At 39.9% G+C, this 288,358-nt stretch overlaps 3 protein-coding genes across 5 annotated transcripts; 2 read left to right on the plus strand and 1 right to left on the minus strand.

Annotated features, from left to right (window-relative positions):
• Nucleotides 1–20,116: 20,116 nt before the first annotated feature.
• On the plus strand, nt 20,117–32,107 carry NTPCR (nucleoside-triphosphatase, cancer-related). 2 transcript variants are annotated; one of them, XM_030946437.1, is made up of 5 exons: nt 20,117–20,192; nt 22,617–22,779; nt 23,856–23,958; nt 26,641–26,850; nt 31,199–32,107. In XM_030946437.1, exons 1-5 carry the CDS (start codon nt 20,159–20,161, stop codon nt 31,265–31,267), a joined length of 579 nt encoding a protein of 192 aa, XP_030802297.1. In that variant the 5' UTR covers nt 20,117–20,158; the 3' UTR covers nt 31,268–32,107. The 2 variants fall into 2 exon arrangements, with proteins under 2 accessions (XP_030802297.1, XP_030802298.1); XM_030946438.1 differs by lacking the exon at nt 26,641–26,850.
• A 2,276-nt stretch (nt 32,108–34,383) lies between these two features.
• PCNX2 (pecanex 2) lies at nt 34,384–190,229 on the minus strand. 2 transcript variants are annotated; one of them, XM_030946434.1, is made up of 34 exons: nt 190,047–190,229; nt 183,829–184,034; nt 181,381–181,495; nt 179,030–179,066; nt 176,882–178,171; nt 167,919–168,066; nt 167,605–167,750; nt 166,350–166,443; nt 154,877–155,012; nt 151,675–151,814; nt 150,373–150,526; nt 150,241–150,273; nt 143,346–143,517; nt 138,286–138,396; nt 137,618–137,709; nt 126,948–127,057; nt 124,699–124,795; nt 118,229–118,321; nt 117,566–117,716; nt 113,313–113,454; nt 109,691–109,868; nt 97,333–97,441; nt 92,716–92,845; nt 78,172–78,230; nt 75,615–75,830; nt 64,492–64,745; nt 59,994–60,227; nt 57,848–57,951; nt 50,470–50,614; nt 49,244–49,474; nt 48,654–48,928; nt 47,480–47,667; nt 41,490–41,938; nt 34,384–39,012 (listed from the first exon to the last, which is right to left on the minus strand). In XM_030946434.1, exons 1-34 carry the CDS (start codon nt 190,197–190,199, stop codon nt 38,839–38,841), a joined length of 6,366 nt encoding a protein of 2,121 aa, XP_030802294.1. In that variant the 5' UTR covers nt 190,200–190,229; the 3' UTR covers nt 34,384–38,838. The 2 variants fall into 2 exon arrangements, with proteins under 2 accessions (XP_030802294.1, XP_030802293.1); XM_030946433.1 differs by having other exon boundaries at nt 151,675–151,817.
• Nucleotides 190,230–194,983: 4,754 nt separating this feature from the next.
• MAP3K21 (mitogen-activated protein kinase kinase kinase 21) lies at nt 194,984–236,171 on the plus strand. The gene is made up of 10 exons (XM_030945605.1): nt 194,984–195,797; nt 213,009–213,189; nt 218,051–218,199; nt 218,996–219,171; nt 223,208–223,448; nt 225,257–225,379; nt 228,466–228,616; nt 229,637–229,731; nt 231,157–231,942; nt 232,570–236,171. The coding sequence occupies exons 1-10, from the start codon at nt 195,062–195,064 to the stop codon at nt 232,992–232,994; spliced, it is 3,063 nt and encodes a 1,020-aa protein (XP_030801465.1). The 5' UTR covers nt 194,984–195,061; the 3' UTR covers nt 232,995–236,171.
• Nucleotides 236,172–288,358: the final 52,187 nt, after the last annotated feature.

Raw genomic sequence — 288,358 nt, forward strand, 5'->3', positions numbered from 1 at the left:
GACATGATCCCAAAAACCTGCTTGACTAAAGAAAAAAATGCTGTAAGAAGACAAGACAGCTGTGTAGAGGTAAAAGATACTCTAGTACCCCTTCACACTGCACTGAGAGAAATGTAAAAAAAAATCCAGTGCCAGAAACACTTTCAAAATCCAGTCTGAGAAAACAGCATGACATAGCACTTGTGTCCCCACATAAAGAACCCCCTGAAGATTTTTCTACAGCCACACCCTCCACAGGATTTGTGGCTGCTGTGATATCTGGCAAGGAGCCAGGACCAGCAAGCCCCCTCACAGAGTCACCCCCAACCTAAACCAAATAGACTTTTACAGCAGGACTGAATTGTTATTTCTCAATTAGGAGCAGGACTTGCAATTTCTATAATTTGTCTGCCTTTTCCTTGCTATCTACAGGCATTCATCTTTGCTTTTACTTAAATAGTATCTTCCCTGAATGAAGGGGCAGGAAATATTTTTTAACAATCTACATCCCCCTGTTCTTCAAAAGCTTGCAATAAAAACTGAGCCCTAAATGGTCAGTATTAAATGAATTCACAGGAGGTCTCTAAAGCCCAGTACAGTAAATCAGTATGTACTGTGTGACAGAGACCCCCCCAGTTGTGGAAAACTCAGAAAGTATTGTTGAAACTTTCTGACAGCTGTGTGCATATGCAAGGACTTTTTGTCTACAGAGACAGAAAAGCAAGATAAAATTCCACTTTCTTCACAGACTTAAGACAGTGAGAACTAGTTAATGTAAATCCTCTGTACCAGAATAGAGAACATAAGTTGTTGGGTTTTTTCCACATCCTGACCCCACAAGAAAAAGCATGGATTATTTTAACTTTATTTGTAGGCCTCTGTGGATAACACATACTGGTTTGAGAACAGTCATTCTCTGTAAATGGGAGTGAACCCACAGCCAAGCAGAGCTGGCTGTGTGTAGTGCTCTGTGGTGTTGGTCTTTGAGGAACACTGATGAAAGGCTGGGGACAAACCATTTAGCTATGGATGCTTAAAAGAACAGGGGAGGGAGAGTTCTGAAGAGCTAATGTTTTGGTTTACAAGCCCTAACAGGTCATAAGCAATACTGTTGCTTTACCTTGTGGTTTCTGTAACAAAATCAGACTGCTCAAGGTAGTCAGGCCATTTGTCCACAACACACATTGGGAGCCAAGGACAGGCCTCACATGCTCTGTATCCACATGCAGTGCAAGTAAGGTCAGCAGTGCAAAATACCTTCCTGTAACTTGGAGCCTTGTTGCAATGCATAGACTGTGCTTTTTCTCCCTTCCGGGATTGCAATTTGTACATTAAACACAAACCTAGAGCAGATAATACCAAGTCAGGTCATTTACAGCTTTGGCATCGCTATTGCAACTGTAGAGATGCATTCCCTGAGAACTGCTCAATTCTCAGGCAGGATCAGCCCAGGATTGAACAGTGGGGAGAGAAGAGCAGGACTATCAAGCACAGGAGACACCATCCCTTGACTACAGCTAGGACCATGGGAAACCAGAGACACAAGTAACTTAGAAACTACAACATAAATCTCTACATCCATGAAGCTGAATGGATGATTTCTCCTCTTCTGCGTCACAGAATATTCTGAGTTGGAAGGGACCCTCAAGGAACATCAAGCCCAGCTTTTAAGTGAATGGCCCACAGGGGGCTTGAACCTGCAAACCTGGCATTATTAGCACCATGCTCTAATCAACTGAGCTGATCTCAGGGTCTGCATGATCACCTTAGTCTTGAAACATGACTACCATGTTAACTGAACACAACACTGAACAGGACTGTATTAAAAAGAAGGACAAGAATCTCTTTGAGACTTTCTCTGAGCCCAGTCATTCGAAATGTTCAAAGGGAAAATTACTTTTACTGCACCACTCTCTTGTGTGATGCTGGGCAGCCTGGGGAAGCTACTCACACAGCTTTGAGAATTAATACATTTTCCCACGGTGAGGACTTTACTATAGAAACCATTTCATCCAAACCAAACTGATTGAAAAAATACTGGTTTTACAACCCAAACAAACAAAAACCTTGCTGTGATGAGCCACCAGCAAGTTAGTCCAGAAAAAATATTAAAAGATTTATGCTACAATAGTGACTCATAAAAGTAGGAGAGATTACTCTGACAGGGAGTAAAGTGTTTAGCTAAAATTACAGATAATAAAATAATTCCCTTCAGAGGTATTTTTTCTATGAGATGGAACAGATGCAACTAAAGCTGCTACAATAATGGATGATTTGGTATCTTTAGATTATTGTTTCAGCTAGGTCAGGTTCAAGTTGCTTCTGGATCCTACCAGAACTTTTTCTGTGCCCAGTGCATTGATGGGAGGTTTTCTTGTGGATGGCATCTCTTCAGCACAGCAGGCAGAAATGAAGCAGAGTGTACAAGTCAAAACAAAGCAGTGGGGAGAGAAGGGAGAGCAGACAAGAAAGGAGAAATGGGGAAGAAAGCAGTAGCCCCTATGAGACACATTCCATCTTGCAAAATTAAACATGATTTTTATTCTCCTGGAGCTCCCTCTTACATTGTTGAGAACACAGTACGACAGAATATTCTTAGTTAGAAGGGACCCACAAGAAGCATCGAGTCCAACTCCTGGTCCTGCACAGGACAGCCCCAAGGGCAACACCATGTGACCATAAGTACTGTCCAAACACTTCCTGAACTTTGTCAGGCTTGGGGCTGTGACCACTTCCTTGACCACTTCCACTTCCTGTGACCACCCTCTCAGTAAAGAATCTTTTCCTAATATCCAAAACAGCTTCAGGCCATTCCTTCATGTCCTGTCACTGAGAAGTGATAAAGTGATCTCTGTCATCACAGAGAGATCAGCGCCTGCCCTTCCACTTACCCTCACAAGGAAGTTGTAGAGTGCAATGAGGTCTCCCCTCCAGGCTGAACAGACCAAGTGACCTCAGCTGCTCCTCAAATGCCTTCCCCTCAAGGCCCTTCACCATCTTCATTGCCCTCCTTTGGGCACTCCCTAAGAGGTTAGCATCTTTCTCATATTGTAGCATCCAGAACTGCCCCCAGCACTCGAGGTGAGGCTGTCCCAGTGCAGAGCAGAGCAGGACAATCCCCTCCCTTGGCTGGCTGGTGATGCTGTGCCTGATGTCCCCCAGGACAGGGTTGGCCCTCCTGGCTGCCAGAGCACTGCTGGCTCATGTTCACCTTGCCACTGACCAGGGTCCCCAGGTCCCTTTCCCTGGCTCTGTTTTCCAGCATCTCATTCCCCAGTCAGCCCATATATCCAGGGTTGCCCCACCCCAGGTGCAGAGTCCAGCACTTTCCCTGGTTGAACTTCATACGGTTGGTGATTGCCTGGCCCTCTGCAGGGCCTCCCAGCCTTCAAGGGAGTCAACAGCTCCTCCCAGCTTCACATTGTTTGCGAACTTGCTCAGTATCCCTTCCAGTCCTGCATCCAAGTCATTTATGAAGATGCTGAAGAGCACAGGGCTCTCATGGAGTCCTGTGGAATACCACCAGTGACAGGTCCCCAGTCTGATGTCACCCCATCCACTGTAACCCTTTGTGCCCAACCCTTTGCATCAGCTGCTCACCCATCTCATTATGTGTTTATCCAGCTGTGTGCTGAACATTTTGTTCAGAAGGATCCTGTGAGAGAAAGTATCAAAATCTTTACTGAAATCAAAAAAAGATTACATCTGTTGGCTTCCCTTGATCAATTTGGTGGGTTACCCCTTGATCACTGTAAGGTGATCAAGCCATCTTGAAGGCTTGACAACTTCCTGCTTGTCAAGCCTTCAAGATGGAAGGCTTGACAAGGAGGACTTCCCTCTCTCATGAAACCATACTAACTGTGAGACATGTCACTCTTATCAAAGAGAAGCCTATTTGTGGGAAGAACACCATAGAATATATTGTCCCCTCACACTGGTAGAATCCCATGTAAGTAACAAAGTTATCATAGAGCAGAACATGTCCCACAGACATCCATCTCTTTGGGGACGAGAGGGGTTACTTCCCCTTACCACTGCAAGTCGCGTTGCTGAAGCAACTGCAGCATTTGCTTTCGGTTTGTTATAGCCAGCTTTGAAAGTAATATACTTTTACACTGAACAAAACCAGCTTGAAAACCACAGCTGCAGAAGATCTGAAGAATGAGAAGAATCATAACAACCTCTGAGTAGTCCAGAAATGCTGAACAACCTTTCCCAAATTAGCAGCATCAAATTCTTTCACAGCTGTACACACAGTTTAAGAGGTTTGGATTTCATCTCCAATCTGTTACATTACAAGTAGCATGTCAGTATTCACTGGAATTTGCAGGACTCTCCACAAGGGCTAAGAAACAGCCCAGGGAATCACTCTCAAGTGTTGCTGAAAAACAGTAGCAAGAACTTGGTGATCTGCCAGGTCTGAGTGGAGATCCAGTGAGGACATAGGTGATCAGGATGAGCAGAGACCAATCATAAAAAAAATTAATGCTGCTTTGAGAGATGAACCACAGTGAGGGAAAGTGTTCTATTCCTTACAACACAGTGGAAGTATTCCAGGGATCTGCACTTTTAAAGGTAGTTTTTACTTTCGGTAAAATTGAACCTTGGAATTTTCTGTAGACTAGGAATGAACATCAACTACAAGTTTAAAACAGAAAACACTCTTCTAGTCAGAGCAGACACTCTCGCACAACAATTCCCAAGTCACTTTAATAAGCTGCAGTCAAAACTAATTGTATGGAGAAGCGCACAATCAGATTTAAGGTCTTGGAAGTGATGGAAAATCCATCATGACTGCTACGACCCAGGAGCTAATTACCATCCCATTAGAAAATCTAGCACTCTAATTCTAGTATGAGTTGGTCCAATTCCCCTATTACAGCTCATTAAAACTGCCATACTACAAATCTTCCTGTGTGTATTAAGATTGATATGTCACCTCAAGTCACCTCAATGGGTAAATTTGAGAACTTACCTTTTATTCTGGGGGACTTAATGAGTTTTCTATACCACTTTTCTCTTGACTCTTCCTTCCTAAGTGTATTAACACCAGCACAGACAAGGAACCCAGTAACAGGCTGTATAATGGCAGAATGTGCTTTTGTATCCCTGCTCTGGATTCCTTCTGCTACACTGCCTACAAGGACTGTGATAGCTACTCAGTCTCTAGGAGTATGTGTTCAACCAACTGCCCCTCAACCCCCAGCCCTTTCCTGCTATTTCTGAAGCTTTCTTTCTCAAGATGCAGCCCCCACTGTGCAAGTGGGATCAACATCTTTGTGCTTCTGAAACACACAGGCTTTCATTTTTCATGTGCAAATGCTCTTAGTTTATAATGCAATACCATCTTCATTTGTTTTATCCTACCAATTTTATTGTCTCCAAACTTCCATTTTTTATATTTTCTTATATTTTCTTCATGCTACAGAGTGGAACTAATTCTGTGCATGAGAGAATTACTTAATCTTCCTTAATCTTAAACTGTAAGCAAGACTGGTAGATTTTCTGTACAAAAGATGGCCAGCAGCATAAAGAACACCAGCGCTGCTATTGACGACCACGCCACAGTTCCACCAAGATATCAGACACAGGCAAAAGGCTATTCCCCCATTCACTCCTCATAGCTCATTTTGATTTATTTTGTTTTAAAAAAACAACTCAAGCATCACAGTTCTTTAACCGAGGACACTCCCAAAAGTGATATTTGGTGGCTACAATGTGCAATAAGCATATAAAATTAATATCTAGTTCTAAAGAGCTTAATTTTGGAGCTATGTATGCTCTGGTATTTACTCGGACCATAAGATATCTAGGAAAGAAGTAAGAGGAGAAAAATTACTATCACCTTTATTATGAACTATGCCCCCAAACAGCTTTTTTATAAATACAGACTCCTCAAAATCACATGAGCTTTTACAAAATGAGGAATGTTACTATTTCTGATGAGCTTTTGTTGTGGTTGGGTTTTGCTTGTTTCCTTTAATGCCATTTAGCAAATCCTTTTGACAGAAAGTTCCTCAGGAAAGTCAGAATTGGTCTTCTACCACATCTGTATTTTTATGATAGGAAAATACAAAGAAATGTATAAAATTTATTGTGTCTGCCACTATTTTAAGTGTATCTTGCCACCAGTTCTCTCTTTCAAATTATATTCTGCAACACATGAAGAATACTGGAGGAGTAGAATGAAACTAATTACCCTGAACAAAAAGTTTCACTGATTTGCATTCCCCTCAATTTGAATGTTTCACGCAGATTATTATTCTAAAGTCTGCTTTTCTCCAGAAAATTAATTTCCTCACATGCCTCTTAAATAATTCTTTTCCATTCTCAAGGACAACACTCTTTTCTAGACATTTTGCTAGCAACTCAAACAGTCTGTCATCAGGATCCTCCAAAACTGGACCAATACTGTAGTTCCTGGTGACTCACTGCTTTCCAGTTTTCCTGGGCACTCCAGTGTATGTTCATGTTCAACACACTCCTACACTGTTGCAGCTTTAGTGCAGAGCAAGAGGGAGCACAACAGCTGGGATGATCCCTACTGTATGACCCTAAGTGCCCAATGTGTCAGACTGGCAAAGAGAGACAGAAGTTGGGATAAAATTTTTGGGGTCCTCTGTCAGCCTGAATCTGCCCCTCCATCACACAGGATAAAATATGTAGGATTGTAAGAACCTCTCTTCTGTATGAGTAAAAGGCAGGGAATAGAAGATTATTTTCTGCCATCCTGTCAGAACACAGCCAAACTTCCTGCTCAGAGGCCACATTCTGACTCTTATTTTTGGTTTTAGTGATACTGTAAAATGCATAGTCTATTACCAGGCAAAGGAGAAGGAAGCAATTTTTAAACTGATTCTGTGTGAAAAGAAGAACAAAGAGAAAGCAAAGAAACCAACTTTTCACACAGTATAATTATTCCAGAATTCCACATACATCTAGTGCACCATAAACTGTAATTTTGGGATAAACTATAATTCATGGCTTTTTAAATTTCTAAGCACAGGAAATTCTCTCTCCTTGTATGCTGTTCTCTCCTTGCCTTGCTTCTACTCTTGGCTGGGAGAAGCAATTCAACATAAGAAGCATCAAAGGAATAAGAAGTCAGAGTTCAGTGGTTTCAACAAGATAATCAGTGCCTCACACTTGCTAGGAACTAAGATGAGAGGATTAAAAAAAACCCCAAATCCATAGTTTTGAAGCAGTAAGTAGTTCATAAAAAGTTGCTTTGTGGAGACAGAAAATAATTTGGAAAAACTTCTTCCCATGGGTTTTGTTGCATCTTACTGAGGAGCCTCTATGATGAGCAAGTCAATGCCTACAACAAAGAGGAAGATACATAAAAAACTTCAGGTGCAAAACTAGACTGCGCTTTTCAGTAAGAATAATATAGCAATCCAGCAAGTTTTAACAGTGCAAGTGGTGAAAGACTGCTTACATTAAATGGCATTGCGCTTGTGCACTACTTATAAACTCTGTAACTGTTTAAGTATGTGCAATACTTAGGGATTATTCTGGCAAAACAGCAGAAGCCTCAGTAACACCTACAGACTCCTTTTTAATTCCTCTTGATGTCCATAAAAGTAAATTGAATAATGAGCAGTGTTTGCCGCACTATGATCTCTGCTGGATTCAGTCCTATTTATATGCCATTTTGAATTGCTGACACACTGTAGCAGTATTTTTCTGTGTGTGATAAAGATAAAACACAACATGTAATTTGTTGACTCATCCTCCAAAATCAATTAATCTTCTTAAATGCTGTTTGCTTTGGAGAAAAAGTAACAAGAAAAAAGAATAACGTCATGATGAAGTTATTCAAGTATTAATGTCACCATTATGGGAAAAAAATGATCCAAATATATTGCATAATGCCCACAACTCCATGAAAGTGTATTTAGAGCTATGAAACTTGACAGGCTAGAGACACTGCTACAAGGTTAAAAAATTCTATACATTCAAGGAAATAATTTAGAATCTGCATCATGGCTCCGTCCTGACCGGCAAACCTCTGACTCCATACACTGAAAATCTCAGCTGAAAAAATAAGACTCCTCATTAGAAAATGAACTTTCCTAATACTGACCTGACTAACCAAGAAAGGTTTAAAATAACTTGTCATCCCAGGAAAAAGAAGGAACTGAATTTAATATGACTTGAGTGAGGAGAGACAAATGGAAGAGTGGCCTAGGGATGTTGTGTGCAGTTTGTTCATTGTTTTGAGAGTTGGTGTTACATTGCTTACATTGGGAAGCAGGGTAGATCCAAGATGACCCAAGATATACATGATGAGAACTGCTAAGAATATGACATATGGAGTGAAGAGCACTGAAGTTGTTTCCATTTTATTTCACTTGATTATATGATACAGCTATCAGTATTTCCCTTAAATGTTCCTTTTCCACTCCAAGGAAAACCCTCCAGAATTTTGAACTGTAATACTCCATTGCAGATAAATATATTCAGCATATTATGAAAAGTCTTCTTCTACTGACAAGATAATCCTCATCAAATCAAACTGTTTTTATTAATTCCACAAGCCAAATCTGATGTCACCCTGAAGTCAGACTTCTTAAAGGGAACAAAAACCTTTCAATCTACCATTATTTTCATCATGCCTCACCATAGAAAAGCAACTTGAGCCACATGCTGCAAATAAGAGTTAAATTAATTTGGGGATTTATTTAGACTGGTAAAGAATATTTTTTAACTGCCAACAGACATCTGTTTTGATACTGACAACCATTCATTAGCCTTGGTGTTTGCCAGCATAGTGCAGCAGATGTTATTTTCTTGTTATATATTTTCATCAAATGCAGTCATTGTTTAAGCTACATTCTAACAAGTACTCAGAATTAAATTGAACTAGGTAAATTAAATTTGAATGTTATTCTCCAATGTGAATTCATTACAATGACACATTGAAGTGAGAAGAAATAATTAATGTTCTGCAAATAGTTGCAAAATGGTTGCAATGCTAACCTTTGGCTGATGGTTATGCACAAGTGGAAATAAGAATATACTGAAAACGCTTGTTATTACATCTCTGAGCATTCTCTGATAACATAGATGGGTGGATAAATAACGTATATTTGACAGAAGCAGACACATCTCTACACATATAAACACAGTCAGGTATTTAAATTTTGGGGTTTTATCCAAGCCAACATATTTAGTGGGAAAGAACAAAATAATTCAAATAAACAGGAAATCTCTGGCTTTTCTCTGTCTCTCTAAACTGACACGCAGTCCAGATTCAGACAGCTTCCAATTTCTGTTCTGATACAACAAATGGTGAGATGTAATTAAGAAATTTATCCTTATGTTATTTCATTGTAACAGCACAGAATGGTAAACCTATGCAAGAGCTCTCTAGATTTGACTGGTTCATCTGATAACAATCTGAAGTGCTAGATGCTCATTTAGACTGAATTTTAAATCCCTAAAGGTTCATCTATCACCAGCTTATAGACTGCAGGGAGAAGAAGATTATTTACTTTATATTTTGTTTTTCTTATATTTCTTTTTCCCCCTTGAATTTGCTACTTGTGAAAGGTCCAAAATCACTGTAACTGGAGACTGGACCGGATAAAAAACTTAGCTTACTATTGATCATGATAACTTGAGACATCAGTGACTAGTATTCTTAGAGAACATTTAGTATCACTGCTCACTAGGCATGAGGCTTAAATGTCATTCCATTCCTCGAAGAATTACATGCCAAACTTAAGATGTAAATTACTTTAAATAGTGATATATTCTTTGTATGCTGCTTTGATTGATACGGGTATTATAACAGCTAAAAGCACTTCCTGTAAAAGGTGCTGGGACCAGTTTGTGCTGAAGAATGGTTAGTTGTGGGAGCCAGGATTCTCAGTTTATTCACTTTAAATAAAACTCCAGAACATTAGGATTAAAGAGCAGGAAAAGCACTGAATAACCAGCACTACCAGCAAGGAAAGAGTGTCAGAAGTCTTTTTAAGACTCTCCAAGCAGCATTCAGGTTTTTATAGCAGTTGTGATAATGATCTTACACTTACGGAGAATCTTTCATCCAGAAGGATTCATTTATGGGCTTTGTGCCTACCATGGGAATAAGTGTCCTCTCTTCTGCCAACTTACACTGGGAAAAGCTGTTTACACTTCTGGAGGAAAATGTTGTGCTATGAGAATTGCTACATCCCAAACAAAATGGATTAGGACAGGCAATGCCAAGTGCTACCACAGTTAAGTATGAAACGTAGAGGGGAACTTGAAGAAACAGAATATAAATAATCAAAACCATGTTCTAGTCAGGATGCTGAGACTAACAGAGTATCTTCCAACACGTATCATGGTATCAGTCATCCAATTTGTTTTTAAATCCCCATTGGACCTTTTGGCTCTCCGTTCGTTTCTCTCAATGTATTCTCATACAGGCTGCTCTCTAAAACATAAGCAACCATTAAGATGAACTTGACAGTGCTGTTTCCAGGTAAGTTACATAAAAAAAGTTGGTAACTGCTAGATTTTTAATGCTACCCAATGTAAAACAAGAAGGATTTTAAATCAAATAACATGAGCAAAAAGCATTTATAGAATAACATTTGTATTTTAAATGCATTTGGATAATTTTCACTAGGTTCAACTACCCTCTTTAATTCAGTTTGTGTCTTGGTCCCATCATCTTTACTTATATAAGCTGTTTTTTCCCATAAAGATGGAAAAGAACAGGACTGTCCATAGAGTTAACAGGAGCAAAGTCAGGACTTCTGCTGAGTCCTGAAAAGAAGGATGGAAGAAAAAAAGAAAGGTAATATGAAAATTACGCACCACAAGACCAACCAACCAACCAACCAACCTACCTACAAAGGTGCTGCCCTACAGCTCAGGTTGGAAACTCAGGAAAAGAGCGCAGAAAGAATGGTTCTTGCTATTCATTCAGCACACTAGCCTGATGTTTTAATTTCTTGGCAAAGAGACTTATGACTGAGGGAAAAAAAGAGTATCTTAATGAGCCTTAACTGTTTCCCTCACTTCCATGTTTTCTTCCTCTTATGGTCTCCCTAATTAAGAAAAGTACTTTTGTGACATATTCTCCCATTAACTCAACAAGTCAGAGCAGCCAGCTCTCCTTTCAACACCAGAATGCTGAGGCAATCTTTAGATGCTACTTTCCAAAATTTAATTTCCAACAATTAGACGTAATTCAAGGTTAACATTGATTTCCCCCACAATGGAATAGGAAAAATAATAAATGGCGAGAAGTTTCCTAGCACAAAAGTAGGTATTTTCAAATTAAATTAAAAGGAAGGAGGCTTCCACCACCCCTAGGAACAGGCCATGACATCACTGGCTCATGAACATGTAACAGTGCCAAGGCTGAATACAAACCTAAGTGCCTGCAGAATGACGCCAACCTCTGATACAAGGTAGTGAGGCAGAGATCCACCCTTTATTACATTTTAAATGTTAAATGTATTGCCTTGCTAAATCTACCCACTTGGTGTTGATCCACTTGTTTCACTCATGGAAGATTTTTACTTGAAAAATGCCTAAGCTATAAATGGACTCCAAATATCAGTCAGGCAGACAAAGTACATATTATGAACAAGTAAATAACAAGCTTTTCTTCTGGGAAGAAAACAAATAATCAGTTCCTGGCAAGGAGGAAAACCACTGTTTCCAGCAACCAAGACTTCAGAACAACAATCTAAACTGATGAATCAGAATTCATAATGACATAAACAGAATTATACACAGCCCTCTACAAGGGTTTATAGGAGAAATTAAACTTAACTTCATTACCAGCAACATGACAAATGCAGCTCTGCTAAAAAACACATGATAAAAAATGGTAACTAAAAAAAATGCTAACCATGAAGACGGTTTTATCATTTAAAAAATTAATTTCATCCATCTGATTGCTCAAATTACATTTTTCCCCAGTAATATTGAGCTGAACTGGCTATTCAGCAATGTCAATACCTCTAACTGCTCATGCTGAAATAGGGTTTTGTTTTTTACATCCAAGCAATAGATGATTGGCAGCCATGCCAGAGATTGTATAGATTTTTGCACAGGAGAGACTGTTTTTTTACTCTCTGTGACTTTCCTCTGTGGCAGGGCAAAAACATAGGTGGCACTAGGAGGAATTTATTCAGCAGGCAAATTTCTTTCCCTTGTTCTTTTCTTGGTAGAAAGAGAAGAAATAGAAAAATAACTACCAGAGACCTAATTTTCTTGGGAAAATGTTATAATAAGCGCAGAGGTACGGGATGTCCCTTTAACATCACGGGTGAGGAAGAGGATGCAACAAAAGAAATGTACAAGCATTTTTTTTATAGTGACACAAATGTAAGTACACATAGTACCAGATTAGTAGAGCAGTGTCCAGTTTCTACAACAGACAAATACATTCACTGGCTGAAATTCAAAGCTAGAAAAATCTGACCAGAAAGAGAAATGCAAATTTTAAATGAAGGTAATAAACTACTGTGCTATTTTATTGAAATGTGTTGATAGATTCCTCAGTATCCCCCCGGACCCTCAAATGACCACAATGCATTAGACTTCACACAGAATAAATGGGCACTATTCCTGGCATCTGATATAACACAGATATGAGTACATATCCATAATGATCTCTGCTGACCCTGAATGATCAAAAGCTTTAATCCAAACTGAATATACAAAAGAACAAGAGAACTATTTATGTCGGTTTTTTAATGTAGCTTTCTAACAGCTTCATTTATGCTGATTAGTATTTTACTGGATAATAAAATGTAACTTGAAGTAATTTCAAGGTATCACTAGTGTGAATAAGGCTGGAAAAATTGGAACCTTCCTGTTTTAGGGAAATTAGATTTTGTAACTATGCTGTCTCTCCGTTCCTTCAGACTTAATAACTTTTGAAAGTAATAACTAATTTAAAAAACAAATGGGATACTAAGTGTCTGAGAAATTACATTCTCAAAGCTGATGGACCCAGGCATATAACTTACTTTTCCTCATTGTGTGCAAGAATTAATCTATTGACATATCCATGTCTGGAGACTCACTGCAAGAATGTGGTGTCTGATCCTGGCAAGAAACCAGTCATGTTCCACAGATCTCCTAGATTTTATAAGAGCACATGGAAATAGATAATCTGAATGAAAAAGTTCATTTGGATTTCCACCAGGCCTTTGAAAGGCCGCTCACTTAAGGCCCTTGAAGAGCCAAACCGCCATGGAATAATCTTACTATGGCTAAATAACTACTTAAAATACAATAAAGAAAATGTAGGGGCAAATGGACATTTTTCATAATGATGAAGTTCATCACCAGATGTCCATCTGCATCCACACTAAGGGCTATTTTATTCAACTTCATCACAAATTACATAGAGAAGAGTAGACAGCAAAGTGACAAAGATTGCAACTGATGCTAAATTATTCAGAATAGAAGAAAAGCTGAATAGCAAATTTCAGATTCATAGAATTGTTAAGGCTGGAACAGACCCTTAAGATCAAGTCCAACCACCAACCAAGCACTCAGAACTTTAATGTTCACCATTAAAACATGTCCTCAAATACCATAACCACAGTTTTTGAATGTGATGAATCCACCACTTCCCTGGGTAGTCTGTTCCAATGCTTGACAACTCTTTCTGTGAAGAAATTTTTCCTAATATGCAACCTAAACTTCCCTTAGTGCAACTTGAGGCAATTTCCTCCTGTTCTATCACTTGTTGCCTGGGAGAAGAGACCAACCCCCACCTGGCCATCCAGCCAATCTTCTACCCAGCAAAGACTACACTCATCCACGCACACAGTGGGAAGCCAGTTTCTCCATGAGAATGCCGTAGAAGACAGTATCAAAGGCCTTACTAAAGTCAAGGCAGACAACATCCACAGCCTTTTCCTCATCCAATAAGTGGATCACCTGGTCACACAAGTATATCAGGCTGGTGAAATAGGACCTGCCTTTCATAACCCACACTGGCTGAGCCTGATCCTCTGGCTGTCCTGTTCATGTTGCATGGAACAGATTTAAATGAATCCACATTGTGTGTATATATATGTGTATGTATAAATATATATATATTGCTGGGTTTGGGCAGTACAGGGTTAATTTTTGCAGTAGCCAGGAGGGATGTGGCTGAGGAGGCATGGCCCTGATGTTATTCTATACCACTTCACCTCATTACCAGCCACAAAAAAGGAACTCTCTTGCTCTTCTGGGGAGAGGCAGTTCCTTCCTGTTGAAAAATTGTGGCAGGGAAGCTCTCCCATATTGTTCATTGTCCTGGGATCTGTGGTGAACATTTCTGCATGTAAATCTTTCTCTCTTTCTGTATACTTTTGTTACTGTTAGTTTTCTTATCTCATTACTGCTTCCAATAAAGTGCTCTTATCTCAGTCCATGGCCTTCCTCTTTTGTGCCTCCTATTCTCACCTCCATCCTGCTGCAGCAAGAAGGTGGGGAGAACATGGGAAGTGAGAGAGAGCAGCAGTGTGGTTCAGAGAGCACTGAACTGGGGAGAACCATTCCTAAGCCATGACAATACACATACAGGTATGCACATTTTCTATTAAAGGGCTTTCACGCTGATCAGCCAGGGAGGGAACAGGGTGAATGCATTGCTGTTGTTTATGCTGTATTTTCTGTTCAGCTGATCTACACAGCCAATCACTTGTGTAGTAACAGGTACACTGGGAACATGTGCTCAGTCTCACTACTGGCTGAATGAGGAAGCATGGAACTAGAGCAGACTTCCTTCTCACAAGCTACGAGACTCAGCAACCACTAACAGCCTACACGATCACTCCATATTTACCCTCTTCCATGTAGGTGCCAAAGACATGAAGGCCTTCCTGAAACATCCTTACACTTGTCTGTCAATGTACTGCATGGCTCACCACTGCATCTTTTAGGTATAAAAGCTGTTACGCAAAAAAGGAACAGCTCTGAGGAGAGGAAATCTGAAAATTATATTCTTCTAAATACATTTATATCGTCAAACTGGCTTAGCTTTCCCTTGTATTCTCTCAGCCCCAATGGGAGATTATTTGCTTCACTTTCTTGTGATTTTTGAATTCACTTCATCCGATGGTTTCTCTGAACTGTCTTGAAGGAACTACTGCCTAATGCGCTTTTTAGTAAAGCGGTTTGTACTCTGCCAACTGTCACTCAAAGTAGTACAGAAATTCATTTATGTTCCTGCCTATTTAAATCAACAACCACAAGAATGACATTTGCTTGACAAAATTGTTACACCTTAAAAAACAGCAATGAAAAATTTAACAATACAATTAAATTTATTCTCTTTTGCAGTGTTCTTCTTCAACTGCAGAGTATTCCATTGACATCTGACAGAATTCAGCTGAAATCTGAAATTTTCAGGTCACTATCCCTGTCAAAATAACAGATTATCACAGTAAATCTGGTTTTATCATCCCATAACAAAATAAGCTGCACTTTTTTTTCAAGTGAATGCATCTTGCTATTTCTAGTAAAACTGTAAGAATACCGTATAAAATATCATGCAGTTTCAGGGAGACTCTTTATCTTTTTCAAGAAGATGGAGGTGGCAGTCTAGAAGAGCAAGCCAGCAAGGTATTTCCATTGAAAATGGAAACAATGAAACCAGCTTCCTATGGATCTGTGCTATGGATTCAGCTCTGTTGTCATTATATTGCAAAGATTCCATATTACTAGAGTTTTATACCTCCTTGATGTTTCTCATAGGCAGCTCCTCTAGGCACTGACTCTTCTTTGTCCTCACAGCAGCCAACTGACTCCAGTCCCCCATAGCCAACCAATCCACTCTTTTATAACACTCTTATTGGCTACAGCCGCAGCCTGTTAAAGTCAGGCCTGCTCCTAATCCTTAATAATTAACCAGCTGCAACTCTTTTCGGGGATAAGATTACTTTCTATGCTACCTTTATATACTTATGTTCTATCCCCCTACAGAGCTCTATGTGACTTCTCTCCTGCCTAATAAGGATTCTGTTTATGCTGCATAACTGATTAAAAGGGTCTTCCTCTTATATTCAGACATGTACATTTAAAAAAGTACAGCAGCTTATTGGATTTTTTTTACTTTTTCCCCTCTGTCTGCAATTGCCCAGAAGGTTCAACATGCTGTACTGGAGAGACAGAGGACTACGTTCTTTGAATGTTGGTTGGTCTCAGTTGCTTACAATAGTAAATTCAATTTCACAAATACTTACCAACTACAATATATTTATTTATACCATTTGATATATTTATTTCTATTATTTATTTCTATTTTCAGAAAATACTTTCAGGAGTTTTTTCTGTTTTGGGGGACACAACCATTGACAGAACAAACATAAAGGATTTCTACTGCATGAGCCACACAAAAAAGCTCTATAGGTAAATCTCTGATAGAAGGAGAACCATAGTTTTCATCCAGAGGAAGCTCTGCATGTAGCTAATGGCTTATCTCTCTGGGAAGTTTAACATTAAAGATGGTCAGGCTGTAGATGCTCAGTGCTTTCTCTCAGACACCTGCTGATGCCATGATTGCTCCACAGGCCAAAAGGAAGTCAACTCTGAAATACAATCACTAATATGATTAGATAGCCAGTGGTATACAGCCAGACCCACTATCTGCGAGCAGGAGAATTCTCTGCAGGGGAGAACAAGGACAAAATACGGAACTCTCTAATACAAAGTGTTATTTTTTTGAAAAGCATACCTCCCTATCCTGATGCAAGCAAAATGCTGTACCAATTTGGGGTACTGTGAATCAAGAAGACAAGTTCTATTGGAGAGAAAGGAAAGGGTTCCAACTTGACCACTCTGTCTTCCATCAGGGGAAAAACTCCAAAACCTAACACCAGATAAACCAAGGGCTGAAACTGTAACGAGGTGGTGTGCCTACCCCAAGGCAGAGTGCTGAAATGTAAACTCCTGCCTACTGAGGCAGGTCAGAGATGGTAGATTACACTCTCATTCCTTCCAGCTTCTACTCCAGGGAATACCATAAATATAATAAATGGCCTCTTTTCTTAGTCGCTGGTCTGGAAATTTGCAGTTAATTAATTTTACCCCTTTCAACATAAAGGTCTAGGACTCTATCCAATTTTTTTTAGTCAACATCCAGCAATAAATGCAAGCTTCCCCAGGCTTAGCTAACAGTTCATAAAAATGATTGACAGCTCCTTCCAAGGTCTCCACAGATCACCCAGAATCACAGGCTGCCCCTGGAACTGCCAAGGGGGTCTTTTTGTAAATACTTCTTTCATGCCCTTGCCCAATCACACAATTCAATTCAGCATGAACTGAATTTTACTCACCCTCACCTAGCAAAAAAGAGTCTAGGCACTTGGTCAGGAAAATATAATGAACTGGAAACTTTTTGGGAATAAATTACTACTAATTAAGTTACCCATACTGGAAGAGGAAAAGCTGTGTTCTTCTCTCCTCATCCTGGAAGGAATAAAACTCATTTACCTATTTTCTTTTAGAGTTATTTACACTGAGAGGGTATGTGCTCTTTCTACTTATTCATCTTCATCCAAGAAAGCAAATATCCTAGGATCAGAAAGCACACAGGCTGACTCCAAACACTACTGGTTTCAGCATACAGCTACAGAGAAGACAACTTTGCCCTGCAACTCGTACTTCTTGAAAAATCTGCATCCTCTATGCAGTCCCTGATTATAGAATAAATATATCAAAGGGGACAAACTTAAATAGTAAATATTTGACAAAATATGCATAAAAAACCAGTTAATATAGCAAACATAAGGTCCTCTTAACAGCAAAACTCTACAAAAGCACAACTGGCATAACTACTTCTTGACTTTCTTGTTTTTAAATTACTTCAGCCTAGACAGAGTATTCATAAAGAGAAACATTTTATAGTAGAAATTACAATGGAAACAAAAGTGAAATGCTAACTAATGTAAGCCCTGGTGCTGCAACTACTTTGCTTACACATCTGTTTGCAAGAGAAAGGTCTTAAGCACACAGCGAAATAACTCGGAGTCCTGTTTTGGAAAATGGGATGAAAGAGTTCTTAGAATACCAGAAAACAAGGGTTCTGTCAAACAGTAGTGATATCCTTAAAATTCTCCACATGCAGTTCTGAAAAAGAAAGGGTTGATTTGTAAAACCTAGTAAAACTCAACATTGAACAAAACAACATTGTCTGGGTCTCTTTATGTGGCCTGCCTGGGAGACCAGCCAACAGACTGATTTAGTTTAATATTATACAGAAAACCTACCTGTAAAATCAATCAGGGTAAGCCCTGCACAGGAAATTCAGGGCAAGGGTGAAGTAGCCAGTTGTCAAGTGTTGTTCTTGTGTTAGTAAGTCCATTCAAATATGCAGTTCTTCTCTGCAGCTCTCTCTTTAGATTGAAGATGCCTGACAAACAGGAAGCTGTAAGTTAACATCATAATTTCATTGATCCTAAAAAGCCACCAGAACAAAGCACTGGAATGTAAACTATGAAAATTCAGTTTTCATTTCAGATGACAGGGAAGCTCTCTTTGTTATTTCTTGATCCTCCAACCCCCCAAGAGTCATGCCAGAGTTGTCAAGTTTTTCTAATTAAGTATTTAAGCATGAAACATGTTCCACATGCAGTCATTCCTTCTAAGAATATAAAAAATACAAGGAAGAGTGGTCAAAAATATTTTGTTCAATTTATGGAAATACCCATCTACTGTGAGGTGCACTCTACCTGCTTATGTGCACATTTCATGTGGCTGACAAGGATACTCATTATCTTTGTGAAAATGATGAATAACCTTTAACTCCTTGAGAAATTACTGAAAATGAAAGCCTGACAATGATGGGCTGAATGTGAAGTGATCCATTCTAGTGAGGCAAACAGAAATTGGAATGTATCCCTTCCATAGCTCAGTATTTTTGGGTAACCACTTTGGTGCTTATGGCCAGGCAGGAATCAGTATTTTTTGGTGTCCAGGCATCCCTTCACCCAGCCAGAAGCCTGTGCACCACAGTCCTCTACAAAAAAATCCTTTTCCCTGCTTCCTTTAGGCTTCCCATCAGGAAAACCTAAACAAATATGGAGGCCACATACATATGGCATTTTGGGATGCAGATGACTATCAGCATCTCTGTTAAACCTGCCAGACCTTCTCAATTTGCTTAGCTTTGTAACAATCCCCTGGTTGTATATCAATCCCCCCAGTTACATTTGCTGCCTGCATCAAGGTATCAGACAAAACTGTTTATCTTTTAATTTGCTAGTTTGCTACACCCTGGAGCACATTGCTTACTTGAAACAGGTAAAAATCTCTAAGGAGAGTTTTATTATTATAATATCTCTGCATTTGGGAGACCCTATCTGGAAGAGTCTCCATTGGTACAGTTCTGGTGTCCCTACCATAAGAAGAACATACAAGTAGTGGAGCAAATTCAGAAGAGGCCACAAAGTTGGCAAAACGACTGGAGCACCTTCCCTACCAAGGCAGGCTGAAAAAGTTGTGTCTGTTCAGCTCGGAGAAAGTTGTGTGGAGACCTACAGCAACCTTCCAGATCTGAAGGGGCAAACAGTGATGCCAAAGATGTACTCATTGGCAGGAAAGTAGTGATAGGACAAGGAGTAATGGGTAAAAAATGAAAGAGGGAAAATTTAGGTTAGATATTAAAAAGATTTTTTTCACTGTGAGGGTGCTGAGGCACTGGAACAGGTTGCCCAGGGCGGCTGTGGATGCCCCAACCCTGGCACTGTTCAAGGCCGGGCTGGATGAGGCCTTGAGCAACCTGGTCTAGTGGGAGGTGTCCCTGCCTATGGCAGGGAGAATTGGGACTGATCTTTAAGGTCTATTCCCACACCTTAACATTCTATTATTGTAGTAAAATACTCAGATATGTGACAGGTTAAGCTAACCGAATAAAGAAGACGCTGACCCGCAAATAGGGAACTAATTGCCTTTATCCTCCTCTTCCCTAACCTTAAGACGCGACCATGCCGTGCCAAACACCAGAGCACCAGCCCCTGCCTAACCCCGCCTCTGAGGCGGCCTCAGGCCGGGCAGGGCCTGTAGTGCCCGACGCCTTGAGAGGCACCGCCCGCCGGCGGCCGACCGAGCGGGGCGGAGCGGGGGCCGAGCGGGGCGGAGCGGGGCGGAGCGGGGCCGAGCGGAACGGGGCCGGGCCGGGCCGGGCCGGGTCGGGCTGGGCTGGGGGCGGAGTGGGGACCGAGTTATGGCCAAGCACGTGTTTCTCACGGGACCCCCAGGTAATGGGGGCGGGAGGAGCCTGGGGAGCCGGGTAGGGGCGGTGGCGCGGCCGAGGGGATGGCCTGGGATACGGCCTGGCCTGGCTCGGCTCGGCTCGGCCCGGCCCGGCCCGGCCCGGCCCGGCCCTCCGCGGCACCGGCGGGGCTGTGAGGCGCTTAGAGCCGGGGGAAGGCAGCTGCTGCCGGGCCCCGGGCTCCGAGGATGCCCCGGAAGCGCCTCCAGCTGCAGCCGGGCCCGGCACCGCCCGAGGTTCCGCGGCTGCGGGCCCAGAGCTCCAGCCCCCTCCTCCGCCTGGTCGAAGTCAGAGCTGTTGCACTAATTAGTTTGTTCCTAATAAACTAATTTACCTCTCCATCCGGTCCTCCAAGGCATGCACTTTTCCAGGCGCTGGTGCTTTGTCCCTGGCTTCTGCCCTGGAGTTAAGTGTTGGGGGGAAAAACACCACCTCCTGGACAAGTAATCCTGCTTCAGTATAAACTGCAGCGATTAATAATTTCGGAGAGCTCATCTTTCCGGCAACTTAATTGTAGTGATTTAGCACTTCCAGCCTCAGTGAAGTGCAGGTGTAGGTAATAACTGGTCGCGGATGGGCAGGCTTTGGTTGAAGCAGTGAAGTAGTGTGCCATGGTAAGGGAATCTGATTATTGTGGAGGCTGAGTGGGACATTGTATGAGGGTCAAACTCTACGATTGATAAAGAAATTAACCAGTTATTATTATTGCAGAGTTTTCCTTTGTGCTGTGGGAGTAAAGCATTCTCCTTTTTGTGAACATCTTGCAGATGCCTGTCTTGACTGGAATTAATTTAAAATGCTGCTGTTGGGCTGAGATAGGAATACATTCCACCCATTTCACATTGGCTTTCCAACCATCTGAATAAGGGTAGCCTTTCAGGAGATGCAGAGGTTAGGGCTGCTTAGGTCTTGTCTTTTCATTTACCTGAAATTGGATGTAGTGTTTTGATTAGCCAAATGCCTAACTTCAAGCTTCCTTAAACTTAGTTTGAATCACTAGCTTGTTTGGCAGTTTACTGAATGAATGTAAAAAAATTAGAGATAGCAAATCCACTTAGCAAAATTAGTATAAATTCACTTACAAGAGACAAGGCCTTGAAAAGATGTTAGGATGCCACATTTGTAATTTTTTTTTGTTGTTCAACTGCCAGGAAGCCCTCTTCTTCAAATTTGAAAAGTTTGCTTAGGCATTTGACTACATGCCTTTGAAGCCACAGAATATTTTGTCATTGGTGTTGACTGTTAGGAAAGCAGTTCCTAAATTAGAAATTTGGTGTGTGCATGTTTAAATTATTTCTGTTGTCATTTTTAGACATCTCATGTTTGGTCTGTGTTCCTTATCTCCAGGAATTTGAAGGTTTATTCTGCAGGATTATTTTCTATCATCTGAACTATTTAAAGCTGTGTTCAAAAATAAAGTGATAGCCCTAAATTTTGTGAGAGGCAATAAAGATGAGTTTAAAAGGAGATCACTGGGGGATGTACTTGTACTATGGCAGAGGAGAAAAACTAAAAGGATGTCTGGAACATGGCCAGTGTTCACATTGTAAAAGGTGCATCAGACTGTGCAAGGAGATACCAGGTGGCAAGAGTTTAAGGACCTGTCTTAGAGTAAGAAAATGAAATTATAGGGTCAGAAGATAATGTCAAAAGGGACTTGAGGAAGTTTAAAGGAGTGTCAGCTATCAGGCCTGACCAGGTTGCTTTAGGTTTTATCCAGTCATGTCTTGAAAACATTAAAGTATGTATTTGTGAAGACTGCACAGTCTTTCTGGGCAACCTCATTCATGGCTTCATTGGCCTCACTATAAACAAACTTTTCTCTGTATCTAGTCAAAATGTCTCTTGATTCTGTTACCAGAAGGAAAAATTTTCTGTTGTTGGGATTTTGTAAGGATTTGGTATCTCAGGGACATTGAGTGCTTCTGATTTCTAGGACATCAGTGGAAGAAGTGTGTCCTTTGTGCCAGTTAGGCATCTGGTAATGGCAGTCAGCTTTGACCTTTTGATCTAAAAAGGGGGTGAACTTAGCTCTGATCTTAAAAGTGGTGAATATCAGTGGTAGAAAGGGAGACTCATCGGTCAGTCTTCCAGCAAGCTTGGATATCAGTTTTGTGCCACCTGCCTTGTGGTAAGTTTTGTGGCCTGCTCATGCATCATCTAAGCTAACAAATTCGTTGGTAGCCTGGGATATTTGTACCAATCTGTTGTGAAACTTTACAGCGTCAGTACAGCGTGAATGTTAAAAGATACTTCTGTTCTTTCCTACCATGTAGAAAAAGTAATTTGCAACCTTCAAAAGTAATCAATGTTCCTGCTGAACTGAATCATTACTGTGGCATTTAAAAAATGGGCTTTTAGTGCAGAAGAAGATTAATGCTGTGTGCTTTTTCCCATTCTTTATTTTTAGGGGTTGGAAAGACTACTTTGATCCAGAAAGTCACTCAAGCTCTAAAATCCTCAGGCGTTCCCATTGATGGATTTTACACACAGGAAGTTAGAGAAGGTGGCAGGAGAACAGGATTTGATGTTGTCACTCTGTCTGGAAACCGAGGACCTTTATCTAGAGTCAGGTATTGAAGTTTTAATAACTGTAAGCAGCTTATTGTTTTATGTGTCTGCTCCAGTCCTTTGGACTGGAGCATGTTAAATGCTCCTCCAGAAGGTATTTCCAGCACACATGGCTTTCAGGGTCAAGTTCTTTGCTTGGTTTTTGTGTCTTGGCTGATACCTTTATTGTATATATAGGCAGTGTCTGTTGCACAGTGAAATATTGAAAATGTGCTGGGCAGGGGTGTTCTCCCTTACTGGCTATTTTACACCAGATAGAGGAAACAGTGCTGAGGCCACATCCCTTTGGGATGCAGTTAAGTAGCTTATTGTGGGCAGGGAGAAAGATTCTTGTGTTTCCACGAGCTGATTTATGGAGACAGAAGTGGAAAATGAAAAGGGAAATTGCATATAGCATTGTTTTAAAAAACATTTGACCGGTCCACAAAAGTCATCTGAATTTTAAGAAAAAAAGGATTTCAGAGCTCCAGAGAGGGGCCTCTGAAGTGCAGAATGCCTCACACTCTCTCCTGATTCACTAGGCTTAGATTTTCATACTTAGTGCAAAACTTGGCCTATGTCCAGTGTGACCTTAGCATCTCATTCACACAGAGTTGATGTGAAAATAATTTGCACTCTGCTAATAACGGAAGTGCACCTAGCACAGTGTGGTACAGCGCATGCAAAGTGAGCATTTTTCCAAGATTAAGGGTTGTGCAGCCCATACTGAGATGCTGCAGCTGCTATGATGCTGTCTGTAGTGTCACATAACAAAATTCAAAGACCTGAACTGCAGACATGAGTTTTGATTTCAGTGTAAATGTACCTGCTGACTTTTAAATGCCATTGTCCTTCTATACACTGTTGAAATTTGAGCTTGCATAGTTGTGAAGGATGCATAATGGTATATTTGTTTTCTGATAGCAAGCTATCTGCAGTATGACTTACTGCATGGTTTAGAATTTCTTTCCCTTACTCCTTAGGAAGAATTAAGGGGATTTGATTTATTTGGATAACTTCCTATAAATTCACTTGAAATGAGTTTTGTGAATTCTCACTAAACTCAGTACTTTGAAGGAATTGTGTATCTCTTTTTCAGTCCCAGTTCTGACTCTTCTGCTTCAAGACGTGAATACCGGGTTGGACAATATGTTGTAGACCTTGTTTCATTTGAGCAGTTGGTTCTACCTATGCTGAGAAATGTGAGTATTTTATACAAGCTGCTGATTAATGTATGCTTTATGATAGTCAGTGTTATTGAAAGGCCCTTTTACACAGCTAGTTTTTGATACTAATTAATGGCCTGTTACTTGGGTAGATCTAGTTCTGATGTAAGTCAGTCAGGAAGCTGGAGGGGCAAATCTGGCTTGTTCTCTTGTCATTTTTGTGGTGTTGGAGAGATTGCAGTCCTGTGAGCAGGACCTCCTTGACCTGAAGAGGCAGCAGATAGGAAATTTCTTCCTATGTCACTGTTTCGTACTGGAAAGCAAACAAAATGCACAAGTGGCTTACCACAGAGAACTGGATGGAATCGGTGGGTCTAAGAAAAAGGCTTTTGCTGCTGCTCTTCTTTACAGACTTTTTCCCCTCTCTTCCTCTGATTTCCATCTTCCAAGAGTAGAAGCATTTGTTTCTTGAATCCAGTGAGTATTTTTGATTACCATTGTATAAATACCTGCAGACTGATAATGCCAGCCTGATTATTTGGGATGTAGCCTGCTGCACAAGGAGTGCTCTGGCTGTGACAAGACTTCCCACACAATCTTTTTGCTATCCTTTTGCTAATATTATGTCACTGCTTTTTTTCTTCTCCTACCTCTCTCTCACTCCAACCTTTCCCCTCTCCAAAATTAAACAAGAACAGATTTGACTTCGGCAATAGCATACCACAGACAGTGTGCAGTAGCTGCTGAACTGTACTACTAAAAAAATCCTGTTGTGATTTTTCTGTACTGCCAAAGCTCAAGGGAACAAGGAAGAAGGGATTTTTTGGTGAACTTAAAACAAAAAGCCCAAAGAGGTGCAAGGAGCAAAAATGAGATTGAGGATCTGATTCTTGTTTTTGTCAAATAACATTGAAGTCTGAAAGTGGGAAAGCAAGGATGTTGGGGTAAGGGAGAAGGGAGGTAATAAAAAATGGGACAACTTTTATATGTTAAATTTCACTGTAACCATATTTATGATGCTAGTAAATAGGAAGATAGTTTATTTAAAAATACTTCATTAAGCCAGTGCTGTACTGTTACCACTGAAATCCAGGAGAGATCTTCCTAGAAAAGTGTTAGCAGTGTTGAATTTTTTCCATTACTTATAAAGCTTTCTGCAAGTACAAGAAAGTGAAGAGAAGAACTGGGGCCAGCAGAGTCACACAGTGCATGTGCCCATGCTCATAGAAAGTGCTGCTTATCAGTTTTGTGGGAATGTGGTCACGCATAAAGATAACCCAAAATGGAAGAGGAGACTGAGGAAGATGAGAGAACTGAAACAAGGAGAGACAAATGAAGAATGAGGGTAGCAGCGTCATAGGTATGTTCTGGTTTGATGAGAGAGTAGCACAGAATGGACGCATGCCCATTGAGGCTTGAGGACAAATTCAGCTCTTAAGGCTTTCTTCACTCCAGTGAGAAAAGGCTAGATCCTACAATGGAAGATCTCTCTGGTTCTGTAAATTTTATCAGGCAGGACAGATAGTTTTTTCAGGTTTTTTTTCAAAGCAAAATACTCTCTTCCTCAATATGTGACCTAGTGACTTGTATTGGCTTTTTGGCTCACTGATCTATGAAAGGATTTTTAGATAAAACAACTACTCAGTAGGGACTTAGCTTGAAAGGATTTTAGAATGCATGTTATACAGTTCTTTCACTTTCCCAGAAGCAAATACTTTGCCTTCACAAGGGGATATGTTTCGATCTTTTTTTTTTTTTTTAGTTTCTGTACTGTATGGCTTGTATTGGTACGTATTCATGGATCTCTAATGGTTTTGAATTGAGTTTATTTTCTCCTCACTTCTACAAGTAATGGAGTAGAGTTCTCAGTCACTTTTACCAAAATAGGGTAGGCAGTGCAGTTGAAGAGTTCCTCTGCTTTGTGAGCTGCCTTCTCCTCAATAGCAATCACCCTTGTTTTCTCCTGGACTTCCCTGCTGCTCCAACTGCCTCCAGCATGGCAGTGCTTGGCACAGCCTTCACTTAATGGAAAAAACAAAGAAGCCTCTAATGTGGTTAACTGTGTCTCTCCTGCTATCCAGTGGCTAGGACTACAGAATAAGGTATATCTCAATGTATGTCTGCTCTAATGTGAGAGAGGCTTGCAAATGACTTGGTTATTATCCAGACAGCTTTGCAGACAGCCAGTAGCTCTGAGTGAAGTGCTCCATCATCCCAACTACGGGAGGAGAAACTTCCAAATCTGGATTTAATGGAAGTCTTCTTTTTAGATACCTGTTCTGTGTGACTACTGATCACATAATTAGATGTAATCACTACATGCATAGTTTAGTGTGAAGAGTAAAGTTTTTAACAATTGCTGACCCTCAGAATGATTGAGAGCTGCTGTAGGCAAAGTGCAGTTCTTAATTGTCAAGCAGCTCATATGGGACCATTATGAGTTTCTGCTTTAAAGGAAATCTGATGTTAAGGATATTTCCTATTGTAGTTGGTATTTATACTGTATAGTTGCTTCCATCCTTCTGAAAATCTGTCCTAAAAAAGAAATTACAGATTTATAAGTCTATAATTTTCCAGCAGTATCTTTGACTTCCTGCTCTCTCCTGTGTTACAGTTGAATTTGTTTCTTTTGGAGGCATTTCTTTTGTCAGCATAGAGATTGTCTGTTGCTTGTTCTAAGTTTTGCTGTTTACAGTGTCTTGGTGCACTTTTCTACAGGTAAACCATGGTGGTGACTCAGAGAAAAGAATTTGTGTCATAGATGAGATTGGTAAAATGGAACTCTTCAGCCAGGCTTTTATTCAAGCTGTTCGTCAAATGCTGGCTGGCTCGGGGACTGTGGTGCTTGGAACTATTCCAATACCTAAGGGAAAGCCACTGGATCTTGTTGAAGAAATAAGAAGTAGGAAAGATGTTAAAGTGTTCAATGTGAGTAATATTTAATATCCTTAAAGAGCCTTCTGTTCTAGGTTACTGGTTTATATTTGGCTCTGCTTAAAAACTGTTACTGCCAATTGATAGCTGTGGGTAGCTTGCATGAAATAAGTTTTTTCATTTCCATTTTATTCTTAATGGGCAGGTGTTCACCTTATTAAAAAAAAAATCCCATTTGGCACTAACTGTAGCCGTCTCACACAGCTGGCTTTGCTTGTGTGGGGCTGCAGAAGTAATGCTATAGTTGTTTTAAAAGGTTTCTTTGCTGTAGTATTATTACTGTATAGGTATTCATTATTCCTAAGAGTTAAATCTAGTTCTAAAGTACAATCAGATTTTTAAGCTTATTTTGTTTTTTTCCAGACTGGCTTGCAGAAATATTACCAGTAGTCATATTCAAGGAAAAAAGAAAAGTTAAAAAGCAGCAGTGGAGTTTGCAGGAATGATTTATAGAAGACAGTTGTAAATGGAGTGTATTTTCTCTGGAGTCAGTGAACCAATTTTGGAATTCATTATGTTACTTTTACAGGCATAATTTTCAGAATATTATGGCCTCAGAGTACATTTCTGATCAGGGCAGTTCTCAAAAAACTTACCGCTGCAAAACTTACCCTGTTCCTAGGAGTGCGTGTGTGAGGTTTCCTTAACATCAGTATGTGTCCTCGATGCTTCACAAAAACAAAGGCACCTCTCACTCCTTTGATTTATGTTGTTTCCTGTTCAAAGCTGGCTTAAAAACCTGCAGTGCTCAAAGCTCCTCAGCTTTACTTTAATTGAGGGTCCCATCGTCATCTTCAGTTTCTGGTTTTATATTAAATGCTGATTTAATTAAATGCTAAAGCAACAGTAGGAGGAAGGATGAGAGATTATTCCTTTCCTTGCATAAGCATTCAACTCTCTTCATTCCTTTCAGAGATAAACCCCTAGGTTTTTCCACTACTGAGCTGATACGTGTTTGTAGTCAGGCTGTTGAACAGATATGCACATAAATGTGAATTTTGTATGAGTAGCTTTACAGGGGGAGGATTGGGGAAGAGGGGATGGAGAAGCCTTGCTCAAAGTACCAGTCATTCAGTGCTTGGGTTGCAGTCATGGCAGGACATGGTGCATGCATTTGGTCCTCTTGTGAGAGGAAACGGGGCTGGAAAACAGCATTTGGCTTTTCAAGGAAGTTTTTGAGGCTGCTACTGTCTTGTTTTATCAGGTGATATTCAGAGGGCAGGGGCTACTCAGCCCTTGGTTTTCAGCTTTATCAGTCTGCCGATAAATCTTCCTCTCAAGTACTGACTCCAGCCAGCAAAAGTCTTTCTGTAAATTTCAATGGAGCAGTGTTTTCTCTAGCTAAAAGATCTTCACTAAAACAATGACCCATCCTGTCCACACTGCTGAGATTAGGACGTGCATGTTTCTTTAATGAAATAGACATCTCTGGTGTATCCATTAACCAAAAGCATAGATGTGAAATGTGTGACAGACTGCAGTCATTCCCAGGTGTCGCAGACCTGCTGAGCTGAAGTCTCGTGCAGGAGAGCATCTGTCTCTCCTGCTCCAGTGACACACTGCATGCTCTTTCCCAGCTGGTTCAAATGTGTGCAGGAGCAGGAGCAGAACCTGCCCGTGGAGAGTCAGAGGTGTCAGTAGCTGAAGTGGATACTGGGTCACCAGCTCTTTTCTTCACAGGCTGTGGCATGGGGAAACCTGGAGTGCCGAAGTAGCTCACAGTCAGTAATTTCTTACTAACTTGGATGGTGCCTGCAAGTGTACAGAAATAGGTGGCTATCTTCCAAAAACATTCTGCCTGCTTTGTCACTTAATATGGAGTTAGGCTGCATTCAAATAGCTCATCTCAGTTTTTTCATCCTGCTCCTAGTGTCACCAGGACAGTTCTGAGGAGAGAACAGCTGTTTGGTGTTTTACAGTCCCTTCTGTCTTGAAAGCATATTTTGTTGGTGTAAGTGGGCCCAGATGCCCTAAAAGCAATTCAGCATTTGGTCCTAAATGTTTAATTTATTATGTTTAGGGCACTTAACGATAGGAGCCCTGATATTTAACACATTTGTTTCTGTTGTTACCCAGTTTCATTTTGCTGAGAACTAAACTTTCCAGTGAAACTACAGAGGCTCTTTTTGCACTGCCTGTGTCTGTGTAGTTTTGCAGACATGGTGGCATGAATAGGATCAGGTTATCCTTAGCAGCTGGCAGATACTAATTTTCTCCCATTTTCCCATCTATTAATTTTGCTTGCTTGAAACCCATTAGTGAAGTATGGTTGCATATGCCTATTAAGAAACAAAATAGTTAAATGGATAGGGAGAAGAAAAGGTTCCATTTTAACAGATTGTACATGAGTGGTTTCCTTGACGGTATTTTTAACAGTTAGAGGAAGAAGGCTTTTGTCCTCTATAGTTGCCTGCTTGGAGTCTAGGTGGCAATTTCCTCCAGATTACATAAATGCTTAATATAAGCAGCATCTACAGTTATTTTCAACTCCTTTCTAAAAACATACCCATCTGTTTGTACATTCAGTACAGATACTGGGAGGTTTGTTCTCTCTGGGAAAGCTGCCTGCACAGAATGTCTCCACATCTTAAGAGGAGACTTATATCTATCAAACAGCCTTTGTAAAACAGTTGTGAAAATTTCCTAGCACTTGGCGTTTTCTCTCTGCTGCTCTCACTGGACTTCTGGCATATAGGTATGGAAAAAGGATAGATAAAATGTAGTATTGTTTCTGTTGGCTGTGAAGGAGTGGGAAGAGCTATTAAATTGTACAGAAGGTCCTTTGAAAGTCAGGATATCAGTACACTTGCTGTGAGATTTAGTTTGGCTCATCAGTGTTGTGTATTGTTTACCTCGGGGTCCCAATAGCCTTACTGAAGAGCATTCTTTGTTGTCTTGCTCTCTTTGTTTTTGTGGGGTTTTCTGTTTATCTTATAAAGCTTGGACTGATTCTCAGTAAAAACAGTGACATTTTCAGACAGATCTTCCTTTTCGTTACTCTTCTCCCCTGCCCTTTTTTTTTTCAGTGTCGCTCTTTCATTAGTCCCATGTTGATCTGCTGTCTTGAATTCAGTGGCGGGTGAGACCACTGTCTGTAGGTCTTACAGTGTTGGTTTACAGCACTTGGATACGATGTGGGTGACTGTAAATAGTGGTAGCTTCTCAGGCCAAATTCCTCAGATAGAACTGTCACCTATTTAACAACAACAGTAATAATAATGGTAATACTTTGTCCTGGTCATTATTGACTGTAGTACTGGAAGAGATACAAGCTCTTGTGCTCACATCCTAAATGCACATACAGGGAGTGCAGTGGAACCTTGCTGGTAGAGTTTTATGCTGTGCATGGTGTTGTGTCTCTTTCCTCATCAAACAGCTTTCCTACAACTTTGTATGAGTGGCCTTACTTATTTTTTCTGCTCATGTGTCTTTGTCTGATTTCTTCCTGCCCTCTCTGCAGGGATCTGAACAATGGGGAAAAATTCTTAGACTTTTTAAAATGAAGCTTTTGCTGATGCTTTACAGTTGCTTGTTACTCCTTTACAATCCCAGTCACCTCCCCAGGTTTTGTTTGAGTGAGTAATGCATGGCACTGTGGGTCACAGGGCTCTGGATCAGGACCCAGTCTGTCAGGAAGGGATAATTTACACACACAGCCCCCAGCTCTGTGTCCCTGGGAGCTGAGCTGACTAGCAAGCACCAGCACTTGCTTGGCAGTTTACAGTCATTTGTATTCACATATGCTGGACTTAAAGCCCAGTATTCCCATGGAGTGGTCAGCCAAAGGCATATCTCACTGTGTTACAGAGCACCCCAGCTTGCTCAAATAGTTTTATTTCTTTTCCAAGGTGTTTCTTTCCTGTAGCAACAAGGTTTCTCAGAGTACAGAGTTATGCTGCTAAGACTGTTTTAATTTTTTTTCTTTGCAGATGTTTTTGACTAGGTCTGTCATCTTAATAAATACAACCCTTTCAAGTAATGAAGGCATAAGAACTCCACTTTATATTAGGAAGGTTAAATTTGGTAGTTCAAAAGGATTTCTAGTAATGACAGAAGTACATGCTGGTTCTTTGAGTGATTCTTGTTAGTTACTCAAGTCCTGAATAATACTGCAAAATACCACGGGCAATTAAATCAAAAGATCACTAAATATTCAATTGCGGCTTTTGTGGGTTTAGCATACTGTGTTCCCAGTAGCAGAAGAAAGCAGGTGTTTGACACTCAACATTCCTGCACTGAAAAAGAAATGCATTGGAATTTCTGCTTTGATTTGTTTTTGAAGTAAACATTTGTATAGAAGCTATTCATGAAATGACATCAGTTTTAATTTCTCTTTCTCTAGGTTAGTAAGGAAAACAGAAACAGCATTTTGCAAGACATCTTGGCAGCTGTGGAATCCTGCAGAAAATGAAGACCTTTTCTGTCCTGTAAACACTAAAGCTTTCATTTCAACAAAACATTACAACATTTTGTGGATGGTTTAGAGTCTGTCCTTCCTGCTTTTGTCCCCTCAAGGCTTTACTGGAGCCTTCAGGGTAAGCAGAGTAAAGCTGGTAATACTCTAAAATGGGATGGCAGGATTGTAATTTATTCAGTTCACTGAATTGAAAAAAAATTGAACAGATGTGTAGCTAACATCCAGTTCTAATCTGGGAGTTTGGAAGTTTAGTGGTCAACTCTGATCCGAGTTAACACATGTGAAAACAACTAACTGTAAAAATCTGTTTGAGATCTTAGTCTTTCTGAGTGTGTTCAGATCAATTCAATATCTGCCTACAGATAATTCAGTATCTGCAACATAGCCCTGGTGCAACAGAACAGAGCCCTGTGCAAAATGTAGATGAGTCCTGCCTGGTTTATGTAGGAGTGTAGCTGTTGGTGACCCAGCTTAGGTGTATTCAGGTGTGCTTTAGCATGGGTGCTGACAAATCAGCAGGTAGAGGGAATAAGCAGATGTGTCTCTCCTCCTACCCCTAGGCACCCCTCTCTGCAGTTGCAGTATAAGGAGGGTTATCCAGAGTTTCAAGGAAACTTCCTGTAGTCATGAGTGACATTTACAGAATTCCATTTTGGTAGGAAAAATAGCCAAATCTACTCTCTCTTACATGGCCCAGATACTAATTGATAAGAGGTCTGCATTTTGAATTAATTTTCAATTTCCTGGTGGCAATCCTGTTCCCACGCCCCCTTACAAATAATATATATAAAAATCGTCGAGTCCATGAAGTTAATGAAATCTTGTGTTTTTCATGCTGAGTTTGTTAAGTCATTATTCATTTAATACTGCATTTGTCTATATTAATTTTACAATCTGTTATGTTTATTGATACTTATGTTTGTTTGGGTTTTTTTTGCCTCATTCAATTCTGTACATGCTTCATAGTGAAATAAGAAGTGTTTGAGAATATTAGACAATGTGTTTCCCTATGAGGAGTGCAAATGTAATCAGCAAAACTGCTGCCAGTTAATCAGTTTTGCATGTTTGAAAACAGAATTCCCTCCCAGGTGCATACTGTTCATTGTAAAATTTATGGTCATCTCTAGCTGAAGAAAGTTGTTAAAAATTCAGTTGTTTCTTAACTCTTTTTTCTGTTCAGTTCAATGACTGTTAATTTGAGCAAACTAATTTAAAGGCACCTTCAAGTATAATTTTATTGATTTATTTCTGTAAAACTGACACCCAGAGTTGTATAGGGCTGGATGGGGACAGGTATTTTTACAGACACCCTGCAGACACCTAGGAGCATAGAGGGAATGTCCTTTTTCTTTCCTGTATGCAAAACAAGGGTCTGGTACAAGCATTGCACCTCCACAGGTGGTGGGAAGTGCATACCATGTTAAATGATGCCATGGGCTCATTCCCTCACTGCCTTGTTAGGACTACCTGTCTGCCCAAATCCATTTAGATGGTAGTACTGTCTTCATCATGTTTGGGGGAAAAGAAAACTCCTCTTAGGGTCTCCACTTGGCAATATACAGCTTGTGGCTGCTATTTGCAAAATAAGGTTGTGCTCTAAAGACACACTAATCCCTTAATTACTTCAGGCATTCTACTCAGACAAAACACCTTCTTAGATGTGGAGGACTTGGGACCAAAGTAAACTTTGTCAGGGCTGTGTGCCATAGGTTTTTGAGCAGGAACCTCTCTGCACCTAAGTGTTAGATGCCCTCCTGTTTCAATGTTAAGTCTTTTAAGCTGGAAAATATGCTGCAAAAGAATAGTTCTTTCAATGATTAAAGAGTTATCCAAAATCTAGCACAGTTTTAGTGGGACTGCTGTTGAGTCTTAAATGAGGAGTGACCTTTAAAACTAAATAAAAAATTGAGAGATTTGACATTTCTCTGGTAGAGGCTGAAGAGAGGAGTTCTGTTAGGAGTCAGTCTTCTGAATTCTGGTTCAGCCAGTATTGCTGAGAGATCACTTAAAGTGGTGTTTATTCCCCATAAAAGTAGATATATTGCCCTGCATGTAGTGCCATGATGCCTACTGTAGTCCCATCATTTAGTACAGTGGGAAGAAAAAAAACCCAAACAATTACAACATGAAGTTTGGGGAACTTTTGATCACTGCCTATAGTACTTTTAATCCATTGTCTCATGGTTTTGTACTGAGGCTAGATAGTCACTAGAAAATGCAGGTGGATTTTTCCTTCTCTGGAACTCTGAGTAAAATATCAGCCCTTTTAAACTAATGCATATTTTTGCTACTGACATCAGTGTATCTTGTTTTCTGCTACCTATCTCAAGATTGGTGGGTGTCATTAATTTGTTGTCCTTTTTTAAGCCCATTTTTCCTCTGAGCTAGAGTGCTTTTCAAGAGAAATAAAGAGAGATTCTGTGATCTGTGTTCAGCAGGAGCATGTAGATGACTTAATAGTCATGTCTGGCCTTTAAATCTCTGATGGTCCTGAAGATACAATTTGCCTGTTTCAAATAAACATAGAGGGAGTGAAAAAGTTGTATTTCCAACTGCATGTAAGTTTTTATGACAACCTCTGCGTACTTTAGAGGTAAAATTTTATTGTCTGGTCTTGGCACTAGTAAAATACTTTGAAGGACTTGAGAGCACTGTAACAGCAAGTGGAGCATTCAGAATTCCCCTGATGGGCTGATGTTATTAATAGCACACATTTGGTGAAAAGCACCTCTGATGTACCAGCTAGATTCCAGATGACAACATTAGTGCACCTGCAGGTTTTAATTGGTGCAAAAAAGGGGTGAATGTGAGGTACCAATTACTGTCTCAAAGCCTGAGAATCAAGGACATTTTTGGCACAAGTCTTGTAATTCCAGCATAAAATTGCACACAGCATGGAATAAACAGGGCCTGCATTATTTATCATGCATTGGGCAATTTTTGACTTGTAAAACTGAGTGAGAGAGGTGAATATTTGATACTGGACCTACTGCAAAGTTAATTATAAGTAATATGTCTGTGTTGCAGATTTAAGGATGTACAAGCACTAGTGAAATATGGTAATTAAGTAGCAGCTCCTAATCCCCAGGGAGTAATCTAAATATGGCAATAATTGGGTATTTTAAAAAAATGCATTGAAAAGAAGATGATTATCACATGCTGGAGAATCTCGCTGGTATTTCTAATCTTCTATAATGAGCTGCACAAAATTCAGGTAATCTTTAACTTAAATTTTCCAGTAAGAGAAGAGCCATCAGTTGGTGGGCTGGAGGCAAATGCAGATGACATTTCTTGCCTTATTCTAATAAGCAGTTTTTATAAAAATATGTGAACGACATCACAGAGTGTCCTAAGAACTTAATAGTGCCAGAGTGTCATTCATAGATATTATCTAGTCATCATGTCAAGGGAAAAAGATTCACACTGGTAAGTCCTTTTCACTGAGATTTGTTTTCAGTGAAGTGAGTACGAAGATTTGGGAACGGGGTGAGACTTTGCAACAAGAACTTCAGTTCCTCACAGAGAAGTTGCATGACACTGCAAAATGGAGGGAACAGCCAGCACCTCTGGTTTTTATTTTTGGATGAACAGCAGTGTACTTTGCAGACTATGTCCATCACAGGTTCCTACTTGCTTGCCGTGGTGGGAAAAAGCTGGGCTGAAGGTCAGGCTGGGGCTTGCCAGTGTTCCTGGTGGATGTGAGCAGTTCAGCACCCTGTGCTTGGCTTTAGTAAAAAGTTACTGGAAGTCTTTTTGCCAGATCTTCAGGCCATCTTTCACCATTACGAGTGTAGCAACTGGCTCTTCCTATATGATGTAAACAAGAGTCTGTTTGGGAAAGGAAATTTTAGGAAAACAAAATATGAGGAAGGTGAGTATCCCGTGCTTAGTGTGAAGGCTGAAGTACTGTGCTTATGTTTGTTTTACCATATACTCATTATCCTCCCTCCTGTAACCTGTTGTATTGTTTGTGTTCCTCTCTGGTTGCTGAGGCAGAGTGAATAAAATCACTCTTAGTGTTCCTTTCAGCAGTGATGTTATCTGAGGTTAAGCTGGGGGGAGGCAGAAAAGGCCTCCATCTCTTCATCCCTTCTGACTTGTCTATGAAAGAACTGCATGTACAAATAGTCTTGTGGATTGAGCACTAGATTTCCTTGAAGGATGCATTCAGCTTGCTTACAAGATGGGAACATCACTATTTTCATGTTGTAGAAACAAAAACATTCTGGACTGGCTGAGTGAGGTGAGTGGCCTCTGCAACCCTGGAAAAACCAAGCATAGTACCTGATGCAAAAAACCCTGATGGAACTCTGGTAAAAAGTCCTTACATGGTGGTAGCAGCATCCTTCCTGCATCACAGCTGTAGCAAGAGATGAGATATGTAGGCAAACTGTTAAGCCTGAGCAACTTTAGGGCCAAGTTTTAACAGTATTCAGCATTGTGAAACCCATCAGCAGGGTCACAGATGACATAAAAGCAATGAAAATTGCATTTGCTTTTCATTTAAAGGCTGAAACCTGCTCCAAAAATGGTGTATTCCATCTTGCAAGTCTGAGGCACCTTGTGTGTGAGGTTAAGTATCAAGCTGTTTCTCAGGAGCAAAGGTGTCACTCAAAGCATTCATGTGCATGTAGACACTGGTGCTGAGGACTTTGGTGCCTTTTGGTGTTATGCAGGGCTGTTTGGAGCAGCTTATTGTTCAAATTAGGCTTTGTGTAAAGGTTAGGTTCCTATTTATTAGCTTGGTGTGCATCAGAGCCCCTAAATGCACTTTCTGTCCCAAGCAGAGTTCACTGGGTGCATCTCTACCTCATGCAAAAATGGGGGAGTTTAGGATGTGTTTAATCAATACAACCTCATGCCTAGTTGCAGATTTCATTTTTAGCCATTATGTCAGTTTATTCTGTGGGACTGTCTCATATTTAAAACTGATGCATATAGCAGTAGTCTTATTACTATAACAGCAGACTATCTCCAAAAATATGGAGAAACATAATATGGGAGAGTTTGTGCTCATTTTTATTCTTTTTTCCTAAGTTATGCTTGCTTGTTAGTGGTCAGTCTTAGGTTTTTTCAACCCACTATGCTACAATAGCAACTTTAAGGCAAAATAAAAACTATATAAGACATGGCTACAAAAAAGGAACTGATTTTTGAATCTTACCTTGACATTTTGCCATGCTTGCTCACTGTGACTCCACGAAGGCATTAGAACCTGCCCTTTCTGACAGCCACCCTGTGCAGCAGGAGTCTGGACTTCATGGCCTAACTGCTGTGCCCAAGGAGTTATGCTCCAAGGGATAGTGGGAAGTCAGGAACTGTGAGGCAGCTGCATTATTTTAGGATGCAGTACCAGAGGCTGTGGAGATGGTGGAGTCTTGCAGAAGATGTGATGCTGGGGGAAGGTGCTGTCACTGGGCCTCAATCCATGCTAAGCAAATACAGTGGTTGCTGCTGAAAGAATTTGTGCAGTCATTCTCCAATCTGGTTTAGTACACTTGAGTTGGATACACAGAATAATTTAGGTTGATTGGGACCACTAGAATTACTTATTTTTGATGGAAATTGATTCAAACTTAAAGATGTGAAAATTGGAGGCTTAAGTGATGCTAGGTGAATATGGAAAAGTTCTTGGTGCTTTCCAGAGCCACCTGTTTGCCCTGCTTCCATGCAGGAAGACAAAGCTGTGATGTTTTATCCTGTGGACTGCCATGCAAAAGCCCCCAGAGCAGAACTGGGGCTGGTGGCTGTTAGTAGGACCCTACCTCTATAACCTCCATCCATCATTTGTAATGAAGCACCTCATGAACAGTGTGGTGGGACAAGAGCCATCATCAGCCAGAATTGGTTAGAAGGGAGCAGCTGAATTCAATTTCCTCTTCCACATCTCACCTGGATGCTAGTGGAGACATTAGTAGGGCCTGAACTGCACTGACGACCATGTGTCTAGAGGGCTGTATATGAATACTCTGCTTTTTTCTTTGTGAACATGAGCAGAATTTTTTCTAGATTGTGCTAAGCTTTATTAATCAACTCATCAAGATCTGAAGTGAAGTAAAAAAGAATGGGTTTCTTAATTTTGTAAGGCAGAAAGCAAGCGAGAACAATTGCAAACAGAAGACCCAGAAACAGCTGCCACACAAAACATACTTGGATCATTTTATTTTCACTCAGTCTTACTTAGTTCTACTGCTCAGATCTGAAGTGTGGCACAGTAGGAAGCTCAGAATGCAACTGAGTATTGCCTAACAGTAATGAGACTTAGCTACAGCATCTCTTGTTAAATCTTGTTAATTGGGACAAGACAGCCTGGCTGCACATCATTGTGTTGAGATTTAGAAACACTCTATGGTAGTTATAGTAAAGAGGAACAGCAAGACACTGATAGCTGCAATTTTTTTTAATTGAAAAAAAACCACGCGCATGTTTGTTTAGACTGTAGTAGAGGAAGGATTTGTTGTAGCCTTTTAGGTTTCAAAGTAGTCATGCATTCTTGGAAATTGGTGTTTCTCAAACCTTGTGAAGGCATGGCCTCCCTTTTTGTATCATCTGTCTTTATTGGCAGCAGCTCAGTTTTCTCTGGGGGAGGGAAATCAGAAGGCTTTGTAATTACTGGCTACAAGTGTTTATGGACAGTGAGCTGTGTCCAGCAATTAAAGGTATTTAGCTGTTCCCTTCCTAGCACAAACACTTCCAGACAGTAATTACAGCCTGCTTTGCACTTTTCTGTCCTTGAGGAGGATTCCCCATGGCCCTTTTGGGACTCCTAAGGGTACTGTTGCTTAGAATTTGAGAAACACTGCTGTAAACCAAACAGGAGCACGAGATAATACCTAATTTATGCAAAGCTGCTTTGCAAATAAGGTGCACCATATGCTCTGAAGACTTTCCATGCACTGGATACTTTCTCTTCTTACACTTTTTTTAATTGGTGTAGCGTGGCTCGTTCACACAGTATTTCAGTATGGCTGCATGCAGTATATCAGTCTGAGATGCTGTGTTGCTATTCAGCATTAGCACCTGCATAACACGTCAAAGAAAAATGAGATTTGCTGTTGGAAAAAAAAATCCGATTTAGCTCTAATGTTACAGGACACTGTACTGTCCTTTTATGTGTTCATTGCTTCTGTTCTTAGTTGCCTCTTGCTATATGTTATATACCAAATTTCAGTTAGTTTGCATGCAATCAGCTGTTTAGTTATGGCAAGAAAGAGATGTCTTTTGTGTGCTTTTCACTGAGTTGTATTATTTCCTACTGTATTCGTTTGTGATTCTAACCATTCCAGGGGAAGGAACGTTAAACAGGTTGTATTCATTGTTCTAGGATTTACAAGAACCTGAGATGAAGTGGCACTGTGTGTTTTTTAGGATATTTTCCAACCCTACCCATGCCAAGGCCATTAGCTGAAGACCATCTGCCCTGTAATATTCTTGTGTGGAAGTTAGAAAAATAAACATTTGAAGGTTGCTTATTACATTGGAAAGAACCTAAACCCATGTGCAGCTTCCTGACCTAACTGTATTTAATGCTAAGAAGCACGTGGCCCTTGTGCCACGAATGCTCCTCACTGCTCCTCCGACAGGCTCTGCTGGGAAGCAGTGTCTTCCAGGGCCATATCTTCTTGGCTGGCCCTCCTGCACTCCACATTCCGACTCAGGAACAGCGCATGGGCTGGACCCGCCTCCCGCTGGGCTCTTGGCTCTGTAGTATCTGTTGCTTCACAGGTCTCAGTGACTTGCTGGAAAGTAAGAAAGAAAAAGTCAACTAGTTTAGGAAATTTCTAAGTAACACTTCAGCTATTTTTTGAAGTGACGGGTGAAAAAAGTTTAAAAATTGACGTAGGGATGTCATTCTATGAAACTCCATGGGATTCTTAACATGCATTATTCACAAGGGAGTTCTGAAGAGGTACTTGTCACACTTTGTGTAACGCATAAATTTGGAAGGAAAAGCAGACCAGGAGCTGGAGGTTTAGTACCACAGATGTACATGTAGAGAGAACTGTAAAAGAATTTGGATTGAAAAGGACTTCTGGAGGTCATCCAGTCCAAACTGCTGCTTCAACAGGGCTGACTTCTAAGTTGTTAAATCGGGTTGCTCTGGAGCTTGCTTTATACACCAAATTTTAAATCCAACTTACAAAGGAATCTTTTCATCAAAACTGGAATGCAATTATCAGTCTGCAAACGTTAAGCACAGTGCCGCCCCACTGTAAGGAGTCCATTAGGATAAAAGCATTCCAGAACTTTGCTGTGTGAACATTGAAATGAAACGCTTCCTCTTTACTGCTTTCAATCAAACGGGCACCTGGACTCCGAGCACTTTGGCCAGGATTCACCTCATCTAAATGTCACCATGTGGTCTTGCTGTGTCATTTAGGCTACCAATGGTTGGCAGAGAGATACAAGTCCCCCAGGGGAGAATTTCCGCCTAATAGCTCCAAGGATGAAGGGGATCGAGGCTTCTTCTCTGAAAACAGAAGCCTCAACAACAACCTACTGAGATCATGCCCAAATTTTAGATAGTTTAAAGTTTGACAAGGTGAATCCTACCATTAGTACTCAGTATCACAGACTGGCTGAGTTCTTCCAAATTAGGCCATAAACTCCTGAGAGTTGGAATTGTGCCTTCTCATTGAATATATTCAGCTGTATGTGTAGAAATAGTAACAAAGCAGGATTGGACCCAGGTGAGTAACATTCAGCTGACTCCTGTTGAAGTTCATGGTGAAACTCTAGGGAACTGTACCACACATGGTATTTTTGGGTTGACAGCAAAATACACATAGGCCAAGGAGGTTTTCACACTTGAGGTTTGGAGAACTCTTTGGAAACTAGGGAAGTTATACACAGTTCAGGAGCACAGTAACAGAAAAGTGCTTGGGACTTATACCTGCAGTCTTCCCCTGTCACGAGTTTGGTTTCCATTTTGATAGGCCAAATGCAGAAATCTGCCTAATTATGTTGTCTAATTGCAGTCACCCTTTATTTCTACTCCATCTTCTCGTGTTTCTGCTTTCTGGTGCTGAGGTCAATTTTCAAAATTCAGGGCAGCAATGGATAGCAACCAAAGTTAAATAAATACACTTAAATAAACAATAAAACAGTAACTCTACAACATGAATTGAATTTTTTATGGACGATAGGAATAAACTGTGAATATTTTGGGAAGAAGGCTGTAAGTTTTTTGTGTGTAGTGTTTTGCTCTTAGAAAATTCTTAATCACAGGGCATACCGGTTTCCTTTGGTAAATATTTCATACAGGATTCCTTTGACTAACAAGGTTTCAGGTCTTAGATTGAATTTCTGGTCAGAGAGAGGGATGGAACAAGTGCACTATTCAGGGGAAACCATTCCTTTTCTGACAGATAAAATAATTTTAAGTCCTGCTGATGCCTTAAGTTTTAGCTTTCCTATTTCTGAGATTCTGTGCTGCCTAGGTGTGTAGCTCTGAGCTTCATATTAAGTGCTAGTAAGTTCTCTTCACAGATAGACAAAACAATCCTCTTCCAGCTTGAGACCAAGGACAACTGTTACAAGCTTCAAGCCCAAAAAGTGGGGAACTGAAGAGAGCAGATAGGGAGGATGGGGCTTCATAACCCAAAGCTGTAATTGGACAATTAACCCCAATACGCAAATGGATCAAAAACTTATAAAAGTGTGAAGCCTTGTGACCAGTCATCCATTTTGAATCCATTTTGGATTCATCTTCAGTGTAGCCCTGGCCAGGCTCTTGTATTGGCCAAAGTGTATCCTTTAAGGCCTTTTAATAAATACCTACTTTATTCTTTTAACTCTTATCTAGTCTCTGTTCTAGGTCAGCCTCTCAAGGCATCACTGTATAACACTTAAAGCAGGCAAGGAAGGAGCTATTTAGACTGCTGCGACAGTACTCATCACCTGGGCTGCAGAAACTGCAGACATAAGTCCCTGTTTTGAGTGAAAGGAAAAGCAACTCTGCCCCAGTTTGCAATTTCAGGTGTATGCACAACAGTCCCCCCCCCATCAGTTACTCACAAACAATCTCACAGACACACTAATAATAAAGAGTCTCATTGTGATGCAGCAAAATCCCCCCAAAATACCAAAATCCCAACACTGATTTGGAAAAACCTGTTCTCTGACCACTGAGAAAGAAGAAAGAGGACAGTTAAGAACCAGACAGGGAGCAGAGCGGGACTCCCACTCAGCAGTGCTGTTTCAGCCTCAGCCTTACCCGAGCTGCCTGGCTTGCTGCTCTGGCAGACGGCCCCATGGCAATGTTCATGCTGCTGGAGGACTGTGTGTCGCTCGTGTTGCCTCCGTCTGCAGCCGAGAGCCCAGAAATCACCAAAGCACTTGAAAAACTTCTCTTGCCAAACAGCAGGCTGAGAGTTGAGCTGGTGGAGGAGGCCAGGCTGGACCTGAGCATTGCTGCAGCCCGGTCCTGCACAGTCAGCTGGCCAGCAACAGGAACAGCAGGGGACTGAGAAAACACAGATGTTGCAGAGTTGTGGAATGATAGCTGACTACTAGAAAGCCTTTGGGCAATTTCGTGGGCAGATGTAGACGTTTGGATGAAAGGCTGCCGGCTTTCTACAATTGGTCCAGAGTGACTTGAAGCAGGGGGCCTTTGGTTTAAAGCGGTGTGTGCCTGGACAGACTGACTCCTGGGTTTTCTCCTGCCTTCAAAAGAAAGATTAATATATTTAAGTAAGTGGCATTCTGATGAACTCCATGCTATTGACAGTGTCCCATGTGTACATATTACTGTTGGCATATTACCACTGGTTTTTATTAGCGTAAGGACTCCAAGAACAGCAAAAGTAACAAACGCCTAAACCTATGAATCTTTCTGTGTTTTCCACTACAGGTGTTCTAAGTTTTGGTCAAAATAGTTCTAGAGGTTGTGCACTGAGTCAGAAGACAGGGAAATGAGAAGAGACCCCAAGCAAAGCACTCTAATCACAGGCTCACAGCTGTTCTGCTACGTGCAGTTTAATCAGCTCAGTGAATGACTGAGCATAGCGTTGCTCTAACTCTGCTCCCCTTTGACAACCACACTAATGGAATGTTGAATATCCACCTTATATTGGCTTGGTATAATTAAATGCAACAATAAAACAAAAAATCTCTATGTTAAAACAGTGGCACATTTAAAAGAATTATTCCTGCATATGAGGAGAGAGAATTTGAAAATTCAGCCAAGTGGAAGAATACAGCATTCAAGCCACAAGACAGTTTTTAAGACTAACAGTAAACTCTGAGTTCCAAGAGAGACGTTTGCAATATACCACAGACGTGTAAAAATGTGAGTGCTTTTAGGTAGGATACACTATTAGAGGTCTGAATGAGACCCACGTAAGACTCTTGTCCCTTTCTGGGAAGCATCTCAATGCAGCCACCACTAGATACAGGACGTAGATTAGATAAGCTATTCTTATGCCTAGACAAATCCATCCTGTACAAATACATCCCCATATTTAACATTTATACCAACACCTTCTGTCATTCAAGCAAACAATTTCTGTATTTCTTATGCTTGTGTATTTGAATAGCCATAGAATGAAAAATCAATCATAAAATCTGGTGGCCAGTGAACCCACCAGAGGCCAGCTTGTGCATGGGTTGGTGTGTGCCACAGGCCCCAGCAGAGTTCACTGTTTCTGTAGACAGGCCCTAACCCGGGCACACACAGCAAATACCCAGTCACAAAAGTGCCTGCTTGGTTTTTTTTGCTCTCCAGGAAACTCCAAACATTAACACAAGCTGGCATTTTGGTTTCCTAGCTGTAGCTGTAGGGTGGGGAGTGGATGCCAGGAAATCTGTTGAGAGCCATCAACACAGAAACAAGTTTTTCTGGCAGGCATTTCCAGGCTGTTGGTAATTTTTTTTTCTTTTTGCTTTGGTTTTCCCCAATACCTGAATTCTTCCAAATACTGAAATTTTGTTGGCATAAAGGAATATAAATCTCACACTATCTTCTAAAACCATGACTGCTGAATTCATGCAGGTTCCAGCAATTCAGAATTTCATATCCAAGCCATTTACATCATATAGCTGAAACATGATGTTTTACATCCACAGATCAGCTTTTCAGAGGCTGGCATCATTATCCCCATTTTTCAAATGCTGAAGCAAAGAGAATTTAGGTAACTTGGCACAGAGTCAGATGAGCAGAGCTGGGCTACAACCTAACTGGAGCTCACTAAAACCTAGTTGGTTTGGCAAGTGTTGGACACTTTCACACCTCATTTACAATGTATCTTTAGCTCTACTTATATATTTCAAATAATAAAAAAAATTTTCCTAAGTAATAAGAGCCCCAATATCTCTGCTGGAGAATGATGGGACAGACACACATGGCTCTTGGAAGCTCCTGGACAACTCTCTCAGGCACAGGATGTGATTCTTGAGGTGGTCCTTGCAGAGCCAGGAGTTAGACCTTAATGGTCCTTGTAGGTCCCCTCCAACTCAGGATATTGTGTGATTCCATGGCCCCTGCACTGCTCTGCCCGTGTCCTCTGTCCTTCATGTGCGGTGAGGGGCGCCAGGCTGCACGTGCATTTGGCCTCCACAGGGATTCAGGCTCTTCAAACCCTGGGGTTCGGCTCAAGTGCTTTGGTTTCTACATCTGATGGTTATTTCAAAAGGTTGCCTTTCTTAAATAAAAGGAAAGGACTGGATTTAAGAACAGAGGGGCTGTGGTGTGTTACTGTGCACCGTGGCTAACGTGGCCAAACATCTGTGATTTAAATTGGGAAGCTGACCCCTGTCCAAAAGTATTCTATATTCATCCCAAATGCAGTGGTTGGAGCATTGGGCAGGAGACCACCCGCACCTACACCTAAAAAACTCCATCCCTGAAAACACTCAGAAAAACAAAGGCTGTTCTATAAACTGCATCATGAAAGAAGGAAACTTTGGGGGAGAACCCCACATGTTTCCAGTGCTCCTGATTTTGGTTGCACTTTTATATAGGGCTTTCATTGCATTTTGCAGTTTTGCAGACTCAGTGGTACCAGGCTGCAAAACACAGTATGAAATAGGAAGAAGTTAAATGCACTTGATGCACAGATTATGAATCTAGAAGGCATTGCTACGATTATCTAGTCTGCTGTCCTATATAGCATGGGCCATAGGATTTCCCAGAATTAATTCCTGTGTAGTTTTATTAATTGTTACTGTCATTTTTAAAAATGCATCCAGCATCTCCAGTCACAGAGAATCCACATTAACCCTTAGTCTTGTTTCACTATTTATTTACTCTCTTAATATTAAAATGTGTTATTGATTTCAAATCTGAATTTGTTTAGTTTTGTTACATCCAAGTCTGCTGAGACCAGTGGTCTTTGGTCACCTTCCGTTGCCCAGGTAAACACTTACAGACTATGATCAAGGCATCTCCTACAATACCAATTGCTGGAAAGCACTTTATCTTTCAATACAGGATGTATTCCCCAGAATTTTGATCATTTTTTGGCTCTTTGAAGTGCTTCCAAACTAAAAATGTCCTTAAATTAGGGCACTAGGGCACCACTGTATGTGGCAGGACAACAATATTATGATTTTTAACAGGCATAGATAAGTTCTTTTCCAATGCTGTGGTATGGCCTCGATGTCCTGAAGATCGAACAGAGCTTGTTTTTTAACCAGCTCCCTTAAAACCCTTCTTGAATGAGTCATTTGGCTTTGCTCAATTAAGCATATAGCTTTGATAGCCACTCTTTCATGTTCTTTGTAGCTGTTAGGATAGAAGGAACTGTTTCATGATCGGATCATAGAAATACATTATCTATGTTTCTTCCCAAAATAAACCAGACATTTATTTTCTCATTTCTACATACTGCATATTGGCAACTCTGCCTTTCTATATAGTGACAGATCAAGACCAGTGGTAGGATTTCTGTTGCTTCTACTCTTTAAAAATAAACAGCCATAAGCTCACTTCCATCTTTTTGTCTCTAATGGCCCTAGCCAAAAAATTCTTCTTGTTTCATTCTCTACAGTATCTGAGAAGTGAATATGGATTTCCATTTGCTACCATTTCCTTGGATTTGTTGTGCATGTCTTAACAAAAGCCAGATTGCTTTTCTTATCTAACAGTGACTTTGTCTCTTGATTATGTTTTTCTGGGCATCCAATCAATATGTTCTTTTAAACAACTCACAGTTAACTTACTTTATTGTATGGTATGCTCAGGATCATTATATCACAGTTAAGCTCGCTACTGTGATTACTGTTGTGTCAAGTTATGAGTATGCACATGGGGATTCCTCTAACACTAGACACAATTAAAAGCTGCAGTTATTTTATTCTTGCAATGTCATTTATATTCAGGGCAAGATTTCTTCGAGTCCTGCCCATTGTCTTTAATGATAGGTCAAAATGATCTAACAGGAAACAAGCAAGTGTCAAACTCCTCAAGTTCTCTGCTTTAATTTATACAATAATGCTACAAACTTGTTGAAATGTAGAGTTGATTTGGTTTACATTACAAGTCCTGATCCCACAGTGGTAGATCATACAGTCACCCACTGGCAAACTCAGAATCTTAGAATGGTTTGGGTTGGAAGGGACCTTGGAGCTTGTCTTGTTCCAACCTCTCTGTTGTGGGCAGGGACACCTATTACGCGATTAGGTTGCTCAAAGCCCTAACCCAGCCTTGCATAACTGCAGGAATGGGGCATCTACAATTTCTCTGGGCAACATGACCCAGTGCCTCACTGCCCTCACAGTACAGATTTTTTTCCCAATATCCAATTAAACCCCTAAACCCTCTTTCAGCTTGAAGCCATTCCCCCTTGTTCACTCCATGTTCCTGTAAAAAGTCAGTTTCCATCTTGTGAACTCTCTTCAGGTACTGGAAAGTCACAATTAGGTCACCCCAAAGCCTTCTCTTCTCTAGGTTGTACAAACCCAATTCTCTTTGCCTTTCCTCACATGTGATCATCTTAGTATCCCTTCCCTGGACCTGCTCCAACGAGTTTATGTCCTTCCTGTGCTGGCACCCCAGAGCTGATGCAGCCCTGCAGGTGGGCTCTCACCAGAGCAGAGCACAGCAGAGCAGAGCAGAGGGACAGAATTCCGTCCTTGGCCCTGCTGCCCACGCTGCTTTGGATGCAGCCCAGGACATGTTTGGCTCTCTGGGCTGGGGGGTACCCATGGCTGGGTCAGGTCCAGCCTCTCAGCCACCAGCACCCCCAGGTCCTTCTCACAGGGCTGCTCTCCATCTGTTCATCCCCAGCCTGTGTTGATACCAGAGATTCCCCTGACCCAAGTGCAGCACCCTGCACTGTTAAACTGCATGAGATTCCCCTGGGCCCACTTCTTGAGGTTGTGCAGGTCCCTCTGGATGGCATCCCATCCTTCAGCTGTGTCAACTGCACCTCTCAGCTCAATGTCATCTGCATGTTTGATGAGGGTGCACTTGATCCCTTTGTCTATGTTATCAATGAAGATATTAAATAACAGCGGTCCCAGTATGGACCCCTGAGGGAGATCACTTGTCACTGATTCCATCAGGACTCTAGACCATTGACCACTACCTTCTGTGACTGTCCAAACAATTGCTTATCCTTATCCTTATTACAAACATACACTTCCAATGTAAAGGCCACTAGTTCCACCTTGCGAATATGACTGAAGCACTTTTGAATCCGTAATTTGAGAAGGGCTCAGCTGTTAGTTGACAGAATGATTGGCAACATTTAATTTTCTCTTGGTAACTGCTATATAGACATAAGAAGCTATTTTCCGTTTGTTTGTTCTCCACATGCACTGATGAGCAGCCAAACCAATTCCTCAAATAAATTGCCACAGTCCTTTCAAGCTAATTAAGATTTTTGCATGCTTTCTTTCTGCTGTTCCAGCCAACAATAAGCAGAGGTTCACCGTGGTACAGGCTCCCTGCATGGCATATGTACACTCCCTCCCATCTGCATTTCTCATTCTGGCATTCTTAGTGGCACCTGCTAGGCCAAAAATTACCCATAATGGACTTTGACAGTGGAACCTTTGGTGAATCACTTTTGTGTTACACCCTCCCAGTAAATACCTGGAACAATATCGGGAAGCCATCTCCTACATGTTCTTGGTCATTAGGAGAGACAAACTGCACTCTCTAAAATTACTTTTCCACTGGATTTGAGGACTCCCCAAAGGCATCTGCCCATGTGACCCCCAAGAAGAAGACTCCAGAGAAAGGCAAATAAATTGTGCAAATACCTGCCCGCTGGTGGACCTCTTGAGATGAAGTTTGCAGCTGAGGGGTTCCATCCCTGGTGGGCTGTGAGCTACTGCTCTGGCTGGAATTCCCTGTGGAATTGTTGCTAGATGAAGACCGCCCTGCACTATCCACCTCTTCAACATTGCCTCTCTCATGGTGAGCTGCTGCATGGCAGTCCTTCCGCATTCTGTTTGCAGGAACACAGACAGGGTCAGCCTCTTGTTGCACATGAAAATTTGTGTCACCACTGTTAGGTGTCCTCAAAGAGTGTTCTCTCTCACACCACTGCAGGTCTTCTGACATTTTATGCGATGGCAAAGATAAGCTTTCTTGGAACAAAATTGTATATGACACAAGCCAATTGTCTCTGTTTATTGGCTTTGGAATCCTGAAATACCTTAGGGATCTTTATCTAATGTTACAGTGGTCTCCCAAGATTAACTTCTACATGAGGTAACCAAGTAGCCAAGAGGAATGGACTGGAGAGAGCTCAGAGGGATGGGCTGCACGGTGGGAAACTAGCATGTTAAGCCATTAGATATATAATATTGACATTTTAACACAGATCTTGGTACGCGAGCTGGCTCCCATCGTGTCTCCATGGTGCCCTGCCTTTCCTCAGCTACAGTGGCAGGGAATGAGGCAAGGGAGCTATTGCTGTGTGAAAAGTGCAAGTAGGAATGGGAGATGCAGTGTCAGGTACTGATCATGCACAGCTAAGGGAAGTCAGGCAGTTTTGGTGAATAGCAAGTACATTTTTAGGTGTGCTTTGGTCAAGAACAATAACTTGGGGGTGGATATCTAACTGCCCATGCTTCGGAGCATAACTCACCAAAATCCACCAGCAGATTTACTCATGGTCAGAGTTACAGAAAAGATACCCTTATTTAGATGGCATAAACAGTAAAATTCCGTGGAATGAGGGAAGGAAGTGTCTGTAGTGCAGTGTGATTTGAATGACTCTTGTTGAACATGCAGAAAGCTTTGTCACGAATGAGTTAATGGATTTTCTTTCTGTTCTATTTGCAGCACTATTTTGTTATATTCTGAGTTACTTGCAATTAATTTTTTTACTCATAGATAACAATACAGAATTACTCTCTTTTAACAGAAAATACAATGAAACTGAGACTGCAAGGTCTCTTATCAGCATAGCCAAAATTTAACACCTACCTTAACCACTTGGATTTGAACCACTTTTTAATGTTGTCCAAACTGACAGGTCCCCCCCAAATGTTCCTCAGTTGGCTGTGTGTCCCAAGGTACGAGGTGGTTAAGGGGGAAACATACATTGGATATCCCAGTGGCTGATCACATGAAGAATTAATTAAGTTCCGCAACACCTGTTTATTGTTCTGGATGCTTCCTCTCTCCGGGTTACGATTGCGTAAGAAAATCAGTTCCTGCTGCTGGCCAGCCCAAAGCCCTCTGACACATTCCTTGTTGACCTGCAGATGGGTTAAAACATGCAGATCATGCAAAAACATTTGCTACTCAAGGTGCAGAACTACAGGATCTAAGTAGAACAGCAGTGGCTGAGTGTGCACACACGTCATGATGTCTTTGCACCAACAGCTTTTTATGAACTTTTGCAGACACAAACGTGGGTGGCAAAATGGAAGTCAACTGAAGAGAGCTCTTTTGGCCTCCAGTCCCTACTTTAAAAACCACTATTAACTTCTCCTTTCGACCACGTTACTCAGAAATAGTGCTAGTTACCATAGCCCTAAATTACTGCAGTATTAGAAAGATGACATATGTACCTTGATCACCTTGAAGCTCAGGTAGCTTTTGTGGAGCATGATAACTTTATATTCATCTGCTCCTTCATCTACCACGTGTCTGAGGGTCAGCAGCTCCTCCCGGTTGGACAGGACTGCGCTGCGCCAGGCTGGGTCCCCTTCATGACAAATGACAACCTTCTCTTCAAAGGATTGGATGGCTTCGTACAAAACTGCTGGGTCCTCATACTCATCTGGGCACGTGAACTGGTCCTGCTCGTACAGGAAAAAGTATTGAACAGGTCAGGTACATTCATGAAAACACAAAAACTATTGACAGTAAACAAAATACTGGCTCCCAAACAGTTGCCAGCTGGCCCCCTCCAAGTGACTTGACACTTGCTAAAGAGTGTCTTTTGGGAGGTTCATGTAACAGTGATATAGAAAGGTACAATTTCAGTTTTATTGTAACCTGTTCTGATCCCATGACTACATTGCACAAAGACACTTGGAGAATACCAGTTTATCCTTTTTCTTTTTAAATGGAGTGTGAAACTATGGGAGGCAGAGCTTTTGGGTAAGTTGGAGAGAGATATCACCTAGGACAGTCCACAGTTCTTGTGGAAATTCTTATTTTTATTCACAAAACAACACCAACAATAGCACAGACTGGGAATCCATCAGCAAATACCACAATACTGAAATTTCACCCAGCAGCACCACGGCCAGCAATAACATCATAAAATTATTGTGTCAAAGAAGCAGATATAAATTCACAGCAGTTCAGTAACATCCAGAACAATTATAAATATCACTAATGATAAAAGCATATGATACTAAATCATAATGTGCCAGAGCAGGAACAAAATCAACACCAAGGTATACAGAGCCTGACCTGAAATTGGCAGTGAAATCAGCATGATCAATGTATTTCTCTTCAGTCTAGAAACCACCATTATAGTATCCACACAAGTAAAATATGACAAGATTTTCTGCTTTCTTTTGATGAAAAATGCAGGGTCAAGCTCTGCAAAGTGGTTTCAAATGGCAGCTAGGGGGGTTCAGAAAAGAATATCAAGTGAATGCAAAATAAATAAATGCCAAACTCTTCCATCTTGGTGAAGGATGTTTCTTAGAATAAGGTGGCAAGTACTCAATTTCCCTTTTTTTTCTCCTTTGGACAGTTGCTAAGGTATTTTCCTGCATTTTCCTAAGAAAACAGACACAATAGTAAATGTTAAAAATAAATACATAAATAAATTCTCTACCTGGTGCAGCTTCAGAGACATTCGGATTGCTGGGGCAACAACCTTGTGCAGCAGATCCATGTCAGCAAAGACCCACTCATCTTTGGCTGCTATCCGGAAGTCTCCTTTAAACAGAGCATGGAGCCCATAAAGAAAAGAGTCCAGGCTGTAAGAGAAAGGCAGCAGTCACTCCCAGAAGCCATTCCCATCTCTCCAAGGCAGATCTGTCAGTCACCAGCCTCCTGCTGACCTGTGCAGTGGCTGGTGACCCTCCGGCCCAGCGTGAGTGCCTGTGGTGGATATAAAGCAGGGGTCACATCACGTTTCTCTGACAAAAAACCATTCCTTGGGAGAGGCAGTTTTCCTTCTGTAAATGACTGGCCATGAGATGAATGGCATGAAGGATGCCCTCAGGATGGGTGACTGAGTCACAAGGTGCCTCAGGGCACTGCTTCTCTCCAATTGTGCCAAAGGGACCAGGTCAGAGTGCCAGCTGCACTCCCTGTGCAGCCAGCAGAAGCTGCTTCCTTATTTGAAAGTTTAGTGACCAGTCCTGTTAGCACTTCTCCTTGTAAGTGAAAAACAGTAATAGAAAAAAATGCTTTCAGGAAGACCTTTCTCACTACATTCAAACCTAAATGTGAACATTAAAGCAGATGTACTGAGAATACTAAATTTCAGAACTGTTCAGCAAACCAGGTGAGAGCAGGAATCAACCAACAGGTGCTTCCTACTCAAACAATGAGCCCTAAAGCAAATACACACTGGGTTTCTTTTTTGTAATGTAGGAAACTAGATGTAGGCAGTTCTGCCTGGCCTTGCATGATGGCTTACCTGGAACTGAGATACAAGCACAAGGTAAAAGCTACAAAATCAGGTAGCTGTTAGAAGATGGCTGTGCAAGGGCTTTGTGAAGGGAAACCATCAGCCTTCAGCTCTGATCTGCACCCTGAATTACACGACTCCCATGCCACTGTCACTTGTATAATGCTTGCAGGTTAAGGTTACTGCTGTGCCAATGTTGCTCTGAAGAAGTGACCTCAAAACTGAGGAAAACAGAACCATCTATTAAAAACAGGCATATCTTACAAACCCACAGGATATGGTTTCATCTACCTGCTGAGATTTCACTCACTCTTACAACAGTTGATTGTAAAGACTCTGGGGAGAAGCTGTATTAAGATGTTAGTAGTTTTCATTACTGCTCAGCCTTTCTCTAGAGGACACATAATCTTTCCACATAATTGAGCTTTCTTAATTATTTTATAAAAAAGAAAAATATTTTTAATATATTCTCTTCTCAGAGAGAGGAAGAAGAGACTGGAAGAATGCCTGGCCAGCTTCAGCTGAAAGGCATTCTAATTTTGCTCTTGGTGGCTAGCATGTCTTAGAAATTAAAGTGGAAATACATATGTTGTTACCAGAGAAACAACTGGATACTGATTTTTTCCATGAAAGCATCATGTAATACAAATCAATTAAGCAGTGGGACCAAAACTAGCCTGAAAGGCAGGGCTGCTGTCACTGGTGGGAACATAAGGAGTATAGAGAAACTTTTATGAATTCTTAACTGATTTGCATTTATTAGTACTAAGTTGTGTATTAAAACATGCCTGTGTGAGACAGGCACACTCTGATCTTCAAAACATTCAAGCACTGATTTCAGTGGGAGTTATTATGTGTCCTTAAGGACTGAGTCCTGGTCCCCACTGACCTTCAATCCCTCATCCCCACAGTTCAGAGAATGATAATATACTCAAACCCTGCTTAACAGTTAGGAAAGCCCTAGGATGAGCCAGCTGTGAGGGTGGGGGAGAATGGTGAGTGCAGCCAGCATGGTGAAATGTGACTATTGCCCCCTTTGAAAAAGCTACATGTCAGGAAGGCTCCTTTCACTTGCCCACCCACCAGAAAACATCAGCATACACAGCTGAATCCTTGCCTGGAAAAAAAACCTTCTGTAGTTAAATATTCTTCCCAGGATGAAATTTTAAAAGTTACCTAGAACTCTGCATCTAATGATGATCTGTAGTATAGTTTCTCCCCACATAACACCCCCTGTATTTGCTCTGAAGAGTTGGCTGGGACGAAGGGAGGAGTAGGCAGGAGAGAGAACTGGTTTTTACATCTTGGGAGGCTCTCAGAATCAAATCTGAACACCAGAGCAGACACAGAGCTTGCATCCACATCGAAGTGCCTTACAGGCATCAGCACCAGCCAAACAGGCTGCTGTGAAGAGGAGGATGTGCTGAAGGCATGGCCAGGACTAGGACAGCCATGCAAACTGCAGCCCAGCATCAGCAGTGGGAGCGGGGGGAAGCACATACAGCTCTCTCTGGGCTGAGGGGAGGCTCATCCATTTGTCATCCCTCTGCATAATAAGTTCTCTAACTCAGGGGATTTTTAAGAACAAACATGACTGCTACAAGGAGCAAATCAGTGGTGGCAGTAGTTGTGAGAGGCTGAGAGTCAATTAGTTTATGAATTGTATTTTCCACCAGAGCGGTCCGGAGGAGATTGCCGTATTCACAAAACCATGGGCATCTTTTATTCTCCTGACAATTGTAATGAGGCTTTTGGGTACATTCTGCCTATAATGTGACACTATCTCAAGCCATTACTTCTGTAACATGCAGCCTCCTTAATCCATATAAGATACAGCTCTCGTTATTCTTCCCATTGTTATGCTCTCTCCTGAAGACACTAATGAGATTATTAGGAAGCTGTAAAAGTCAACCACTTTGATCTCAGGCCTGACTCTCAACCACTTTGATCTCAGGCCTCACTCAAGGTTGTTGCTGTTTTCTTGGCCCACTTTTAACATACCTCAATTAGTAATCTGCTGTAGTTACAGGCTGGTTCAAAATATTTTAAAAACAAGTTAAGGTAAAATTACATGTCAAAGAAACAACGTTAATCTGTAAGAGACATAACTACGGTATCTGGCAACATTTCCAACCCTCTGAGCTAACAACCTGAAAAGCTGCTGTCACAACTGCAAGCTATCTTAGACCAAGGCTGGTAGGTGCGTGGGAACCGTCAGCCCCTTGAAGGTGCAGAAAAGAGGGGATTAAGTAGCACCACCAACACCAGAGGGAGGGCAACAGTGCCAAAGCAAATACTCCCTCCTACTGCACTCCTCATGCTGCTCTGACAGCTGAAACTAAAAGCATTTAGTGCCAGCCTGAAAGCGGTATGGATGCAGACTAATGAGCTGTGTGGATTTTGCATCTGCAGACCTTCTCCAGTGTTAACTGTAAATTTATTTAAGGAATAAAGGGACAGGCATGTCTGTGAGCTAGTAATGACCTAGAATGTCATAGTTCACCTGAAATATTTTCAGTGGTAGCCCTTCTAATTGGATATTTTAGATGACAGTGATTGTAAGCTAAGAGTCACTTTTCTGCCCTGCTCAGCTCTGGCAGACATCAAGCTGCACTGTCTGCTTGAACTCCCACCAGCAGTGCAGCACCAGAGCAGCCCTGTGGTGCCATGGCTCTGTGTCTTCCCCTTCCCCCAGATCCTGGCAGTGCAGTGGGGTGACCAGGTGGGAAGGGGCAAGTGGGGCCAGCTTCTTCCCTGGGTTTCCAAGTGAGCAGCAGCTCCTCCAGGCAGAGGCATTCCTTGGAATGACCCTTTCTCCAAACTGAGCTTGGGGGACCTGAGCAGCCAATCTTGGTAGTGTTGGAAGTTTCTGATAAGAGATGCTTTATCAAGACATTTTTGTATTTTTCCAAATTTGAATTTTTTACTAAATATTTCTTTACTAGTAGCTTTAGTGGCTGAATAGAATTATTATGTAATTTTTTAACAAATACACAACTAAACATATCACCCACATTTGAATAAATTAATGGTAATGTCATGTCATTCTTCAAATTGCATTTTGTGCAGGATGCCTCCTAATGACAGTTTAAAAGAGCAAGCGATTTGCATTGCAATGTTCTGCCTCCTTAATGAATGCACTTATTATGTAATCTAGTGTTAATGTTAGGTTTCTACTGACATTTACATGAACAGGTACAGTGAATAATTATTTACATACATTATATCAGAGCATTTAAAATCTTGGTTTACACAGTGACATTTGCTGATTAATAGATTAGACAAAATCATGTGTAAATGAGTGCAAATTGATAGCTTGCATACACAATGTAAACTTGACTCTCAACTCCGTAGTCCACAGTAACATCACCTTTGCTCCACTGCACAGCAGTTGGATGACTGTCACTCCTCCAAGACACAGCAAGGACTAGATTTAGTCCAGAGAAAGTTTCCTACTACCTGCATAGTCACCTTTGAGAACAAAACATGAACTGCAGAGCACCCCAGATTCTTGGCTGGTTTGCTTCCTCTGAACATCTGAAATGCTTCATGCAGTGAGAAGAGTGCAATGCCTACCTGGCTCTTACATCTCAAACTCATCCCTAAAGCTCTAGGAATGCTGTACACAAGATGCTCCACAGAGAGAATTAATAGAAAGTCCTGAGATGATGTTCAAGGTAAACTCTCAGGGCTTACCAGAGTGATCTAAATCTGTATTTTTGTAATCCAGCATTTGAGTGTGACAAAACGTGTTAGGAGCTCTGACAAAATGAGCCACATCCCAACAGCCAGAGTTATGGAATAGCCTGGGTCAGAAGGGACCTTAAAGATCATCTAGTTCCAACCTCATACAGGTGGTACATCTCCCTCTCATGCACACTTTTGCCTGCTCTGACCTGAGAAAACTAAAAACCCTTTTCAGCACCACTAGGTCCCCAAAATATCATGGCACCTTTTCAAAGAAAAGAATTGTGAAGCATCATTCAAGGAAATGTTCCTCTGGCTCCTGAGGACCTTAAGTACCTCTGCCCCATGTGACTGAATGCAGACCTGCAGCACTCAGAGCTGGGGGCAAGGACCAGCAGAACACTGGAGATTGCCCTTGGTGAGAGCTGCTGAGCTCTGCCAAACACAGAGGGAGGAGTGCCTGAAGAGAATTCTCATGAGCATGTCCTTCTGGCCTCAGCAGCATTGCACACAGTCTCCTTCCCCTGGCATGCTTGCTGTATAAAGGTATTCCTATTGGAGTCTCACTGACTGACTGACTGCTAATTTGTGTTTAAACAAGTTGTGCAGATCTGTCTGAAGCAATGAACACCATAAGCAGGGTGCCCTTCATGCTCAAGTGAATGTATTTGGGATAATTCTGTTGATAAAGGTCTTGATGTCGGGGGGGTAGGGTATCCACCTCCCTACTCAGTTAATAATTTCTGCTAAATTGGTTTAGTCAGTTAAGATAGGTATGTTCTGAAAGACAAGAAGAAATATATTTTACCAAGCTAAAGTCAAATTTTGTAGCTGCAGCAATTTATAACTTCAACTGTGCTACTCAGATTCCTTTTCTGTTTCTCCAGATCCTTCTGACAGTGGAAATGCATTAAAGGTAATTTAGCCAGGTGGGGAAGTGACACAGTTTTTCCACAGTGAAACTTTTCCAGGGAAAGCTTTTGTGAAGTAGCATTGGAAAAGATACCAACAGAAGCTTCCACTTAGTGCCTTTCATGTCACAAAATACATTTTAAAAATACAATGACTTGATACTGCCCTGGAGCACTTGCTTAATAAAAAGAAAACCAGGGCTTAATTGAAGATCATATAGAACAGATTAAAAAAAAGGGACAGAGCTATGCACCTCAGATGACTACCCCAGTTTTTGCCTTTCTGCAGACCTTCCCTCCCAAAGAAAAGTATTTTTAAATATGGAGAGTCCACTTATCAAAAGAGAGGAAGTAATCCAGTTCATTGGTATTTGTCAGAATTTGAAAAGACATGGTATAGCTGACTCCTGAAATTATTATTAAAATCTTTACAGAACACTATACAAATAATTATCCTCAATATTCATACTTTCCATGTTACGCTTTGGAAAGTCTCTGATAATATTATCCCTTTGTATTAGCTACTAACCATGTAAGCCAGTACAAATAGGGGACATTGTTATTGTATCTGTACGAGAGCCAAAGCATTGTAATGAAGATTTTAAGATCCAGTGGAAAGTATGTGCAATGTGATGACAGTTTTAGAAACCTTTTGTGTTATTTTCAGATGAATTTCTAATATCGCTGTGACCTATCTATTGCAGGCACAGATCAAAAATCACTTTAATCTTTTATCAAACAAATATCATAAATGCACATAAACTTTCCCATCATGTCCTCAAACTCTAAAAAAAAAAAACAGGACAATTTAAAAAATACCAATGACTTACCTAACATCACACTAACTTGAGTGAATAGAAATGAAAGGAGAAGAAATGCAGCCCAGAAGAAAACTACTACAGCAGCACAACAAGAAATAAGCCACGTGAGCCACAAACATTTTGCATGGAAGACATAAAGCAAAATGTTATAAATGTCTCAACAGATAACAAAGCTAGAATGAATATTTAAATAGACTGCTTTAACAAAATGCATTCAAAATCACACATGCTGTCTCTGTTTGCTTGTTAGTAAGAAAAATCCTCTCTAAGGAGCATGTTGATAGAGGTCTAGGTAGCTTTGCTCACCAGTCTGTGCCAACACAGCAAGGTCACTTAGAAGCTGTATTTATTCAGCTTCTCCATTGTTACTAAATTCCTGTGCACAGAGAGGGTTCAAATAAACCTAATAAACCCCTAAAATTATGTGGGAAGTTAAACTCCATTAAAATAATCATTATTCCATTAATGAAATGCCTCATCTATAGCACAGCGTAAATTATACTGTGTAAAACCCAAACAACTCAGAACTCCCAGTGAAAATGGAAGAATCCCTAATGAAAATATAAGATGAAGAGCATATTTAGAAACAATCTCAATTGAAGCATATTTTAATTAACCAGATTTCCTAGGAAGAAGTATTTAGAATGAATGAACAAATGAGATAGGTAGACTGAGAAGAGACAAAGCTGCAGCCTCAGGAGATGAGAGGTTCTCCCTTCCTTAGTTGCCAGAATGAAATGGCACAATGAACAGGAATACACCCCTGAGGAATACAGAGGAGAACCCTTATACATTTATTATTATTTAGCTAACTACAACTCAGATGACAGCAGTTTCTTTCTCTTCTGTAGATTTCTTCCTTCTACTGGAAGGCCACAGGAAGGACAGCATTCCAGTAGCCAGGCATGAGTGAACACAAGCAATAACCATTGGTACCCATTCTTTCAATCAAAAATTCTGCTTTGCCCTCCAAAATAAAGACTGGATTAGTTATTTAGCCAACCACAAAGAAAAAGATGACCAGGAATGACAGAAAACATTTTATGAAGGAATGAGATTTTTCCTTGATCTAATCTTCTCTTGAGATCCCACATCATGAAAAAAGACAAACGGGTCTTTGTTTTAACATGAGGAAAAAGGGATTCCTAAGATTACCTGATGGCCATATTGTGAGATGCAGTTCCCAAAGCTCTCCGACCCAGTATACACAAGGCAAAGGAAAGTGTCACGAGAGGAGAATCCTCATCGCTGTCCAGGTGCTACAAAGTTTGGAGATTAGCATGTTACTCTAAAGTGCAAACATCACATTTAAAAGCACCACAAATAGTGACATTTGTAACATTTGCATGTACAAAACATTCTTTGCAATTAAATAGATCAAGAAGGAAGACCATCACCATCAGAGGATTTCTGCAAAATGCAAGCTTGTTTTGCCCACTGGCTGGAAACAGAACCTTTCATTCTCAGATAGTGAGATCCCAAGAGCTTTGGTGGTGGTGATGTTTTATTGTGGGGTTTTTGTTTGTTTCCACTCCTCCCAGATCTGACGTTCTAAACTGGAGGAGGTTCCTTGTTGTTGGGAGACACTGCAATTGGAGACAGCCAAAACCCTTTTCATGGACCACAGTTCCTATGAAACCTTACCATAGATTTCAGAAGTACAATATCTTTGGAAAAGTTGAGAGGCACACACTTTCAGTGAATAACAGTATCTGTCTAAATGGTTGATGACACTGACTGTCCATTTTAACAAGCACTCAGAATACTGCTTTTATGTTTACTAGCTCAGGAGAAGTCTTTTAATGAAATTTTCACAAAGAAAACTTTGCTACCAAGCAGGAGGAAAAAACTGGAACAACCCCTCATGCATGTTAATCTTCAGGAAGATACATATTATTATTTCAGTCCATGTAATGAGTGATTTCTTAGAGCTTTCTTTGATTCTAAAACTGAAGCCAATTATAATGGAGAATGTAGCTCCTTCTATAAAATATATTGATTTTCTGAGTTATGTGTACAGTGAACTTGGTTTTTTTTATCCCACCTCCTACATGAACTTTTGAAGTCTAACTTACTTGTTTCGAGTCTATTGACATCCCTAAATCTATAACTGAATTGGAAAATCTAAGGTAGAGCACAAGTGGAAAGGCATCAATTAGCAGCAGCTTCCCCCACACAGTGTAATTCTTTGTGCACCAGAACTTGGGAGCTGAGACATGGAGATGAGAAAAAAAAGAAGCGAAGTATTCCTAGTAGGAGGAGATGGTGTTTTGGAAATGTCTCAGAAGACAATTCAATGAAAACATTATCAATGTAATGATATGCAGGGGAACTGGTGGAATGGTACTCAGCATCAGAGACATGAGAAGGAACCAAAGTGGAGCAGAAATATTTGGTGATGTTTCAAGAAAGATTCAGTGATGTCACACCAGCTAAGGTCAGCAATGGGATGTGCATTCTGTGACCCTGAGTTGAAAAATGCACAAATACAGCACATTGTGGCCAGGAAAGACACTTCTCCACTTTTGCCACTATCAGCAATAATCAGAAAATTAGATGGAGACAATATGCTTGTTTGAAACTGTACTCTCCCTCTGGGCTATTCTGAGTATTCCATGGAAGTACAGTAGCGCATTTCTGACAAACAACTGCTGACCATCAGTAATCTCAGTGGCTCAGAGCATGCAAATGCACAGCTGCACATCTGCCCTTGACCTTCTAGAGCTGCAGTGGCTGCACACGTTTCTGTGGTGTGGTTCATGTTAGAGTCACGAGCTGTCAGAGGTGACCTGTGCCAGCAGGGAGTGTGCCATGCACTCCCCTCCCTGCCATCCTGCAACTGTACACAAATAAAAGCAAATTTCTGAAAGGGATACACAGACATCACAGACATTTGGCAAATGTACCAATCACTGCCAACACTGAAGGAACTGCAATGCTCCGATGACATGGTCTGAATGGAGCCTGCTCTAGCAGTACTTCTGTGAGCACTTGATACATCTGTGCTTTCTAGAGATGACAAAATTAACATTGTTGGAAATTTGCATAGTAAAGAACTGGTTCTGTATTCAAAGACTGAATACAGTCTTTGACCTTTAGATCAAGATTTTGTGCACGGGTACTTCACAAAATATTTTTCCATTCCACAAAACCTGTTTTCCTTTTACATTAAAGCTAAAAGCTTATACGAAATAAATTTTATTCTACTAATCCTGAGCAAGTAGAAGAGTAGCCATGCACCATTTCACTCATATCCCAAGAACTAATACCACTAAAAAAAAGAAAAAAAATTGACACATACCTCCACCCTTTTCCTGGCACAGAACTGAATCCAGTCCAGATAAACACTGCAGAAGCTAGCTCTTGTTATTCCCTGGAGACACGGAACATAATCTTCGTCTATGTTAACATTAAACATTGCAAGGTCTCGCTCAATATAATGCCACTTTGCATAAGGCTGCAGTATCTTTTGGATGGATTCATCTTTTATCCACTCCTGGATTTTGGGAGAACTTGCTGTAAAGTATATTATACTCTGTTGACAAAATGTGCAAATGTTAGTCATTCTGAACTCTGATTAAAGCAGACATATTTTACACAGAAGAGAATAAGCCAACTAGGACCCTATTAAGAATTGTAATAGTATATCTATTTCGTACATTTTACTGCTTAGCATCATTATTGCTTCACAAAGTGTTCAAGTTAAAAACAGGACAATAATTGATATTGACAGCAGACAACAGAAAAAAACCTAGTATTTTTAATATCCTTCTGCCTTCCATAAAAATCCATACAATGACAGGAATAAAGAGTTCCAGCAGTCAAACATGTCAGTATTAGTGGGGTTCTCGAGTCTATGACTGAGAAGGTGATATCAATAATAGCTTAGGCATGTTTTGAAAAAACAGTAGTAGAGACAGTCCCATCCTCAAAATAGGGAACATGTTTTCCCTCAGCAGACTTACTGTTTTCTGGGGATGGTGCTTTCCTAATTCTTTATTAGCCACAAGGTGAGACATGACTGATGTGTACAACATAACGTCTTTTATTTGTCAATGCAGCAGGTAAAGAATAATAATTTTTTTTTTTACATGTTGGGTTGAAAAGCTGATAACTGATATAACTGAGTTTGCTTTTAAAGCATCGAAGGGGGAGAAGTATTCAGCAGGGGCTCTTTAACCAAATACATAAATGTTAGAAAGCAGCAACACCCGTATCTCATTTTTGTGCCCGAGTTTCTAAGCTTTTCTAACCACTCTGTCTGGACACATTAAAATAATAATAAATAAAAAAGCAATAAAAAAATTCAATACAAACACAACTTAGAGCATATTTTCAAAAGAATATGAAACTTAAGAAGTTCCAGTGTGTTCTATCAGCAGGAAAGTCCCATTATAATGTTCTATAATATTAATTTAGATTTGGATACCAAAACAAACGAGGAGCAAGTAAACACGGCTGAAGATGATGTAGTTCTACTTTACCCAGTCAATGGAAATAGTACTAAGCAAATAAATGTATAAAATTAATATATGGTGGATTACAGAGGACAGAAGCACTACCAGCCCTTTGAAAAACCCGATACTCTCCATAGTTTGTTTTTCAAATTGTACAAAAGTAAGAGGAGAAGCAAGCTTCAGAGGAAAAAGACAAGTCAGACAGATACAGACAGGATGGACCCTTAACTTCTTGGCATGTGGAGAACAATACACTCCTTAAAAAAGATTAATGCAGAAACAATAGGAGCTGAAAACACAGCATTCAGCGAATACACAGACTTCTTGAATACTAAAAGATGTTTAAATAAGAATATATTGAGAAGAGATGGAAGAGGCACAAGGGAAAAATATCACAGTAGTTGGGCAGGAAATTATTTCAAAATATATGCAGAAGGGCTACAGAAGCTGACCCACTTTGTTTGTGGGGAATAAAAATCCTTCCATAATAAGAAATGTATGCATATCAAGGCTGTCAATGAAACTGCAAATGAAATAAATATGATTTAGGAATAAGATTCTCAGTGCAAGTCATTGTTTAAAAGACCAATACAGTAATTATTCTTGAAGGATAGAAGAACTAAAACAAAGCATACATTCTCTTTGTTGATTTTTGAGATAGAGTTTGCTTTTTTTATTATCCTCATCTGTGTTTACAAAGAAGCTGATTCAGCTGGGAAAAAAATCAGACTTGCAATCAGACACAGAAACAACAAAATCTTCTGTCACCTAATTAAATTCTGCTCTTGGTAACTCTTACAAGGTATGTTTTATGCACAAGTACATCCTCAGCTATATGGCATTTCTGAAACAATATGGTAAATATTTACAACATTGTGAGCTACAGAGAATAAACCAGAAACACTCCAAATGCTCAATGCAATGGAAGTGCAGTTCCTGCAGAAACTCCAGCCTAAGTGATTTTTGAGTTTGTGTTTTATGTGACCTGAATACTGCCTTATCTATAGTTCTTCTTAAGATTACTTTCACATTGTTAAAAAGAAAGTGTGAAGGACTTTTAGAATGTTCACACTGAAACTGCACAGGGTCTTGATCTGCATTCCCCCAGAAGAAAGAGCTGGAGAAGGAATGAATTCTCACCTCTGTGTCTGATACTGATTATTTGGAGGCAAGCATTAAATAAACAGGAAAAAAGCTGATCTAATACATATTATAATCTTCTCACTTTCCAAGGCTGTATTAAAGATTTTACCAAATCTTTTTAAAGCCCCCGTTTATGGAAAAAAAACTAATTACTTTAAAAATACAAGGAGAAAATATCCAGGTAACTTTCTTTTGAGAAGTGACATTCTAGAGAAGGGATTTCCTCAGTGCACCCTCCCTTCACTAAAGGGAGTCCCAGCCCAGGCTAATACTGAAGGAGCCAACAGGTCATTATTATCTTCTGTCCTTCCCTAAAAGGAGAAGTAGATTAAAAATATGGACAGCCTGAGAATGAAGACTGACCTCTCTGAGAATGGAGCTCTGTCAGTGCAATATAACAATACTGGCTCAACTAAACCCAACAAGAAGAGATTTGATTTTCATGCTTTCAGAGCCATCAGTAGTGCACATGAACTCTGCACAGAGCAGAGATGGAGCCACGGCACACCTGAGTGATGTGGAGAGCATTTAACCCACTCCCTTCTACTCCAAACAGGATCAACTAACCACACCTCTATCACATGGGATAGAAGTTTGTCTAAGCCATCTTACCTATGTTAGCTGCTTCTCAGGTGTGTCCAGAACCAGAAACTCTAAACTACCTTTCAGTTAAGTTTTTACATCCCATGAGGTGAACTTCACACTTCCCACAAATCCTCCACATATTGGAGGATTTTAAGGCACAAAACCAATTCCAGTATAAAAAGCAAAATTATTCAATGCTTTGAACTAAGAAGATGCTGATTTGATTGCAGCTTAGACTAGGATTTTTTCAATCTCATTCCCCATCAAAAGCTGAGTAATTTGCCAGCTTGCCCCGGTTTATGTTCCAGTTATTCAGGTTACTTTTAAAGTAAAGCAATTGTAACAAGATACTCATTAAAGAAGAGCTCTTCTTTTGGTTTGTTTTTTTTTTTTTTAGCTTAGTTACATTGGTTTAAAACAATTTATAGCCACAAACACCACTTCTAAAATGAAAAATATCATGCTCACATGCAGTTTTATTTCTAACTAGTTTATTAAACAAAGCAGGTTGGTTACCGGGCCATACTGCCTACGAAATTATTTATGAAATCCCAGAAGTAATCAACTGCATGATCAAAGCAGCTTTGTAAAGCAATGAGCTTGTTTTAACTACATTGGTTCATTTGCAAAAAATGGTGATTAACTTATTTACAACAGGTCTCTCTCTGAAGCTGACAGATTTTTACAATTGTGGAGATGTAAGTAAAAAGGAGTTGTCAAGGGTGGTTTGGAGCTTTAGCAATTGGCTTCATGGCAGTACCAGTGGCACAGCAAGGAGCACTTGGCTGCTGCTGTCTCAGTAGAAGACTGTAAAGCCCAACAAATTCTTCATTTTCTGGATTGGGAATTGTTTTGGCGGACGATGAAGATGTCTTGCTAGACTATAGGGTTCAATTATTTTGACAAATTAGTATCTGTGTGGTTATTGTGATCTTAATAACACTGCAATAATAGAAGTGGTGTAAATGAACTGATGTGTAATCAATGATGATGTAGTTTGTAATGTAATAAACCAACGTCAAATGTGTTGCGATATATGTGTAAAACAGAAGGTAAGTAGGGAGTTTGTACTACTAAAAAAGTACATTTGAGAAACAGCTCTTCAGAAGTTTCCCAAGAACTTTATGCTTGTTAACACCTTTCTTTTCTTTTCCAGGAAAAAAAAAAAAGGAAACAGTGGAAAGGCCAAGGCAAGAAGAAATAACAAACTGTTACTGAAGTGTTGTAAAACTTAAGAACATAAGTAGGAACACTTTGTCTGATTTTATCCCTACAAAATGGAAACTCACCTTCTTGATCTCCACTGAAGCACGCCTGCCATTTTCTGTACTAACTGTAAGTATAAGTGATCAGAATTAAATTTAGCAAAGGGAGACATGAATTAATTATCCCTATTCTAGTGGAAGGTGTCCCTGCCATAGGAGGAGGGTTGGAACCGGATGATCCTAAGATCAAACCAAATGATTCTATGGTTCTATGATCTAACAACAAGACTGCAGAGCAGATGGATAAACATAAAGCAAAAAACTTCAAACGCTCTGTCTTCCATAGACAAACAGCATTCTGTTTGACCAACGTGCCCAGGAACAAAGTGCACTTGAGCAGGGAGTTTACCTTGATGTAGTATCTGATAAGGATCCTGCGCAGGTCGAACACCTGCAGCATGGTGGCGGCGTTGTTGTCGATGATGCTGTATCCCTCCAGGATGTACTGGCTCCGCGTGATCTCCCACGTCAGCCAGCGCAGGTTGAAGGCTGCGTTGCACGACAGCAGGTGGGGCAAGTGCCCGGGCTTGCAACAGCAGCAGCCCTCGTTGTCTTCATCTCCTTCTGTTATAGCTTCCACCTCTCTCTGCTGGCAGTATGTCCCTTGGCAGAGAGAAAGAGAGAGGGTGCTGCCAGTTATTGGGGGAGGAGGAAACAAAGGAGGCCTTGCAAGCTCACATCCAAAGTATGTTTGAAGGATACGCACTTACAAAGATCTGAGAGAACGAGCTACAGCAACAAACTTGATGTGAGCCCACGTGCAGCAGCAAATAAAGGGCTGTGCATTACTCATTCACTACCATCACCTATATGGCCAAAAGGGCCTGATCTAATGTTCTAGTTCTAATGGGTTCTGAGCTGAGCTAAATTACAGACCACAGTTTCTGCCTCCACAAAAACTCACCAAGAAGCAATTCTAAAGAGTCTTGCTCCATAAGGCACATTAAGCAAGTTGATCCAAGTCTCAGTCTGTAGCAGGCTCCAGGCCTGCTAGGGCCCCGTGGAGGGAAGAGGCTTAAAGATAGGAAATGCCATGTCACGGTGAAAGAGCAAGAAGCCCCTCTCTTCCGCCTTTTGGACCCCAGCTTATCTCTCTGTAACCCCATAGGTCACTTCCCCTTAACGCCTGCCATTGGACAATTTTGGATCCCGCTATATAATGGGATGTTTTAGCCCATTCTGGTCAGAAGAGCTGTTGCTGGAACCCTTCACAGACCCCCAATAAAGCCATCACTGTGGAACTCCAGAGCAGCCTTCTCCTCTCTCTGCATCTGCCAGCTGGCCTGCGGCGCCTTAGCAAGCAAAAGAGCTGAACTCAAAGAGCTGATAATCACTAAAGACCTGATATCCCTTCAGCTTGCCAAGGTTGCCAGCAGCTGAGAGCTGCCTGGGTTTCAGGCAGTCTGTCCCTGCAAGAGGACTGAGCTATCTGGACTGTGCAGCCTGCTTGGGGGCAAACCTGCTCTCGGCAGGAGGCCGGGACATCAGTCTGCTTCTTCAACTAACATACTGGACCCAAAGAAAGATTTTAGTGTGTCAGAGCACTTGTAAAATCTGGGTTTTAGCAAACTATCTTGGAAAGCAGGTTCTAAAAATAACATCTACTGGGTTGTTCTCTCTCCCACTGGAGTAAAAGCTACTCTGGATCAAACATCTCTAATGAACAGCACTAGTGGCAGTACATCACAAGAACAGAACAGCTTTCTAATTAGTCTATTACACAGGCTTTAGATCAAAGTAGAGCAAATTTTTCTAAAAAGGATATATTACCTCAAAAAGAAGTCATGAGGCAGATGCAGAAGCAATAATGCAGACTCTGCATTTTCAGCCTGTGCTGTGCTCACTAGATGGTCAGGGGGAGCCCTTGTGGATCTGAACTCTATGAATGCAGTTTCTATGCTATGTAGGGCACTACTAATAAAAACTGAGGCAGATGCCCATGTGCTCCCCCCTGTACTCTCAAAATACATAAGCTTTATGTTCTTGATCTATGCTTCTTTTTAAAATTTACTCTCCATAGGCTGCTGCAGAACTTAGTCCCCACTGAGTTTGTACATAAGCCATCTTTCAAGGGCATCTCCTGTGATGCAAGTTACACATCTTGCACAGGCCTTCTGCCAGAGGTTCAGTATCACCCCGCGGACTGCTGACTCCATCAACTTCTAAACAGACTCGACAGGAGAGGAAGATGTGAGACTGCAGTGCAGTTCAACAGCTCCCTCCCCACCAGGACCAACAGACCTGGTGTGTCGCTGTAAATAGGAGAAGAATTTGGCTGTGTTCACACCTGAACATTCAGCCAGGAAAGAACACAGTGCCAGCTTCAATTTCCTGCAGTCTTCAATTCCCAAAAGACAGCCTGGAGCAGGACAGCATCCCAAAGGCCCTTCTGTGGAGCATGATGACAACTGCCCTCAACTGTCTGCTCCAGTCCCATCACAACTCTCTGGTCAACAACCTGTGACCTTCAGTTTGTATCAACAGAAGTAGAATCTAGAATATTCCTTTCTCCTCACTAAGAAAAACCTTTCAAAAGACAACAAAAAAAGCTGAAGCATGGGTTATCACTTTTTTTGCCTGTGCATCTGCTAAAATGTGTGCAGCAAGCAAAACATACAAGTAAAAAAGAACAGAAAAACCCAAAGGAAATGTGTGAGAAAAAACAGGATCATAGTCCTAAGAGATGGAGGGAAAAGATTCAGTATATGCCAGTGTTTTCTGTTCAGTTTGCCATGAATGAAAATTTGCACTGTGAACCCAGTGTTGCTCACACACTGATATGCATTCCTCCTCAGACTTCAGGGATACACAATATGAAAAATTATTAAAAGTCTTCAGGTCACCCAAATATAAACACCTTGCTTTTCAATACTGCCAAGTACAAAACATGACCTATTAGGCTGACATTTCCAGTTGGACTGGACATGAGCTGGACTGCTTCTGCTTCATATTTCACAGATTTCTACATGAATTAACACTTACTGCTCAACAGCAAAAAACCAAGAACAGCTCTGGGTCAGCAGATGATTCTGTGAAATCAAGTCAGAAGACATAGTACTCAAACTGAAGTAGGGAAAACATTCCTTTGTACATTGCTTGAAAAGAGTAAAACAAATGCTCCATGCTGTTATGTTTATTTTTGAAAGTTTAAAGGTCTTTCAGTATTACACTGATTTTAAGAGAAGATACATCTTCATCCCAGGTGCAAAATTAAGTATTGCCGAATGCTTGCAAGTGATGGAGAATGAAAAATACAATAAACAATTGTCCCTGATCCCTCTACAACAACAGGATTTAAAGATGCCTTTTCCCTGTCTATGTAACTATTTGTATATATTTTTTTTTCTTTTGGAATGGAAATATCAAATTTTATTTATATAGAAGGCTTTACTCTCTCTACTACCTCTTTCACCAAATGCTGAATATTATTATTGTTGTCCCTATGAATTCTGTAATTACTAGTTTTCTTAGGGGACATATTTTGTAAAATACAGAGCCAAGGAGGCTGGTAAGGCAAAGAAAAGGTGAATTCAAGAGACCCTCAGTGTTTAAAGGAAACTGTCATCACATGCATAGCAAACAGAAGATGATGCCAGAACATTATTTGCATTCTTAGCTAATTCTACAGGTTAAAATGCCTCCAAGTTGTCTTTGCTAGGTAATTTTAATCAGCCAGAGTTAAAATTATACTACAGGGGGTGCAATCAATGTTGAACTTGAGGAGCAAGAGTCATTCAAAGAGAAGCTGTGTTATTACAAAAGCTATGGGAAACAACCAAAGGAGCTCATGTGCTCGTTTTATGGATTTATTCCAAAGAATGAAATCAGAGGTGTGCTCTTCAACATCTGGCAAACAAGCCCTGGATTAACAAAATATGTTTGATGGACTTAGGCACTGCCACCTTGGGGATTTGGTGTCCTCACTGCTTGTGGAGCATCTGGGATGTCCCTCTTCAGTTTAAAGGTGTAACCTGAGCCATGGCCAGTGCTCTGACAAAACACCAAATCCTCATTCCTGCTGATTAGTATTTCCAAACAACCTCTAGTAAAAGGACTCAAGCCCACAAAGACAATATTCAGGCTTGATGCTCAAACACATGTTGGTTCCCTCCTAATTCCTGCAGTCAGTTCTGGAACAGTTGCCAGTAATTTCCTCTCATCTTTAATGAAGCCTTGCTTTAGTCCTCAATGCAGTGGCTGGACTTCAATGCCAGATTGGCATTTTACTGTAAAATTTCATTTACCAGTGCATACATGAATCCTTTTTGGTTCATTACTCCAGACACTGGTACCACAGAGACTCAGAGCATGTGCTCAGCTTTACAGCAGTTGAGCCAGAAGGGACAGGACACAGTAAATGAAGTCAAGCATTTGTGTCTTTTACAGAAGGCTGGCCCTGGACTTTTTTGTATGTGCTATAAGCTGATGATTTAAATCACAATTTTTATATTGCTTCTCAAAAAATTAGCAAGTTCAAGCAACTCTGAGAGAATTATTCATAAAACCAAAGAGCAGGGAACAGAACATGCACTTCATTTCTGCAATATAATTAAGTGTAGTACCATTAAATATTAAAATACAGAAAAATGTTTTCACTAGTAATTAGTCATTTCAAAATCTGAGGGAAAACATTTTTTTGCACTTCTTTCTGCAGTAGAAGGAAAAGAATCTCATGCACTTCACTCAAGTTTAGTCATTCACTCTGTCCCTTGCTAGTATAGATGTGACCAATTCATTTGTAAGATATCTAACACTGGAGGGTTGCCACAAGTCCATCAAGGTAAAAAAAATGTGCCAGCTGAACAAAGCAAGGTCAGCCTGTGTGAGCTCAGGAGAAAGCTAGGGTGAGAACTTGGAGCTCTTTGTATTTTCCTGACTCATCAGGATTTGAGGACAGACTTGTGCTCTGCCAGAACAATTTGACCTAAATGGAAATGAGAAAACCGAAACTGAAGACTAATCTTGCTTCAAAAGGATAAAATACACCTAACTGAATGATCACCCAGCCTTCTAGAATTAAAGGCTGAAACCACAGTGTGCTTTTGAATTCAATTTTGAAAGCTCAGGGAGTGAAAAGCATTTTCCAAGATCTGAGAGGCCAGAAAGAAAAATCCATTACACAGCCACATACTAGAAGTATTCTAGGATCAGTTTTAATTTCTGTAAAACACTTCAGTTTTACAACATATCCAGGACAGGAACTAATTATTGTGGCTGAAGGTAGCAACAGCTTGAGCACTGAGGATTGCTGACAAATAAGCAACCAGGGTGCAAATCTACACAGAAAGGGCTCATGCCCAGGGTAACTCCTTTCCTAAGCCATGCAGAGGTCTCCTCACAGATGACTCCACAAAAACACCTGGTTGCCCACCATTTGTTTGGCAAAACCGAGCACAAGAATGTCTTACCAATAAATGCATTACACTAGAATTATCTGGCTCTGCTTCAACAAGCTTATGCTGCAAATCCAAGTATTCCCAAATTCTGATGGATAAGGCTCCTTCTCAACCAGCATTTTTTTTCTGCTCAGGATAGCAGTTTAACAAGCAGTAAGTTATCACAGAAAAAAAGCACAGTGAGAATAATTACGGCCATTGGAAGGCCATCCTCTACTGAAACACACATCGGACATGGTTCTAGAAACACAAAAAACCAAATACATCAAAGAGGAGTGAACTGAGCTCACAAATGGAAAATCATGAACCTCTGATTTAGGCACATTCTGGAAATCTGCAACTTTTGGCTCCTTCCTGCTCTTTTGTTTGTGGAACTGGGATAAAGAACAGTAATTTATAGGTTCTGATAGTCTCAGCTTGTTTAAAAGAAAAAATTGAGGACTTAAAAAACAGTATCAATTCCTCAAACATCAAAGCTGTTAGGTATAAAACTATGGTTTGGTTTTCAGCTGCATCAGGTGCTTGTATGTCTGAAAAACAATCTGGTTTCCAAACCAGATCAGTTGCTACAATAACAGGCGTCCCCTCTCAGAAACCTTTCCTTTTCTTGGCCCATGAGGCCCACTAAGACAGGCCACATGGAGGTAGCATTCTCCAAAGATGTTTGTTGTTAAACTTGCAGCTATGAAATACCACAAAAACCTCTCGTGTCACATCTGCAGTGCAATGCAAGAGGCAATATTTTGGTTTTGGCAAAGATATTTTCTCAGTAAAAAGGCTGCACTGCATTTAGCATTTTCCTTCTTTCCAGAAGTCTTCTCCAGCACACCCATAAATACACATAAAATTATGAAAAGAAGAAAAAGGAAAAAAAAACATCAAATATTTATTCTAGTACGTGCTACAGAAACTGTTCTAAGCCTATTTGAAATTTACAGACAGCTTCCATTGTTGGAGCATCATTGTGCACCTAGAAAGGCTTATACATCACAGATTTTGTGCATTTAACATAAAGTATCCTCTTCCCTGTTTCATGCTATGCTTCCCAATTAAATCACTAAGATTAAAGAAACCCCTTTGCATCCTTTCTGCCCATGCTTCTAGTATTTCCAAGGATTGTGTCTCTCAGTTTTTGTTCTTTCCCCACAAACACTGCACTTTTGGTTTTTAACCTTTTCTCCCAAGGGATGTGTCAAAAATGCTGTTTTTCTCTGAACTCTTTGTAATTTATCAATACCTTTTAATGTTCTGGTACATACATTGAACACACCTCAAGTGTGGTCTCAGGAAAAACATGAACATGGGCACTTTTATTTCCCAACAGCAAGAAGCGATTTGTAAAAAAATAAAAGTTGCAACCACTCTTTAAATAAAGAATGATTCTTCCTAGTGCTACAGAGCCTTCAGAAACAAAAATCAAACATAAATAAATATTCCTTACACTGGTAATGCACTTGCTACTGTAATAAAACTATGCACACATGCTGCAGAAATGAGGAACTGTCCTTATTAGACATCAGTACCATGCCTAGAGCACACAGCCTGCACTGGCTGCTCTCCTACACCATTCTGTGTGGGAAATAAGCACAGAGAACCCCATGGGCAATCCCATCCTGCTGCCACAGCTGCCTGCCACTGTGTACAACTACATCTGTGTCTGCTCTGTGCTTCTTGCCTTGATCCATCTAATGAAGCTCCAACTGAAGCATGAATATTGCACGTGCAACATGCAGTAACAAAAAATATCACGGCAGAGATTTAGAAGTTCATTAAATGACTGAAGAATACTGTGCAGGAGTTAGAAAACAGCTCCTGAAGACTTCAGCAACACCATCAGCAAGTCGTTTCTACACATGAGATGCTAAATGAATATTTCCCAAAAGATACTCTGTAGACACACAGACTAAACAGGAAAATATTTTAAACCTCCCTTGTTCTACAGGGAACTCATGAGAGGGAGATATTCTGACATTGTTTCTGCTTGTTCCCTGACTGTGGGTTTTCCCATCTCTTCATTTCAAATTAAATTATATGTTATGTATTTCTTCTGGCAGGCTGCTTTTAGCATTCTGCTGTGGTCTAACACACCCAGCAGAGTTAAGTTACTGAAGGGCTCAATTCCCCCACAGCATTGTGCAGCTCCTTGGAAGTGTTCCCCTAGTTTCAGCTCATTTCTACCTTCCCCTTGCTGTCCACAAGGGAGGAGCTGGGCATTTCCTGTCAATGCCTGGAGGTCTCCAGCCTCCCCTCTGCTTTATTCTCAGGATGAATGACACAAAGGAGGCACACCCCCTCTCTGTCCACAGAATGGGAGAGTGAAAAACTAATTCATCCAAGGTGTTTAATACAAACAGGACTAAAGACAGATGAAAGGAATCCCAGATTTGCTGACTTCTTTCAGCCTGCTCAGTCTGTACCTTCTTAGGCTGCCTGCAGGCGTTTGGTTGGGTTTGTTTTCTCATTTAAAAGCTGAGACAAATGCTTCTATTACAAACAGTTAGAAAGGCATCTGGATCAGTCACTTACAATGCCAAGCCTCAATTAGGATGGACTGCAAACTAGATGGGGGGCAGCAAGTACCTCCTCCTACATTTATATTCAGAAGGCTCTGTGACCCCTTCTTAGGGCACTACCAGTACTGCCAGCACAGCCTTTCAGCTGCCTCAACAAGAAACACACATAGGAAAATCCAGAGCTCCACAATGCAAATATTGCTTTTGGTTTAGTCATAAACATAAAACAGTCACAGAGAACACTGTTGTGATTCACTCATTTCCAAAGCAAACACAGATTTCCTATTTAAGGAACAGCAGATTTTTGGGGCCCTCAATTAAAATTACTTGTTTGAAATTGAAATGAAGCAGCCAAAGCTCAGAAATTACAGATTACAAGTTCCTCCTCTAGCCCTTTTCTCCCCTTTGTGGGAAAACATTCTGTACAATGAAAGGAATTAGGGTCCCCTGTAAAAAACAGTGCATGACCAGACAACTAAGAATAGGAATGCAGGATGCCCAAAGCAGAGTCTGATACTTAATAGTTGCCACTTGACTTTGAAACCATCAGCTTCTTCCAGGGCAGTTCCACAAACTCACTTCTGCAGAAAAAATTCCTACTGTATTCAGTATTCAGGCTGTACTCACCAGCCCTTTGCAAGATTTGAAATGGGGAAGAACATGCCCAGTACACACAGGAGATGTCTCTTGGTGCTGCTTGATGGAAACCTGCTCTACCTTCCTGGCAGCAATCTGTTCAAGGGAAGGAGAAAAGAATGCCTTCCAAGGCAGAATTTCAGTCTCAGCTTTCACACAACTTCCTTTGAATAGCCTTGGTTCATCCCCTTAAGAAATTCTGCATTCAGGTCAGCCCCTCTGGCTCCTTTTACTCAGATTAGTGCCTGAGTACCACTGTGGCCTGCAGCCCCACCAGAGCAGCCCAGCTCCTTGCTGGCAGAAGGACCAAACCACAGACAGGAAGGGCACAGTTCGGCAGCACAGTTTATCTAAAGCACACCAACCCTCATGGGTTATGTGGAGACACAAACAACCCTCTGGTGGCAGCACATCACCCCAGGAAGTCTCCACTGGGCATGCAGCAGATTACCTGCTCACACTTTGGTGTCCATGAGGCTTTTGTTACATTTCTATCAGATCCAAGCATCCTCATCTGGCTTGTGCTTGGTTCCCCTCTGGGCTCCTTTGCTTCTCCCACTCCATCCTTAAGCAGGCTTGTAACTTGTGTGATTTCTCTGGCACTCATTCCACACAGTCCAGTGAGGTTCAGCTCTCACAGGGCAGAGCCCATGCTACATGTTTGAGCAGTTTTTATCTCAGGTAAGTTCCTTTATTCAACCCTACACAGCTTCTCTGTTCCAGGCCAGACAACAGAATAGCAACACACACACTCTTAGTTTCTGTTCCCATACCAACTCCTCTACCACACACTCTGAAGACCAGAGAAAACTTCCTTTCATACCATGTCTGTGTGGACACAAAATAACCACAAATTTTGTCTTATTCTTGAAATAGGATTATCAAGGGGGTTCAGAGGAGAGACTCCATTTTTCTCCTATTTCCTATTAGTTTCTCCTCTAGTATTGAGCAGTCTCTTCCCTTAGTGATACTCTGAGGGTGAGGAGGCATACAGAACTAGATTTGTACTGAGGATGAGATAACCTAGGTGAAACCACCATTTCCCCACCCCTCTCCACCTCCAGTAACTGGCATTACTTTCCAGTTCAGTTTGCTGCTGCTGTCTTGGTCCAGGCCAGGTAAGAAAGAGGTGCTGCTTTGCAGGATGCCAGCCTCCCCCTCAGGAGTGCAAGAAAGACTGGGGAAAAGGATATTCCTCTTGAGAACTCAGCTGGCTCTGAACAGCAGTCTATGAAAGACGTGTGAGACTGTGGGGCTCAGCCCCATCTGAATTTAAAGACCTGCTGCAGCTGGCAGACATGCTGGATCTATTCACAAATAAAACAGTATTAACTACAGTTAATTAACACTGAACAGCATTAGGCAATCTGCATGGAAAGGTCAATTTTCAGACACATTAAATTACTTAAACTGTGATTTTAGGGAATACAGAGATACCTCGACAGGTGGCACACTGCAATTTCTGAGTTCTGCTCTCAGATCCAAGTGCCAAATGGCATTTGCTGGCTGTGAATGATCCTGGCTCAGCGTCAAAGAAAGTCTTCCCGAACCACGTTGCAGCTATCCAGTTGTTCCCCACTCAACTTCCAGTTCATTATGCCTGTTGGCTAGGCCCTGATCTTTATTCCAGCTAACATGTAGCTTGAGCATCCTCTCATATGCTTTCATCTGTTTCCAACGTTTACTTTACTTCTACTGCCTGGCCATGGTGATGATAGAGAGGCACCTCCAGTAAGGCGCAACTGCACAGGGAAAAAGAAAAACCACCTCACAAAACTCCTGAAATTTAACTGGGAAGGAGATTTCTTTCTTCTGTTTGTTTCAAGTCCCACACTGAACTATTTTAACGCAAAAGGATGATCAGCAAAGATAAATTCTGGAAGTTAGACTGCAAGTACCTATCCCTGACACAGCAGCACCACTGCTCACCTGGGGGACACCAAAGGAGAAGATGAATACAAGAATACTTGCACAGATCTCTTGGAAGTTGAAGGAAGCCTAACAACCACATGTGCATGACCATGTATTCCTCAATAATCATCATAAACAACAATAAATTATAAGGCTGATAAACAAATGATCTTTCATCCTTTCTAGTTGTTTTTCCTCACAATTTGCACTTGTTCTGAATAGGCATCTCATGAGGTACTACAATACCAAGCTGTTTCAGGCATTTACTGTTTTCTTTCCACATAACTTTGCTGAGGACACAAGAGTGTTATCTTCATCCCCACTACACAGGAAGGAAAGTGAACATAAAGCATTCACCACAACCTGTTCAACATCCTACATGCAGTCTGTCACAGAGTCAAGACTTGAGCCCACACATGTTATTTCCTAGTCCAATCCTCCCATACTTAAGTGCATTCAAAGAGCCAGTCTGTCGCTTATTTTCTCACACTCAACCTTGTTGAAAAGTCACCTTGATTGTACCCTGCTGTTCTAGTGTGACAGAGACCATCCCAGCACTGGCTTCTTGCATAGTTTGAGACAGGATATTTTCCATGGAAGGAGTCCTATTTTGGTTTTGGTTCTTTTTTTGTTTGTTTCCCAAAGACAAGGTTTTTCAGCTTGAAAAATTTTAAGAAAAACTCCAAGTTTTATAGTTATGGAGGAAAATAAATAATCTGAAAACATAACTAAGCATTACTCAAAAGATTTGTGAACCAAGCAAACCACTCAACAAGCCTTCTTTCTGGAAGTCTTATGATACTGCAGAACATGGCTCCAAATTTCTTAATATCTAGATTTGAAAACAACATTCATATAATGACACAAAGAAGTACCGAGCTTTCAGACAGACAAGCATCTGTAGAAAGAGAAAGGTCCACAAACTCTAGGTCCTACTGTAGAGTTGTGATAGATTAAAAAGACAGACAGGATTTATTGCTGGTTTTGTTGCTATTTAAATCATCATGGATCCTTACCTCGAAATTCAAGCCCTCTGAGCTGAAAGGTGACAAGGCCATTTCCAATTTCAATCAAGTGCACAAAGGCATTTAAATAATCCGATGCCAGAATAAAACAGTCTCCTGTGTTGTAGTTTCCCCAGCGGCCCAGGATCAAATCTCCACAAAGAGACTCCTGCAGAGATCTTGTCAGATGCTCGTAAAAAATGGAGTTGAGATTATTGTCATCATTTCCTACAACCAGAGCAGCGCACATTTGTAAAAAAATAATATAAAAAAGCCATTCTCCATTACATTTTATGTTCTTTTTCATTCCTACTTAAGTCTGCTTATTCTAGCTAGATAATATCTTCCTGATACTTTATACAGTCTGCATTTCTTAGGCAGCCCTTCTAAGAATCAGGTTAATATGAGTAATATTGTAGATAGAAGGTCACATTAGTGATAACACATATTTCAGACTCGATCAAATTTACAACAGTAAGAATTTCTTCACTCCACTAAAAATCTCTGCAATGTTAAGTTAATGTCTATATACTATTCTTAATGTAAAGAAACAAAAAAAAAATCATTATTACTTCAGTACATGTGGTTAAATTTGAATTTCTTTCAGAGATTTTCAAATACTTTGATCACACACTTTGATACCAATAATTTTGTTGGTATTTTTTTCTTCTAGTCCTCCAGGAATTTTTCAAGGCTTTGTCCATGATGAATATGTTGGTACTTAAGATGAGGATACTCTTTTTAAAAGAGTTTACTGAGTATACTGAGTAAGCATCAAACATGCATCATCAGAATTCTACCAATTTAAAAATAGTAGCTGTTCAATTACACATGGCTTGGACCAAATGCCCAGGTGAGCAACATCCCATCACAATCTAGAAGTGTAATCTCTTAAAGGTCTATGGCCTTTAACTGGATTTATGATGGTGATTTGTGAAAGGTACTGAACCCTTCACAAATGCTATCATGGTGCCACACAATCCAACATGGTATTGCCCTGTTGTACTCTTTAACACAATATATGCTTGGCACGAGAACTGGTTTTCTCTTCTCTGGTGCATCAGTGTCCCACCTTCAATACTCTTAAAATGCTGGTGCACAAATACATGTACAAACCAACACCTTGTGGGTTATTTGTATGCATGGGTGTGTATGTGGATACTGATGTACAGGCAGTCATGCATTTTTTTGTTTGCACAAATTTAGGAGGAGATCTGAGAAAAAAACCCATAAGATGAGGCTTGCAGAGGCTATGGCTTCCCCTACAAATTGCTCCTTGACACCAGAGGAGGGGAGGGCCTGCAACTACACTGCTTTTTGTGCCCATAGCCATTACACACCCAGCCCTGGTATGGCTGTCTGTGTGTGCCCATATCCATGCAGACACACTCACCTGTGCACCTTCTGCAGTGTATTTGGTCAAAATTTAAGCAAGTCATAAAATGAGTCTTTTAAGCACATACACGAAAGAAGTGCTTTTCTTGTGCTACAGGGTTTAAAACATAATTCACTTATTAGCATATATAATAATGCTAAAGGTCACTGCTATCAGATGACAAAATGGCCCTGGGAAAAATCTTAGCTCCCTGCCATAAATGAGAAATAATTATAAACCACCATTCGTGTTTCAAACTATTAATACCCCTCTTGCCTTCTTGGACATCCTGGATTACATAAATTTCTGCTTGAAGACATATTTATTCATGTTGCTGATGTAATGGATAAAGACAAAAAGGATGGGGGGGGTAAACCAGCAATAATTAAAATGTAAATGTCCAACTTCACAATACAACCCCTGCCATGTCAGTGGCAAGATAAAAATGGCCACAGAACACATATACAGAACCTTGGAAGAACACATATATGAAACCTTGGTCTCTCCCACTGGGATGGGATTTTGGCAAGAGACACTGGTACTAGTTCCCCCCAAAAAGGGCTCTGTCCCACCAGGCACTGAAGAGTGCCAGTTGATGAACCACACGTTCTCTGTGTCCACTCATGTGCCAAAAACTGCTCTCACTTCCCAGTCTCACTGGCCTGGGAAGTTGCTTTGCATGGCCATGGATTGGTGCTCCTTTACTGCACTGATACCCAGCAGAGCAGCCCATCATCTTTCCTATTTCTTCCTCTTGCAAGTTTTCCAACTTCTCTTCTCCCTCCTCTCAAAAAGGTTTCTCTCCAGGGAAGAGGAGATACCTGTCAGCCCAAACTGCTCAGTGGTAGGGGCACCTGCTTTTTTCCCCAAACCTTGCTGCTTTTTTCCCCAAACCTTTCCCTGCCCACAGCTGACCTCTGAGTCTAGCTAGGGTGCCTGCTGCATATTCCAGACAAACACCAATGTTATGATTAACCAAGCAATCAGCAGCCCACCAGCTCTCTGTCTGGTCAGCTACACGTAACTGAGCAGTAAATTTACTCATCAGGTCACACAACTCAAACTGGTGCTCTGCTACATTTAAAGTGCTCTGGTTTGTACACACAGCATTTAAACCCTTTGCATCTCTTCAGCTTTCCCAGCGTAAATACATCGCATTTTGCAAATCAAGACACCCAAACTCCCAAGCCATACCTGCATCCTTTTCGATCTGAATTGCCAGCCTGGTGTTGGAATGGTCTGATCTTTTGGTGCTGAAATAAAGACATGTTTACAGCCAGTTCTCTTTTTTTAAACAAAAAATTCTCACAATAAACACTTTTTTTGTTTAACAGAAACAGAACCCTTAATTTTGTGTTTATATAATTAGGCAGTTCACACTAATCCATTCATCAGGCATATATAGTTATTTCAGGTCAATATTGGTATTGATATTGTAGCTTATCAGCACACTCTTTCTACCCATTTTCCTTCTTGTGGGGCACAGTCCAGTCAGAATATGGCATTTGACACACTATGTACTTCAATAATTGAACTGGCTCCAGAAATAGATCAGCCAGGTGCCACCAAAACAGTGAATAGAAAGAATATTTAATCAGACTTTCTTTCCTTCTAAGCCTTAAGGGTAAACAGCTGGACTCAAGGACTTTTCTTTGAGTGAAAACATTTGCGTGGGTGTTTACCATCTACAGAAAAACAACAATACAAAAATACTTTACTTAGTTTCATATTTAGCTAGGCAGCAACAGGGGAGTCCCTGGTCATTCTTATTGCTTGAAAAAGGGTAAATTAGAGGGCCTTAGCTCATACAGGCACTAATCTTGTCACCCTTATGAATGGCACATTTTCTATTCAGTATTTCACTGCAGCAGTGGAATATAAACAACACAGGAAAAATGATTACAAAAGAGAAAGCAACTAAAAAGGTAGATTGGGTTGAGCTTTTACTACTAACTGTAACAAAAGACACTATTAAAGTCAGAAAATAAGGAACGAGTAAATCAGTGTGGGCCAGCATGTGCTAAACAGAAGAGAATGATTGTTGTGGTGAGTAGGGATATTTAACACCAAGTCCAAAGCATCTCCCAAGCACCCAGGTGTACTTGGGATAAAAGTGGAACTCTGGCTAATAAAAATGTTACAGTAAACATCAATTTCCCTGAAATACTGCTCTGGCATGGGTATATAAGGATTTCAGGACACTTCATTGAAAATATTGCCTCAAAAGTTTTGCCCTCAATCACTAGCCTTAACAGAAGACCAATCTATCAAATATGTAAACATGATCTCTCATTCTTTGGAAAATAAGATTAAAGCAAAACTAGGAAAAGGCCCAAACAGCAGTCAGCATTTGGTCACGCGTGACAGTGGCAAGGGCCTCATGTGTACAAAGACCTGGCAAGCACAGGGGAGAAGAGCCACAGCACCATTTTCCCTGGCATAGGATCCAAGGGAGACACCCAGGTGTGTCTATCCTTGGTGGAGCTGCAGTGAGATTGGCATGGCTGGGTGGCACTGGCTGGGGTCTGGCTCATGGTGTGGGGAGCACAGGGCCCAGAGGAGATTTTGAACAGGCTGGAGATTGGCCAGCCAACCTGCACAGCCTGAATTTAACTACTCACTGAGGAAACTGCAAATGTGCCCCAAGGAAGATGGCACCAAAGAAGGATCGCTTCTAAGGGAGGTTTTCAAACAGCTTAAATAACACTGGAAAAGGATGGTGTAGAGGTAATGGTGTCTTTGAAACACAGCAGAGACTCAGTAGCAGTTTCCAGGATTTTGTGTGTAAGTTCATGCTGCATCCGACTGGGAGAAGGATGCCACTGACATGTTACAAAGTCTTTTCATCCACTCCCCACAGCCTCCCCAAAAAAGTTGTGGAAAACTGACCAACAGAAAAATTACACACAGGTTTCCATGTAGGAGACAGAAGAGGGACAGATTTGCTTTATTCCTACTTCTTACCAAAAGAAACTGATTTTTTTCCCTTAAAAAGGCACGTTCTCTATTTTGCAAAAAGTATGATTGAGAAAATAAGAGTCTTAATTAAAAATATTTGTAATTAATATTAGTATATTATCTACATATATTAACATTTTATTTGAGGTATTATCTTCCTGTTTCTGGTTGGCCCAGCTCATTGCAACTGCAATTATCATTTCCTATTCAACAGAAAATGACACTGGGGGGAAGTGCCTTCTAAGCAGTTCAGAGTATAAAGAATCATTTTACTTTAAAAAGGTTGTCAAAATTCTTTCACCCTGATATATATCCACCTGCATATGCAAGAGTAAGCATAAACATTAGGTTGTGGAATTCAATCAATTTTCTATTCTCAGCAGAGAAGCACTGCTGATTTCCAAATGCATATGTTTTAAGATTATGAGATGCTTTATTAACTTTCAGCGCCTCTGAAATCAGTGTGGTAGTGTAAGGTAGAAGTTAAAACAATTCTTTACCCCAGTTTCTTACCATTTCTGTTGTGGAGGCTTTTTGAGACCCATAAAATCAACCAATACTTCAGAAAATTATAATCTATATAATAAACAGAAATCCTTTTGCCCAGCATGCAGCTCTGGGTCTACTTCTTTTTCCTCCCCCCCTTATTTTTTCTTTTGACAGAAAGATGCATGAAACAATCAGGGAAAATCACAAGTGCTTTGGGACACAACAATTCAAATGATGCAGCCTGACTGGGAAAAAGGGAAGGAAGTAGAACAGCTCTCACAAACAAAAAACCCAAACAAAATAAAACAGAACCAGGCTCCATTAAGGCTTTGTTTGAGCAGCTAAAACATGAGCCCTGGGACATGAGACAAGAATTTACCTTTTGAGACACAACTAGAACTCAAATCTTTATACAGCTATTATAAGGTATAATTTTATTTCATTTTTTTAAGACCAAGGGTAATACAGACAGTTTATAAAGCAAACTTCAGTGCTGAAATTCAGCTTAGTTGAATAAATGGTGTCCAGTAATCAATTCTGGGTTTTAAAAGTCTTCTACAATTATTAGTAACCAAAGCTGTGTTGGTATCTTCTTGAAAGCAATGGGAATTTGCACTGGATTAAACTATAATCCACTACACCTAACAATCAAATCAGCAACACCTTTACTTCTCAACCAGGACCTCTCACTGTGAACTTTTGGGATTAGTAGTTGATTTGGGCTTTCCTCCAGCGGCCTCTTACTTTATATTTGGTTGTTACCACTCATCCAATGTGATAATTATCTCAGTAATTGAATTTCTTCCTGAATTGCATTATTCTATGCAAACCAAGCAGAGTTCCTCCAGCAATTACCCTAAAGAAAAAGTGATTGTGTTGGACTGTCTTCAGCTGAGTCTTCAGCAATTTCAAAGTCAACATCCTGCTTAATTCCTGAAATACCTATCTCGTGCTCATTTAATTCCCCATTTACATGGACACTGAGATAACCCACTGGTTTGTGTAGCACTGCTTGTGTCATTAAAACTATTGCTTCCTTTTGCAAAAAAATTAGGTCACTTCTATATTCCCAAACACATTGCCCAGAAAGAATTTCTTCTCCCACTTAGTTTCCCTATTTCCTTAGAAAGATAGAAAAAAAGGCTGAGGGGGATCAAGGCAGTCTGGGGAATATACAGAGCATATTGAGAATCAGGTAAATTGAGGAAAATAAATAAATCATTGCTGATTTGATGATGCTAAATAAATCATTATTTCTAGAAGATCAAAATGAAATTCCAGCTGTTCTATCTGCCCTGCTGCTGCTGAGTTTTCTCCCAAAACACAAATTCAAGATTTCCAAGATTCCTGCTGTGTAGAAGATCTCTACTTTGAAAGAGAACAAAACAAAGAAAAGCAGTTTCCCTCTGGGAGATGCAGAGATGCCTTTCTAGGGTTGATCCAAAATTTTTCTTTGTTTGTGTCCAATGAATTTTAATCCACATTTCGATGACATCTAACAGGCAAATTTTAAAAAAGAGAAACTACGGTGCTGCAGCCCTATGATTATTCATGGGAATCTGGGAAAAAAAAAAACTTCAGTATTTTCATGTGCATGCCTAATGCTGCTGGCTCTATAAACAAAGACAGCATTAAAAACACAGTAGCAGTTGCCTACAATGTGAGGCAGGAGGAGAATGGCATGACAGAATAAGCAGGCACCCATCAGTATTTGAAGGACACCAGAGGTAAAAACAATGGTACTAATTGGAAGGAAAAGGATACTGAAGTAGTTGTAAAACAATTTCATCTAAAAGACAGAATGATTTCAGTGTGCTCTTAACAGCAAGGCCTGACAGCCCCTTCATGTGTGACCCTGCCCAAATTTTCTGGGCAGCTGCATGGAACATACAACTTGGGTTTAACTCACATTAAGAAAGAGGGACCTCTTAAAAATGAAAGCAATTTCTCCTTCGTGATCACTCACTCTGATTTTTATTTTTATGCTTTCTTCCTTCTCTCCTTCCCTGACTGGGCCATTGTTTCATCTAACAACAATAAAAAGTGGCTTTGATTGCACGCTAGGAAACCAGGGGAGGGCTAAGGTATGAACAGTCCCAGTTGTTAAAGACAGCTCTGTTGAAGCATCCTTCTAAAACATAGAAAGGTCTTATTATCAATAACACTTGCTGTTCTTAGAGTTTCTTTACTTTCTTAAAAAGGTTTTTATAACTGATTTTGAGGCTTTTTGGGTTTGTTTGGGTTTTTTGTTTGTTTTAATGTTTTCTGATGTTTTGGTTTTTTTTTTTTTTTTGCTGTTGTTTAAGTGGGTGTTAAAACCAGAATCATCTGTTGAAAGGATTCAGCATGCTTATTTGGCACATTCCAACACCTGTCTGGAAATTTCTGTACTTTTGCTCTTGTAAGCAAGGGGGATGAAAATGCAAGGTGTGAACTCGAAATCAAAAGCTGAGTGCCCAAACATAGGTTAAAGAGCCCACCTTAGTGCTCTGACATTCAAAGGTTTGGCTGGGGAATTCACCTCTTATTTGTAAGCCAGGTGATTTAAGCATCTGTGTACTTTAAAACACTCACTAATGCTTTACTAAAATGTCATCAATATTCCTGCTTTTGTCTTATTTAATTTCTTTCCCCTTGTCTAAGTGTGCTTTTTATTTTCAAAGACATTCAATTACTGTCTTCAGATTATTTTTTACTATGCAACAGAAGAGGCTTTATAAGTGACAAGACAAAGCAACTGTGCAGGTTTTTTGTGTGCACTCTTGAGGATGTAAAAAAGGCCAGGACCCTGACGTTCCTCTAAGGATGGGGTTTAGCCCAGGACTCTGCTTCACAGCTGGACCTGGCTGTCTGCAGCTGAAAGAAGTGCTTTTCATTTAAAAGCAAGGACATTGCTTGTGTTAATGACATTACACAAACTCAGGTATCTGAAATAGTACATATGAGTGTCATTCTTCTGTTGCTCCCATCATGAGCCAACACAAACATTATAGGAAAGGTACTACACTGAGCCCAGCCCTGGTCAAAGAGCTCCAAGGACTCATCCACTTGGGCTCTGCACTGATGGGCCCATGAGTGATAACAAAGTGTTTTCACGCTTTTTCAGTGTACAATATTAAAATAGCATATATTTCAGATATTCTTCTCACTTTCAGACTCAACGTGACTGATTAACAATAAAATTAGAAAGAAGAGATGGCAAGAAAGTATGAGGAAATACAAGACTGTAGACAAAGACTGGTCTTCCGAAGAAAGCCTGTATCAGAAATACTAGTTTAGTTCACTACAGGGTTTTCCATATCCATATTTCTCACCACAAGATGAAAGGAGGCAAAACAGAAACTAACCAAGATGTTCCAGTGCTGCAAATGTGAAATTGCAGCATTAGTGATACTACACTGAAGAACAAAAATCTTAGTGCTACTGTGAAGTTGTACAAAATCCAATCTTAAAGTTATCCAAGTTATCCAAAATTATCCAAAAGAGGGATAACTTTCAATACCTCTGGTTTTTTTACTGCAAGAACTGTTGAGAATGTTAATAATTTGCAGCATTCATCTTGGTATCCTCTACAGTACTCTTCAGACTGAAAACATCTCTGATATTTTGAGAGCAAACACTGCTAGTCAAAGGACTTAAAAAGAAAAAAAAAAAAAAACTCCACTAGCTTTCATCCAGTATTTACCTAGCAACTAGCACAACGTTTCAGAGGCATTTCTCAGTGGTAATGGTGACACAATTCTGCATTTTGCACTTACAAGCCCCAAGGCAATGTAAGTCCAGTGCATACCTATGTGTATCAGGAGACAACCAAGACCCAAGCATGCTGCAGCATGAACTGCTCCCTGCCACTGCCTGTACACAACGTTTCACCTTGGTTAGAATGGTTACACTTGCTGAACATCTCCTCCTGCATCTCAGCTTTATCAGCTTTCACTGAGGCAAAGTGGAAATTTTCCAAGGTAGAAATCCATTTTGATTTAGGTGAAATGTACATTTTTGAGTTGAGTCTGTGGTTAGAAACCATAGCTATTTAGCCTGACACCAGAACCTAGGCTCAGTGAAGTTGCTTCAGAAGGACAGAGATAAGGGGGGGGGAGACAGAAGGTGACAGAGAGAGACAGAGACTGCTGTGAGAGCAAGTCAACCTGACCTAGGAATTCTTTCTGATAAAGAAGAACTAGTGGCAAATGTCACGCGAAATTCATAAAAATGAATATGTACGAACCTATTGTGAAATTGTATGCATATGTATCTGAGAGGGGGATAAAAAAGGACCTGAAGTTCCCAGAGGTATGCATGTCATTTTAGGAGAACGATTCCCACATGCATCCAGTGCTGTAATAAACATACTGGCTTTTCAACTTTCACAAAAGTTGCGGAGTTTTTGGCTATATCTTCGCAAAACACACACTTTGACAAAATTGACTTGAATAAGCATGTCCTTGAATGTAAGGCTTAGGTTTAGTACTCTGAACCTCAGCTTGCCCCTAAATGTTTGATTCAGTTAAATCCAACACAGGACGTGATCTACATTATCCAAGTGAATGGATGAACACTTGCTGAGAACACTTATTCTTATGGAAATTCAGACAACCCATTTCAAGAGGTTTCCAATATTTGACATGACAGAAATTTCATGAGTGAACTTGATCTCATTAGATTTACATAATTTGGAAGCTAATGATTAGATGAACAGCATTATAAATCTTTAGTGTCACTGTATATCCATCCACACATGCCCCTAAAACATTACATGGGCTCTATTTCTGATGGGAATCCATTATTGTCTATGTCCTGTTGTTGCCTTCCTTTCTAAATATATATTTAAAAGCCCTCCTCTATCATGCTCATGATTTCTTCTCCTTTGTAGTCTGAGTTCCTGCTTACCCATGTCTGTTGGGTTACCCCCTCAGATTTTTCATTGCATGCCTTTTCCTTTCTGCCCACCCACCCTTTTCCCTTTTCATTTATACCACTTACAGTTTTGATCTCTACTTGTGTTCCTCCTGATCTCAGCATGCATTCCCTTTCTAATGTCTCCCTTCTGTCTCCACTCTGTCCTCTTAGAAAGATTCAGTGAACTGGAGTTGTGACTGCATCTTTAACTCGGCAGGGAACTACAGAGCACTGAATCAGAATACATTCCCAATTAATTATCACACATATGGCTCCTATTCAATTAGCCTCAATTTGTCTTATTGACTGCCAGGGGCAAAAATTTGAGAAAAAGAGATGTTACCAGTTAAAGAGAGACTGCCAAACAGTTAAACTACATCTTTGAATTTTGTATAGCCTCCCTTGAGTGTGAAACTCCAGGCAACTCAGAAAACATTTATTTTAATATCAAACCTACTTGATTAAAGGTGCCTGGTTTCTCTTGCCCATCCTTTCTCACATTTTCCCAGCTCTGTGTGACTCCACAGGTGGAGTCAAGGGATGAGGGGAGGGCTGGGTTGGAGAGGAGGTGTGCAGAGCTCTGTGCCACAGCAGGTAGCCAAAGGGCACTCATGGCCACTTGCTCTAGGCGAGATCACAGCTCAAGACACTGAAGGGAAGGAAGTTTCTAGCAGGGCTTCTTTTAGCTTGGGGCTGCACCTGAAGCAACAACCCCCACACCTGAACGCTGTGGGCTTAGTCACTCTGCAAAGCTCTACACTGAAAGGAATGAAAGACTCCCAAACCTGCCAAGTGTTGCAGGAACAGGCCCAAGGGCAGTGCTGGTGGCGTGCAAGACAGAGAGTGGTTACACACTACAGCAGGGAGCAGACAGGGAAGGGTCTTGAGAAGACAGTCAGATGAATAAGCCTAATGAGTAACATGCAATTTCAGAGAGCTCATGAAGAACTAAGGCTGAAGTACACACAAAGATGTTCTTTGTTCTTCAAATGTTTTGGTTTTCTCTATTCTCTCCCCCAGTGCCAGAACCACGGCCACAAATGCCCCTGGAGAACAGGGCATAACTTCCTAAAGACCAGTTTATACTCATTGTTTAAAGAGAGGAGCATGTTTTTCCAAAAAGAAAATCACCTCTATTGGGAAATCTGCCAACCTTAAGAGAAGAGAAACGAAGGAAAAATGGCCACAGCTTGCTAATATTTCAGCTTTTGCACCACTACCAGCCAGGGACTGACATTTACAACTGCATCGGTGCTATACTCAAGGATACCAAGGCAGGCCTGAGAAAACCTCAGTATAGGCTGTAGTATACCAGTACAGGCTGGGCTCTCACAATACCTAAGCACCTTTGAAATTTCCAGAAAGACTGGAAAGTCTACAAATTCACCAAATTCTACATGCTTTGTAAATAGGATTGATAAGCCCTTCTGATTTGAAGGCAACACCCAAAAATTAAGGCCAAACACCATTCATTTATTGGTCCTATTTGTTTGGACTTGTAAGTCCCATGCCCAAATAAGCACCCATTTCAGGTTTATCTGCATGCTGATACTTATTTATACTATTTTGAAGAGTTCTAAATTAATTCAACTCTCAATAAAAGCCTGAAGGAGCCCTGAGGCCAACTCAGTTAAGACCTCTCTTAGAAGAACCACAGTCACCAAAGGGACCAGCATTCATCAGTGAGTAATAGCTGTGAACAAAGGCACCAGAACCTCAGTTCATTTTAGAACAAACAGAAATACAGTGCTTCTTTCTGGTCAGTTCATAAAAACAGGATAGAAATAGAGGCAGCCATAGAGAAACACAAAAATTTGTAGAGAAATCAGTTTGGAAGAAACTAAAATAATTGCAATGAACAGTAAAACTCAAGGCTACAATGTGGCTTTCAGACCAGGCAGCTGGAAATATTCAAGAAAGTTTGAACCCTAAGTAGGGCAGTGACAGTAGTTAGAACATAACATATGAGATGATATTTATGAAACAAGGCAAATATTATCTCCTGTCAATTAGGGGAAAAAAAGCTGAAGTTATCCTATTCACTATAAATTAAAATCCAAACCATTACTGAGCTACAAACATCTGCTGCAGTTGTTCCTCTGTCAACACTATCACTACTATGGAGGTCTAAAAACATGTGAAAATCAAACAAGACAGCAAGAAAAGGACCAAGAAAAAAAGAAATCCAGTCTTAAAAAGAACAGCTTGAAAGGTCTGAGCATGCAGATCCCAAACAAGGCCCATGGACAGTTACGGGTGAATGACATTTTGTGTTTGGAACAGGGGCTTTAACAGCTGTAACAGATGAGCAGGCTCACAGGGAAACCAGAGGCACCAGCATGTGTTAAAAATAAGCATTTGGAAGTGGAAGGCCTGTTATTTTATGGGGAAAAAGGGGGGGAGCAGACAGGTACTTTTCACAGCTCCTTTTCCCACACATGTGCATAATGTGGGGTCAACCAGAATTATGTGTACACTGGGAAAACTCTCCCCATTCCACCTGCAGGATGTCTGTGACGGGCAGGTTAAGTGAGCTGGCAGGAAAAAAAGAAGAAAAAGCCATCTGCACTACATCTGAAGCAGGGCAAGTTTTCCTTGCCCTCCATTCCCAGCTGTGTTAACTCTACAGGTGGTTATTTTCCAGACCACAATGACTGCAACAATAACACAGTGATACACTTTTAAAAAAGATGGAGGAAAGTGCGCCGGCAGTTTATATACAAGCACGAACGGGACGGGACTACTGTGGATGTGTCGGAACCGTTTATTTTCCAGAATCTTTATAATACATAGTTTTGCCTATGCAAAGATCCTGACAGTTCGCATCCAGGCAGCAAGCCAAAGAAACTCGTTACAAGTCACCAAATACTCATCCTAGCCAATTACACAGAGAGAAAGCATATTGACAGTGATTCTATCCAATCAACATAAACACATGTAGCTGGGGTTAAAACAATACTTGCTTGTTCATTTATAAAAAGACAAAGCATAAAACCCTATTCATAATTTCAACCTTGCTATAGAAACTTTTTGCAACTTAGAAAGTTATTCCGAATCGCTAATACATAGCTCTATTGTTCTATTCCTCACGTCTTCGCTACAGCTTAACAAGATGCATCAGCAATATCCATAGCTCTGCTGCACTGAGGCCTGTCTGTTTTCCCACAAACCTGAAACCCTCTAACTTTAAGGATTCCTACAGAAAGAAAGGCTTGCTCACATAGTCCCAAACACAGAGAGGCATCCTGTAATGCCAGTCTGAGATAACTGGCAATTTAATCACAGCCTCTTTAGAGACACCTAATTAATTCAGTTAGACCGCACTGTAATTCATTCAAGGCGCTTCAAAGCAAATGCAAGCTGTGTCTTACCCAAAAATAGGCACTGAACCAGAAGAATAGAAACAGGAAGGTACGGGAGAGACAAGCAGCTTGTAAACAGCAAAATCTCCAGATTCCTGGTGGCAGTTTGCTGTTTGTGGGGACAAGTCACAGCTGTAGCAGAGAACAAACAGGCTGTTCCATGTGATCCAGCTGTTAGACCCACTGGGGAATAAAAGTAAACTTCCTCCTCTGTTCTGTCATTGTCATAGCCAAGATACAAAGGAAGATAAGAGGAAGGGAGGAGAAGGACAGAGTCAGGCTACAGCGTGACAAAGTATTCGAGAAAAAAAGCAAAAGCAGAGGAATTGAACAATAGTGTTTGGACAAACGCTTCATGCTTTAAAGTGTCTATACATTAAACAAGATTTACTGCTATTTCCTTTTCTCTCTCTGACATCTACAGCCTAATCAATCCAACAGCTGTGAAAATAGGGACTAAAAGAGCAGTCTTCAAACTCGGAAGCGGGACCAAGGCCAATGGCTGGACAAAACCAGTGTCACAGCAAACCTTCCTTTGTGAAAACACAAAACCAAAAATAACAGAGAGAGAGAGAGAGAGAGAGAGAGAAAGAAAAATTCTTATAGTTGAACTCCCACAAGGTAACCAGCTCATGAGCAGCAGCCCAGCTTCTCATTTTACACCCCTCTCTTTTCAACAACAAAGGCAGCAAAAGCTGCAAAACTGTGATTGCAAGAGTTCTTCTTTCTCATTAACGTTCCTTATTGCCTTATTTTTTCTTCTTCTTTGTCATCCTTCCTTTCCCCTCTGAAGGATCCCTGACCTCAGTGATGCACTGGTGTAGTAGACTCTGCCTGCAGTGAGTACCAAAGGGCACACTCCAAACAAACAGCATCTGCTGCCTGCAGGGAAGAACACCCATGCTCTGTGCACACACCACAAGAGCCCAAACAGGCACAGCATGAGCCCTGAATTTTGAAGAGCTTGTTAGGAATTTCACAGTTTGCTTACTATCCAAATGAATCTGTTTTTCTTTTTTTACCCACTTGAGTCCTTCAGCTCCTTGAAAAAACAAACAACGCCATTTTAATTCTCCAAGACTTTCAACTCCAGGTTGAATCATCCCGAATAGAAGAAGCTCAGTCAGAGAAACTTTAGCAGAAAAAGTGGAACTAAAAGACACCTAGAAACACAAGATACATGTATGTGCACTCAGAAAACACCAGATAGGGACAACCAAACCAGCATTTTAAGGAACAGATGGATCAGTTGCTCAGCATTCACACTGCTGGCCTAGTAGCCCTGTTCTATTAATAAACATGGTACTCTGTACTTGCTGAAGTTCAAAGTTTCAACTTTGGGTTCACTCTACCAAAAATGAACTGGATCTTTTTTCCCTCATCTAATTTCAGGCTGCTGGCCCAAAAGAGATGCAAAAAAATTTCTTCCTTAAGAGAAACAGCAATGAAGTTTGGTTGACAAGAGAGAAGTGTGCAAATACTGATTACAATCAGTACAGAAACGACAACCTAAGAAAGCAATCTAATTTATGACTTGAAAGAAAAACAATTTTGATACTTAGACTGCTTGTCAAAGTTGCTTTCAGTAATTCTAATTATTATGCCATTTTAAAATTATATATTAAAAAAATAACCTTGGAACTGACAATACCTAACTGCATGTAAGTGTAAATGAATTATTTGTAGCTAATATGTGATAATTCAACATAGTCATCAATACAGCAAAGAAGTGTTTGAAAATGAGTATGTGAAGCAGGCAGTAAAAAAAGCTACATAAAGTACATTGAAGGTAGCTTTCCCCTGGACAAAGCTCCTGTCAACAAGCAGTGCGTATAGAAACAGCCAAAAAATCTCCAAGAGCTCCTTGTCTGCTTTGTAAGCACTCAGACAACACTGCAGTGAACCTGTGACTTTCCACTAATACCCTGAGTTGAACTTGGGGAAACCATCAATGCACTCCAAAAAAGAAATCTGTACAGCAACTTCCCCATCTGTTTGTTCTGTTTTGTCTTATACAACCTTAAGATTCAGTGCATATCTGGCTGTAAGAATAGAACTGCAGCTGAAAGACAGGCAGATGTGCAGGAGCCAGAGCAACTTTCCATTCTAGCTCAAGCTCCTGATCCTATCTAACATCACAGCTCAAAAAAAAAGCAATTATGCTACCCCTTGAAATTTTTACATATTGAAAGGGCAAAATTCAGAGCAATAAGGCAAGGCTCATTCAGTTCATTCAATTATTTTAAGTATTTTATAGAAAATTTCTGTATTCTTAATACTAAATTACTCCCCTTCATTGCCTTTTTCTGTCTTTTCACAGTGTCCTTTTGATAAACCAGGAATTTTTCGGTCCAACTCTCACTCATTCTGGTTAGTTCCTCACGTGAAATGGAAGTAAGGCAAAGGAGAAGCAGAAGTACTAGAGACAAAATGAATACAAATCTAGGAGGAGTCATTCCATGTACATATTCTGAGATGCCACAGGTTCAGGCAAAGACTTATTTCCCTTTGATGACAAACCTGAACCTTCTACAAGGCTGTTTTCTACTTCTGAAAGGTTTGCGAGAGGCAAGGTTGTGGTATTTGTTTTAAGTGAGTTCATAGAAGACACAGCAGAACTTCTAACAAGCACCAAAGCACAATTTTGTACAAAGAATAATGTAAGCCTTCTGGTTGAAGATGAAGTTGTAGCTGCTGCTTATTTTGAAAGGACAAGCGGTGGTGGATTAAAGTATTAAAAGGGTTTGGTTTTCTGCACTTGAGGTTTTACAGTTTATAGATAAAATAATTACCTTGCTTTGCAAAACTATTAGCATCAAGTTCTTTTCTTCCCTTAGTGGGAATCAGAGATGGTCACTATTGGTGAAAACAAGTCACACACACCCCCCCTTGTAAAGTATTAAGTATCAACCATTTTTAGATACTTCCTGTGAATATCTCCTGTTCATTTTGAATCAAAATATTAGACAAACCAAAAGGAAATATAAATTACTCCCTCTATTTCCCTTGACAATAACCTAAAGGCTTGAGACTAACCTAACTATATGGCAGTGATGTGCCTTCAGCAGAGGTTTGTTCTCTAACTGGTGCCTAGAAAGGGAACTGCATGCCTCCAAAATGCTCCGGTTGAAGCAAAATATAGCAGATGTTAAAATCCTCACTTCCTAGTTAATATTGTTCAAAGAAATGTATAGCTGTCTGTGGGATTAGTGGTAGCTTCCTGCCTTTCCATAACTGCCCTCCACTCCCTTGAAAGAATTAAACTGCTGACCCAGTAAAAAAGATGTGAGAAAGAATTCTGTTAAGATCTAGTCCCAGTGTACAAAACTCAGTTCCCCTCAAAAGGTTTCCACAAATCTCATCACATTCAGAAATGAATACAAAGCCTCCTTATATAACTTGGCTTTGTCTGACTAATTTCTTTATAGATGAGTACATATTCACGCACTGACACAAGTCAAAATGCAACAAAAGAAAACCCTTCAAACTAAGATACACCAAGACAAGAGGTGTGGTTAGTGTGTGGCCCTTCTCACGGGCGAGGCCAAGCCCAGACTCAGCCAATGCAATTCTCCCTTTCTATCACAGTTGTGCAGCTGCAGAGTTACCTGCTGCATCCCAGAGGGTAGTATTTAATCAGCCCAGTTAGTATAAAATCTATTTATGCAGTCTGACTGCTAGTGCCAAAGGCTTCACAGATTTATTTGCTAGCACTAGCTAGCAAGACAAAAAAGGCTGACAGCTGGGAGTTTTACTGCTTTTTTCTTTTTCACAGCTTCGTTACTGTGTGTCTGTACAACAAATGCAACATGACGCCTCAACTGTAAGATACTGATAATTGCTTAAATACATTTCAGAAATAGCCAAATAACCATGGGAAAGTAAAACACCAGAAACAAGATTCAAAGATTAACCTCTCATGTCCTAATTTAAGGATTATCTTTGGAAACAAAAAATACCACCAGAAATGAAACTAATGAGAGCTAAACATTTACAAATAACAAAGGTAGGAATTTGTGAATAGTCTTACTTGTAGTTTTTCTCCCAGAACTTGACTGGTCGTGCGTACGATGCGATGAAGATGACACTGCCCAGAAATGGACTGAGTGGTGTAGAAAAGACTGAAGCGGCCAGAGTTTGAAAAAAAAGCATAGCAGAGTCTGAAAACTGCAAGTTAAGGTAACACGGAAAAGGAGGAAGGCAGGCAGTGCCAAATCAGCCACTACCAGCACGTAGTCAGCGGCTCTTCAATGCTACAGTTTTATTATTGGGGTGACCCTGCCTAAGGACAGATGCTAGGCAGAGGCAGTGCAGCAAACACCCTGTTCCAGCTACCTCAGCTACCTTCTGTAACACAAAAGTGCCTTTCCAGAGTCTGACACAGAGTTTAAAACACACACACATGAGGAAAAAAACAATCTCTTGGAAATTATTTGTTCTCCACACTGGAGTCTTGCTTTCACCGTGTCCAGTGTTCCATTCTGTGGGCTTCTGCTTGTTTCGGAATGACCCTGTATGTGGAGAAACTATGCCTCTATGATCCAACCTGCTGGTTCAAAGTCATGATTTCACATTGATTCTTAGTGAGAATTTACTATTCCATGCTGGCCGAAAGCTAAACAAATTCATTCAGCATTTCATACTTTTTGAAATATATAAGAAATGAGAAAGTGAGGACAGGGGAGTAGTAAGCATTACACATAAACATCACAATGAATGCCTGAATCCATAGTTTACTTCAAATGTAAAGTCGTATTTCAGGCTGCTGGAAAACAAGTTAGGAGATGGATAAGGACACTGAAAAAGATGCAAGTTAAAAGAAACATAAATAAATGCAAGCAAATAAAGTGCTAGGCTTAAATTCTTCATTAATTCATACCACATCCATGAAATTTAAGGAAAAAGACTTTCAAACTGGCATAAGAGACCCACTGTCATTCCTTACACCTCTCTTGGGAGGGAGGTGCAAAGTAAAGAAGCCATGAACTAAAGGAACCACTATCAATGGACAGTGATCAAGCACATCTCAATCTAAATTTCAGGTAAAATCACCCAATAACCAGAGTGTTTTAGCTTACCCTCTCATAGCAATATACTGTACATGTGTCCCACAGTCCCTGAGACTTCACAAAAAGCCCACTTTAACAAAAGTAGCATCATTCTTGGTACAGCATTTCCATAAAACTGCTAGCTAGCCATGCTTTAAAAGCCATTTGCAAAATCTAGAAACAAATATTTGCCAAAAGATACCTTTCAAATCTCTCAATCTTATTAAAGACAGTGGTCTGGAACAGTGTCTTTGTGCATTAGAGAGATTGAAAAATGAGCTGCCCTGAGAGTCTAAAGTTTTAAAACGTGACACAGAGCACAAAGCAAGTGCATCAGAAAAGCTGAACTGTCACATTACAGTGCAGTCATAACCAAGCACTGGCTGTGAAATATGAACAAGTATTTACAAGTGTCAGATAAGGGAAGGAGGCATGGGAGCTGAAGAGAGGAAGAGAGAACAAAGAGGACAGATAAGGGCAGCCAACCAAGTTTTTTAAAGTTGGTACTAATGTAATGATTGATTTAAAAATTGCCACTATCATGAGCTAAGACATTTCGCACACCATTGTGAACTGTTTGTGTCTTAGACATAATCAGAAGCAATGGGGGGTTTTCCTCAGAAGACATAATACTCTACTAAATGGACAGTAGAAGACACTACCCATTTGATTTGTGAAAAGTGATTTTAACTGTTTCACATCTATAAGCATGTCATGAGAGCAAGTGACAGCTTCTGACTCTCTTACATATATCTAACATGTGCAGTGGGCAATTATCTGTCACAGGAGTATTTTTATTTGAGGACATCCAATTTGTCTGTATTAGGTCACTATTTATGTACTTTAAACAGCAATGCTTTAATTATGTCTAAGTACAAAGGAAAAAAACTTACAAGCATACTTTCTTACATGATGACCTAAGCCAGGTTTCCTGTGTACCATCTTTGTTAGGCTACATTGTCTAGAAGCAGAACTTGTTTCTTTGTGAATAATGGATTTTCTTTCTAACATGGCCAAAATCAAATTTTGAGATCAAAAACCCCAAAGCTAAAAACTCTTCAGCATTAAATAAAACATTGCCTTTGAGGATTAATTCTTGCAATTTAAAAATCTGTTTAAATTCAAACCAGCTTCAAAACAAGTAAGTGAAAGACTAACATTTTGAAAATCTTCCATCCCTTTCTTTTAACACAAAACTACGTAGTAAGGCCAGCTCAAATCCTCTGTTTCTCAAAACCTACATTTTTACTTGCAATTACAACAAGTCCCTTCCAGGCACACAACCACTTACAGAATGGGAAAACTGACTGTCACAGGGCTCTGCTTTCTGATGTTAGAGCTGTAACCCTGAAATAACCAAAGCAGAAACCCTCCTAAACAGAATAATCTCAACTACAAACTCTTTTTTTCCCCTTCAAATTTCACTGTTCCCTTTTTAGGTTAAATCTGCCTTTGAACCACAAACTACACTGACTTTCTCAGCATGCTGATATTTATAGACGCATAACCTTCTCTTACCCACTTAAATGCTAGGAAGGGAAATTGCAGATCTATCCTCAAGTCTGAAGCCCATTCCTGTTCCTGGTATTTTAAGAGGGACATTGAAGGGTCACCTATTTCATCTAGCAGCCACAAGCAGGATCAGCTAAACCTATATGACTCCTGATAGACATTCACTTAAAATCCTGAAGATTTCTAATGGTGGAGACTCTACAACCTCCACCAGGCAAAGCTCCACATGTGTTGCCCTTCATGCTGCACTCCAAGGCATTAAAGTATGCTGAACTACTCATATCACTGAGCTCTGCAACAAAAGTTCACCCAGGCACTTCAAAATTTAAAAATTTACATCCTGTTTGCAGAACTGATTGAAGCAATTAAGAGCCACAAATAATTAACTCTGTAAAGAAATGGCAGGTTTAGTACCTCTGTAAACTGCAACATGCATTCATCATTACTGTTTGCAGGGTTATGATAACAACAAATAAAATTACCATGCAAAGAGGCAGAGTTATTGCTGCTGTGGGAATATTAACTTCAGCATTTAACCAGTATCTTAATTGCAGAACTGCCTTAGAAGACAGATTTGCATTTACAAAGCATACTATAAATATAAATAATAAAAAGTTAGGCTAGATCATTTTAACAATAACTCTGTAAACAAACAAAACTCTGGTTTAACCACTTTCCATTTTGCAAAATTTAATTGGTAATTTTATCAAGAGCAAAGTAACCACTGCAGAAAATATTTGTGACCAAAGGGAAACTTGTTGAAATACAATCTTAGTTCTTAAATATTTTGCTAAATAAATTCATATACACTTCCCCAACAGAAATGAAAATATTTTTTTATTGTGAAATTCTGGAAGAATTTGCTATGAATAAGCTAAACTTCTTAGGACAGATCACTGCTTTTATAATGCTTTCCATCTATAAGGAGACAATCTAAAACTTTCCCTCTGGGAGTTATTCTCTGTGCACTTCCCTCTCTCTGAGGCTTCCCATTTATTCCTCCCATCTAGAAACATAAGCATTGTTACTCAACATTGCTTATGCTTCACAGCAAAGAGCAGACAGAAGAAATCACTCAAGGAAAAAAACCCAGCCCTGGGGGATGAAAGGGACAAAGACTTAAATGCATATATCTAACAAACAGTACAAAGTGAACTTGTCAGTAGGTCTGAACTAGAACCACTTTGTCAACTCTTCTTCCACAACTTTGGTTAGCAGAGAAGGTAGAAATTAAAAGTTAGTATCTGGTAATGCCTTAGACATCAACATAATCACATTTGTTCAGTTAAACTTTTTTTCGTTTTTTTTTTTCTTTCTGTATTCAATCAAGTTTCTAACTGAATTTGAATATAAATTGAGTAATTTTTGTTCTAAAACTCAATATACAGTTTTTAACCCTACAGACAGGTCATTTAGAGGTCATTGTGTTTTACTCCCCATATCCACAAACCTGGGGATAGCCCTGGAAGAGGCACCAAAACAGACTGCTTCTGAAGGACTGCTTTGGTGCTGACAAACATATATTGTTATTCATAAAACAGAGTGGAAAGGTTAAAAAGAAGAATATTCCTCAGCACCCCAATGAAAAAATTTACATTAAAATGTAAAAATCTAGCTGCTTCTGAAATTGAAAAAAAAAATCAGGACAGTTGCAGCAGAAACTGGCTCACTGAAATTAATTTATTTCTGACATACCAACTAGAAACAAGTGAGAAAGAAACTAATATTTGAGAGCTCAGTCAGCCATAAGCCCAGCAATATGTCTGCCACAACATTTCTTTCTGGATGCATCAAAACTCAGTGCTGAGGACAGGGGAAGTAAGTAATCTCCAGAATGTGGCTGGGTGGGAATAAACACACCAGGTTGAGTCAGAGTTCAGTTTCCCAGTTTCAGATCCTTTGCAGTCAAAAAAAGGAAAAAAAAGAAAAAAAAAAAAACCAAAAACTGTTTCTCAGAAGATGTTCCAAGATTTTCAAATTTTCAAGTAAATTACCTAAGAATTTCAAATCTCATTCAAACACTGTAAATAAATTGCACCTATGAAGAGGAACTTAAGAATAAAGAAAAACAAATTTATAAAGGATATGAGGTATTGCAAAGAGCTGAGCGAAAACATGGAACGATGACCCCCAGGCAATCTGCCAGGGAGCAATGTATGTCATGATGAACTGCAACTTCTGCAGTAGGTCCCACAGCTGAAAAAAAAAGGAAAAAAAGAAAAACATTGTCACTTTTTAGGCACTGAGATAATTTCAAAACTAGTATCTGAAAGAGACACTTAAAAACTATGCCCTGGAATAAACATGAGATAAGTTATATTGTATTATTAGCTTTCTTAGGTAGTAAGGTCTTACTTCAGTAAGGCATTAAAGTACATTCTTCTTTCAAAATTCAAACTTGCAATGAGGTAAATTCTTGACCACCATACTGAGGTAGTTCCCAGATTACCTTACAAAAGTATGTCTGCTCTAATTAGAAAGTGGGAGAGCAGGTTCTGATATTCACTGACTATATATGACCACAAGTCAGACGGATACAGGAGAGGAGACTCTGGGAGAAACTGGATACAGTGAACAGAGAAAGTTCAATGTGTGACACGTGGCTGTGCACATGGAAATCAGACTTATTTCTCAAGTACACAACATTCCCAGTTTTTCACTCAACAGGAGAAAATATCACGATGTAAGCATATGCACGGCATTAATCATGAATTGTAGCTGCATTTTTAAGACCACTGTATCATAAAAACGTTGCATAAATATGAGCTTTTATTGTTGTGCAGTGCAAACTGCAAACCACAACGAATTTACTTTTGCTTCCTGTAAATTATGCTTGGTGCTTCAACAGTTTCTGATTCAAGAATGATGTGTACTTTTTCCCTGGAATACATTTCTCCCCCTCTGTCATTTCTCTTGGCATTAGGCCAAAGCAGATCTTGTGTCTCATCTATTGCAGAGTGGGTTCCTGACAAACTGTCAGGAAAGATTTGGCCATCAATAGACAGTAGTGCTCAACACACAGGGAAGTTGACAGTGAAACAGGAGTATATGCAATATTTCATGCTCATATAGCAAATATATGTTGAATTTCTCAGAGTAATTTTTTTTTGAGTTAGTGAAAAACAAGACTTTGCCAACATCCTGAAAGACACTGAGACTGTATCAACACTTGTACATTAAAACGCTTCCAGGGAATGTTCTCAAGCACTGATATTGTGCATATTTTTAAATTGCTAGAAAGGCATCTGGGAGGGTTCTGGTCTGGCCCGGCTAACACTCTTCCAAACAATCTCCAGGAATTCTTTTGAGTGAAAACCCTCCATGGTTCATTTCTAGGTGGCAATTCCATACCTGCACCTTGCATAGAGACTGGGAGAGTTCATCAGCACAGACACAAACTCCCCCATGACAGCTGGCCTCGGGGTCAGAGCACAGTTCTGGGCACACCTCATGTATGAGCATGCTGGCAGTCAGAGCTGACCTTCTCTGGCCAGCTCCTTTCACTCCTCCTTAAGTCACCATCCCCAAAGTCCCACCTGGCCACCTCTATATGCAGTGGCAATGCACTTACAGGATGTTTCACTGAGCTTCTCCACAGACTGCAGTACATAATTGCCTATCAAGTGTGAGGGAAGCAAGAATCCCTTGTAGTATTGACCTGTTTTGGTCTTTGTGCTACAAAACCATCAGAGAGCAGCTGCTAACTCGGTATAAGCAGTGTCACCCTAGCTCCAGCTACAACTAATAAACCTTCCAGGTGAGATGCAAGCAGTGATTCACCCACTTTCTTTGCTTTGGCATGACTCAAATGAGGAGCAATACACAAAGTATAGATTACACTTACTTTGCACAAATATACTATTTAAAACCACCAAGGCCCTGATAAAAACAAGCTGTTACAATCCCTTCAATGCACAGCCTGGTTACCCCTACTTAGTTTGGGAAACTCATGTCTTGCTAACTTTGTTTTCTGTCAAAAATACTACATGTGACTTGCAGACTGCAGCATTAAAGTAGGCAAGTAAAACTGAACTGAAACTCAAATGGACATTTATTTATTTGAATCTTATTTAGCAGGTTGTGGGGTTGCTTTGTTTCACTTCAGTTTTATTTATCTGAAACATCACAATGAACAGCTGGAAGAAAAATTTTATCTGCAAAAAGATTTAAGTGAAGGGCTGGAAAAAGCTGATGACTTGCATTTGAAACTTCAAAAATTTAAAATTGCAGCACAGCCCAGCAAAGTTCTGCCAGTTACAGATTGACATCACAGAGTCATAAATCACCCCAGCTGTGCTCAAAGCACAGAATTCATCAAAAGGTTTTCAAATCTCAAATAAAACTCAGGTTTTGCATTTGCTAGGAAACCAAATCCAGGAGGGCACCCTTCTGGCTCTTTGTTCCAATATATAATTTTCAGTTGTTCTTTAATATTTACACCTCGCAAAACTTGGCCCATGGAGCCCAGGCTCCCTGTTGCATCTACCAAGTCCTACTGCTTCTCCATTCCCCACTGCTTGAACTTGCTGTTGTTTCTTCCAACACTTTCCTCTCAGCTAACACTTCCACATGACAGGCAAAGGAGCTCATTTCCATTCGAGAACGTGAAGCAAGAATGCTTTAGTGAACCTCTCTTGGTTTTTGAAAGCCTTACAACACTGCACTTAAAAGCCTGGAAATGTGTGATTTTCAAGCTATTCCTTTCATTAAACTTGTCAAGTGCCTCTATTACCTCTTAAATCCCTGCTTCCAGGGCATGTTCTGCAAAATGCCTTCAGGGTAATATGCCATTAGCATTTTACATCTCTAACTATAATTGCTAAAGGTGATGTCATCTACCAACTACAACCCTGAGATTTAAAAAGGAGGACTTGGCTTTACATTTTCTCTTTTTCATTTTGCTAGAATGATCTGAGAAACTGTTTCTCCTTATCAGTTTCATCCAATTTGCAATATGCTTCCTCCTATATCTGATAGGGGAACTCACAGAGCTTTTCTCACAGAAAGAAACTGAAGCTTCTAAAAATTGCCTTTATAAATAGGGGAGGCTGAGCTATTCTCTTATTTCAACTACAACTAGCTGCATTTCAACCTTCAGTAATCTGAAGACATGAGCTAAAGAGGAAAACCTTCATCTCTTTTAAATTGTCAGAAACAATACAGAACAAATTAGAAAGAGGGAGAAAAGGCAAAGCCCATCTGGGGCTGAATCTGTTGAGGAAAGTAAAAGGACACAGAAAGGACTTCTACAGGTGTATTGACAGCAACACACAAACTGGAAAAAACACATGGACCTGCTGATGGATGGGGCAGGGGACCTGGTCACAAAGGGCATGAGGAAGGGAGAAGTACTCAATGCTTTCCTTGGCTTGGCTTTACTAGTGACCTTTCAAGCCAGAGGCCCCTGAGAGCTGTGAGGAAGCATGGAGAAACTGAGACACTCTACATAGCAAAGGATTAGTTAAAGGCACATCAAACCAAACTAGAAAAAACCCACTTCCATAGGATCTGATGGGACACCTCAGCCCTTCTGTGGTTCTGTGAAACACACAAATTATCCCCAGTAGAGATCTGTTTGAATGAGGATGAGGTGTAACAATGTTAGATACAAAGAGGGAACCTTCTAAAGTCAAGGTGAAAAAAAAAATAGTCTCTGGTGAATTTTAACCCTCTTTTTATAACCACTTCCTTAAGCATATATAAAAGATTAATTTTTATTTAAGACTTCTGCATCCCAGTTTAGAATTATTTATAAAATAATATTTTTATTAAGCCTTATTAGATCTTCAGTGTTTTCTACAGTTCAATAAACAGAAACTATTATATGTTTATAAATTATTTATCATATATAATTATATATTATGTAGGAGGCATAAAAGTTCTAATATTCCTAGATATATTTATGCATGTAACAGTTTTACACAGTAAACAGTTTTTCAAAGTCTTTGATGAAGACCTCAAATTATCAGCACGTTTGGTGAATTTAAACCAGCACTACCGACAAGTAAAAGTGCAGAACATGCACCCATCTTTCATGTTTATTTTATGTGGACACACATTTTACCTTAATCATCCTTAAGTCTTCTATGAGTTCTGAAGCCTCTACAGGTTTCTGGTGCACCAGTGAGTAATAAACAAAGCAAAGGCAAAGACTCATCTTCCCAGGATTTTCTTTAAATCTGGTTATTCTTACTTAAACAAACTTTATGGAAATTAGTTAACATACATGAAAAATTAAAGATTTGTGAAGTCTGAAACATCACTAAAATAGTGTATTCTTTTCTCAGTTTGGTAGATTTTAATAAACTAGGCAGAGGTTAACACCTGAATTTAAATGACTCAGTGTGAGATGGAGACTATGCAATGTTCTCAGCTTCTGGGGGCCCTTCTCTGTGTTTGGCATCTGCTGGGATTTTGTGTGGGCAGACTTCTTGGCAACTCTGGGACTAAATAATGCATAAACACTAACATTTTCCTGCTAAGTTTAAATTTTTCTATGTTTTAAAAAACTGTGTATAGAAATACACATAGGTTTTAAACAAAAATAATGGTCATATATATATAACCATTATTTTTGTTTAAAATATATATATAAAACAAAAATTAAAAAAAAATATAGCTATATGCTTTACATGCAACACAAATTGAGATTAAAAAAGTTAAGTGCAGGAAGAAATTATCTAGTTTGAACAGGTATTTTTTTATATTCCTCTTTAGATCCTGTGACCTTGAGACGATGTGAACTGAGACTCTGAGAGGAGTATTTACTTCTTCATGTTAAGCTAATTCTGATCAAGTGGAAACTCCACCTTTCAGAATTAAATTCTAATACCTACTGGTATATTTTTATTTTCTTTTTGGTATGTCAATAAAAATGAATATACATCAAGAGTGAAAAGCTGTAAGTATGCATGTGTTTAAGGACAAACTTGGTGAAATAATTTTACTCCTGTCTGTGGCTTTGCTTTGCAAATCATTGACTTTTGGGTTTTTATTTAACACCATTTGAAACAAACTTCACCTATGAAATCTGCAAAACAAGATTTACTAGAATTACTAAAGGTTTTTAATGCTTATGCCTTAAGTCATGGTGACATTCTATGGTGTATTTGGACAGCTGTGTTTGAGCCTACAACAAATACTTTCCAGGATGTCTTTATCTGCACACGCTTACAGACACTTGAAGCCTTTATATTGTGGGCTTCAAAATCATTGTCTACTGCAATACATACAAGAGGATCAAAATATAATCAGTCCAAGTCTCTGATATCAAACCTTGGAGGAAAGAATATATTCCTCAAGCACAACATTCAGCACTTAACAGTGACACTGTACAAAACAGGCGTGTGTTAAGCAGTTTGAGCAGCAAGCCTTGAAAGCCTTACAATTGAAGTTAAATGTTAGCCAGATGTAATTATGGTAAGGCTTATGACAATAAGATGATGATAAAACCTAACAGAGCCCTGGATCTGCTCATGCTCACTGCTTCTTCAGTGTCAGCTGATAGCAAGAGCCCAGGGAAGGAACCTGTGACACTGTAAAAAAATGGACTCACATATATCTCAAGGTGGGCAAAAGGTGATCAGAGCTCATCAGCTTAATATGAAGAGGGCCAGACAAGCGAAATAAATCAGTGCAGCTGGGAGTGCACTCATCAGCGACACTGATTCAAGCATTTTCAGCAAAGCCTTCACAGGCATGGATTCTGCCAACACTGTATCTTCCCAGAAATTTCCTTTTTGAAAGGACTGGGCATGGGCAAACCTCATGTAGTTGAACAAAGCCAAGTGAAAGGTCCTGCATCTGGGCTGGGCAAACCCAGGCACAAACACAGGCTGCTCAGAATGGATAAAATGGCAGCCCTGTGAGAAGGACTTGGGGATGGGGGTGGGTGAGAGGCTGGACATGACCCAGCCACGAAACCAAATGTGTCCTGGGCTGCATCCAAAGCAGTGTGGGCAGCAGGGCCAGGGAGGGGATTCTGCCCCTCTGCTCTGGTGAGACCCCACCTGGAACCTTGCATCTGGCCCTGGGGTGCCCAGCCCAAGAAAGACATGAACCCATTAGAGTGGGTCCAGAGGATGGTCAGAGGAATGGAGTGCCTCTCCTATGAAGAAAAGGCTGAGAGAGCTGGGGCTGTTCAGCCTGGTGAAGAGAAGGCTCCAGGGAGACTTTAAAGCAGCCTTCCAGTACCTAAAGGAGACCTACAAGAGAGCTGGAAAGAGGGGCTTTTTATAGGGGCCTGAAGTGATAGGAGTAGGGAGAATGGTTTTTAACTAAAAGAGATTTAGATAAAGTATTAGGAAGAAATTCTTCACTAAGAGGGTGGTGAGGCCCTGGAACAGTGCCCAGAGAAGCTGTGGATGGAAGCTGATCCATGGTAGTGTTCAAGGCCAGGCTGGATGGGGCTTTGAGCAACCTGATCCAGTAGAAGGTGTCCCTGCCCATAGCAGGGAAGTTGGAACTCGATATTTGAAGTCCCTTCCAACCCAAGCCATTCTAGCATTCTGTGGTAAAAGTGGACATAAGAAAAAATACAAGTTTGCACTGAAGTACCCCAGATTTCTCTTTCAGTGCCTGCATAAGCACAGACAGGACAGGGCTCTATCAGCATGAATGCACATGAACATAGACCTCAGTGCACACTGAGCCATACTGACCCAGGGAGTGGGTGTACATCTCCCTGAAACCCCAAATGCACTTGCCCCATTCTAGAGGGGGAAAAAAAAAAAAAAAACAAAAAAAAAAAAAAAACAAACCACAAAAAGAGAGAGAAGATGTAAATTGTAATGTGTAATGAATGAAGTCTGACAGAGAGGTCAGTGACAGAAGGCTGAATAAAAAATCAATTAAACCATTCCTCCAATATTAAGAGGAAACATGAACTGTACAGTGCCCAAGAGAGTTAAGGAGTCTGTGGAAAATACCACTGGGATTATCCTGTCAAATATCAGATGTAGCCTTCGGTATTTTACTCAGCAGAAAGTGTCTTAAAATGGTTTATATGCCAGATATCAAAAATTGAGGGAACAGCTGTGAGCCAAGAGGGTACAGATGATTAAGACATTGGATTTCAGTATGCACAAAGGCAAGGAATGGATTAAAATATGCATTAACGACTTAGACCTAGAAGCTTTGAAGAGAAACATCAGATTTAGAGAAGGATGAAAAATCAGAAGAGGAAAGGAAAAAGAGTGAGGCTTTTGAATTATAAGTCGCACCTAAATCAATGAGACATGCCAACTAACCAAGAGTTTTATTGCCAAAAAGGCAATAAAAAGATCCAATAGGTTAATTACTTGACTTCAACAAAGCACCAGAAAGGTCAATGCACTTGGCAGCACTTTCTCATAAAATGAAGGAAAACAAGATGACACACAATTTCTTTCCTGTCCAAGGGATTGTGTTGCAGATGTTGGAAGTTAAGCCTGATCAGCAAAGGTCTGCCAGGTTGCTACAAACTGGCTGCATTAGCTGGATCTACTTTGACAAAGATCATCTTTCATAAGCACGTGGTGTTGGATACTACATGAGAAAGAAGTATACAGAAAGAGAAAAAGTTCTTATAAAAATGCAGATTCCTTTTTAGCTGGAAAATGTATTCTGGGACAGAAGAAAAAATATTAGACAGGGGAACTGTATATTTAAGTGAGCTCAGCAGGAATAAGAGTACTTAGGCAAATAAATTCAGTGTTAATGAAGGCAAATTTAACAAGCTCTGCTTCTTTGATTATTTTGCCTTATGCATGAAGACAAATTCAGAACCCTCAGAAGACTTGATGATAAGAAAATATAAGGTGATTTCATATTTTTGTATTGCTAATTAGTTCATACACACACACAAATTAGGAGGCCATTAAACTACCTGACAGTAACATATAAGTCAGTGAAAGAGCTAAGAAGTTGTAGCCCTATACATTTAAAGGTTAATGGCACTTGGGCTTATCATTCCCATTCAGATCTGTGTGGTAGATGAGTGTGTAAGCTAGGAGTGGTTCACACTTTAAGGCTTAAAAAGGAAGCTGCACAGATTTGTCAAAAATCCATATTCCAAAGTACAAGTATAATTTCTCTGTTGTGCTGTAGAGATGAAAAGGTTGCTGGTAAGATTCAGTTTAGCAGTGTGCTCCCAGGAGTGAAGGGACTGGCAAGAACCTCCCGCTAGGCTTTTGTAGTAGCCGAGAGCACACTACAGCCAGGAGCATCCACAGCACAGTACAGAGGTTTTTGCTGTCTTTGCTCCTTCAGCTCAACATCAGCTCTGCTTGAGGTTCCAAAAGCAGTTCAGGGAGATACTATGACTCCTTTCCACCAGCAAAATTTAGAGGATGCCTGTGGCACTGGATGAAACTGAAAACTGCATTTTTAACAGAGCACAGCAAAAGAGTTGGGGACAAGTCCTGCCCTGAGCATCCTTGTTAACATTCAGCCAATTCCAAACTGATATCCCTGCTGTTTGAATGATTTGCATTCACTTCTACTTCACACTTAAATACCAGTTCATCCTTGAACTGGTAGTCCAGACACCCTTCAAAAGCATCTCACACATCTGCCACGGAAGGCAGGGCTGGGTACATTACTGTTTTACTTTTTGTTCGCTTGTTTTTATCACACTGAAGAAAAATTGACTGGATGAGCTATAATATCACTTAACCATCCATATGGTCTTCCTCTGATAGCTTTTGCATATGTTAGAGCTTTTCCTCAGTTAAGTATTATGTCAGTAGACAGCAAAAGAATGGAAGAAAGGTCTATCTTTTCATCAGTTCCACATAAACTATTCAAACCATCTAATATTTCCACTTTTTTTTTTACTCTATTATAAGAAAGAGTCTCAGAATTTTCCCTAGTGTTAAAAGTCTAGGAAGAAATCTCCTAAGTCCCATTATATATTCCATCTTTGCTATGCCTATGAAGAATATATTCTCCGTTTTTTGTGGGTTTCCATTTTCACTTAATATGAACATTCTTATCAACCTTTGCACTGACATTATCTTAGTCCTAAAACATCCAGGGAGAACAACTGGCTCATTTGAAAAGTTTACATGGAGTCATGTAGACCAAGACTGTCTCGATTATCTGGTTTGACTTCCTGCAGAATATACATCAGAGCATTACACCCACACATGTTGAATGAGCAACCACAAACTTTGAAAAGGCCATTCAGCTCTGATTTGAAGATTATAGACAACAGGAGTTTTGGACAGAAGATTCCCAGGTTGTAGTCAAGGACACATGGAAAGTCTTAGTTTAAGAAAGATGAAGAAGTCCTGTTTCACTTGAATTAAAAGCTGCAATCATTCTCAAAAACAAGTAAGAAAATATTTCCTAAATGTTTATCTTGCTGCCTTCCCAAGGCAATTTGAAATACAAAATAGCACACTCTGCATATGCCTAAATCAACATTTAGTGTTTTCACATTCTCTGAATTGTCAAAATGTAAACAGCTAATCATTTTTTGAAAGAATTGAATTAACTGTGTCACATTAGTAAGTCTTATGATGTTAAAAAGATAAAACATAAAATAAAATTCTCAGGAATAGAACTGAGCAGGCTCTCTTGTTCTCTGTTACCTCAGTGTGGGTGTTTTGGCTAGGAGAGATGAAAATCTGTGAGCAGCAATTCGGACTTCCGTGTCCCAGCTTGCTCAGGGAGCAGTATGCTCATTTGGAGTTTCTGATTTGACTAAATTACATTAAATTAACAGCACAATGGGGAAAACAAGGGAAGCACAATCAGTGATCTATTTAGAAATACTCTACCAAACCTCATTAGTAAAGTTTTATTCCATATAATCTGCATCAAGAGTGACTAGTGCAGTTGTGAATGTCTGTTGAATTTAGATTCTTTCTTCCCCAGTGCCTAGTAGAAGAAAAAAATATTATCACCATGTTTTGAAAGCATGCAAAGCTTTTTGTGGGGTAAGCTGGCTTAAAAACTGCCATCACTATGACTAAGACAGTGCTTCTAGTATTCCCTAATTAAGAGAGTGGCAAACTGACATTTTCAACGTGCAAAGAGAAATGAAATCAGCGATGGCTGTGTAATAAACGCTGCATAGCTAAAGGTGACAGTAATAGACAGTATTTCAGATTTTGTAGGTATTTTAAAAAATAAATGCAAACATAAAAATGACTGAAATACAGACAGAATCTGTGAAGACCCATAAAGCTTTTAGGAACAAAGGTGGATGCAGCTTGCTTAGAGGCTATAGTATGAAATAAACATCATCTTTATCCTCAAGTGATCATATCCTTTACTGAAATTCCACAATGCTGAGCTAATTAAAGCTCAAATCTTAATTAGGGTAAAGAAAAGTTATGCCCTTTATGATTTGAAATTAAAAGGAATTTAATTGCTATCAACTGCAATGCTATTTTTCATATTGGATCTAATGATCATTGTGAAACTGTGCATGTGCTTTTGTAATATAAATAATTCAACCATTTGACTTAGAACTTCTAAATGGAACAAGGACAATTCCACTTGCTGAACTAATGACCTGCAAAATTTCAGATATTGTTAGATATGAAGATGGAAGATCAATGCTAAAACCACATTTTCAAAACATGTCTGCAGTACAGCCTTCAGTCTAGTAGAGCAGTAGTTACTCTAGCAAACATCTCTGCTTTATTTAATAAGCATCCTTCATTATCTCATTCTCATTGCTAACACTAGTCTTTCTATGGTAAACAGTAGCTTCAATCTACCCAAGTAACTCTGCAAAAATCCTACTGAAAAGACTTTATATCTCTTTCTTACAAAAGCATGCAATAATTCACAGCATTATTTTCTGATATGCTCATAAGGCCAACATTTCCAAAAGAATTAACAAATAGTGGAACTTTCAATTCTGGCATGCTAATTTTTTGATCCTGTAAAGAGATTTTTAGAGAATGAGCTTTAGGACTAAGAAAGTCATCATTCAGACATGGGACTTAGCAGTGATAAACTTCTCTGGAGACAAAAATCTACCCCTTTCTCTAGGGAACATGGTAATGAAACAAATACTGAAAAGTGGCATAATAAGAGCAAACTCTGCATTGCTTTTGCTGGTTATCTTTCACTCTAAGCTAAGAAGCTTAAAAAATTACTCTAGTCCTGTTTTAAGATCAGAGTATGGTGGAGGGGGATCTTGTTAAAGCAGAGTTTTGTCTCATCTCTTCTACTCCTCCTCTTTTGCCCTTCCTCCCCAGCCCTTACTTTCTCACCCCAGCAGAGAGAAAGCAGAAGAGTTCTGAAGGTGAAGGCTTGAAGCAGGTGAAGCTTCTGCTGGAGTGTGGTCTAAGAGCTCAGCAAAAAGTGTGAGCTCAAGTTACCTCACCAAGTTGTGACACCTCCTTTCTCATCTTCCCTTACAGCAGCACAGAATAAACCAGGAAAAGCATTTAATTTCTCCTGCACTCTTTCCCTAAATGACTGGGAACTCCCAACATAACATCAATTACCTGGACCTTTCCATAAGAAGCCTGAAACTTCCAGGTGGGCATAGACAGCAGTATGAGCTGGTGCTACTTGTGTAGAAGGGCTAAATATCTCCACAGCACATGCAGCAACCAATATGGAACCACGTCTCTCTTCTCTCACCAACTAAGGGATACTAGCTGGGTCATACTCACACATATAGCAGAAATATTTTAGAAAAAGAAACCAAGCAAAGAAGCCTGAGCAAAAAACCCCAAATAAAACAAAGAACAACAAAACCAAACACTTCACTAGAATTACCCCCGGACGAATACTTTCAAATCTTCAGTACTTTGCCATGTTTTCTCAAGGTATCAGTTAAGCCTAATTCTTTCAGTGAAACAGCTTAGATTCAAATAAAGACAGGGTCTGACCTGACTGATGCAGAAAGGGTTTGGTAGTTTTTAAATGAACTCAACTGGAGCACACTTCAAGAGTTAACAATGTAATAGAGAGGAAGGAGCACTGAGGTTAAGGTTAAGGGCAGCATCACAAGGATAACAGACTGAAAATAGGAAAAGAAAAATGTTAAGGCTGACTTTAGGAAAACATTTATTATCGTGAGGGTGATTAGATAACAGAATAATTTCCCAAAGGAAGTTGTTGAGTCAACCACTAGAGGCATTCAAAGGAAACCAAGATAAAAACACCAGGCGATTGATCTGGAGGGCAGTCCTGCACTAATGACCCAAGAGGCTCTTTCAAACTCATTGAGGATTCTCCTCTTGAAAACAACAATTCTGAACTTTATACAGCAGCACGTGAACAAAAAGTAGATGAAAAACATTGCACAAAGCCAGAAAAAACACTTAATCAAAGCCTTTTTTCCAATTTAACAGATCTTTTTCCCTATAATACCAATAATTTGAGTCTATGTATGCATTCATTACTTCTAAAAAGTCCTAACACATATTGATCAGCCAGGTGAAAATGAAAATATATTTTTTTTCCAAAGAAATTATAGGAGCTCTTGAAACTTGCCTTATGAAACACAATGGACATCATGAAGAAATCCAGCAAGAAATTTTCCGAAATGTCTCTGTAGTCAAATCGGAAGAAGATCACAGTAAAGCTCAAAGTAACAAACTGATTAATAGGATTACAGAATGAGGAGCGGAGGAGTTTCATCCCAGCAACTGTTATCAGGATAATGTCACAGCTGTAAGAAAAGCAGAGAGAAAAACCTAATCAAGTCATAAGGCATTAAGAAGCTCTTAAATAGAAATATCTGTACCAGATGTATTTTAGATTGCTATGCATATCGAAATCTACATATCCTTTTTATTAAAAGAATATAGAAGTAATATCAGGAATCATCCCATTTATTTTACTTATGTGAAATTTTGTATTTTTCCCTTATCATTATGACACATTTGTAAGTTGTAAAAAAGAACAAACTCTGTACTAAAAAAAGTAGTAATGACTACTAAAACCCAAAAATCTAGACCAGACATTTTTATATCCCTCTTAAAGTAAAATTTCAGTCCAGGAAATACCTTGGCACTTTCATTAATACATTACTGTAATTTGGAAAAAAAAAACCCTTGAACTCTCTTTTTTTTTATTATTACAAGAAATTTCATGTGATGACAGAATTTATAATTTTACTTGTAATTTCATTATGTGCTGCCAAAATTCTGGATAGAATTACACATAGATGTGAAGTGTTTGAAATTCTTACCACAGTTCTTGATCAGAAAGTTGACTATTCTACATAGTAGTTCATCAGATCAAAAGAACTTGTGTCGCACCTATGTCTTCCAAAATGTGGGGATTTCAATGTATAATGAGTGAGAAAGTAGGCCAGGTATTTGCAAGATGCATGGAAGGTTCTCATTCTTCCTGCTGCTAACCAGAATACCTGCTGCCATGACTGACATTTGGCAGGCTATAAAGCTCTCAACAGGTTTTCACCATCCTAGCAAGATTCCTATTTTCCAGGTTGATTTTATTTCATGTGGCATTTATTCATTTTTGTGTATCTCCCGTAATGCAGATGCAACTTTATTTTGAGTGCTGGTCCTTCTAAAGGATCAGCAGGGCATTACTGCTGGAATGAAACACCAAGCTGACCTTATTTTCCACCTTGTCAAGGCTGTTCTTTTCAATTTGCCTCACATTTCTGAATTATAGAAAACCTAATGACTAAGCTAAATAGATTCTGAAGCCAACAGAAGCCATCCCAGCGTAACCTATATGAACTAGTTGTGCATTTCATTTATCAAAAAGAAGAAAATTCTTGCATCATGGAGAAATTTTCACATGGAAACTTATAGATTAGAGAGCAAAAGGAAGACTTTTTAGTCAATGTGCCTGTTACCATGATGAAACTTTCACCAAAAAATGATACTTTACAAAATAATGCATTCAGAGGTAACAGGAAATAGTTTGCTCAGTATTCCTTCTTCTTTAAAAATACTTCCACACCAGGTGCTTTTCCTGGGGTCTTAACTCCTGGGAAAAGATGTAAGGGAACATGAGCGGAGGGGTGATTTCCAGTGCCTCTTTGGCAGGTAACAGGGGCAGACACTGTCAGCATGGGTCCTATTAATAACCAGCACACCAGGGTCTGCAAAGCTCAAGCAAACTCCTGACTATAAAGGAGCTGTTCTGCCTCCTCAAGAAACAAACTGCTGCAGTCCTTTAAATCACAAAGCAAGGTGAAGCTTCTTTAAAAGACAAATTTAATTTGAGGAAAATTCCGACATCAAATCCCACAAAATGTACCACCTCAGACACTTTCAGACACAGAGTGGGAGGGTGTCTTCCCTTCCCTACAGCATCATGCGGTCTGATCCTTGGGTGGTCAATAAGTAAGGAATGTTCCAGCAACAGAAAAGAGGTATTTATGCATTAAAACCCTCATTAACACCGTATCTGGAAGTAGCAAGGAGAATCCAGGATGCCTCATGGGTTTACAGAGTTCAGAAAGAGGTGGGATCTGAAGCTGAATGCTTTGTGTGTGGCATTTGGATGGCAGCTGTAGGGAGAATGTACTAAAGAGCCAGAGAAAAAGGCATACTGGGAGTTTCATGGATAGAGCAGAGTTACAAGGAAAAGGAGAGAGCAAGTTTCACACAGGTGATCACACAGACACAAGGGGGATGGGGAAGGAAGGACTGCTGCGGTATTCCCCCACAGGCCAAACAATCAGAGGCAGACAAATGTAATTACTTTCTTTAATCTCAAGACTTCTGGGGGTCTGACTCATTTCTTCTGAACTCTTGAGGGAGGTGATACTTTAAAGTGCAATCTAGCTTGGAGGAATGACTATGTAAAAATAGCACCTTCCTAACCCTACATATTTGCTCCGTGCATGTATTCAGTCACGTCTGCTAGCTAGTAACAAATGGCATTCTGACTGCTTTTCATTCTCCCAGCCTTGCAGAACTAAATAGAGGGATAAGTGTGGATTCAGTGTCACCCTGGACAATACACCAGAATTCCTGAAGCACCTTGGCTGTAGCACCTTCCAAGTGCCTGGGGGAAAAGAGGTCAGTGGGGGACTACAGGGGTTATCAATGAGTGACTGGTGAGAGTCTCTCTGCAAAAGTAGTTGCCTGGGAGAAATATGCAGAAATTTTGACTAATGCCCTAGTCCACATTTCAAACTAAAAGGGCTGCCTAAAAGCAGGGGCTACCTTTTCCTTATAGTTGTGTAGTTCCTAATGCTGTGTTGCTCCTCAAGAGAGAGAAATAATTAAATCAGCATGCAATTTTTGTATCAAAGTTCTTTTATCTAATATTTGAAATTAAGAATCTGCTTTATTATGGATATTGAGGAACTCTCCCCCACCTCCCAGCAGTTTTTCTTGCTACTGGAACATTCCAAGGCTGTGTCTTTGTTTTATCATCTGCATCACTGTCATTCTGATAAAAAGACTGCAGAAACTCTGCTCACTGGGGATACTGCAGTCACCAAGCCTGCTGAATATCTGCAGTAGGCAAGTCACTGACTAAAATACTTACCATAAAAGGCTGTCTGCAAGGATCATACTGTGAGACCATGGATCAGCACCACCGGTTCTGCTTAATATCTAAGACATCAGACTTTGTCAAAACCTGTACCCCCACCTTTTTCAAACCACTTTTAATGCAGGACTACCCACCTTTCTACACTGTTTAATATTTCATTCAGCCTTAAAAGACTTGTGTGGTGAAGCTTCTGATAACTCCTTTGGGAGACTACAGCATAGTGTTAAAAATCCTCAGTTAGGAAATGTTTCCTGATATCCAGCCTAGATTTCTCATTTTCATCTGATTAATTCTAGTTACCCCACTGAGCTTATGCCCATCAAACACCTGCAGCCTGATATGGTGTGTCTTGCTTTTAATTGACATTTAGACCTTCCATATATATCTATATATAGCTCTTTAATCTTTTAATTTCACTCTCTCTCACTGGAGACACATTTTAGTGTGCTAAGGTAGTTTTGCATTTTTCTTGCAGCAAAGCCAATGATTATTTTATTTTGAACTAAAATGCATGAAAGCAAACTGTGACAAGATTACAGGCTTATTTAAAAACAAATTCCATTTCTCAGTCTTCAGTCTAAAACCAAATACTCTACTAATCACATGCCTTGAGTTATAATCTACTTACTGTGTACCAAGCTTCTTGTATTTACTAATTGAGAAAGCATCAATGGTGAGTGCATTCAGTATTATGGCTGGATATAAAATGTATTTCTCAAAGCACTGTAGCCACACATAAAGCCTTTCAAACCACATCAAATGAGCAGCATCTGAAATGGAAATTCAGATAACAGATTGTGTCATCAAATCATCAGCATTTTTTGCACTAGAGTACCATAGAAGACACGAGTTAGCTCACATTAATAAATATAGTCAATCAAGTTATTTATGAAACAATGGAATTCATAATTCTTTGTCAATAGAGAAATAATTTTGTTCTCTGAGTTTAGAAAGTATCTGTTTTGCTGCTTATAATTGCACTCCTGAGACACGTTCAGAAACAATAAAAGATAGTACCTGCTAGATGGTAGTTTTTACATCATCCAATTATTTAGTCAGTATATTACATAGTACTCTCAGCGGATGTAATGACCCCAGAGAGGGCCTCTCCAGCTCTGGCACTGACCTGCTGAATCACCTAGGAAACGTCATTTGAACTCTGTGCCTCTACTTCCCCATCTTACAGTAGCAAAACACTGTTCCTTAGAATGTAAATTATCATTGACCTCACTGATAAATGAAACACCCCTTGAGATCTAAAGACTGAAGTTAGAAACTGTCATAGACGTTTCCCAAAACACTTAGACACTATAAGAAGTATTTGCCAGGATCACATCTCACATCATTCCTCTCTAAGGAACAGCTTTTTTTTTTCAGTAGACTTTTCTAACAATATCAGAGTGCTTAATATGGATATTAAACAGGAACTGAATGCTCCATGCAAATCAGCTGCTATGAGAGCTTAGGTGAACTGAGTGCAGAAACCCTTGTGCACAGACAAAAAACAATGCCTTTTTCCTCAAAGCTCAGCTAGACAAGGTTATTGGAAAAACAGTGAACACAAAAAGGCAGAATTTGGCATTAACTCAGAAATAGAAATGCCAGCTACTGAATCTCCAATAATCATCCCTGCAAAATGAAAACAATTCTATGTAGAGACCCCCTCTTCCATACACGCATTTTCAATGACAGCCAAAGAAGACATGTTGAATCAATGGATTTCTACGTTCTACAGGCACAGTTGTATATTGCATAGACTAAGAGAAAGATCTAAACCCAATCCTTCTAAATTAGGTTGAAGTCATGCTTTGCTGGTACCTTAAGCTAAGACAATGCTCTTGCAAAAATCCCCCTTCAGAAAATACAAACAACTTCTGTTTCTTGCTATAACATAAAAATATTTCCTCTTCACTACCTGAAGGCCACCTCCTAAAAGTTCATATACACAGCAAAATGTCCATTTTGGAACCTAGCTGTTCTTCCCCATTCCTGTCTCCTCCTCCCAAGCTCCAGAACTTCAGCCACGTCCAAAGCTGAGCTCTGTGTAAGAACTCAGGCTTCACTAAAGAGATAAGCATATCACACAAACCAAACAGAAGGTAGGTGCAGGAGCAGAGAGAGGACTGTTCAGACAATGGAGACAGAAAAAAGAGCTCACACTCAGAAGGGGCCCCAGGGAAAGACATGGATTTGAAAATGGCACAAACCTGTGGGGTATAAAAGCAGTAGTGGGGAGGAAGAAGAAGAAAAAATAGCCTAGTATATCAGGGTTTCTTTCTCATTTATTCCTGCATATCACTAATTTCTACACATCTATACACCATAAGCTCATACATCTTGACCTAAAGCCTTTCATCCTGCAGTCAGCCAAGACAATGACAAGTAATAACTGAGGTATCTCACAGGGGCCGCACAAGAATTGGTCTGGTAGTTGCTATTCTGTGGAACACCTTAAAGGCTGAGAAGCTCATCCAAAGTCTGTGCAACAAAGCCAGGAATAAACTTGTGGAATTGTCACTGCCAGTTGTTTGTCTAATTGCAAGCAGTCATTTGTCTTTCAATAGCACTCCTCTTATAAACAAAAAAAATTAGAATTAAAATCTATGTAGTAAAAACTCACAGACATTTTGTGTACTCGTCCTTTCATCGTCTGCATGTGACAACTATGGGGTACTACTGTCCTTTTTACAAGTCTCTCTTTCTATACAAAGAGCGAACATTTTAAAGTTTAGTTCCTACATTTTTATTACAGGACAAAAGAAATAAGACAGCCCGTCAGACATATCTATCAAAGGGATTACCTTTTCCACAGTCTGTCTCATCTCAGACATGATAAAAAACCTCTGCAGTAGCCTAAGGGACTGAAATATATATATATATATATAAATTCTCTTTTTTTACTCTTGTTTTCTAACACAGAACACCAGCAACATTGCAATAATACTGAGAGCCCAAAGTACAGGAATGTGCCATATATAAATGAGGACTGCAAAAGAAGCAAAAAAAGCCTGTCCCCACAGCAGGCAGCATGAGAAATGCAGCTGGATCTCAAAACAGAAGGAAACCTGTCTGTGGAAATCAGTGTAGCAGGTCTCTACCTTCAACCTTTTCAAATGCTGAGTCACTGCACTTAGGAAAACAATGGTTTTTGACAAATGAAGACAGACTTAATCAGAAATCCTACAGTGGTCTTTTATGATTAAGTGCTGAAACAATCAGTGCAAGTTGGGTATTTATCAGAATTACTGGTTGTCAGGGACAGGAAGTCCTGGATATTCTTTTCAGCTCGGCATGGTGGTTAATATTATTTATATTTCTATTATACCTTCCTTGGCATATTGCAGTAAAAGTTAAAAGGTAAGCTTCAGTCAAATCTCTTGGGTACTTTTTTCATACCCAATCCTTGTTTGGAAAGTCATTGTTTTGAAAAACATAATTTTTTTAAAATAAAAAAGATTTAAATCCTTAATGTATGGTTTGCCAGAGAGTGATCTAAACTCTTCTGTGGTCTAGTTGAAGACAGACTGAAGTCCCTCAACAGACTGTTCTGCAAATGCTGCCTTCAAACACTTCAGAAACATATACTGAGAATTATTAAGGCGTGGGATCCATCAAGAAATGACAAGCAAGCTTTTGGCTGGTAGCAAAGGCAAAAAGAGAGCTGGGATGGAGGGGGGAAGCTTTACTTCTCAAAGCACACTGCCTGCTTCAGAAATAACTCTATCAGAGCAGGAAATCAGATCTCCACATACTAAAATATTGACTTATATTCACATGCATCAAGGCACTACCCACTGAAGCCAGCAGACATCAGCAAGAACAAATCTTAAAGAAAATTTAAGTTCTTTTCAATCGTAATGTTTCTCTAGAAGTGCTACAATTGAAATTAGAACACTTAAATTGCACTACATTTGCTGATATGTCAGAAAGTAGAAAAAAATCTACCTCAATTTCATCAATCTTCTAAGGTTTTAAATTATGTAGAATGCCAATGTATTAGGCATGAACTATACCAGGTCAAGCAACACAGCAAGTAACAGTGCTGGAATGTAAAACAAAAGGCAAATCAGACAGTGGCTCATGAAAGATCACATAGAGGCTGTGAAATGATTAAGGGACAGGAACATTCAACATATGAGGAGAAACAGAGAGCTGGGATTGCTTAACTTTGAGAAGAAAAAGCCTTGGGGGGCATCTTATGAATGCCTGATTGGCAGCATTTTTGGGGTAATAATACCTGATGGGGGAAAGTAAAGTTGATGGAGCCATTCTGTTCTCAGTAGTGCCAGAGACAGGACAAAAGAAATGGGCACAAACTGAAAATCCATTTCTAGAAAAAAGTAGTACCAAACAAATAAACCACCAAAAACCACAAAACAAAACAAAAACAAAACAAAACAAAACAAAACAAAACAAAAAAAAAGCGGGAAAAAAAGCAAAAAAAACCCAACCCACTAAAATCCACCCAAACACCACAGTCTGAAGCAACCTTTCTTACTGTAAGGATGACTGAATGCTATGTCCAGAATGTTTTAAGAGTCTCTACACTTGAAAATATTAAAAACTTGACACAGCCCTGAGCAACCTGCTCTAGTTGACCCTGGTCTGAGCAGGGCCATCAGACTAGACAATCTCCAGACATGTCTGCCTGGTCTCAGCCCATCTGGGCAGTGGCCTGAGAAGACAATTCCTACAGGTTCACAGATCTGCTGGCGGCGCAGTGATAAAATTAAAATGATCAGATATCTGTGCTACTCAAAAGTAAAAGGATAATTTATTCTCCCAGCTCTGTTACTTCTGGATTTTTTTATTTTTTTGTTCTTCAAAGCAAGGCAAGCTGGAAGTCATTGCATCCACTGTTTAGAAAAGACTCTTACAAACCTCTCACTTCCCGCTGCTGGTGCTCTTTGCTTTTGAGTATGGGGTGGGAGATCCACAGCCAGGGGTGATGCTTGCGCAGCTGAGGAAGGATGTAATGTGTCACAAATCCCACTGTCCATGCTAAAGCAAACAGCACAATGCTGAGAAATGGCTGGGCCAAAGCACAAAAAAGGAAAACTAGTTATAATTTACATACAACATTGTTTTATACATATACATATATATATATTTATATATTTTAAACATTTTTTAACAGTTTCTGTTATTGTATTTTTCTGCAATTGATTTTTATTCCTATTTTCAAATTCTTGACGCTAGGTGAATATGGATTTTGACATATGTGTTTTGCACACACAATTAGCCAATTTTTTCCTCCAGGATTGGGGGAAAAAAGACAAAATGTCAGGCTTATTCATTCTGTCCTCTGGGTTCCATATCATAAGAGCTGTTTATGGAAAGAGATGTCAAATAGGTAATACTGAAATTAATACAAATATCCAGAAACTAACTGCTTTGCAGATATAACAGTGTTATCATGACCAGTAAATGCATTTTCACTAACTTCTCTTTCCACAGCAACTATTCTTTCCAGTTAAAGCACCTTGTGGTTTTGCATAAGAGACATAATACCTTAGGGGGAGGAAAAAAAAGATAGATACACACCCTTAGTGACAGAAACACTGTACTGGCACTGACAGCAAATGACAGAACAGCAGCTGCTGTGCAGACAATGAGATCCGATTTCAAGATTTCTTTCTGTGAAAATAATTATTTTATACACAATTAGTAAGGCAGCACTATTTTAACCAAAGTAATTACTCTGTTCTCAATTACTTACACTCTGCATTGCAATAATGATAATCGGCATTCCCTAATACAAAAGTATTTTCTACACTCTGCTTTGGGAAATTATTTCTCCACACTCCAGGTCTGTTGAAGTAATCACATTTAAATTTTTCACGCCTAATTTTGAATTATATTTTTAAATAACAAAGTTATAATATTGGAGAAATGAAAGCAATACATTTTAATACTGAATCTGATTCTGCTTGAGGAATATAACTCTTTTCCATTATGACCTTCTTATTTTTGGGAATCAAAATTCTGGTTCCATTTTCTAATTTCAAGAACTAATATTTCTTATTTCCTTTCTCTTGCATTACTGAAAAAAGTCATGCTTTTCCATAATGTCTTCTAAGACACAACATTAATACAGTTATGTTCTAAAGTGACATGTTCCATTCCCTGATTTTCTTTATTGGAAGTCAAATTGCAGCAAGATTTTGTGGATTTTAGACAAGGCTTTTTTCCAGTGTCATTGAATGATAATGAAAGGACACATCTGCCTTTACGTAAAGATCTGTAACTGTGGTAGGAGTAACTTTGTTTCTAAATATTGGAAATATCACTGTCTTCACAGCACATTTTTCTTGCGATTAAAATGTCATTCTCAGTAAACAAATAAACAAGATAGCTTGTGATCTGTGAGGTCTTCTGAATTGTACTTCAGAGGTCACCCAAATGCTTTTGTGAGTAAATGAAAATCTTGTCTTAGATTTATGAGAAGGGCATTTAGGTTCAGCACTCAATTCTGCTGCTAAGTTACCAAATGAGAAACTATTTGTAGCTCTTGGTTTAGAAGCTGACTTATGCTTTAATTCAAAGATACCTAGAAACAACACATGAAAAGCAGCACTTTTGATAGAACCAGAGGTTCATCTGACTTTCGGGTAGTGCTATCTAGGTAATCTTAATGAATCTCATCAGAGAAAAAGAAAGAAAACTAAAATGATGATGGTAGGGCAAAGCTACGAATAAAGGAGATAAAAAAGAAAGCAAGCAGAACAAGCGAAGAACAGAAGGGTTGCGAATTACCAGGGAAGCTAGTAGCAACTTCTATATTTAGGCTGCCTACCACTCCCTGTTATGAAAGATGCTTCTCAGTAAAAGGTCACCTGCATCAGCACTTCCACTTACTGCAGCAGCCCTTTGAAATGCAGCAGGACTAAAAAGCCTTCAGGCTCTGAAAGTACTTTTGCTTTGTCCCAGGAAACTCCAAGACGGCTTAGCTGAAATCTCAAGCAGCCACCACGGTCTCTGCCCTTCCCAGGCTGCTCAGGAGTATGTACACGTCTCCAGAAGAGTTGTGCTCCCTCCACTCTGAGAGCCATCCTTCTCTGGCCAGTCCTGTACTCTGCATGGGCTACATGTGTTGGGAGCAGAGTCAGGTCTTTGGAACTCCTCCTGACCACCTTTTCAAAGGTGGCCTTGCTCCTTGGCTGTCACATTCAACAGAAGAACCACAACATGAGGGAGCTCACAGGAACAGCCTTCTCTTCCCTGACTAAACCTTGGCTCCCTGCCTGCCCCCACAGGTCTTCTCTGTTCAGTTCTTTCACAGCTTCCTCTCACTAGCAAGCAGCAGTACTGAAAAAACACGGTCTAATAAAAATGAATAACTGAATTATTACCAATCTATGCAATGGAAATGATTTTTTAAGCTTTCCAGATATTTTTAAAGATGTTGCATACAAAGCCTATATAAAACAGCAGTATCTGAGAAAATTAAGCAGTGTCAAATTTATATAGCACTATTTCAGCCCCTTTGTGAATACACAGCATGAAAAGTCTTGATCAAGTATCATTTTCTGCACAGCTGAATTCAACTACTCAGTAATCTAAAACAAGCTTCTAAGAACAACAAACACACTCCAATCACATTCACAAGCTCTTCTGTACAACCCAAAAGGCTTACTATTAAAATGGCTGATTTCTCTCACAGTCAGATGGCTGAAAGAGCTGACACTTTAAAAACCATGTAAAATATTAAAAATTTAGCTGTAAAATCAGCAGAAGTGATAAGAATGCACATTTCTGGGGAGAAGTGGCATCCTAATTTTCCATTCCAGGCCACATCACCAAAGAGAATCTTTTCAAACATTACGTTCAGAAGAGAACATGTTACACAAATTATACTGCACAGGACTTCTATTTTCCATCTTTCCTTTTGCAATTGTCCTTTTAACAGTGCTCTAATAACTTCTGACAGTCCTATACAAAAAAGGCCTATTTTTAAAGGAAATTATTATTATTCAGATATTTACTCCAAATTTGACAATTGCTTTCCATTTCTGGCAATACTGAGCGTGTTTAAAGTAACATATATGCCCAGGTTTGTCCTTCTGTCCTTGCACTGAACTGTTTCAAAATGTAAATATACTGCACAGAGTGTGGCACAATGGTCCACACAGCAGCTCCCTCTTGATGTGGCCAACGCTTTCAAGCTTCTCACAAAATTCAGACTTTTTTTCCTCTAAAACAAAGCTGAGCAGTGCTTGCTTCTGTTCCATGTCACTGCACAGGGGACGGGGTCCCCCAGGAAATGGCAGTGATCTCTCTGGCTGAGAGGGACTCACAGCTAGTCTCCAGGAGAAAACCTTGGGCATCTATCTGCTGGGGGTGGATCTGTGGCTCCTGGCCTTCCTGTGGAAGGCAGCTAGCTCCTGAAAACCATGTGCCTACTTTAGACCCAACTAAAGCAGGATTTTGGATATCATTCCCAAGGCCAGGAACTTATGAGCTGAGTACTGAATAGCTCTATAGCATAATGTTTGAGCCCTTCACTGCAATTGGTCCAAAAATGTAGAAATTAAGCTCTATTCACAGTTCAAATCTCTCCAGTGAGAGACAATCACAGTTATAGTTTGGGCTGAAAGCCATTCTACACTCTCAATTTTATGCTCAAGGGGAAAAAAAAGTAACTCCAAACCAACATTGATGCCTTGGGGATTTCACAAGCAGAGTATATTAGAGTGGCACTTTTTTTTTGGTTTTAATTATTATCACGGAATCATAGAATTGTTTATGTGGACAAGATCTTTAAAATCATCAAGTCCAACCATTATTTTCAATTAGATTTTTGGAGCTTTGTACAAATCCTTTTATTAGCTATCTAAATGTTTGTACTAAAGACCAGGAAGGAACCTTGAATTTGAATGTAACACATTATCACCCTCAGGCCACTGCCTAATCTAGTAATCAGCCATGTGGATGCCTACAGAAATTAATTATAATGGTAGGAAGCTCCATTCTCAAAGTTGAATGGTCAATTATCAATCACAGCTGCTTCATAATTCAGGCTTCCAAAGCTGGCAATTCTTACACAGCTATTCAAGGAAAGGAAAAGGGTAAAAGTCATGTAATCAAACATTAGAGATGCTGTATTTATTACTCCTAACATCAATGCAAAGCCATCCAGAAAACAACACATTAATTTTCAACATTAACCTTGTTTGCTTTCAGCTGCTTGAGAAGGTGATTTTATTCTGTATGCCTCTGGCTTTCTGATTAAAATGGGTCTTATTTAAATGCTGTTTTGTAGACCACATGTCACCAAGGCAAGGCTGGCTTGTGTTGCATCCTGCCATCTCCTGCCACTGACAGGGGTTAGGAATACTCTCCTCGCAGAGAAGCACTTCAAGAATAAATGAGCTGCCCTCATGAAATCTCTTCTGAATACTGATACATTGTTTCACCCAGCTGCTGAACAGTTTGAAGATCCCCTTACAAAACTTCTGGAAATTATTTTAAATTGGCTTTGAAGAGTCAGCCGAGTCCTACATCCTGAACATGACTGCTATTGCTGGAGCAAGTCAGCAGGGACTATGGCTTGATTGTGCTCCTTGGATTCAATGCACGTGCATTTCCTCCTGCCTCAGTTCTTCCCTACTTGCCCTATTAGCACTACATTGGTGAGATAGCAGTGGGAGTCTCCTTGGTGTTTAACTGAGACAGAGGTACCAGGTAACACAGGGGTTAGACAAAGAGCCCACATTCATCAGGAATTGCTCTCTCTCTCTTCAGCTAATTTCTTCCAAATTAGCACTGCTAATCGTAAGCAAACACTTTGGCTTACAATTTTTATACAGACTGAAGGAAGCCCAGATAGAGGGGAAAAAAATGAAGGCAAAGAACTAGCAAGCTCCAGCAACACTGAAGGAAAGCAGCCTCCGCCTCATGGAAGCAGCAGCATGGAGTATCAAATATACAGAGCAGAAAAGTGCCAATTCCCGAATGGAGAGGAAAGGTGCCAGGAAGCCCACTTAATTAATCCTAAAAGTGTGACAAAATGAAAAAGTGTGACAGGAATGAAACATTGTGAAGAGAAGAACTGAAGTCCTTTGTCTGGCAAATCCCAGTGCAGTTATCCCTATATTTCTGCACCTTCCAGCCCATTGGCTCAAGGGCCCAAGTGCAGCTGTGCAGTGTTAGTGTAAGACAGCAGATCCCTGTCCATGTCACTGATATAAAAATTGTTAAGAGTCTGCAGAATTACTTCACTTTGAAAATACAGGCAGGATCTTAGATGCAGATTTTTTCCACTATTTTTGGGTTTTATTTTCAATATTTTAAAGCCTTGCTCAAGGTTTCCCTCTGCACTGTGAAATAAAACCAGTTAAGTGGACAGCTGCAGTAACTGCTTCAGTCCCCAGGCTGGGCTCCATCTGCAGAACAGATGACATCAGACTCTGTATTCCTCCAAGAAAGGCACTATCAGCAAAAGAGAGCTACAGGAGCATGAGAAGCTTTCCATTACATCTGCCATACAGTCCCTGTGTACAAGAACAGAATGTCAATGAACCACAGCAATAACCTACAGACCACAAATACTACAGAATACAGCAAAATTCTACCAAAAATACTTCATTTTTTTTTACTCTGTTTCTAGATGCACACCCATATTCCAGTATCAACTGTTGCAAACAGTTTAGTTTGCAAGAAACTGTAGCTCAATACAAGCAACAAGAAATAGCCATATCACTTAATCTTACATAGGCCCTATTAGATGAAGCAGTTTAAAATAACCTTATATATGGTAAAAAATGACAATCTAAGCAGCAGCTTAGAAAAGTAGAAAACATTGGTAGTGTGGGATCAATGCATATGCTGGATGTGGGCTGTGCAACACCTTATAAAATGCCTAAGAAATTATTCAAGATGCACATGAGAGATGCATCCCATTGAAGGGACATCTGGAGGCCAGTAGGAACTACGGACTCCCAGGTCATGTCTAAGGGTCAAAAAATGCAGTCTATCTTCCAGAGACTCTCTGAATGCTCCTGGATTTCAGAGAGTACTCAGAAGTTTAGGAATAGCTGCCTAGGTTGCAAATGCTCAGATGTGCAGGCAGTGGGGATGTGGTCAGGAAGAAGAGCTGTCTGACAGCCAGGAAGCAGGACAGCTCACAAGACTAATAAATGTCAAACACCCCTTAGCATTTCCGGAAACTTGATGATCTTCCCACATGAATGCCTTAGAAGATCAACCTCCCCTGAGTAACAGCAAACATTTTTTTAATATAAAAAGACACTAAAAGGAAGATGGGTCACTTCACGATGTTTATGCTGAAGTGAGAAATAAGCTGACACAAACTTACAGCTTCCTGCCAGACAGTAGTAAATAAACAGCCTGCCAAGCAAAGAAGAGATGATGAGATGGCAATGCTTGGCACCAGGCATGTACCTCCCTCTCCCATACTATCCCAGTTTCATGTGCTTCTTCCACCTCTAGGTGCCAAGTCTGACTGTGTGTTCCACTTGGCTCGGCTGGGGTGGATGGCACACAGGCAAGAGTATATCCTGGCACAGAAAAGGCATTCCTGAAAAACAGGTAGCCCTACCCACAGAAAAATAAAGAGTAAGAGCTGTTTTAAACACATGTAACTCTGCGGACCAACTCCTGCTCCTCTGCAGCACACACAGAGAGTCTGGCAGGCCTGCTCACCTTTTTGAGCGTTCATTGAACAATCCAGCCTACCTTGGACACACCAGATTCCCAGGCTGCAACTCTGTGCACAGAATCTGCATTAGTTCTCTGTGTACTAGGATGAGAGATGCACCACTCCCCAGGCTCTAAGAGAGCACTGCCCATGGACTATATTAAAGAATCAATGTGGCAGAGACCTTCAAAGGAGCCCTTCAGAAAGGAAAATGGCATGCATCCCCTTCATACTGCTGGCCTCACCGTAAAGATCATCTATCTGTGCTTTTAGTTATTTAAATTACCAAGGTTCCTCTGTGGGCAAAATGGATGAGAGAGCTTTGAACAGAAACTAATGAAAGAAAAAGCCTTACCACTGATTCTCTCATTTTTTCTGGGAGTGGATCTTCTGATGAATCTTCAAATCGCTGGCGTAGATAGTGAGGGACGTATTTACACTGAATAAGGGACCTGTTTTAAAAAAAATTCCTTGTTAGTATACTTTGGAACATGTGAAGCAGATATAAATATTCCTGAAGGACAGAAGAGGAACAACAGCCTCAGATTTCCTTTTTCATATATACACTGGCATTCTTATCTCTGTTTAACTGGACATTGACACAAACCAGCTCTACCTATGATCAGGGCAGAAATTCCTCATCAGAATCCTAAGGAGTCTCAGCAGCCCAATCAATGTGATTCAGTCATTTAGAGGAATGAGCAGAGAGGGTACTGTTGAATTTATGACTCTTAGTTCTCTTTCAGCTAAGCTGAAACCAACATGAGAGCTCTTTAGACCCATGTTAAAATGGCTAAGGAAGCCAATTTTGTACAAACTGTATATTATTTCTCTCTTCTAGATTTATGTGCTACCTCCTCATCCATCTTGAATTTTATGCCATAGGGCATACCTTAAATACTTTTTCCAATCTCCTTAACTTATTTAAAAGAAGTTCAGAGTTGTTTAGAGAAAAAATCTTAGATCTCTTTGTTTAAGGATGGTGCATTTTTACAATTGCGCAATAAACATTTGATGTTGTTGTATATGTATTCTTAATTTTTAGAAACCATTTCAGTTGCTGAAGATTTCATTGCAAATGTTATGAAATTGCTACCTAGATTTACAAGTTAAAATGCATTTAATAGTTTAAGATAACTTCCTTAAAACAAAAGTTTCAAGGAAGAAAAGTTTCTGTTTTATTAAAGAGGTTCATGAACTGGTGTGTCCTTTCTGGGAAGTGGGAGAAAAGGATACATTGAAATTACTTCAAAATTGAAAGAACTCTCAATTTCATGCTGACTTGCAATTTACCTGTGTATATTTTACTCCAAGGCTAAGAACTCTCCCTAATACATAGCTTTACTTCCTTCAATACATAGTTTCCATACTGTAATGGCCAAAAAACTACACATCATCCACACAAAGCTTGATCCAGGCCTGCCTGACACCCGTGTCTCACTCAGTAGGCTGTGGGTAAAGTTCATGGCAAGACATGCAAGCAGTTCTTGCTGCTTTGCCACATCAGCACCTAGCAATGTATAAATGTCAGATTCCCTGAATTTTTCAGACGGTAAAGAATTTCTCGACTCTTCAGTAAGATTTACTGGGATGACAATTTCTTACTAGTGCTCTATATCTTTTCTTCCTCATCAGTGCTGTTCTGCTTTTTCCAAGTTTCTCTACTAAAACAGAATCCTGAATGGTTTAAAAAGCTCTCCACTTCCCTCTTCTCTCTTCTGCATTGCAGAATTGTGCATAATGAGCCTTGAGCCTCACCTCATGTATCAAAGGAGAGAACTCTCTATGAGAGAACTTCCCACCAGGCCCTCTGCACACTCCTAGGACAAAACTGAGCTGTGAAGCAGACTTCCAAATGGCATGGTGATACTGGTGGCACAAAACCCACTTGCTTGCTTAGCCCCACATCCATAGATGTAACTGCCTAGGTGCTTGCTGACCCCCACAGCCCCTATAACAGCCATTTATCACCGTTTCCTCACTGGGAAATTCACATTTGCTGCCCCTGAGCTATGGATCTACTGGGTCTCTCTCTCACACATAACCTCAACATGCAGATCACAATGTTGGGACTTCTCCCCTTAATCTCCCTTGTGTGCAGTGTCAGCTCTTAGCATACACTTCCTCTCCTCTAGCAGACTGTGTCAGAAAACAAAAGGAAGGATGGAACCTCAAACTGAGAGGCATAGCCTACTGAAGTAATCCTCAGCAAGAGCTGGAATTCAGCCACCTTCCCAGCATATTAAATGTTCCTTCTACTGGTCCCAGTGCTAACCAATGCACATTCTGCAGCTCCAGTTGCCTGAACCCCCCCTCACCTAAATCACTGTCCTCCAACCTGGCAAGCACACAACCTCCTAGAGGGGAAAAATCTGCTTCAGAGATTTTGGATAGTGTTGCTTAAAGAACACCAGCCCTGCTGGTGATCTGACTGCAGCACTTCATTCATATACAGGACTGATACCAACCATGCAGACATGGTGAGGAATTTCACCTCACCACAGTATTTTCAGGAAGCAACCCCTGTGGTTCTGAAACCCAGGCATCACTCTGGCTGTGTGCTGTAAAGAGTAATCAGCAAAAAAACATTTACAGGCAACTTACATCAGCACAGATGGGTCGCTGCTTTGTCTGCTGAGGTGATAAGAAAGTGCAACTAGCAGACCACAGAAAGCAGAGAACAGTGCTGGAATGTGCTGTGCATCCCAGGGTTCCTGAAAGGATGACAGAAAGCAAAGTTAGGAATGCAGAACTTAAAAAGCCAAAATAAGTAGGTTAAGCCATACATCATAAATGCAATGTTACATGCACAACATCTACATTTGTACACCATCTACCACAGACTGAAAATCCTTTTTCATATCAAAGATTATTACTGTGAAAAAACCTTGCAATTAAAGACATGTTTTGTGGTCATATTGTGCAACTCTCCTATAATCAGCAATTAGCTAGGAAACCACATGAAAGGCAGGCTTTCTTTCCTCTTCAATGAAACGTTAGAGGAAAATTCTCATTAAAATGAGATCCGAGTGAAATCAACTGCAGTGCATTTCTCTACACACTAAATTGATACACTGATACTTGACCGGTAGCCAGACTGCACCTAACAAATGACAATATCATGTAGATCAGGCAGTGGGGTTTCTTTCAGACGTCTTTCTGCTGCCTTGTGCATTCCACCCAGGCCCTGCTTGGATGCTAACACAGCAGAGAGGGAGAGCACTGGCCCCTGTGTGTGACATCCCCGAGGAGGGAAACAAGAGACTATTGGCACACCCGCCAGCACACTCTGGATATAACTGAGATGAGAAACTCTCTCCAGGTGACTCTAACAGCTAAAACTGGCTAGAATGAGTAAGAGAAAGAATATAAAGCTTAAGGAACACTTATAAAGATTATTTGTGACATCCTCAGGTACAAATTAGGGATCCTAAGACATACTTGTGAGTCCTATTTGTGAAGAAAACAGATTTCGTCTGTGAAGGACAAAGAAACTTGGAACAAATCCATTTCACTTACTAATCACATTCCTTGCCTGCACATAAATTCTGCCTGATCAACCAAATGTGAACTCACCAGATCCTGCACCAGAGCACTCTCTGAAAAGGTTTTGAGAAGCAATGCTTGCAGGATCTGTGAAACTTCAGGCTACTGTGAACAAGACTTCTGCACGGTTATCTCTTGCTTTGGAAACTTTAAAGTTAGTACAGCACAAACATTTTCAGAGGATTAAGTAGGTTTATTAGTCTTATTTTGCTCAGTTTTATGCATGCTTTCTCAGCATGTTAGGAAACACTATTTCTTTCAGGTGCAATGAATACCTAAGAAAAACTAATTTTAAATGTCAAACACCTAACCCATTGCAGCATGGAATTCTGCAATTTAACTCAGAAATTCCTTGTTATCCTAAAAGTAGTACCAAAAAAAGTGAAATTTTAATTCCAAGAATCATCTTCCCCTCATCATACTACTGAAAATTACAAAGATAAAAGACAGAAGAACCTGATTCTATCAAACAATCCTACCAAAATAGTAATTACAAACAAAAGAGAGATTCACATGCTATTACTGAAAGAATCCAGCACCATTTATTTGACAATTTAAACTTTACCATACAATCCTACTCTTCATTTCATTGTTTCCAGTTTTGGGGCCAAATATATTTTTGGTTAGCTTTTCCCATGCTTAGTCTCCTGTCACGATTGATTCATATTCTTCAAAACACTGAAGAAAATGGCTGAATCACAGCCTATCCAAACATCCTCTGCCTTTTTAGGACAACACAACTGTGTACAGATCCCCCAGCAGCTTCTAGTGCATGACTGCCCCTTTGCTCTGCAACTTCTTTTGAAAGCAAAATACTATCAAGAGTTGAGCAATATTTCTGATACTGAAATTTATCAGAAGCCAGTTTGAAAAATCATTCCACCCTTTTTCTACTATAAAGCTGTACACAGCTGAATCCCCACATTAATGTCTCAGGAATTCTATTTCCATATTTTCTGCATATTACACATAGCTTCTGCATTTGTCTGGTCTGTGCCCCATTTCCAAACTGTCATTGTCCCCTCAAAACTCAGAGATCAGGGAGCCAGGAAAGCAGGTAGGGCAGGCATCAATATTCCCTATGTGCCTAGAGAACAGGATTTTCTAGAAAAATGCTGCACAATGTTGTAGAAAAGATGAGAATGAACAAAGGTGTCATTTCTGCAGTATCAGTGTGATGAACCCTCTTCCATTTTGTCATTTTTCTCCCCCATAAATGATGCCTGGTAGCTTTAAATTTAAAAAAATGAAAAACAAATAATATAGCTGATAATTGAACAATGATTCTTCCCAGTGGGAAAACAGGGCTGACAGGTTTTACTCTTGGAAGCTGGTATTATCTGTCATATGAGACAGGGACTTCCACTTCCTAGGTTACCTCATTGGGTTGAGGTGACACGTAGTGCTTTCATATAGGGTTTTGGCTTCAATGCAGACACTCAGTCATTTTTAAAACAAGTGAAACAGGCTTACAGGGTTAAGTATGAAAGCCATGAGTTACAACAGACCAGTGGTGGGAGTGGGGTGTTCCATTCCAACCACAGAATTGCCTAATCCCAAAACAATCCCCTAGAAGGGGAGATAAAGGTGTCTTTGAACTTATGAGCCTTTTGGCACTGCTAGAGGTGGGAAGGCAAATGTATTTTTAAAAAGTAGTGCTAGTAGTTTTCTGTCTTACATTATTTATCCTTTTTACTTCTTTCTTATAAAAAACCCGCATGTAGCACACTTATCTTTCAAAGATATGCTCAAATAAATCATCTGTTCTACTCCAGAGACAAAAAGTGCTCTGAGCAGAGAACCAAGTATGTTAAGTAGAAATTAGTGTTACTTTTTCTGTTGTTTTTTTTTTATTTCAGAGTATTACTTTCAACTCAACAGTGACTTTTCAGATTGCTGCAGTGACAGCATCACTGAAGGTTAAGGCATTGGCATAGTGGCTGGGTTTTTAAACATGGACACAAACTCCAGTTGGTCTTCACACACCTGATTTTCCATTCTAATGATTTCATCACTATTTACAGAGTTAGAGAATGGCTTGGGGTGGAATGGACAGTCAAAAGTCACGTAGTCCCCTGTGCAAGTCAATCAAACTTTCTTGGCTCTTTCTCCTTACCCCTACACTGCTGCTTCATCATGGATCTGCAGCACTGCTCACATATCAAGCAATAAGTGGGAAGGGCTGACAGCCAACCATTCCAGATGTGTGATGGTAAAGATGGAAATAAATACTATTATCCTATTTCTGAAGATCTAAAACATTGACTTTCTGAAAGAGATCGTAAAAGGAAATCCTCTTCACCCCCCAAAATACGGGAAAATAGTTAGAATTTGTTCTCTACAAGGCTAACTATAAGCTTAACACCATATTACCATGGATACTCCTTTTCAGTAAACACTAAGAACCAAAATATGTGAATCACTGTGCCTCATGTTACACAGAACTAAGACAAGTTCTAGGAAGAGATGCCCACCAGCCTTATCTTCCATGAAAAACAAAGTACTACTTTCCCAGATGATCTCCAAAAACATGACGCATGATAAGTTACCACAATACAGGTATCACTACCCACTTCAAGTAACATTGGCCCTCTTTCTCTGCAATTGCTGCTATCTTGGACTGTATTTTCATTGCTGAAATTTAAAATCCATAAAGACTGGACTGATGCAGGTGTGTCCATGTGTGTCCACACACAGCACCTTACACAACAGATCCCAGTCTGTGACTGGAATGCCTTGGCTAAAATGCAAGATGAGCAGCAGCTTCAGGCCCAAAGCGTGGATACTCATGTTTCACATAATGGTGAGTTTATCCTAAAGAAACAGCAGATTTCTACATCCCTGTACAGTGACAGACAGTGAGAGCAAGCCTGGGCCATGTTGGATTGTACAGGCATAATTCCTTTCCTCTATCTGGAAAATAAGTTATTATACACAGAAAACTAAGACCATAACTACTGAAGCTATGTCTACAGTGCAAGACTTGACTATGGCTGCAAACTTCACTTACTGAAAGGCATGCTATCTAGGAATATTCTCCAAAATTAACATCCCTAACAGCTCTTGCTTGAACCTCGGGAGTTTCTCAATTAGAAAAAAAAAAAAAGCCTCCAAAACCTCCAAAAGGACTGGGAGTATTCTATGCAGCAGAAATAAAGCTGTCCAACAATATTATACTTCTATTTTTGGTCAGTTACATACACAGGAATTCTGTCTATACACATGAGCCCATTCACTGCTATCTAGGAATTTATTTGGGCAATCTTAGCAGATTGAAGGAGATGTATTCTTGCAACTCTTTCTCACCATAAACCCCTAAGACAAATATTTCAAAATTATTAGTACACAGATGAAGACTACATCGCTGAAGACGGGAAGCAAGGAGCACTGTTATTCTGATTAATGAGTTTCAAACTCATTTAACAAGCCAAACTACATCAAAGTGAGCTGAGAACAGTTTAAAATCCACACATGATTTTTAGTAACTGTCCATTGAAGCAATAAATAAGCCACCAGAGAGTACTTTCTTCAGGTATGAGGTAACGGAAACTATCTAACTTTTATTTCAAAAATATACATTTACACAGAGCTGGAAAAAGCTGGTGTGCCACATATGAATACATTCACATCAGTTCCATTTTTCTGACCCAAGTCCAAAAATCTGATTTTTTTTCCAGACTGATTAAGACAAACTGCAAGTTCCACACGAAAGAAAAAAAAAAAAGAAAAAAAAAAGAAATTATCCGGATGACAAGTACTTAACTGGTTCTGGATACATTTCAAATCCAAACTAACTGACATGAACAGAAGGCAGAAGACAAGGACTGACTGATTCCAGAAACATTCAGGGATTTGCTCTTCTGCCCCATGGCAAAACCCTAGAACACTGGAATGCTAAAGACTGATATCAGGATGGCTAAATTCCAGAACAAATATTTGTAAAAAAAGTAACAGGGCATACCTGACTTTTTTTAAAAACATCTCTTAAATATTTGGGCACAGACCACAAAGCAGATGGAGCAGGAGATAAAAATCAGTACATCATGAAATTCTAGTCAAGTGAAAAAATGGCACAGAAATTCCCATGTCTCCAATCTGATGGATGGAATATCTGAAAAATAAAAACACCTCCTCCTGGAAAAAAGAGAAAACCCTTTCGTATATCAATGCTAAGGTAGCTATTAGAGCTGCCAATTTCTGTTCAAGATTACAGGATTGAAGATGAGATCAAAAATAAAAGCCTGGCTGAAGTGAACTCAGGTAATGTTAAACTAAGCTGAGTTACCCAAGAGCTTGAAAAAAAATAGTGAGCTGAAAAATTGCTACTACTGGATGCAAGAATCCAAGGGATGAACAAAAGAGCTGATAAAACCATGCTTAGGATTTAGAGCTTTGTATTACACAAAAGTAAATGAAAGTTCATAGAGGACCTGGAAAGAACTGGATAAGGATGATGATATCATTAAACAGAGGTCTGGGAGATAAAGAAATTTTTAAGCAAGCAGGAGAAACTCAGGTTTTTGCACTTCAGAATCTAAGGCATTTCCTACACTCCTTGCCAGAAACCAGGTTTACAGTATTGTTATATGCAAGGACAGCAGCTGCTGTCCTATCACTCATGATACAAATGTGTCGTGGGTAAGGTTTATGAAGAGATGCTCTACAGCACCTCAAAGCTGTAACCAAATCACCTTTGCAGCACAGGGATAGCACTACAGAAATCTATCCATGTGATTTCACATCATCACCCCCAGGAACAACTTCTGCACCAGCCAGGGCAGACAGACTTGTAAACCTGCTCCACTCACAACACGCTGCTTTCACTGACAGCAGTGACAAATTGTGTCCTGCCCATCAGTCCTCAAGGCCTCAAATACACAGACAGAGACCTGCTATTTTGTGCTTATGGTTTTTATGGAGAAATTATCTGTTCTAATTTAAGATGCATTACTCTGTACTTCCTACTGTGAACAATTTTGGGTTTCTTTTTTATGTGACAGCTTTACAGAAAATGAAAACTGATCATCCCAGCAGTAGCACCATGAGAGGAGGTCCTGACAAGCTGCAGACCCACAGCTCCTCCACACCAATATCAAGCAAGGGCAAAGCTGCTCAGGAGCACTGTAGGGATGGGAGCCATTGCCTGGCCACAGCAGCTGGGACCCATTTGCTTCTCAGTCACCTCCGAAGAACACGTTCCTTTTTCTTCTCCAAGTGTCCAAGTCATGCAGCACACACAGGTATCATCATCTTGCAAAGAGTTTGTGCCTGCCCTGGTGACAGTCTGTCCTTTACTATAGTTGTGTGAAACTGCACATTCGGCCACATAAAAAACCCCCAGGTCTGCCAGGTGAGCGGTGTGCACCGCTCCCCAGAACACATCATGTGCTTCTGATCAAGGTCTGTGACGGGACATGACAGCAGCCTGGCACCTGACCCAACCTGCACCCTCACCGTTCACACAGGACTACAGATCTGCCCATCCTCTTTTAGGTGCTATGTGCATTTTAGCCAGGAGAGAGAAATATTTCTGGTCACGTGACAGCACTGCAAGGTCACTCCAAAAGAGTGATAGGGCCTGATGAACCTGTTGGACATGCCAAACATTGTCTGCAGGTCACAGGATGAACTCTCAACTGAGAATACTGTATAATAATTTTCCTCAGGCAACTTACTTGAATGAAAATCCACGAGAATTATTGTTAAACTGGAAAGTTAAACTTATGTTAACTAATACGTTTATACCACAGCTCCTTTTCCATACAGGGTCTCAGTTGGTCTTGTACAACATAATTCAACAGCAAAATCAGTCTGGACAAGGCACAGGACTTCAGCACAGGCCCATTAGTCTCAGTTTTCAGAGTTTATATTCACATGCTAAAAGGTACCTTGAGCACTTATACTGGTCTGTAGACATACCCCAAAACAATTCCTACTTCCTAACTTTCTAAAACTGAAGTTCTAGAGCAAACAATCACTGTGAATTTGCTATTCAAAATGAATTTCAAAATCTGAGCACAACTAAATCAAACTATTGTATGTATATATAGCTTACGCTCTAAAAAAAGAACAAGAAAAACTCACTTAAGAACACAGGTTAATTATAAAATAAAAATTGGTTTTATTTTAATAACAAAGGAAACTAATAGGGTAATTTAATTATTCTTCCAATTAACTGCTTCAGGAGTAATATTATTTCCTTTCAGAATAATTAATGTACAGAGAGAAAGCAGGTTAGACTATTTCATCCTGCAAGAATATAACTAGAACAAAAGAACAACTTAAGGAAGGACAGAATCAAGCCTGATACCACTGGAATGTTCTTCAGGCTGGGCATTTGATGTGAGCAATTGTTCACCAGTAAATAGCACAAAATCACTTAGAGATCCATTCTCCTCTGCAATTTATTCAGGAAATAGAACTCTGGTAGTTACACCTGCTGAGCTATAAGATGTTCTGCCAATAAATAGAGTTGACATTTGAGGATGCTACATTTCAGCCAAAACAACATGCTTTGCAACCCAGAAGTCCTCTGCCAAATAGAATCTATCATGTTTTCCTGCCCTGAAAAATTTTGATTATGGTGACTTTTTTTTTTGACCTCCATAAATATTGAAAATTTTTTTCTGTTGGTTTTGGCAAACTGATCAAAATGCACAGAGTAAAATAAGAATAAAAAAAAAACAGCTATGAAGTGCAAGTATGGAAGAAACATTCCTTCTAGCTTGAAGAAAACCATGTTACCACTGTTGTGCAAACACCTCAGTGAAACATACTACAGCAGTTGCTCAGTTTTGAGTTAAACTCTACAATTTCTAGCACACCAAAAGTTAAAATTGTCATTGATTTGAAAAATTGTCATTTGATTAAGAAACAAAATTGCTGCTCACTACTTATCAAAACAGCTTGAGTTACTTACAGGGGTATTAGACCACCTTTCACAGTGGGCCCTATTCAGGATCAGATTAAGCCCATTCCTACTCTTCTTCCATCAACCAAATAATCATTCTCTTGCAACATGACAGAAATCAGCTCAAAATAGAAATCTCTGGACCTGACTGAAGAACAAGGGGGTTTAACACAAGTGCTTGTTTCGTAACTTCTAGAAGAAAAAATGTATGAAATTTCAAGCACCCCAGTAGACTCAGATTATGAGCTGAAGCAAGAGGAATCATCTTTACATGCTTTAAATTAACCTTCTCAGAAGTGCCTTTACTGGAACAGTGCCATTAAAATTCAAATTAACTCTAACTTCTGTGTGAACAGAAAGTCTGAACTTAATATTAGTAATTTACAACAGATATCTTGTAAATCTTTCACAGCACTCAACTTCAGGGTAGCATTAAAAGCATATTTCTAAGCAGTTTGAAGCCTAATCCACAAGGAGATTGCTTATCTACAAAGCCACCTGCATGCTGTAATTTAAAGTATTATGCTGAGAAAAGAGTATGTAGACTATTTTAAGTGGCTTTTTTCCCCTACTGTTCACAAAAAACATTTTTGAAGTATCCATAACACAACTTTCCTACCCTCAACTAGTGAATCACCATCTGCTAATCTTAGGAACAAAAAAAAACCCAACCAACCAACCAACCAAAAAAAAAAACAAAAAAAACCAAACCAACAAAAAACACCCCAAAACCAAAAAAAAAAAAAAAGGAAAAAAAAAATCATTCCCCAGGTATTAGCCTGTATAACAGTAATTTAACTCCTGCCTTCCATGTAGCACCTTTCATTTCTATCATTGTTTCTCATCCCAGTTACCCATTTTCTTCTTCTGTTCAGTCTTAAGAAGAGCCTCCTTCTCCATCCCAGCTGCTAGTTTCTAAATTGTTAATACAGCCAGAAAACAGCAGTACGGGGACTGGCTACTTTTGCAGCAAACTGCAGAAGCAGCAGTTAAACTTTGTAGCATCAATCACACAGCTGGGTCAGCTCTGACCAACACAACTGCAAAGTGGGTGAGCCAGGTGACAGGAGATTCCCTGGGAGAACACCACAGGTTCAAAGACATTTAATTTCAAGTGTCTTAACACAGCAGCTGAGTTGCTGTAATTTATTTTGTAAGGACTCAAGCTGCCAAATGAGTTTAACACATTTTACCTTACTGCTGGGAGTGGTTAAGAACACACAGACAGCTCTGATCAGGTAACCATTAAGGCATTATAATTGTCCTTCTTTGATTTAAGGCTTCTACTGAAAAATTCAAGTAAAAAATTATTGAAAGCCACTATAGAAATGGTGATGTTCCTAAAAGAATTCCCTTAAAGGAACACCTCTCATCTGTGTAAATCACCAGCCTGGGTGCTGGCATGATACAGCCTTGGCAGCTGCAGAACCTCATATTGGGTTCTCTGTGTGTGCTGTGCATGTGCCACCACAAAGCTTCCTCTGACATGCGCCCACAAGATGTCAAGGACAGCCTGTCAACCACAGCACATCCTGCTGCACCCCTGCATGGACACTGACAGCATCCAGGTCTCAATGAAACACTGCCAAAAGGCTGGCCCTGTATAGGATAAATTTTCTCACAAGTCTAACATGAAATACTGGTCTTGCTGTGTTCACTCGGAATTTTACAGCTGACTTGAAGGCAGACAAAATTTCATTGCCATTTTTAAAGCGTCCCATGCAGAGGACATAGGCACTACACATTAAAATAAAAAATAATAATAATTTTAAAAATGCTTTAGATTGAACATTGCCCAAAACTGGGCACCACTGGCAAGGGAACCAGTCTTATATGCCAGCATAGAAAGCTGTGGCACACCTGCATCCTGAGCACCATACACAACTGCCTCTCCACATCTGAAGTCAACAGCAGAGCAAGGTGAGTAACTTAGCTACCTCTAAGAAAGCAGCTGCTTTACAGGGAGACACAAGAAAGGCTGGGACTCTTCAGTTTAAAAGAGATGGCTGAGGGAGATATATCTGATGCCTGCAAAACTGTAAAGGCAGCAGATGAAAAGAATGCAGACCAGGTTATCCACAAATCCTACAATACTAGGCATCAGGAAGACCTGGTGAAATTAGCTTAAAACCAATGAAGGACAGCACTGCTTTGCACAGAGTCTAGAATTTCACAGTGAACATATAGAATTTGCTGGCACAAATCTGTGGACTCAGAGAGGACCAGCATATTCAGGAAGGGACTTGACAAATTCGCAGACACCAAATTATAAGCACACTCTCCAACATCCCTAGTGTAACAATTGTGGGATATAAGGGAAAAAAGTGGCAAAACCAGTCATCTGGCTAGAATTAAATTCCTAAACTGCATTTCACTGTGGATGCAGACACATTACTTACTTAGATGGTCCGCTGGTTGCTCAACATTTAAGTTCTTAGGCATATTGTTATGAAGCAACAGCAAAAACCTTACTGGGAATTATGAGCAAATTTGGCCTGGCTATGCAGGTCAACAGAAACTGCAGCTTTTTAAGTCAAGGCTGCTGTTTATGTTTGCAGAGAAAATTCAGTGGATCATTTCACACTGATACATATAAGAGGCGAATAATCACAGGTATTAGAGACACATTTACTTAAGAATTTCTGCTACAGTTTCGGTCTATTTCAGTGTAACTAACATGCAGAAACTGAAGCATGGCTTGCAAAGCTTATTTTGGTAAGCAACAACAATGTAGGACCAAACAATACTAGTCTCCCTAGATTACATCAATTTCCAGCTTGAAATTTTGAATTGTTCCAGTGCTGTTTTTCTGGCTTACCTTCACTGCACTGAAGCAGAAGGCATAGAGGACAATCAGAACAACAAAGCTTCGGGAAATGCTGTACAATGCAGACACGAACCCAGCAGCAGCTGAAATAGAGACATCTGGTAAGTGGGAAGAAAGAAGAACTTTATTTCTGACCCAAACTAAGATGACAGTGTAGATGCACCTCAGTCTTCCCAGCTACTTAAGCTATAATGAAAAAAAAAAAAAAAACCACTACCAACAAAAAATCTCGATGCTTCATCTCTCAAGGGTCTTCTTTAATCTCTGACTGAAATAACACAAAAAATTTATCACACATCAAGATTCTTGTCAATATGCCTTTCTGTGGAAAAATGCAAACTTTTTTTTCTAGATACTAACAAAAAAAGAAAGTTAAAGGTTTTCTTTTTTAATAAATATAGTAAAGATTCACATCACATATGGCAGGAAAGAGCTCTTTGATATCAACCATAATTTGCAACCCATAGTTTTAAAAACTTGTACACAACTTTTCAAAAGCAAAAAGAAATCTAATCGAGTGGGCCTGATAAGTATTCACCCCACAGTTAGATAAATAGTATTAGCTGTTTGAGCTTTAAAATGCACTGTGCTATGTAACATGCAATAATATATTCTAATTTGAAGTTGTAAGCCCAGAAAGATGGCAGATGGCTACTTACCAGAACCACCAAAAAGCAACATATCTATTTGTTCCAAAAGATATATGCAGAAGGTATTGATTTGGGGGAAAAGTCCAAGAAGAGAAATTGCAGGAAAGCAATATAAAAACACTAAGGAAAAAAAAAAAGAACTATTTTAGAACACAGCCACACATCCAGCACATGGAAAATAAAGATATATACATGACAGCAGAATAAGAAATTGTTGCAATAAATTCTGAAGATTATTCAAGTGAGCATACCTTAACCTTACCAGCAATGATTACACTTTCCTCCTCATGTATTCAAATAAATAATGCCATTTTACACATAAGAAACTAAAACTCAGAGTTAACCTTGACTTGGATAAAAACAGCGGCAGAAAAATTAGCATTGCACAGCCTCCTTACTGTTTCTCAAACACTTTCAAGCTTATATTTCTTCCTTTAGAAGTAGAGAAATTCTAATCTGCAGACTTTGGAACTTCTTCCTTGAATCTGAGACAGTTCAAGAACAGCAACAACAATTCAATATAAACAAAAAAAATTAATTAATGGCTAAGATCTGAAAAATCTTGGCTATTACAATATCCTTCCTCTCCCAGCAATCAAGAGCAGACACTTAGAGCAGCCCCTAAAAATAGGAGAAACTTATAGTGAAACTTCCCCACAATATTCCACCTGCTTCCAGCAGAATGGACTTTAACTTCACAGTAGTGAAAGAACATTAAAAACAGGAAAGAAACTCAGGGTAAAACCCAGTCTTAGAGCTTTACATACTCTCTTTCGGAATAGAAATGCTAATTTTAATGCTACTTTTAATGGCAAGGAAAAGCAGGAGTCATAATTCAGGTAATCATGCTGCTAGTCTTAAGTCCTGTTTACTTCCAGCTGTCCTCCTCCCCATTAATTGACTCTCAGCTCCACCATAGAAAATGCTAAGCAAGGGTGTCTAGCAAAGCATCTAAACACACACTTGACCCAAGTGTAAACGTTCAAGGAGACACACACATAATCACATTAATCAACATTTATCATATTGTTAATCATATTCTTACTGCTTCATTGTACTAGTACCACAATGCTCTGCATGGCAGAGAGTGTCAGCCACTCTTCCTTGTAAACAAGTCTGTCTTTTTTACTTCAGATCCTAGGAAGATTGCAGTTTCCTCCTATTCATTCTCATAAAAAGCAAATTAAACAAATCACTAGTACAACTTATTCCCCACTCCCCCAGTCAGATTTCTGAGAATGAAACAAAAGGATTTGTGTTCTTTGCTGAATGCTAATTTCACATCTGCCGGCTCATCTTACTAAGGCATCTTGGACTAAAAGGAAACAACACACCGAGTTTGATCTGACAGCTTTTCTCTTCACTGTACTATGCACCACTGCTACCTAATACTGTAAATCTTGCTGAGAAAGCCCAATACAGGAGAGAAAAAGACATGCTCAAGAGTTAAACACAGACAGCACTCACTTAAGTATACTTGGATTCACAATGCACCTTCAGCACTACTTCCCACTACTGGCACAAATCATCCATATGAAAGAAAATGAGGAAATGCTCTCTTCTCGGTGTTTTACATAAAAATGCCAATATTAAATTCTTCTTCCTCTATTACTCTGTGCATTTTCAGACATTAGTCATGCCAAGCCAAGCAAGGACCACGCTTGAACACAGGCAATGGCACAACAGAAAACTGCTCAGAAGGCCACGTGGACCCAAAACCACACTGCTGAAACTGTTTTAACTATCCCAAAAACACACTGCTGAAACTCTCAGGAGATATTGTTCCTTGGGCAAAGGACCTGCAGAACTGCCAGAACTCATCTTAGGCTACAGACTTACAGCCCAAATGATTGCCTCTGCTGTAGCAACCTCAGAAAAAGTGGAATAAGAGCAAAGGAAGGAAGGATGAGATTAAAGAGTTGACAGTACACCAAAACATATAGAGAAAAATGTAAACAAGGAAGGGAAAGTCAGTTGACTACAGAACTGTCCTCACCTCACCCACTCTCTATTAATACCTTGAACAACCCTAGCAACTTCTTTAGCTAAGGCAGCTTAGTTTATCTAACTTGCACCAAGGAGCACACCAGACAGGAAAATAAACAGTTGTCACCTACAAAAGGACTGCACTTAGAAGCAGCAGTTCCCCTTGTGGGAAGCAGACAATAAAACTAACTGATTAATCCTTCAGAATTGCATTATGAATTCCAGAAAGAATTTCTTTAAGCATCACACATTTTCATAGAGACTCACACCACCTTTAAAAGCTGGATCACTAAGAGATCATTGTGCAAGCTGCTGCATTTAACACTGCAGTTTTCCTCTAAACAAGCACATATCACATAAAGAGAATGAGGGAAATAATGAGTGAGAGGGAAACACAAATTATGACTTTGGAAAATTTGTGTCTTTGGAGCAATGTAAAACAGCAACATCACATTGCAAACATTTCAGACATTTAGAAAAAAGATTATTAAAAAAATTATATATCTGAGTAGTAAAACATGGGTTTTTTCAGAAGGAAAAATAAAAGGCATTATTTCAGGGAGAAATAGTCTTTATTTTCTCCCACTCTTGAACATGGGAGAGCATAACATTCCACAGGCTTTCTTCCCTTGACAGAAGCTCAGTCACTGTTAAAAGGAGCAGGCAGAGGACTCGCTATCAAAAAATTATGCCACCTCCTGATTCTTAAGTCTTCTGAGACGCCTGTGGAATAGTTTCATTTACCTGTTGAATGTTTAAATGGTTTCATCATAAGAACTATCATATATAAAATGCACAACTACTTTTGTCACTAACCACACCTGTAGGTCCCAGTGACTGAGGTTGATTGTCTGTGACCTTACTTGCACTTCATATGTTAATCTAGCAAAAATGTTAACTGAAATAAAGAATTCAAGATGAAAACCACAGTCAGAATTAAAGTCATGAACTTCCAACTAATAGAAATTTAAATCAATAGCATAATCATCACCAATTTAAAATAAAACAGAATCAGATCATAAGCAGATTGAAAATAAATGAACGTGTTAAAAACCATGTTTCATAAGTAATTAGGTTACACATCTAACAAATCTGCAATTATTTCTTTTATGACCTTGCTTCAAGACTTTTATCAGAGTATGATATGCAGCATCACACTAGCTCTTTAGTACATTCTACGATTTACATGGCTTTTGCTTTCTACCATAATAAGTACCTGAAATAAAAGACTTTTCCTTTCCTTGGTACTTACAACACAGAGTCAAAGGTCTTTGATTTCCAAACATATCAACTCCAAATACCAAAATAAATTCTGATTAAAATATAAACTAAAGAGTCGCCTTATGATGACAGACCAATAAAAAGATATAAAAAATACCTAGCAAATAGACAGAACTACAAGACAGAAGTAAGACTTTATTGGTATTTGGAGTCACCAAATGAATCCCTCATTACTTTATAGCCCAAACAAAATACCTCTATACCTTCATTACCTAAGGGAATCTACACTAAAAGTGCAGCAAGACGCCACAGGATGCCAGACTGCCATGGCTTACAGAGGTCACTGCACTGTGAACAACTGCAAGGATTCACAGCAGCCAGAAGTTAGGGCTCCCATAGAGACAAAGCAAGGAATAGCTAAAGCACAGCACCAAACATCTCTTGAGTCAAGACACCATGGCAAAACAAGAACAGGGACAAGCAAAGGGAAAGGGTTTCTTCTCTCTTTCTCATTTAACACATGCCAGCTGGGGAGATGAGCCTGTATTTCCTCTCTCCCCCACCCCCTCCTGCTTCAAGAACATGCTCTGCCATCTCTTTTGAGACCAGCCAAAATTAACACATTTATAACCACACTTTGTTTTCTTATGCTGGTTGCTATAGTTTTGCATTTATCTCTATCCCAAGTGTCATCTAGAATTCTTGTTGAATTATTTATCAGCATTTTTACTGCTCACCTTTGACAGACAGAGAAAATAAGATGTAAGGAGAAACTTAAATGACACCAAAGAAAAGTAATGAAAGAAGCTAATTAAAATAAGTGAGATGCATGCAGCTCTTCACACTCCCCTGTTTCTGCTGAGAAGAACTGGGAGCCATAGTACCCTTGTTAAGGACCAGGAGGCTTTCCTAAAATAGTATGTCTTTCAGGCAGTAAGTCTGACCTCAGTATGGCAAAAAGCAAGTACAGCTATCACAGGTGAACAAAGAAGCTCATACACTATATCACAAAAATGGTTTTCTTCTGCTACAGTACGGTCTCCTGGTTCTAAATTCACAAACCATGAGGCCATCTTTGGTACACTACAACATAGTTTCCTGGGAAATCTTCACAACTTTTACAGTAAACCTCACATTTCCTACTTTGTACCTTAACAGTGTTGCACTATTCATGGGAGTGCAGCCCAGCACTTGTGGCTCAGCTGGTGTAACATCACAGTTATAGACTGTAAGTGTGGTGTGCAACAGGAAGAGGTGTCCTGACAGAATAGGGTAATGTCAGCTGTGGCCACTCCAAATCAGTGCCAAGGGATCACCACGCCTTTTTGGGGCAATATCTGAATGTCCTCAGCAACCTCAGAACATGACTCTAGAAGGAAACAGGTTGAAAGAGCTACTGCAGAGTGGCTGCTCCACACTAACTGGTCATATGGACAGTATGATTAAACTAAACCAAGATAAAGCACTTTCTTTGTGATCAGAAGATTGATGTCCATCTGAGGAACTGGCATGGATTAGCTTCCAGGCATTAAATTTGAAACTCAAGCTATTCTGCAGTAACTGCTCCACACAGACAAGCCATTACACAGATGAACAGGATTTCACAGATGATGATTTTTGCTAATAACATCAGCAACTTTTAGTTTTCTATGGAGACATTTCTATGAGCCTCATTTCATTAAGAACTCCTTTTACATGAGGGAAGGCTGCCAGCTGTCCTTGCCCCATCTTAAGTGATTCCAAATGTTTCTATCAATTTGATTTCAGGTTGTGCCTCATAACTTGCATTTGATTGTCAGCATGGGAAAACAAAGACTCACACTTTATAGCTTTTTGCAGTCCTAGGAAAAACATTGACTCACCTATTACATGGTCTCTGGCTGACTGGAGAGACCTGGGTGAGAAGAGCTTCAGGCCATACATTGTATAAACAGGAGGATTTGTGTCTTTAGATCCAGCATCTAGCAGCAAAATAAGGCCACACAATATACAAAAATATACAGGTCTGCTGTAGATTATGATTTTATTGTGTCCCTGCAAGAAAAGCCAAAAAGTTAGACTTTTATATTCATTCTTCTACTGCATGCACTGCATTAACTTGGAGAGAGGGTCAGGGGTCAGACAAAATATTTTAATGACTTATACATAACGATTAGTAATAAAATTTGACAAGGTATTTCATCTTCACCAGAGCAGACTTTCAAAAGACACAATGAGCACTTAAGACTGACTCCAGTAACCATTTATGCTTTTGAAAACCTACCCTTCTGGACCTTTCAAAACTTACTAATTCCAGGAGTAGCCATTTTCTGTGGAGAAAGAAACCTCAATCTGTCTGCATCTTTCTTCTCAGTAGAAAAAGAATTTTTCTCTGTATTTCTTTTATTTCAATGAACATCTGCTTCAGGTGGCTTGACTTTTTTTTTTACTTTATGAAATTTAAAATTAATTTAATTTTTAATTGACTCCTGAGAATAAAAACTTTAATAGAATATATCCCTGGTACAGTATAAGGCATGGGAATAGATTTTTCTTCATGAATTTAATTTTTTTGTTTCTTTGAACCACTTGACAGCAAATCAGCATGCCTTCTGAAAGAGGTGACACTCATCAGCATTTCTGGTCTGCTTCTCATGAAGCACTTTGAAATCATGATCCAAAGGAAGTAGGATGTAGAAGGAACCTCGTCTGATATCTTTCATACAAATCTCTCACACAATTGATTCCCACCAATCTTACAAAATACTTTTGTGGGGCTGCAGGCCAGAGAACCTAATAGACACTTAAGAAGAACCTTAATAGCTCTCCTGGTAGCAAGCTTAAGGGTAACTAAGACATTTTAAACACTGATGAGTCAAAAGTTTCCTAGAGTGTGAAAAGCCAGAATCAAAGTGAAAAGAATCCGAGTTTGCCTCGCTTAAAGCTGCCATGCAACTGCTCTTATTTGAAAAACGTAATTTAAGTGAGTATAATAAAAGATCATCATGTCTTTTTTGAGTCCGCTTACTGACTTGAAACTGTGGCTGAGTTTGTTTGGCTGCCAGCCAAGCTCGCATGTTAGATTGCTATTAACTGATCAGTACTCTCTTTTGGGATCAATCAGTTAACAAGGTGGCAGATTACAGGGAACTGGTGGGCTTACATCGTGCCTCACATCCATGGAATATGAATCAAGTCAGGGACACAAACCCCTGCTCTTTAATCAATTTCAATTTTACTACTGCTTTTTTTTTTTTTTTAATAGGACATATGTCCACAAAACAATCCGTTGAGAATTATAAAGATACAACTTTAAAAAAGAAAAATAATTTAAGCTATTACTTTCTGGCCTTTTTTAAACTTCAGTTCATTTATGTAAAATATGAGCTGTGCCTTAGGAAAAGAGACCAATAAATATGCACCTAAACAATTCCTAATGTTTTATATCCTGACATTCACTCTAGGCTGTTTTATGGTGATTACATTCTGTTACATTCTTGTCTTACCTTTTCACCTATGGAAGCCAGTTTTATCTTTGCAGGGTGATTATTTGAAGGCAGCTGGGTAAGACAGAATTGATGACTACAAGCCCAGAGGTTTAACTCCACACACCTTGCAGTTCCATGCAGAACACTGACATACTCAATTAGGATTACAGAGCTTATTTAATTCTTCTAAAGAAGTCTCTAGTGTGCTGGGTGAAGAGGTGGCTGAAGGGTGGGCAGAGCTCAAAGAGCTGCACTGAAAGGGGCCACATCTGGCAGGACCCATCAGCAGTGAAGTTCTTCAGGGCTGAGTTCTTGCACCATTTAGCAAGTTTGCCAAAGATACCAACACCAGAGGTGCTGCTGACTCTGTTGAGGGCCAGGCAGCTTTGCAGAGGGAACTAGATAGACTGGAATGCTGGGCAGTGATGAACAAGATGCAAAGCTCCTAGGACAAGTCCTGCTCCTAGGATGAAGTAATGCTGGGCACAAGTGTAAATGGTGAGATGAGTGGCTGGAAAGCAGCCCTGCAGAAAGGGGCCTGGGGGTGCTGCTCACCAGCAGGTTCAATGTGAGTCCACTGTGAGTGCCACCAGCCAAGAGGGAAAACTGCATCTGGAGTGCATCAAACACAGCCACATGAGCTAGTCAAGAGGTGATTATCCTGCTGTACTCAGCACTGGTGCAGCCCCACCTTGAGTGCTGTGTGTTTTGGGCCTCACAATTTAAAAAGGATGTGAAGGTCCCTGAAGGCATCCAGAGGATGGCAACAAAACTGGTGAAATGGATGGAAGGAATGTCCTACAAGGAGCAGTTAAGGACTTCAGGCTTGCGTAGTTTGGAGAGCACAAGGCTGAGGGGCAACCTCATTACAAGTTCCTGAGGAGGGGAAGTGGAGAAGGTGCTGCTGGCTCCTGTGCCATCCAGTGACAGGATATGTGGGAATGGCTCTAAGCTGCATCAGGCAGGAGTATTCCTTTTGAAAAGGTGTCAAACACAGGAATAGGCTTCCTAGAGAGGTGGTTGATGCACCAAGCCTGTCAGTGTTTAGAGGAAGCATTTGGACAATGCTTTTAACAACTTGTTCTGACCTTTGGTCAGCCCTGAAGTGGTCAGGCAGTGCCACTGGATGATCACTGTAGGTCACTTTATCTTAAAATAGAACAGACTAATTCAATCACTCTTACCATGCTAACTACAGTAATGCCACTTATTATTAAGGAAGCAGATTCCAGAGGTTTTCTGAAAGCTGCAAAATATGAACAAATACTACCTTCCCTGTTTTTCAGGTGGTGGTGGTGGGTAATGAGACAGAATCTTGAAATCTTTCTAGAATCTTATCAACAGAAGCAAAGCAATGCAGCAGCAGTGCACTCAGAAGGGCAGAGCCTGCACAGCTCCTGCACTACTTGGCTGTGCTCAAGCTGAATGAGCTCCCTAGAGCGCAGCAAATACTCCAGTCCCCACATATGGAACATGCAACACAACACAAGAAAGAGGAACTGCTGCAAGTATTAATGTGGTATTTCACTGTCATTTACATGCTTCATGTGAGGGGCATTATTTGGGACAGGACTGGTTTGAGGGCAACAGTGGACACCTTCAGGGAAAGAGAGGATCACTTCCCAAAAGTCACAGCCAGGGAATAGACATGAAACTTAATTTTTTAAGGTTTTAGAAAGAAACAAACAGAAAAAGAGGAGCAAAGCCCTCCTGTACCTGCCACTGACAGACAAAGCTAGGCAGCCCTTCACCAAAATGGGCATGTGGCCCATTTATCAATATCTTAATCAATAGTTCAATGAGCTATTTTAGATATTAAGGGTTCATTTTGTCTTACTAGGCAAGCTCACCAGATTTTGACACGCAAAACTGATTTAATCTTGGTGAAATGACTCCACTCTGCATCCTTGTTTAGAAAAATTTAAATAATGAAGCAGAATTGCTTTTATATTGTACATTTCATTTGTTAAACAATCATTTTTTTTTCCTTCACTGATAAAAATGTCAGTAAAAGCTTTTCCCTCCCCATAGTCTGCTAAAAAAGTCACTTTTTTTCATGTCCATGTTTCTCATATTAATGAGAAATTAATGTTTCAGACACACATTCACATCTTACCAACACAGCAGTGATGCATCTCATATTTCTCAAACAACATTAAGACTTTCAAAAAAGATTAATTTCACAAACACTTCCATTTACTACAACAATAGTTTTGACTGCAAAGCATTTTGATAGGAAAATTTTAGAAATATCTAATGGATTTTTTTTGTTTGTGGGTGCACACATGTAAAAGGAGAAAGACAGAAGGCTTTTTTATATAAAGAAATGTGCATGTGCTCAGTTCTACAGAAAAGCTTACAGGGACAAATTACAAATACTTTATAAGTGCCTTATGGGATTTAGGAAACTGCCTGTGGTAGCTACACAACTGAGTTAGCTATCAACTTTGGGACATAACAGGACTGAGACAATGAATTTATGTAAGAGATTCCCTAAATCTTGTTAAGAGCATGATTGCAATCTTTCAAGCTCAAATACCTTTGTAAGCCCGAGCTAGATGCTGAGCTATACCGGTGTCTTATGAAGTGCTTAGAGACAAGCTCTCCTGATCCTTCTATAGAGCCATTTACTAAATGTAAAACCTTGCCTAAGGTTTTTCTAATATCTTTGAGTGCACATGACAAGGATCTCTTGGATCTCTGAATTTTAATACCCTGCAGTCACCAGCAAGTTGCTTGTATCAGGTCACTACAGCAAAATATAACACACTTTGGAATGGACTTGATTTTCTTCTCTCCACCACTCCAGTGAGGAGGCGGCTCCCAAATTTCATCACCCCAGAACCATGTACCCTTTTGTAAACAGCAGCTAAAGGCCACCAGCTCCCAGTGGACCAGAACTGGAAAGGCTAAAACTCCAGCTGACAGGAAAATTAGACTCCCATCTTGTAGCAGGCACCAGTACTAAACCTGCAGCAACAATAAATGCCAGCTCTTCCTCAACAGCAGCAAGTGAATACATTGACACTCATGAGGAGTTTGGAACAAAAGCTTATGGCATCTCTAGCCACTAGTGCTTTCTGAATTCACTGGATGCTATTTTAAAGCAGTCTTTCAAAATGCTACAGGCTAGAGATGACAAAGTCACATTAAACAGTAACAAACTCTGCACATGATATAGGGAAGAAGTTTGGGACCTCCTTGGCGGCCATGGATAACATAAGGCATAGTGGTTACTCATGGATCCATGAACAGAACTTAATTCACTGTGCACATCTGAGGCTCATAATGGTTTGTTTCAAACTCAAAAAAATCTCTTCTGCATTTTCATTCATGGGTATGATACTGATCATTCTTCAATCGTTCTGCTGTTCTGCATCCTTACGTTAACATCAAGAGACATTATTGTCTTCAAATTTAATGCAGTCACATGAATTATGAAACAGTACATGGTATTTTTCTTGCCTACTAATTCTCCTGTTTCTGAGGTGCTTAGCAGCTCAAGCAAGCCTTTACAAATACCTGTTGTGTTAAAAAGTTATAATGTAGAAATTGCTAATCTTCTATTTTAGCATGACAACACCTCCATCTTTAAAACCCTTAGTGGAAAAGCTTCCTAAATTTTATTTCTATTGGAGTTTGTATAGTGCACCAAAAAGTCTGCAAGAGAGTATCCCTAATAAAATTTTAGGAAAGAAAAGGAAGATGGGAATACACCTATTTTTACTTTGTTCCATTGTACTGCATGACTTACACAATACAATACAGCAAATAATACTTGTAATAGTATTTTGAGAACCTGAAATTCAGACCTGGATTCTGCATCAAAAAAAAAGTTCTGTTTAAACACTACCTTATGTTTAACACTATAAAAACATATGGGCTGGATAGGTTCATAATGAAGTTTTGATTAAACTGTTTACTACCCACTTTAAACAAATGTACATATTACTAATGTCTGATTAAGTGCAAACTACTTGATTACAGTTTACATTATTATATCTAGACAGATGCCAGTTGAACTGACAAATTATATTATTTTACTCACAAGATCCCCCATCTTTTCACTGAGATTGAACTATTTCTTTAATGTATTGAAAATATTACCCTACAACGGGTAAGTTGCTGTTTATTACCTTTCTTTACTTTTTATGTAGACAGGTATTTCCTATGAATGCATTATAACCAAAACTACCATAACTTCACCCCTAAATAATTGGCATGGAAAAGAAACTGAGAATCTTCCGAAATCCAGCTAGTGAAGTGTGCAGTATACATATATAAATAACATCAATTTCAAGTTCAGCCTGTCCTTCTAGACTCTAAACTGACAAAAATAATTGCTCCCTGCCAAAGGGAACTGATCCAGCAGACCTGAAGTTTTCAACCTGCCATTTTTGAAACTTGAGGGAAGAGAGGGCAACCTCAAAAATATTCAAAGAGCTAAATAAGAAACATAAGCAACTAGCAACCAGTGTAAAAGAAAGGAAAAGACATTATGGCCACTGAAATGTCTTCCAAGATCCACAAATCAATAATGCTGAGACACCATGATAGGTGGAATGGTAAGGTTGAAGTTGTAGGATGATGCCTCTAGAACAGTTCCTATAATAAGGGCAGACTTGTGTAAAGAACTGGTTCTCTGCAAAGTGGTTGGCAACATCAGAGTTCAATTTCTTAGACATATCCAATAAAAAACCCCATAGCAATCAGCAAGGATCCTTACATCCTGCATTCACCCAAAGATTTGGTGATTTCTTCAGGACACAGGCACAGAAACTGTGACTATATTGTAACAAAGGGAAGACACCTGTGCCATTCGATGAGTTAATAATACTTTTAATAAATAATTTTTCAGTAGCAGATTTAAAAAATTAAAAGATCAATCCCCACTCTCAAAGAAAAAAAAAAAACGAAAAAATCCCAACTGAGTAACGACTGAGCTGCTAGTCTGGAACTTCTGCTCTTTTCTGCCTGTTTCTAAAGGAAAGCAAAGAAAAGGTTTGTGTGATGTCACAGGATCAAACATCAGCAAGATAGTCCAGACGAATATTTACTGCACATATTAACTTAAAGAAAAAGCACTTTTCTAATAGCAGCGATGAATTCAAACAGCTTAAAAATAATTAAACCTAGTACAAAGTCTTGAAATCACAGATGTATTTTTCTTTTTCATAAATCAGCTAGAACAGCAAACAGCTAATACCTGTGTTTCACTGAACAGCCAGCTGTTTCACAGTACACAAGAGATAATAGAGGAGAAAGACTTGTTTTACTAACTGAGACTTACATGTATGGGCGAAGCAGGATCAGGCTGAACACTCTAAAAACAAAACAGAAAAAAAAGATGTTTTCTTACAGGATTTTTTCTTTGTAGAAGTTAGAAGAGAATTCAGCAATTGGCTATGAACTTGGGTCCTACCTTGAGGAGAGAATACTGGCAGCTGGCCATTACGAGACAGAACAACAGAACCCAAATGTCTTTACAGAAGCCTTGGTTCAGAGTCAGGAACCCAAGAAGTGAAACAAGAACTACTAGAAGGACAGCAAACACATTTTCCTTTATATCTTCTGTCCTGTGTGAATAAAAGTGTTGGAGAAGTACAAATATTTATAGATTCATTAGAGCAAGACAGGTGCATTTGTAGCTGGTATGAGCTGCGAGTGCTGCAGCCATCAGAGTTCACTGGATCCCATAACTACATTTCTGCATTCAACAGTATTTCATCCCCATGCCAAAAACCTTACCCTAAATGATAGACGAAACATTACAGGAAAAAAAAGCCATATGCACTGAAGTCTAACATCCCTTCCCATCTCACTTTCCAATTAGAATTCCACAATGGAGATGATTTGAGTGTAGAAAAGTGTACGCTTATAAAAGCAAAAACAAACAAAACAAAAAAAACCCAACACATGAACAACTACAGATAAAATCAAATACCCAAACACTTTTCAATGAGGAAATAAGGCATTCCATTAATGAAAAATATACATCTGACAGCAAAGAACTGGATGAAAGACCAAATTTGTCATCTGATGTTTTATTTGTTTTATCTATTCTGTTAGAACATGGAAACTGAGATAAAAAACAGTGTCAATATTCAGGCTGTAACAAAAGAGCTTATCAGCAAAAAAGATTTCCATGCAATTGAAAAATAGAGATAAGACACCACAGATAAGTAAATATCTGCTCTATACTTAAAGCCTCCTGACATGTAGCCTGATTTCTGCATCAGGTAAAACTGCCCTCTGAAACTTCTGCTGTGGAGCCCGTGTTAACCCATAGGGCACAGCACCACCAAGAGAAGCAGAGACAAATAAACTTGAACTGGAACAGATGCAGCTGCTCAAAAAAGTCTTCACCTGAATACCATTCTATAAATCATTTTCTTTTTTCAACCATTGGAGTACTTGATTTACAATACCCTGGGACCCTTCTACTACTGATTTTCTCATCAGAAATCATTGGATCTGTAACATCTGTGAGTCAAATTACAGACTAGCCTACAAGCCTGGCACTCACACAAATCAAAGTCTCTACTTGAAGACAAAGAGTAGCAAGAACCATTGAAACCAACCCTGAACTTCAACTTAAAGCAGAAACACATCTATCTACTCAACCTGAATTTTCCTTCTCTAGTGATCAGCACTGCTTTCCGGACATGAGGAGCCACCCACCTTAACATTATCTAAAGCAGCGTTTTTAAAAAAACAAGCTTACCTGTCCAACAATGCCAACAAAGTGAGACGGTCATACCAGACTTTAATCCACTTGCCAGGGAATATAACAAATCTGTAAAACTGCCTGTTCAGCTTCCTTTGTGCTGAAGAACATGAAGAATCCTCAGGGTCCTGGCTGGGCTGCTATAAAAACAAACAAGAAATACACAAAACTCTCTCACACAGCTGCCAGCAAAACAGGAGTCCAAAAGGCCAAATTTACATGAAGTATCAGATTTTTTTTTTTAACTTAAAGGGGTAGTGGGAGCATATTAGCATATTTATTTTCTTAATTTTAAATTAGAAACAAAAACATGACACCAGCTTAATTGTTGCAGATGAACAGAAGCTATTTAATTGTGGAGCTCAACAGCGACAATGTACATTAAAAAGTAATACTAAATATTCATTTAAAAAGTAATTATTTTTCAGTCCAGATCCAGTACATGTCTAAAGTTTCTTTTAGAAGATTTTCCCATGTATCAGGCTAATTACAGCACAACACAAAAACATGACAGGACAAATCCTTCTTTTTAAATAAAAAAAATAAATAAGTAGGCCCTAAAGTCTAGAGGTGTGACTTATCAACTTTTATTCCAGACCACAGCTTCGTTTATCTTTCCAGAGATGCTTTGAATACCACATCAGGTGTGCCTCCTCAAGAACAGCAAGAGGAGGAAAAAAAATTGCAAACAAGCACAAGTAGCATAAACAGCACTAATTTAAGTGTCTCTAATCATACCATCATAATCATAAATCCACCCTTTTGAATATTGCTTTTGCCAGATTCTAAGGCTTTTCCCTACTCTTCTCTACCACTGTCCTCCAACTATCTGCAGACCAGCAGCCAAGCCTACAAAGCTAGACAACAGATGAAAAAAGTCTCTGCAAAGCAGTGATTTTTTTTTTCCAAAGTATATCATTACTGATATTATGGAGGGGGAATAATCAATCACTTGTCTTCCAAGAACAAGAATTTGAGATTTCAAATTACTGTGAAGCCCAGTGGTTTTCAATCTCCTCCTAGGCAGCCTTTTACCCGCCTCTCCCTAAAGATAATTAATCAACAAATATACTTATTATGGAACTCTAGGCAATGTCTACATTAGAGTTATCTGTGTTAGATTAACATTCCTAGTCAGGGCAGGGGATTTCTGTGTGCAGCAATTGATTTTAGAATCGTAACTGTTAGGAAAGCACAGTTTTTTAAACAACCTGTCCACCTGCACAAAGGAATTGTTACATTTTTTTTCTCAGAATATTGGAATAATTTCTAATCTTCCCTTTCCAGGAAAAGGAATTTTACACAGAGTTTACACATGACAATGTATTACTGTGCATCAGCTGGGAGACAACTTGTTCATAGCCTCAGTCTGCTGGCAAACATGAGGTGAAACAGGCTAGCATAAGCTCTGGAGAAAGAAATTCAAGTTTAGGCATTTTATCTCATGCCTCCAATTGACTAAAAGTGTACAGCCATGCAGAGCCAGGGAGCTCAGTTGCTAGTAGTGCAGGACAATCCCTCATACTTCTGAGCATTGAGATGTGCAAGGGGTTGCTGGGCTATTTGGCATTCTTCCCTTTATTAACAATTCTGAGTGACTAAAAAGCCATGAGACCAATTGCAATCTTTTCACTACGCTGACTTTAAAATCTGAAAGTAGTTTATGTAGTCCAAGTTTTAATATTTTTATTACTACTTTAAAAAGTAACTTAAACATGGGGTCAGGGAATTTTTAAAGAAAAAAACACATTTTAAAATATTAGTGTTGCTAATACTGGCACAGTTTTGTTTCTCTTGGGTCCTATTACCCAACAGAAAGTAAAGCAAAACTCAGACTGCTGCAGTCATTAACTTCACACATCTAATGTAGATTGCTCACCATAACTAGATAAAAAAAATCAAAACAGTGACAGAGAGTTCACTAAAAACACCCGAGGATCGGATCACTGAGTCCCCGGCACAGCCTAACGTGCCTTTAGCTGAGTGCATAAATGAACATTTTGGCTCCTGAGAAACTGTAACCTTTGGATGAAATCCTCTGTGTGAGCCTTATAGTGCTTAGGTGGGAGTCAGATTTTTGAGCTGGATTTGGGAAACTCTCTGACTAGCCCTGAGCAAGTCACTCAAGTCCAACTGTTTCTCCTATCAAAAAAGGGCTTATAAAAATTCACTTCATAAATTAATATGGTGTCAGCGACAGCCTGAAGCCCTAGCTTCATTGAAATCAATGACAATGCTTTTCCTGACTTATGTAGGCTCAGAATTTCATGTTTAAGAAAAAAAATTCACAAACCAGGACATTCTGAAATTACTGCCTGGCCTGGCTACAAATTTGCTAATGTGACCTTGAGGAGCAGTCTTCCTCAAAGAGAAAGAAGAAATTAAAATTGTTCTCTAATTTACAGGCAGTTTACAAGACTATAAATATCTGGAAAACATCAGAGCCTTTAGATGGACGACACTGTCCAAATATGAAAGGCACTATTTGGGACAACTTGCTGATTTTTAGCTTAAAATAGTTCCTTTATACAAGTTGCTACTAGCTTAACGTTCCACTGTGAACTCTGAGATGAAAGGCAATTAACTGTCATTTTACTGTTATTCATAAATACCAAACTAAAATTTGCCATGGCAGAGAGAAAGTCAAAGGTATTATAAAAGGAATTGTAAGAACAGATTATAAAAGTCACAGACCCCAAACACTGTAAAGTTCATGTCCACATAAGACCATGCAAACTGAAGTCCGAGGACCTTTCTCTTTTACTAGCTGCATTGAGGAGGTGGCTTCAACATTCCACAGCAAACAGTCAGAGGTCTGGTTGCCCAATTCAGAAAAGTGAAACCAGACATGAGGTTTTATGACAGCAATGAATCTGGAATAAACACTTCATACTATTAAAATCTGGTGGTGTGTCTAAAATCCTAACAGCTGTGTCCTCTTCCAAATGAAATATGGTTGAAGATAGAAGATGAACTTTTTCAGTGACTGAGTCTTTAAATAGTCCCCTAGGACACTACTCAGTGTCAGTAGAAAACAGCTGAGTTGCATCCATCAACATAAAACACATCTTCTCCCATGTGGGCAATACCAGGAAAAGCAGTATAGCAAAAACCACAAAATTGTCTCAAGAACAAGCCTGCAGTATTTGTTTATTGAGCAGTTCATCAAGATGCTAGAAACTCAGATATAACAGTGTACCCGTGGGTTTTCTGAAAGGGTCCTTCTGGCCACCATCAGCAGGAGCTGCTGCTGAAGCGCGCTGGCTGCTTGGTCCCCAGAAGATGGCTCTTGGCTCTCTGAAGTGGTAGTACTGGAGGAGCTGAACTGTATTTCACTGTGCACAGAGGACAGGAAAGAAAGAGATTGTTTTAAGCAGCAATATTTTCTTAACAATTCTGAAATATTACAGGAGAAGCCTGTAATTATACTACTGGTTGGCTCACAGGACTTGGGAACCTTCCATTTTCATATCTGAAATCTAGCACAGATCCACAAAACAGTCAACACCCAAATTCAGAGACACTTGATTTACTACATCCACCACAGAGAAACAGATACTTCTGTATCACAGCTTTTCTCATTTTGAGATGAACACCCTCAAGGAATCACACTTCAGAAGTGCCTTTTTCTGTCCATTGACAATTTAAGTTTAGAGATGCACATCTACAGAGCAAATCTGCAAAGTAAACACTGCAGAGATCCCACAATAGCTTCCAATGAGCTCACTTAGGTACCAAGCTAGCCTGGTTTCACCTGCACTGCTTGGTGAGTATTGATTTACCCTGCTGAAATTTCAAGAACTTCCTTCTGCCGTACCAGGATAATAATACATGAGCTAATTCACATAAGGCTAATTCAGATATCCCCTATGTACTGAGTGTAAACTCACCCTGGGAGGGCCCTGAGCAAGATACTATTTATTGTTTTTCCTCACTTTTACTGTTTTGTGTTGTAGTACAGCACCTAAACACTTGTGAAAATCAACACTTAGAGCAGCAGTGCCTGTTGGGTTGCAGAAATTGTGTTACCATGACATGACTGACTGGGTTTCAGAGACAACTTTATTGAAATGAAATAATTGTTACTTAGGGAAGAGATCTATTTTGAATGCTTCTTTCTAATTTTCTTCCAAATGGGATTTATATATCAAGTGCTCTGCTCCAAGCTCATTGCCCCACTGCCTCTGGGTACCTGCCTTGGGCTCTTACTACTTTTGTATCTACATGAGGTGAAAACACCTAAGTGCTCATGCAAGGTAGTCAATATCAGTTGTTCTTATTTTGTATAAAGACAAGCAGGAAGAAACTACAGCAATCAGCCTACAGTCAGCCAGGAAGCCTATGGCAGTGCAAAGATTAAAACCCTCCTCCTGCATACCCTACATTTGCCCCAAAGGCACCTTATTAATTTTAGTTAACTCAACTTTCCTTGCCTTTGGTTGCCAGTTCCCAAAGGCTCCTATGTAACCCTTGTTAAAGCATTAAATGGTGGTTGTCCTGCACATGACTGGCTGTTAACTTCAGCTGCAGTGGTTAGCCTTGTTCTGGAATACAGCTCAGTGTCTGGATTACTTAAAAGAAGGGCTGAAGTGTCACACCAACAGGTTGAAATGCACACATTCTTTCCTCCCCTCCAGGATTTGATAGTGCTGCCTGGACCAACAGGAACACTATCAGCCTTGGGATGTCAGCAGAGGAGCCATCCTGCCTCTGGTTTCTCAGCCAGGTAGTTTATGTTTTCAAAGCCTTGACTGCCATCAGGCTTGCATTCCAGACCTGATATTCACCATCTGCCACTCCAGCAGAACTCTCTGCTGAGCAGAAATGAGAGCCCCCCCATGCTATTGACCCTCATGGCTCCCTCTGCACACCACACTCCTCCTGCTATAGACAGCAGCATAATCCACTCCACAGAGTCAGGAAAGCTGTCATGTTCCCTTTGGACAGCACTAGCAAATAAGAACATGTCCACCACAACCCACTTGATGTTCCAGCTACAAGACAGCCCTTCTTTGTCAGCAGTTATTAACAAAACAGTACAGAAGGGATGGCACTCACCCAAGATCCTGGATCACAACCAGAAGATTGAAGTAGGAGGAAAATGGAGGAAGCCTTGAGGAATGTCTCCCAGGAGTAAGATTCCCACAGATATGGACTACAGAGCAACCTTGCCCAGTCAGAAGGAAGGCAAGGGATTGTTTGTTTCCTCAGGATGAGCTCTCGAATTCCTTATCATTATGGGTGCAACCCTTAGTCTCCCTGTTCACAGCAGGAAGAATGCAAATTTAGCCCAGGCTATGCAGGAACACTAGCCTGGGAATTCCTGCCCAAAAGGTGACTCAACAAAAGAGCAGGGGAATAAAACAGTGGTTGCTCATGCCTTCCTAAATGAAGAGTCAATCTTCACTAAATTGTTGCATCTTTAGCTGTCTTTCTACAAAAGCCAAAAGTATGTTGAGATTGGACCACATCTTTAATCTCACATTCACCAAAAATGGAAATGGCAGAAGGACAGAAGGATGGAACAGAATACCACAGGAGTCTATCAGTTCTCAGAAATCAAAAATCTTTTATTAATAAGGATTCTTCCAAGAATAAACCTAGAAGATCAAATCATCTCCCACCAGACTCAAGTTAACCAAAAAGCCAAGAGTGCCCATAGTCTGTTTTTTGTTTGCATTAAAAACCCATAGCTCCACCTCTCAGCAAGTGGCAGAGGAGACCACAAGCAGCCAGGACACTGACTGTGGGGAAGAGTCAGAAACTTTATAAGCCTGAAAAAGCAATTAGGACAGAGAAGTTGGGAAGGGAGAGCTAGTAAAGCAACAATCCCAAAATCAGAATCTGTCATCTGGCAGTCATCAGCCTGGTTTCTCTGTGTCTTCTTATTCTCTCCTCATCTTCCATTTCCTTCAGTTCCTGTCTGCTGCTTTTGTCTTCCTTATCCCTATTTTCCACACAACCTCCCTCTGACATTCACTTGCTACCCCCAAAGATGAATTGCTTGCACAGCTACTTAGAAACTGTACATCTCATCTGATGACATTGCTATCACACTGACAGCAAACACCAGTAAGAAATGCAATGATGGTGTTTGTGTTTTTGTAAGCCTATAAACTAGATTCTATAAATTTATTACCATATATAAATAGGAGCAAACACTCTCTAATCATAAAATCATTATAACGGAGCTGATCGCAGTATAACACAGAATCTTGCTAAATAGAAAATCTGTTCATTTGCAGAATCAAATTAATATTATCAAGATTTATCACAGTAAACTGCACTGCTAATGTAAGCAAAGGTATAATTGAACTAAATTTCGAGTAATAAATTATTAACTAAAAATATATTTGATAAACATATAACCTACACAGATCAAATTAAAAAGCAACATAGCACCCTCTACTGATAATTGGGTATAAAACCAGGAATTTTTTTCTCTGGCTTATAATCCTGTTTTGTAAGAACACTCAGCAAGAATAAGGTAGTGGAGCAATCATATAACACAGCACATAGAATGTTTCAGTGTAACCACACAGTGCTGGAAAAATCTTCCTTCTCCCTCTCTGTTTAGCCTGCTGCCTTATACCACCAACAACTTATACCACCATCAAACATAATCCAGCCTAAGTCATCCCCTTTGTTAGGATTAGCTTGCCTTGGGTCTGAACCCCCTCATGAGTTCATTATACAGGCACACCACAAAGAATTCCCTGTTAATAAAGCTGTTTTGCAGGTCTTGGTTAAATTTCATTTTAACCTGCATATTGGAGAAAAGACAGGTCCTCACATGCTAAAAACCAGAGATCACACTGGACTGCTTAAGACAGCCGTCTGGGTCACTACAGAGTTACAGTGTGTAGTAAATATTGTAGTGATAATAAATAATACAGCTGAAAGCTGTGTGTAATACTCCCTAAAATACTGCCCTTAGGTGATAGTAAACAACTATGGCTGAGAAGAGCCAAAAGGCAGCTCAGAGTTGGAAATGTCTCCTCCTGCACACCCAACAAGCAATTGCTTCTGGACTACTGGTCTGAGGTACACCCAAAAGCACTGAACTGAGACCTGAGTGATGTGGTTGTACAAAACCCAGCCAGTGCTGACAACACAGCAGGAACTCAGCACACCCATAACCTTATGCTCTTTCAAAACAGTCAGTTTGTGGCTCAAATGCAGCTGTCTGAACTGATGTTGCTCATTAGGTCTCCACTAGAGAGCTGCCAGCACCAATCTGACCAGAGCACTGCACAGTTCAAGACTGACACTAAAAGCCACTAAAGTTGTGGACAGTGCTTCTTTTAAGAAAATCATGGCTTACAGTTCCCAAATAACAAGACTCACACGAAAAAGCAACTCAGAGCATGTAAGAAGATTGAAATATGCCAGTGATAGTTGCATTAGCAGTGGATAATTATGTGACAAATCCAGCCGCAGGAAAAAGAAAAAACTCAGAGGAAGCACTCTTCACTTTTTATTGTAAGACTTAGCAGCTTCATAAAGTGTAAAATTAATTCAGAATGTGCATATCAACTTTCTTCAGTGTTTACATCTAATGACAGCTCAAGCTAAAGGTTAAATTTCTCTTAAATGTTGTTCATATTTTGCTAGTTGTACCAATGTGTATTTACACACATTTTGCTATAGGATTTGGGGATAATTTTTAGCATTTGTTTTAACTAGCAAAAATAATACCCCTAATGACAATAAGGCAGACTATCTGAGTTTATAGAATGTGAAAGCTAGATGTAGTGATATACTGACATAATAGGCAGAAAAGGTATCAGATCACTGTTGCAGTGTTGCAATAGACTACAAAACAAGCAGTGGTACATATCAGTCAGCTACTGCAGATGGACAGAAAAGCCTTGTAAAGCACATTCCCAAAGGCACTGTGGTCAATATGAAGGCAGGAAGTGATGAATGCCTTCTTACTGAAATGTTAAGAATGGGGTCCATTCAATACACTCTTACTTTCCAGTATTCAGATATTTTACATGCTTATTAGCAACATAAAAGTGATAATTTGCAAGCCTATTACATTTCAAAGCAAAGATAAATATACTAAAAACTTTAAAAACAAACAGTATATGTTAGCTAATAAACTAGAGGATGCATTTTGAGAAGATGCAGCCTTATTGGCATTAGTGCATTAATAGCTTCCACATTTGTGTTATCTCCAATACTTAAAAACATTCCTTTTTGCTCTTGTTATAGGAGGGCAGGGTATGGGAGAGAAACCAGTCCCAACACATAAAGCACTCTGTAGCCTCCTAGTCCTGAGCAGGATTTTGCTGCCATCATGCGGCAGCATGGTCCTCTCTCACCCCTGAATCATTCTGTTGAAAACACTCGTGTCCCTGCCCAGTGTTTAGTGAAAGCAGGTCTAAAAACCCCTACACAAATAAAGGAAAGGATTTTTAACTGGCCAAGCTTAACACAAGGGTTTCCTCCTGCCCCTTGCAAGCCATCAGGAAAATGCTACTGAGTTTGTAGAGAGTATTTTCAGAAAAATCCATGGCTTCCTTACAACACAAACATAACCATTTTCAGCACACACCCCCTGCTCATTTCTGTGTTCAAGCAGCTCTGTATCCAGGGGAGCAGCTCACTGAATCCCAAAGAGGACTCTGTAATATTTGTCACATCCATTTCAAAACATGCTCAGCTGCAGAACTGCACAACCTGACAAGCAGCATTAAGAAATCTTTAAGATTCGGCAGCTTATTACAAGAGCAGTGGGGAATTGTTTTATTTGGGTCACCTTGCTGAGAAATACAAAGATGCTTTAGTGACACACTTTTTGGTCACATTCTAAAACATTTTGAAACACCAAAAAAAAATCTAATCTACTCTCTCCTATGAGAAATAACCTCAAAGGTTCAGGGAATTTTCCAGCAGTGAACATACTAAATATTAGTGGATTTATGAAGGAGACATGTAGTACTACTAAGGCATTCAGATCGATTTTCGTATAGTATAACACACTCAAACAACTTATTCTGGGGTGAGAAACATAAATCAAATAAGTTAGCTCACTGATCTGACATTCTCTCTTTTGCCCAGGGCCAGAAACACCAGCACTCTGCAGCTGTACTGACAGGTACCTTAAATAATTTTTTTAATACTTGTTAGCCACCGGTTTGCTGCAAATACTTTTTTTAAACTTTTGGCCCCAATGATATCAAAAATAAAATTATTCTCAAACCAAGCAAAAAAAATCTAAGCAATTGTTTTAAATGGAGGTGTCTATCTGTATTGCAAAACCTTTTAGCTATAATATAGCTTTTTAGAAGCCTAGTTTCAGTGCTAGAGCCTAATCTGAAAAATGTGAGGAGTTCAGAGGATCAACTGCTCAGACAGAACATGTCTGAAAAGTGCAATATTGAATGCATGATTGTACGGGTATGGTTGAGCCACATGTAGTAATGAAACACACATAAATATAATTTTATCCTACAAAAAGTGGTATTTTAATAATTTTACAGGTAAATTAAAAGATACATGACCAAGAAAGAAGGATAAGGCTCAAACTGGAATAGTTTTTTTAAAGGTATAGAGCAAGTTGGATTTTATACATAATTTATTCCAAATGAAAGCTCAAGTGTCACACAGCAAGGAGAATCTCCACCTCAGATAAAGGTGCTTTTTGCTAAGAGCTGGGTAATCCTTCTTTTACTTTTCCATAGTAGCTGGTATGGAGCTATGTTTTGGATTTGTGTTGGAAATGGTGTTGATAACACAGGTGTGTTTTAGCTATTTCTGAGCAGCCCTTGCACAGAGCCCCAAAGGCTTTTTCTGCTCCTCACAGCACCTGATCAGTGGGGAGGCTGGGGGTGCAGAAGCAGCTGAGAGAAGACAAAGCCAGGACAGCTGACCCTGACTGACCAAAGGGACATTGCCTACAAGATGGCACTCAGCATATAAATCTAGGTGAAGGAGAAGGAAAGGAGGATGTTTGGAGTGATGGCTTTGTCTCCCTGTTGTCATTACATTGCAAAGGTTCCATATCGCTAGAGTTTTGTACCTCCTTGATGTTTCTTGTAGGCAGCTCCTCTAGGCACTGACTCTTCCTTGTTCTCACAGCAGCCAGCTGACTCCAGTTCCCTCAGCCAACCAATCCACACTTTTGTAACACTCTTCCTATTATTGGCTACAGCTGTGGCCTGTTAACATCAGGCCTGCTCCTAATCTTTACTAATTAACCCAGCTGCAACTCTTTAGGTGATAAGATTATTTTCTATACTACCTATACTTACTTATATTCTATCCCCCTACATCTCCCCATGTCACCAAGACTCAGGGCAAGCAGGTGTCCTGTTCAGCCACCTCCAGGAAAGCCAGGCTCCACCACATGTCTTGGTGACTCACTTCAGAATTGATTCAAATGGTCTTTTTGTACTAATTTCTAACAATCTATGGAGCTGGGAATAGAGTTTATACTTCTGTTAAAGCCTGTCACAAAGCAATTTATGGCTAGAGGTGAACTTGGCAGAGTAATGGGAGCATCAAATTTAGATGCAATTAGCTCAGCAGGGAACTCAATCTACTGGGACTGCTGGCAAGAGGTGCTGCTGGCAAGCCAACAAACAGAAGTGGGGTCAGGGTAATTACACTGACAATAACTGGGGACTTGATTGAACCTGCCAATGTTTAAATAATTTACCAAACTCAGTGACAAGAATCACCCACCAAAGGGGGGATTATGATGGAAAAGGAATTACCTATTTTTGGTGATAATTACAACCTAAAAACCTCCTTAAGATTTAACTTGGCTAGGTCTTCAAATATTTTAAAAGCTGCACTGCTAGACAAGTGAGACAATTTGGCAAGAACCAAGCACAAAAACAATCTGAAAAAATTCTAATTTTCAGTAACCTTTAACAGAATTAAGGGATAATTTTGGGAATTATTAATAAGAAAGTATTTATACTACATTTAAGTGTGGAGAGATAGAATGTAAGAAAATAAAGATAGTGCAGAAGGTAGTCTCACACCTGAGGAGTTGCAGCTGTACTAATCACTCAAGATTAGGAACAGTCTGCCCTTAACAGGCCACAGCTGTGTCCAATAAGAAGAGGAGTGCTACAAAAGAGTGGGTTGGCTGGTTGAGGAGAGAGCTGGAGTTTGGTGGTTGTGCTGTGAAGAAGGAGTCAGTGCTGTGAGGAGCTGCACATGAGAAATCACTGAGAAGGTATGGGACCTTTGCAATAAGATGACAACATTTAAGAAGCTCTGTAAATTTCCCAGGACAAGGACTACAGGTACAGGTAATATTAGGAACAACTACTATAGTTGAAAAAGCCAACAATTAAGCTAAAAAACCAAAAACATACAAAGACAAAAAGAAGAAACTGATGGAATATATATTAATATTGATAAATTGAAGAATACTCCAAAGATCATCTCACAACACTGCAGAACCAGAAAGACATGACAAGACAAAGTCTATTCCCTTTAAGATAAGAGTATTGCTTGAAATGTCAAGGAGTGTCTGAAGGAAGAAATCACAGACTCCTTCAGATTCAGACATCTGCCTTCTCTGGCACATTGCAATCCACTGTTGTCCATCCAGCCCTTCCTAAGCAAATGAAAAGCAGGAAGCACACAAAAACAAAGAAGAAAAATAAAACCATAACACATCCTCACTTCTGTGACAGTAACATTATTAAAATTTTGAATTATTTGTGAGAAATTAATTTCAGATGCTATGACAAGAAGATTAAAGTAGTATCCTACAGCCCATAAACATTTTATTTCAGTTCCTAATAATCTGATGTGAAATGCTTAAGCCTATAAATGGAGAAGACAATAGCAGGACTCAATAGACAGAAATAGAAAGTTAGAATTTGAATTGAAGATCATAAAACATTAATTAGCTTGCCTCAAAGCTTTCTCTAAGAACTTTTTTTGAGAAATATTTAAAGATCACCTTCAGTTTTGCATAAAACTGTTAAAAGACAGTTACCTATGGCCAATTCATAAGGCAATTACTTTACTCTTGACAAACCAGCCACAGTTCATACCCTCCCCAGTCAAAATTCCTTCCCCTTTCACAACTGCAGCATCACAGAAGCATCACAGCTCCTAGACACCAGCAACAGGTCTGCTGCCTCTCCCAACAACACCCACAAAGCAAGAGGCTTCTTGTCATCCTCTGTCCTGAGTCAATTCTCCTCATAAAGCAGTACAGCACAGTCCATTCAAATCCATGTGGTTATTCCCCTTGCTTAACTCAGTTTGACATTTCCCCCTTAGGAGCTGCTTAATCTTAACAGTATAAAGCAAGAATGATTGATGATAAGTGTTTTAAGAGCTCATACACATCTACTGCAAACCTTTGTATTGCTCTCTGTACTTATTCTAAATTCTGAAATCTGGGGTCCATGAGACCAAAAGCCCACCCCCTTCTATGAAAGGAGGATGACACCTCTTTTGGCTAGGCATTAATTTTCTCCTACGTCTCTTGACTCATGAAATCTAATTTGGATGTCTCATTACTGAGTTGAGACAACAGGTCTAAAGCTATTGGTTGTTTCTGCACCATTTCAATTGCTCATGAAGTTGTACTGTCAATATTGTTGTCTTCTCCTTAGTTAACTTTCTCAAGGGCTGGTAGATAAGTCATGTTCATCTCAGAGGTGCTTTCCATGTCTCTTTTCTGATATTCCTCCATAACAGCAGCATCTCCTGTTGGTATGGACTACTCTTATGATGAAATCTCCACCAGAGAAGGCCCACCCTCAAGGGAATAGTTTTTGTCAAGGACCCTCTCCAGACAGACACACAGAAGAGATTAAGTGAAACACGCATTGATTACACCTCATGCTTCATTTTATCCTATTTGCCTTTTTCTTCACTAATAACCTTTCCTTCACTGATTATTTGGTTTATCTTTAGCAAAAAAGAAAGCAACCTGACACAACTGATGAGCAAGCCTGTAGGTGGGGAGAGGGGAAGATGCATCATTCCTGTATTGTCCCTTAAAGCAGGTTTGCTCTTCCATTTTCTATATGCTGTAAGTGCTCCATGTTGTCTAAATACAAAACTACTTGATGGTGAATACCTGAAGAAAAAACAAAAACTTCCTGTGCTATGTTTCAAGATACTCACAGATGGTAGAAACTGCCCACTGAACAAACAGCTCTCACTTACCTCTCTGGCCTAGACATTACAAACTGCCCCTGCAAAAACCAGCTTCAGCATACTTCAAGCTTCCTTGTCCCCTTTCCTCATTTTTCATACTAACTTCTGCTTTGAACTCTCCTTCATGCTTCTCTCTTCTTGGAAAAGGTTGTGTTCTGGCTTCCTATTGATTCCCACAAAGAAAGTCCTGGGAACCCCCTCCTCTTTGCTGATCTGTTCCATTCCCTGAATTATCACTTTACTCTGAGACTTCCAGCAAAGGTGCTCATCTTAAGAAATTACATGCATGTAAATGTAAAGAATACCTGTAAAGAATATCTGAACTCACTTTTGTTAACATGGTTGAGTGGACCCTTTAAAAATAAACCTCATCCCTTAAGGCCTGCAAACCAAGACAGAGGTGTCACATAAGCATCTAGCAAAGGCAGATGCAGCATGACTTCTTACATGAGAAGGAAGATGGTCCTTCCTTTGATTAAAAAAGTCAAGGGACAGAAAATTATTTCTGAATTTAGGACAGATTCAAATTCATAGTTAGAGGAAGGGAGAGCAGAAGAGTGCTCTCTGCAAGGTGAAACAAAGAAAGTTGCAAGAAATAAATAGAACCCAAGTAAAATGTTTGAATTTTTAGGTCAAAACTGAACTCCACCAGGATGGGGGCAGGGGGTTATTTTGCTAAAGACAGAACATTTCTACTATTCAATTTTTTCTTATTTTTTACTCTTTGCCCACTGACAAATAAAAGCATTATTTTCATGTCTCTCATGCTAGCATTCTAGCTAAAATGCTAACACTGTTTTTAACATGGTCCCAAGTTTTTCAAAAGCCTCCAATATTTGTTATTAAAAAAAAGACCATTCTGACTCCCTCACTCAACTTCTCCAAATGCTGTAAAACAGTATGAAAACCAAGATTATTTCATTAAAATACTTATGAATAGCTACAGTTCTTCTTACAGATATGCAAACAACAGATCCCATGAAAGAGAGTGTGGAAACCACAGTAAAAAATACAGGATTTACATGGATCACTCCAAAAAGAACTTTCAAAAAAAAAAAAAGAAAATTGTTTGGAAGAGCAAATTATCATTAGAGATTTAATGCAAGGAGAAAGGCTCTGCTGCTAGAATCCACAGGTCAATGACTGATACAGACACAGCACTAAAAATCTGTTAAGAATGCAACAGGTATGTGAAGCAAACAAGACAAGGTTGATAGAACAGTCCCACTTACTTTGTTTACAATTTCATTTATAATAGCTACATTTGACTTTGGCTATTCCCAGAAAATAAATAAAGCCAAGTGCATAGTTCCAACTTTCACTTTCACTTTTTCTTTCCTATATTCTTATAAAGCTGTCAGTGTTTTAGCAGAAAGCAAAAAAATTTTCCTGCTTTGACTTCTCTAGAAAAGGTTAGCACATTTATTCACCACTACTCCCCTTCATATGCATCTTTCACAGCTAGTTTCATAGTTTCCAGCAATGAAAACTTTCAATGTTTCTAAAAATAAGGGCTTACTTACTGAGCATTTGACATACAATCACAATTTGATAGCTGATGTCTAAAATTTCCTTCCTTCTGACAGCCAGCTTTCAAATAGCAGGATCTGATTTCCCCTTTAGAAAATACAGAGGGAAAAAATGTCAGTTCAGTGATGCAGTTATTTGCATACACAAAAAATTTATAAAATACACATTCTATGTCAGGGACATTTATAAATATATATTTTTCAGTCTATGCATTAGGCTCATTTTAGATTTCAGAAAGCAAATTAACATTTGAACAACTGAAAACTTGCAAAAAATCAAAACACAGAAGTAACAGTGAGAATTTAAAAAGCATGTAAATTAAACGCAAAGCACATCGATTAATCTAAGTTCACCATAAAATGTGAAATCAGATTTCCCTCTTTCCATTCACAAAAGTGAGGTCAGGAGGTAGAAAGCAGCAGAAAGTTCTGCTAGAAGTGCAGCCACAGCTCCTCCCTGTTTGCAGAGGAGCACAAAGCCAAGGGTGGGTGCAGGCTGACCCAGAGGCTGTGTCACCTGCCCCACTGGCAGCTGCTGCCCTTCTGGCCACAGCAGAGCCAGGAGGAAAAGGAGAAAACCAAAGTATCTCCAGGGTCACAGACCCAGTACCATGAGCACTCACTCCATGCTGGTTTTGAAGGTAACTTTAAAGGAAATAGGGCTTTTGGGACAGCTGTCTTTCAGAAGTATGAGCCAGTACCTCACACGGCACTACACAGGGCTCAAACCCATCCTACAGCTTCAGACTCCAAGAAAAGCTTCAGAGCAGTGGCATCCCACCTATATCCATGGGGCAATTCTTTAAAGGAGTAGCAGATCACAATTCCAAATACAACAAGCACCACCACACCAAGAGGTCAATCTGAGCCAGCTGAAGAACAAAACTGTAAAGAGGCATGTAAATATATTTTGCCCAGCCAGGTTAGTGCAAAACTTCTAGTCAGGCAGAAAACGCCAACGGTTCTTCTGACAGGACAGAAGTTGTCTTCTGGCCTAGCCAGCATCTTTTCAGGATGATGTTTGGAAGATAAACTTCAGGCACTGTGTAAGGCTCAGGTCTGTGATGGTCACTGGTGGATTTGGAAACTCTATTTATTGCTCATCTGACTTTAAATTACCAAGCCCTTTTTTTTCCACACACACAGAAAAACATGCAACTGGTAACAGATGAGAAATATCCTTCCAGGACATCTGAAGTGTTCAGAAATTTCCTCATGCATTGCAATTATCCCAACTAGAAAAACTCACCATTTTCATCTATGAACACGTGCATGGCATCCACGGAGAGCTCGTCTTGCACAGACGCTTCAGGTCCACTTATTACTTGCAAGACAGAACTGTCTTGCTGAGAAGTTACCCGGTAGATTATCTGCCTTTGCCTGCTGCCCTGGTAACTTGACACAAAAATGTTTCAAAACTACTATGAGGAACTTTTTTCTTGTTCTCAATAAAACAAAAAGAAAGAGAGGTTAATTAAAAGTTTATGTCATTTCTACTCAGTGAAACAAAACAGCTTACATCATATCTTTGAAGTACAAAATTGTAAAGTAAACTGGCCTTACAGTGCTGCAAATTTGGCAGACTCTGGTAGCACCGGACTAGTACTAGCACGATCTTGGCTTTGTACATCTGATCTTTCCTGTTTAGGAAGTTGCTCACAGTGCTTTTCTGTTCCCACCATTTCTTCTTTTCTCTCCGTCATCTGGCTATCTGGAAAACAGGGCAGTGAAGTGGAGCCACTCTCCACAGATGACTTTCAAGAGTTTTGTTCATTAACTACTAAACAAGAGCATCTAAAAATGAAAATCTAAAACACTGCAGTATTTGCTAGTTTTATGGAAAGCACTGCCATTACTTAAAACAATACAACCACAAGTCTGGATGAGGAGGTACTCTGACCCTTATGAATGGGCTGTTTCAAGAACACACTGTGTGAAGTAGAGGACAAACAAGAGAGAATTTCTGCTTTGCTTCTCCTATTGTTTCAGAGGGAAACAATCTGTTCCCAATCTAGAATGGTAAGAGGCTGCTTCCCTGGGGGCTGTAATTGTTTCCCAAACTGTGTATGCTGGCAGTGGAAAAGCAGAAGCACTGGCCCATTCCCCTTTTACAGAAGGGAAAGCAGCACCTTCAAAGGAAATAGAGCTCTTGGACAGGAAAGCAGATAGCTGCCTAATCTCTCTTCCCCACTGGCCACACACCTGGTGCAGGACAAAGGGCAAACTGGCAAAACAATTTCACAGCAGATTATCCTATGCTTGGAAAATACAGAACTATAGGTTTAAAAATACACATGAAGTATTTTTCCAATTTCTACTTCTTTGAGTACCTATTATATTTATATTGCTTCTCTACACATGCATGTAATCTTTTCATATATGTATATGTGTACAGCATATTCATGGTGAATAGTGAAACATTCTTCAACTGTGCTTTGTTTATAAACCAAAACAATTACCTGTTAGGGTTCTGAAGTGCAACTAAGACAGTGATTTCATCAGCACCCTGTGCAGTTGTGTAATTAAATGCTTTAAATGGAAAAAAGGGGTGCTTGTTGGAGATGCCTCAGTAAATCCTGTAGCCTCCTGCACCAAGCAAAGTGTACTGAAATTTACTTACCCAGACTTATTGCAATACCTGCTGTTTAAACACCTCTGATCAAGGAAAAAACCACAGAAATTTCACCCCACTGAAAATTCCATATCTTAAGCCATATTTCTCATATGTATAATTAGCCATAATTTCTCATACGTATAATAAACCATATTTCTCTCAGTATAATTACCATCCCAACCTGTAAGAATCACCAGTCAAGAAACACTGGTGTCATATCTAAGTTGGTCTAAGGATTAAAAAGAACGAAGGCTTACAAAAAGATGATTTACCTTTTATAAGGTCAGCTGATAAAACTGAAAAAAGTAAACAAGCTTTTGCACATGCAGACCTTTCAGATCATCTGTCTTGTTTTCCTCACACTGTATCAGCTGATCTACCAATACATTATTTCTATAAACAAACCTACTTTCATGAGCTAAAATATCTCTGCAGCAGTTTCAATTCACAGGACAAAGCCCCCTCACACCCTAAAGCCTGTGCTATAAATACTACAAATACAATGAAACAAGCACAAGTTTGGTATAGAAAATACTTTGTTGTGCATGGAGGCAAAATTCAATAAGTCTTCCAGGTCTATTTTATTCTATCTTGGGAAAAAAAGAAGCAGTTAGGGGAAGAGATAACAATTTTTTCCTCTCCTAGTTAAAGATTTAAACTCCAGTTTAAGCAGAAACTGTGTCATTACTGAAGCACCCCCTTAATGATGTAACCATACCTGTGGGCGGTGATGGAGCCACAGATACCTAATCAAAATGACCTTCCTAAAGGCTTGGGCTGTTCAAACTGTAAGAATAATTGATAGAGATCAGAAACTGTGGTTTAAATAACCTAATTGGTCCCATAGTGCCCCAAACCAGCTTTAGGGCTGGAACAATTAAAAAGATTTTTAAAAATCTGATTATCTAGTGGTTTCAGAATATGCTTCTCTCTTTTCCATTCCAAACCACAAGCCTTGCAGACTTCTTTTTCCTGCTGTGGTAAAGAGTCATAAATAACAAAAACCTAAACATACTGCTTCTTACAGGCTTTATATGCCAATCAGACAATACCATGGTGATGAGGACTTCCAGCACTGCAAAAGTGGCCCATGATGGCTCTGTGACTGTTTTCAAGATTACTACTCCTCTTCTTCCAGGTGACTTACACCTTCAGTATTTAAATGAAGACAGAGGTGTCTAGACTAGGAGTGCCCTGCCAGAGTACGCAATCAGCTCTACGTCACCAAACGCTCCCTGCACAGAAATTGTGCTGGCAAAGCTCAAACACCAGGAATAACCTTTCCCAAGTGCAAGAGCAGACTAAAGAGGACAACATGGCAGTGTACTTGCACTTTTCCCTGTGCCATTTACCCTTATCCACTGCTCCACACGTCTCCAGCTCATGCCCAGCTAGGCTCAGTAGTATCAAGATCAGACCTAGGCTCTGCAATAACCACATCATTTATCTAGAAATTATATGCCACATGACTCAGACATGTGAGGTGTAGCTATCAGAACTCATGGCTAAATCAGTCTTGGGGCAGGGTGATTCACAAGAGTCCTGCATAAACAGCCAAGTTTTGGTCTGTACACACTTTCATATTTTGACAGAACACAAGACACAAGCTTAAGTTACCATGGTAAAATACTTATGAAAAGGAACAATTCTTATAGGTCCCATACATAAGATACTTTCAGCAAACTTTTTTTCTGCCCTAACAACTTTTATCAGCCTATCAACATTACTTACAAGTATGCCATCCCAGTGCTGACAAATGAACTCCTAATCTAAAAGCGGTTACAGCACCATACTTTCTTTTGCCATGTAAGTTTTTCACTGGTGGAACAGATTTTAAGTATCCCAGATCATCTTTATAGACAAGCCCTTGTTCTACTCTAGGAGGAGGCTGTGAACAATTTTACAGCTGACATGAAACAGCCTTTGTACATATGTTAATACAATGAGTCCAGAGGAGGGCCATTGAGATGGTCAGAGGGATGGAACCTCTCTCCTGCAAGGAAAGGGTGGGAGAGTTGGCTGAGATTTCAGCCTAGAGAAAGCTCCAGGCAGACCTAATTGCAGTCTTTCAGTACCTGAAGAGAGACCACAAGAAATCAGAAGAGGGCCTTTTTACAAGAGTGGGTAATGATAGAACGAGGAGGAATGTCTTTGAACTGGAAGAGGGCTGGTTTAGATTGGATATTTGAAAGGAATTCTTCACTGTGAGGGTGGTGAGGAACTGGTACAGCTTGCCCTGAGAAGTTACAGATGCCTCATTCCTGGAAGTGTTCAAGGCCAGGTTGGATGGGGCTCTGAGCAACTTGGTCTAGTGAAAGGCATCCCTGCCCAATGAGAGGGATGGGGGGTGTTGGAACTAGATGATATTTATTAAGGTCCCTTCCAACCTAAACCATTCTTTAATTCTGTGATACAGTAATCAAAACAACCAACTATCAGTGTATCTCAACCTTAAAGTTGCCTTAGTATTAGGTAATTAGAATTAAATTTTATTACTCTGTAACTTTCCTCCAAAACATTTTTACTATTTGTGGCCCCTTACTGGAGTCTTCCAAACTTTCTTCCTCATCTTTTACTTACATACCCCTATCCCAACCTTCATAGCTCACTCCTGTAAAACAAAATGCCGCTGCTGTCATAATTTCAAACACCGTCTGGTTTGAAACCTGGGCAAGCAGAATTAAGCTAATTAAACCTGTCTCTCTTCTGTTCATTAATTGCTTTGCTACAGAATCCACTTCCTTCAACAACATTATGCTCTGAAAGAGAAATTCTCACTTTCAAATATATTTGCTGTCTGTTCAGCCACAAGTAAATGATTTCAAATTGCTTTATGCTTTTGTTAGTACCAGCATGAAACCAAAGTTCTACAACCTGTGAACTGTGCCATTCATGTATGTGGATTATAAATCCTAAGAACATCCCTAATCCTTTCTTCATCACCTACTTTAGCAGAAACATCTAGCTTATGCACTTTCTTCTCAACCCAAATTTGTCTATTATGCCATAAATACATTAAAAGAAAAAACTGCCATTTAAGCTGGTCATCCACCAAACAACGGGAGTGCCCAGGGAATACCGCACCGTCCAATAATTGCTACAACAGTTCAGCATGGACACTGAAGCAGCACATGGCATTATCCATTAATGAGGATTGCCACATTAATCCTGAAGCAACAGGAAAAACTAGCAATAGGCATTGTACCTGCTACAGGAAGTGACTTGCTTGAAACAATCTCCTGTGTCAGCAGCAGAGCTAGGAATTAGTAGCCTAATCACAATACCTACCAATTACATCAGAACACAGACCTCTGAAATAACCTTTTTTTTTTTTTTGCAGATGTCAGACTGGCATCATACATACTACTACTTCTTCAATTTAAAGACTGAAATTTTAAAATTTTAGCCTGTCAATCCTTACACATTGAGCATCAAATTCAGAGTTCTGCACACCAGTTCCCCCACATCCAAAGATGTGCATCACATGCCATGTGGCCACTCTCTGGCACAAGAGTCAGGGGTGATACACAGCTGCTCCAAGAGATGAGCTAGCACCAGGCAGGGCTTTATTTCCTAGGTGCCACCCACCTGCCAGCAAAATCACCTGCTGTCACTTCCCACCTCGACTGTCAGCTGCACCAGTGACTCAGTGCACAAGATCCCTCTTCCTCCTAACTACATGGCATGTGACAGTCCTCTTTCCCACATGCAAGGGAAAAAAAAAAAAAAAAAAAGAAGAGTCTAAAAATACCCAGGAGTATGGTTTAGTTTTTTATAGGAGAAGGGTAATTGCTTGGGATCCAGAACAACTCACTCAAGGTTGTGGTTTGTGCACTGCCCAGAATGATGAGTACCTTTTCTAAAAAGAGCAGGCAAAACATCTAAATTCGGGCCATGCAGCCCTGGTTTAGTTTCTCCTGTGCCAGTCCCCACCACTCCCATGGCAGGCTTTGCTCCTTGGGTGATAATACTGCCTGTCCTAGATTACAAGCCAGCTGTGCCAAAGGGGACCTACAGGAGGTTTTGCCCTGCATAAGTCTGATGCACAACTGCTCTTACTTGGTTCAAGACACATCAGAGGGACCTAAAACAACCAATAAACCCAGGTTTTCTTACACCTCTCAAAGACTTAAAAAAAAGTTTTGCAGTTGCCCTACAACACACTTTCATCATGTGGGTGGTATAAGTGTGATTCAAAACTGAAAGGACTCTGGTCTGAAAGTCAGTTTTAGCAACAGTGTCAGTGGTATTTTCTCACAATCTAGAAGAGGTGGAGTGGCTATAGATCAGCCCTTACAGCTTTTATATCCTGTATTTTAACAGGTTAAATCTGGCACCCTTAGAAGTGTAAAGAAAGGCCTTCATTTTCTCGTACTGCATTTTACCAAGCTGTCTACTGGCAAAGGCTTATGTGGTCAGGATGGTAACTCTTCAATTTCCACAGAACACCCAAGTTCTGTGAGGGACCACCCATAACAAAGACCCATCCATGACATTCACTCATGTGCCAGACAGTTCTGATGGGCACATTTCCCCACCTTCCACAAATTATGCAAAACATCAGCTTTCTTTCACACAGCTCTGAATATCAGCTTTCCAGGAATTTGCCAAGTTTTTCACATTGCTTAATAAAAATCTTTCTGTGGTGCATTTCATGCTCATTTGGACCCAGCATCTATTGCTAGCTTTTGCCAATTAGACAGTGTGCAAGGCTAAAAGAACAAAAACCAAACAGAACCAACCTCCTCCCTCAAAACAACTGGTGCATAGCTTGACTCTGTATTCCCACACACACACACTTTTCTTAACAACCACTCTAATGTGGGAATAATGTTTATTCAGATCTGTTCCAAGATACTATATTATTAAAGCATATTTGCAATTGCAAGGCTGTAAACAAATTAAAGGCTTTCTCATTCCTAAAATTCAGTCTTGCAAAGGGGAAGTTCCCAGTAATGACAGTAATTTATTTTAACAAACAGCACGTTCTGACTGGGCTGGAAAACAAAGCCTACTTGCTCTTAAAAATAACTGCCTTTGAACTACCTCTCCCAGCTTCATGGAGTTCAGATTGAATCTCCTTTTTCCCACAGCACCAGTTCAAGGTGCAGAATCCACAGCTGCCATCCCTGCTCATGCAAGGCATCTCCTTTCCAGTCCCTCTTCTGTTTCTGGATGACACTTGCTGAGCCCACACTGCAAACAGAGACACTTAATTACACATGTATGCTGCTCAACTTCACTATCTCACAGAAGTACAGACTTCAGAAAATAGAAATAGGAAGATTTAGAATAGATATTACGAAGAAATCTTTTTACTGTGAGGGTGGTGAGGCACCAAAACAGGTTGCCCAGACCAGCTGTGTATGTCCCTAGAAATGTTCAAGGCCAGACTGGATGGGGCTTAGAGCATCCTGGCCTAGTGGAAGGAGTCCCTGTCCATGGCAAAGGTTTGGCACTAGATGATGTTTAAGGTTTCTTCCAAACAAAACCATTCTGTGATTCTTTGAGATTCAGTTCAAGTCACTAAATGAGAGCTTGGTATGAGGAAAGGGCAGAATTCTTCTGTTCCCTCATTGTCTTGTGTAAGAATCTTGTTCACCAAATCTAAAGCACAATAACTACACACACATTAATAAGTTTTGGGGTTGGGGTTTTGTTTTCACTTGGAATCTGAGTCTGACTTATTCTGATCATCCATTACTTTCTTTCATGCAGCAACCTTGCCTGTTTATATTTTCTGAGGGTACTTGTCTGAAAGGTCTTTCTAGATTAGCTGCACTTTCTCTTTTTTAATTTTCATTTACCTCTAAAATTCTCTTTTCAAGCTAAGTCACATGACTCAGAAGAACAATTATTGGGTAAACACTCCTTTTCATGGCTGAGGAACAGAAGAAAAAAAAAAATCGCAATCTGCTTGCTGCACCCCTCATGTTGCTGTGTGCTGTTGTGCAGGTAGGTGACTCTGCACCCCAGGAATCCAGCAGGGCTCAGCAGGCTCAGGTGACAAGCAGGGCTTGCTCAGCACCTGTCTTGGGCAACCAGAGCACAATCTGGAGCCAGCAGGGCAGGCTGATAAACTTCATAGAGAAGGACAGAAACTGCAGTGAAGAGTAAACAGCCTGAGAAGTCAGGAGAGATGGGTAAGATACACCAGAAGAGAGGTGGCAGGTCTAGGAAAAGCAAAATTCATTTCTCCTGCACTTACCCTTCTCTCAATTCCTCAGAATTCATCAGAAGGACTTGAGAGGAGGGTAAGTGCAGGAGAAGTAAATGCAAGCTGTGGGGAGGCAACAGCTTTAGGTGGGCTCAACAGAGTGGAAAAGCCTAAACCAGCAACAGTGTGATTGCTAGGAAGAACAGAAGGAAAGAAGAGAGCATACCAATATAAGACAAATAAGGAGGTGGCACAGGAGGGGACTGCCTAAACTGAGAAGGGATGACTGAGGAAGGAAAGGCACAGAACTAGAAAAATTTGGAAAACAAATGGACCCAGGTGAAAGATGGAATGAGATGGGGGTGTAATACATTGGATAGGACAGACTTAGAGAAAGACAGGGTGAAAGGTAAATGGTATCTAAAAGAAAATTACACATTGAGAAGATAAATCTACTTTTTTTTTTTGACAAGATACAAGCACACATTTCACAATAGTTTTTAAAAACCTTTTAAGTCCGTTGGGCATTTTACATGTAATGGAAGGTGCTTCCAGGAGCAAGCTAGTAGAACAGGAGGGAGCAGACAAATAGCAGGGCCAAGCTGTTCTTCTAGGGTATCATGAAGTTTCTTACCTTCCATGCAAACTAAGTATTGAGACTGCATCCTCTTAGGCTTTCTTAAAACAGCTAATTATAGGATCTAAGGTGAACCAAACATTTTGGAAAAGGGAAAGATACAGGTTGCCTTATTTCATTTTGACTCAGATCTTCTAAACTGATTGTGCTGATCACTTGGGGAAGTACCCTGAGATTGCATCTGCCTGCACTGCACTGTATCTCATAACCTCATTACATGGCCCTACTAATTTTGCTGGAGGGCTGCTAGAGACACTACAAACAACAGTCCTTCCCAACAGAAAAGGGTCACAGAGTCCAGTGACAGCAATGACAATGCTGATTAAAACCAGAAATTTCTATAAAAAAGCTATAAATTGTACTGCATATAGGTTTTTAAATTAGCTGATTGATTTTGTTTTAAACAAATGTGCTCTTGATTAAATGGAAACTTGCATGGGAATATACTATTTTTAATTAAAACACTGGGGGCTTTCACTGAAAACAGCCACCAAGCTTTCATCCTTAAAATGCAAATATTTTAACTTTAAGTGACTGAAAATCAGAACTCTTCCTGTTGAGAACTCTTAATTTTTCTTTTTTTTTTTTTAATTATAAACCAAGCCACAACCATTCCGGAAATTTAGAAATATATGTATGCGTGCACACATGTGTTAGCTAAAAGTTGAACCATCTCCAGTGACAATTCCAGCTTTCTTACTTAGAAGCACACAGACAACTCCTCAACGTGCACCTGGTAAGATGTGCAAGGGCAGCTGTAATGCTACAGCTATACACATTTTTGCATACTTCTGGTATTCCAACAATCCAGGCACACTGTTTTAGTACAGAATACTAAATACATAATGGATACCTACTTAGCTTATCACTAGTTTCCTAGAGGAAGAAAAACAGTTTTCTTCAAGAAGATAAAAATATTTTAAAACCGCAGCTGACACTATCACACACTTTCACTGAACCACTTTGTCCCACCAAGTCCAGCCCTACCCTGGCCCTATTAGCAAAACCAGTCTTCTCTGGGAATTTGCCTTACTGCAGATATCCAGCTAAGCTGCTCTAAGTAATCAAACTCTTCACAACATCTGTATTCCAAAAGAATTGTAACCCATGCATAATACCTCCAACAAGCCCATTTTCCTTCGTTGTCTCCATTTTGACAGTGGATTGATTAGATGTCTTCATCTTTGAGGTATTAATGGATTCCAAGAGGGAGACAAATTCTAGAAAGTTAGATTCGTTGGGCATCTGACCTTCTTTAGCTTCTAGATCTGATTTAGAGGTTGGTAAGGTCTTTTCTTTGTCAGATACCTCCACAAAATTCTTACTTAAGAGCACATCTGTCCCACTGTCTACACTCAACACCCGCATGTGCCTCTTTTCATGAGCAGTTCTGCAGGACTGCGGGTCTAGGTTATGCAAATCTTCCTTAGAACTTAAATCCACAGTCTGGACATTTTCCAAAGCATTCTCCTGATTTGGATCTGAACAAGTGTTAGTTTCTAGAGGTGTGTTTGCTGGGTTGCTGAGCTCCTTTACTGCATCGCCCGACTCATAGCCAGAGCATTGGTTGGATGACAGCTCTGCCCTCAACATTTCTGGAGTTCTGTCACTTTCACTAACTTCTGAGCAAGGCTTAGCTTTACTGTCATCAGACAGGTCAAATGTGATAACAGGGATTCTGAGCTGTTCATTAGTTTGCTGACTTGACCAGCCTGCTCTAACTACACCAGAGTCAAGGGCTGAGCTTGTTCTCTCACTTTCCAGGGCCTGTAAGTGGACAGAGCCTGGTAGGTCACTAAGGGTGGTGTTTGGTGTAGTACTCATTGTGATGACAATTTTAATGGGCTCGCACAGCTGGTCTCCGGGAAGAGAATTGTCCACAACTGCAACAGCAGTCTCACTGTCTGAGCAATCAAGGTCCTCAGGGCTATTACCAGCATTGCAAGAGCTTTCCATCTGCTCATGCTCTTTGGTTGCAATAGCATTGCACTGTGGGCAGCTATTGGTAAAGCCTGTCTGTGGCGATCCATCTGGCAATTTCTCTCTTTTGTAGCTTTTAGGATTACTTAAATGGTCGGAAATAACTGAATTTTCACTGTCCCATGGCTCTGAAGAAACTCCAGTCCTTAAAATATCACCTTGTGATGAAGAAATATTGGAGAAGTTTTTAGCTATGTCTCTGTCCACAAGAATATCTTGGGATCCATGGTGGCCACAAGGCTGTCCATTCAATCCTTTTTCATTTATTCCATCACCAGGAAATGTTTCCATAGCAGCTGGTTTTGTTGCTATTGCTGATGTGGTGGCACCTGAACCAGAGGTTGTAGAAATAGGTAATATATCTGCTTTGATACAGGGTGAGGTAGCTGAAACTGGTGGTGTAGCCTGATCTTCTAGTACCATAACACCTAAGAAAAAACATTTGGGCATTAGGTCTCACATGAACACGAAGCGCTATTAAAGTATGATCTTTAACCAATAAAATCTGATCCAGAGCAGAGCAAAGGAAGCACAAATGATGCAGCTTATTAAAACAGTTCTAAAGCAAGGAGGGCCTTTTTTTGGTGGCTATATATGAAATACTACAAAAGCAAGATAGAACCCTTCCAAGTCAGGACAAGCATAACAGCATTTCTATTTAAGTAGTCAAAATAGCTGAAGAAACAGCTAGTTTCAAAATCAAAACGTTTTACAGAACTATCGCCACTTAGGGAGAGGTGAAAGAAAGAATAAGCCAATGCTGAAGGTTTGCTACACCACTTTCTGCAATTCCTAAATGGTCACACAGGATATATTAATCAGCCTTAACAAAAACAAAACAAGATTTAAAATATTAAGACATCTCAAGTGAGATGAAAGTGTAGGCAAAGTAAGGTGTGCTGAAATATACAACACAGAGCTAAAGGTTGACAATCACAACAGAAGTTTACATCCACATGTTCAAGGATGCAATCCAAGTGTTAACTTCCTAGTTTAATGCTTTACAGAGCTTCCTAAGAATGTGGGGCAAGGCTCTTTCACCTCCCTGTATCAAAATGGGGAGAGATATTTGCACACCCCTCGAAGGGTTGCATCCCAAACAGCTCGGCTGACAGTTGAGAAAGCCTAGTCTGTTGGAACACCCTTGAAATTTGGTTCTAGCTCTTCAACTCAGATCCTAATAGGAGGTACAACAGAACCTGCCATGGGGTCCTCTGTGCCATTACTTTTTGTGGCAAGCAATGATTAAACAACAGCTTAGGGGATTTATAAAGCCTTTAAAATACCTCTAAGATCTTCAATCGTTTCCCGTGTTGGCAGGTCCTAAAAAATGAAAAGAAATGCACAAGATTAACATGGTCATTTATTAAATTCTGTTGGGGAAAAAAAAACATCTATCAATGTAGCTATCAATAGCTATCTAATCAAAGGTTAATTACAACATTGGTAAGCTGCTTAAAATCACTGAAATTTGAACATGTGCCTTGCACAAAATGCAAGGGGTGGGTGAGGGAGATGGTTATAGAACAGTCATGCTCCAAATTGCATCACTGAAATTGTGTGTGATGTTTGGGGAGGGGAAGGAAAGGCAAAATGTTCTTTAAAAAATTTTTGCAGTGCCTAATCCAGATACACTTTTTTTAATCATTAAGGAATAGAATGTGTTCATCTGTTCCACTTATGTAGGTATGTGTTTCCAAAGCACTAGAAGGAAAAGTTTGGCCTCTAGCATTGATTTCCATTCCCATTTCTCAATGGAAAACTAGAGGACAGAGACATTAAATTAATATAGAATCATTTAGATTCCAAGAAATCTTTGAAGGTCATTTAGTCCAAATCCCCTCTGCCATACACACACACTCAAAGGAGATACAGTTTGAGCAGGTTGCTCAGGGTCATCTCCAACAGAGCTTTGAAAATCTCCAAAGAAGGAGATTTCACAACTTCTCTGGAAAACCTCTTCCAGTATTTGACCACTCACTTTGTAGGGAAAAAAAAACCAAAAAAACAACACATGAACCACCAAAAACCAAAACAACTCCACATAAAAGACATTAGATGTAATTAATTGATCAAACTGTAGCTTTCCATGGCTGCAACTGTTTCTTATCCTGCTACTAGGCACCTCTGAGAAGAGAGTGCTCAACCTGCTGTGTAACTTACTATTAGAAAACTGAAGACAGCAGTAAGCTCTACTTGAATGGTTACAAAAGAGTTTAGCCTTTTCAGCCAAAGGCTGAAACGTCCCATCTGCCTGTCCTCACGCATCATGTTCCTCAATCACCTTGTTTGTCTCTGCTGGATTCTCATCAGCAGGTCAATGTGCATGGGAACTAACTGGGGAGCTCAAAACTAAACACAACACTCCATAAGGAATACTTCAGGAGTTTAAATTCAACAGCCTAAGTGCATAATTAGAAACAAGACATTGAAAAAAATGACTGTGGCTCTCTTCTGACTGACAGGTACCAAAACCAAGAGGAAATTATTATTTTCTAAAATTTCATGGTGGTAGCCTGGCAGCAAGAACAGGAGACTTGGTTTGACAACACCCAACCTACATGTTTGGAAGTGGGAGACTAGGATGAGATCCCAGGAAGGCATAGGTTTGCAGAATGGACAAATACCAGAATACTGGAGATTAGGATAGAAACAAGGTGAAAAATATTTTACCTCATTAAAAAAAAATCCAACAAAAAGAACTAATAATGTCTGAATCACACAGATGCTACAAAAAGGTAAAAACACTCCAGGAAATGAAGAAATAGTTCTGATTCAAATCAGGATTTGAATAATTTGTAGTAAATAGGGATAAAGGGTGGGTGTGGAGGAATATGAAGACAAAATGAAGTATCAAATAGCCACTTATTCAGAAATCACTAACCATCCTCTGCACTGACTGAGGCAGGAGTCCTGTAGAAAAAAATAGCATGGTATCACATAATTAAAGATGTTATCACAGTATGCAAGGGGAGTAGCTAAAGATTACACAGACAATGTTATTCTGTTTCTTAATTTTTTGAAAATTTCTTCAACTTATCATGAGTGTTTCCTATTTTTTTCTTTAATAATATTTACATACATCACTTTCATCACTTCATATACCTTTGATTTATTAAGCACAGCCACTGGTGTTGAGTGCACATATAGGTACTTTCAACCTCCTCTAGACATCTCCTAGATTTAAATGGCTTTTGTGCTTCCTTTAAATACTGAAGAGATGGCTTTGGTTCATTTTATAAGTGTAAGTCTAGTTACACAAAACCAAATTATTAATACTCCAGGAGCAGATCCCTTCAGAGGCAACAAAATAATGCTGACTGCATTAGCCTCTCCCTCCTCTCGAAGGAGCCCCAAAAAGCTAGTTGCTCTTGGCAAGATTTACAAAGGCCATTTGCTATCTGTAGAGCAGAGAGAGCCCTCCTAAGAAGTGCAGCACTACGTATGACAGTTTCAGCTCTGCAAAGACAAACCTTTAGGACAAGGCTGACAGGCAGCAGTGGCATACCCAGCAGATGCATTTTAAGGGAATGACCCTTCCTGCTTGGACCAGGCCTGTGTTACAAGCAATGAGCACGTGGCAACACAAAACCATGTGTGGTGAGCTGTGGACTGCTGGAGGAGTGCACATACTGACCGTGGCTCCAGGGGAGTCCTGTGAGTGCGGGGCCTGGACTCTGGAACTGTCAGGAATTGTCTGGGTAGAGCCATTTGGGCTGCTCTCACCGGCGGCTGGTTCTCCCGAGTTATTGCTGAAGGGGAAGCACACAAAAGATAAAGCAATGCTTCTCACCACAGGGCATCACAGTGAGCTTTGGGAAGTAGCTCACAAATAAGAACACAATGGGAAGAAGTAGCACAGCACAATGAAGTAACAGCACTTCTTTGCCCTCCAATGATAAAAGCAGAGGGCTGTGAAAATACTGTATCACCTTTCTGCACTTCCTTCCTCACCAAGACAACTTGATAAAAGCAAAAGAATAAAAACCTCTCAATGTAAAATGATTACGGTGTCTTCAGAAGTGGAGCTATAAGAAATACAACGACATCTCTTCAACCTCCCTATGCCTATATAATGTCATTTAGCCTGCCTGACACACAAACAGATTTATTGGCACAAAAAGCAATCTGGGGCTTTTCCTTAGACATAGGACAATCAAAAGCTACTCCTTTCACAATTTTTGCTTTTTAAGTCCTGGAGTATGTAAGCCTTATCTAATTGGCTGTTAATCTGGAAACCTCCCATAGCCTACTTGAAATGCAACACAGAGAGCACTAATATAATCATTAGACCAGAATATAAAATTTTTGCTCTGGTCTAGGCAAAGCAAATATACAGCCATTACTAATTTCACACGTTCTAAGGCAATTTATTGATCAGTTCCTTTGTGGATACACTAAACCATCCACTAACTCCTTTTACACATATGTTCTACTAGCTTTTCCATAGATATAAGCAGGTATTTTCAGACAAGGTTTACTATCAATAATCTAAAACTATTCTCTTTCTCAGGTATAACACAACAGAAATTCAGTTTAACAAAAAAACCACCAAAAAAAAAAAACAGTGAAATGTTGAAAAGCCTGAGTTTGGGCTTTTCTATTTGTTCATGGGGTTGTTTTTTTCACCAAAAATTTATTTTTAAAATTTCAAAGTTGTATATAAGCAATAACATTATTTATCTGGGGGGTCTCTTTCCACAATATTTTTTTTTGTTAACTGGCTTCAAAAACTGCTCGACCAACCTGCCAACTATGAAGGTCTGTTTAAAAAATTCTGTCATCCATCCAGTCAAAAAAATATTAAGATCTTTATTTTCTGACCAAGTACTTATTAATGGATTGTTGTGCATACACAAATCAACCTGGGAGGAACAGTCACATGATTTAACATGCAACTTTTAAGTTCTTCTATCTTTACTTCTCAGCCAAAATAGCCTGAAAGGCATAACCCCATCTAAAATAAAAATGTCATCTGGGTAGTGACACACACAGAGGCATTTCTTAGAAAAGTCTCGATGCAGGCAGACCTTGACTGTCCCAGCAACATCACTGCCAGGAGTGTAGCAGAGATGTGCATGTGTAAAAGACACAGAAGAGAAGCACAGAGGAACACAACTATCTTGATACTACTTAGCTGGCACAGAGCTAGCAGTAGCAACTGCAAATGCATCCAAAAAATACTCTGAGTTCTTTTATACAGAGCTCTCTGTTGAAGCCTGACTGGTAGTTTCAACAAAGCCACTCAATTTAAGCTTGCTTTGGACATTTCTATGCTTCTATCTCTTTTAGATGTACCTTATTTCAGCATTTTTCACATCTGTCATAACACTTGGTATCACTGAAAGCCACTTGCCAGCTTCATTTGTTTGTATGACTCAAGCTTGAAAAACCAGCAGGAAGGGTTTATTTATTTATTCTGAAGAGTGTATAGCGGAACATTCTAACAATACACAAATCTGGAAAATGTCAGTACTAGTCTTCATCTCACTACTGTTTTTACCATTAACACCAGGACAGCCTAGAAGCAGCCTTATTGGTTATATGCAGCAAAGACTAATAGTACTTGACTCTTCGGCAGAGAAGCTGAAACTGCCTACAAAATGCCCCTGAGAAATAAAAGCAGTACTAGCTTTCCTCATGAACAGGACCACAGAAGCATCATAATTATCACAACAAAACATAAGGGGGAAAAGCAACTTATGCATCTAGGTGTGATCTGAGAGGGAAGTTACTAAAAGCACACAAAGGCAACATGAGGTTGCTTTTTCTTCCAAAGCCATGATATTAAAGCATTTTCTTTACCAACAGGTGCCTGCCACTTCCCAGGTAGGAGCAAGCATTTTAAGGCTTCCCCAGAAAACTTCTACCATGTTTTCTTCAGCATCTGTTAGTACCTCCAGTACATATCTCCTCTACCACCTTCACGGTGGCCAGCTGCTGCCCAACCTCTGAAGCAAAAACATTTCAGCTACCTAGCTGAAAAGCACCAAGCAAGTTTTTGAAAGTGTCATTCTTTATACAGCTGTAAGGAGTATTCTTGCTTTCAACAGACATTGTGCCAGCAATGCAAGGAAAACCTTACCTACAATTTGAGGACTCAACTGCTTCTCCTTTTTGAACCTCTGTATCTTTACATTGCCTTCCATTTTTTCTTGAGAGCTTTTGTTGAATTACTTCGCCTTTATCAAACATAAGGTGCAAACGGTAGCTGATCACCTTTATTACCGTGAAGAAAACTGTCACTGAGCTGCAGTACACAAAAACTGTCACTGCATTTGCTGGAAAAGCCTACAGAAAGAAATAATGAGGACACAATGATAACAGTTTCCTTTGAGAAAATGCTGCTAAAACTTTTAAATACAATATACGTATTGATTCTGCTCACAGAAAAGGTTTAAGGGTTTCTTCAAGGTTCAAACCATTTCACAAGATCTATTATTTTTATTAGCTGTGGATATTATTTATTATCAAAATCAGCAAAATCCCACCATTGACAAACATTATAAAGCTTTTAAAAATACCGCAACCCCATGTTAATGCAGCTGCAGCCTTTCCTAAACTATGAATTCATAAAAATACAGACACAAAATGAAACATTAGTTATCTACAAAAAGGAAACCTTTAGAAAAATTCTGTCATCTTACTCTGTCAGTTATGACTCAATAGCAGAACACTATCGTTTGATGTCCGTTTTCTAATGCCTCACAACGTTCCCAAATACCTTAACCACTGAGGAATTTTAAATAATTAGTCAGGACTAGTCAAAACAAATGAATAAAAACACAGTTAGAGAGGCATCCTGTCCCCACTGACGTTCAAGGAGCAAGCAATTGGCTATGCAGTGCTTAGTTGCCAGCTGGGGTTAAGCTATGACACAACCTCTTTGAATTCTTTTTCTAAAGTACATAATTGTTAATTTGCAGCTGTCTGTGATCTGTTTGATGATCTGTGATGAGCACCACAGCTCTTCGTCATTAAAATTAATTACAGTTCAACTACAGTCTGTAATGTTCTTTCACAGACATGACAGACTAACAACTTTTTTATATACAAATATTTCCTTACAGTAAAGGGCAAACCATAGCAATGGACACTTGCAGTTATAACTGAAGTACCGAAGTCTTTACCATTATAGTCATGGAACATGCTTATGTATTGTCATTACACAGCTGCAGTCTCACAGTGAATTTAATCTCTCTTAAAGTTTCAGGGGTTTTATTTAAACATAGATTTACTACATTCTCACACAAGAAAAACAAAAAGCCCCAAGCAACACACAAAAACAAAAAAGGTTTTCAATACTCGGAACTTGCCAAAGGCCTGCTGAAGGTAATTTTTAAGAATGGTCTTTACTTTGGTACTAAATCAATCATTTTTTTAAATTCATAAATAAATCACACTGACCACACAGATAAAGGGAAGGGAACAAGGCATGCTTATTTCATCCTTAGAACAAGTCACCACATTTATCTCGATGTTGAAATTAATATGTTGAATCATTTCTGTGTTGTGACAAGCAAGTGGGATGCAATTCTGATGCTGCTTTTGGCTCACTGGGACTTCATACCATCAAGATGCACACATGAAAACTTTGAGGCGAATCCTTTTTAATGACTATTCTGATTCAGATACAAAGAATCTGTTGCACAATAGTGGAGGAGCTATTTAGGACATACGTACTACCAATGATCCCTAATACGACAGACATGACTTTCTACAAGTTGAGGCTTAAGTCTGGTAAGAGTACTTCATGGTACTGTGTAAATACCAACTCCCAGCACACCCTTAAGTTACTTAGTGAACTCGGGCCAGAAAGAGGATCCATTTGCAAGGTCATGTTCTCAAGGTATAAGGCTTAGTAGATGAGGCTGAAGAACTTGAGGTTAAAGAATTTGTGGTTTATGACTAATGTTTTTACAAAACGAGTAAGAAATTGTTTGGTTTCACAAAGAGCGGCAGCCAATTACCTGTAATGACTGTTTAAGAGAGATTTGTTCACCTTCCAAGGAATCTCTTCAACTATACACTAAAAGGCACAGATCAACCACTCATTATTAAATAACAATTCAGAATGGCCCGCTAAGAAAAGAAGCGCTTTATAGGTGACATTCATAAAGCTTAATAAATATTATATGAATAATGTCAAGAGGACACAACAAAAATAGATTTCCAGTAGCGCAGCCTGTGCGTGCAGAGAGCACGCCACAAGAGAGAATCAAAGGAAACTCCTAGATTTTAGAGTGGAAACAGGGCCAGTTTTAGCAAATGCTGAGTGCAGCATGTGCTCATCCCTGCCTTGTGACCAGAGTGACCAGAGCTGTGCCCTGAGCCAGCCCATGGTCTCTGTGCCCATCTGTCCGGGACACGCTGTGTTTTAGTGTGCTCAAGACACCAATGGCATCATGTGCATCTTTAGAACTCTAAATCTTGGGGCAGGCTGAGTATACAAGCCAGCAGGTTGCTCTCTGTCCACATGAGGAATTAGGAGAAAGATGATAATGGAAAGCCCTCCATTCTCTGAATCAGGTCTCTTGCATAAGGTACCAGTGTCATATGACTGCAGTTGGTGTTCCCAGGGACAGACAGGTGAAAGCTATCAAATCCATGCTAAGGAGGAACTAAGTTACAGACCACTGAGAAGTTAGATTATAGAGTCACTTTTGATGAATATAGTTATAATTAGCCTGGTTTTCTATGAAAATGAGGTTTTATAATCACACCATGTGTCTGCGTATTCATCATCTCCCTCCATCCCCTGAGTTGAAAGGTAGCCAAAGAATTAAAAAGTTATTCAGCAAACTTTAAGAGAATACTCCCCACTGGGCAAGGTCACAGCAACACACCTCCTCTATTAATGAGAGGAGCCCACATAGTTCTCTGACCTTTTGATGCCACCCCAGTGACAGGAAAAGCTTCAATTGAGTTGACATCTTATTAGAAGCTATAAAAAAAAAATCCACAAATACAAATTCATTAGAAAGCGGGCTTCATGACTTCCCACAGGTTTCTATGGAAGCTGTAGCCCTAGTTTTCTTCATTCTTTCATCCCATTAAAAACTCTCTTATAACGTACTTTTTGTTCTCCAGTAGCTTCTGTTGTTATACCCTGCACCAGAACAGCGTGGGGTCACAGCCAGAAATGCAGGCTGGTGTGCCCAAATGCGGCCCAACTTACTGCTGCAAACGCAACAGGGTTGACATCGCCACCTAAGGAGCACCTTTGCTTGGGGCTTCTGCCTGCCCAGAGATTGTTCTCAGAAGAACAGCCACCTTCTCCTTCACGTGTCTACTGGCATTATTTGAGTAGCACAAAGGTGGAGGTGACTGAGATAGGTACATAAAGGTATGTAACCTTTGAACAAAGTAACACACCTTGTCAATTGGGCTGAATGATAAAGGGTGCTTAGACCCTGATGCATCCCAGCCACTGCTTGAGCCCCTGAGGCATCTAGAGCAAGGCAGTGCTGCACCTGGGCCTCACTGTCTGGGTGTGCTACAGAACACAAATGAGGGACCACTGCCAAACAAATGTTCAGTCAGCCACTACCATCAGAGATACGCGTGGGAGATATGACACTGGGGCCAAAGATCCATGTTTATCTGTTAATTAAGGCAAATCAATACTAAGAGATGTCCATCACACAATATAAAATATGGGAAAGCAGGTAGCAAATAAAATTCCAGGGGTGTACATTGAGTTCTAAGTGTGTCCTCCCACACAATAAATACCGTACGTAACAGGGTAGCCTATCTCTCTGCTGCGGAGATACTCGTATCCTTAACTTTTACAGAGAGATAGAGTGGGGTAAAAGGCAGCCAAGTGGAACTGGAAGCAGCTGACACACTGCTAGTTTTATCACAGTTTACCTCTGAGTAATTTATGTGCCCACACCCTTATACTGCCATGTTGTACTTCTCCTACCACAGCATGACTTGAAGACCTAGTGCGTGAGAAGCAACAACCCTGTCAGTTCAAGGGCTCCCTGTCCAACAAAAGGCAGGAGAAACATTGAGTAGGTTGTTCTGGGGAGTCACCCAAACACAATGCACATTCTCTTGCAGCTTGTAAAATAAGCTACAGTACAGTATTTCCCAAAGTTGCATCTCTGGGTCACTGGTGTTTTACTGGGGCTGAATACTAAAGAGTTGTCGCTATTTTCATGTGCAAAACACCTAGGGATCCTCAACTGCTTGGTGGAATAAGATAACTTTAATTCTTAATATATTATGAAAGTTGATATGGCACAGTTAGAAGAAATCTCATTATAATTTTGAAAGTTGATTTGAACAGCAATGATGCTCAAAATATCCGATGTACATTTTTAATGTTCAAATGATAAAGAAACTCAAGCAATGGAAGCACAGAGCTGCATTTTCAGGGGCGGGGAAAACTAATAAAGAAATCTTTAGTACCAAAGTAAGCTATGCTGAATAAGCTGGAGAAAGAAATTCTTGATCCACACAACAGAAACAAACTTGATACTTTAAGCTTCTCAATGCTACCATCAGCATGCCTCTGCTGAGCCACTGTGAAAAAACTAAAAACAGATGGATGAGTTTTGCCATTTGATTCAAATCACACTGTTTCAGAGAGACTTCCTGACTTCAACAAAAGACTATCCCAAGCAAAGGAAAAATTTAAAAAGTAGTACTGTTTTCATTTTGCCATTTCACGAAACATCACTGACTGCTTTAGCTGAATCCAAAATATTGGTGTCAAGTATGTAACATAAATATCACCCCAAATATTACTGAATATTATAAACAAAATTTCTTGTAAGCCAGAAAAAAAACCTTCTCTAAAAAGCAAGTTCAAGTTTCTAAGTGGCAAGAATAGATGTCTTGCATAAAGTTTACAAAGCCTTAGAAACAAGCCACTTGAAAACAAGAAAATGTGTAAGAATATAATTACTGTCAGGCAGCCATCATAATAAACACTTCATTCTTATCAAGGACAAAGAATTCCCATAGCAATATGTTAGCTCAAGAACACAAGTCCTGCATTTAACCAGATGATTCATCAGAAAGTCAGTCAGTCTGCAGAAAAAGCAAGTCCATCTAGGTAAGCAAAGACGATGCCCAAGAGAGTTCACCACATAAGTTACATTTTCTGCCCTTTAAAAAACGACTTCTAGCTTAGCTCTGACCTACAGTCCAGTGTTCTTTTGTGCAACCTCCACACTTTCTTCAGTTCAGAAGTTTCCCATAAAGAATCCTTCCAGATCCATACTTCTTTCAACTAAAAAAAGTTAGCCTTCAATTTTTTTTCCTTTTTAATCATACTTATGACTTGGACAGCAAATCCTGCAATGTGAGACAATCCTACAACTTGCTAGTTTGCATAGGAAATATGCAATCAATCAGAAGAAAGCACATTGTTATTCCGGTTCATTAACTCCATGAGCCATTCTTACAGGAATTCACTGCAATCCATGCCACAAAATCCAAACCAATTCACGCTTAAAAATACAAGATTTGCTTTCCACTGGGATTGCAGGGGATTCATAAATGCTCTCTGCTTTGATAATGAGGCCCATATCTGATTATGTAGGGTGAAGAAACCTATTTAGAAGTTGAGAATTTAGTTGAGTCACTCCAGGAACCAAATGGATGGAAACTGCTTCTAACGGAAGCAATATTACCCTATAATCACTGAAGGACACACCAAAATAGATTCGATGATCCAGCACACTTTAAGCTTTTCTCACACAGTAGGAAAGCACACAAAAACAACAGCAAAAGTTTCAAGCTTTTCAGGAAAATAAATCCTAAAGTCCAGCAAACAAACTCTAGTCATTATTCACTTGTAAAGTTTAAATTTCAGCACAAAGGGAGCTGCATGTCACAAAAAGCCATGTGATTCACCAGTGACATTCAGCAAGGCGTATTAATTACACGGTATCTGGATTTTTCCATTTATTTAACCTTCTCAGCAGGTAAGACTGGATCAAACTTTACCAAAACAAAACCAAAACACCTGTCTCACAAAGAGATTTTTGAACAAACGTCCCCACGGTCATTCAGCACTCGCAGACGCCAGCGCTGCACCCCTTCCCAACTCCTTCGCAGGACGAAGGGTCCGGCCCCTGCCGAGCGCAGCCGGCCGACTCACCCCGTTAACCTTTAGACACAAAACCCCCAGGTAAAGCCCAGAATGCCCAATATTTAAGCCCCCCCCGAGGGCAGTTTATAGCCGGCTGAGCGCACACGCCCTCGCCGCCGCTGCCCCCTGTGGGCCGGGGCCCGCGGCTCCCGCCCCGGCCCGGTGCCGCCCGCCCGCCCCGAGCCAGCCCCTCTCACCAGGTGCAGGGCCATGGGTAGCGTCAGCAGGAACAGCCACAGATAGAGGTGGCAGCTGTTGGTGAAGGCGCCCTGCTCCGGGTCGTGGTACCAGCCCCCGGTCAGCGCCGCCCACACGCCCTGCCCCACCAGCCGCGCCGCCGGCGACACCATGGCCGCCCCCCGCCGCCGCCACCGCCGCCCCTCAGCCGCCCGCCGCCGCCGCCGCCATGCCGGGCGCCCGCGGATTCTCCCATGGTGCCCCGCGACGCCGAGCATCCCGCCCGCCCCACCCCGGCCCCCGCCGCCGCCGGGAGGGCGCCGTCACGGGCCGCCCCCCGCCAGGCACCGCGCCCGCTCTGCCCCGCCGCGGGGCCGGGGCCGCCGCCACACCGGGGTCCGCGCCCTGCTGCCGGGAGGGGCGGCAGCGCTCGGAGGCCGCGGGGCGGGAGCGGGGCCGGGCCGAGCCGCGGCGGAGGGGGGGCGGTTCTGGCGCGGGGGCGTCCGTCACGGCCGCGTCCCGCCCCGGGCACCGCGAGGTGCGCTCACAGGTGCAGAAAAAGCGCGGCACGGGGGCAGCCCCGGCGGCCGCCAGCTGGGCTGCGCGCCTCGCCGGCCACTCCCCCACCGCCGGGTTCTCACTGATCCTGCCCGATACATCACGAGTTTCCGATCCGAGAGCTCTGCCCAACTTCAGTGTCACCCGTTCTGCGTTGACTTGACATGTGTTTTGGGCGGGATGGGGGGAGATTCCTCAAAAAAACCATTCGGATTCTTTCAAGAATGGGTTTAGGAAAAAGCCCAGTCTGCCTTCGTTGAAGCATTTCATGCAGCTGAATTGCAAACTAGCGGGGGTGAGGAGGTAGGGGCGGGCTGGAGGAAGCATAGGCGAAGCGGGAGAGAGGGGGGCTGAAAAGGCGATGGAGCTGAGTGGAAGCCTTGGACAAGACAGACTAAAGTCGGTGAAGAATGAGGCATAAGGATATCAGGTATATTCTTATGGGACGCCCCCAAAGGAAGGGATATAAGGTGGGTTGTGAACACCAGGGCTGACCTCACACGATGCTTACCACCTCCCACCCCCGACCATCATAAAACAGCGGTGAAATGCAATTTTAAGTGTCTCGCCAGCCCCTTCTAGGGACTGTTCCACATGTATGGACCTTTACTACAGTCAATTTTGTGAAGGATGCATATATGTAATGGATACATCTATCATCTTGCACATCACCAAATTTACCCTATTTCAATTGTTCCTGACCGTGGCTACAGTTTCACAGACCAAACATGCCATTCTGCTGTGCTTTGTGTGGATTTTTTTTTTTTTTTTGACAAAGGTAAGAGACCACAGATGCTATTGTAGTAATTGTGAGCTCATGAACCACATTCCTCAGCTTTCTTCCTGATGTCTCAGGTGATGTGGCCGTGCTAGTTTTGGCCTGATGGGAGGGATGATACAGCACTGTGAACAAGTGGTTGGGAGCAGGAAAGCAATGGCATCGTCTCCCTTCAGCAGCACTGCCACCATTAAATGCCTAAGGATCTGCAGCCTTGGGGCTTGAGTACTTGCTCAGTGTGACCTCGGAGAGCAGCAAAGTTACCTGAGCTGTTCCTGAGCTGTATAAAGGAGGCACAGTCCCGGCCGTGCCTCATATGCTACTCCTGGAAACACATCTTGCCCAAACTTCTGCCCTTTTGAGTGAACTTTTTTTTTATCCTTTGCAGGCTCTTTTCAAAGATGACAAAGTTTATTAAACCAATTGTAATGATTGAATCAAGTGCAATATGCAGCTATGAATAATGTTTTGATGTATGATGACTAAAACTGTTAAGTTTCAGAAACTAGTGAAGTCATTTTCCCACAGGCAGACTAGCAAATAATTTTGTTTACATGCACAGCTCCAAAATAGAAAGGTGGGTAAACTAGGGTACAAATAGAAAGCTTCTTCAAAACCTCCTCTCTTCTGTTTTTTGAGACCTCTAACTCATGTAGGTTAAGATGTGGAAGGCCTAGATAATGCAGACTGCAATTGATATTATGTTGGCTTGTTGTCTTGGTTTTGGCTGGGATAGAGTCAATTTTCTTCTTGGTAGGGGGTACAGTGCCATGTTTTGGATTCCATATGAAAATACCATTAGTAACACAATGATATTTTGGTTGTTGCTATGTCATGTTTGTCTTAAAACTTTTTGTGTCTCGTGTCCTGCCAGTGAGGTGGCACAAAAAAAGAAAAACTGGGAGGGAGCATAGACAGGACAGGACAGGTGACTGAAACTGCCCAAAGGGATATTCTAGACCATCATGCTCAGTATATAAAGTGGGGGGAAGGAGGAGGAAGAGGGGGACGTTTGGAGTGATGGTATCTTAGTTACCTGTCTTCCCAAGTAACTATTGCATGTGATGGGGCCCTGATCTCCTGGAGGTGGCTGAACACCTGCCTGCCCATGAAAAGTGATGAGAATTAATTCCTTGTTTTGCTTTGCTTGTGAGTGTGGCTTTCCTTTCCCTATTAAACTGTCTTTTCTCAACGCACAAGTTTTCTCATTTTTACTCTTCTGATTCTCTCCTCAATCCTGCTGGTGGGGGAGTGAGTGCCTGCATGGGGCTTGGCTGCTGACTGGGGTTAAACCATGACACTTGTCCATGCATCACCCAAATCTTTCAACTCTGCCTCATCTTTGGATAATGCTGACACCAAGTTTTTTGGGTTTTTTTTGGCATAAGGATACTCGCAGCATTGAAGGGTTCCTGTAATTTCCAGGTCAGGATATGTGTTCTGGACACAACATAGATGCACAGTATTGTAGCTACACAGTTGCAGGAGTGCCAAAGATGAAAAAAGGGACCTCTTTTCTCAACAGAGATACCAGTGAGGGTCTGAGCCATCCGTACGCAGCTCTTTTAACCAGTAACTCCACTAGGTGGTGCCGCTGGAAAGTTACAGGCACTTTACAGTTTTGGGTCACAATATTTCCATCATTTGAACTCCTAGGAACAGCAACTATACACCAAGATCCTGGAGCACTGGGTGCTGAAGAAACACTGAAGAAAGTCTAATCTGAGTGCAGTGATTGCTAGTGGATAGTGGCACTTCAGAAAGCAAATTTTGGAATAATAGCTCTAGATAAATATTTAAACATTTCACTGTAATGCAACCAATACCTTGTCTGACCCAAAACATTCCACACTTAATTAGTTCCTGCAGATTCTTTTAGATAACAAAGTACAAGGTGGAATTTGTGTGGCAGAACGCTTGTATTACAACATACTTTATGGCTTTTATAATAAGGCAAATATGCAGATAAGGGAAAGGCTTGTAATTACCTCTCTGAATAGCTGCAAGGCAATGTTATATTAAAGGAAATGGGAGAAGACTTGATAGACATGCTGGTTCTGCATTCTTTCTTTTTGGTTAATGTGGTTCAGTAAGTCACTTTAGCGTAATTGTATTTTTGCGTTGTGTATAACTATAAATACAGTGGGGTAAACAAGAATTTATGATTTTTGAATACTGTAATTTTAAATTTTTTTAATTACTGTCTTTATGTTCAAACCTTAGTTCTGTGGTATCCAGCTGCAAATTTTCTGTTTATGTAGAGATGTACAGTGCTCTGAATGTAGGTTTTTGTGCAAAACATTTAGTGTTCATAACACCAGGTTATTCAACTCAGCAGTGCAGTTTTACACCTCTCCTCAGCCTTTACTGTCCTCCTCAGGGCCTCTGCTGGCAGCAGCCACATCCATAACCACAGGTCCCACAGCACAGTGATTGGCTCCTGGCATGAACTCATTTCCTTCCACTTTGAACCACCGTTTCCCACCACGCTGGCGAGACGGGAGGGCGTCCCCAGCCCACACACTTCCCTCTAACTTCCAAGGAAACGACAGCTGTAGTTTAAAAAGTGATACGATTTTTCCACTTAAAACCAGGAAAATCTTTACCCAGAAATAGCACATACACAGCATTTGCTGTTTTCAGGCAACCTCTTAATTGAAAGGATTGTGTGATCGCACCACACAGGGCTGGGACTCTCTCTCCGTGGACAGAGTGGTGAGCAGGGGAGAGTTGGAGTGGATCCAGAGGAGGGCAACAAAGGTAATTATGGGCCTGGAGCACCTCTCAGAAGGACAGGCTGAGGGAGCTGGGCCTGCTCAGCCTTGAGAAGAGATGACTGAGAAGGGGCCTCATCCATGTCTATCACTATCTAAAGGGAGAGTGCCAAGAGCCAGGCTCTTCTCAGTGGGGCTGAGAAACAGGACAAGAGGCAACTGGCAGAAACTGATGCACAGGAAATTCCATCTGAATATGAGGACGAAATGCTTTACTGTGAGGCTGACTGGACACCGGAACAGATTGTCCAGAGAGTTCTCCCTCATTGAAGATGTTCAAGAACCAGTTGACCTCAATCCTGTGCCAGGTGCTCTAGGATGACGCTGCTTGAGCAGGGAGCTTGGAACAGATGTACCACTGTGGTCCCTTCCAACCTGACCCGTTCTGTGAGAGCCCAGGAGCGGCGGAGGCAGGTGACGGAGCAAGCACGAACCGAGGAAACTCGGTTTCTTCAGAACCCGCTTGGGGTTCGCTCCAAAGGAGGCCCAAAACCGCACAATGAAGGAGAGGGCAAGCTGCGGCGGAAGCACAAGCCCCCAGCCTTGTCTGCAGCCCCCGAGGGACAAAAGGGGGGTCACGGCTCCCTCAGCCCCGGCCCCCGGACCGCACCGGTCCCTCCGCTCGCCGCGCCCCACTCCACGTGACGGCGGGCGGCCAATGGGCGGGCCCGGGCGGGCGGGCGCGGGGCACCGGCGCTGCCCTCCCCGCCTTTCCCGCGCGCGCCTGCGCTCTCCCCGCTGGAGCCCCGCGGCGGCGGCGGCGGCGACCGGGCCGGGCGGCCCCGCCCCTGCCCGCGCCCCGCCCTCCCTCCCGCGGCTCCCGCTCGGCGGCGGCGGCGGCGGCGGCAGGTGAGGATGCGGCTGGGCGGGCGCTCCCGCGTCGGCGGCGCTGCTGCTGGTGGCCGCCGGGGCTAAGGTCGCTGCCATGGCTGTGCCGGGCGCCGGGGCGGCGGCGTCCGCCGGTGGCAGCGGGGCTCCGTGCCCGCTGTGGACGGCGCTGTACGACTACGAGGCGAGTGGCGAGGACGAGCTGAGCCTGCGGCGAGGGGACGTGGTGGAGGTGCTGTCGCAGGACGCGGCGGTGTCCGGCGACGACGGCTGGTGGGCGGGGAAGATCCGCCACCGCCTCGGCATCTTCCCGGCCAACTACGTGACCCGCCAGCCCCGCGGTGGAGCGGCGGCGGGGGGCGGCGGGCGGGGGGACCCTGCGGGGAGCCTAACGGAGATCGACTTCCAGCACCTGGAGCTGCAGGAGATCATCGGCGTGGGGGGCTTCGGGAAGGTGTACCGGGCCACCTGGCGGGGCCGCGAGGTGGCCGTGAAGGCGGCACGGCAGGACCCCGACGAGGACATCACGGCCACGGCGGAGAGCGTGCGGCAGGAGGCCAAGCTCTTCTCCATGCTGCGGCACCCCAACATCATTGCCCTGCACGGGGTCTGCCTGCGGGAGCCCAACCTGTGCCTCGTCATGGAGTTCGCCCGCGGCGGATCCCTCAACAGGGCCCTGGCCGCCGCCCCCGGGGCCGCGGCCGCCCGCGGGGGCCGCCGCATCCCCCCGCACATCTTGGTGAACTGGGCGGTGCAGATCGCCCGCGGCATGCTCTACCTGCACGACGAGGCCATCGTCCCCATCCTGCACCGGGACCTCAAGTCGAGCAACAGTGAGTCCCAGGCGGGCGAGGGGGGGGAAGGTGACGAGGGACTTTGGACGGCGACGGCGAGGGGATGTCCCCGCCTTAGGCCGCGGGGCCTGGGGGGTCCCGGCGTGGCCCCGGCGTGGCGGCGCGGGGGCGGGTGGCCGGGCCTGGACGGGCTCCGTCCGAGAGCCCTGTTCCACCGGGGGATGGGTGTCGCAACTCGGGCACCCGGTGCCAGAAGCTTGGGCAAGCGGCAGGTTGGTTTCCCGGGCTGTGAGCTGGCTACGAACTCGTGGAAAGGTCGGGAGGAACCGGGGGTACCTTCAGCGCACGCAAAGTCCTGCCCCCTCGGAGGGAAGCTCACTGAGAGCGGGATAAAATTCTGTGCGCAGCCACAATTGCAAATCTACAAGGCTATATTTATTCTGATGCGTTGTGTGGTCCTGGCTTTTAAAACTAACCCAAGGAACCAAGCGCCTTGTAAAGAAAAGATTTAATAAGGGTATCACTTCTGTTTCACTGCCGTACAATCATATATGTTTCTGGTTTTCACTGCATGCATTTAATATTGCTAAAATTTACCCACTTAGCCAACATTGAGGTGGAAAAGACAAGTACCTTAAAACCAGTGGAAGCATTGTTGTTCAGATGGAAAGATTTGCTTTCATCCCTTGGCATGGGCAAATGCACCTGCAGGAATGAGGGAGCTGCTCAATTCGTGCTTAATGGCTCTTTGGTCCATCTGACGATACAGAAGCATCTAAGATTTTGGCCACTGTGCATTTGGAAAGCTGGATTACTAGAATAGAGTGTTTATGGCTTGCCATTGTAGTTGTGTTTAGAAATGATGACCTGAAAGTGGAAATCTGTGTGTTTCCATAAATATCTGAAAATGTCTCAACTGTTTCCTTTTTGTTCTGTATGTTCCAAAAGTGCAGCAATGTGTTAGTCTTCTTTTTTTTCAGTTAGGAGTCCTTAAGTAGTCCAGTAGAAATAGAAAAGCTTCATTCAAGTTTGAAGCACTTTGTTTAAGAGGCTGTGTGTCTTGAAGGTCACCATGCATGGCCTGTTAAGACAAGGCTCAGTCATGGGACTGACTGTTCTGAGAATACTTTCACTATTTGTTTGATAAAGAAAGAACCTAGCTCAGCTGTGTTTGTGGTTCTGTTTGTAGCACGGGCGGTGAACTCTTGGACATTTAGCGTCATGGCCAACACCTTTATTTCTAGCAAGTGGTCTGTAGCCAGCTTGTGCGCTTTTAGTTTGCTGCTGTGTAAGGAATGGGCTGCTGCACCTTGGGTGTTAGTGGCTCTCCTTACAGTGGGCTGCTGCATGCTAGCAGCATGTTAAATGACAGTGACAAAGTTCGTGTCTGAAATAAATTCATAACCCTGTGGTTTAGCATAACACTGGGGGCTGAGTTGAGTACTGCTGAGAACTGATTACCATTATCATCATACAGGGGTAATGGCAGAGCATTTGAAAAATATAATTCTGATTATAACCTTAGCCTAGGTGCCTATACACTGCTTCCATTACTAACTCCTGTTGCAGATGCACTTAGCTTGAGCTAGTTAGATCTCTCAGCTGTATTTCTTAATCTTAGCAAGATACTTCAAACAAACTTCTTAGTTTGAAGAAGTATTGAGTATGCTAAATAGAATTATGTCTCTTGATCATCCACCTAAATGACAGTGTTAGAAGACAGTGGTGCTGTGGTGGTACCATATACTGTTCAACAACATGAATTTAAAATGACTGCGAGTCATGGCAGTATCCCCTGTTCTGGTAACTCATCCATTCATCGTAGATTTCCCTTCATTCTTTTTCTGCAGTCTTTTGCAGTCTTGCACAGTGGGAGTGGAATGCTGCCAGGGTTGAGTGAGCGACTTGCTTGGCATGGACAGTAACAGTTCTTCAGTGGCTGCAGCTCCAGACAGGGGTCTGGCAGCACCCATTCCTCACCTGCTCCTCGCTGCTTTCCAGGCACTGCTGCTGGTGGTGCTTCAGGGCTCGCCCTTAAGTGGCTCTAGGTAGTGTACGAATGTATCAGTTTTGTGCTAGCTTAGTTATTTTTGTTAAGAAGGATATTTTTTCTTCCTCAGACAATAAATTAGAAAAATGACTGTCCTTATTACAGTGTGGTAAGGAATGCTTCTCAAACTATTTCCCTAGCAAGTAGGCAGGAACTAATTTTTCCATCCAGGGAAAGGGAGCCCCTTCTACCAGTGTATTTGATCCAGAAAAGGTATGTGTCTGGGCTTGTGGTTGGCAGGCAATAGCAAGCATCTCAAAGGCAAGCATGTTACTTCTCTCTGCAATTTTATGGAGCTGGGATCTCTGTAGCATATCTGTTGTGGCTTCCCTGATGCCAGATTGACAGGACTGGAGAGAAAGTGACATAAACAGAAGAGCCGCGAGAGCAGACAGCTTTTATTAACAGCAGTGACTATCTGGGTTTGAATGCTCTTGTTTCATGGGCTCTTTTTGGGAGGTGGGAAAAGGTTAGTGTTTCTGCTAGAGTAAGAGAAATTAATAGGTAAACAAATGTTTTCCATATTGGAAAGGAAAACTGACGAACTTGGTTTTTAGGGCTGAACAGGGAAGTGAAGTGTATGTAACTCATGAGTTTTTTTGACAGCAGAGAGAGTTTCTTCAATTCTGGAGTCCATGAAAAATAAATTTAAATTTACGAGCTTTTCAAAAGCAGACAAAACATAAGTGTAAAGAACACTTAGCTTTAGATATGTAATTAAATGAAACATAGTAACCATGATGTCTCTAATGTTGCCTTACGAATTGTGGGTGCTTTATAAAACCTTGTATGGCTGAAGTGGTAAGTTTCCCTGACAAATATCATGGCCTGTTTTGAGGAGAACTTCTCATAAGCAGTTCTTACATTCCTCAATGTACTATAGATTAAAGAAATAATCTAAAATAAAATATTTAGAGGTGAACTTTACCTAATCTAAAATGTTAATAAAAATCATGGAAGAAAATTTTATTTTGTTCAAGCCATCATTGTTAATAAAGGAATTCTGAATTAATTGATGCTTTAACCGAAAAGGAGGTGTCTTAAAAACTGTGAAAATACTTGAATATTCCTAACTCTTTCTTCTGGGTAGGAAGTTATTCTTGATTTAGCATGCCTGCTGATTATGAAAAAAATTTAGGTTTTACTGGAAATAGAAGACAGGAATTCATCTACAAGACTAGACACTAAAAGTTACGTATGTCTTTTTACCACATCTCAGCTTTTTTTCTGACTCTTTGGAAGGGCAGCTGTTTTTCTCTGAGGGGATGAAATTTCTTGCTTCTGAGCAAGGACACCCTATTAGTTATAAGATCTGTGGTTGTGTAAGGGCTCAGCACAGCCTTCCCTGATTATTCTGTCCTGAAGAAAGCTAGTAATATATTCAGCTAGAGTATGCCACCTTTTCACTTTCTGAAGTCAAGGCTAGAGAAAACAGAGGTTTGTGATTTTGGCGTTGATTTCAGACTGTGCACTGCTTCTGCCTTTAAAAAATGCCCTTTATCTCTAGTGCAGCAGCCTTGTGTACTTGTAGGAACCATTGCAATAAGTTCAGAATGTCTTGCTTATGGCATAGACCTATCCATGATTACAGAGTTGGTTGTGTGTAGATTAAGTGTACTAACACAGTACTGATAAAGTGCTCTGTACTCACTTGTCATAGATGCATATGTAAGAAGTTCAGTTTGCTGAGGCTTTCACCAGCTCCTCCAGCAATCCACGGTCCTTTGCAGCCCCCAGCTCTGTGAAGGGCGTTGAATTTATATTGCTTTTTGAAATTGTCGAGGTCAGCTGGAGTTTCAAGGATTGTTGAATAAGGCCATGGAAGTGACAGTGCTAATGAGAACTACTTGGAATCTGAAGGAATCAAACACAGGAGAGGGCAACCCACTGTAATGTCATGTTCTTCAAACTAGTATAATGAGTAGCAGTTACAGAATAGAAAGCATTTGATTTTAAAACCTTAAAAGGAAGTGTGATGTGTTTTTATTAAACACTTTTTAAAATAAGATGTTTTCCAGAATCCATAAAAACTGCTTTCTCTCAAATGTCTCTGTATAGCATCTTTAGGCTAGCTATTCAGGGAGAGGAAGAGTAAGAAACTGGAGTTAAGCCTATCTGCCATTTTCTGAACCGATTTTATGTATTCTGAAATCACTAGGGTGTATAATTTGTCTCTTGACTGTTTTGAAGAGGTTAAGACTTGTTCACATCATAAGTACAGCTGTTATTAAATGTTTGAAATGCAGAATCTTGTACAGTTACCAAGAGAATTCAAAATTACATTCAATTACAATTGTCTTTGGTAGTTTGAGAGGGATGAGAAATCAGTGGATTTGAGCTTCATTGTAACTTCCTTTGAAAACAAAGTTCCAAGATGCCTGCTGATGGCAATGAAACTTGGGGTTTTTTTGTCAATAGCACTGTGCCAATTACTGCTCACCGATTGTGGTGTAACAAAAACTAAAGAGCCTGATGTATTCTGCATCTCAATCTCCTTGTCTTGGCACTCCCATTTGAGGAACTTAGAGTCTCATACTGGCTTCCACATCTCCAGTGTCCCTGGTGGTCTAAGCCTGGCTGTCCCAAGGTGCCCATCTCCAGTGCTGGGTGACTCAGGCACCTCCTGTAGCATGCTGCAAATGCTGTAATTGGTTTGACACTGCTTGCACTGCCTGGCTAGCTGCTAAGCTGCTGGTGGCTGCTGTCTCTGAGGTCTGGAGGGGAGTGGATGTTTTTCCTGGCAGAACATACTGAAGTTCCTCTGCCAGAAGGCAACTGATTTTCATAAAACCCATAGGAACCACGTCTTTGAGAATGTGGTATCACTTAGATGGATATCAGTCAGGTGGAATCATGGGCCAGAAGTTATTTAGCATTTTAAAATCTGTATGCTGTAGCTTTCCATGCTGTCTTCATATAGGAAGTCATGGTACTTAAATGCTTTATATTGTTCTTAATTACTTAAAAATCACATAGTGTTAGAAATTATGCCAGTTGTACCAGGTTTCTATCCCATCTCTGAGAGGCAGTAGCCCTGCCTTGTGCTTTGCTGTAAAAGTATTGCTGCTGCATTGCAACATTAAGAACATACATCCTGAAGCATCTGGAAGTGGATAGGCAGGAAGGAGCACTGATTTTTATACCTTGTTGGTTAAGTATTCTTTAAAAAACCACAGAAAACCAAAATAAAACCACCTTCATGCAGTTATCAGTAGGATTGCAAAATTTCATTAATTTGGGAAACAGCACCTGTTTTGAAGGTTGTGATCTACTTCAAGTTAGAGTGCCATTGAATTCCTGTAAGTTTTTCTTTTAAATGTCCTTATGTCACATGAAAGAGTTCTGTGTTTCATGAAACATTGCTCCCAGTAATTTTTTTCATTATTTCTTGTGTGCTCAGACTATGTAAATAGGGATTCTATTTTTTGAGAGGCCCTGAAGGTTAGCTGGATTCTGTGGGAGCATCAAATGCTTAGCAGCCTTGAGCTAGAGTATTATCTTTTTCTAGTTCATCAAAGGTAGTGCTATGTGTTGCACCTGTTTTAATATTCATTTGAGATATATGCTTGTTGCATATAAATATGTTGTGTAGTTTGTGTCCAGAAAGATACTGGTATTCAAGAGAGAACAATTTTGAGTAACTGGTTGCTGCAATTGTCTCAATCCACCATAGAAATAACTGTAGTGTTAAAATGTTGTAGAGGCCTAATTCCAGTTGAAGGATGTGTTTCAGCATTTAAAAATAATATTCAGAAACATTATGATTTTAATACAACATCCGTCAAATGAAATTTTGTGAACTGCTGCTCTGGAATACAATATTCCTGTCTAAGCTTTCAGAGGAGGAATAATATCCAGCAGTTATTTTATTTGAAGATGAAGACTTAACTGCAGTAGCCATTTATTTCACCTCAATTACCATCTTCTAAATTGGCTTCTGTTTGATGTTTTTCTGTGTCTCAAGTCTGGACATTAAGAGGTGGAAAAAATTGCTCATTAATTTAGAACAAAGTCCCTCAAACTTAAGGCTGAAGTATATTTACATGTAGTGCCTAATGCTAAAAACAAGACTCTGGGCTGAAACACTAGCTATATGTAATTTGATTAATTAAAAGGTCATGAACTTTTAATACCCCTATTTATAATTCATTTTTAATTCAGACTTTCATTTTAATGTGTTCCCAACTATGTCCATCTGACGGCTGTAAAGAGTTGTTTCTTATTTGGTGTTGAGACTGCATCTCTAACAGGTCAGATTATTTAGTCCAGAATAATATTGCTTTGATCTTTCTCTGGATCTAACTTGGTTTTTCATGTCTTTCTTCTCTCTGTCTTTGTTCTGTCATTGTATAATACCGAGTGATCTGGTTTACAACTTTTGGAAGATTGGATTTTTTTTTCTTTCCCTGCTTTGTGTTATATTCATTCCTAGCAGGTTTCTTCAGGACTTTCATTTGCACCAGGGTTTCTGGTGACCTCTTCATGGAGAATGTGGGAGTCACATTGTAGTCTGTATGTTGTGTTTGCTCGCTGTTTTTATGATAAAGAGTTCTGTTTTGGGGTAGCATTATAAATTGAAGTGTAGGACTTTGGATTAGAGTATTTTTAGTGTTTGTGTATTAAAGACTTCAACCATTATTTGGCTCAATTATTTTATTTTTTTTTAAAGCTGGTACCTTAAAATAGGCTTATATACCTTTTTGCCTCTGAAAATTGTACTGAGCAAACAACATATTTCCACAAAGGTCAATAGAAAAACAGACAGCTAAACACCTCCCATTAGCTGTTAAAATACTTATACAATTCTGTTAATTCCTCTAAGCAGTGAAAAATAATTTTAACTTCTGACCATAACGCTTCTTAAACGAGGTATTGTACTTAAATAAACAAACTGCAAAATGTGGTTGAGATTTAGATGTTATTGGTGTTATCCAAGCATTAGAAGAAATTGAGATACAGCTGAGTTTTCAGTTACAGATTATTCCCCCATCCCCATTGGAGCTGCAGGGACAGGGCGTGTTTTTGAACCCTCTTAGCAAATATTAAAAGTTCCATGAAAATATTCTGCAACCTCAAAAGGATAGAGAAGTAACACATCACTGAACTGTATTTGGATGTTGAATGCTGTTTTGTGGTTTCTTTGACCTTAGAAGAGAATGGCTTTTTGTTTGCAATCCGTAAGTTTTCTTACCACTGAGTATGAGCTTTCTTCTAAACTTGCTTCAGTGTTGCAAGTTCTGAAACAGGCTGACCTTGTATGATAAACATTTGCAAGGAGTGGGGGCAGCATAGGGTAATTTCTGACCTTGAAATTTATTTCTGATTATTTGTTAAAATTTAAGGCATTAAAATTTGTTTCAATAACTTTCAGTAATAATGCTTCTAATAATACAGATTTTTTTTTTTTGAGCTTTGGGATTGTTTTGTTTATTAGAAGCAAAATTAGGACATTGAAGTAAACATAAATACACATGATACATAGATACAAACAGATAAATACCAAATTACTTGGCTGTATATATTCATGAGCAGTACAAAAATAACAACTGGTGTAACTTACATTCCTGGATTGACAGCTTTAAACTACATTTCATCACTTTTACCTTGCTTGACCATGTTACTAAGAGCCTACCTCAATCCAGTCACTGAAAATTAAGTGGATGTTTAAATTTTAACCCTCTTACTGCATGTTAAATTCATGGATTAAATATTGTAAGTTGAAAAAATTACATATATGTATAATGTCACCACAGAAGTATTCTTCCTTCTTAGAGCTTCCTGCCAGCTTTAACCTTTTTTGTGTGGGGTGGGGGTCATAGCTCCAGTTAAATCAGTCTTAGACATGCCAATGTTGGCTACATAATCATTCTTTGTTCTCTTCACAGTGACTAAAATCTGTGTTTTGGCAGGTGTACTATTAACTCAGAGCTGATAAGTTGGCCCTCCTTCTCAAAAATGTAGGAGTAAATGCTTCATTGCTGTCGTTCATTATGGGGCAAGTTAACCCTTGGAACTGGTTATATTTTAGTTCTGAATGTTCAGGCAGTTTTGTAATTTTCTTTTCTATTAAGATTAGATGCCAGTGTTCTTCCTGAAGTTATTTGCTTTTTTTCCCCTCCTGTATTATGTAGAAAGGAAAAATATTGTACTTTTTAATTCATTGCTTAATGTTACACTATTGAGACAAACAATCAACTTTCCTTTCATTTTCTGTTCTGAAGAGAAATACAGCACTGTCAAGTTTGCAGAGTTCTCATTTCAAAATAAGCATTTTCACTTTACTGATCTTGAAAATGTATGTAAATGTATTTAAAAAAATAGTGGAGTCAAAAATTGTCTGGTTTTTTTCTGCTTTGTTTGGTAGGTAACAGGTTGTTTGGATTTTTATTTTTTGTTAAAACAGCAAGAATCTTTGAAATATTCCTTATAAAATAAACTAACAACTTAAAAATTCTTTATAAAGGGTAACCTATTAAGATTCCTCATAGAAATTGTTAACAGGGTTTCATGTTAACTGATGAGATTCTGACTCAATGACTAAACCTGACTAAGTATCTACACCAAAATTTAGATTCATAGCAGTTGGCATCTTCAAAGGGGATCCAGGAGTTTTTTCTGGTTTTGGTTTATTTAAAGGGTTCTTTCCGTAGTAGATTTCGTCAAAGGTGATTTTATAATGGAAAAAACAGCAAAGCTGGATCCCGTCTTTAAATCTCTGGTTAAAACCAGGTGCAAAAGGGTTGACCCGTTTCTGTTGCTTGACTTCCCATTTGTTGCAACAGGTGCCACATGGATTCCTGAGGCAGCTGTAGCTGCATGAGGAGGCTTCCCCACCCACCTCCCACCTGTCAGCCAAATCTACACATCTCAGTCTCTGTCTGTGTGGTCAGTAGGTCAGCTTAAAACTTTGCAGAGATTCAGCAGGAAACTACTCTAAGCTGGTTTATTTGCAGGCTTCACTTTCTGCTGAGCTATCTGGCTGGTTGGATCTCCCAAGACTACCCAGCTGCTAGACTCAGCCTGGGGGGAGAAAAGCTGTAGAGGGCTATAAATGAAGAGGAGGTTAAGGTATTTCAGTGACAGCAGGTTCCTTCTGTCTTGGTTGTGACATCAGACTACACCTCTTTACTTCAGCTCTGCTAGTAAGTCGCCTTTAAACGTAAAATGTATTTTTAATTTTTTAGGTATGTATCTATGTATTTCTATTAAACTTTATTTCATTTTGATGTGACTCTTTTTTTGTATTAAATATTCTAATTTCAACACATCAAATGCACCTTGAGATAAGTCACAAAAAATAAAGCAACAAGGAAGTTCATAATTGCAGACTGTAATGTGTTACGATCAGGAAAAGTATGCCAACTATGTAAATACTTCCGTGTACTCAGAAGCTGTGTATTCTTCTGATTAGCTTGAAATATCAAACTGCATCGAGTCATGTTCTATTGACTTCAAAAAAATAACTATAAATCTGAGCCAAATTTGAATGAATATTCATAGCTTTGAAAGGAAATACTGAAAAGGTGATTTGACTAATGATAGAGAACTTAAATTTGTTAGTTCTGAAGGAAGGTAACATCTGTCAGCTCTTGCCCCTGGATGCCATTTGTGAGATTATAAACCTCATCTGCCTTGCCTGTTAAATTCTGTATATTGTATGACATATATTGATTTAGGGAATGGCCAGGTCTTAAATTTAGGGTAGGCAGGAAATTAATGTTTTCTCCACATTTCTCTTGGTGGAAACTGTACCTGATGTATTATGTATTGACAAAGACTTTTTATGCAGTTTTAACATAATAGCTTTAGTTTGCCTTATCTTTTGGGGTTTTTTTTAACACTAGGATGAAGTTCCTTAAAAAAATAAATCACTTCCATAAAAAAGGTGGTGTACTTTAAGGAATGGATTCAGAGCCACTTTATTTTGCTGAGTTTGAAACTAGAACATTATCTAACCCAGGAATTCACAACCTAGATGTTATCCTTCTCATCTACCTCCATTTTGGTCACTTTTTGTTTCTATTTTTGGGGTTTTTTTCCTTCAGAGTTGCCTTTTAAAAATAGCAAGCAAAGAAAGTAATTGCTGTTTCAAATAAGTGAGGAAGTTTCTGGTAGATAGAACACAACTGAATGTTTTGAGTTTTAAAGCTAAGTTTCAATATTGACTGATTTCCATGTAATTGTGAAATTATGGAGGAATTGCTTTAATGAGGTTGTTTTTTCTTAAATTTAGCTTTTAAATAGGAGAGTTAAGTTTAATATTTTATTAAAGAGAACTTGAGAATGTTGTGTCCAGTCTGCTTTTGATTTTTTGCTGATGTAGCATCCAAATCCTGCATTTTTCAGAATTTACTGCTGATCTAGTGTTTAAATTATGATTATTTGAATGTCTAATTATAAATGCTTATTACCTCTAGTACTTCCTCTTACAGCACAATAGAAAATTCTGTTTTGCTTTACAGACCTATCTGAAGAGCAAGTGAAGCACAAATGGCATGCAGTAAAGTAACTTGCAGCATCTGTAGTCTGTGCCAATAACTTGTTAAAACTGCTTCTTTCTCTCAAGTTTCCATTTGCCCAAAGTGGCTTTAATAATAGTTATTAAAGATGTGAAGGGGAAGCAAAAAATGGTGATGCAAGGTGTGTTGGAGCTATTGAAATCTCTTGTCCCTTTTCCTCTCTTTCCTTCTCCCTCCATTTTTTTCAGAAGGCAGGTGATTCCTAGTCATTCTCATCCTTTGGTGCTTTTCTTTTGCCACATATCCCACTGTGGGCTGTGCTTTTCTTATGAGGTTGATGTGTATTTGTCAGTTCATGATGTCAAGAACTTTTTGTGTCAAGTCTTGTCTTGTTTTGGCTTTCCAATGAGGAGCACTTTGTTCAGGATTTTCCTTTTTTTTTTTTAGTATATGTTGGCTCCTTTGAGGTACATTTTTTGGGTTGTTGGTTGTTTTAGTTTTTTTTAAGCTGGGTATTTTTAGAGAAATTCATTTAAGAACAAACTGCTCCTTTCAGGTAAGCGTGAAAATTAAGAACTCGTTATATGCCTGCTGTAAAGGGGCATAGATAATAGAGGAGCACAGTATCCATAGAATAAAAAAGTATCCTGCATATGTAATCAGTGTTTAAAGGATAAAATTCCCTTGCTGATGGTGACCTCTGAACTTAATCCAGTGAGACAATCACAGTCTTGACAGATACTAGCTACAGAGATAGCAGAACCCATCCTGAGAGCCCACGGGAGAAAAGGAAGATATTTAAGGAGTGGTACTGCATGGGCAAAAGAATAATCTTTTTTTATAGACAGAAGAGTTTCTGACCAGTTAATGTTTTCACTGACATATTTAATTTGTGGTTTGCACGCCTAATTTTTTTCACTATGGTAATTAATCTGCAGTTTAAAACCTAGATATGGTTTCTACAAGCAATGTTGACATTTTAATTTCCAATTACAATTGGAGCCAAATAACAATTCCAAATGATGGAGGTGGGTCTCTTAATATGGACAAGGTATTGTGTTTCATTAATTGAATATACAACATTTAATAAGGGTTTTTTCTGCCTGTTAGTCCCCAGATAAAGACGCAGGGTCACCCTGCTGGTTTTGTTGCATGTTGATTTAGTGAACTAACAGGAACCAGATTTGCTTGCAGACAGTTGGAGAGGGAGCTGACTGGATGCAGGGGGAAAAGAGACAGTAGCAGCATTGTTTGGACAATCTCTATTTGCAAGTAGAGTTGTACAGCAAAACAACTTTCTTTCCTTTATAGTATTCTCTAAGAATGACTTTATCAGTGGTGGTAAATGTAGTGGGTATGTAGGTATTCTTACCTATAATCATAGTAACTTAAATTACTGTGGTATTAAATAGCTTATATTTGCAAAGCCGGTGATAGTCACCTGTTTAGCAAACTGCAGATAAAGTAGCAAGAAATGGTTGGTAGCAATTGACTAACTTGGGAAAATAAAGTTGCTTATTTTTAGTACTAACAAAATAGGTAATATAAAGGGGGTTTAATAGAAAGTACAGAGATGATAGGAGAGATAGAATGGGCTTCAGTATTTCAGGATGATTCTTTTTTAAGTTTAAGTATTAGAAGGTAGTTTGAATTCAGTACATTTAAACTACTGAAAAGGTGTTCCATCCTTTGCTTTGGCTTCTCTCAGAATACCTTTTTTACTTAACTATTTTATTTGTATGGTAACTGAAAAAAGTCACCTGAAAACACGGGAATGCATTGTTCATGCAATAAAATTGACTTTAACTGTATGAAGTCTTTGGATTTAAAAAAAATTCAACTGAAGTGTTGTCTTAAATGGGAACTTTGCTAGATAAGGTTGGAGAAATACAATCTATATGCACTTAGAAACAAAAAGAAAACTAACACCATAGGAAATAACCTGCTTTAAAAGTATAGCATTGAAGAGCTTAGTTCTTGGTATCAGTTTCCTTGATGTCTTGCCTAAAATATCTGTCAAGGCCTCCCTTAGGCTTGCTATAAATACTGCTTCTTAAATTACGTTAATTTTAACAAATAAAAAGGAGAGAAGCTGAGGCAGGAATGTGAGCCTTTTATTTAGAATTATGCTTTAAACAAAGTGCTTGCAATTTAAATTAGTACTTCTGGTTGTTCTTCTCTAGGCTTTCAGCTTAGTCTTGAAAGTAGCACTGTGGGTGTCATTCTGTACCTGAGTTTGGCAGATGTGCACCCCCAGGAATCTGGTTTGTCTAAATGTGCACTGTTCTATTATTTCTGGCTTATTGGTCTATATGTAGGCTCTTGCTTATATTTTCCTTTTCCCCAAAGAATTTCAACCCATGCTCAAAAGAGCAGAGAATGCAGTTGTTGTTCATCTCTAGCCAGACTTGGTCTGCTACTTCATGTTTATCTCAGCTTTTTTTTGCTCACCTCAAAGAGAGCTTTCCTGCATATGTGGAGTATTTGGAGATGGGACTGATGGAATGGGAATAGCACAGGAAAAGGAGTGGCAACTGGGGGCATTTGAGGGGGATTTTCCCAGGACCTTCTTTTCAAGCTTAAATTCTGTGCCTTTCTTGACTAAGATCACCTGGTATGGAAACAGTAGTGGTGTGGCAAAAAATTGTTGCTGCGTCTATTGTAATTAGAGGAGCACAGACTTGGGAAGTACTGGCTGGCTCCATGGCAAAGCGTTAGATTTTGGTTTCTAAAAGTGTGCAAAACATCTTACCTGCATACTGTTACCCCATGAAATATTTGCATTGTGCCATAAGATCAGTAGAAAAATATTCCAGGTACAACAATGATAGTGCAGAAAGCAAGAAAGATTAATGGCAGTACTATTTCAGGGACCATTAGGTTTAACAGGAATGTGTGTTTGATCTTGCTACTTTTTTGAGGGTGAACTCTGCTTTACACTGCAGAGGAGGTCCGAAACGGGGATGGGAGAAAAGAGGCAATAAAATTCCCTACTCTGGTAACTCCAGATCTAGAACTGAGTTTAATCAGAAGTGTACCTGTAAGATGGACCAGCCAGAGCACCTAGGAAAATATTGTTGTTAAGAGCACCAGTGCTGTAGGTGTGCATTCTGTTGTTAGATATGGGTAGCTTCTGTTCTCATAACTTCTCGAAACCTTTGTTTAGCGCAGCAAAAAGGACAAGCTCTTCTGATTTTATCTATATAAAAGACATTACTAGACATTACTAACTATTCTATTTGCTATGTCTGCTTCAGTTCCTGGTATTGGACATGCATGTGCAGGTTTAGTCATTCAATATTTCATGAGGTGTTATGGATTGTAAAACTCTATTGATACCTCCCTGTTTCTACTGAACTAAGCCTTCTTTAGTGACTTTTAGAATTGAACTACTTGCGTAGCTACATGTAGCTTGCTAGTTTTCCATTAGCCAGAACAGCCAGGCATTTCTTCTTCCTTCATCTCTTTTATATAGCCATAGATTTTACGACTGATCTTATGCAAACTTGCATATTTTTTAATATGATGGTCTGTTCTTTCTTAGAGTGAGTGCTACCTTCTGACTGTGCTGCCCAGGGAGGTGGTGGAGTCCCCAATTCTGCAAATATTCCAGAAACGAATGGATGTGGTACTTAGTGCTGCGGTTTAGTTGACATGGTACTGTTTGGTCAAAGGTTGGACTTGATGATCTTGGAGATTTTTTCCAACCTTTATGATTCTAAGTATCTTATCTACCACTTTTAATACCAGTTTACTGCACAGCACTTCATTTTTCTCTCTGACTTACCTGGCTTTTATCTTTAGCTCGTTAATTTGTATTTCAGGAATTATTGAAAATAACATCTCTTTGTTGCCCTGCTGTAAATATTTCTGGGCATGCGGTGCCTCATATATTCAAGGAGTGCCTGTTATATGTCACCCGAGACTTTGCTCTGTGATGTTAATAAATTTGCTTTCCACCTGATCTCATTGCTGAAAGGTAGAGTCACAAAGAGAGATGTAATAACTCAGAATTTAGTTGAAAATGATGTTGCTGGTAGAAATCATATGCGACCTTAGACTACTTGGTCATTTTTTTATTTCTGGCTGGAATGTTTGGGTGAGGATCCAGGGCAGAGTTTTACATTTGGCCCAAACTTAAGCTCCTTCGATTTTGAATCATTCAGAAACATAGTATCTAGTATTGCTTATGTAAAAATGAATAAGGTGTTAGATAAATATCCTTATCCTGTGTCCTACTTACATGGTAAATAAGTAAGCACATAGGATTTTCCTGCATTTCTGCATACCTAATCTAATCTGTGGGTGTTGGTGGGTTTTGTTTTCAAATAGTCTTTGCACATCTAAATATTTTGGGCTATGCTTGCCAAGAGCAAAGCTAGAATGTAAGTATGAACTTCATTCTTTGTTTGAAAATAAAAAGTCTGAAAAACATTGAAGTAAACCCAAAAGTGTTAAACTGTCTCTTGCCCAACTTAATATTGCACGTATATTGGAGCCAGGAAAGACAGTTAATTTAAAGGTTTGGAAAAGGAAATGAGGATGCTGAGCTAACAGGGCAAACTGGTGATGATAAAATAGTTTCCCCCAGGTTAGCAGCCAGCAAGGGCCAGGAAGCTCTGGAAGAGGCAGGAGGATGCTATAGTGAAGGTTGCTAGGCTACTCCAAGGTAAGCTCTTACAGAGTGCTACTCAGCTATGCTGAGCATTTTTACTGCCCAGCTGCTAAGCAATGCATGTGTGGTATTGTTTGCCTGGCTACCAGCCGGAAAGGGAAGTTTGAACTGCTAAGAAATGTTGTCCCTTTGTAGGATGAAACTTGGTCACATGCCAGTTATTACCTTTTGCAAGACTGACTGTTTTTGGTTTCGGTCACATTGACTGACAAGGAATGTCAGGAATTCTGCTGAACATGTTTGAAATAGAACAGCAAACAATAGGTCTTTGATTCAAGTATAAAAGTATAAAAACTTGCATGAATTTAACCTGTTCTGGTGGTTCTCATCGGTGAGCTCTTGGTTTGTCTGTACCATTTTGGCCTTCATTTCTCTTGCTGTTAAGAAGCTTATTGAAAATGGAATGTGGGTTCTTTTCCTTTTATCTGGATTTGATGTAATTTTTGAAATATTTGTGAGAGTTAATCTCTACCAGTAAGAATTATTTATTTCAATTCCAAGTGCAAGGTCATCAGTTTTTCTTCTGTAAGGGAGGGTAAGTCTTTGTCTGCATTTTTTGTTAATGGGTTTCCTGTACTGTGCTTTGCTCTACATACAGGTAGAAACCACACATTTATGCTTCTTACATATTATTTAATTTTTGGTCTTTGTCCCAGGAGATCATTTTAACAGAAAGTTAAAACTGACAGTTGCTCTCTCAAACAGTGACAGAAGAACTGAATATGGAATTTAAATTTTGGTGTATTAAAATTTTGATTCCTTTCCATCAGTTATCTCCCTGCTTGTGAGCTCTAACACAATTACCTAGTTCTATTCTTGTAACACTGTTTCCTGAAGAGGTGCTACAACTCTGCCAATAAAGTTGTCTCATGAACAAGTCAGGCACTGTAGGATGCAACAGCAAAAAAAGGGTGACTTACTCTTTAACATTCATGAAGGTGCAGTGTGTATAATGTAAAAGGGACTGGATCCAAGTCCAGTGGCCTGTTGCCAGCAGGGAACTCCTTAGGCAAACTAATTTCCCTGGCATATAGTTTCCCAACTTTGTTCTGATTTGTGGCCCAGGGATTTCATGAAACTAAACTAACTTTTTGATAGAAATTCCCTATATCAAGTTGACTTCTATGAATTTGTGGAGATACTTTTAAAATCTATGTTAAATAATAGTATTCACATACTATGCCAAGAATTCTAAAGTTCAGAATCTTGTTGCAAAGTTCACTTGTGTGTTCTGTGAATGACTGACACGTGTTTGAGTCTCATCTGCTAGTTTTTCCCAGCGCTGTCCATTTCTTGTAGTGAGAAACTTTGAACAATTATTATGTCTAGTTTTCTTCATTAATAAGGCATTGTTATATAGATTTTTGTTTGTAAATGTTTCTTTTCCAAGGGGAAGGCTAGGAAAGGGCTTCTTGTCTATTAACCATTCCTTGTAGCTGTAGTTATGTTGTTTTGAGTACCCTGCTTGTGTCCTTCCCCTCGCCTCTTTCAGTTGTTACAGGCTTTTTGAGATGAGTAGGGGCCAGGATGGAGTGCACTATTAAGAATGGATTTTATACTGTGACATAATACTGCTTTGTTTTGTCAGTCTTTTATAAGAATTCTTAAGATTTGGTTTTGGTTTGCTACTGCTGCTGATTTTATTATTCCAGAATCTTGTTGCAAAGTAGTTAATTTTCTCAGAGTCTGTCATCATCTTGGATTATTAGGTTTCTGGGCTTACTTAAATGATCTGATTTACTTTCCATCTCCAGTGTACTTCTTGCTTGTGCTAATTTAATACATGCTCCTATATAAAAATAATTTATTTTAATATATATTTTTAGCATAATAATATATATTCCTGCATAAAATGCTCATGACACTGTAGATGTTTCTTGCTTCTGTAGCTTGGAATAGTTTAAAATTATCAAAAAACATTTTCATGTGGATAAAAATTGCTATAATATTTTCTCAACACTAAAAGTAGACAATTATCTGTGCAATACAAGTTGTATGTGAAATTAATAACAGAAATGTATTTTTTTATTACCATTGTATTAATTTAAAAACTCAATCTTTTGCAGTTTTATTGCTGGAGAAGATGGAGCATGATGACATTTGTAATAAAACTCTGAAGATTACAGACTTTGGTCTGGCTAGAGAGTGGCACAGAACAACCAAAATGAGTGCAGCAGGAACTTATGCATGGATGGCTCCAGAAGTTATCAAGTCCTCCATGTTTTCTAAAGGAAGTGATATTTGGAGGTAAGGAGTTTTTCTGCTGAAGGCCATGTTCAGTGGAGCTGTGTTGAGGGTTTTGACAGATTTTTTTTTTTTTGGTAGTTTGCTAGGTTATTGTCTCAACATATGGCTAGTATAGCTCTTCTAAGAAACAAACACATTTTAAAGTATACTTCAGTTGTTATACCTTTTATTGTCCATTGCTTACAAACTGGGGGAGGAAGAGGGAAAACAAAGACTCTTTTTTTAAAGCAAGCTCTATGCTCTTGATACATTAATGTATGATTGATCTCATTTTAGTAGCTTTATTTTATATTTGATGTCTGAAAACACTCAATCTGCTCAAAAATGGGACCAACCAATTATTGCCTTATATGACTAATAAATAATAATAAGGTTCAAACCAGAACTTTGCCAAGTGTTGACTTGAATTAATGCTGTTTTTAGGAATCTGGAATGTGGTTGTGTATAAAAGTTAATACTAGGTTGAAGCTTCTACATTTACACAGATTTTGCATCCAGTAGCTGGATTAAGGAGAGTGTATTCAGCACAAATTTGTTTTAACTTGCTCTGTAATTTTAAAGGTGGGAAATGCCCTGTGTTAAATTTGTGAATTTCTCATTTAAGATGTTATTGTGGGTAATATAAATAATATGGCTCTCATTACTGATGCTATTTTTGAGTGGTGTAGTGTGGGATACATATAGTGTAGAAAGGTAATTTCAACTTTAATTTTAGCTTAGTTCTGGTTTGTGAGTGCAGAAAAGCAGTGATTGCACAATAGGCTCTAAAAGCTGCTGTGCCTCACCTTGAAAAGTCTGCATTTCCTTTCTTTTTGCTATGTTTGCTCTGAAGGGTCCAAGATAGCTATTTGGGGAAGGAGAGGAGGACTTTAATCTGTTTTCTCCTGCTGCTTTATGCATGTTCTGGATTGTATAATTCTTAAATAGGGTCCTGTTTTGCTTAAATGCATGATATTCTACAGCATGAAGTAATACTTTTGGTATTCTTGTGATGATTCTGTATCTGCACTGCTGTTTTGTGACACTCATTTGTCTTGTCTCTGGAACCAATTCTATTTGCATTAGTCTCAGTTGATGCCCAGTTGGGAAGCATCTTTGGCCTCATTCTTTTTTTGGTTTTTTCCATTCTTTCTTACTTTTTTCTTAATTTTTTTTCTTTTGCGGGATGGAGGTTGGGTGTAGGCGTTTCCCTAATCAGCTGTATTCCATGCTTAATTACAGGTCCTGTCCAGTCTTGTTGCTGTGATTTTAGGTATCTGAGGGGGTATGCTTTGGTGCAATTATTTTATATTCTGCTGCAACATTAGTTTACATTTTTGGAACCTACAGTATTTCTCTTCTTCGCCTTCTCTTCTGCACGCCTCTCTTGTAAAAATGTAAGTATTTAGTTCAATGATGGAAGTCTAACAGGAGAGGTTTTTAAGTAGAAAGGCTGTGTTTTGCAGTATAGTTTAGACCTTCTTAGCTTCTAAATATTTTCTGCTCACTGCACCTTGATCTATTCTGTTGCTTATCTTTACTCTTTCTTTAAAAGAAAAGCAAATAAAGAATATCCTGGTTACAGGAGTGGTTTTTGTTTTAAAAAGCTTTCAGATTACCAATTTAAGTATATGGGTCTCTCTAAGACAGGAACACAGTATGTTTCAGCAAATTTCTAAACTCAGTTACAGATACTGTGTGCTGAGGCTCTGAATGAAATCTGCAGGCTTCTTATTAGGGAAAAAAAAGAGCAATTGAGGCTGCTCAAGTTGAGGCAACTTACATTTCCAGCTTGTCTTCCAGAATCTGCCAGTGCTCGGAAATGCTGTGGGAGTATTTTCATGCAGAGCCTTCCAGGCTGTATGTTCTCAGGTGTCATCCTAGATAGCAGAACTAGTGCTTTCCAGGCCCTGCACGTGTATCCTTTTGCTTTCCAGACCAGAGCTTCAGCTACTGTATTTATTTTACTCTGGCACATGCTTCCAAATTCCCAAACAAGAATTCTGCTCTTCCAACCCTACCCTTCCATGAATCATCACACATTTCTGAGTGGTGTGTCAGTGTTGGTTTTGTGTGGAGCCTGAAAGTGCAAATATGCCCACAGATTTCCAAGTGCTGATGGTGTGCTTCAGCAATGGTCTTTAGAGTAATGTGTGTCCTGGTTGTACAAGCGCTTGGCAAAGCCAGGAAGCATCTACTGTACAGCAGAATTAGCAGTTGCTTTTGCCTGGAACATTTGTATAAATTTGAAGTGATTCATGTAGCAGTGCTTGGTAATCTCTGATTTAGAAGATGGATTGTAAGTAAAATAAACTTCGAGAACCTGACCTTCAGATTTTCAGCTCCTAAAATATGTAAAATCAGCAAGTTTTCACTGGACTGAGATATAATAAGGCTTAAATCACATTGGATTGAAGGAAAAATAATTTTAATAATGAAAATACGTAACATATTTTTGGAGTGTATTCATTTTTGTGGTTTAAAAATATGTATTTCAATTACATGGTTGTGGCTTTGCCTTTTGCTGATGATGGAAAGGGACATGGCTTTTGCTCTTTAAACAAAAGCTGTTTCTTAGAAGCTCAGGCTGTATGTATAAGACAATTGTATGTGAGCTGGTGAAATTTAATCCACTAAGTAGCTCCTTGTGTAGCTGAGAGTTAACAAGTAGCTGTTTTCCTAGATAATGGCAGATTAGTACCTCCCTAGTAATAGTTAAAAACTCCAGTGTATCAAGACCATAATGTCTTTAGGCTTTCTCCTTGCAGTTTTTCTCCCATAATGCTGGCTCTTGGTACTTGACATTAAGACTTCTTTCATTAAAAGGTTGTTACTGTGTTGGTCTGTTTAAAACTTTGCAACCACCTTCTTGGCACTGTTGAGAGCTCTTTAAGATTAAAGGCTTGAATTGTAAATACAACTAAAGCTAATAGTGCGACAACTTTTTTATAAAGGATGCCTTCTTTTTAGTTAAATTTAATGTTTTGCTTATCTTCAGTGTTTATGCTAAAATATGTATGAAATAGTCTATACAAGGGAATTACTTGACTTTAGAACAGTCTGTACTTGCTGAGACATTTTTTTAATGCTTTCTCCAAAGACACAGACAAGCTGTAGTTCAGGAAAATTACTCCATCAGGCATAAAATGTGTGTGTACCACAGGAAGTGTTGTATTCAATATGGTCAGGATACCACTGTTTTAAAGCAAATTGGAATTCATTATTTTAGCCTTCTTTGAGTATGCAAGCAAATGCAGAAATTAGACTAGAAAAATCAGGAAGAAATTTTTAAGAGGCCCACAACTTTTTAAATTCCTTTTTCTTCTGGCTGCAGGTGCAGACTGTTTTCTCCAGCTTTTGATGAAGTGTTAGCACTGTAAATTCGTTCGTTTTTAAGATTTTATGAGATGCAAAAATTCTCAGACAAACAGACCATAGATAACAAAGTACTGATGATATTTGTGCTGATATTGTGTAGTTTGCTGTTTTATTATTTATTAAAGTGATGTTGTAAGGTGTTGTATAATACTGACTGACTTCTTATTAAGCAGACAGTGATAGAAAACCTTGACTGGTGTGTGTTCTTCTCCCTGTTGCATCTGACACCTCCTCTTGAGGTGTCATTTCTAGTGCTAAGGAGCGCATAGCCCTCACTTCCCCAGTGCAGAATGTTTTTCTTCTCATGTTGGAGAGTTCATTCTAGTCCTGCAAAACTTGCAGGTGATTTCTTTGCACACTTGGAGAGAAGGGCGAGAGCAATAGTCTGTATTCTGTTTTTTCCTTTGCCTGCTCACTTTACTATTCAAAAGCAGCAATAGGTTGTTCTACAGGTAGTGGCTCCCTGGCAGGAAGAGAAGTGGAGGGGGCATGGGGGATGAAGGAAGGAATAAAAACCAAATCCAGTCGCAAAGTCCACTTTAGGCTAACATTCTGAAAGGAGTAATTCCCACTTCCACAAAAATGACTGTGGAAGCTGTCCATTTCAGTGGTGGTAGAACAGGAGCTCTAGAGCCACAGCAGCCAGTGTGCTGTCCCTGCCCTTTGTAGGGGCTTGAATAATTTGAACAAGCATTGGGCATGCAGACCCAAAGAAGGTAAAAGCAACACCCAGCTCTTTGAGTGGAGAGCATCGCAGAAGTTCTAATGGTTATTGTCACTGTAATGGGAAATCCATGATTCTTGATTTCTGTACCTGGCACTGAGAAAAGATCTCTTCATGCCACCACCTTTTGCTGAAAACAATGTTGTTCTGTTTGGATTTTATGGGTGGGATTTTTTTTAGTATAGAGAAATTCCATGTGTGTGCATGAAATAATTTCTCAATCTTGTTGTATCTTCAGTGAGAAGTGACAAGTTCACTGGCCTTCATATATACACAATGGGATTAGAAATTCAAACTTCCAGATAAAGATGGGAGTCTTCTGTAATTTTTATTACCATTATTTTAAAAGAAAAAAATATGTCCCTCTAGGTAAATTACTGTGAAATATTTGGAAAGGGAAATGGCCTGAATGCTCTGCTGAGGATTTCTTTTTATTGTTTTTTGGTTTTTTGTGGGGAGAAGGTTGCTTGTTTTCCTGTAATTCAGGATTCCTATTGTAAGTCAGATTTATGTGAAACTAGCATTTCTATAGAAGAGGCTTCATGCTTACATTTTGAGTAAGAGTGAGAGCCAGTCTTAAAGTTGCGCCCAATTTGCTTAATCACTGTAACTGGAAACGTGCACAATGACATGAGTACAGCTGACTTAAAGGAATTCACTGTTCACTGGGAAATCCTCATGAATTTGAGTACGTGATTGGACAGATACTTGTTTGTGTTTTCATGTGTTCTTGTTGTTTCTTTCTCAGAAAATAACTGTTTAAAAAATTACCTTTTGTAGCTATGGAGTGTTGCTGTGGGAACTGCTTACAGGAGAGGTTCCTTACCGTGGCATTGATGGCCTTGCTGTGGCTTATGGAGTAGCTGTCAATAAGCTTACTTTGCCCATCCCATCCACCTGCCCTGAACCATTTGCAAAACTAATGAAAGGTATCCATGTTGTTTCTTTCTATGTTTTTAAATAGTTATGTTTTGGGGGTATAAAATAATAATGGATTGCCAAATATGTGCCTCATTTGATAGTGTGCTGTGTACCAAGTATTTTGTTTTTCTTTACACAGCAATCTGGTGTCAGAGAGAGTTGGGTGTGTTTCTGAGGGAGGCATACATTATTAGTGTTGCATATAAGTTTTTCAGTAGCAACAGTACAGTTTGTGCTCTGATTTCACTGATTTTTTTCTACTCTGAAATTGCATTAAATGTCATAAATTATGGTTACTACTATGGATTAATACAAGATAGATTAAAATCCCAAGGGGAACAATTGCAAATACCTTTTTTTTTTAATTGTTTCTTCATGAGTGTCAAAAATGTTTTGGAACTATTTTAGAGGGAAATAAACATTGCTTGCTAATGATTTTTTCCTTGTGTTTAGTGAATTTTTCTACCTTTTTATTTATTTCTTCCATACAATATTGCTAGTTTTGCTAATTCATTTAATTATTGGCATTCATTAACAATTAAGCTGTTGAATTATTATTCATTCATTAGCTATTTAGCAAATTGCTAAAAATAGACCAAAAAATTACTATTTATACAAAAACAATCCTCTGAATATAGGTAGGTAGATGTCACCTCTGTAAACTGAGACAGAACTGGGGATGTCTTGCAGATAAAGAGAACATATTAAAATTTGAAATGCAGTTGCAAGTAACTTGAAATTCACGTAGCTCTTCAAAAAGTTCTATGTGCTATCACAAACTGACAGGATTTTGATAAATTCTAGAATGCTGGGAGCAGGACCCTCATATCCGACCATCGTTTGCCTTAATTCTTGAACAGCTTACTGCCATTGAAGGGGCAGTTATGACTGAAATGCCTCAAGAGTCTTTCCACTCCATGCAAGATGACTGGAAATTGGAAATTCAGCAGATATTTAATGAATTGAGAACAAAGGAAAAAGTAAGTTGGTTTTTCCAATTGCATGGCAGTGAAGGAAGGGTATGTGTGTATTTATGTTTATGTGATACAGCAGTTTTGAACTTTTGAATTGTTGCTTACCAATGTACTTATGCAAACATACATGCAGTTGAAAAAAAAAGATATCCACACCTGTCTCCCCAGAGAAGAGAGGTTGTAGATCTGTAAATGTCGCATTCTAGGCTCTTTTTGGAAATGTGTTATTTTTTTCTTGTATGTTTGCATGTATCACTTAAATTGGATTTATCCCTTAAGCTAATCTTTATGACTGTAAATGTTCAGCTGCTGTTGAACATTCTCCTCAGCTGTGAGAATGAAAAGCTTTTCATCCTGTTATGTGACTGTATCTCATGGCTTTTTTTTCCAAAAATGGAATTGTGCTTTTATCTCTTTTCTTGCTGAACAGACTGATCATATGGATGCCTTTCAATGTTGCAGTTTGGGATGTATTCTTGCCAGATATTAAGAAGGTCAAACTCACACACATGAATCAGCAAATCTGGTTTCTTTTGTTTATTACTCAGATTTCTGTCACTGGTCTTCTTTCCATAGTCTCACATCACAATATATTTGTACTAAATCAGTACTCACTGTCAATTCTCTTTGTTTTCTCTTCTACTCACTTCAACTTGGTTTTAACCGCCCTAAGTTTTATATTTTCCTTTTGACAACTTGATAAAGATAAGGGTTGGAATAGGCCAGGTGTTCTGGAGTCCCTGTTAAAAATGCTTCTGGAAGAAACAAATCCCTTCTTTGCAGGTGTTTCTTGCAGTATAATCCCAGTATATGTTTGCTGTTATTTTTCATGAAGCGATTGTAGACAAGACAGTAAACTGAGATGCAGTGACTTGTGATGAAACTTTATAGAAGATATAAAGTTTTGCCAAGTTTGACAAAAGCAAGAACTAAACTCTTGTCTTTCAAGTCACTGTTTGTAGCCTTTGTCCTTCACTTGTTCTCATCAAATGTCACAAATGGCAGCATGTGGACTTCTGGCTAGTGTTGTGTGTGACATTACATATGTACTGTAATATCAGCATAGTGGTATTAGGATTTACTGATCACCCATAATATTGCAGTATCATTATTTATTTCCTATCTACTGTTTCTTCTACCCTCTGCATTTCCCTCTTCATTTTGGTTCACAGAAGTAGGTAAGTATGTGGTGTGGTCTGCTCTGCCTGCAGTAGGCATACAGAGTGCTAGAGCTGAGTTGTGTGCCTCAGGAGCTGTCAGGTCTCTTCCTTTGCAGTTGAGTTATAGTCCCTTTACAGAGAGTAGAGGCTTCCTTTTTTTACTTGCCGTGGGGTCACCAGCTACTGTGCTCGCTTGCCTCAACCTGCCATAGAACATAACTGTTTTGGGCCCCTGCAGCAACTGCTTAACCAACCATTTTCCTCCTTTTACTCTGAGAGCAATTGTAACAGGCCTTCCTGTTCAGGTTTTTTGTTTATTTTTTGTTTTTCTGGAGGCATTACTCTAGTATGAGATTTCCTATCCAAGAAAAATCTGACTAAATTAAGTCTAGAATTAAATAAGCAGGTGACAAGATTTTGAGAAGAGTCATATTTTGAGTGTAAAAGTGAGTTAAGCTCAGTTAGGTAGGGGAAATGATAAAATTAAATTTACTTTTAACATGCTGGAGTAAGTGCATCTCCAGAGGCATCTACCCTAATGAGGTGTACTTCTCTAAGGTTGAAAACATGTAACTTTGACTTAGACAAGATTTTCATATATATGCAGGGTTTTTGAATTTGTCATATTATCAATTTTGCTATGAGCTACTAGTGTGAAGGTCATGTCTATAAAGTATTTATATAATAATATTATTACAAAAATCCTCTGCATGCAGTCTTATTCCTCCTGTAAAAGAGGAACTTCTGTAGCTAGAGGGATTTCCTCAAGGGCTTACTGCAAATGAGTGATGGTGACGCCTACTTGAAGAGAAGATCACAATCTTATTTTGACAAATGTTCTTGAGCAACTGAAATACAGAATTCTTTCCAAGCTTCCTTACAATGGGTGTTTTAATTGTAGAGTGGTGTGGAAACATTGCCTAACTAATTGCAGTAAGTCTGGTTTTAATTAGTTTATTTGGAAAAGAGTAAATACTTAATCTCTCATTGAGGAAACACTTTTCCTTCCTCTAGACTGTGTACTGAAATGTACTCTGTACATTTCAGTACAGGCTGTCAGTTTCTGCCTGGTTGCTGAGCTTCATGGAACATGGATTTGAGGGCTGTGAAAAGTGGAAAATCAACAGTCTCCTAATGTACCTTTATTACTGTACTAATGCAGTAATAAAGATCTTCTCTCTTTAAACTTTTAAGTATCTCTTTTCTAAATCTGAATTAATGTAGTTTCTGCTTTCAACTCCTGTTTTAGGTTGTCCTGTTTTGAATGGACAGAGGAGGAGGAAAGTGAGGATTTTCAGGAGTCACTAAATTTAGTAAAAGATATTTACTAAATTTAATAAAGATATTTAATATCTTTTAAAAAATTTGGTTCCCAGTATTGGGTTGAAACAAACTCACTCAAAATTAGTATACCATATGAAATTTGTCAGTCATATCATTTAAATTTTAAACCCATGATAAGCAGAGTATGTGTGCTATAGCTGTAAAAAAACCCAGAAAGTGTCTGAAGAACAGACATGTCTCATTGAACCAGTTTGCTTCAGTGCCAGCCTGTCTTTTGACATCCATAGTCTTTTTGGAAAGAACATTTGAACATTTTCATTTGAAAACACTGAAATAATACAGTTCACAAAGTAGTTTTTTGCTTTAACAATGTGAAATAAGGAATTCGTCTGGCATACAACATTGCTGGATACCAATGAGCAGAATTAGACAGTTCTGAAATAAAAACTGAACAAAGTCAAAACTAAGCAACACCCCAATTATAAAATTGTATAATGTAAAAATTAATTTTAAATAGAAATAAATTTCTTAGATATCCTGAACTTTTAGCATAGCTTTGTTTCACAGGATAGTTTTCTGAGTTGAATTAAGTGGAATTTACACAATCATGTGAATAAAAAAGTCATGAGAAACATATAGAGTATGAGTCACATCTAGTTCTCCTTTTCCTATACTTCCAGTACAGTGTTATTAGCAATATAGACTGTAAATGTTCTACGTCTGTTTCCTGTGTTATATGCCCCATGCTATGAAGGAAAGTCTGAAATTAGGGAGGTCTTAAATTTCAGATGTATTTTAACAGATTTTGGAAACTGAAGATTAAGATAATTTTAAGATGCTAGGTTTGCAGCTATTTAGCCTTGGTTATTCATTTACCCTGGAAAATTACCTAGCTTCCTTATTAAAGCTTTTCCTTTTGCAAAATTAAAAAATAATAAAAGAAGAGCTACTCTTCTTAGAATGGTGGCTTGGGAGTCTGTGTGCTGTAATTCAGTGGTTAGTAGCTGTTTGATGTTACAGATATCTGCTGGATTTAATTAAGAAACAGCTGTCTTATGACTTAGTTTATCCTATTGCACTAATCCCCATTCAGTGTAATACTGATTGCTTTTCTAGATAGAAAAGTGCTACTTAATACGTGGCTGAAAAACAGGAAAGGTTAGAGAATTTAAGATAAAGGCAATAATTTGTGTATTCATCAGGTCATTGTCCTTATGTTAAAGTGTCGGAGCTGTCCAATAGCAGCCCTCATGCTGTGCAAGAGCTTCTCATCATGTGAAATACTTGAAGTGCATTTTTTGCTGGGCTGTTAGCTGATAATCTTTGATTGCATGTGTTGTCCCCATTTCTACTGCTTGCCTGCTTTAAGTGGAGTGACTCAAGTTAATTGGTTTGAAGGAAATTGTGTAATGCTTGATTCTGAATACAGAATCTTGGTTTGTTCAGAATGGAGGACTTGCAGAAGATTGGGCATGTTGCATGTATATAGTGTATCATAAAAATTAATCAGGAAATACAACCTATTGTGCACTTCATATGTCCTTTAATACTGCCTTCACATTATTACTAAGTTTTGTTTTTGTGAATCTTGTCTTCAGGAGCTTCGATCCCGAGAAGAGGAGTTGACAAGAGCAGCTCTTCAGCAAAAATCTCAAGAAGAATTACTGAAGCGCCGTGAGCAGCAGTTAGCGGAACGCGAGATCGATGTACTGGAGCGCGAGCTGAATATCATGATATTCCAGTTAAACCAAGAGAAACCCAATGTCAAGAAGAGGAAGGGCAAGTTTAAAAGAAGCCGGTTAAAACTCAAAGATGGACACAGAATTAGTTTGCCTTCAGGTTTGCAATTTTTTTAAGGTTCACTGTATATGTAATGATTAAATATGCCAGCTTCTTCGCTTCCATGGTTCATGTTTTCAGCGTTAGCTACTATTTTATTTTGTTGTCAGATTCTTCTTCTGTAATGCACAGAAGTGTTTGGTAAGAACTGTATAGCTCCCTTCCCACAAGGAAAAGCTTTCACATACCATATTCTCATGAAGTAGTCCTCATTTCATCTGAAAGAATGATTCAGCGAGAAGTCCATCCCATTTGGAGGGAAAGGTCACTAGTATGAGAGCCACATGATTTAATACTGGTTCAAAGTTCAGATTTTTGTTATCATTGTTTCTGTATAGCCAGGAAGGTACTGTTTTACTACATGCCAGAACTTTCTAACATGATGGAATATTAGTGCTGTTTGCCCTAAAATTGCAAATAACGTGCAGAAAAACAGTGCTGCGAGAGGCTGGGGATGTACAGGTGCAGTAGGTCCAAACTGCACACTTACTGCAGTTGCAAGTACAACACAGCAGTTACAATCTTCAGTGCCTTACTTCTTGCAAGAAAATGCATTAACAGCAGCAGCTGATTATTTCAGAATACAGATATGGTATAATTTGAATGTTAGAGCATTTCATTCCACCTATGAATGCATTAAAATGCCTTATTTACGAAGGAGACGTGTTTGTAGACAGTGAGGGTCTTTCAGTTCTGAGGGGCTGGTTTAGAGATGCCTTTTTAATGTTACCACCAGATAGCACTTCACAAACTCATGGTTTCACCAATGATTGGAAAGCCTTCATCCTGGGGTTGGTGGGCTTCCTTTCAGTGGCTTCCAGGTCAAGTCTGACAGGTTATTGCAAATGCATTAAGAACTTGATGCTGTGTTAACACAAGTCTGACCAAATTGTAGCTATCTGGCAGCTGGAAAGACAGTCAGAGGGCAGTAATGTTTAGAGTACTATTTCAGCACTAGTGAAATATTTTTCCTTACTTTAAAAATAAGAGCAAATAAGATAAAAGCCACCCTACAACCTCCCAGACAAACATGGTACATTTATGGGTTTTAGTTATATTTTTGCTGGATTGCAAGCTTCAATTGAATATTTGGTCCTTTGTTTCCAGTTCTGCTTGTATTCAAATTGAAACAGTGATAAAATAAATATTTTCATTCAGAATAGCAGTTAGCTCCTTGTTACCAAGAACATCCAGATGAGCTTGTCCTTGAGACAATTGTATTCTAAGAATAGTGTACAATATAATTGCATTGATGATGGGTATTAGAGTGGCATATTAAGGTTAATTTCATAAATTTTTTCCTCCTCAATATTTGTTTTTCTTTTTTTACTACTTTGCTATAAATATTTGTAATTCTGTAGTTTACTGTCATGATTTTCTGACATGAATAAATGTGACTTTTTGTTACTGCTTTTTTATGGTGTATATGAATTACATGCTAAAAAAAATAAGGCAAATCTCATGGGAATGAGTATTGATTAATTTGTAATTAAATACTGATGGGCATTTTTTGCCCCTCTTGTGACAACCTAAAAGATTTAATAACTTGGACCTACTTAGTGTGGTTCATATTCTTGCAAGACTATCACATGAAGGTGTGAAGTCTTGCCTGTTTGACTCAAAATCTAAATTGTTACATTTAGAGTTTTTCAATGTTTTTAATATGTATATCTCTTACCTGTTTAAAAAATTACATATAATGAAGTCTAATTCATTATATAACTTTGTTTAAAGAAGTATAGCAGCATGTTTTTCTGAGAAGTGTTTTATTCAGAACATTAAAACTGATTTGTTTTGCTCTCTTATAGATTTCCAGCACAAAATAACAGTGCAGGCATCCCCCAATCTGGATAAGAGGAGGAGTTTAAACAGTAACAGCTCTAGTCCATCAAGTAGCCCCACAATAATTCCTCGTCTTCGAGCTATACAATGTAAGTGTCCACTCATTTGATCAATAGAGAGTGTTCCATATACATACTGAAATGTTGGAGTAGTATCAGATTCCTGGCAGATTTCTGTCTGATTTCCACATCCCTTGATTGGTTCTAACAGTTGCAACTTCTTTGAAAGGAGGGATAATCTTGCTAAAATGCTAAATAATTTTCAATAATTCAAAATTATTGTGAATGCTTTAAATTGTATCTTTACTTAATTACTTTGGGAACCAACTTGTAAACTGGGATAAAACAATGACAAATCAAAATTTATGACAAAAGGCAAAGCATCACATTTAGAACCCAAGAAAGATGAAAACAAGTTTTTATTAGGTATTGGAGTTGATAAAGGAAAAGAAAGATTCAGAGAGTAAGGGAGTCTTGTAAGATGGAAAGATCAAAGAATGAGCCAATAACCCAACTTTCTTGTGTCAGAAGAGAATCAAGCTTTAAACAGGTATAAATCCAGAAGAAATCTTGCTTTAGGTTTTCTGAAGATAGGAAAAAGAGACAAAAAAAAATTTGTGGGTATGTTCATGCTCACATAGTGGAGGTACCAGAAATGTGATCACGTTATTACAGAGAAGCATTTTGGGAATGACATATACACAGATAAAACAGTTCCTACAGGATTCACTGCTTGGATTTGTACTGTCTGATCTATTGTGCAAAGTAGATTGTCTAATTAGCCATATTCAGAGATGAATGCCTTAAGCTTCTCTCTCTATGAAATCAGTGGAACCTGTTCCAGCTGATTGCTTATGGATGTTGGCTATCTTCTTTTGCAAGCACAGTCACCTGTGAGGGAGATTACTTCAAAATCTGGCTTTGAGGAGAAGGGGAAATAAGAATGCACGAGGATTTTTTCCATATGTTCTGTAGCTACTCTGTAAAGATTGATTGAATTTTAGACCAGCCTGACGCTTTGTTTTAAGTTTGGATAGAAATCAGATCTTTCATCTCCTTTGTAACACCTCTGCCTTACGAAATCCCCTAATGTCTAAAGGGGAGCAGTGATGTCTTCTCTGGCACTTCAGTATTTGTTTGAGCTGCAGTGGATACAGTTGGCAACACTGTGGATAAAGGAGGGAGGTGGACGAACCCTGTCTTGCTTTATATAATGAAAATTTGAGATGGAAGGAAAATCAACTGGAGTCTTTCTCAGAAGTTAGATGACAGAGTATTTCTGTTGTCAATTGTTTCCTGTCCTCAAAATGTGGTGGGTTTTTCTGGTTGGTTGGTTGGCTTTGGTTTTTGCAGAAAGGCAAAGAAAGGCTTCTCTTAGTTTATATGTAATTATGACATTTTACTATCTCATTTTATCTTTGATTCTTCTTGCTCTGTGAGGACATGCTTGGAAATGAAGCAAATGTCAGGTATTGGCATGTTTCTGAAAACTTGAATTTTCTGTGTTTGTTTTTTTAATTGCATAGCCTTGTGTAAGCTATTGCAGTGCCACTCCTTGCATGTGTGCTAAGTACCACTGAGGATTTTTTTTCTTCTTTATTTGAGCAGGCATTTGTATTCATAGGGCTTCAACATGCAGGACAACATAAAGGCTGTCGTTTAAAAGAAGTACATGTCTGCTTCTGGGTTTGGATCCTTAGGTTTTTACCTAAAAGCTTATCAGATATCTCAGGAGTATCTAGCTGAAACAATTTAGCTTCCACACCCATCTGCACCTGTGCAAAATAAATTCCCTTTCCCACAATCATGTTTTATCTTGATTTAACTTCAAAGTGTCTTTGTTTCAAGACGACTTGCTCAAATACAGGTGATTTGAACAGGCATATGTAACAGCTGGTTACTTGACTGCTTCACTTTGTCTTGAGCAAGTCTAGCTTTCAAATCTAAGCATTAGGTTAAAAGAAAAATCTAGTTAATTTCTTATTGAAACAAATTCTGATGATTTTGAAAGGAGATTTGGAGGGAGAAGGAAAGCCACTAAGGTACATATTCCATAGGAATGTGGTTGAAAATGAGAGTGTAAGGTAGGCAAATGTAGTGCCATTCTACAGTGTGAGCTTTGCTGGTGAGGTGTATGGTGAAGAAGGAGCAGAATCTGTACAGTGAAGGAACAGCAGAACCATGGGCATGTAAATGCCCCCTTATTTATCATGCTGTTGTAACTGGCCATGTTGTTTTTCTCCTAGGTCTCTCTATCGTATCTGTTAGCATGCCATCATGATTCCAAGCTAATGCTTCAGTTAGTCAGTGGCATGTGAAAATCTACCCTCCCAGGTCGGGTCCTAGAAAGAGGATCCTTTAAACCCTATTGTGAAAACCCATCATTAGAAGATACTTAATGCCTTTATAGATCTAGGCTTTATGACCCAAAGATAAAAATATGAGGGAAAAAGTTCTGTTGCTGAAATCAATTTGACTAAGATCTCTACTACGTTCTCTTAATTTTTCCTCAGTGATTCCAAAAACAGATACACACACAGCTAATGGCCGAAGAAACAGTGTATATGTGTACCAGCAAGATGTAGATATCACAAGTGAATATGAACTTCCCTGTGGGGTTATGAAAAAAGGCAAGATTTTGTTATGTTTCCAAGGTGCTGGTTATGTTTAATTTATCAGCTGAGACAGTGACAGACTAAGCATTTAATGGAGGTTAGACACTTTAAAGTATAATTTGTTTTGGTGTAGGGAGAAAGAAAATGTTAATCATAGTCACAACTGGAATATTTGTTTCTTTTGATACCAGTTGTCCACAGAATATATTTTATTCATTGAACTTAAGTGCTCAGTCTAATTCACTTGTCTGAATTACCTAAATATAAGGTTCTCAGTTAAAGGAAACATGGAAAATGTGATTGCTTTGCTGCTTTATCTTTGATCTGGGTGTCTTGTAAGCTCATAAATCACTTTTCTTTCTTGCTCCTCTTTTTGGATCAGTGAAGTTTTCGTGGTGCTTTTAGTAAAAGAAAAAAACAATCACAATTTTTTTTCTACTTCTGTGTTACTGTGTCAAAATGGTTTTGCCGTGCAGAACATACTCTGTTCTGTCAAAATATTTTGGGTTTAGAAATAGTATTTATGTGTGTGGGTTTTGTGTTTTTAAATCCAATCTCCAGTAACTTCAGATGAAAGCAACAGAACTTGGGGAAGGAGCACAACATATCACCAAGAAGAGTTTGAAGATGTAAAGAGAAATTTCAAAAAGAAAGGTTGTACATGGGGACCAAGTTCAGTTCAAACAAAGGATCGTGCAGATTGTAAGGACAAGTATGTCTACTACATTTTGGTATTTTGATGATACTAAAGCCTTCTTTGTGGCATAGGTAGTGAGTGAAAAAAGTTCTGCTGTGTCTAGTTACAGCAAGAATTCCTACCTTTTAATTAATTTAGAAATTACATTACTGATGAGTAGCTCCCCCACGTAATCTTGAGGATAAATCACCTACTTATGTTAAAGATTTATTGATTCTTATCTATTACCCTTTATCTCTGTTTTTTTGACATTTGGAACATACTGGGATGCTGAGCTACCAGTGCATACCAGACATTCATGGCCTGTCTTTTTTGCCCTTCCTCACATTATTTTGAGGAATTGCAAGCATGGCCCCCACTGGGTACTTTCAGCATGATTAAGTAAGACTGACTGATTTGGCATATGTGAGGCACAGTTCATACCAGCAACATCCTTTATGCTGACAGACAGAGGGTGAAAAGGTTATGAAAATCAACTGGACAGCTTTACTTACAGATTATGTTTTCCAATGGCTCAAAACCAGAGATAGCAAGAATACTTTTCTTTATTTCTCTAGTATATACAATTATTTATAGTGCCTTTCTTTGTTTTTCGTGGTAGGGATATCCACTCAGTTACCTGTGGCAGGAGTTGGTTCCAGACGATCAGTTGGAATTGGGTTTATATTATTTTTGTTTGTTTAAAAGTCACTATAGTTTAATAAACTTCCAATATTCACATCATTTCTTTGAGACAATGAAACTATTGTTTCACACAGGTTTTCACAAACTTGTGTTGTTCAATAGGTAACAAAGGCCCATTTTTCATTTGCTTTCTTTTTAGACATGAAATTTTTATCATAAAAACAATGCCTGACATTAAGGCGTGTTTACATTTATAATCATATGATTCAGTGCTACTCCATCTTCTTTTTACCTTTGGAAAGGTTTTCCAGTTATGTACTGCAGGTTTAGAGTTTGAAAAGAAAATAATTTTCTCACAAAGTTTATGTGAGCATGGTATCTGTTATCTCAAAGTAACTATTGTTATTGCAGAGTAAGACCCCTTTCAGATGGCAGCAACCCTTGGTCAACTGTTTTAATGAAAAATCAGAAGGGTGTGCCCTTAGCTTCATTATTTGTGGACCAAGGTAAGAGCTATTTTTGAAAAAGTGAAAGTAGCCATATAATAGTATTAAGATCACATTCCATGTTAGAAATTGTATTGCTTGAATTCCTTAAAGGATTGTGCAGAATATTACAGGAAAAATTATGCTGCCAACTGTTTTCCTTTGCAAAAACCCCCTGTATTTACATCATTAGCAACAAAGAAATACGCGTAGTCTGTGAACTGAACCATATAGAGATTTTTTCCATATTTTTCAGTTGCAGGCTACTCTGTATATGAGGTCTGCAGTCACCACTTTTTTGTTTCTTTTAAAAAGAACCTAAATCAGTAATTGTCTTGACATTTAAATAATCATTGATGACATTGTCGTTGCAAAAATGCATAGTTTTTTAAAAACCTGTAAGCCCTGATATATTCCCACATATTAGTTCCCTGGTTTTTTGAATGAGACCTGTTGTCTAAATTTTCAAGACAGAAATGTAGATTTCAAATCTTCAAGTGTTTTAGACAACATGATGCTATTCACAGGTAAAATCACAAGGAAAAACATACTTGCTCCCTTTAGGATCAGAAGCATAATAGCTGCATGTTGCTTTTTATGAGCATTGCTATAATGGGCCATGATGATAAAATATTTGTAATGATTTTAAAATTTGCACACCCTTTTTCTATACTGTGGATTCTCCTATCTGAGAGCATTAAGTTCCCAGTGTCAGGAAAAAAGCCTGTGATATAACTTGGTGTCCATACCAGCAGCTAGATTCATGCCATCTGGAAGAGGAAATAGTAAGCTGCTTGGACACTGCTGGAAAAAGGCACTTTAATCTTCATGTATAGTGGTAGGGGTATAAATCAAGGCTTCACAAATAGTAATTTTATAGATTTATTAGCTTACTACTATAACCCTGCACACAAAGTTACCTTACTTGAATATCAAATGCTTTTGGTTTATTCTCTAGCATTCAATAGTTTATAGCAGAATAACACATGCAAGTCAAATAATACCTCCTTTTTATTTGTCATTAGGTGTAAGATGTCAAATTTACTTTTTACTCCAGACCACCATGACCTAATTAATTAATTGGAAAAATTTCTAATAACTGACTGGATTTTGGAACTCAGCTGAGTTGAAAGTATTGTAAAGAATATGTTCCAGATCTTATCTGCCAATTTGTGTAGAGTAAATTACTTCTCTGTATCCATACACCCAAATATTTTCTGTGTTGTTATAAAGCATTATCAAAGTGTTGCAAACACTAAGAGGTATAGGCGTGTTTCTGAAACTCAAAATGTGAGTCTGAGCTTCTGACAGCATCTAAATGGATTGTACAGTATCCTTCAAGGTTAATACTTGTGCATGTTAAAGGAAATAATGATGTACATATGCAGACATGCAATAGCTAAACAGTTGAATTGCAATCTTAAAGAATACTGTGATGTTTTACAGGTGCCAGTACTGATAAGAAACTTACCCCTGAAGGTTTGGACGGTAAAAGACCAAAGCCAATTAAGTTGCCCAATCAGGCCTATATTAATCTACCTCTTTGGAAAGATGATCAGGGAGAGAACACAGTAGAACACGAGAGCTTTGAAGAAGGAACCTCAGCTAGTTCTACAAACAGTACTCCTCAAATGACACCTACCAACAGTCTGAGCAGGACGCTGCACAAAAAGAAGACTGATTCAGTGCTGTATGGATGTGCTGTCCTCCTTGCATCCGTTGCCCTGGGCTTAGATATCAGAGAGCTGAACAAATCACAGGGTCCAGATGAACTCTTGCCTAAAGATGAGAGGAAGAAGCGTGATGGAATATTTCAGCGTGCTTCAAAATTCCGCAGGAGTGCCAGCCCTACACGACTGCAGTACAAGAAAGAGGAAACAAGTGTTCCATCCCTAAATCCAGCCTCAGACACTGTGAATCTGCTCTCTATGCCCTCCATTTCTACAAAATGCCTGCTTCAACCTGATAGTGAAGATGCTTTTGTAAGCACTGTGCTCGGTGATTGTGGTCAATGTAGTTCCATGGACAACCTTTCATCCCAAACCTCTGAAAGTAAGAGAGAACAAAGGATACAGCTGGTTCCTAACACAGTTTCAACACAATTGAAAAATCAGCCTTTTAGTCTTGGTCTGAAACAAGAGTCTCAAATTGTGCCAAAAGATTCCTCCACAAAATTAAGTATGTTTGGTCACAGACGAACCTTATCAGATGGGAGCCATTTTCAGACCACAGGTGGGTAATTAAGAACTTCCAAGAATCTCTAAGTTGAGCTGATGATAAAAATTTAAGCATAAAATAATGTCTTTAAATCTGGTTTACATTGAAATGGATAAGCTCATGATCAATGAGTTTTTGAATAGAAGTTCTAAATTTCAATACTGGTATTCTGGGGTGGCATAAATGTTATTCTTCATGATGATAAAATATCAATAAATGAAGAATATCAATATTGAAGAATATCAATAAATTAATAAAAGAATATCAATAAATGATATTCTTCATTATATTCTGTGCATGTGTATTTTTTTTTCAGAATAACTGGAGAAGTTCATGGGACTTTATTCCAGTATGAATATTCATCCAGTTATTAGGGGGTTAGTGCTTTTTGTCTACATATCTTTTGTAGCAAGAAAAAATAAATTTTGATTGTCGGTTGCAGTGAGTCTAGATACAAACATGTTACTTGAGCACCACTGGTCTTGTCTTAGGAGATTCCTCACAAAGTACAAACCTCTTCATTTTTCTGGTGGAAGAAAAGCCACTAGTGTTTATGGCAACCCAGTTTTACAAATAGCAAGGAATTCAAGAAGTCAGGTCATTTAAATTTGCATTTCTTTCTTTGGGCTTTCCTTCCCCTAGCTAATGGAGTTGCTTCAACCAGTGATGTCTCCAGACTCCCGGTCCTGTCAGTTCCTGGAACTCTGCCCTCCCCATCTTTTCAACAAAGAAGCAATCACAGTGGTGTTTCAAATGAAAAGCAAAGTGCTGTCAGTGCTATCTCAAGGCCTAGACCTTCTTCTCTAAGAAGTAAAATCGATGCATGGCAGATTATTCCACGTATTATTAAACCAAACTCTAAAGACTCTGAATGTTCAGAGGGCAATGCACACCCAGATGTTAACTTCTTGCCAGATACTGAGGAAAGAACTAACTGCCACATGCCCTCATTACTTGATATTGATGTGGAAGGTCAAAACAGAGACTGCACTGTGCCTTTATGCAGAATGAAGAGCAAAACTTGTCGGCCATCTATATATGAACTGGAGAGAGAGTTTCTGTCCTGAGTGCCTTGCGTTTTAAAAATGTTTGCTTCATAAAGGGGAACAAATGTAAAATTCTTGTCTGTCTAACACTTTGTGCTGCTGTTTTCTGATGTACTGTGACAAATAGTACCAAAATTATTAAAATGGGCAGCTAATTAAGTGTAGTAGGTGCCTTTTTCAAATGTTCCTTGGAATCCCAGCTAGTAACTCTAAAAGCACAATGCTGCAAAATCATGTTCTAGGTGAACTTCGTAAGTATATTTTGAATGATTAAAATAAAATGCCCACCTCCCTCTGCTGTGTCACAGAAGTTTTCTTTAGGTTTGAGAGGTTTTGCTAGAAATTTAATTTTCACACATTAAAAGAATGAATGACATATAGAGCAAGGTTGTGTTCTGTCAAGGAGAGTTTCACCTAAGAAGTGGTGGTCTGCAGCTTGCCTCTGTGGCTTGTAGGTTCAGGGAGAGGGACAAGGAGTTTTGAGGTGCAGGTACAGGAGGCTCTGTTCACTCCTCATAAAGGAAGTGTTTGCTTGCAGGCATTTGATACTGAAATTGGTTAAGAACCAGGAGCTAAATTTGTAATTTTTGCCCTTGGTTATTGTGAGAACTTTCTTAGTTTCTCCAGGAAGTTACACTGCTCGTATAAACATTTCAGTTTCAGCCACCATATCGATTTGAGAGGGTAAACTTCAGTATTGCTATTAGAGTAAAGGTATTTGACATACCTTGTAATGTGAAACAACATTCCTTGTAGGTAAGGATACACTGGAACGTAAATATTTGTACTCTTAACCTTTTGAAGACTACAGTGTTTGCACTGAAAGCAATATTCTTGAGTTTGAATTTTTTGTTTGTGGTGAAGGGGTTTGTCCTCTTTCTTGTTTTTTAAACTCTGCTGCACCTTGTATTGAAGAAAGTTGGTGGGTTTTAAGGATAATTGGTTTTAAGTGAGCCAATGGTGCATTTTATTGCACTTAATTTTAAAACTCCTATATTTTAATATGAAATTTTTCAGTATAATCTCTGTAGCTTTTCTTCCTAAGGTACTACTGAGTGCCTGCTTACTCAAATTTAGGAATCAAAGGACAGAAACAGATGTGCTTGACTGGTTTTCAGTGAGAGAAAGTTTCCAGAAAATTGCCAGTAGTTAATTGTGGGGGGAGGAACATTTAGCTTTGATAACACTGGTAGTTTAATTTTTTACAGTATCACTAAGTGAATGATTAAATAAAACCAAATGTACAGTATACTTTCCCTGATGAAAGCATTTTTTAGATTTAAAGGAACATCCCTCATTTTCCAGTATTTGAAGTCTTAATTTTGCAGCTCATTTGACATTTAAATGGTTTTCATGAATAAAATTAGATAATGTTAGACTAAAAATACTGTGTTCCCATCCGAATGCTGTTTTGTTAAGACTCGTATTTAAATCTTTTCCTCTCCTTTACTCTGGGGTCTGAGAGTTTAGATAGAATACACAGTTGCTAAAAGTTTCAAATCCAAGGGATTAAAAAAGAACGTTTCTGTTCTAAGACTGTATGCACTACAGTGTCCACCTTGAAGATGACATACAGTTATACAAACAAAATCATGAAGTCTATCACACGGAGCAGAACCCAGAAAATGTAACTTCCCACCTCTCAAAGTGAAAACAGAAAATAATTTCCTTAAAGTATTAGTTTACCAAAAGTAAAGAACCACTAGCTGTCTGTAAATCTAAATGTTTGCATAGCAGATTGTTAGTGCATTTTCTTCAAACCTGTTTCTGTCGCTGTATTCCTAGTTTTCTGTCAACATGATTCAAGTCACATACTGTTATTTGTCTTCTGTTTCAACTTTAATTTCATCAGAACACTTTAATAGATTGTCTGTTCCAGTTTTAATACAAAATGTTTTTGTAAAATAAAGGCATTAATCAAATATTAAGTATAGATTAACAGCACATTTACCTTTAAGGCTTAATTAGAGTTTTTGAGCATTATATATATTTCAACTCTTTCTTTATCAATTATTCCTGTGTGTAATACTGAGAGAAAAGGAGCTGATTGTATTACATATTTCTGAAGAAAGTATCTCTGTTTGGCTTTCTACAGGAAAATCTCAGGTGCTGAAGTATTTTGACTTGTAAACTTCTGTTAAGTTCTGTATTTTTAAGGTTTATATAATTTCAAGTGTTGAATTTTGCACCCTGTGTTTTGTAATCAATAGTATCAGCATAAAGAGCTCTTTGAGCTATATTGTTTTCATTTATTAGTGACTTATCTCTCTTGTAATTAAACAGATTTCTATTCCTATTCAATGAACAATTTCCCATAAGATTGGGACATATGATATGGCCAGCCCAGTGCATTCTAAGTAATTCAGGAGTTTGTATTCCATCTCTTATTCTGAGACAGTTTGGGCAAGCCATCTCAAATATTTCTCTGATGCGATGCAGTTTTTTTAAGCTATAGTCTGTAGTGCTTTATAATTGTCTTTATAGTTTAAAATTATAGGCCAGTCTTCACTGTAATTAAGAAGAAAAAACAATTCTTTCAATCATGGTTTTAGTCTATAATTCATGTATCACCAGAGAAATTTTCTATAAAGGTACAGAAATCTGGTATGCATTAAGTGACCTGTCTTGGTTGAAAGGATATTTATTTCAATGTAGGTTGATAGCCTGACCAAATAATAATTTATGTTGATTGTTTTAGCATAAAACTGAAGGTGCTTACACTACAAAGATTGAGATAAACACTTGATATGCTGTTTTACAAAACCTGATGATTTAAATGTTTTTATTTAAAAAATAAATGTTTTGTAGCTACTGTATTGCAAAGTGACCTGAATTTTCTTGAAAAAATACATTTTAATGTTTTCTTAACATGTACAGAGTTCTCTGGTGAATAACCAGGAGCTATAGACTATGGCCAGCCTGTTCTTGGAAGATTGTAATATAATTGTTAAGATTAAGAATCCAGTACAGTAACATGAGCATTCCTGTAATATCTTGCACTTGATGTGGGCAGAAACATTTAGCATAAGCTTCTTTTTTTCCTTTGATGTGACCATAATATTCTTTTGATGCTTTTTACAATATTGGCTGAGTTTCTTAGAGGAGATAAAGTAGTGGATACAAATAAACTCAGCATCAAGAATACAGGTAAGTAATAACATCCTTCTGTTGTGGGGTTTTTGTTGAGAGGTTGGTTCTTTGGGGGTTTGGTATTTTGAGGTTTTTTGTTAGGTTTAGGGGTTTTTTTTTAGGCAAATTAAGCCAGTGTTTTCCTTATAATATTTTAAACACCTTTTCTGAACTTCACTCTTCCTTGATCATGTCATGGATGTATTAGCCCATTTTTCAGTTAGGAAAAGGAAGTATCCATTTGCACAGTGACAACAGAGAAGATACAGTGAAATTCAAATAGAAATGTATTGAATTGTACATTGAATTTATAAGGTTGCAAGCCAAATCTTATAAAGACATGCCTGCACTCAGCTTGTAGTGAGACTGGCTGCGTAACAAATATTTATGTGGCCTGTGAGTGTCAGTATGGAGCCCAGATTGTAAGCCAAGCTGCAAAGGCAGTTTATTTTATACACAGTTGCAATGGTAATACAAAGATTTGTGTACAAGTGTGAGGTAATGGAAAAGACCACAGTGTAACCAACCACTTTCTTTTTTAATGCAACTATTCAGATCCCTATGGTGTGTGCACTATGAGGAGCTAAGGAGACTCTAACACATTTTTTATGCAGGTGGTGGTGCTTAAGATTGCAGTATTAGGTATTCTAAATAAGGTCCCAAGTCCTTGCCAGGATGTAGTGGAATTCTTCCTGAACAAACCAAATATGAGTCATTCATCCCAATGCTAACAGAAATCCAACATGCTTGATATAGATAGTCTGATAACATAGTTTCTTTAACCAAAATAAGTGCTTTTTCATCTAGTAAGTTGGAGAATCAAATACAAAACTATGCAGGTGGGATGGTTTTACTTTTTATTTCACAGAATCACAGGGTCATTTAGGTTGGAAAAGACCTCTGGAGATGAAAGAGTGTAAGCCCCTTTTGATAGAGCAGGCTGCACAAGACCATGTCCCTTGAAGGTCTGGGTATCTCCACGGATGGAGACTCCACAGCTTCTCTGGGCAATCTCTTCCAGTGTTTGACCATCCTCACAGTAAAAACATTTGCTCGTATTCAGATAGAATTTCCTGTTAATTGGGGGTTTTGGGTTGTTTTGTTTTGGTTTTTTTCTTGTTCATTGATTGCTTTTGGTTCTGCTTGTTTGCTTTCTGTTTTGTTTTTTTTGTTTGTGCCCATTGCCTCTCATCCTGTTGATGGACACTGGCTGAGAAGAGCCTACATCTCTCTTTACCCCGTTATCAGGTATTTATAAACAATGATAATAAGATCCTCCTGGACTCTTCTCCAGACCCAGCTCTCAGCCTTTCCACAGATGCAAGTTCTTTGCCAGTCTTTGTGGTGCTGCACTGGATTTGTTTTACTAAGTCTGTATCTTTCTTGTACTGGGGAGCCCAGAACTGGACCCAGCACTCCAGGTGTGGCCTCACCAGTGCTGGGTAGGATGACCTCCATCAGTCTGCTGGCACCATAACTAATGCAGAGAACTGTTGGCTGTCTGCTGTAAGGACACGCTGCTGGCTTCTGTTCAGCTTCTTGTCCATCAGGATTCTCAGGTCATTTTCTGCAAAGCCAATTCCCAGATGGTTGGTCCCAGTGTGTACTGGTGTGTGGGCTTCTTCCTCCCCAAATGCATTTCTGCTTCATGAGATTTCTCTAAGCACAGTTTTCCAGCCTGTCCAGGTCTCTCTGAATGGCAGCAGAACTATCAGGTGCATCAGCCACTCCTGCTATTTTAAATTGTCTGTGTATTGCTGAGAATACACCCTGACCCAACATCTGGGTTGGTAATGGAGGTGTTAAACCTTATCAGCTCTTGTATCAACCCCTCAGGTACTCCACCACTGACAGTTAAGCAAGTTATAATTAAAACCATCTTATATTTTATTCATACAATCTAAAGTATTTTTCCTAAGTGATTTTGGTAATTGCAATTCTTCAAATGCTTTTTTTTTTTCTTTCCATTTCAAAAATAAAGACATAATGGCCATTCTCAGCTCTAGGCCTTATTTAATTGCTTCAGTAGTTGAGATTTAGCATCAGGATGGCCTGAGTTCAGTGCTGCTCGATGTAACAGCTCAAATCTGTTCAAAATATTTGCCATTTGCTTTAAAAGCAAAGTCATCAATTCACCCCAGGTGACCAAACTAGTCAAATTTCAATCAGGTGTCACATTTGGTGTTACTTCTTTGAGCAGTCATTAATAGGAAGTCTCATGCTCTGCAGCACTGCTAAGTAGACTTTTTAAAAACATTTGTGTTATATCTGAGAACATCAGTCTTCCCTCCCACCACATAAAGTATGCAGTTGCAGGATCTGACAACTTCAATCTCTTACAGCTGCTGAAGACATTGATGAGTACTCTGATCTCTGAAGGGGAGGCAGAGAGACCACAGCTGAGAACTCCTCAGAAGCAGAACACTGTTGGTGCTTCTCCAAAGAAAGGTGCCCAGGGCAGCCATTCCTGCTGTAGCTGCAGAGTTCTTCCCATGCCAGAGAATCTGCACGTGTCCTGTTGTCTTCCTGCCAGCTTCAGATACACCTAGATAAGATCTTTGGTGTAGCAGCAGTCACCATGAATGGTCTAGTCATCTGAGGGCTTGCCAGTCCTTATGAAAGCAGGTGGTAGTCTGCAAATTTGGGGTAAAGGAGAAAATAAACAACAGGACTGTTCATTCTGCTCACTTGTTTTGCAAATCACTTGCATAATTCAAAAGTTTCTAAACTCGCTTTTATGGCAGAGGGAGTTAGGCAACAATATTTTACAAAGACTTTTTACTCTCTGCTGCCTCCCAGACCAAAAGAGACATTTGTGCCTTGTGCTAGATGCCATTTATTCTGCCTGGTAAATGATGCCAGTGGTTGGGAGGATTTTATTTCCAAGCCAGATAGAGGTAGTTGTGCTAAGAAGAAAGTGAATCAAACATCAGGTGTATCTGCCAGCAGCCTAGGTAAGGGAAAGACACATACTAGAGACATATTGTCCAGTCACTTAAGTTGTATTGAGCTCCTGGGAGTGCTGGGAGAGCCTTGCAGAGTATTTCCAGGGACAGGGTATTCACCCAGAGGGAATCCAGTGCTGTTCCAGAAGTGGCCTTCAAATGGTTGCATGCCTTTTTAACTCTGTCATTAGGGATATCTGTGTGTCTCCTTCAGTGCATGGGCCACCTGAAATAGTTAAGGCAGAAGTAACAGTAATTCTGTCACTCTTTTATCACACTTTCATCAAAATATTTATTTTTCTCACTGTGGAGCCCCACAAGTTATTGACATTGGTGGCTCCACTCTTGATAGTCAAAATTCTCATCACCAAGGCCCTGATTCCTTCTTATTTGTGATGGCTGGCTTCTGGGCTAAGATACCAACACCCGAGTTTACCCACAAGAAATACTTGTTGGACAGATACTTGTGAGCAAGGGAATAGCCTTGTTTTACTTATTTATTGTGCCTCAAATGTAACCCACCAACAGCATACCTTTTAGGTGCCTTTTCAGGTTTGGGTGGTTTTTACTGTGGTGGTTCTCTGGTTAAGGAAATTCTATTGGTGTATTATGAAGAAAACCTGTACTGTCACTATCTATAGTTAGAAGATGCAAAGAACAGATACTATCTAAAGCATATTAAAAGTGTCATAGTATGGAGTCATCAAGCTTGATCACTTTACCAAGTTAGGGAAACTCTACAGAATGAATAGGTATATTCTTCAGGCCTGCATAGCTACCATGAGGTTCTCTTTCCACAGCTGTGCAGTATATTTAGAAGAAAAGTGTGCCTATCACCAATTTGTATTTTTTAAACAGAGTTCTGAATCCCTTAGAGAAAGTCAGGGGCACTCACAGTGCTTGCATATTATGTGCTTGTAGATACTGAAAGCAAAGAGAGATACTCAAAGAGCTATAAATATCCTCCTAGGACAGTTTTTCTCCCTTTACTTTAAAACCTTTTAACACTTTGAGGGTTTGCAAGGAAGAAGAATGGCAATGCTGTGTATCAGGCAAGGAGAGGGGGTCTGGCTTATATGTGCTCCAACAGATATTGCTGGAGGTAATTCTATGATAAAAGTATAGTATGAATATACCTACAGCAAGTACTTTTCAAAAAGAGAAAATTACCCCAGCTTTTGTGTACAATGATTGTAGTCCTTGTTTTGAGAAGTGTTAATTTTTGTTGTACCTGATGAATTTTTTTGAATACCTGTGGAAGTCAGGAAAGAATGACGCTGGGTTACAGCTGAAAAGAAGCTCAAGTATAGAAGTTTCATCTTTATTTCATCCTTTTCCATATAGTCCAATTTAAGTTTATCTTGCTGTTAACACTGAAAAAATCCCAGAGATCCTGTAGTCCACAAAAGCCTTCATGTGAAATGAACTTCTTAAAAACAGCAGTTCAGGCCTGACCATGTGAAGCAGTGAGATGCAGGTACTACAAGAATCTAATTCTTGTCATTCAAGCCAGTTAGTTTTTTCTCACTGGAAAGGAAGTCAGAGGATCAAAACTGAAGTGTTGGTTCAGTATGGTGTAAGAGGTGGCAACAGATTGGGTGTGAGTGTTGATCGTGGGAGGGAAGGAAGACTGTGGAGAGATATGGATAGGCTGGACAAATGGGCCAAGGCCAATTGTATGAAGTTCCACAACACCAGATGCTGGGTCCTGCCCTTGAATCACATTTCTCTCACACAGAATTTCTTTGAAGTCATACCTTTGATCCAAAGTTTCTAATTTATTTTTCCCATTTATTTTTCAGCCTTATTCAAGTCCTTCAGGTACTGAAATCTAGTTTTGTCAGTTTGGAGAAGGGAGATTGAGGAGTGTCCCCATTTCAGATAAGTTCACAGGTTTCCTTCAAAACCTGTAGTTCTTGTATTTTGGACTACTGAGCCAGCATATGAATCTCTGATAAGAAAAGCAACATTTCCATCAGTTCCCCATATTTAATAAGCCTTAGTCTTTATGATTTGTATTCTGATCATGATACTTCTCATAAATTATGCTAATTTACTTACAATCTTGTTCAGTGTATTAAGACTTTCGGTTCTTCCTCATCTTTACTGTGGTTTTTATACAACCATGTAAAACTAGTCTAATTCACTATTCTCTCTCACTGCTTTATTGTTACCATATTTATAAGTAAATACATCTGTCCTCATTTTAGGCCAATGTCCAGGTTGCCTTACTATTTTCCTGTATGCCTTTTTCAACTGCCCCATTCAATCCTTATATAAAATCTTCCTCACTAGGGTAAAAAATCAATTTGCTACATTGAATCTTATTCCAATAGCTTGTCTAGGTTGACTTGTCCTCAGAGGCGTCCAATATCAAAGAGTTAAAACCATTATATCTAAGTGTTATCAGTTCAGTGACCTTTCCCATGCCACCTTCAACAATAATTAACAGTGGTGTTTCAAGGAAGATTTAAAAAAGGTTGCCCATGCAATTGCATTGAATTGATTCAGCCAGTTTAGCTCATGTTTGAGGTTGTAAAAGTCAAGTACTTTAGGAGTTCTACAAATTGTTTAAAGTCCAGTTAGATCTAAGCTTCTGAAAACTTTTGCTTACCTTTGAATGAAGTAAATACTATCTCATTATTTTGTGATGTTTTAGTATTTCATCTTGAAAATGCAACATTGAACAGCATCTTCTAAAATGGCTCTACTTTTCTGCAGTTTTCAGTGCAATGAGTTCAGCAGGAAAGTTTTAGCTGCAGGCAGTACAAACTGGAGATCACACCCTGGTTCCAGGGCAAGTTCGGCTTTTGATCTTGGACAAGTCACTGAATTTCTCTTTGCTTACACTGTGGCACTGGTCTGTAAGATGAGCACAAGGACTTCATCCTTTTTTTGTAAAGCACTTTCAGAGCTGTGATCAAAGGCACCAGGTTTCAGCAGTAAACAACAGCTGCAGCAGTAAATGCCTTGACTTCACACACAAAGGGGAGCTCTAACTCAGCTTGGGAACTGAATACACCACAGCTGTACATACTTTTCTTTCACAGCACAGGTTTCTCACAAGTTAAAGTTTAACTTTGGCAAGGAGCAATTCCAGTCACAACTGGTTGCAATGATTTAGCCAGTAACTGCCACATTAGAGAAATAATTACACAAAGTTTAGTGTTTGTTTTTGGTTGGGTTGGTTGGGTTTTTTTCAAGATTCTCATGGTTGGTCAAAGCTATTACAGCTTAGGATTGATTTCCTGGTTCATACAACAAATTTTGTCTCATTGTTCTCTCGCACCCTGAATTTGTTAGGATACTAGGTATTTTCCTTTGTCTGGATGAAAGGATCCTATTCCAACCCCTTCTGATTAATACTTCTCTTACAAAGCTGTATTAATTGGTTGCTCCCCATTTCTGAGTGTGCAGCAAATGTGCAAATATATCCTAAAGAATGATGTTACAGCTTATTGCCTCAAATGTCAGGATAAGTTTGCCTTTTTCACTGAAGCATTATCTCTTGGAACAGCTCCCTCTTTACCTTGGAGAAGGGATTCAATAAATTAATGTGAAGCATGAGGATGAGGGAGGAGAAGTGTTACTCCATCATGTAGATTTAGGCTATGCAGAAATAAGTACCTGCTGTGAACTGGAAGAGCGAGCTCTGAATGGGTCTCTGGAGGCTCAGGCAATGGTACAGAAAGCCTTGGCTCACAACTGAGCTGTGGAAGTCGAGTGCCTGGAGCTGCACTGTAAATCTCATCTCCCAAAAGCACAGATCCTGCAGCGGCAAGCTGAAAAGGGAGAGAGTCTGCATTCACCACCGCAGTATCTCTGTGCTTTAAGGGTATAAATATGAGATAAGTCAATAAGCTTGAAAGAATGTATGGTTTGAAGCCTCCAGCTTCAAATTCCAGAGGTAAGTAGTTGGTGGAAGAACAGCACGGTAGCACTGTGCTGTGCCAAGTTTCGGCTCTTTAAGCAAGCAGAAGTGCAGTTCTCTGCCCTTAAAGCCAGCCACCTATAGGAGCTGACTTTTCTACAAAGTCTCTACTGATTAATAGTCAGCCTTTTGTTTACCTTTACTTTTTTGATCCTGCAGCCTACTGTGTTACTGTGGCTGTAACCTGCTGCTGTGTTTGTACACAAGTGGTGGGGCAGTCACAGCCAGTCCCTTTTCTGTCACTGATATATTGTTTGCATTTAGAAGCGACTAAATTGCTGGTTGGGACTTTTCCACAATACTTTTTTGACAAAAGAAAAGCAAAACTGCCAATGCCCAAATTGCCAATGCCCAAAGTATGTGTTTGACAGCCAGTTTATCCTTGGTTCATCTCTCATATCCCAAAAATTTCATATCACTGAGAAATTACAAGCCTATTTATACAGGAAGGGGAGTCTTAAAGGTACACCTTATATTTACCTAAGTTTTGTGCATCTCCTTGGAGTTTTTACATTAAAAGTTATATTCCTATTTTGGAGTATTTTGAAGTCAAGTTTATCATACAAAAGCTTAAAATGGATAGATGGCAAAAGCTCTGAGTCTTTTCACCTGGGACGGTGTAATTCCAAAGAGGAATCCACTTCAAGAGAACATATTTAGGGTAGAATGCTGAAAAACAATTTCTTAACCTCACCCTTTTCTCAACGCTAGAAGCAAGCACTCAAATCCTGGCCAGACTTCAACATACTTTTAGCTCTGTAGTGGTTACAGAAAAAGATACTTCTTTTTTCTCTGAATTACTTTAGAGAGTTGATTGCTGAGCCATTGTATTGCAGGGTACAACCAATTACATTTCAGCAATAACTGCTGTTGTTCCTCTTTGCCCTCACCCTTGTGTTTGTCGTAGGATTTTAAACAATGTCATAAATGCTTTTGGAGGGAGTTCTGGAAGCCTAAGATTTTCTGTATTTAATAATGTTTCAGTTGGTTATTCCTTGGTATGCTAGATATGCTCATTTTGAGGGATGAGGATGCTGGTTTTCTTAAGACCTACTGTAAGGAACTTTCAGATGTAATTTGAATCATGTGGTTGAGAAATAATAAGTGAAAAGTTATATCTTACAAAGCCATGAACTTAAAACCAGTTACTAACAGATACAAAGTTTGCCCACTGGTACTTCATGCAATAGATTAACTTGCTGGGAGATTAAAAGGGAAATCAAGATGAATCTGCTCTACTTGGTGAACGTTGGAGACTGTCCAAATTATGACAACTGCAGTTGCTGGGACGTGGAAGTGCTAGGGGTTTGCTGTGGGGAAGAAAAGCAAGAATCATCTTTTGGTACCCAAGGCAACAAACAGAAGCAATTTCTGCCTCCTCCCCCCCGCCCCATACCTATAGTGAGTATAGCAACAGAATTTGCTTTCTATTCAAATAAATATTCAAGACCTGTTTGCCCCAGCTGATTAGAGGGAAAATTGAACTTTAACCCATTCAATTCTCAAAGCCAGTTAAACTCCTTATTCCTCCAGTAATCATGGAATGTGCCCAATGCCAAATTTCTCTGCTGCTTACAGTGATAAATCGGGAACACCAAAATCAGCTTAGGAAAAAAGTTGTCTTTGCACTTGGAAAAGGACTGTAGAACACTGAACCTTATGCTCCAGTTAATTAACTGGAGCATTGGACTGTCAGGTAGAAATCCTGACAAGAAAGTAATCTATTTAGAATTGCATGCAATGATGTAGCAAAACCAAAAGCAGATAAAGAAAATCAGTGTTCCTTCACTGAGCATGATTAATAGGCATGATGATGTGTATGCAGAAATCCAGCAGAATTATTAACTCACATATGCAAGTGGCATAATTGAGGACAGAATTCCATTACAAACATAGGAGAACTCCAACGAGAAAAAAATTTGTTGTTTAAAACACACAGTGGTGTCTACCTGCTTCTTCAGTATAGTATAATAGGATTGCCTGGGGGGGGCTCTATATTTGAGCTTCCTTCACTGCAATCACAGCTGGCTGAACTAGTAAGCTTGTGGTTTGGGGGGAAGTTGAAGTATGACCAAAGAAGAGAAGTTCTGCAGCATTAATTCAAGGTCTCTTCCCTGGGATTATACAGGGTGGGGAGGTTGCAAACAAATTGGCTGGGCAAGAAACAAAGGTTGACTGGATGGAGATTCCATAGGAGGGAGTGAAGCCCCACCAATCCAGAGCAGAAGCTGGAAGGCCACATGCTCACTGTACAGAAGGGGATGGCTCATGGGGTGGTGCTACCTCAAGGGACCTGGGAGTCTGTCTTTGGAGCAGAGGGAAAAAGGGGTCACACGTGAGCCTGGGTGAAGAGTCCAGCTTCTTTCCCTGGATCATGACTAAGGGAACCGTGTTGTGTCAGCATGGTGGATGTATATTACTACTAACCTTGTTTTTTAGCAGTATGTCTAAGGCTCCAGGAAGGAGGAGAGGCCAAATTTTCCTGACCTGCTGCTTTAATTCCATTTTTAAGCTTTGTCAAAGTGCCTCTGTATATATAATTTTCATGAGAAGTTCACTAAAGTGTAAGATACCAGACCATAAATGCATGTTGCATAAATGCTTCTGGGGATGAATTGGTGTGGAAGCTCTTATTTAGGATATCTTTAAACTCCATCTCAAGGAAAAGATGGAGTCTCTATTTTATTTTTTTTTTCTAAAATAAAAAAATTAATGAAAGAAACATAGAATTGCTGCAAATATAGCCTTGCAGCTCTAAAAAAGTTTTTAAAGGGCTTTTAAGTGGCTTGTGTAGTTGCATAAAAATCTCTAGTTTCCTTGAAGCTCCAGTCCTATGCTTGAGCTCTGGGAATATGAGGCAAATAATTAAGGACAAAAACTTGGCAGTTTTGGTGGAGTTGTGTAGATGTAAAAAAAGTTGGGACTTGAATCCTGAGAAGTGATTATAAACCATTTACCAACCTTCCACATCTCTTGTCCAAGCTAAGTGAGACACTTTTCCTTGCAGCATCTGGCTGTTTTGTTTTAGTATGCCAGTTTGGCTGGGGGGCCTCTCTTCTCTGAAAGAAAGGAAGTGGGGAGAGACTGGACAGCAAAGGACTAGCAGAGCAAGTAAACTGTGTAGATTCCCTCCTCAGATGTTAAGTCAAAATATATGAAAAAAAAAAAGTCAAACCAAAACAAAAACACCCCTGGGACCCATTCAAATGATGAGTTTAATAGCTTACACTTACTATTTCTTATCAAAAGAGGCTTGGCTCACTTAAATCTGTTGCTATAGGCAAAAGGTGGAAGTGCCTACAAGTAGCATGATTTCGTGCCGGAAAAAAAATGCTTTTTGACAATGTTGCAGACTATTTTTCTCTATTTTAAGGATGCTTGTGATACAGTCGATGGCTTGTACTTTTACAAGATTGTCAGCAGCAAGTCCTGGAATAGAAAAGGAGAGAAAGCAAGGAATTGCAGTCTATTGCTGGAGGAGCTTAGGCTGTGAGTTGTGAGGTTTGGGGTTGAATTTGCGGTGCTTGCGGCAGAAGTTAAGCTCAAGAGAATGACGGCAAATTCTTTTCGGGCGGGAGTTCAGATGTCGCCCTCAGGAGCCCTGCGGCCCGGATGTGCCACCAGATGTCACCAGATGTGCCATCAGATGTCACCAGATGTGCCACCAGATGTCACCAGCGCCCGTTGGCCCGGGGACACCGGGGCACTCGGCCTGGCTGGAAAATGCAGCTGGAAAACGTGTGGGCCAGGGGGGGCTTGGTGTTTATCCACATGTTATAAATAAAGTTGGCTTTCATAGGCGGAGTTATGAATTGTTTACAATGTCATTTTATTCTGAATTGTTAATTAATGTAATATATTGTTATGCCTGATTTATGTAATAAGTTATGAAGTAATAAGTTATGGAGTTCAATGTACTGTAATATGAGTGTGTGCCCATTAGAGGGAGGGGCGGTGAAGTCTGAGTGAGGGAATTTTCCAGAAAGTCACCTCATGAGATAATAACATTAATATAGACTGTGATTGGAAGACCTGCCAGCCAATGAGGCCTCAGAATTCCAGAATGATTGGCCAAGACTCCCCCATCTTATGCACCAACCAGCAACCAGAAAAAGGACCAGTCAACAAGTGGATTGAAAAGACCCCATTCCTGCATCTATAAGAGACTTTAAAAACCTCTGGTGCCGAGTACCTGATGTCTTTCCATGGTACTTTGTGTCTTGGGAAACCTCTTGTTGTACAGAACTATTAGTGTTACCTCTGGCTTGTTGCATAGGCCTTGAGCTTACCTTGAGGCCTCGTCCTCTGTTGTTCTTGGTTTTAATAAACAGGCACTTTTTCAAAATCATCAGCCTCCTTTAATTTCTTTTTTGCCTATTTACTACACACAAGTGGGCAGGTAGCAGATAAAAACCATGGCTTTGCATGGAGTGAAAGCACACGCTGCTCTTTTGAGTGTTGCTCTCCGGTCAGACTCTGCCTCATGTCAGAGTCTGACTGGAGAGCTATTTGTCAGCTCCTGTACCTCTTCCTAATTGTTCCCTGAGACATTCACCAGTTAAAAGTGGGATTTCCTGCACGCTTCTTCTGGGGGTCCCAGTCGTTGGTTTTTCTGGGCCTGGATTGAAGGCACTTGAGACAATATTTCATGTTCGGATTTAAGTGTTTATTATTTCTTATCAGTAAAACAGTCTCACAACCATGAGTCCAGCAGCTTTTCATTAGAAGGCACAAAATGGCTAACAATCTCTTGCTACAAGGTCTTTTAAGACTAAACTATCCAGTTAAGAACTGACACCTAGATTATTTTCCCTTTTAACCCAATAACTGATCCCAAAGAGCTGCAATGGGAACTTTTCTGCCCAATTACAGAGTGCCACCCAAACCCATGAAGAAAAAGGAAGAAGCAGCATGAAGAAGAAACCCTGGACAGCACCCTGTGCCCTCCATCTTGCTTCCATCCATAACATACTAAAAATCCCAAAACCTAAATTTCTCACCAAGTGACACACCTACACTACTCTCTATAATATATTTCACACTTTTGTGGATTCTAGTCTACCTTGAAGTCTAGGAAACTTCCTCCATGAATGAGGGTCAAAGTCAGTGCTCCCCTGGGGATCAGGGCACCCCACAGCAGACAGAGAAATATTCCCGGTGGTCTGGGTTTCCACACTTCTGATCATGTTGAATTGCACAGGTTCAAAAAGCACTCACCCACTTCTCTGCTGCTGGATTTTACTGCTGCTGTGTGCATGGGCACTGATGGTAACACAGCAAGGGCAGGGAGCAAGAGTCAAAGCTCAGCAGAGAAGGGTGTGGCACAGGAGAGGTCTCCTAAACAAGTTCCTTTACCCTTAGGTCCAGATATTAACAGTGACTTGAGGAGATGCCATGAGATGTGATGATCTTGGTTTTTCAATTAGCTTCCCTTTGATTTAAAGAGAAGCAGACTTAGGCTTAAGGGTAGTAAAGGGAGTTTAAATATGGACAGGAATATTAAATCAAAAGTATTTTTGTTTGGAGTACCAAAAAGAGAGATGAAAATGGCTTTCAAAAATGTCATAATTTTCCTAAATTTCTTTGGTGAAAGTTTTTCTCTTTAGTCAAGGAGAAAGGTGTCATTTTGCTGAAGCCCTCATCTGGAAAGTAAGAGATATGCATTTATTTCAACTACTTTTATGTGACTTTGTGAGCAAGGTTCAAGGAGTAGACTGAAATAGAGTATACAGGAGAGAAGAAACTTAGCAAGGGTCTGCTGGAGGAAAGTGCTCAGGCCCCTTTTTGCCTTTTTCTCAATACCTTCATCTCCTGGCATAACTGGTTTGGCTCATTGGTTTGTCTTCTAATATTTAGCTTCTCTTGAAGCAACAGGTGCTATTCTTTACTTCTTTCCACTCTACCCACAGAAAATTATCCACAATTATCCAGCATTACTATCATGTTGCAAAACCCAGCTATGTGAGCTGCTTATCAATACGTGATACATCTTGCAGGTACCCTGCATGTCCTGACTATTCTCAAAGGGGCATTTTTTCCTCTCTTTTGATTTTCAGTCCTTTTATAAGACTTTCACATTTGTTTCATTTTGTGTAGGTATTAGAAAAGAAATATTCTTCTTCTGCATCCTCATTTCTAGAAGGAAGACAACACAGGTACTTCATGTAGATCATGATCCTAGCCTTGGTTTTTTTTTTCCAGTGCTGAAGTTTCCTATGGGTTGACAGAGAAAACAGAGTACTGGCCAGTGCAGTAGATGACATGATTTTTCATTTGTTTTTGCCTACCACTGTGACCTTCTTGTGTTTTTAGAAGCAGGTCAGCCTGTAGTGCCTCTGGCAGCACTTTTCTCTCATCCTTAAATTTCAAGCCAGCAATTACAGAAAGCCATGGTGATTTGAATTAGTAATATAGCCAAAATTCCACAGCCACCCAATAAAATAAGTTTTAATTGCTTTCTGGAACTATCTCATCTTTTATTATTGCTTCTGTAAATACATTCTATGTCATTTCTCACGAGTTAATTCTAATCCACAGACATTGCATGCCTTATGTTGTTTTTTCCTGTGGTTCTTGAGAGCTTGAGATTGATCAGGTGCTCTTAGGAGCACGTCTGCCATTAGCAGCTAATGTTGCAGTTTGCACAGAGCAGACAAACCACACAGCTAAAGCTGAAAAAGACCAGTTTTATCAAGGTGTAATCCTTCTCTATGCAGCAGAATTGTCACTGCCAGTTTTTGCCAGAACTGGTCTGCACTGAACGTGCCTGTGTGCAGTAGCACTCGATTTCAGCAAGAATTCTGGGGGCATATGTCGCTCACACCCAAAGTTCATAATTTTCTGGCACACGTACTGTGCCTTATATTGCCTTCTGAGGTGTTTGTAGAAAACTTGCTCTGTCTTTTGGTGTAAATGCATCATGCAGAGGATGAAAGCTTCATTTTAAGGATTTTAAAGCAGGAAAATCCCTTCTTAGGGTGACATTCCAGCTCCTTCTCTCTGTATAAGCACATGGAGATGAGCAGAGGATGCCAGTTCCAGTGTGGATGTTCCTCCAGAGTTCACTGTGCCTGGATGCCTCTGTGTTTGTTGTATTGCTTTCAGTCTTTCTCCTAGCAATTTCATTTAGATGACCTTCAAGTTTTCTCTTTAATTTCAGCTCTGTTTGTTGAGCCCCTTTGTGGAATCCTTTCTGTAGCCTTTCATTCTGATCAGCTCTTGTCCTCCCAGGATGCTGTCATAAGATACTTTGCCCTGTATTCCTTTAGGAAGCTGTTTTAGGAAGCTGTGGTACCACATTCTAGGGGGGAAAAACATACCAGGAAGAAATTTTAACTCACAGAGTACTCTGTAACAGTATTTGCTCCCGTGAGGCATATTGGAAGTGCATACTGAACTCTCCCTATTTAGAGAAATAGGCCAGAACCATTAAAAATTATTTTAAAATATTCAGCTTCGACCATAATGATAAGAACATCCTGCTAGTGGGATGCAATTGTATTACCAAATATGTAAATATTTACATCAGTTGCTTACTACACTTCTCCCTGCTACAGCTGGTAAATTCAGCTTGTTTTTTAATTAAGTCAGTAGACTACTTCATAAAAATATTTGTATAGTTATTAACAATGGGTATTTCTGGCAGCTGGGCAGTGAAACACTAAAAATCTGCCTGTCCCATTAAAGATATCTGAGAATTAATTTTATGTATAGATTTTTTTATTCCTTTATTGTATGCATTCTCTAAATGAAATCCAGAACCAAGCATCCTTAAAAATCAGATAAGATCAAGCTCTTAATTTCCAGATTTTACAGACTTTGAGCTGTGCTTTGTTTTCTCAATTCAAAATCAAATAATTCCCATAAAAGAAAACGGAATCCTTCATATCCAGTCTCATTTTTTCTGATTTTGCCTCTAAATTCTATTTTTCTTAGAACAGGGTCATGTTTGGATGTAATTTGCTTCTTGTGAAAGAGTTAGTTTGTATGTTTCAGCTCTTACAGACAAGGTCCCTTCGTAGAAGTCTGCCCTGCCACCTGTGCTGCCTCCTGCTGTACAGACTTACAGCATTTGCTGGATGGTCCTCACTGCATGTGGTTCCAAAATGTGAGAAGTTTTTAATTTCCTTCAATTATTTTCCAAATGCTGGAGACAGTCACTCTCCCATGTCTTCCGTGCATTTTTATTTCCCAATTCCAAGCAATTGGCTTTGTGAGGTATCTTCTGAGGTTCTTTGCTGTGTGGTAGCTCTGTTTTTCAGTTTCCTTTATCACAGGCGCTCCTCATTGAGTGTTTTCATCCTCTGCTGAAGGAGCCAACAACAGCCTGACAACCTCTCCCATAAGAAAACATATCCCTTCAGCCACCTGCTCTCACCGTGAATCTGTGATACCCACATAAGGACTCAGTCACATCTGACTGAACTTAGGCACAAACACACAGCAGTGAAACATCAAAAGGGCTTTTCCATCACTGGACTTGCAGCAATTCCTTTTCTTTTGGAAAGGAGTATTTCCAAGCTTGTTTCTGCAGGAGCTGTGGTGCTGCTGGCACTGGCCTGCTGAGCGGGCAGGGAGGCTCTTGTTGCAGGGATGCGCCTGTTGCAGGGATGCACCTGTTGCAGGGATGCACCTATGCAGGGATACACCTGTTGCAGGGATGCTCCTGTTGCTGGGATGCTCCTGTCGCAGGGATGCGCCTATGCAGGGATCAGTCACTCCATGCTCCTTGAGCCCCACTCCTCCTGCAGCTCCCCTGGCCCAGCGTGTCCCCTCCCTGCAGCTCCCTGTCCACAGCCCCACCCTTCAGGTCACCTCGGGCTGTCCCTACTGCTGTGGGAAGGGAAGTGAGAAATCAGACGTGGCCTTTTCGTGCTCTCAGTGTGCAGATGCTGTTCACCTTCCCAATCCTGATGAGTATAAAAATAATTCTTGTATCCTTTAGTTAAAAGCTGGTGGTGTGCAGAATAGTTATATGAGTGCAGTGTGTGTGCAGCAGAGGAAAATGCTTTAATAGGTTACAGAGCTGTACAATGAGCAGAATGAGTTCAGCAGCATTTAATTAACTGCATAAGTTGCAGCCTATAAAAAGAAATACAGCTTGTCTACAAGGCTTCTTTGTAAGTTACAGCACTTTATGTGTTGTAATAGGGAAGTCTTTTAGAAAGCTAATTAAAAATTAATCTTCAACAGCATTTTTTTGGAAGGGCTTGGAAATGTTTGAGTGCTAAGATTATTGAAGATGTACTGGAAGAAGAAAATCATTTTAAGGAAGTGATTTCTTTCAGGCATTCCTCAGGGACTGCTCTGTTGAAATCTCGAAGCCCTGTAGTGTGGTTTTCCTGAGCATGCTGTAATAGATTTACATGGCATCACAGCACAGTCTCAATCTGAGAAATTAATATGCACAATAAAAAAGGAAAAATATTTATTGCATAAGTCTTACATAGTTTTGCTGATGAAACACTTTGGATTTTTTTTCTCTAAGGACTTTTTTCTTCCTACTTCCACCACTACTGATATTCTCTGTGAATACACTGAGATACACATTGCTGGAGCTGTTGGAGACACACAGAGGAATAGCAGCATGCTATTTTCCCTGTTTGCAGAGAAATGCACAGTCTCTGATAAGAACTCTCTGCTGGAGTGAGATAATTAGCTGCAGCAAAGGTGAAGGTTTGATGGAGCACTTGCTGGGGATTTGCAGAATAGTCTGTCTCTCCTTGTCCCTGATAAAAGACAAAACATTTCTCAAGGAGAGCAAACTGAGGGAAAAGGTTAGTGGATTTTTTTTTCGGTCAAAAACTTGCTAGTCTCTTCTCTGAGCTCAGATGTTCTTTTGGTCTCCACAATATTTTGGAAATTTTTAGGTTATATAAACATGTATCCCTGTCTAATAAGTGAAGACCTGAAGTCTGATAGCATATTTTGCCAGTGGGTAAGGTCAGAGGCACAGACCCAGACACCAGCCTAAGGAATAGCATAATTGGGCAGTGCAGGGCTGGAGTCTCCTTAATGTGGACCTTTGGAGGGCAGCAGGCAGCTAACACGGGAAGATGTGGAAAGATGGGCTGTCACCACAGGTATGAGAGGAGGAAAAAATGGACATGAAGGAGGAATGCTCATTACCTGAGAAATGCTGTTTGCTTGTCAAATGAGCAAAATCAATACTGTAGGGGTTTCATTAAGTTTGTTTTTGACAACAATCTTTGTTCAGATGAAACTGGTATTCCTAGTGGCTGCTTCACAATAATATTCATGACTGCTTCAAAAGCCTGTGTCTGGAGATGCATGGAATTCAAATATTAGTGGTACATCTTCACAATGGCGTATCATTAGATCTTAATGGAATTAATTTGTTTACGGACTACTAGGGCTGGCAGCTGTCACTGTGATCAGCATTTGATTGTCGTCTCTGGGGAAAATACAGTTTATTCCTCTCAGAGAAAGGGAGGAAATTATAGAATTGAATTTTCTTCAGGTGCAAATAAATAAAGAGATCAAATTAAACTCCATGGCTGACAGGAACATTAAAGAGTCTTGCAGCACCTTCTTCTGCCTCCCTTTATCTCTGTGACTGTCAACATGATGGGAAATGTTATTTAAATGAACGTGGGCTTTGGATTATCTTCGCAGTGAGCCTACAATATGTTTATTGCTAGCTTCTAAAATGTTTCCTATAGAACGATTTCAGACATGGTGCTTTTTTACTGACTACTTAATAGCTTTAAAGAATCACCACTTTTTATGAAGGAGCTTAAAGGTGAAGATTCCCAAAACAAGTTAGTCTAGATATCCTCACCAGACATCTCTTCTGTTCCCTTGATAAAAGACCTGGCACTAAACAAACCAAGAACAGTTCTTGCCAAGCCTCCTCTGCCAGAGGCTAGCTGGAGCTCCAGAGGGAGAAAGTGAGTGTTGCTAAATGGAACAGGCTCACCAGCTAATGCAAATGTGGTGACTCATGTATTGATGGTTTTATTTTGTTAAAATGGGTATGTCATGTCTAATGATACAAAGTGTGCCTTCTTCCACCCAAAGCTAATTTAAATGAGGCCAAGGGGCAAAATCAAGATTTTCCCTGCTCAAAGTAAACGTCTAGCCTTAAAAAGAGTTCTAAGAAGCAGCAGATATTTCATTGATTTCTGCGGCGCATGATGAAAATTGCGGGTGTTTTTCTATTGAAAAAACCCAACTAAATCTGGGTGCATTTTATTTTCTAAACTATTTTGTTTTCTACACAACTTGCTAGCATTATTTTAACATGAAGAGTCAGAAGAGTTCCTTTATTTTAAGGAAAGTGATTTTAAGGACTGAGGCAGAGGTGAGAGGTGTTAGAAATGCTGCAGTCAAGCTGGAGGTGGAGAGTCTGACTTAATTATTTTTTCAAGTCTCTGGATGAAACAAACTTCTGGACTCATGGGTTTATGCCACATCAAGCCTGCAGGAGCCTGTGCTGGTCTGGCTGCCAGCACTGACCACTGTGCTGAGCTTGCCATTGATAGAGCAGTGGATGGGGAAATTGGAAATGGGGCTGACAATGGGGTTGTCATTCCACGTACCACGTGGGGAGCTGGGCTGCTCCCACCTGCTCCTGACTTGCCTGTGGCAGTTTGCAAAGCAGGGAGAATGTAGGAGCGATGGAGGGTCCCCAGCACGGTCGGGATGGACGGAGATGAGATCTCTGAAGCCAGGTCGTGGACATGCAGTTTATTGCAAAGGGCGTGGGTGCAGGGCCCTGCTGGGAGCTGACAGCCGCAGCTCGGAGCAGGCCCGGGAGAGTAAGAGTGAGAGCTAAGGGTTAAAAGCTAGGAAGGTGAAAGGCAAGAAGAGAGCTAAGAGCTGAGAGGTAAGAGCATAGAAGGATAAGCAAGTGAGAAAGCGAGGTTCCCGTTACAATACAATAAATCATCTTCTGTGTTGAATATTCTGATTCTCACTAACCAATCTAGTACAAGATACAAATCCTATAGCATTTACATATAGCCTATAAGAATCACTACATTACCATACTGTGTTACATTTTAAACCCTAAAAACTACTCTTTGGACCCCTTCTGCCAAGCAGGCAGGGTCTGCTTCTGACCCTTCGACTTGCCTGCAAGCAGAGGGTATTGTTTCATCGAAAGGGGATTACCTTCTCCGGTCACACCATTGTTTTCCCGTTGTTCAGTAGCTAGGGGATCTCAAAGGTTGCTTTCATTTCAATCTTGCTTATAGTTTCCATATTCTCAAAAGCTTTTGCCAGGCAAACATATTTATAATGCTTCCCTGTTCCATCCTCCCCAACAGGAGAAGAGATTTTGGGGCTCAGATGTCTGGATGCCTGCCCCCATTTCACCCCTTGCAAACTCACCCAAACTCCTACATCACCAAACCTGCTGCAGAGCCATGGTGGGCTCAGGTCTGTGCTGATGGAGAACAATTTTGCCCTCTTTACCCCAGAGACAGCCCATGGCTTGCAAAACCACTGCTGCCACTGCTCACAGCCCATCTCAGCTAATTAAGGTGAGTTTTCCAAGGCTCAGATTTCCTCACTATCTGAAGCTTGAAAGGTCTTGCTGAACACGGCAGGAACTAATACAAGCATTAAATGCAGAGGAAGGTTGTGGTTCCTGAAACAGGCTGGTGTTTTTATCTTGTGATTCCAGCTGAGCCAAATGGTACAAGAGCATACCTATATAATGCTGTGCAGGTCTTCAGCTGCCAGAAGGGTGATTTTTCCTTTGTTGTGCTATAGCCATTCTGTGTAAATGCTTTCTATCTAGTTTCTTCACAGCACAACAATTCCTTCTAGCGTGTATGAATTAATCTGGCAACAGTAGAGTCTGGCTAAGAGGAAAGTGCTGCAAAGTAGTAGTTAATTAGTCCAGTTGAAACAAGGTGGGACTTAATGGCTTGCACATCTGCTAATGGTGTGCAGAGTTGACACAGCTGATGATTGACTTGAGAGTCAAGGTGAACCAGACTTGCTGGCCTGTGTCTTGGGATGCTTGTCTCTGCTACCCTGCAAGTCCTTGGAAGTGAATATTGAGAGGTCTCTGGATTTCCTGTTCCTTACTGAAGCTGGTGGGATTTACTGAGAGCTAGCACTTTTGGCCCATCCAGAACCATCCCATGCATCCCAGGAGAAGGTATGAGGCTATTTGGGCAACTCCTCCATTGTTCCCTGAGAATTTTTGTGACTGTTCTCTGCTCTTTGTTTTAAGCTGTCAAAACTGAAATTTGATTCTCTGGGTATAGGAGGGTATCAAGGGGATGTTTGTGTGCATACAGAGGCATGTATTAATGCATACACACAAAGCTGTGTGTCAGTATGTGTAAATACACAGAATTTCCACAGATTTTTGATCACTTGAAGTTCTGAAAGGTCTTCTGGCACAACAGTGCAATGAATGAAAAATCCTGGTTTGCCTGTGAACTACCTAACTCACAAGCACAGGGGTAGGTGGTGTGCTTAGCCAAAATGATAGTGCTCGTATCCTCTTGAGTGGGCTTTGGGAATGTGCCTAGATCAATGTGCTCCATATTGAACTATACTCACTTCAGCTGCAGAGACAGGGCTGCAGAATTTGCATTGTGTGTGAGCACAATAGAAAAACATGATAAAGTGCTTGTTCCTATTCATTTCACCTTTCCTAGCTCAGGAGCTTGTGCTAGCAGCAAATATGCAAGCCTTGTCAAAATCATTGTAGATTTAGCCTTTAAATCATGCTTGTGCCTGCAAGGTGGGACTGGCAACCATCCAGCCCTTTTGGGGCTCATGTCAACATGTTTGTACATTGCATAGGAGAATGAATCTCAGTGGGATTGCTTAAGCATTATTGCAATGAAAATGTTGAATTATAATGACAGTAACAAGCATAAAAATGCATAGATATTCTTACATTTGAAATTAGAGCTCCTGTCTTCAGTAAGCACATCATGCAACTGCTGCAGCAGTACCAGTGTTTCTGTGGAGATGAGAGGGAAAATGAATATTCAACAATTGTTTTAACTAAGCTGATGTTACTGTGGAATCTCTTCTTTCTCTTTGGCTTATTCTTTGAAATGCAAATTTTTAGAAAGCAGAGAAATCAAGTGATGACAGTCAATCTTTTGCTCTAGGATAGGAGAACTTCTAAAAAAATAATCCCTGCTCCCTTTATAATTTTTCTTGTCTGTGGAAATACTAATAATATTTTTGGCGGAATGGTGTGCAGAAGTGTGCACATGTCTGGAAGTAAAGCTATTGAAACAGGATTAGAGTAATGCCAACTGTAGGAAGACATCTAATCTTTCTTCTCTCACCTCACTGAAAGCTTAAAGTTGCTTTTCCTCTCAGGATCTCCTGAGACTCCACCTTGTTTTAAGCCTCAGTAAAGGCACCTGCAGTCTTAAGTTTAGTCCCTCTGCTGTTTTCTCCCCCTGTGTTGCTGGTGCTACGAGGGGGACAAGTCCCTAGTGACACCTGGGGCTTTCAGGGCGTCAGGGCCACCTTTCCCTGCTGGGCCTGTAAGGAGGAGCAGAGAAGCCCAGATCAAAAGGGAAACCAGTGGACATCTGAAAAGGAAAGTTTGCTGGACTCTGGCTTGTCCTTCATACTGAGAAGAAATGGATTTAAAAACTTGGATCTTTGTCTTCTTTGTCTGATTAGTTTCCTGTTGCCAGTGAATGTTGTTTAAATCTGAATTATACTTGATCTTACCCAATAAGCTTATATTAAAGAAGATTAAGTCTATTTTTTGTTGTCCCAGGGATTTCAGGAGATGTCCATACACAATATAAACATAATAGTTGCAGTTATTAATAGTGAGCTAATCAGTATTTGAACTAATCAATCAACTTTCACTAATGTATTATACAAAGGGACTCCAATTTGCCACAATCTGTCTTCCTGAAAGACAGAAAAATGTATGAGACTTTTTTTTTATAACATACATAGAAAATATGGTCCAAAATGGTGATTAAAAGGGTCTTTTTTGTCATCATACTATCATTGCCTGGACTACTGTGATACAAAATAAAGATTCATATGGTACTAGTAATGCCTTGAGAAGGGCTCTCTGTTCATGAGAAAAAAATGGCCATTTTGGATGGTCCATGTGTGGAGGTTGCATTTATAAGAGTTATTACTGAGTTTAGGTGTTGGGGAACAAGTTACCTTTTTATTTAAGGTCAGCCTGTTGTGAAGCAAGATGTTCCAAAGAAGGATGTCACAGTACCTTCTCACTGTGATAGCACTGGAAACTGGATTGGTATTGGTACTGGAAAACAAATATATGGGTGATGCATAGCCTGCTGTCAGAATAAAGGAGGAGTGTGAGGAGGGATGTGCATTTTCAGGTAGTGTTGTGGTTTAGGCCCTGGAGATCCAAGGCAATATCATGAGTGGTGTTAGCATCTTGGATTTTAAGCTTCTTAGGACAGCCACAATTAATTGCAGGAGAATACAACCACCCGGGCTCTAAATCTTTTCTCAAAAATCATGGTAGTGAGGGGGAAGGATGGAAGGTAGGGAATTAGATGGCTATTTTATGGTGTGCATACAAATCCACAAGTTTTGTTTATCCAATGTGAACTGAACTATACTGCTCTGCTAGGACAAAGCTTTGTGACCTTGATCAGGTTATATGCTGCTTACTGTTCCTTCAAGGAACAGCTTTACAGAAAGGAAAGAATTTGGAAAGGCAGATGGAGACTTTGCTCTTGTAAAGAAGTTTCTGTTTCCCGAATGTTCCTTTCCACAACATCCAGAACAAACCCTGTAGCAGACAGCTGGAGTGCCCATGCTTCTGTTGTGTGCGCAGACATTGTGAGCTGGGGCAAAGCACTGAGGGGATTTAACTGCAAGTACAGTGTTGGCTGTAGCTGCAGTCATCCATCCACTCTGCCACCAAAAGGACATTTTTGCTTCTGGATTTGGCAGAGCTTGTATCTGTCTCTTGCTCCCCAGAAGTGGGGGACTGAAGGGTTTTTCCTGCCTGTCATTTACCCCCCTCCATTTTCACTGGACAGGGAAATTTTCTGGAACATCACAAAAAGAACATGGAGTTTCTTTCTTCTCTCTGTGTTTTTGTTGTGTTTATGACTTCTCCACCTTTCCTAGGGCAGGATCTGTTTAGGCATGACCATGGCCTAGGTATTGCGCCACAGAACTCAAACCAAGAACCATCTCCAATCCTGGTAGGCAAAAGCCAGCACAGAACTGGTGACCTGATATATGGTCTCCTTGGGGCAGGTCTTATAAGCTCTTGGAGATTTATATCATACCCAAGATAGCTCAGCTATCTTAGGAGGCATAAAATCAGCAGGATGGCTTCTGTGCTAGTGTTGGAAACAGAAAGGTTTTAATAAAAGGCAAAATAACAAAACTATTTACAGAGAAAACCCAAGCCAGGTGCAAGAGGTTCTTGTTCCTGGTAAAACAAAAGCGATTAGTTTCTTTGTTCTCTTCTTTATCTAGTAAATTGCTTCGGTGGGACTTTTTGGCTCCTGTCCAATTGGCTATCCTTAAGTTTGAGGTGAAGTCCCCAAGGTTCTATGAGGTGTCTTCTTTGCTAATTGAGGAAAGAAACTTCTCGGCTTTTTTCCTTTTTAAGGAGACAAAGGATAGTTTGGTCACTCTGTCAACAGGGTCACATTCCTACAGTGACCCAATAATGACAGAAGGAAGAATTCTTGTTTTGCCACTAAAACAGTGGTTAAAGATTTCAGTCCAAATCTCTTTGGGCAATTACACAGAAATTTTCTTTATTCAGTCAAACACCCAGGACCTCCAGGCACACACCAGCAGCCAATTTGTACTGTGTGACAATTAACAAGCTGAAGTTTATCCTGTTAGAGACACAGCCTGACACCAGAGGTACACTGCGCCTCTCCAAATCTGTTTAACAGTGACAGAAATATTGGGTTCATCAGCTATCCATCATTTGTCTTAAATTGCTTGACAGATTAATATGTTTCATTACCCATGCTGTGGGGGAACTATAGTGATTTAAGCCTCTTAAAGGTATATTTAAAAAAAAAAAGAAAATAATACCAGGAATCACAGAATCAGGCTGGAAAAGACCTCTGAAACTGAGTCCAACCTATGACTACCCTGTCAACCAGAGCATGGCACTAAATGCTGTCAGGAAGTAAGCAGGAAGACAACTCTTTCTGCATAAAAGCAAAGAGATATAGGACTGAATATGAAGCTGGGAGTGTGTGATCTCAAGTTAGTCTCCCATGGATTACAGGTTCTCTCAGCTACTGCTGCTGCATGGCTGTTCTCCTGCCTGGGGCTGCTGGAAAGACTGATGGGGCTTGCAGCAGAGGGGGCCATTTCTGGGCTGCAGGAACCAATTCCTGAAAGCATCAATTTTGTGAGTGAGGAAATTTAAGAGATGGCTAAACTCTAATTAAACCTACTCCTCTAAGTTTTTGGAACTTTGAGATGAGGCCTTTGTTTTGCATGTTGCTTTGTTAGACTGGGAGAGGGTGCCTTGCATTACAGCCAGCATCTTTCTGTCAATGTTGGAAGCGTGGGAGCTCCCTTGCTTAAGAAAACTCTTTGTTCTTTGTAGAAGAAAGGGACTTTTCCTAAAAATTCATTTCTGTCTTGACATACACAGAACAAGTGGGAACATTTTTTCCCAAGGAACCAAGTGAGTTCAGTCTCGAGTGCAACGAGGCTGTGCTCGAAAAGCTCTGAAGGCTGTTGTGGTACTGTACCACTGTGATTGTACTAATGCAGCTGCTACAGAGCTCTATTCAATGCCAAGTCGTGTAAGGTGTAACTCAACATTTCAAACCCCTGTGAAGTTCCTACAGCACTTCTAAACTCCCAAAACCATACAATTGCTCTTAAAATTTTTGAGAACTACTGTTCTGGAATTGGTTGGTGGCTTTTTAAACTGAGCTATAAAATGGCTGAAGCTAATTTAATGGGAGGTGGCCTCCTGTGAATTTCTACTCTCATAACAGGAGAGAAGGAATCCCAAGTTTCTCCTTAGTACTTCGAAACACCATCAGTTTCCCTCTCAGACTGGAGGGAGGCACTTAAAGCCTGCTGACATTCTAGCATTTGTACAAAGTTGGTAGCAGAAGTCACCTAAGACTCAAGTACACAGTGAGCAGCATCTAGAAGGTGTTATTCTATTTGTGTTGGTAAGCCCGAAAATGTGCCCTGAATTATTTTGCTCTTGTTGCTTATCATTCATTTGCTATGATTTTTTCCTTGATGCAAGACAGCAGAGCTTCTCCTGAGCTTTTCAAATTCAGCTGTGCAGACAATAAAGACTTGCCTAGGGTTTGACCCAGAATTGAGGTTCAGCTTAGTGTTCACCTGTTCTTTCAAGGTCTATCTGGTGCTATGGCTGCAAAACAAGGAATCAAGGGGAAAAAACAGCACTAAGTGGCTTCTTATGTAAATTCATCTAATTTCTTCCAGATGTTTGAACAATATTCTGATTTCTAAAATTTTGTATCAGAACCTAAATTACATAAGTGCTCAAAAGCCTTTTTAATGACATTGGAGCAAAATTATTTCTTCTTGTGAAAATTTCCAAGATATTTTCTTCTTAGTCTCTTTTTAGAATGAAAACACTCTCTGAAGTCCATGGGTTTCCTCAGGGAGGAGGAAACTCCTTTTCCATCGGTTCTACAGAGAATGATCCTCTTGGAGCCAGCTCCTTCTTGTCATAGATTCAGACATAAAAGCAAAATTTGTAGAGATAAATTCATTACTTTGGGCTCCTCTAATGCTCAAAGGAAATCTCCTCTGTCCCTTCCATTCACTTCCCTAACCTTACTGAAGTTAAAGCTCCTTGTAAGTAGCGTCTTTATCTTGCTGACCTTCTTCCTCTGTGCTGGAGGAGGAGAAGACAGGAGAACCATCTTTAGGCTGCAGTTGTGAACTCTGCTCACTTGTTTCTGTCTGGAAGGCTCTTTGCAGGTTTGTAACTGACTAGTCATGAGCCAAAAGCACAAATACGCTTGACCAAGATAGAGAGGGTCTTGAAACTAATGTTCTGAAAAACACGTTTTTCTGCAATCCTGACACCCATCAAATCCCAAGTAATAGTATGCCACCATGATTCCCCCTTCTCAACACCTTTTCAAGAGAATCTGCAGGCTAATCCTTCAGAGAGAATGAGCAGAATGATGGTAGTCATAGAAACTGTGCTTAAATATCTGTGTTTTGCACAAACTCCAGGGTATGGCTAATTACTCAAGTGATGGAAATCTGTTTCAGCCCTGTATGAAGCACTGCTATTTCATTATCTTTAAACAACTCTGTTCTTTAGCTGGGCTTCTTGGTAATGAAACTAAGGGGAAATTCTGAACATAGTGCTCGCTGTCCATTGGCAAAGGGCCCCTTGAATAAAGCAAGGTTAGTTTCACAGTTATACCAGGCTGTGCAGGCCTTGGTGTATTTGAGTTTTGAGGCTTCCCAGCAAGAATTCCTGAGAGCCCTCTGAACACTTGTTCCTGTGCTCAAGAAGTTCATCACAACTGAAGTGGTTACCTTGAGGTTTCCCCTTCTGCAATTTTGACAATTGCTTCTGGTCCTTTGAATAAGAGGTTGAACTGCAAGGTATCCAAAGGACTACCACAGATTTTTCTGTGATTCTGTAAAAATGAGGCAAGGAACGAGTTACTTCAGATCATGCAACAAACCTGTGTTCAAGTCAGGAACATGCATCCTCTAAATTCAATTTATTGTTGCATCAAGTAGCCCATATAGCTCTTCTGGCAGAACAATATTTCCCTGATGAGCCTCGTTTAAGAATAGTCATGATCTAATAATAAAAAACTTTTTGTTCTCACTTGCAAAACACCATAAGGGGATAGGGAAGAATATTTAAACCTTAATACTGCTAGAGTATCCTAAAGAAGTGATGCTTTTGAGCCCTTTGATTTGCCATATGGCTTTTGTTGTAGAATTGTGTCTATGAAGAGTAGGAGCCTCACACTGTGTTCTAAGAGGGGCTTTATTTTTTCCAAAGATATTTTTCTTCAGAAAGAGTAATGGTTAAGGTATATCTGTATTTCTGGAAGCTTTTTTCCAAAAGAGAAATAGTAAGTATATTCAAATGCTAATGTTTTCTGTCATGATCCATATCTTAGTTATCTCTAATGGAAGTTTTTATTAGCAGGTAGGATTCTTTTTTATTTCCTGTGGTTCATGATGTAGCTGTTATCTCAGCTGTTTTTGCTGAATTTTAGTCTGAATGGATTCTTCTTGCAGTCAATGCAAATGCTACAAAGTGTTACAGGGGATGTTGGGTTATTTTTTGCTGTATTAAGATATTTCATGAACTATAGCTCCATGAGTTTGGCTTGATAATTAAGGATATTATTAAAATTTATTAAGATGTCTGGTAATAAAACTGCAACAACTCCAAGACTTGGAGGAATGGAGAGGAACCCAACAAAACCTCACCTGTATTGACTTAATTAACAAATTCTTATTATCACATTCCTGCAGATGTTTCTCATAAACTACATTTGCTGATTTCCCCTTCCCTTACAGTACAAAATGTGTGTGTTTACACTGCCCAACCCCTTTTAACTGGTGTAATAATTCTCACCCCATCATCTGTGCTGTGCTGATCAGGCCCGAGAAATATAAAAAAGATTTGCTTTTTCCATCTTGGCAGAGCCCTTGGCTGCACTACCATGTACCCTAAAATAAAACAAAACTAAATCAGCAGTTCTGCAGATTGAAAGAAACTAAAAGAAGAAATAAATCATTTAATGGCTACAGCTCTGTGATCAGGCTGCTATCCTTGGAGCATTTTCTTGCCTCCAGCAAAGGTCTTAGTCCTGGAAAGAGAAGGATGCCATGTACAGGAGTAAGGCTGTTGGCAGGGGTTGGGGGGTGGCAAATCTGGCTCCCATCTTTTGTGTGCAGATGCCAGAACACTTGTTTTACTGCAGGGCTTTGAGCTTGCTCCTGTGTTTATAAATCTAACTGGCTGAGGCTCTCTGAAGGCACCTGCTGCATCTTCAGCCACATCCTCCTGCAAGCACTTTTGCACCTGATTAACTCTTTAGTTAAGAATATCCACGCCTTATAATCTTTGAACAGTTGTAGCTTGCAAGAATGCTAAATTTCTCCCCTGGGTCACCATACTAGCAGCTGGAAGGCACTGAAACACCTGCATGCAGGAAGGATATGTTCTGCAGAGAGCATAAAATTTGGCTGAGACGCAGACAGCTAATCTGGATGAAATAATGGAGTATGAACAGTTAAAAGTTATTCAAGATCTTTTTTTGTTGCTTCATCTTGACAGAAATTTAGGTTAAAGCCTTCTGTGGATCCAAGTGCTATGAGGTAACCTGGACCTTTCTGACTTCATGGTTTTACTGTAGGGTAAATGCTAAAGAAATGTCAGGTATAAGCTGTGAAGCTGGAAAGGCTAGACACAGCTGCAGAGTTCCTCAAGGAAGCCTTACTCTTGGTGTCAAGACAGAGATCAAGGCCTGTAGTTTTGGTGTTTTTCTTTTCATTTTTCTTTCTCTTTTAAATCCCTGACAATTTGCTTCAATAGAATTGAATCCTGAAGGGGGCAGAGAAAGGAAGTAGAGTGTTGCTGTTGGTTGGGGTGATGGTGGTGTTTGTGGGTTTTAAAAATTTTTTTTATTGCTTGAAAGGTGATATGTGTGTGTTTACAGTTATCTGAACTTACTGTGAGGTGCTGACCTGGTCCCATGGCATCTATGAAATTCTGATGCTGAGTTATTTTAATGATGCTCCTAAGCATCAAAGTGATTATGCCAATATGAGTTAGGGGGAACGGGTTTAATTGTGCTTTTCAAGGGGAATAACCCTTCATTACGGAATAAACTCCTTCAGGATCAACTTGGTAAAACTGAGGGCTGCAACAGTTTGCATGGGGACAGCCACAATCGAAAAATAACCTTCTAATAGACCTTATCCACAGCTGAGCTTTCAGTAAGAGAGAGCCTGCTTCCCCTGAGAGGGCAAGGAATGGGGGACAAAACCACGGTGCTCCTCTGCTGATTGTGGGGACTCAGCTGAGTGTGGGCACTGCCTCTCATCTCTTCCCCAGAGCTGTTTAGATTTGGCCAAACATGCCTGTAAAATAGACCTGTCTTCTCTGTTGATGACAGCAACCCCATTCACCACCCCCAGCTCTGCTGGTGACAGTGGTCCTTCTGCAATCTCTTCAGTTTCAGACAGTTGAAGAGTGAGCAGCTCTGAGGCTGTGGAGAGACCTCCTCTAGAGCTACCTAAATGTGTGCCTTGCTCCAGATGCTGACCATGCTGCATGTCTCTGTCTATCCTCTGCTGCTAGAAGGTTACTGACTGCTTTCCTCTCCCGCACTGGCTGATAATGTGAAATTCCATCAGGCAAAACACCTGGGTTAATCTCAGCTCCCCTGGGGTGCTTAAATGCCTTGCATGCACAACTGTCTCATTTGGCATTTGCTATCCATCAATGATCTCCCTGGCTTCCACCCAGTCTCCTGCTGCTGAGCACCCCTAGAGCCACCCATGCTGTGGTTATCAGCAGTTTTGGCAAGAGCACAATCTCTGAAGACCTCAGATGGGGTTTTAAAACCATCCCGCTCCACCCATCAGATTATCCCAGTGGTGTCTCCAGAGGAAATGAAAACACAAGGTGGCCAGCCAAAGCCCTAGGTTATGTCCAAACCACCATGATGACTAGGGTGAGATTCTTCTGCTGTGTCCCCCCATGAACGTAGGTGCCTTAATCCCATGTCTACCAGTGACCTGCACAGAACAACTTCTGACCAGCACTCAGACACCTTTCTCTGCTCATTAGAGGAATCAAAGCTAGGTTTAGGCTCTTTGCTGTACACAAAGATGGCTGCTGCCAAAAGGCTGCAACATTTTGCTGCCTTATCTGCTTGAAAGCATAGTGTGCAGTTCACACCCATTGAAAAACAATATGTATTAGTGACCTGGTTCCATTGATGAAGGTCATGAGAGGAGTTCAGGTACAAAACTTCATTCTTTGAATCCTCATCATCTTTTCTTAAATGTTTTGATAAGAAATATAAAGTTGGGGAAAGGAACAAAAGAGAGACAGAATTTTTTGAAGTCTGTCCGGCAACTTGTCTATTATTTGATGCACAGCTGACAAGTGAGGTGACTTTTTGATCTGCATTTCATTAGTTATGTGACAGGAAACCTATTAATTTATACCTTGACTCTTCAAGGAAGTATTTCCCAATGTTGGAAGGAAGAGCACATTTTCCCCTCAGCCTTTCATCATCCTATGTGTGACAACCTAGCACTAGAATAATCCTCAATTACAATTCACAGCATTTTTTTGTAATTAAACTCACTGTTTGGAAGGGAGGTTTTTGTTGGGATTTTGTTTATTTTTAGTCAGTTTAAGACAACACCAAATCCTGCTTTACTACTTTTCCTTTAAAAAAATCCCAAACCAAACAGGATATTGGACTGGAAGAATTCACTTTAGTTGTGGTCTTTTTAATGATTCATAGTATCTGGAATATAATGTAATATCATCTGCTGTTAATACCGACATGTCTGATGATGTAGAAGTAGTCTCATGATTTCCTAGACACTCATAAATTCCCCATTGTGCCAGACATTCTTACTGGGGATTAATCTAAACAATAGTAAAAGATAGAGGAAATTCAGAAAACCAAATCATGGGCCTTGAACTGACTTTTGCTGATGATTGCTTCCCTGTGCAGCCAGTGAATATTTATGATTGCAGTATGCTTGTAAAGAAAATCGGCTAGCTGTAAGTAGCACTGTCTATACCATTAAAAGAAAAAAAACCTCCTTTTCTCACAGTTTGACAAGCAGGGCAGACCTCTGCATCCAGAAATGGGATGTACCCAAAGTCTGAGTGGAACACCAAGATCTTTGAACCCTTTGCAGCTTTGCTTGTTTCCAAGGTTTACACAGGACTGTTGGTCTTTGGTATATTTAATAAACTTTGGAAAACCAGACTGTGTAAGAGCAGCCTGGAAAGGTTAGGCAGCTGACATTTTGGGAAGCAGCAAATAACACAAATTGATAATGCCAAGGAGCTGGTGCAAACAGTCTTTTGAGAGCTACAACAGGTGGGTCCCAGGCAATGCTGCAGCAACTGGCACCTTTGATTTAAGAATTATGTTTTGGGTAGCAGTATTATCTCCTGTTTGAGACTCACCTGAAATGTCAGACAGGGATGGTGATATTTCACATGACATTTTTCTTCCTAGATCTTCCCCAAGGACAGCCTCCCTTCCCATGTTTGCGAGCAGGAGATGTTTGCAGAAGCAGACTGGGTCTTTGGGCTCCTAACCTACCCTCCAACACTTGAGCTGATCCCATGTTGATCCTTGCTCACACTGTGAAATGAACAAGGAGCCGTGGCATCTGAAATACCCCATCTCACTGAATGTCTGTGCTGCAGTGCAGAGCAGACAGCTCATACAATTAAACATGGTCAAGCTGGCTTGAAAAGATAGCTTTCGGTAAGGATCCAGTGCTATCAAAGTCAGACACCCGTTCCTTAAGCTATATTGTACAATTCTGTAATGTAATTTTGGTCTTGAAAAGTGGTAGCTGAAATCTTGCAGTCTTTGACACAACTGAATTCAAAGATTTGGGAATAATTCTGTCAGTGAGAAGTGAATTCCTGTCTGCCCATCCAAATACATTTCCTAGAAGCTGCTAGAGACAGGGTGGGGCAGGAGACTTAGTCAAGCAATAGTAAGTGATTAATGGAAGATGTGTTGGGAAAAAAAAGTGATCTCACTGTAGTGAGTCAGATTCACGACCCTTGGAGCCAGACAAGAGTATTTCTGAATGCCTTTAGCACAGAGGGAATTCTGCTGCACCTCATGGGGTACCCACTGAGGACTGGTTCTGATCACAGACTTCCAAGGCCTGCAGGTATTGGGTTCTTATGGCAAATGTCATGTGAGCTTTCATTAGAAAAGACTCTCATGCTTTCAGATTCCAGGATTGCTGATTTTTCTCAAAGCTGCTGTTGGTATGGCCTATCTGACCAGTACTTTACTTTGGTTCTGGGGTTAAAGTTGCTGTTGAGTTTTAAAGGTTATGACTCAGTAACTGAAGCCACCAGTTTCTGTAATTGACTTAAGGTGCAGCAGATGATAGAGATTATTATGTATGTCAGTGGTTGTAATTGCAAATTTTGCCAGTTATTGTATTCAAGTGGCTGTGGCCAAATACACTTCCACAGCAGAGCCAAGTTGCTGGACTTGCACTTTTAATCCACCTTGTCAGTTAAGCTCGCTAGATCATATGGACTGCATGCACATGTGAATGTCAGAAATGTGGACACATCACCTTTTGTATTAAAGAAAAAATATAAATTTATCTTTATGTCTTTATAAGCAAAATTCTCTCTGATAGCTGCATACCTGTGTAACTATCATGTAAATGCTGTTATGTGCTGCTGGGATGTCAATAAATTAGCTTTTCTCCTGGCATTCTATGGGAGAGCATTCTGGATTTGTGAACAAACTGAACTTTGATTATGAACTTAAAAAAGGAGGAGTTAAACTGCTGCTTGTGGCATTGCAAAAAAATTAGTTTTGATTTTAGATGGCTGCAATCATTTTGTTTACCAGTTATTACAAACTTGTGACTATTTGAGTATCAGTTAAAAATACAATGGAAAGACTTAAACACCTCTCCAACAGGTGTTTAAATCAGATTTATTACTTCCCTTCTCTGACAGAGAACAGCAATCTCTTGTGTATCTGATATTTGTTTACCGTGGCATTTGTTATAGCTGGTGCAGGGGAGGAAAGATGAGCAGCAGAACCCCAATTATAGATCCATGTATTAGTGTAGGATATTTATAAATTTTATGTTTGTTAGCTCCTTTGGAAAGTACTTCCTTGATTCTACCAGTAATGTGTGAAACCCAAACGAGATATCTTCACAGCAAGCAGGGGCTCCACATCAGGAGGAGTTCCTTGGCTTGTGCTAATGGCCCCACAAGTGATTAAATAACATGGCAGAAGGACCTTTTCCCTGACTTGTCCTTTTCCCTTTCTGGGTCTGTAGTCAGTCCCCTCCATCTGAGCCATACTGATAAGTCACCCTAGTGGTGATTTTGAAAACTCCTTTTGCACTGGCACTATAAGGTTTTAGGAACATAGACAAGGTATACCAAGGTGTGGCATTCACATTCTCTGAACAGAGAGATGTAATTCTCTCGGGGCTTTTTCCTGGAGAAGCACAGAGAGAAGAAGAGAAAAACAATTCTTATCTCTACTTGCTGCTCCTGTTGTTTTTTGCACATGCGGAATGTATTAGGAAGATTGTTTACCTGAAGTGATTTGTCAATTGGATTCTGCTGAGGATTGTTTTGTTTCCTTGGCCAATCACTCAAAGCTGTGCCCTGGCTGTCTTGAGACAGTCACGGGTATTCTTTAGTATTCTTTAGTATTCTTTGTAGTATAGTATTCTCTTTAATATAGTATAGTATTAATGTAATATAATATAGTTTTAATAAAGTAATTGTTCAGCATTCTGAATCAATGGAGTCAGATGCTAATCACTCCCTGCATCAGGGGCACCCTGCTTTTCAATACCAAGGTATATATTATATGAGTTACTTTTCATTTCCTGAAGTTCAAAAACTTTTTCCCAGTGAAAGGAGAGACTGTCATGTAAGAATTATATTACTGCTTTTTAAAGGACAAAACTCCTTGCTCCTGGTTCATACAAGGAGACACTTTGATGCTCTTGTAAACAACCTCTTTTTCCTTATTATAGGCAAGACATGGTGGTGACTCACCTAGCACATAGGCTGAAATATGATAGAGTAATGAGTTAAATAGATTGTCAAACAAAATAATTTCACTTTTGTGACAAGACGAAGGGGTCTTTTGTTTGCTTGTTTATTTTTGCTATCTTAAGTGCCTGGAATACTCAGAAATGGTATCATCTTTGCATCATCTTTATCTGCTCTGGGATTGAAGACAGGTTACTGGATAACACTCTATGATGCTCTTCAATTCCTTAGCAAAGGCAACTGCACCAGCTTCTCCTGAAGGTCAGCTTGTTTGCTTGTGTCCTGGTTTCAGAAATTATTTGATCTCACATCACTTGCAAGGGGCAGGAGTCAAGAGCTCACACTCCTGTTTTCCTGCATGGGAAATCATGATGTTGTGGGGAAGAGCTAATCAGTATTTTGTTGTGATCTTCTACCTTCTGGTTGGCTTTGGTGAAAATGAGTTCTTCTCTATCTAGTTATGTTTTGAATCAGGATGATGGGATACCAGATGTGCTCAAACACCTTTAAAAACAAAATTTAATGATAGGACTTTAATGTGAGAAAATGAAAAATCACCATCTTTTACAGTCACCCTTTATATAAAGTACACACACACTTCATATAAGATGTTTTTGACTCTTTTGTGACAAAAAAAAAATTGCAAGATGTAAAGAAAAAAAAAGGTTGTAAATGTAGGAGCACTTTGAAACAGTCTATTCCTGACTTGACAAGTGTAAGATGGGACATTTGACATCTACAGTTTCAGTGCAGCTGTTTTTAGGTTTCCCAGATTCCATCTACCCTTATCTGCCTTGTAGAAGAGGCACATGACACAAACATGAAATGCAGCACTTTGGTCCAAACAGTCTCAATGTCTATTTCAGCATCAAGCTGAAAAAAACCAATTTAGTCCCACAGTCCTGGTACTTGGTAACCAGCCACATTCACACTATGCAATTCAAGCCACTGCTCTCCATTGTAATCATTTAGGAGAGCCCTCAACTGAGAAATGATAGTGCTCTTGTCAGTGCTCAGAGAAGCCACAGCTGCCTCCAGAGTCAAGGGTGCTGAAGTGCTCCTGGTAGGGGATCAGTGTCAGCAGCCAATGCAGAGCTGGGCTGGGAGCACTTCAAAGAGAAGCACCACAAGACACTTGATTTCTGACCACTGCTAGATGCCTCTGTATCCTGACCTTCAGGTCAAATATGATTGTGTCTCCTGGTTTATATCATCTGGGTCAGGTTTGGGATGGCAGTAGGAGGGGACTAAAGGCCAATGCCCGTTTCTCTATAGCATCATTGACAGCATGAAATTGGACTCCTGATTATGCAGGCTTCATAGTAAACCCATTGTATCTTATTCTTAATGTAAAAAGCCTGGTGAGGAGCAAAGGCAGCTTTCTTTCCCACCCTGACCTCCTCACTCTATCAAGGAAAACAGGAGGTATTGTAAATGCAGGCCCACTGACGAGGGGAGAGAATGGTGTATCTGACTCCATGTTCTCAGAAGGCTAATTTATTACTTTATTATACTATATTATATAAAGGATACTATACTATACTAAAGAATACAGAAAGGATACTAACTGAATACTAAAAAGATAATAATGAAAACTTGTGACTGTTTCCAGAGTCCTGACACAGCTCGGCCCCAGTTGGCCAATGAGTCAAAACAACTCACACTGGAGTCCAATGAAACAGTCCCCTGTGGGTAAACAAACACCTTCCACACAGAGCACAACACAGGAGAAGCAAATGAGATAAGAATTGTTTTCCTTTACTCTGAGGCCTCTCTCACCCCCTTTCAGCTTCCCAGGGGAAAAGCCCTAGGTGAAGGAATTTTTTCAGAGAATGTGAATGCCACAAGGGTGTTTTTAGGGGGATAAACTGAGACAGACTGCTACCCATCAGTAACCCCTCACTGCTTGGTGCCACAATACATGGCAGAGTGGGACTCAGTCCCGCTGACCTACCTTGCTCTCATCTGGCTCACCATCTTCATAGTAGCTCCCTTCCTCCTTCCAGCCTATCTTCCTCTCTTTAGAACTCCTTAACATAATCCTTTCAAAACCTTGTCCAAACCTTGTCCAAACCACTCTCAACTCAACAACATGCCTTTTCTTCAATAGCAGAGCATCACTAAGCCTGTTTTTTCACAGTTCAGAACAGCCTAGGTTTGGTGTTTCCCTGCTTTGTTCCCAAGCACATGAGGTTTCCTCTATCCGGGGGCAAAAAGTCACAAATTTTTGGAGGTGAGTAAATAATTTGGTTTAGAGGGTATCCATTGGTGAGAGAGGGTATCCGTTGGTGAGTGAGGGTGGATGAAGTGCAAAAATTGTGCAAGATTCTCTGAGCTGCAGGAATTGGTGAAGGATTGTTCTGTGTTATATTCACTGTAACTTCATTAGGTTAAAATAGTTTTGACATAGGTCCATAAATACCTCAATTCATGAAGGAATCAAGAAAATATGAATGTGTATTTCATGTGAAGAAGCTAAAATAGCTAACTGTAAAACATGGATAGATGGTATCATGAATTTCAGAGAAACAAATATCTCTTGGTGAGCTACTATGTTTCTCTGGAGTGGTTGTCACTCTGGGTTGCTAAGGAAATTTGGTTTTCTACATTTCTTTCTTTAACATTTGCTTTTATCCTCACACTTCATGTGGAGCATTTTCCTTCTATATTGATCCTGACCTTTTTCTTCTCCCTCATTAGCAGAATCAACAGTTATGCTGGGTTTATCCTCTCTGAGTCTGTTGCTTCAGTGCTTGGAAACAAAAATACAGAAAACCTTTAGTCCTGCTGACACTTAATGATATGGTCATTATGCACAGTAATACAGTGGAGAAAAATGGTTTCAAAGGGAAGGGAGCTCTGCTTTTGTTATTAGCACTGGTAATGTGGGCACTTAAAAGAAATGACTGAGGACAGATAAGTTAATGTAATCAAAAGAAATCAATCTCCAAAGGAGATGTCAAGGGGACTGCTGCCCTGCTTTGACATGCCATTAGCTTTACCTGTATAATCCCTGACAGATGTCCACCCTTTTTTAACAGAAATAGTGTTTTATAATGAGAAATTCAACTAAATTCCTTTCTTTCCCATGTGGACAGAGAGTATAATCTGTTGATTGCTGTCTCTCTTGATAAAATCCCTTTTTATGTTGGAGACTGTTGTTCTGCTCCCCTCTTCTTTTCCTCCGGACATTAAACAAGTTCAGCTCTTTCATCTTCTCCTTATAAATCATATTTCTGGACCTTTGATCACTAATGTTGCTCCAATTTGGACTGTGACTTTTTCCCAGATTTTTTAAAGTGCAATTTCTCCAAGAGTAGATGTGTTATTTATTGTGATCCCCCATTGCTGAGCAGAGGAATAATTACCTCCCTCATTTTGTAAATTACTTTTTCTTCTCATGTACCTAAAGCAAATCTAACCCTGCACACCTGAGCCCTCTCCTTCCACCTAAGCACAGTTCATCCCTTTTCTCTCCCGCTTTGTGGTGTTGCTATTCTGCACTTCCCAAAATTAGTTCCAGTTTGTTGCCTTCAGACTGACCTTGATAAATGGGAGAAACATTCTGATTTTTAACCCTGCCCCAAAACAGGATAAAATTTTGGGTTGGACCCTTTGGAAGGAGATTTCCTAGTCCATCACTCAAGTCAGTAGTATATAGTAGTTTCATAGATCCAAACTTGGTCTTTCTCCTGTCACAATTAAGGTGACTAAAGTGTAATTTTACAGGAGCTTCTGTTTTTCCATTTATTTATTGTATCTTGGTGGGAAGAGCAAGCATCATGGCCATTGCTGTAGGACCTTTCCCATCCTCCAAAGTTCTTCAAGACTGTTCAGTAGGTTAGGTGTCTTCACTCCTGGATGAATGCCATTACCATCAGGTAATTAGAGGAGGGAATTCAGGCCAGCTGGAGAAAAGAGATGTTGAACAGTGCATAGGTGTCTAGCTAGTGTTCCCCTTCCTTGCAAAGAATGAAGCAATGAGCATATAATAAATTCAGCCTTTTCTGTACCTAATTCCACTGGTTCCTTCTTCCACTCACTAGCCATGGCAGTACCCTTTACAGAAAACTTCACCATACAAAGAGATGCTCAAATCTTTCCTACTCTAACAAAAAGCAGTGATTTTACACTCCCTAAATTTTCTTTTCTGATTTAGTATAAACAAAATACAGTGGTAAGGCTGGAAAAAATGAACATTCAGGACTAAAACTGGCTGAAGAAAAGAAATTGCTCTGATACATCCCAAGTAAAAAAAAAAAAAGAAAAAAAAAGAAAAAATTCGTGCCAGGGGCTTCTTCCTTGAGCATTTGTGGAAAATGGCCCTTTGGAATGGACAAATACAGCAGTCCAAGAAACTACCAGGTTCACTTTGATGTAAGGTGTGCATCTTCTGTTTCTCATCAAGCACACAGGAGTGCTTGGAAGTCCTCACAAGAGATTTCACAGCAACCTGTGCTTCACCAGGTTGGAGCTGGACATGGTGCCTGCAAGTACTGCCACAGACCTGGGAGCTGAAGGTGTTGCTGATCTTGTGACTTTCTTGGTCTCAACTCTGCCTTAAGGGGCTTTGGCACAGCTTTTTGCTCCTGGATCATTCACAAATCCGACATTCCCTTGTGAGGATTCAAGTACCCTAAATCCTAGTCCTGAGCCCTGGGAGCCTGAAGGATCTGCAGCCTTTGGGGAGCAGTGAAGTACAAGCTGTATGAGCAAAGATTAAAGTCACTTTTTAAAGCTGTTGTTTTGCCATGAAAAATAGATCAAGCCACTGGAGCTGTCAAAAATGCATTTTGGAAATATGTTATCAGTCCTAACTTGCTCCTTCAGGAATTATTGCTACTCACTGTGGAGGATTTTTCAGAGGCATGTTCCTGTGGCTTGTAATGTTTGATATTTTTTAAATGGCTCCTGGGAAACCTCTTTCCTTGGAGATGCAAGGAGAACCTGAAAGAGTATATCAAATTGGGACAGTAGCACTGTTTCTAGGAGAATGACTGGAACACAGATCAGCTGTACATAATGTTGTCTTTTAAACTGATATGTCTTTCTTGCTCAGTAGAAATTATAGTTTATCATATGTCTTCAAGCTCAAACCATGCTTTCTAATTTATCATATGTCTAGTTTATTGTAAACATATCTAGTTTATCATATCATATATCTAATGATATGATAAACTAGATATTATATCATATGTCTTCAAGCTCAAACCATGCTTTCCAATTTGAATGGGGGAGAGATGGATTTACAGACTGAAATCAAAGTCCCACTGAAATCTGTGGGAATTTTTGTTGACTTCAAAAGGAGTGAGGTTTGGTATGTAGCTGAAAGCAGAGGTCCTCCTAAACATTTGCAAGCAACGTGCTCTGAATATGCCTGTGCCCATCTGAGGTGCACAGCAGCATCCAGATGCCCACTGAGAACTGATGGAGCACGAGGCAATCTCCAGGGTGGAGGGAAAGAGTGATGGTTCTGCTGCAGGCTCCCTCTGATCCTGGGCACAACATTGGGTTTTCTGTAGCACTGGGCTTTGAGGAGAAAAGAAGCCTCCCTTTTTGCAAGATTTCTTGTTCCAGATCAGTCTTACGGAGAACTTGTCTCTGTCACTCTGGTGTCCATCTTCACACCCTCTTTTCCCACCACTGAGTTACTGTCACAGAGCTGGTCAGGGCTGCAGCTGCTGTGCATCTCTGCTGCCCCTGGCACTCACATTGAAGCTGTGCCATTGCCCTTTGCTAACTCCTGGGCACAGCTGTCTGCTTCCTGGCAGGAAGACCCTGTTTGTAACTGGCTATGCCAGAGTTTGGCTGAATTTTCAAAAAAAAAGGAGCATTTTTCATGATGTCTTTCATTGAAGTTGTTTTCAGGGTAGGTGAGAACACTTCATTGAATGACATAAAAGCTGTTTTCTAAACAAAACAAGTAGTTTTTGAAGATTTTAACAATACTGCATGCTTTGTCCTCTGCCTAGTCTCCTTGTACTTTACCCTTAAAAAAAGCTTCTCCAAATGTATCTTCAATAAATAAATAAACACCCAGACTTGCTTTCTACTTTCTTCTCTCAGAAAGTGGAAGTCTCTGGGAAGTTGGAGTGAGAAGCTGAAATAACAGCAGGGTGGAAACAGATTTAGTTTAAACTCCAGGAGCTGCCGTATCTGATGAAAGCTGAATGCTAAGTGAATCATCGTGACTCAGTAAATAGGATAATGGTCTCCCCCTCTGGGATTTCTATTCCTGCCTGAAGAAACAGAAGCCTTGCTAAGCCTGCAGACAAGTGAAACTCAGCCTGCTTAAGCCTGCCTTGCAGGAGGGCAGAACATGCCCCTTTTCACCTGCTGCCATGTACAGTAAATCTACCCTGATCTAACACCTTCCCAGTTTGATCTGGATGGGTCAAGCAGATACTGCACAAGCACCCCTCCTAAAGCACTCTTTGTCTTAATGTGTGAGGAGTCTGAAATCCCTGCCCCTGAAGCAGCCAAGGCACCATGTGTCACATAAAGGATTATAGGGATCCTGTGGTCTTGGGGTTTCCTTAGAGCAAACAATTTTAGTTTGAAGCATATCTTCTGCTCCCCTACTGTCCCATTTTCTAGACACTAAATCTCCCTGGTGAAAACTGCAGAAAACAGCAACCCGCTTCAGTACATATTTGTGTTGTACTTTTTAAAAGCGTGTCGAATCACAGATTTGGAAGAGAGGCAGAAAGTGGAATGGGCAAGATGTGGGCTGGCATAAGGGACTGAGGGACAGAGAGAGCACTCATGCAGTGGGGAGAAACTAAAAATCCATTTTGGTCAGCCAGAGCTGCAAAAAGACAGCTCACAGCATGCCCAATGGGGCAAAGAAAAGAGCAGGGGATGTTCACCTGGAGCAGAGGTGACAAGCCTGCTTGGACCAGCACGGTGCTTGTCTCACCCCAGAAGGCTGGGACTACTCCAGAATGGACAAGTTGGTGTGGTGCTGCACCTCATCTGCACTCTGTTCCATTTATTGTAGGAAGATCCATCTTCATTTGCCCTACAAAAGGAGGGATATGACAGTCATTTATGTCCAAGTGCTCCTTATCCCTTGCTTTCCCTGGGTGGTCAGGTACACAAATAAAGCAGCATCTGTGGGGGGTGAGAAGCCTACCATCAAGAGAGCTTGAAACTCACCTCCAGTAGTGGTGTTGGTGTTTATTTTCTTATTTATATTAGGTAAAATCTTGCTTGCTGGTCTCTGCCCTCTGGATGTCACTGTTGTGCTCACTTAGATTTCTCTTCTTCATAGGCCTGGCTTATCTTTCCCTCAGTATCTGACTAAGCTTGTAAGAAGTTAGTTTCCCTTCTTTGTTGGTCTATTAGGATATCTTATCTGGAAAATGGGAAAAAGTATTTGTCCAGATCATGTTGTACAAATCATTTGAAAGGGTGATTGCCCTTGGAAGATTGCCTTAAAGGCACCAAAGGCAAGCACAGCACCATCTGCTCATGTCAGAACCTCCTTGGGTTGTCAGAGACAGTCATCTTGTAAATGTTTCCCCAAGGTTCCCTGCTCTGGGTCTTCTCTGCACAGCTCCTTGCTCCTTCCAGTCAAAGAGATGATATAATGAGAGAGAACAGTGGTTGCAATATCTCTCTGTGGCTTCAATTCTACTTTATTTTTGACCCGTCCTCAGAAGTGTCCAAGTTGCACAGCTATGGAATTGTGTGCAATGCCAAAACCCTGGACTGCAGTATTTTCTACAGTGGGCAGTAGAAATCTCACCTTGATGCAAGTCTCTAAGAACAGATAGGGAAAAAGGTCAAAATCCTGCTCCTTCAAGCAACATAGGCTTACTGCAGCAGAGCACTTCAGATTTTGCTTTTGTGCTGAATAAACCAAGCCCCAAGGATAGGTTTGATGTTGCAGCTGGGGACTCAAAGAGCAGGCAAAAGTGGGAGACAGTGAGGGTTGACACTTTGATGGGACAGTGACCAACACAATGGGAGATTTAGCGTCTACAAAGCTAGACAGCAGTGGAGCAGAAAATACATTTCAAATCTGTGATTAAAAGTCAAGACCTGTCAGGGCATGGGATTCATTCAATTTCTTTTTTCTTTCTATCTCTTTATAAAGCACTTCATAACCTAAATCTTTCCCTGGCCAGATTTCCCGCACTGTTGGAGGAGGCTGTGTTTGTAGGAGCCTTTAGTTTGATTGCTGCTTCTCTATTTGTGATTTACCATTTTATCCACAGAAAATTGTGGTTTCTTTGAGATTTTTCATATTGATCCACATCTTCTCTCTCTCACTCTTCTTGCTAAACCTTTCAGGACTTATGCTCACAGGAATAGGCATCCTCTGGTCTTCATATGTGCAAATGGGCATTTTGGGGTGATGAAGCAGGACAGTGAAAACTTTAAGGAAAGTACAAGGTTCTCACAGAATGTGCACATTCTCACCACTTCTTTTTGTTGTTACTTTTAAGTATGTGAAGTGCAGTGATGTTAAAAACCTATGATCGAGTGCTCTAAAGTCTACTTTGTAGGAGAGCTGGCTTTTTCCCTAGGCAGCTGCTTTGCATGGCAGCCTGCAAGGGATGTGCCTGCATCCTGAGGGAAAACATGCCAAAGGATGATCCTCCTGCCAGGGCATGGTTTGGTGCCTCCATGGGAGCTGTAAGGGACAGTTCTCATGATGCCATAAATAACTGGAGCAGTAGCTGTTTTTTCCATGTTTTCCACCTGGTCTTGTCCTAGCTTTGGGTCTCCTTTTACAGTAGAATCCAGTCACGTTTTCTTTCTGGTGGGAGCAGTCTCAGAGACAGATGGGGGCAGCTGCTTGGGGCAGCTGGATAAATGTTGCCTTGCAAGGAGAAAAAAACTGAGAAGTTCGTCCATACTCGGTCTCAAAGGTTATTGTTTCACTGAAACATTTGCTAGCAGGCTCTGTATGATATGATGTTATTTTTTACTTTTGAATTCCTGGAAGGAGCACTCTTTGAAAAGTGTTGCTTAACTTGCCAGTGTAGAGCTGCTGCCTATCCATGGACACAGCCTCAGCAGTGGCAGTGTGGAAGAAAAGTCACATCCCAGACAGACCCTGCTGGTCCCTCCTGCTGTAGTCTTTACATCTGACCCTTAAAATGCATGCTGGAATTCTAGGTACCATACTAATATGAAAGAAATCATTTCGGGGAAGTATGGCTGATAATCAAACATGGCCTTATAAAGGCTATTATAACTTAGAATAGACACCTATGAATAAATTCATTGTATTCTACTGTTGTTCCATATGCAGAGATGTTTACCATTGTCAGTAGTCCATGTTAGGTGGGGTTTGTTTGTTCTTTCTTGATTATTTAACATGCTGGCAATTATCTCAGATTCACACAATTTCTGTTGCTTGTACAAAGTAATATTTAATTGCTCTGTAGTGTATTGCTGTGTTGTTGTTTTATTTTACTGGGCTTTACACTTCTGCATTCCTCAGAGCTTATATCTCCAGTTTCTTCTGCTCTGTCACACTGTCCTTGACCTGCTCCTTTCACTCAGTATATCTGAAACATTTCAATTTTGCATTCTCTAAATCCTCACTGCTAGGCTCAAAGGCAGAATCAGCCAATTAGCCCTTCCCACCAGCTGATCAATAAATGTGTGAGATTGTCTTGGAGCTGTGTTTGTTCCAGTCAAGTCCTTTTATGTGGAGACCAAGAGGTCTCAGGTTTTTGTGTGTTGTTTTGCATCCTTCTCTTCTCCTGCTTTTGTTTTCTTGCTTGACTCAATGTCAGCCTGACATGTACTTTTTTCTTTTTGTCTGCTCAGGCGCATATTTAAAGGTTATTTAAAGGCTCAAAATAAGAAAGGCTTGAATGAGGCAACAGAAAAAGAGCATATTGCAAATAAAGGCCATAGATGTAATTCTCCTCCTTTGCAAATACATATTCATTCTATGCAGGGGGCAGAATCTTTCAGTTTCGCTAACTGTGGCTGCACTCAGAAAAAATGATGAATTACATCTAATGGTTCTGTGACCATTTTTTACTTTGTATCCAAGTGGATTCTAATTAAATGTTTTCTGAGCCCTAAAACTTGGCTTTTCTTTGCTCAGCCTCTATCATAGGTATTATTATAGGATTAGAAACCCTATAAAGGTCAAAAATTCTCTTTTTCAAATGACTAGCTGGTGCTGATACAATTATTAATTACACTGTGTGATATTCTGGTCATTAGCTGCAATGATCAATGATTTCCTCAGAGACAGTTGCTCTATTAAAAATGCATCAGTGATAAATTATCTTCTCCAAGGTTCCTGCTGTAGGAGGTACCTAGCAGCTCTGAGAAGAACCATTTAATTAACAAATGTGAGCTGTTGTATTTGCCATTTGAGAAGAGGACTTTATCTTCACATGAATACCAGGGCTGGTGATGAGCTGCAGCCACTGAATTTGAGAATGCACCTTGAGCCCTGTGCTCTGCTCCAGGACCACCTCCTGTTCACAAGGACACCCTTCATGACAAGGACCATTTGCCATTTTCCATCTCTGTGGATGTTCTCTCTGGAGTCCAAGTATGATTCAAGCAGTAAGTGCACATCCTAGAGTCAGGTGGCCAATGTGCAAGATGTGTGAAGATGACCATGCTTCTTGCACACAAAAAGGCTGTAGTCTTCATCTCCTTCTCCAAAAATAATGATGTGATACTGGGGTTTTGACTGGCATGAAACCTGCAGCATCATTCAGCACTTCCCTTCCCTCCTCTCTGACCAATTATTTAGTCTTGACAGACTCTGCCCACTAAGGGAAATAAGGAAGCTCTGTGACTGGATGATACACGGATTATAGACTGTCGACAGCTTTGGCATTCTTTGCCCTGAGAGGTGGATAATTGTACAAAAATTTCCAAAGTTGTATTTTATTAAAACAAAAAAGTAAGGAGCTTTCTTTGTTGGAAAATGTTTAGATATTTGGTGATTTCATAAAAGGCCCAAAAAGGGAAAACAGTGAAACAATTGGGATAAATAGACTGCCAGTGCAGATATTTTCAAAATACCTCTATTACACTGAGCAGTGTAAGATTACCTTCTCACTCCTGGAACTTCAGTACAATGGAAAATTAACATCTTTTAAAGTATTTCTTGCATAAGAGAAATCAAATTAAAAAGTTATAAATTTTTTGATCTGTTGGTACAGATATGGAGAGAAAGGACAGAGAGGATGTCAGTTGTACTTTGAGATATTTCATGGTTTCTTAATGCTAATTTAGCAGTGAGAGATGTGGTTGTCCATGATTAATCATCTCTTAGAACAAAAGATTAGTGAATAGCACACAGAAAACAGAAAGCTCGTGGTCAAAGATGGTGCTTTGCTAAGCATACATCTAGCAGAGCAGAGAGAGATTCTTCATGGCTGTCGTGTGACTGAAATGATTTATTCATCAGGACAGTGCTGCCGTGATGAGGTTACTGCCTTGAGACTGCAGGAGAGAGTTTGTAGATCACAATATTGCAATCATTACATTTCATTGTTTATCCTGGGTGCACTAAATACTTTGTGACCAATCCACTCTTACAATAAAGACCTTAGACCTGTATTTTTTCCTAGCAATCTGTAGTGAGACTGAACCTTGCACTTCAGGAACGTGACTTTTCCAGAGGCATGACTGGCCTCCTGATCTAATTTTCTAAGTCAGAGCTGATTGGTCCCAACTGGATGGATATGGACAAGGCATGCAGATTTTTTGGCAGAACACTCACCTCTGTTGCATTGCAGTGCCCATGATGGGTAGGAAAAGAGTGGATTGTGCATTAAAATCCTGAGTTATATTGTTTACTGGAAGTAAAGGGAAGACTTTGTACTAAAATAATTATGTTTAAGAAGAAAGCTCCAAGAGCTCCTAGATGGATAATAAGTTTCTTATTTATATGCTCATCCACTAAAATGCAATCAGCAATAAAAAGCTGTTCCTTTAAAAGACACTCAAGTACACTTGCTGCAACATAAAAATTTGTTCACTTATTCCAACACTTACTAAAGAAGCAATTAGCTATAGTTAAACCTGATAAAGCAAATCTTCACAGATGAGAGTTTATTTATTTATTGTTAACTCCTTTATAATTAATGGAGTTTCATTTAGTTGAACCAGTGACTCAGTCACCCAGGAGAGCAAAAGCCATCATTCCTGCTCTGTTCTTAGCCTCTGGAAAGCACAAAGCTGAGAGGGGAAAACTCATGCTGGCTAATGCTGATGTCAGTAGATGAGAATGCTTAAATATGTGAGTATTTGTGAGCAGAGCAGCCCCTGTGAGGAGGAAGGAAAATTTTTAAAATGTGAAATGCAAAAGCCCAGTGGCAATCAATCAGAATAGGTAATCAAAAGCAGAGACTTTGTGACCAGGTTCAAATGAGGAAAAAGTAGGTGTAATTCCCTCACCCAATTAAACCTCAGGACATACTTATTCAGCAAAGAACTGCCACTGCATTAGGTTTTTTAAAGAGTCACACCTTTCCCTCACAATGAGATATTGATTCATCCATCATGGCTAGAAGAGAAGGATGTTAAATGAAATCCGTTGCTTGACAATTAATGTGGAGCAGATGATACTTTTAGAAAGGCTAATTTAGACATTCTTCCTAAATGTTCCAACCTACAAATATTAATCATGGAATAGTTTAGTCTGAAAGTGACATCTGAAGGTCATCTGGTCAAACTGTCTGCTCAAAGAAGGCTTTTTCATTAGAACAAATTGCTCAGGGTCTTGCTCAGTCAAATTATTATTTCCATGGATGGAGATCCCATTTTCCCTACAATGATTCAGTTTAGTGAATACAAAGCTCAGGAGAGTGAGGGAAGAAATGAATAAACAAAAGGGAGTAAATTATTTGCATATACCAAGATAAGGATGGGATCAATTTATGATTGATGTGCTAAAGAGAGCGAGGAGATAGAAAGCTCTTTTTCTTTCCCATAACATCATAGCAGTCAGAATATATCTTGGACCAGTAACTGGAACTTGAGATGCATGGAAATGGCTGTCAAACACTTAAACAATAGCTGGAATGGAGAGAGGAGCAGACTTTTCTGCGGGTACACTATGGATGTAACAGATGAACACATGAGGAGTATGCTAACTTTTGTGGAAAATCTTTCTGATAGTACAGACATTAAAACTGGAGTTGTCCTAGTGTAGGTTCTCACCATGGGCGTTTTCAAATGCCAATCTGTCAGAAATGTCTTATGCACAGCTAATTTGGCCTTGCACTTGGAGGATAGATACAGTGATTTGCCATTTCAGCTCCATTTTCCCCGAGTCTGCGATGGAAGAAGAACTTTGAACCTCTTCCAAGGTCTTCTTGTGAGCTGTGGGTCAAGGATTAGAAAATAGTACACCAGTTCAGCCCTACAGATCTAAATGCATAAGATGAATGCTTGTAAACCAAGCCCTGTGGAAATGATATACCTTAGTTAAGTTGACAGTTTTAAGAGTAGAGAAAGCTCCATTTATATATTTAGCAATGGCTGACACACCAAAAAAGAGTTTTCAAATGATGTTCCCTTAAAAAAGGTGTACTCAACAATACAAGATGATTTTTGAGGGCTACAAAGCTCTGATAATTACCTGACCCTTGATTTCAAAAACTTTGTGTCTTGGATCTTATTTGTAAAGCCAATATTCTTCAGCAGTGAAACATCCTGGGACTTCACAGCAGTGGCTGAGTGAAAGAGCTGGTAAAGCAATATGGAACATTGTTGTTCAAACCACTGCACCAAATCCTACCTTTATAATGAGTTACACCCATTTTTTTGTCTCTGTTGAGCACAGTAATGATGTTATTTGCAGTTCTAGTGAAGAAGCACCCAGACAACAAAACAGCCCACTAATCAGTGCCTTTGGCAGTCCCAAGAGAGAGACTGAGGGCTGCAATTGCTGCACATAGACTGAATATGTGCAGCAATTTCCATATGGATGCATCTGGTGTAGCTGCAGTCTCTTTTTAGCAGAGGATCCAACACACAGTATTCTGCAGAAATGGGATTATGAGAGTTCATGCTTCCACTGTGTTCCCTGGAGATCTGTCCAAATGCTTCAGTTGTTAACAACCATTTTTTCTTAAACTGCTGTGATTAAACCAGACCTACTGCAATCATAATATTATGCAAGTGTCAGCAAGAGTGGAGAAGTGCAAATTAAATCCAGTCTTATCCCTGTAGTCAATGAACCAGGTTCTTGAAAACTGTGACATTCACTGCAGGTGGAAAAGATTCTTTGAATACCTTCACTGTCCAACTAAGGATTAAAAGCACTTTCATAGGAAAGTGAAAATGTGTGAAAGCCAAATTTGTACCCTATGCTCAAGAAAAGGATATCAGCACCAAAACCTGTGTATTGTTCAGCAATGTTTCAGTCCTGCACCTTCACTGAGAAGCCAAATGTCCATAGGTAGAAGTATTCACATAACAGCATAAATCAGATTTACTCAAATTGCCATGTTTCTAGGAAATAACATATGACTTTGGAGAATCTCTATGTTGAGCTACAGTGAGAAAATATGAAGACCAAGGATTTGCTTTGCAATTGGAAATCAATGTAAGTTGTACTTTCTGTTTCACCAGAGTTCAAATGTGTATAAGTGAAGTTTGTAAGGATGGGAATGGTGTTGATGAGTGTATGAATGAATGAATGAAATATGTTACTCTTGACATAAAGTGTAGGCATTCAGAGATAGGATTGAATTCCAAAAAATTTGTATTGGTAAGTTTTGCACTAAATTTCATGTTATGGTTATACATAGAATAGTGAGAAGGCGTTGTGAAGGGAGGTCAGAACTGTATTAACTGTTTGCATGATTTGTTTATTTTTTAAAATTTAAATGCTTAGAGTGTTGATATACAAGAATATCTCTAATTGTTAAAAAATTCATCGCAACTAGCCAGGTTGGATACTGCAGGATCACACTTCTATCTTCAGCACTGTTTTGATTACAGTAATACAATTTTGACAAATGCCACAAATATACAGAATATATGGTATTTCTAATTTCTGAAAAATAAGAGGCAGGGAACTGCTCATTGTAACAATGCTTATAATATTTATTGCAACAAGAGAGGGAGTTTTATTACAGAAGTAGACTTGGCAGTGGCACCCTGCAAGAGAGAATGCACTAAACGTTTTTCTGTTGGCTTTCCTGGTCTTTGCCACTTCACTTTACCAGTCAGCATAAAAACATTCCTAGGAATAGAGGGCTCCTTTTGTTAGGTCTGACAAATTTCACTTATATATGGAAAGAGATTGGGAGAGATAAAAAAGGGGTATGTATGTATCTTTTGGGAGAAACTTGAATAAGAACATTCTTTTTAATAAAATGTGTGCTGGAACTCAAATCACACACTCGCATTGTTGTCCCATAAGCAAATGAAGCACATGGGGGAATTGTGTTCCTGCTGTGTCTCCCATCTCGAAGGAAAAGGATGGATGGAAGTTTTCCCCATCTTCCATTTTTGCCCATTCTTGGCCCCCGAAAATGCTTTACTGTTGTTACTGTGCTATGACATGGTGACAGCTCAGTCAGAGTTGCAGGAAAATTTGTAAGCAGAAAGACAGAAAAAAATAGTGATTCCTCTCCCAAAGAGCAGAAAAATAAAGGCAGACAGAAGACAGCAGAAAGATGTGGTCAGATGAGATGTTAAAATGAAACAGTAAGAAAATGTCACATGCTGTGACAACCAGCAATTCCCAGCAGACCTGCATCATAATTGCTGTTAAATTTCTCAATTGTTGCTGGTAAAGTAGAGAAACAGCAAAAGAAGGCTTTAAGGGTGGCAATCAGTTGGCTCTGCTTGTGTTTTGAACTTTTGTTCCTTCTAAGGGGAACACAAAGGTCCTAAGAATGTGACTCTTTCAGAACGTTACAAGGGAGTGAAGGTGTGGGTTGACCTGGGGTGGAAATCAGTATTTATTTTACACCGTTTATCAATAAGTCTGCATGTAAGTGAGGTAGAAATGGTGCTTTCTTTTAGGTTTATCTTGCAGTTACCTGGTTTGTGCTACCCAGAACCTCTCCTCCTGTACCTGGGACAAGTTTTGGATCCAGCTGGAGGGTACTCAATCAGCTCTAAGCAGTATATTATACCAGCTGTTTTGTAAAAAGTGTTACCTATATTTTGGAGACTGCTATATTTTTCTTCTGAGAGTTAAAGTTTAAAGCAGTTAACCTCAAATTCTTCCTTTTAAAATTCATATGATCTGCAAATTCTTTTCCACTGGCACTTCTAGCAAATGTGGAATGTTTCTACCACGCAATTCTTCAACCATTTCCGCAATTTTGCTGTTATCAGTTCCCTAAGGGGACTTGATTTGTTTGTTTATTTCAAAAGAATCCTATTTTTCTAGCATCCCTTACACCTCCAGCAACCTTTAGAATTTCTTATCTACCTTTGCAGTTTTCCCTCTGCTGGTGACAGTAATCTTATTATAATCTATTCCAGCCTGCAGAGAATTCTAATGAAATCTCTTCAGTGTGCCTCAGCACACTTGTAATAAAGGCAGGGTGACTCACACACTGAAGTTTCCAAGCAGTGTTTGAGGAGGGAGAGAACTGGATAATTCAGAGAACTGGTAAGGTTATCATGACAACTATTTCAGTTTCAAACCTGTTGAGAAGGAATCAAACTGTTGTGGGTTGCTGACTGTATGTTGGCTAATGTGAGATTCTATCCCTGCATTTGTGGAGTAATTTCATCCAAGGATTTCAAAACTTAATATGTGTGTTCAGCCACAGGGAACAGAAAGAAACACATAGAACTGAGAGGAAAATATACTGAGAAGATCTTTATAATAGACTGAAATCAAGGACTGTGATGCAGTGTTGTGTCAAGCCAGCAACAAATTTGTATTCCTTGATCTTACACTGCTGACTAATTAGGCTTAATATGTCCAGTTTGCTTTGAATGAGTTATTAAGTGCACTGCAGAATATGTTTCAGCTCTAATAACCAGTAGGAATAATCCTGTTAAGGTGATTGGGCCAATTCCCTGGGTGGCATGCATAATGCTGGCAGTAATTCCAGTATGCTGAATTACATTTCCTTCATACACAGGCATGGCCATATTTTTGTAAACCTAATGTGGAACAAAATGAGCAAGGCATCACCCAGAAGAAGATCCTGCTTGTTTCATATTACTATATTTTCATAATTGAAATAATATCTACTAAACTATATTAATAAATTAAATCAAGCTTAGTAATGTTCTTAAGGGGAAAAACATTTAGCTAATATTCAACAGACACTTATTTAGCCAATTCATTGGCTTATGTCCATGTGTCTTCTAACATTCAGTGTATTAGTAATTTCTTTTGCTGTTTAAATTTGATTACCTTATGCTATTTAAAATTTCTGTAATAAAATACCTATAGCTCAAATCTGTCAAGATACAGAAAATGTTTTTCACTTTCTCAAGTCTTATCAATGCTGAATGTGGAGCATTTGTCCTAACTAATTAGGTGCTTAGGAATATAACCACAAGGATTATATTTTCTAAGAGAAGAATAAACCACATCTATCTATCTGTCTAATCTATATTATCTTATTTTATATAAAGCTATATTTACAGATCCATAGAGATCTTCTGTAGCGGAACAAGCTGTTCTCCCCATGCCCCAAACCAGTGAGGACAGTACAGAAATCTACAATAGATGCGACGCCAAGTAGGTTCTTGCTAAGATAAAAAAATTTCTTCATGAAATGTCGGCAAGGAATGAGCTGATTTAACTTCAATAACGCAGCTTACCTAACCTTCTTTTCCCACTTCCTGGTCCCACTACTGCATTGATGATACTGGTTCCATGCCAACACCTTCCCAGTCATCTTCTGGTCTCAATCACTGTCCTTTCACTGACCTACAGGTAACTTTAAAACCACCCATTGACCTGGGATTGTCTCCAAGTCCTTTTACATTATTTCTGAAACAACAGGTTTGCATAAATTCAGATACAGACAAGAGATTTTTTTTGGCAATGGTTGTGTAAATGAGAGGCAGCTTTACATTTTTCTGGAGGTAAAAGTGAACTTGGATGACCCTGAAAGCAAGTACATTCTCAGTGTCCCAGCATGTTTGTAATGGTTAATCCCCACTGACGGGACTTATAAAAATATAAATAAAGTGTAAGTATTTCTTCCTCCAGCACTCCTGTGGCAGTGTGTGTGGCATAAGCTTGTCATTTCAAAAGCCTCTTAAGCCTATTGCCCATTGGGAATCTGTTAGTAACTTTAGGAGCAACCAGGGCACATTCTTGCCCCAAATTATCATTAAATATTTTTAAACTTGGGAGTTTTTCCAGCTAGCCCTTCTCTCCTCACACCACATCTGATTTCATCCCAGGTCAATTTATTCTTGTTTCTTTCTGTGGAGGTAATTTCTAACTTTTGTCATTACCCATCTATAAAAATGTCTCACTTTTTACTGACCTGATTTCACACTTGTAAAATGAAGACTGCATAATCACCATAAAAGACTAGAACCAACTTAACTGGAGATATTAAGGTTGGTCTTAGGGGCCTGATTACAAGCTTGCTTAGATCTAAAGCTATTTTAAATTGCTTCACTTCTGCAAAACATCTTTATGTTCCAAATACATTTTGTGCTGGTGTAGCTTATGGTTGCATAA

The sequence above is a fragment of the Camarhynchus parvulus genome, chromosome 3 (genome assembly GCF_901933205.1).
Source record: "Camarhynchus parvulus chromosome 3, STF_HiC, whole genome shotgun sequence".
NCBI lineage: Eukaryota > Metazoa > Chordata > Aves > Passeriformes > Thraupidae > Camarhynchus > Camarhynchus parvulus.

Coding starts and splice junctions, on each gene's coding strand:
- NTPCR (XM_030946437.1), top strand. CDS start 20,159: ATGGCCAAGCACGTGTTTCTCACGGGACCCCCAG. Junction 20,193..22,616: donor GTTTCTCACGGGACCCCCAG/GTAATGGGGGCG, acceptor CTTTATTTTTAG/GGGTTGGAAAGACTACTTTG. Junction 26,851..31,198: donor AAGATGTTAAAGTGTTCAAT/GTGAGTAATATT, acceptor CTCTTTCTCTAG/GTTAGTAAGGAAAACAGAAA.
- PCNX2 (XM_030946433.1), bottom strand. CDS start 190,199: ATGGTGTCGCCGGCGGCGCGGCTGGTGGGGCAGGGCGTGTGGGCGGCG. Junction 166,444..167,604: donor CGTGTTCATAGATGAAAATG/GTGAGTTTTTCT, acceptor TATTTTCTAAAG/GGGAAATCAGATCCTGCTAT. Junction 155,013..166,349: donor GATTGTATGTCAAATGCTCA/GTAAGTAAGCCC, acceptor CTCTGTGCACAG/TGAAATACAGTTCAGCTCCT.
- MAP3K21 (XM_030945605.1), top strand. CDS start 195,062: ATGGCTGTGCCGGGCGCCGGGGCGGCGGCGTCCGCCGGTGGCAGCGGG. Junction 213,190..218,050: donor AAAGGAAGTGATATTTGGAG/GTAAGGAGTTTT, acceptor TACCTTTTGTAG/CTATGGAGTGTTGCTGTGGG. Junction 228,617..229,636: donor CGTGCAGATTGTAAGGACAA/GTATGTCTACTA, acceptor TTGTTATTGCAG/AGTAAGACCCCTTTCAGATG.